The 248197-nt window shown below is 41.3% G+C and overlaps 2 protein-coding genes across 10 annotated transcripts; one reads left to right on the top strand and one right to left on the bottom strand.

Moving 5' to 3' along the window:
- Positions 1-259: 259 nt before the first annotated feature.
- FAM13C (family with sequence similarity 13 member C) lies at positions 260-115560 on the top strand. Of its 7 annotated transcripts, none has more exons than XM_071438662.1 (22): positions 260-542; positions 2081-2255; positions 2460-2669; positions 4382-4565; positions 9521-9656; positions 31858-31904; positions 68101-68139; positions 73000-73056; positions 74688-74886; positions 79454-79575; positions 87102-87165; positions 92738-92888; positions 93267-93332; positions 98539-98749; positions 99717-99855; positions 101200-101281; positions 103119-103330; positions 107903-107986; positions 110263-110358; positions 111586-111782; positions 112750-112851; positions 113617-115560. In XM_071438662.1, the coding sequence occupies exons 1-22, from the start codon at positions 513-515 to the stop codon at positions 113738-113740; spliced, it is 2727 nt and encodes a 908-aa protein (XP_071294763.1). In that variant the 5' UTR covers positions 260-512; the 3' UTR covers positions 113741-115560. The 7 variants fall into 7 exon arrangements, with proteins under 7 accessions (XP_071294763.1, XP_071294762.1, XP_071294767.1 ...); XM_071438661.1 differs by having other exon boundaries at positions 261-542; positions 111583-111782; XM_071438666.1 differs by lacking the exon at positions 107903-107986 and having other exon boundaries at positions 261-542.
- PHYHIPL (phytanoyl-CoA 2-hydroxylase interacting protein like) lies at positions 115261-169819 on the bottom strand. 3 transcript variants are annotated; one of them, XM_071438670.1, is made up of 5 exons: positions 169662-169819; positions 126069-126265; positions 121036-121210; positions 120014-120131; positions 115261-116607 (listed from the first exon to the last, which is right to left on the bottom strand). In XM_071438670.1, the coding sequence occupies exons 2-5, from the start codon at positions 126231-126233 to the stop codon at positions 116073-116075; spliced, it is 993 nt and encodes a 330-aa protein (XP_071294771.1). In that variant the 5' UTR covers positions 126234-126265; positions 169662-169819; the 3' UTR covers positions 115261-116072. The 3 variants fall into 3 exon arrangements, with proteins under 3 accessions (XP_071294771.1, XP_071294770.1, XP_071294769.1); XM_071438669.1 differs by having other exon boundaries at positions 169617-169815; XM_071438668.1 differs by lacking the exon at positions 169662-169819 and adding an exon at positions 146266-146556.
- Positions 169820-248197: the final 78378 nt, after the last annotated feature.

Genomic DNA, 248197 nt, shown 5'->3' on the forward strand with positions numbered 1-248197 from the left:
GTGTATGTGTTATATAAAAAAAAGTGACTATAGTGTGTATACAGAGGGCCACCTCGTAGTATTTTCCTTGCTGTTGTAGCAGGCAGGAGGGACAGCAGGGCAGTAGGAATATCTGCAAACCTGCACTGCAGAAACCCACTCAAGAGCAAATATCAGGCCCAGGATCAGTGGTGTGGCTTGGGAAGCTGTGGCATTGTGTGTGGTAGGTGCCATGGAAACATCTCCTGGTGGTAACTCAGCCCTCAGCTTGTGAAAGGTGCCTCCACGGGGAAGTGCTGGCTGCAAGGAGTCCTCTTTTACTATGAGTTAATTTCCACCTTCTGCCGACTCTGGAGGGAAACCACTGATTAAGGTGATGCCTAGCAATTATACTATGATAAGTTAATTGCAGAGGAACAGCCCCATGGCTGCAGTGAGCTCTGGCCAGGCTGCACGGCTCTGTGGAGGGGAAGAAAGGTGATGGTGTCTTGGAGCAGCACAGCTGAAACACTGGCACTCTGCTGCAGCCTAACATGGGAGCGGGTGCCTCCCTTTCCATCTGTGTAAGTGAACTTAAATCTGGCTGCTTCACTCCTTCCTCATACCCTTCCTCCTTTCTGAGAAGGCTCTGCTGCATCTGAGAGGGGAAAGGGAGGGATTTACAGTCATGGTGCACAGATATTTTAGAAGCTTTTTGTAACATCTTGTAGCTTATGTACAAAAATGCTGTAAAATATGTTTGGCACATGCTGATATTTGTTCTTTTTCAATAACTATTTATGCTGTAACACTAACATCACAGCCTAAGCTTTCCTATGTACTAAAAGAGTAAAATGGCCTGGGGTGTTTTGAGTGCTGTGTGTGCTTTTGCCATGGCAGCAGGGCTGGCCTGGAGCTCCAGCTCATGGCTTTGCTGCAGGCAAAGTGTGTGGAAAACAGCTTCACTAAGGCAGTTCGGCTTCAAACCCATAAGAAAACCTTTCCCTTTTCCTTCTGAAAACATAGTAATAAAAACATTGAAAAAGAGGCTGGTTTGAGATAATGCTACCAAAAAAAAAAAAAAAAATCCCCTACAGGTACTGTTTAAATAGTCCTAGTGCAGAAATGGTAAATCCGGGTGTTCCTGCTTTGGACTTGTTTTCTCCTTGCCTGGTAGGAATGAGGATGGAATGCAGCAATCACTGGGGGCCATGGCACCTGCCTGTCAGGCAAGCAAGGGGCTTCAGGGAGCTGGGAGAGAGGGCAGGGCAGCCAGGACTCCTTCCAGAGTGCCAGGCGGAATTTCCCCTTTTTTAAAATATTCCTGAGGGATATTATTATTAAATATAGAGTTACTATATTTATTTTTAAATGTGCCTGAGCATCTATTTGGAAGTATGTTTTTAAACAGCCCCAGGTGGCCCTGAGGGCCTGCAGAGCCGCTGTGCCCGCCCAGGGTGGCCCTGCCCTCACAGAGCCCCTCAGCCGCCCTCAGGGACAGGGCCCCCACCAGAGCCCACAGACTCCCCAGCCCACGCCCCGCAGGATGGAAAAGCAGCTTCCTCCATCAGACAGCATGAAAAGTGCAAGTTTTTTGTGATTATTATTTATTTTTTATGCTTTTGCATCAGTTGTTGGGGTAAGAAATTTGGAATAACTGGGTGAGCAGAAAGGAACATCTTCCGCGGCTCACGCCATGGCTACTGCTTAAATTCCATTTCAGGTTCCTTCATGATCTTGCATTTTTTTATCCTCAGGAATTAGGTAGAAATTCACAAATTTCAGAGTTGGAAGGCTGTGCACCAGCAGGGGGTCAGCTTTTTCCTGACTTTTGGGGCTGTTTTGAGGGGTAGTGACCCCTCTCTGTCCCAAACAGCCTATTTGCCTCAACACAAGGCCCCTTTTCCCTGACTGTAGGGTGAGGGGGCTTTACTGGAGTTCACCCCATCACAGGTCTCACCTCAGCTCTAAAAAAGAATATTAGTAAGAATATACAGTAGAAATAAAATCTGTACTAAGATGCTACAAAAAAGACAATAATTTTGCCAAAGCTGTAGATCCTTGGAGGTTAAAATAATAAAAACCAGTTGATATTTACCACTTGATTGTTTTTATTCCCCAGCAATCATTCTCTTCTATACAAGTTAGGCACACAACAAATAAAGTTTCACCAGAGCTACAGTTCAGCAGAGAAGGAAGCACATTTGGTGTTCCTCTGGAAACCCTTGTAGAGGATGCAAAGCAATGTGGGGTTCCTTCTCTTGTGACACAGATGGTGGAGTACCTGGAGATATTTGGTAAGTTCATATTTTTCCTGCTTGGCTTCTGGAAACTGATATTCTTTGTTTAAGCTTTACTTTCTAGCTGTAAATGCTGGAAAATCCTTACTTACAGTTATTGTGCTTTCTTAAAGGAGCTCTTGCTTTTTGAACTCCAGTTCTCAGCACAAAGATGTGATTAAGTAAACAAGCACTGCTCACTGTTCTGCATTTCTTACACAGGTCTGGAGCGTGTCGGTATATTTCGGGTTGGTGGCTCAGCAAATAAAATCAAGGAATTGAGGCAGAAGTACAATCAAGGGGAAAAAGTAGACCTTATTAATGATGGAGATGTTGATTCTGTGGCCAGTCTCCTGAAGCTCTTTCTGAAAGAACTACCAGTGGCTGTTTTTCCAGACAATATTTGTTCTGGCTTACTGAAAACTTTCCAAGGTACAGAACGAGCACCTTCCAAGCTTCTGTCCATTCTCTGACAGTGACAGATAATGTGTTCATTACACTTTCTGTAAACAAGGTTTTGTGTTTCCTTAACCTGAAGCTGATATTTAATTGCTTTGGAGGGACCAAGCATCTACGAACTTTTTTACAGTCTTTTTAAAATTCATTAAGTCTTTTGGGTTCCCTTCCTTCCTGTGGCAATGAATCCTGCAATCCAATCCTGTTTTCTTTGAGAAAGCTCTTCCTCTGCAAGCTTTCTTTTTTAAATTGTATACCATACTAGTTACTGAGATAATATTTTTAGTTTTAATGCAATCTCCACCATAATGCTGCTTGTGTCTTTATATAGCCACTGCCTCACTTCTCTCTTTTCCAAGCTGAAGCCTCTTTTTTTATTTAACCTTCCCTGCTAAAGGAGGCTTTTCTGCACATCACTGTTCTTATTGAGAACTGTGTTTTTAGTTAGCATTTATTTTTCCAGTCCTCTTATAATCTTGGACAGCAGTGTGTGGAGCAGGATGCAAAGCCCACCCAGAGCACCCCAGCAGCCCTCTGCCTGTTCCCTGTTCATGCCTGCAGTGGCTGAGCTCTGTTCTCAGTCTGCCCGGTGATTCTGACTGCTAGCTAATTCAGGTGTTTGCATACAAATAAACGGCTTTTGTGGGTTACTTTGCAGGCTGCTTTTATTCGAGGTGCCCTAGGAAAGTTTACAAAGAAAGAGAAAGGAAGCAGTTTCATGAGCTGTGAAAGTCTGTGCAGAACAACCTATGGGGCTTTTGCGAGCACCTGGCTTTTTCTACCCTGGACAGTCTTGCTGTTATTTTTTCCTCTTTGTCCCCTTTTCCGTTTCACTCATTAATCAGTTGAGCACCATGGGCCTTGGCCTGTGCAGAATGTGTTTTTTAGGGCTAAAATTACCCTCAAGGGCACGATTTGCTCATAAGCAATGTCAAAGCTACACAGATGTGTCCTGGTGATCTATGGCAAATTTGAGCATCAGCTGCCAATTATTGAGCAGTACTGTCATCTCAATTCTAGTAACCAGGAGACTTTATCTTACTGATAGGGAACTGCTGATCAAATGGAGTTGTTTGTGAACCCATTTTCTGCCTTGTTACCCTTCTTTGAAGAATAAGAACCAAGAAAATGTTAAGTATCCCCAAATTAGAATTTTAAGCATCTCTTGTGTAACTGCAGTTGCATATTTATAGAGCAAAGATGTTTTGAGTCTGAGAGCTACCAATTAGTCAGGAAATGAAGATGATGTGGGGCTGAAAGGCTACAATTTCTCATTCCTCCTAATGAGAATCATACAGCATGTGTAAAATCTCTTGGGAGAGTCAAGGCTGTCAACCTTGCACTGTCTTTCAAGGCAGCTTTGAGGATTCAGGTACATGACTCCTGCTTGCAATTTGATCAGGAAAGCAGCAAGTGCTGGATGATTCTGCCTTAAGAGGAAAAATATCAGAAACAGTGAGTGCAAAACTCAATATCTGGAAAACCCATGGTTATTAAATATTTGTAAGTGAAAAACATGTCAAAATTTAGTGTACAAAATCCTTGTTTGGGACCTATTTATTCTTCACATTGGTCTAATATATTTTAAAACTTTCTTTCTTACTTATATCTAATGTCTATGATGAAATTGTGTTGGTATGAGGAATGTCTATGTTATAAGTTTGGGTTTGGTTTTTTTCCCCCCCCAGAGCACAAAATCAACACAACAGAATGCATAGAGAACCTGAGACAGTTGCTCAGCTGCCTGCCCAAAGCCCACCAAAACCTTCTTCAGTTCCTGTCTGCTTTCCTGTTAAAGGTGGCAACCTACAGTGCAGTGAATTTCATGACTCTGGAAAACCTGGCCATCGTGTTTGGACCTGCTCTGTTCAAGTGAGTCCTCTCTGCTCAGCTGCCTCAAACAGCACAACAAGGTCACACCTCCCAGGGAGGCTTTCTGTTGTAACTCTGGGTCCAATAGGCAGTGGAGCATTTTGTAAGTTCAGTGTTTATATGATGTATTGTGGGCAGATGTGGCAGGTTCTGAGCTGGCTGATCCCTTTCATTCTGTTGGGCACTGACTAGACAGGGCAAGCCTCAAGTGAGAAACTATATGAAGAGACATGAGGGATAGAGAGCTGTTTAATGTCAGCTGCTTCTCTTTTCTGAGCCAAGATAAGTGCTGGCTGTGGGGGCTACTTAGTTGGATTTAATTCTGAAAAGCTCACCCCCACTTTGGCCTTGTAACAGCATTTGATATCAGAGAAATGAATCCCTGTTATCAAGAAAGAGAAGCAACTCATTCTGCCCTTGCCACTAAAATTCAAGTTGACGTGCAAGCTGAGCGGCGAGTGCTTGGCTGGAGCTAGAGAAGTCATGTGTGGGGTGGTGGCGAGCGGGCACAAAACTGGAAGCTAAAAATGAGAGGTGGGACAACATGTCATACAAGTCAAGGTGATAAGAAGGAACAGCCTAGTGTGATCAGATAATGGAGGATTTTCCCTTTCACTGTTAACACTACAGGATGTTAAAATACCTGCTACAACTTGTAAATCTTTGTTCTAGTGGATCACAGCCATGCCAGTTTAATATGAACTATAAGCCAATGACATTTACAAAATATATCTATTAGCAGGTAATATATTCTATGCAGTAAAAAAGCCTTGTTATTCAGTTGGGTGTTTTATGGCAAGCCAAGTTAATTTTAAAAGTATATATTCAGCAAAATTGGTGCCCAGCATCAATGACAGGCTTTGTTTTGTGGAAATGGACTTTTAAGCCTTGCTGCTGTTTCATAGGTCTATATATGTGGTCTCTGTTTTCCTGCTCTGTGGGTTTATTGCCAGGTCTACCAGAATTTGACCTTTGGACTTGATACAAGTTCATGTATTTAACAAAAGCACAGCAAGGGAAGTGAATCTAACAAGATGTGGTGTGGTTGGAACTATGCCCTCTGTGAAAAAACCTCACCATGGAGGATACTCAGCAGTGCAACAAAGCAGTTTTGCAACCAGACCCCAAATTCCTTAGTATCTGAATACTAAAGTTAGTAAATGAGTGGAGACAGATGAGGTTTATTTATCAGTGTTTGGATTAGTAGTGTGGTGATACTTATGAGCATTGGCTGATACTAAAAGGCCTTCACTAAGAATCTGTCCCTTGGCCCCCACATTAACTCAAAAAGCACTTCACTGACTGTCACTTTTCTGCCATCAGGTGGCACTTGCTCTCACCTGGGGCTTCTGTGCATGCACGTGTGTGCAAGAAGACTTTGTTCCTTTGTCTCCATTCCCAAATTATCCCAATGTGTGCCCACTGATTCCTGTATCTGCACATCAGGATCCAGTGTGCTCCCTTATTGATTGATGAGCTGCTTCAGTTTCTAAATATCCCACTCTTCTGGGACATGGCCCAGCTACTTCTGAACATGTGCCTTTGCCTGGTTTTAAGGTACATTCAGTGCTAAATTGAGCACTTGTGGCAATGACCTGTCTGAGAAGCCTTCAAAACAATCAGCACAGGGTTTCCCTGCCAGTGACCTGTCAAGACAACAACTACCATAAATAGAAGTATGTCTGCCATATAAATGTTATCTTCAACTCTTTGCAGTCATTCTGATCTCACCAGCTCTGGGAGACAACCCAGTAAATATGAAGCTCAGTTTTTTTTTTTTGTAAAACATTTAACACCATGGTGCTGTGCTTGTTGAGTTACCTCCTAGGGTTATGAAAAATCACCTTTTTGGAGGTTGGGCGGAGAGGAGAGCCTTGAAACTGGCACTGTCAGTGAGATTGCTCTATACCACTTCCTGCTGAGTGACCTGAGGCCTTCAATGATTCAGAATAAATCACTGGTATTGTCCTGTATAGCAGCAAAATTCAAGGTAGTCAGCTGTGGCAAATCATATTGCTGACACAGGGGAAAAAGTCATAAATATCCTTTATGTCTTTCAGAGCAAGAATTAGTGCAATTATCTGGCACATTATGAAACATTTGGCAGCCAGAGTGTAGGAAATTGGGACATGTTGGGTAGTACTTGCTATAGTTGTTCAGTGTAAATGTGAAGGTTATGGAAAAAACTGCTTTTAGATCTAATCTGCAGAAATGTGTGCTCCATGCAATTGCTGCAATTAACCTTCTGGAGGTAATGGCAGCTCCTCATACAGCATGAATTCATTGCAGGTGTTAAAACTGTTCTTCGTGTATTCTGGCAATCTGCATTTTTGTGAAATTACTTCTTCCTTCTTTGACATTGAACAACTAAATAAAGTTGTTTATGAGCCTTTTAACTTTAAATTTCTTACCTATTTAGATTCAAGTGTAAATTTTGTCTATGATTATCACCTATCTCAATATTTTGGCACTTTTATTTGTGAGTAGGAATATTCTGTAGTTAGAACATGGAAACTTCTTGGGCCTTGGGACCACAAAAGTAAAATATTTAACTTTGTACATTATAAGCCTAAAGTGCACATACTTTGTGATTTGTAGCTATTGTTATTGTAACACAAAAATTACAAGGCTTAGCACAGGTATTATACTGCAAGTCTAGTTAGAGGATCAAGGAAAACTGGTTTTGCTCTCCCAGTATCTGTAAATGCTTAGGAGAATGCTTTTATCAGAGATCTGACTGATGTTACTTAAATTTCCATGGATACTTTGTTATGCTTCATCTTGGTAAAGAGATTTTTAGTTCTGGTCTCAGTGAGCAATTCTTGCATGAGTGCACAAGGACTCCAGCCAGCCAGCTGTTTGCTTCCACTCACTTTGACTCATTGTTTCTGTAAATTTGCAGCAAGCCTGTGGCGGCAGGGAACCTTGGCAGATCTCCTGGACAAAGCCAAGGCAGGGCACTTGTGTGGACTTTTTAGCCTGCACTTTGTGGCAAAGCAGCTTTGGAAGTTTTAGACTCACTCAAGAAAACCAGTAGCTAATTCCTGATGGTCAAGTTTTACTTGTTTCTTATTCACAGTGAGTGTTCTTCTGGGATTTGTGCTACAACTGATTTATGGGGCTTTTGTGGGGAAGTGCAGAATACACCTCAGCAGCTCTGCTCTTCCTAGGATGACGTGCCTGGATTTAGCAGTGGGGGAACCTGGCTCCCCCTTACTGTCACCCCAATAATGGGGTTTCTGGTAGCAGCAGAAGTATCTGAACAGGCAAGAAGTGGTTATTTCACGAAATTAATTGAAAGTCATTGTGGAAGGTGGCTGAAGAGAAAACTAAAAGTGTACTCTCTATATTTGGAATGCACACCTGTTGCCACCCATGAATATCTGCTGATGAGACATTGATATTTGGAGTCAGCTGTCTCCTCCCAGTCTATAGTTTAGATCTGTTTTAGGATGCAATGAGAACTGGGCACTCAAACCCAGGCTGCTAATAAGGGAAGGGAGGACTCAATGAGTGGTCTGGGAGCCATTTATCTTTCTGAATAGCTTGTGCAGTGCTCCTTCTGGTGAGGAGTTAACAGCTGGTAGAGGTGGATTCAGGAACACGTGTCTAAGCTAATAAAAGAAGCTGAAAAAGAAGACAAAGGACTAAAAATACTGCTTGTCTGGCCTGTGAGCTGAGGGTGTTGATGTTTGGTAAGTGATGAGTAATCTCTTAGGATTGTTGTATGCAGCAAAGGCTATTGCTCAGTCAACCACGTTTTACAAGCAGCCTTGTTTATTGTGGAGAAACTGAGTCCATCCCAAGAAAAATGGGAATGCAAGAAAGAGAAATGTTTATTAATCCTAAAGAAGGAACTGATGACACAGTGGTTCATCCTGTAAATCTCTCTGTTACACCTGGCTAAAACCCTGCTTAAACCTTCTGCTTCCAAAAGGAGCCCAAACTTAAGTCCTTACAGAAACAACAGTAAGTTTACAAAAGAGGAACACGAATGAGAGCAATTGGACCGGGCCCAATGTGTATATTTGTACTTTAAAATTGCAAATGAATAATGAATGTACTCATTTGGCAAAGAGAAGACTGGTGTATTCATGCTCCATATTAGTCTCCTGAGTTTATGAATTTCTTGTTTAAATATTAATATTGTGCTGGGTGTAACAAAGTTGGTGCAGCATGGCTGGAGAAGCTCCATTAAGGGCACAGCATTTATGTAAATGTCATCCAAGCTTCCAAATAGTTGGTGAGGGGAATACACAAGTCCTTCAGGGGTTGAGATTAAAATCCTATATAAAGAATCCTTTTAATTAAATTATTCTGACTTGATGGGGACAGTAAAAATTTAACTACTATTCATAAAGACCCCAAAAATAGGGGGAGATCAAGCAAGAAAGGCAAAAACCCAACCCAAACTCAACATGGTTAATGGGAACATCTGGAATTTCCACTTCCTGATACAACTGATGTCTGTGGATTTATAAATTAATACACTGAAGCAGTTTATTACCTGTGGGTTTGGTTTTTTTTTCCAGACAGTTCTGGTAATAAGACATTGCAGTGATCAAAGCTCACCTTCATAAATGAAGGTAGAACAAAACTAAACTACTCTTTCCACCCCAATGCCAGTGAGCAATGGCAGATTGCTAGGGTGCTTTTTGTTTGCCTGTCCTTTTCACCCTTGATTTTTCAAAGCTCGTGTCTGAGCTCCTGTCAGGTTCTTACTCCTTTGCTGTGCTGTCACAAGGATTCACTGTGTTGTGAACCAGTGCAGCAAAGCTGGGGCTCTGTGCCTGTACAGGTCCTGATGTTTTGAACCCCCCAAGCTCCAGTGGTCACTGTCCCAGCAATTGCTGCTTTGCTGAATTACCTTGGCCACTGGGAGGGCTCCCTGTGTCACCCATGACCAGCCCCTGATCTGAGAGCTCCTAAGGTTAATCCAGCTCCTCTTCCTTTAGGATTCCTGTCAGTCCCTTGGCTTGTGAAGAACAAAGGCTTTACAATGGCCTCCTGCTGTATTTGCTCCAACACCAGGAGATGCTTTTTGTTGACCTGGACCCTTGCTTCTCACAGAGGCAAGAAGATGGCCTTCAGGTAAGAAAGTTGCAGCAAGAAATAAAAAGTGCTTCATTAGTTAAAACCCAGAACTGGAAATACATTTGCTTATACATAGTGTAATTAATGCCTGTACCTTGGAGCCAGCAATGTAAATATTCATGATATACCTAAGCTGGAGAGGAAACGTGAGTTAAAATTCTAATTTGGAAAAAAAGCAAGTGCAAAAGCAAAAGGTCCAGAAGAAAATCCCAAGCTATTCTACTTTAAATATATTAATGCCAAGCTTTGTTAGATCAAAGCCACTGGATTTTTCCTTGAGTGAAACACATTTTATTTTGTGTGTTTTGTCTATACATTGATGATGCAGGAAAGCCAAATCAGAAGGTTTGAAACCCCTCTCTTATTTTTTAGAACTCACTGTGTATGTTCCAGCCTCTCCTTGGGTGTTTTCTAAAACACTGCTAGCTCTTTGATTCCTTTTTTTGCCTCTTTGTTGAAAACCTCGTGGTGCAAGAAACATGATAGACAAATCCTGGTTTAGAGAGAGGGTCAATATAAATCTTGTTTTCACTTTGTGATGTGGTGTATCATTGCTGCTGAACTTGAAACTGATTTTTGGAAAAAGCCATGAAGGAAATGTAGCAAACCCTGCAGTTTAATACTTCACAGTGCAGTTTTGTGATCCTTGAGGTTCATGGTAAAGCTGGCAGCAGTGTGCCAGGTCAAGTGATGGACTGTGGAAGAGATTAGTGCTGCATGTAAATGTGGGTGATGATATTTGTGTTTATGACTCCTAAATTTTCTGGCTTCTTTCTCCAAATATCCCTGTTAAGGAAAGCTACCAGACTTTTCAAACAAAGTTAAAGTCAGTATTTAGAACATATTATGTATCCCAAAGAGAATATTGGGACTGTAATGTTCCTTGGAAGCTTTCTTTGAAAACAAAACCTGTACAGACACAGGTATAAAGAACACGCTATACTGATATAAGGATGTTTCTAAAATATTTCTTGAATGCCCCAAGACATGGCCCCAAATGTAACACTAGGATTGTTTCACACTAAAACAGTGTTGAGCTCATGCTCCCAGCTCCCCTTTCTCTCTGAAGAAGTCCCATGTCACTGCCACCTCTGGGAGTTTCTGAAACCAGTACTCAAATGAGCACACAAAATAAAAATATTGGCTGTCCCAAGACATCTGTTTGCAAAGCTAGAGGAAGCATCAGCAGCTAAAAGAAATTGGAGAGGTATTAGAGAAGCCAGGAAACCAGGCTTTCACTTGCAGTGCTTTTGTTTTAGAACCAGCTTCACTCCCTGTAATTCTGCAAAATGTCACAGTCTGTCTGGAATTGTGGTGATGTGGGAAAGAATTCTGCTGAAAAGCTGCTTTCAAGTTCTTTAATAAAGCCTCAGACAAGGCATAGCCATGGGGCACTCTCCTACTCTGAGGTAAACTTATGAAAGAAATCCCATCTGTGGGTGAGAAGGGAATTCAGTATTCTGTGGCTGATCTTGTTTTTGTAATTTTTGGCAGGAAACTCAGCACATTGGATAGGTACCCTTCATCTTTCATAATATAACAATTGCTCAAGGTCCACTAAACTAGAAACATCAAAGTTAGGTTTACAAACTAAACATATTAGAAGTCCATGTTTTTCTTCCAGTAAAACAAGCAAAAAGTGAAATGGCAAACCTGGCTCAGATTCCTTGTTGCGTCCTGGAAATGAAACTTGTTTTTACTGGCTTTTATACAGATACTTGCATTTGGACTACTTAATTCCTCTGATTTTGTTGTTGGGTTGTCTTTTTTTTCCCATTTCAATGTTTTAAAAGTTAACCTGAGCTCTGTCAAACTAAAGCCATGCCAATCTGGCAGGCCTGCCACACAGCTGACAAGACTTAACCCTCAGTTGTGCTGTTTGTGGGCTGAAATGGCAGATGGATTGTTCTGAGCACAGTTCTTAGTGTCTCAAAGTTCCAAGAGCCATGCCACTGACACTGTGTGTGCTGGCTGATTCAGGCTGACAGACTGGGAGAAGAAGTTTTGGGTTTAAGTTTTTTTGTAGCTCAGAACTATTACCCTAGGCTGGACAGTGGGCTATTTACAGCCACCAATTATATATAAAGATAGTGGTTTATAGTTATATCCCAGCCACGATGTATTTTAATTTGTCCTTTTTTCCTGTGTGTTGTACATATATTTTTCACCCTTAAAATAGAGTAAGAATGGCCCAGAATCCTACTAGGCTGGGGTTTTGTGTCTGTGTATGGGTTTTCTTAAATGCATTTTATTTGAATTTTGATTTTTTTTCCCCCCCTCCACTCCCCTGCTCCTTAGAATTCACTTGCATTTAAAGCTGTCCTATAAATTTGTGTCCAAGCTGCACTGGTACTCAACTGATTTTCATGTTTGGATTAAATAATTCTTTAAAAGGAGGTTAGGCACCATGGTGTCTGTTTTCACCTGAGGCCTTTCTAATAACTGTTTTTGTTTTGCTTTTTAATTCCTTGTTTAACCCAAGGAATGTCAATAGCTGTGTTGGAGGTGTGCAAGATTATCTTAACTTCTATAGTGTAATTATGAACCAAACCTTGCTATTAGCAATTTATCTGGAATGTAAGATGCAGAAATGACAAAAGTTGAATATGCAATTTGTTGTTTTTTTTTTTTTTTTGCATCTAGTCCAAGAATTTGTTTCTGTATCTCTTGTTTGCACAGAAGTCATAGATGAATCCTTCCTGATTTAGGCACAAAACCTTTGTCTTGCAAACAAACAGGAGCATGACCTGTTTGTTTGCAAGACAAAGTAGGCAGTGCCATAAAAACCCAGTTTTTATGGGTCCTACAAGCCACTGCTTGTATCCCCATTAAAGCATGGGTTTGGTTAGGAGAAATGCCTACACCCTGAGGAGAGGAGTCTCATTTCTTGTTCTCTTCTCTTGCTTTGTCCTTTCATGCACACTTCACTATATATCAGCAAGGCTGCTCTCTACAATCTTAGAACCCTATTTTGAAGGGATTGCAGGAATCCAGGGGGTTGGGGAAATGGAGCTGGACAGTATCCTGGACCTGCAGGTTGACCACAGACAGCTCTGAATGAAATTCTGAAACTGTAGTGTGGTTTGGAGCTGCTCAGAAGAGTGCAACTAAATATTTCATGGATACTTTATCTGCTCAAATTATGGCTTTATTGGGAAGGCTTTTGTGGTCTGGAGAGCTTTGTTAATCTTGTGGGTTTTTAGCTTTTTCCACAGAGGATATGGATGTTTCAGCATTAACTCTTCTGTGAAAAAAAAAATTTGGTGCCTCACTTGCATGGGAAGTTGTCATAAAATAGAATTGTGGTCACCCAAATGGAATATCCTCAATGTGGAGGACAGCAATAATTTAACTGGTCTTTTACTTTGTTAATCCCATGACAATTCTTGCTGAATTTCAGCTGAAACTTTCAGAACAAATGAACAACCAACAAACCAGACATTATCTCATTATCTGAAGTTTCCAGGTTAGTCTAATTGTCTTGTCAAAATAGTTTTTCCTGGATAGGAGAACATAATTCCATTTCCTATTTGTAGAAGTATTAATTACTTTCTTTCGTTTGAGTTTTTTCCTTAACAGTGGTATGTTTTAGTTGGTTTTAGATGTGAACATAGCAAACCCTGTGTGTGCCATGTGAAGTGCTGGGAGATTTGGCAGTGTATCTGTGGGGATTGCTGTTACATTATAGAAGTAATGACTGTTACATTATCGAAGTATAGACTGCTTAATATTATTTCCCATTCCACAGGAAAACTCTTTTCCCTAATCTTTGTAAACTTGCTAAAATATGGACTCATTAAACACTGCATTTTTATTTTCTATTTAAGTACTGATCAAACCAGAAGACTGGACGAAAAATGCCATTAGTAGAGATCAAAGTAGGCAGGCCCTATACCCCCACGAACATTGTGGCAAATTGTAAAGATGTGTCTCTTCTCTTCTGGAAAAGCACAGCAGAATATGTTACTGACTGTGGGCATAAAGATTTGATGAAAACTGCTGTAGGCTGGGGAAGTTTGACTTGAAACAGCTCAAGTGGATGTGGCTGGAGTACTCATTGCTCCTTCTAGGGGCTCAGTGCCAGAGCCTTGCTGCCTGTGGCTGCAAGGAACAGAGCTTTTCTGTGCTGTGCCTGTGGTCTGCAGCAGCCTGGCCTTTGTACTGGAGATCTGAAACTTGGAAAGGACGAGTGTGCCTGCTCTCCCCTTGTGGGGACCTGCAGGGTCTGGAGGAAATGTCACTGGTTTAATGTTTGCTCCAGCAGCGCTGGGGGTTTCTCTTGGCTTGCTGGACAACTCCCCTGGGACACTGCTGCCACACTTCAGCCCCCAGGTGGGTTGTGCTGCTGTTTACTTTTTTCTCTTTTTCCCTTCCTAGTACTCAGAAGCATGGGGATTTTTATTTGGTTGTGGTGGTTTTGGTTTTTTGGTGTTTTTTTTTTTTTTTTTTTTGGTGGTTTGGTTGGTTTTTGGGGTTTTTTTGTTTGTTTTTTTTTTTTTTTGGCCTGGGCAAAGCTGCGCTGGGAGAGAAGCTTGGCAAGAGAGGGTGTGCCCTGTGTGGCAAATGAGGACACTGCTGGCTGTGCTTTACTGTAACAAGCAGCTCTGGCACAGAGGAGGGGAGCTGCTCAGGCTGAAATGCTGAGGCTTTACTGCAGTCAGCGGTACAAGAGCAGAGCTCAGGCAGTGCCATGAGCTGCTCACACTGATCCCGGGCTGCTGTTCCCTAAGGATACAATGTGTGTGAGAAGGGGAGGTCTTTCTAAAACTGGTAACTGATACAGGCCTTTTGTGGCTTGGGAAATGGTTTTGAAGGCAGTACGGGCACAGAAACCAACACACTGGAGTCTCACCTTTGTTACTTATTCTGTGGATGCCCATCCTCAGTCTGGCTGAGAATGGAGCACATGGAAAGCTCCCACATAGTCAGACTTACAGAACCTGTATAGATTACAGGTGAAGGGTGCTCATCTGCAGTTTGTCAAGGGGAGCAATACCTGATGTGCTCACGGCAGCAGCAGCCGTTGCTTTGCTCAAAAACATCATCTACACTGCAAGGAAGAGGATTATAATTAATTAATCTGTTGGTGTACCCACTAGAATAACACAAATCTCTGGTTTCAGAGGATGTGTGCGGTCTTCCTCTGATGCTTAAAACATTTACCACAACACCTGACCCAAGTGTAAGATTTTCAGGCATCTCAAGCCAGCAGTAGAGGAAGGAGCCAGCAGCGTTTTCTTCCACGTGGTGTCAGCATTGTTCTCTCTCACTCCAGAGCTTTGGACGTAACCCTTTAATGTGTTTTGAGAGCCTGTCATAAAATTAGGTATTACCTTTCTATTTTTGTAGTGTATCAGAGCATCAGCCTGTTCCTTCCTCAGATAATTAATTGATACCAGAGATGCATGAAGGAAGGGTATAGATTCCCCTCTAAACCATTATGAAATGCAAGCCTTTTTTATTTTATGCTTGTGTCACCTTCCTTACCTGAGCAGGACTGCCAATAAAATCTCTTAGTACTTTTGTTTTCCTTCTCTTTGGTGAACAGGGGCAATTTGATTTGTTTGCTGATGTTAAAGACTTCTCAAAAAAAACCAAACCAAACATCAGAAATGAAATCCTTGATAGGAAAACAAACCCTTGGGAAATAAAATGAATTTGTACTGAAAGGCTTATGATATATCAGGCTTATGATATATAAGCGTTAAATATTTCTGCGTTTTGACTTATGTTTGGCTGTAACAGTCGGGGAGATGAAAGCTTATTTTAAACCCTTAGTGGCTTTTCATTTCATGCAAGGTTAGGGTCGGAAATGAGCAATGTGTTCAGAAAAACAGGCAAGAAATGTAGAGTAAAATAAAAACCTGAAAAAACCTTCACTGTCAAAAAATAGGGAAAATTAGAAAGTCCAACTCTTTTTAAACAGTAGTTAATTGTAGATCATTTAACTGCAGTTAGTTACAGAGCTGTGCAACAGTGAATTTAATAGGCATATTCTGAATGCGCTGTTCCCTCTCACGCTGCCTCTCCCACACCCGACAGTTCCTAGACTGCTTTGTTCCTCTTTAATTAGTTTATTTCGCCTACTCTGGCAAGTACGCAAACATCCTTAAGCACTTAAACAACAGCAATCGAGAGAAGAATAGGGCTAGCACTTATCGCCTCGCATGCAGAAAGGCTCGGCTGAGCCTTGAAGGGCCATTAGCATCTCAGAATCTAATGCAGTTTCCCTCTCGCCCAGTTTGAGTGGAGTCTGCAGTGTTTAATTTATTTGCTTCAAGTAAAAATGGAAATGCACGTTCATGAGTCAGCATTTTTGCGAGATTCCAGAACTACCAAATGCTGGTTACCTTTATTTTTTCTACTTTGTTTTTTTATGAGAAGGAAAGGAATGAAATATGACTGTAGTAAAAATACAAGTGCAATTGAGCCAAAAATTATGAGAAATGAAAGGAAATGGATGGTGAAGTTGCGTGCTGCACCTGTTCCCTGGGGTCTGTGGCTAGAAAAGTTATGTCCAAGTTGCTTTGATTTACTGATACATCTTTTTAAAATAAAATTGTGGACAGAAACTGGGGAGGAATAAGTGAAAAAAGCACTCCAAGGCCAGTTTTGATTTAAGGAAATATTACTGCAGTTGGCTTTGCATGCACGGATTGGCTTCTATGGCTGATAATTGAGATGGATGCTTGAAGCCGAGGTTCTGCCAGCAACTTTAATCCTGACCTTTGAATTTTCTCTGACCATCTGCTTTAATTAGATGTTGCCCTATTCCCAGGGGACTGCAGATGTGCTCACAAGGATGGTGAGGAACCACAGTATGGGCCTTAGGCTGCCCTGCCAAGTGCTGGGGTAGTCAGCTGTGCCTGGAGAGGGTTTTGCAGAGAATGCTGCTCAGGACTGATTTTTTTCTGGAAGCTGCTAGGACAAGGAAATACTTGAGGGGTTGCTGGTTTGATCCACTGCTGTTTCCAGTATGCAGCTGGAGCAGTGCCTGGGAGCTGCTGGTGTCAGATGTGAGAGCAGGCACAGGAGCTCAGCTTTTGGGCAGCTCTCACACGTGGGAAGCTGGGCAGAGCTGGAGCCAGATCTTGTGCAGCTTAGAACTGACCTCTGCTCTTCCTTGCCCACGGGGGGAGCCAAGAGAGGCCGGGGTGAGCCAAGGTGGGCAGTGCTGGACCTGGCATGGGAGGGGAGGGCTGGCTGCTGGGGCAGGGAAAGGCTGATCCCTGTGCAAGCCCTGCAGGCAGGGCAGGGGGAAAGCTGTGCAAGTAGAGGAGGACAGAAGATGTCACAGTGTGTCCTTTACATGCCCTAAGATCTGCAACTTTGGGATTTTTGTGTGTTCTTTTACCCCTCACCAAAGACATTAAGATGAATGGGACTACATTGAAGGGGAAAAATTATTTCAAAGAAAAGAAACAAAAAGGAAACATTTTGGTCTATTAGTAGTTTATACAAGATCTTTAATATTTTCATAGATTTGTAGTGGAGACCAAGTGAAGAAATTGTGATTTAGAACTCTTTACTCTTTTGGTATCTTTTAGTTCCCTGATTTCTAGTTTTATTTCTAGACTCTCTGGGAATTCCATTGATAGCTTTGACCTTCATAACCTTTTTCTTGGTTAATAGAAGAGGATTAAGCAGCAATAATAGAGAGTGAGTTGGATTTGGATACAGGGAGCACACTGTAAATCAAAACCATACAGTAGCCATAAAAATATGTTTGTGTTTTGCATATTTTCTCTAGGAAAGTATAGGAAGCAATCTACTATTTAAAATTGCAAGAAATGATGGATGAATGAAATATTTCCTTGGTTAAATATCTGATCTGCTGCTTTTCTTTCTTCCAACTCTTGCTTTGATGTTGTTAATGTTTAGTCTAATTCCTGGCTACTTTGCTGAATATTTATATTCCATGATGCCTTCCAAGATTAACCAAAATGCTGGTTGGGGTGGAGGGAGGGAGAAGACCAAGATAAACTGTGTTTAAAATCAGTATTAAATGGGCTGCAGAATGGTAAAGAGCTGTACCTGTTTAATCAACCTTTGCAACTACCAAGCATGGCTTATGTTAGAAGGCTAAAGAACTTGTGAAAACTGCCGATTACAGACCTGAAAATTGCTGAATTCTGGATAACCAGTGAGCTGAGCCTTTGTCTCCTCAGTAAGTTGTGTATTTTACCAAAATCTCCTTCTGGATCTGTCCGGAGCATGAGTTAAAGTTTAGCAGCAGCAAACACTGTTGACTTCTTTCCCAGTGTTTCTTATTCCCCGTCTTCACATGGTAAAAGTCATTGCACTTTCTGACCAGAGAGAGCATAAGCAGATGAAATCCAAAGTCACATCCATGAGAATGTCATTCCTTATAAAGTCTCTTTGTTTCCCAAGTCTACAGCAGATCCAGATCTGAGTCATTATTTATGAAGTCAGTTTGCTTCGTTATAGCAAAACCAGGAGCAGATTAATTCATTTGTATGCTTAAAATTCACAAATATGCTGTTTCTGAGAACTGTGCTTAGGGATCTGCTAAAACATGGTTTAGAGAAAAACACAAACTAATCAACAAGCCAAAGCCCCAACAAAACAAACCAAATCCCACACACAAATAACTTTGCAAAGCTTTGCTCTGATTTCTGTTTTTAAACTGTTTGCTGAGGACTTTTACCTGAGACACACATTTCAAAGTTATCCTTATGTTTTCCTCCAGTGAAACCTACTCCTTTAAAATAGAGAAGTTCATTTTGAATGAAAATCAAAGAAAAAAAATAAAAAGACCTTCATGTGCAGCAAAGGAGGGCAGAATTTTTTGTACTCTTACTAAGCTGTCCCTCCTGAGGAACTTGGCACTGACACAGCCACTCCAGAAAGAGAAAAGAAACTCTTCAAAGTGAGATATGGTAACTTCAATTACAGGACAGGTCAGCTCCTAAGAATATTGAGGGGAATGATGGATCTCTTCAACTACCTCCCACTTAATGGATTCTACAGTATGTAATCTTTCCTTCTTTGAAATTTTTGTATAGCTTTGTGGTTCTTTTTTTTAGTCAAAATGAACTTCAGAGTTGAAAGGTTGCTGCTGTCCCTGCATATTCTTCAACTGTGGCTTTTCAATTACTTGAAAGGGAGAAAAAAAAGGAAAGCAATGGGAAACAGAAGGAAAAATTAATTATTTCACAACAACCTGCACTTCAATAAAGAAGCAGAGAGTTCTGTCCTCATCTCACCCTGTTGTAGCTTTTCTACTGTGAACAAAATATTAATTCTGGAAACAAGGTCTTTAGGTAATTTCTTTTTCCTTGTTCCCTTTTGCCTCCTCCACAAATCCTTTTTCCTGAAAGTCAGGGTATTATATACCTCTTTTAAAACATGGATGTGACAAAGTAGAACAAATGCTTGGCATTTGGGGGGACATACCTTATTTTTATTTAGAGAGATTTTTATTTCTGGTTCCCTGTTAAATTAAAACAAATAGGAGGAAGTTTTCACTACTCAAACTCACTTCACATTTTATAAACTATTTCTTCTTGGTGTAAAATGACACTGAAGCAAGGAGAAGTCACCTATCTCTTAAATTAGGTTTTATACTGATGGAGGTGATGTATATTGCCCCTCGTAGAGAGGGATGGCAAAATTTCTTTCCTATTTCAACACATCTCAGACTGGCTCTACAGGTCTTGCTCCAAAATGTGGTTTTGGCTTTGGCTTTTCTTCCCCTAAGAATGGAAACCTGTTCTCTTCCAGCTTGAAGCTGTTCCCCCTTCTGCCCTATCACTACAAGCTCTTGTAACAAGTTTCATGTCTTTTGTGGGCTCCCTTCAGGTACTGTATGGCCATAATTAGGTCACCCCAAAGCCTTCTCTTAATAAAAAATAACAGATCAGTGTTTCCTTCTGCTCTGCACATCCAACAGGCAAATTCCCACTATAGCAGAAGCGGAGCACAGGTTCCATTGTGGATAGAATCACAGAATCATTAAGTTTGGAAAAGACCTCTGAGATCATAGAGCCCAGTCTTTAATATTGCTATGCCAACCTGCCCACTCTAGGTGGTGCTTAGATATTATCATGGGCAAGTTGGAATGCCTTCAGTGAAGTGAAAAGCACATTTGAATTATGTAACAGTGACTTTTTGACATTTTCACAGGGTGTCTCCATTCTTTCCTCAAGTAGAAAACAAGTCAACAAATTCCTACTAAAAATGCTCACCATGCAAGTAGAACTGCATGAGGGTTTGAGGGCATGGTTGAGTCAGCCCAAGGGACTTGTGTTACTCCACAGTAATCCTTGGAGCACCTTGTGAATTAACCCTGCATTGGGTTAAGTCACCAAATAATAGTACAGTAGGGGTGATGCCATTTTTCTTTCAGGAATCTGATGCTCAAGAAAAGCTGTGCAGAGGTGCCAGTGTGAGATCCGTGTTACTCAGGAGAGGGTTAAATCACATTGGACTGGCAATTTTCCTAATGTGGCTGCTAATTAAATTGCTAATTTAGCTAATGTAACTGCTTTCAGTTCTGCTGGCAGTGTTGTCCCCACACTGGATACATACATGTTCCTCAATGTGTTATGCATGTACCAGCTGTTTTTAAATTATGTAGTAAACAAGTTCAGAGCAAATGACTGCACTAGGGATGTGGCCTCTCTTTAATGAACTTTTTTTGGATTATTTGTAAGTAAGGTGGGCAGGAGTTCAAAAGGTGACTGCAGTCTCAGCTGATCTTTTGAATAGAAGCTCCAAAGTGTTGGGAAAAAAAATGGGACGAGGTTTTTTTGACATATTCTTTCTTACTGAAGAGAATATTTTAAAAGAAAGAAGGAAAGAAAAAAGGCCTGTAGTGCTTAAAAATTTCTTCTTAATCTTGCCCTCACTCTTTTGGAGACTTAAAACCTGATCTGAGGCATAATCCAGAAAAACACGTCAAGAGGATTTGTTCAAAAGCATACAGTGTGTTGACATCAGCAAACTCTTATTATGGCTGTCATGTTCTCTATCCTGAAGCCTCGTTCTAATCTCCTGGCAGCACTCAAGCCTGGTGTTTCCATTTTGATTGAATTCATTAGTGGAGTTTAGATGACTCCCCGAATCTGAAATTGTCAGAATTTTTTAGCAGGGTGTTCTTAAAGGCTATTTTTGCCCCAGTTAATAGCAAGTAGGACATCTGACTGCATTTCTGTATTGTTTAAATTGAAAATACATGGCCCATTTGGAAGCGGAGAAAATGGTAAATGAGAGCTATATTTATGTACTTATCTTGCCTTTAAAGTTAATCTCCTGTTACTAGTCTTGAGCCCTTCAGGTTGCCATAGAAACTGCCACAGCCTCCAACTGTGCTTCTCCCAAGACTTAATTGCATTCTGAGTTTCATGTGCTCTCTATTAACTGCGGCACTGGCAGACACAGGCACGTTGCAGAATGAGTAGAATTAATGGTTCAATATGATGTATGCATTTTTTAATACTATGTTTCCATATCCCTTTTCAAGTTTTTCTTCACCAGCTGGTTAAATTCTTCCGTAACACACAGTGATACCACAGGGATGGATTCTCTCTGCTGCCACTATATTTGATGTTTTCAAGTCTTTGATGCCTTCAAAGTAGCTGCAAGAGTCATTAGTTTTAAAGACTTGGGTTTTTTCCCCTTGGAGAAGTCAGATTACTCCTGAACTACCTTATCTCTGCTGAGGTTTTTCTGAATCTTTTTTTCACCTCTGAAGGCAGCATTGAAGTTCATACCTGCTGTCTCAGTAGCTCTGGTAAGCTTTTGCTGACTCAGTGCTCTTTTACCACATGATTTTTGCTAGATCAGTGTGGGTCAAAGGCAGTTGTTCAGCCAGGCCTGTTTTTAGGTGGGGAATATAAATTCATTAAAGTAGGAAAGGAGTATGTCTGTATGCAAGGTTTGATAAGGGTTTTCTGGGAATTATTTGTTGTGTCCTTGATGAAATTTCTTATCAGAACTGAACTGATAATGTGTCTTATTCAACCAGCAGAACAAAATCTCAGAGATCTGGTTTCCCACTTGGCTCTCAGCACAATGATGCTGTCAGTGCAAATACAGGGCTCTTACAGATGCCATTCTGCTTCCAGTGAGGCTGAACTCATGGAACCAGTGGTTAATACCACTTTGTGCTCATTTAAGTCCAGAACTTCATAACTAAAATGTAATTATCACTGTTCTTTGTCTTGTGCAAAAAGAGGAGAGAAAATGTATCCCTCTGTTAAGCCCTCTGCCTCAGCTCTGCTTTGCTTGTGTCTTGTGGATAAGAGATGGGGAAGAAGAGAGACACCCCTTGTGCACTGTTGCTCTTGGACCCTGGATATTTCTGTACTTGTATTAATTCAGGCTCAGAGATGTGCTTTTATCACCAGTAGAAAACACCCCACAACTGGTGAAAGAACAAAGCAGTGATGCTGAGGAACAGGGCAAGGTGAGGATCTCACCAACATGTCACCTCAAGGATGTCAATCATGCTTTTAGACACTGGCCTTCTGAAGGCAGCTTAAATATATCCATTGTAACTTTTAAATGTTTCAAATGTCCTTTAAAAGCTGACCCCTTTGCCTATGTTTTTGATGTGATTCATGTTGTTTATTCTTTCTGTAATTCTCCATATGCGCTACTTTTCTGTAATTCTCCATATGTGCTACTTGAATTATGTATTGTGGTACCCTATAAAAATCTTTGTAATTAGGTCAAATAAGCAAGGTAGCTTGTCTGGCCTCAGCCTTACTACCAATATTTCTCTGTGAATTTGTCTGCTAGTTTTAGCTTTTTCAGCCAGAAACAAGAATTGGGAAATGATGAAATTATGACAATATTGTCAGGATAAATCTGAAAGAGTGAAGACATTTTTCCAGCACTTCCCCCTCACCCTGCATTCTCTTTGTTTTTTCCCTAGATTCCTTTTTCATTAGCTACCTATATTACACTTTTTGCCACAACACAGTGCCACACTTTCTGCACATTCTGTCTCAGAACTTAAATCTCTTCCAACCCATCTCAGCTTTCCTTTTTGTCTGCTCTGTGAGCTTGCATGTTGAAGAGTGCTGGGTTTCCCTGCCAGCTCTGCTCAAGTTACATTTCCTTGATTGCCCTGCAGAATGCCAACCTATATTCTCAAAATCTGTGTGTGCTGGAGATCTTCCTGAAACACTCCAGAAACACTTGCTTTGGGATGGGATTCATTTGGACTTGAATATAAAATAAGTATTGTTTGTTGGCTTCTTGTCATTCTTGAGAAGCCAAAGAGCTGCCATGTTTCAAGTTGTCTGTCTCCACAAGCTCTTTCCAGGCAGTGACAGCACTTTCTTTGGAGAAAGCTCTGCTTGCCCTGTCTCTGCAGGCACTCAGAACAAAGACCTGGCCCATCAGCTGGACAGCCCAATGTGTCAGCATGTGGAAGTCTTGGCACCAATTACATGCAGCTCCCAGCAATCCCAAACGAGAGAAAAGACTCATTAGAAGTCTGAGATGTGCCAATAGCAGCTTATTTTACCCCACTGTGGAGTGTATTGTGAAAGCTTTTTCACACAAGCCACAATTTCTTCTGATTTCTGTAGTTGCTATTAATTTTAGGATGCTCCCACAGTGGATTCCTAGTTTCTAGGCTGTTCTATAGGCACATGGCCTCTTTGGAGTACAGATGGATGTTTAGGGTATCTCTGGGGCCACATCAGCTTGTGCAGTTCTGGTTGGGGATTGCAGTGCTTTGCTGCAGAGAGTCACTTGCTGTGCTTTGCTTCTCCTGCCCTGCCAAACACTTGTCTTCAGGTACCTGTTGCTCATCCTTCCTTCCCTTCCCCATCCTGTGGGAGAAAACTGACTCACAGCTGGCTGTGTGCATCACGGGTGGCAAAGAGCAGGGATGCTGCTTCCTCTCAGCCTGTGTGCCCCTCTTGGACACTCGAGGCGCGATGCTGCTCCGGGATGTTTGGGTTGGAAGCCTGGCTGCTCCTGGGAGCAGGGGAGAGGAGCAGTGCAAGCTGCTGGCAGAGCTCAGGGAGGCAGATTTCAGCCAGGCTGCTGGGTGGGAAGGATTAAACCTGCTAACTGGCTTGTTACTTTGGGTTCAGCTCCTAACCTTGCTCCTCAGTACAAGAAAGGGTGGAATGAAATTTGGGTTTTGACTAAGCAGGGGCACTGCTGAAGAGGTTCATACATGTCTCAGGCAAATATTCCCACTGGAACAAGGAGAAGCACTGGGAAGGGGATGAACAGGTCTGTTCAGTAGCTCTCTTGAGTTCATACCACTTTATTTTATTTTTTTTTTATTTACTGACTAAATACAGATTTCCTCTAGCACATACTGAGCAAGATGGGAGGTGACACTGGGGAGAATTTAGGCTATGTAGGGCTAAACATTTAAAATTCCTGAAATCTAGGCCTACTACTTACTTTCCATGTGATTTATGTCTCTCTACTTCTCATTTGTGCCTCCAGAATCAATCCCCAGTGAAAATTCTGTTTTCTGTTTTAACCCTGCTCACCTCAGTGGCCACTTAACAGAAGGTTCCACCTATGAGTCAACTAAATGGGTCATTTTGTGTGTCCTTGCATGGCAGGCAGTGGAAATGTGCATGGGCTCTATTAATATCTGTTCTTACATAAACAGAAACAATTTTATTCAGTTCTGCAGCTAATGAAGCACTGTGGGAACGAGACAGCCAAAAGCTTGGGAATTACTTTACAAGGAAGAATTTCAGTGTTTCTTGGCAAAAGCTGCCTATGCTCAAGGCTTTCTTGGTAAGAGCCAACAGTAACAAGGTCTTATTCTGAACAGGAGTCTAAATAAACAGAATTTTTCTGCCTTTTTTGAAAGCTCATGCACAGAAACCCCAAAGTTTATTTCAAAGAAGGCCAAATTTTTATCTAGTTACAGCCACATACTCAATTTTGGGGAGGGGTTCTAATGAAAGGAAAGAGGAATTGGAGTCCTAAATGGAAGATTTATGGAAAATTCCCATTTCTTTATTTACTTCAAAATACTTACAGGATGGAAATAGGGTTTTTTTCTCAGTTTTCTGTCTGTTGATTTTTTAACATAGAAAGATAAATCTGGAAAGCGTACAATGATGACTTAGAACTAATTGGTTTACTAGCATCAGTTACTATCAAAGTTTTACTAAAATAGCTACAGAGGTGGCTGAATTGTTGTGGATAATCATATATAAAAATGCCTTTTTGGAGGTTATAATAGAAGCATTAGCTGGCATTAGATTTGCAAAGTCATAACTTCTAAATGCCCTTAATTTTTATTTTTATTTTTTAGCATGTATATTGAATTTAAATATTCAATTCAAACTTGTGCCTGAAGAGTCAGTATCTGCAATGCTGTGTCATGTGCAGGTGAGCCCACAGCCTCAGCTGTCTGTCTGGTACTTCCCTGGTGCACTCAGGTGCAGCAATGTGGGGAACTCTCTTTGCCAGAGGTTTCCTAGCTGGGCTGAGCCCTGGGAGCTCTGTGAATGTGCTATCAGCACCAGAGACTCTGCCTGCTAAGCTGGAACCAGCACCAATTCCATTGGATGCCGGTGCTTTGTCTCAAGGGGTGCTACTTCAAAGGTGTCTTTGGTTTCCAGAGACTGCCTCTGACTGGAAAATATTTCAGTATAAAGATAACATCATCAGAGATAAGAATAAGGAAATGATGAATGATCCTGTTTATTCTTGGGTTATTGCTGTTTGTTTTCCCTGGGCTGGAAGATACAGTTAAGAGGAATTTCAGAAGGAAATCTTGCATACTAAATCTGCTGCAGAGCTGGCAGGAACTGATAGAAGAGAGGGCAGGGCTCTGCCTTAAATCCTTCTCCTTTGTGCATTTTCCTCCCCCTTCCTTGGTGAAATCCTGTCTTCAGCCACCTCTATCTTTCTGTTTTAATAACATGCTGCAGTAGGAATCTCAGGCTGATGGGGAAAATGTGAGCCAGTGTATCTGCAGTGCAGAGAAAGCAGAGCCTGTTTCCCTTGGCCTGTTTTCCATTTGCCAGCTCCCAGTATGTCTTTATAGCATCAGTGGAAATATTAGTAGGAAACCAAGCAATCACTACTGAATGCACTGATCTGCACAATTAGTCTTCAAATAAATCAGGATGGCTGCTCAATCTTTTACATTCAGTGCACATGGCAAAAGCTGAGGTGTAACAAGGCCATTTGATGAGACCTCCATACAAAAGCAACAGTAAAGGAGACACCAATCTGCAGAACAAAACTGAAAAAAATTCCAACCATATGTTCAGCACCAGTGAGAAAAATGAGCCATTTATTCCCCAGTCCAAAAGTAAGTTTATAACTCTCTTTATGAACTTGTTTTTCTGGATCCAAACGTAATAAAATGCAACCCATAATTTGTTAACTGCTCACAATTGCACCTGACTGCCTGAAAAATATTTCTGAGGTCTTGCAAGAGCCTGTAAGAATCAGAGAAGAATGAAAAAGCACAAAGAAAATCACAATAGTAAAACAATTAAAAGGCAATAACTTTTAAAATAATTGAGGAAGTATTTAAATTAAGAAATAATCTCAATTCCCATTTCCTGAGAATGTGCACTGTGCAAGGAAATAGAAGGTAATTATGCTAAGAAGACCTGTGGTAAAGTCTTTAATTATAATCATTCAGAGAGAAGTTAATTAAAAGTACATCTTTAATGTAGCAGAATGGTTTTCCCCACGTGCCACCATTTGGGACCGACTCTCTTCTGACCTCTTTGCTATTTAACTCAAATAGTTACAAATAGCTCTGAATGCAGTTCTAATTTTCTCTTATCTGCTGAACAATGGCTTGTGTTCCAGGAGGGGTTGTGCAGAAGGCTGTAGCCTTTCCTTTTTGCAGGAAAAGAAATAGCCCCTCTCCATCCTTATTGCTGTGTAAAGAAGTTACAGGAGTAACTGCAAAATTTGAATTTACAAGTTTCCTGGAGCTGGCCTTAGCCTTTTTGCTCCTGTTTTCTACCCCCATGTGGATCCCAGGTGTGCTGGGCAGGACTGATGTGCCTGTTGGTGGTCAGTGTGCTGACACACCTGGCTCCACAAGCTGCTGCTCTGGCACTGCACTCACAGCACCTGCCACCCTGCCTGAGCTCCGTGGGGTTTGGAAATAATGTGAGAAAATAGCAGGTGGACATGAAGGTGTAAACACAGCAGTGCAGATGAAGTCTGGTGATGAAGGTGGTTTTCAAATGCCCAGCAGGTCAACACTGCTTTTCCTTAACGGGGGAACTTTGGGAGCAGTGCCTACCTGCATGCAGAACAATGGCAGACTCCCACAGCCTTTTGGTAATTAACCACAGATTATCAAGGACAGCAGAGAGGATTTTCTCCAGATTTTTCTCCCCAGAAGTGGATTAAGAGTTTCTCAAAAGGTGGAGAAGCTGACAGACACTGCAATAACTTGAAAAATCTATGTGATAGGAATGTACTCCCTGTCCAGACTCTCTTCTGTATAATGCGTCCATGCCCAAATATTTGGCATGTATGGTTTGGAGGTTTTTGGTTTTTAAGCAAAGAAATTTGATTCCAAAGCATTTCTATATCTCTTTCCCAAACTAGGCTGCACTAAATTATTGCTAATAGGGGTAATGTCTCATTTAGTTACAGGCTTCCCAAATTAGGCTTTAGCTTATGGTGGTCAAAACCAAATCAGCCCTTCCACTGCTGCAGTTGTCCATGTTTCTGGCTCACAAACCCAAACCAGCAGTGAAATGCATCCTCTTTCTGCTCCTTGCCCCCAAAAAGTCAGTGCTAATGAGCAGAATAAGACAAATCAATTCTGAAGCTTCTAGGTGATACATTAGGAAGAACTTTTCAAAAGAGACTGACTGAAAGAGAAGGGTTAGAGCTTCTGAGTCTTCAAAATGTTTGCCTGTGCAGCAGGCAGCATGCCAAAGCTATTGTGTGCTCTGAGGCCACGTGTCAGCTGAAATTTGAGGGAGGTGGAGAGCTGACTTTGAGGCTGGCTCGAACAGTAATTGAACAGGACAAACACTTCCACCCTGCACAGGCTTTATTTTCAAGCTGTAGTGCAGTAGACACTTGAAAGCTGCTCATTAGAAGTCTATGAAGAGCTGGAGGTGTTGGGATGATACAACCAATTGATTTTATTGGGCAAAGCAACCCTTCAGGAGGTGCTTTCTGAGCACCAGAGGAAAGTGGCATTGCAGGGCTCCCTGTGGCAGGTCTGGGTTGGGGCAAGGAGGGAGGAGCCAGGCCAGAGCAGTAAGGTAATATATCCAAATGGAGGTTTTAATATGCAGCAAACAACAGAACAAGTAACAAATAGAAAAATTACTGTAGACACATTTAATCAGGGTAATTGGAAAGCCTTTTTTAGGAGTTCAGTTTGTATTACCCAGCTCAGTGTAGAGAAATGTTCACAGTCGTATATCAGTTTCAAGAGTTGATAACACGGTGAATGATTGCCTGCTTTTTATCAGCTCTCTCAATGAAATTTTTCAAGTTAAAAGTAGCTGTTTCTGTTAAAAGAATAAACATTTAAACATTTAGGCATATGGGAGTTTGTAAAAACTGTCCAAAAAAATTAAAAATAACAATATGTCATTAAATTTTTGTCAACTAAGGTAACCTCAGGCTGCTGGTAATTTCTGTTCTAGAGAAGCTGAACTAATATGTTCTGGCCGTAAAATGAGGGAGAAGGCCCAGTCAAAACCTAACGTTTCTGCCTCTACTGATTTTTAATATTCTGTACAAAACATCCATTAATACATATTGACATTAAAGGCTTAAGGAATTGTCAGAGTGAATACGTAAATATCTTTCATTTCAAGGTATGATTGTACTAATCTGTTTCTATCATAGGGTTTTTCTTCGGTAAAATTACATTTTTCAACATTACATATATTTCTTAAGGATAAAATGAATATCTCTGCTCCAAATCTCCTAGGTTCTGTTTAAGAGGTGAGCTCTCAACAGCAAATAGAACCTAATTTTTCATCCTGCTTAAAACAGAGATAAAATGTTTCAGTTGAGTAGTAGAGGTATAAGTTATGTTTGTAAGGTACACCTCACTTTTTTCATGATAAAACAATTCAGCTCAAAACTTTTTTCTGGTTCACTAGCAAGATATTTATTACCATTGTAAATTTATTTAATACCTTCTTAATGTTACATGACCTCAGATTATTAAATGTCTATCAGACATAATAATAGCCTTCAAAGAGCATAATAAAACTCAACATCTGTAACAGTGCTACTGGGTACTGCAACATAATCTCAATTTAAAAAAGTGAAATTGAAGTTTTTAGGAATTCTTGTGTGTTACATACTCAGAGAAGATGCATTAATAAAATTAATGCATATATTGTTGAGCTCTGTTCCACTTTGGAAGGAAAAGTCCAGCTCCTGGTTCTAGGAAGTGCCAAGATAGCTGCAGAGCAGCTGAAAAAGAAATAGATATTGAAAAGAAATATCAGATTTGCTATACCTGTAAGAAGCCCATTGTTTTCTGTCTGCAGTATGTGAACTCTCAAAAGTTGTTTAAATAATTTACCACATAGGTGTGCTCACAGTGGTTCATATTGCTATGAATTTTGAGATACTATATTCAGAAATGTGTGCAGCCTTTCTTTGAGACCTGGTGTTATATCTTCTCTCTCAACAGTGCTTTTATAATTATTTTCTTTTAATAGGAACCCAGAAAAAGATTTGCCGTAGCACAGTTTAGCAGAATGAACTTAAGGTGTTATGTCCAAAACACCATGGGGAAAATTTCAGGTTATAAGGGTGTGCATTTTTAAAAAGTACTAGTTCATCTTTAAATACTCTTGCCACTGAAGAGGATGGTTTTGGGGCTCCAGGCTGGTGTATTTGTATAAGTAGATGCTTTTAAAAAAGGTGCCCTCATTGCACTGTGCTGATTGAAATTATCTTTTTGCATTGCAGTTTTTCACTTAGAACAGTACTATTAAACAAATGGCTTTTTTTCAGTGGGTTTTACCCTCCATTCAAAGAGAAGTTTGGTTAAATGCAATATGCAAGCAGCTTTGTGAACCATCCTGCAGTGGATTAGCCATTAGTGAAAGAAGTAAAAATTTAGACTCAAAGCCTAACTTTAAAATGGAAAGAAAAAATAATCATTGTGTTTTTGTGTCCTTATCAGACACAAAATGTTTATTTTGCAGATGTGTTCTTTTCTGTGACTCCATATTCCTCGGCTGTAAGGGATGTAATTTTAAATTTAGAGTGAATTGTTAATTACAGCATTTTTTACACTAACTAACTGCAAAGATCCCTGGAGAAATCTCAGTTCTTCTGCAGAAATCCATGTGAGATTAAAAAGCAGTGATGTGTGTTTAGGGTGCAGTGATGCTGTGAGTGCTGTGTGCTCATAGTGGTGCCACTTCCACAGAGAGTTTATTTTCTTTGTTAGTGTTGTAAAGTTCAGGAGGAAAACAGTGCCTCTTGTCAAAAAGGTTCCAGTGAAGACCATGCACTAATTAAAAGCTGATCTTTCTAGAGGGAATTTGAACAAAAATAATGCTGACTCTCTAACCTAGGGGAACTGCAGCCACTGCAGAGGAAAGGGGATCATAAATCCTTAGCATAAATCCCCAGATGTTTAACAAAATGTTGGAGCAAGTCCAGAATAAAAGAAGGCAGCTGGGTGGGGTGGGATGAAATGCACTCACTTATGGGAGTTTGCAGGGGCCATTCCTGCGTTTAGGATTTTAGAACAGCCCAAGACAGAAGAGCCCTTGGGAATTCCTGAGGAGGAGTTTTCCTTGCCCCAGAGTGTCTGCAGTGCTCAGACAGTTGTATTGGCTGGTAAATCCAGCACACTGTGATGCTGGAAAGGGAGAAGTTGTATTTTTAGGTGACAGGATAAAAAAATGGCAATCTCTTATTTACAGTCAGGAAACATATAGTGAAACTGGGATTTATGTGCATGTATTAGGGTAGGAAAGCAAAGAAAAAAGATGAAGAGACTTGGTGTTCTAGGTGGGCATTCTCATGTGCCAGCCATTGATCTGAGAGCTCTTGAGCTCATTATCTTCCTTTTCAGCTGAGCATAATCAGCATTAGGATTCTAAGTGAAGGGAAATTCTGTAGTTCAGCACTATGCATGAAATTTCTCTTGGCAGGCACTAAGTGCTTTGTGTGTGTGTAAGATTTGGGTCTTGCTTTATTTGACAAGGCAGTTCAGGGCTTGCCAGCCTGCTTAGTATACTGAAGCTCTTGGAATTAGGCACTTGTCTAATTCTTAGGCACTGTTTCCCTGACTTGGGACTAAACCAGAAGTTTACATTTCCATGATAATTATTCTAAGGTTACTTGAGGCTTGATCAAGGTTACTTGATCACTTTTTGTGCATGACAAGTTCCTCCTGAGCAGCTCTGACTGGGTAAGGCTTTTTCCCTGCTATGTAATAACCACATGGCAGATATAATTGCAATAACACTTTTGTATCTATACTGCAAGCTGGTGAATATTTGGAATTTTCTACTTTTCTAGCAGAGTCAGGAAAAATCACAAAGAACAAAGGGATAAAAAGTGAAAAGGGTATCGAAACTAGAACAGATTTTCCAATTTCCATTTTACATGGTTTACTGTCTGGGGTACAGATAACACAGGATCTGATTCAAAACTCTGTTATCTCTAAAATTAAAAATAGCACCAGCGAGGTCCTTCAAATGGAAAATGTAGCTTAACCTTAAATGACAAAATCTCCAGTTGGTTTGGGGAGAGACTTTTAAAACCATTCCTATTTGGTTACTTTGGTGTTTCTTATAGATGTCTCCTGTATTCACCTATGAGCTCTTGCTGTTTTATATTTGTATCTTCCATTTGCCATAATATTTACTATCATAGCTCTTATATTGTGTAAAATTGTGTGTACCCTGAGCAGAAGGGAATTTAATACATGAAATGCACAAAAGTTTTGATGCTCTCTGACCCTTTGGATGCCTGTAAGTGACCCCTTGACCTTTTCTGTTACCTCTGACCACATGGATGACCTTTGACTCCTGAATGACCTCTAGTACGTTTTCTATTAGGTTTCTGTCAGCATGTCCAGCTCCTTCACCAGGGCTGAGGTCTTGACTATAAGAACATTGCAAATGCTTAGAAGAGCCAGAAGTGCTGTTTATCCTCCCAAAAATAGCTAAGAAAGAACAAGTGAGCAGTGACCAAACTGGTCTGGAATTGAAATCCAGCTTTGTACATTCTGTTTCTCCTCTCTACACAGGCAAGCAACATAGAAGATGCAGGAGGGGATGAACTCACATTGCTAAGGTAGGATGAAAAAATCTTTTGTTTTAACTGCTTCAAGGAAACTTTTGATATCTCACAAGAAATTTTTATACTGTACTACTCTAATGTAATTACAGTTGGTTTGTTGGAGATTTGCTGGAGGAACAACCTAAAGAGTGAAACTTCTCAAAGTCTTAATGCTGATATGTATTATCTGTAGACAGATAAATGCAGGCCACTGTCACCAGCTGACTCCCAAAAAAATGTATTGTTGATTCCTGGGTGGGTTGTTTGTGTGGAGGTTTTTTCTCAGTATTCCTCTAATGTTTTATTTTGTTTATAAACCTCCATAATCATGGGTCATGTATTGGTGTGGAATGGGCAGGAGGAGCTGCCTGGTGTCAGGAAGCATTTAATGAATTTGCACTTGTGTGGAGTTGCACCAGTTGGCAGAGATACAATCAGTAAATTTATCAATAACTGAAGCCCTTTGCTGTGTTTCTGTTAGAAAGACTTGGCTTTTATGAGACTGGCATTTCTCTAAGCAAACAGCATTGTTATGCCCCAAGACTAGATTTCCTTGCATCATTTCTCCAGCAGACTTGTCTGACCACAGGGACATAACTTAGCAAAAATATTCTTGAAGAAATATTTTACCCATAAAACTTAGAACCACAGTAATGTCTTCCACCCCATTTGCATTTTGGAGTAAAATACATGGACTAAGCGAATGGCCAAGCTACTGGAAAATGACAGTACACATTCCAGTCTTTAAGATACAGTGAGGTTTTTTTCAGGACCAAGTTTTTTGAATTCTCCAGTAAAACAGCTGAGGAAAAGATGTTATGGTTCAGAACAATTTCAAGTATTTCCCAGATATTTTGTACTGCCAGATGCTGCTGAAGTATCCCACTTAATATTCTGTTTGCTTTGCCAGTAATGCAGCAGATTAATAAACCACATTAGGTAGGAAATAGCTTTTTGAGAGAACTCGGAAAGATAATTCAAGGTTTTAAACAAAGCCATTGAAGCAGAAACAGGCTGGCATTTCCCAAAAGCTAATCAAATACTAGCAGAGCAATGATGGAGTGTAACACATCATTTGGAAGTCAAAAGTCAAGGGAGAAGATTTTAAAAGATACTTTAAAAAACTCTGCTTCCATTTGCCAGCAGACAGTACATCCCAATGTCAAGGCTCTATCACTATAGAAATTACCAAGTCCTGTTGAAATAATAATCTATTTTGTGAGGGGGCAGCTTCTAAATCACAGTGTTTGCTTAGGTCTGGTGGGGGACCTGCACCTGCTCCTCACTCAGTTCTGGATCTCAGGCAGAAATTCTGGGGATTTAATTTCTACATTTTTGATCATAGTCAAACAACTGGCAATTGTTTTATTCTGGTTGTGCTGAATTTAAGTTCTTCCTATTGACAAGTAATGGTTTGGATGTCCATCTGGGTTATAAAACAATAGAATTTCAGTAGCTGCAATGAGAGGAGAAATAAAAATGGGAAAAAAAAGTGTGTGTAAATGCATTTTATAAATGCTGGAGTGTATCATCAGGCTGTGACTGCTCAGCTTGAATTCTGCTGGAGCTAGGACACTCTTCTCAGGGTTTTAAGGTCAAATCTCTTCATATAAAGAGTGGAATTAAAGCCAATTTTTCTGTCTTGTGTTTGTGCCATACGTTTTGAATTTAAAAGTTGTTTAATTCTCAAATATTTTTGGAAAATTCTTGTGCTATGATTTTGTCTCCCTAACTGAAATTTCTGCAGAACCCTAAGTTCTGTATCCTTGAGACATCTAGATTCACATTTCTCAGACAACTTAAGTTCATGGGTGTGCATTCTTCTACAACCAAGGTCTGATGAAGGTCAGCAAAAGAAAAAAGCTTTTTTCCCCCAGGAACTGCTTTTGAATATGCCATTCTTGAAAGCGATTCTTTATTATTTGTTCCAGATGTGTTGTCAAGTGGTCTAGTTGATGATGTGAATTTCCTCACTTGTTTGTATTCATTTCAACAAAACTAAGTAAATGCTGTTGGTAAATATTCACTCTGCAAGCCCTTAGGCCAGTCAATAAAGCTGTAACCCCACCTGTCTGTTACTGCCACTTTGCTGAAGTGAAAATGCACAGTAATTTGTTTCTAGCAAAAGAGGATGAACAAATCACTTGGCCATTTATTTTCAGGTAGCGTCTTGTCTGAGCACAGACTGGAGCAGTTGAGTGAAGTGAGCTGCCCTCTAGCAAGCAGGGGCATTATTTACATGGAGCTCTACTGTTGGTCTAAAACAAGTATCCAATGCCAAGGTCACTTCTGAAAACAGCTTTTAGATGTGACAGTCTGCTCCCCAAAATATGCACAAAGACCAAAACCCATGAAATCAGTATGTAGTACAGAGAGCTGTAGCCTTAGTCTGCTGTGATGATTAATATATTGCAATCAAGAAGCCTGCTGGGAGTATTGTGAAGCCTCCTGATTCTGAACCAAAATGTTAGTATTTGGTTGCCATAAAATCACCTTTTCTTTAAATCTAAGCACAAGGAATTGCTGCCCAGTTTCTCAGTAAATATTTCAGTAAAGAATGATGCTCTCAGTAGTTCTTGATTGGGAAAGGACAGAAAGCCTACTTTAGCTTTCCCAAATTGATGGCCAATTCTGAACTGAGAGCAAGGCTAGTTACCACACACCTTCTTTCACATCCCTGACATGGAATATGTGCTTTGTTGTCTGGAATGCCTTTGTCCTGCTGCTTTTATAACAAAAGAGTTTCAGGAAAAACAGGATGGTACTTCCCTTTTTCAGTTACTTCAATTATGTGCTCTTATATTCTACAACTGAAACTTGTCCCAGTAATTTAACATTCATCAAATTCCTTTTATTGTGGAAAAGTGAGGACAACTCACTGTAGGTGAGCAAGTTACAGACTTCTGTGACTTTGTGTACCAAGTGCTGTCTTTCGTTTACTGTTACAACCTGTTAAAGTAAACCCCTGCGATGCCGCAAGATCCCTGCCAACAGATTTTCTGTTATGTTTCGTAAAGGGTTAAGTTCAGGGCATATACCTATCTCTCAGCTTAGGAATCAGATATACACAAATGTGTTTGATAGATGTCTACAGAATGCTTAGCAGGCAGTTTTAAGCCCTGTATTAAGTTATTTATTAAGGGCAAATAGAAGTGTGTGTCTTGGAGGAGAGATTATTAGCATATCCAGGAATCTTGAAATGCTGCAGCATGTTTTTCTTTTGGAAAAAAAAATCAAGGCAGATCCATCCTGTTGGGCTTTGGTTTTTGTTACTGTTTAAATGTAAAAGCTAATTATTAAATTGAATTAGATTTACCTGCTCTGCTGGCTAAATGTGAGGGTATATGGAGATGTCACTGTCACCAGGGCAGCGTCACCAGGCTGGCTGTGCACACTGCTAGACACTGCTGAATCAAGCAGGCTCAAATAGCAATGCTGTTGTTATGGGAAACTGGTCTTTTGTCCTGCCTATTCCAATGCCAGAATGAACATGTTGCCTTTTTGAAAGAGATGTGCAGAGTAACTGGAGCCCTTGGAGTACAAGATATTAGTGAAGCAAAGCTGACATACCTTGTCACAGCTATCAAGGATGCTTTGTCAGAAACTCCTTAGGGATTAACAAACTAGCAGGTCCACCTAGACAAGTCTGAAATGGATGAAATGTATTTTGAAGGAAGGGATCACAAGGTTGATGTTTCTCTTCCCTCCTCTGCTCACCAGACACTCTTTTCATAAAATATGCAAAGGTGATGGCAATTTGTAGTGAAGACCAAAGATGCAAAAAATAACAAGCAATGGCAGGTGTGTGATAAAGCTTTTCGTGCTATTTTTTTCTTCTGATCTGATTGTCTGTACACACTTTAAACTGCTGTTTGTTTTTTGGGGGATTTGCTGTCTTTGAATTAGTAAGATTCACCAAGGTTTGGAAATTTGTGGTTACACAATAAACTTGAGATACTCGTGCCTCTTGCAGAAAAATGGGGCTACTTTTAGAGTTTTGTTTTTTTGTTTTATTTTGGTTTTTCTGTTTTTTTGTCATCTCACATACTAAATATAGAAAATTAACAATCTGCTTTTTAGATTTCCTTGGTAATGAGGTCAATGATGAAGACTAATTAATCAGTAAAAGCTCTTGGCTTTGCATTAGTCTCCCAAAAGTACTTTTTACATTTTCTAGATGAGAATGTTAAAGAAATTCACTGTTTTGTATGTTTGTCCACATGCATACTTATGTACATGGGATTGCCTTGGTGTTAGCTGAAGCAATGTAAAATTCTACATGAAGCTTCCTTTCCTTTGGTTTTAAGAGGCTTTTTTTTTGCTGCTTGATATGAATTTAACCCACTAAACCTGGTTAAAGGGCAATACATCCATATTATTTTGCTCTAGATTGAGTATATCAGGTTAATATTAGCTCCCCACGGTGTGCCTGCACAGCCTTACTGCAGGGTGCTGTGTGATGTGGTGTGACAGCACCGTGTGGCTCCCTCACATCCCTCTAGAATGACCTGTTTTCATCACTCTTACTGCTACCCCACTGCTTGCACTGACCTTTTGAAGTTTTGGGGCTTGGTTTGTTTGTTTTTGTAGTGTGGTGGTTTTGTTTTTCCCACAGTAATGTCTGTAACAGGATTTCTTTCTGTTTATGCAATCAGGCTGGTCAAGAGAAAGCAAGCACAGTCATTTTGGGCAGTGCCTGTGGGCATGGAGGGATGGATAGATCCAGGCTAAGCAGACACAGCCACATCTTCTCTGATAGATGAATGATTATGGGGAATGCAATCCACTGTCCAGAGCCAACTCAGCTCTGCTGGATACTGACACAGGGGATGCCACAGGAAATTTTTCAAGTTGTTTCAATGGGGATGCAGACAGAAATTATGGAACTACACTTTCTAAGCAGGCATTGTGCCAAAGGTCAAACTTTCATTTCTAACTTTAACTGTTAGAAAGAATAGAAAAAAATGAATTACAAAGGAAAGAACTTTTGAGTATTTTCCGGGCAAAAGAGAATAGTTTTCTTCCAGTCTAGTAAAATGAATTCCAGTAACAAGTGACATGTGCAAAATCCTTGGAAAGTGTTGCTGGCAATCATCATAAACTGTAGCTCAGTGGATTTTTTTCCAGCTTTGAGACTTTGAGGGTAAAACTCCACTGAAGTTTTAGGTTACAAGATTTTAATTTGCAAGTATAATTCTCTGAATATCCCTCATTTTCCCTTAACAGCAGTCATTAAAACTTGCTAACATCTCACCCTTTCTTCAGAGAGCATGACAGACTGAGGAAATAGCAGTTTTCTAGACTTTGTGCCAAAGCAAAGTTCTACCTTAATTGCTGTCAAGCAGTTTGTTTGTCTCACAGCTGTAAAGCAGGTGTCTGTATCTCAGCAGAGCAGTGCCATGGTAAATTGAATGAGGCAGGCACTAATATATATCCCTGAGAGCTGAAGCTGCTTTGAGGATCATGAGTCAGTCATATCAGGCCGGAGCTGAAGAAGCATGCTTACAGAAACTGCTGTCCTGTTGATTTCTTCTGAAAATAGAATTTTTGTAACTTAAGAGCTTTAGGTAATGTATGTAAAAAGTGAAGTCAGTCCTGTTTACACTATTTTGAGCTAGAGAATGTATAATTCCTCTGAAAGTTGAGGTTGTGCTTGCTTTGCTTCACACTTGGAGTCTCAAAGAGCAAGGTTTCATCACTGGCATAGCTGTGCATCTGCCTAAACCCCTCTGTAATGACACGGCTGCATCTCTGATCCAGCTGGTGACATATCTTGATTGGGAGCTGAGTAGAATCACCTTGGGCAGTAGATACTTTAGGAGTGGAAAGTGTATAAAGCACCACAGGGAAGCATTGTGTGGTGTGGCTGTCCCTCAAGCAGGGTTCTTTCACCCAGTGCAAGAACCAATCAACACAGTGAGCTGAGATATTTGGTGTTGCTGTCATTCTGCAGAATGGGGTGCCAGCCATCACTCATTTCAGGGTGCAAGTTACAGCCTTTTATACAAAAAGGTAACAAAGAATGATACAGAAACAGGTGATTTGGTTGCTCACACTTATATAACAAAATTCACAATGCATATGTGCTGGTCTGAGTCCTGTTCATTGTGCTATCATTTCCATACACAAAATTCCCTAGGAGTGTAATTTTTAGCTTTATAATTGTCTAAGCTAACTTGAGATCCTATTTTCAGCCTATCTGCTGCTGTGAAGTTTAAGTAATAACTTATACTCTATTATAGTTTTGGCTTGAATCTATTTGAACAAATAATTGTCAATGAAATAAGGATTTCCAGTTCTCTGTTCCTGGGGGCTCATCTTTGCTCTGTTGCTCTGGCACCTTGTTCTCATGGTTTCAAGACTAGCTCACAGTCCCTGTGAACTTTTTGTGGAATTTTTAAGTACCATATGTGACATCAATGTAAACCCAGGGGTTTTCTTAACTGGAGTTAACTGGTAACTCTCATTTGAGTGTTACATTTGCCAAGTGTAGCCTCTGATTCTATTTCTATTCAGAAATATTTTATAATGGCATGCAACTTGCTATGATAAAGTTGCATATTGTCTTAGCTCTTGATGGTTCCTATGGGATAAAATTCTCTTCCAGAGAAACCAGTTATGTTAATGAGGGAAAAAATTCCAGAGAATGAGTTCAAGAGGCACATTCCCAAGTCAGAGCCCTTGTTGAGGAGAATAGATTTCAAACATGTGTTAAATATACTTTACATTAGAGACTTGGATTCCTCTGGAACTTCACATACCTTTGAGACTTTTTTCCTTCTAAATTTTTCTTTCTTTTACTGTTGCTGAATCAAACAAAATCTGCCCATGGTGTGAGAATTGCTAATTGGGCTTTTCAATTACCATAAAATTTGTCATTGCTTTATAAATTGTGTTGCTGTTGTGTGCTGTAGTGATAGGGTAATTAAAGCAGATGCAAAATATATAAATAGCCAGCTCTTTCTGCATGTGCCATTGCTCCAGGCAGTGTGTGGAGCAGCCCTGGGCTCCAGGGAACGGGGTCGTTCTGATGTTAATGGCAGCACATTCTGCCAGCCCAGGCAGCTGCGGGAGCTGGGCTCTGCTCTTGGAGCTGCTCCTCAGCTTCAGAGGGAGTTAATGAGCAAATCGTTCTTCACATGGGGAGGAGATGAAAGAAAGAGTCTCGAAGCTGATTTTGTTTGCTGCTAAAACAAAGTTAGAGGGCAGAACTCTTCAACTACTTGAATTCATTTTAGCTTTCTACCGTAACTTTAGCATTTTGCATTTTTCGTGACTCAAACTGCATGGGAAAGATGGTAGGCAAAGATTTTTTCCTAAAATGAGAGCTGTCAACATGGAATATTTTAGGTTTTTTTCTTATGGTCCAATATGTTTTTATTTTGCTCTTTGTGTGATTTGTTATTCTGAGCAATATTGAAGAGCTGTGTTGTCCATTGACTTTGTTGCTCTCCTGCAGATACATCTTTTAAAATGGCCTAGCCTGGGATATAACAGATAATGAATTTTACAAACTCCTTTCTCAGAAATGGCACTTAAGATCTGTGGTTTTCTTCTAGTGTGGCATTAATGCTGTTTGTGGCACAGGAGGACTGTCAAGAGAATTGAAAATTAGAGATATGAATCATCATGAAAACAGTGGTAATGTTATTTTCCATGACTGCTGGTCTGTGATGTAACTCTGGATTAGATCTTGCTTTATTACTGAGAATAGAAATTCAGTGGGATGGGAAAGAAGTTCCCTGATCCTTCCTGATGATTTCTTTGATACCACAAGCCATCTATCTGTTTAATGCCATTTAATTCTTTTGGAGTAATTTAGTAATTGAGAGTAATGGCACAAAAACCTCTCTGCACAGGAGGATAAGAATACCGGTTATTTACTGCAACAAATTTCAAACATTTCCAGAGAGGATGAACATGGCCAGAAAGGTGTTTCTGTTATTTCTATCAGGTTGGTGAAGAGGGGATTATTAGGCCAATAAATTAATTACCAAGTTCCCTGAAATTCTCTCAACCCAGAATTGAAGGCAATTTTACAGCATTAGCAATATAGTGCTGTACAAATATACAAAGCCTCTGATTTTGCCTTATATTTTCTGAAATAATTAATCATTTACTCTAATATTTCAGCTTCCTTGAATCCCCAAGGATTGTATTGGGTTGAAATGCTGTCTGTTTTGCTTTGGCTTTCTTGTGATCTGAAGATTCAATTATGGTTAACTTCAATGAAGTAATTCAATTAAGTTTTTGGCTCTTTATGAAGTAATGAAATAATTTTGGTGGCTAACAAACATAATATTTGGCATGGATTTTCACTGTGTGTTACAGTACTGAACATTTGTGATAAAATGTTTTGAGGGTAATTAAAAGGATGGAGTCTAAAAGCTTCTGTTATGACCAGTGGGGATTGCTGTGGAGGCCCTTTCTAATTAACAGAGCAACATTTTGCTTTTACTACTCCAGTGTTTGAAGGCAAAGTTTTTATTCTGCAGAGAAGGCTCAGAAAATTTTTGTGGCCAGGGCATGAGGGGCACCAAGGCACTCACCTGCCTCAGGCTGCTGGGTGTGTGCAGGGTGGGTCATGGATCTGGCTCCATCTGCAATTTTGTACTCAAGGCTATTGCTTTTCTCCATTAATGCTTGTTATTTTCCCTGATATTCTGATGATTGCTGTGTGAAGCACTGACACTCATTTACCACATTTCCCAAGGAATGTTCCATTTTCATTCAGGGCTTCCAAAAGATGTGGCATTTTTGCATCACATATGTTGCATATATTTTTCTTCCAAGTAACACACCAATATAAAAAAAATAAGAGTATCTCTCAAAACTAATGATTATTTACTTTCCATTTCCTATAAAAGGGGTTCATCAGGAAAAACTTTTTAAAAAAACCCAAAACTTCATGCTGCTACTACTACAGCAGTAACTGCTGTAAAAAACTTTCTGAATTGATGTTTTGATTTTATTGTAATATGTTGAAATGGATATGCCAGCAGGAACATTTTTCTTCCTGGATTTGAAGTCCAGTAGTTTTTCAGGCAAATAGCCTGGGTTATTGGAAAATTCATGCTGGGCTACTTCACATTGGCTAAGTTTGCATGTCACCTCTGATGTTTGTGTTGGCTGGCAAAAAATGGCTCTTAGTTGTGATTTCCATTTTCTATTCTATTATTTCTACTGCTTTTGACTCTTTCTCTGCAAAGCACTTAATCTAGTAGGTTGAAAGTGGGAGACTTTAAATATTAAAAGGAAAAGACAATGGTTACATTGAATGCAGGCAAACTTCCAATCATGCTGGTAAGATGTTTAAAACCAATGGTGAATTATAACTTGTTTGATGATTTTGAGAAATATTTCATCTCTGAGAAGACTGATAAGTGGATAATTTATTCTTTTGTGAGCACAAATGAACAAACACATTTTGTATTTTTTATCTTGGCAGTTCTATGAAGCAGAAAATACACTATTGCAATCTTGTTGGGGTTCAGATTCAGTGTGGAAAATCCTAAGGTGTCTTCAGAGAAAGTTCTGAAAAGTTTGCTATTTATGCTTCTCACTTGGTTGTTCTGGAGACAATACTGAGGTTGTCACAGGAAAGACAATATCCTCACTGAAATTCAGACCATAGGTTTATTTGTGCTGGGTTATGACTATATATTCCTTCTTTACAAAATAAAATCTGAGAAAAAGTTTTTGCTAAGCCCTTACAATTGTCAGCTTACAACCTTTCCCATTTGTAGGTTAAAAATGTAATTTAGTGACACAGAACCTTATTAGAAGTGTGTGCTGCAGATGTTTTCTCATGGATAAGTCTTTCCAGTAAAATTCTCAATGTTCCAAAATACTGGTTTTTTTAATGTTCTTCCCTTAAAAAATCAAATTGATGACTCTTTCACCACCTGTTCTGAAGATAATTAAATTGATAGAGGCTTTCAGAAGAGGAGCCAGAATGTCTTTCTCTCTCCCAGTCATGTTTTGAATTCTGTATATTGCATTTCCTCTTAATTTTTTGATGCAGAAAGTTTACTACTTTTTTTTTTAAATTACAATTTTGTATAAAAAGTGCTTCAATTTTTCTCAGCTGCTCAAAAAACTGCATCCCTTCAAAGTCCATAGCCCCTGTGGGAATCGTCTGTGTCATGGTTTCTAGTTTTTCTTGTGGGTTTCATTTTAAAGGATTTGTTCATATGAGAAAAAACTGCCCTGGAAGGTGGTAACAGATTTTTAAAGAAGCTGTATATAATTAAAATGGTAAATAAGAAAATTTGCTGCAATGTCATTTGAGAATATTTTAAGCCCTCAGTCTGGTCACATCTGAGCACCTGGGAAGACCACAGAAGATTTTATCAGCTTGTAAAAGTGTAAAGTGGCTGTGCTGGGAAAGCAGATGGTGCAGGAACACAGTGGGTGGGCTCCTGGATAACATCCACCCAAAGCACACAGCCCCAGGTGTACAGAGCTCTGGGTAACACTCAGGCTGGCATTGCAGGGCTGCTGGAGATAATTTTGGGCTGACAGGTGAGGGCTAAGGTTGCACCTTGCTCCTGCCAGGGCTGAGATGAGGTCAAGGAAGGGTTGCAGGAGCCAGAGGTGCATCAAACTGATGGGTTCTCTAAACACACAGGCTCCAGGAAGGGAGGAGGTACCTGGTCCTGCAATTCAGCATGTGATGGACAACTTGTTCAGTCTCCCTTCAGTGAAGCTGAAAGGTGTGAGCAGGCTAATGAAAATATTAAGTGATCACCAAGGAAATATGATCTTCTTAGTACTTCATTCTCCCTCTTTGAATTAGATTCATCTGTCCATTTCAGTCTTTTTCCATTGATGACAAAACAAGCTTCATTTTAAAATATACCTTAAAGCAGCAAGGCATTTTTCTTATTATATATTTATAGAGTGTGTTCATGACCTGATTTAAATTTGAGGAAATTTTTGTTGTAAATGTTTCTGTTCTATGTGTCTATTTGTCTACTGCAGTCTGGTAACTGGAACTGCTGTGAAATGTAAGGAAAAGGGCAGTTTAGGATTAGTGCAGATGTAGAGACCCACATAAGTTATAAAAATCAAGTTAGGAGCTGATTAAACACTGAAAAAAGGAGCCCATGCTGAGGTCTGGCCTCACTACAGCAAAGTAAGAAGTGCCTGTGGTTGTGTTAACCAGTTTAAAATTAACTTTACCTACCCACTGTATTGGAGTTGCAGCAGTGACCACAGCAGATGTGGTTGCAAGTTTCCAGGAGAGGTCTGCTAAAAATCCTTGGAAATAGCCACATTATAAACCCTTATGTTTATTTTTTGTGTTTTTCTGTAAAAATTGGCTTCTTGTGTCAGACTTCAAATATTTTCATATTAATTGGGTGAAAAGTCAAACATGCAGCAGTAACATAATTTTCTCTGCTTCACAATGCTCAAGTGAAAGCAGCACTCTGAGAACACTTCAGAGGGTGGTAAGCTTTTTCTGAGAAAGCTAATTACCTATATGTTGTTTATTTTATTAGCAGCAGTCTCTCCCAGTTCAATTTTAAGTTGGCCAAAATATATCAGCTTGTTATAGCCTGGACATCAGACTGAGATATTCATGTTTATCTGAAAGTGAGTACTCATATTATCAACATCTTTTTATGAGAAGGTTGCCATTTTTTGCTTTATTTTAGGGTGGGCATTTGAGACATTTGATGCTTAGGCTGTTCTTTGTCATCTGAGATGCTACTGGAATACCCCAAGTGTCCGTCTGACCTGCCTGGTCAGCACAGGCACCTGAGCTGGTCACTGACTGTTGCTTTTCTCCCTCTGTCCATCAAATAAGAATGTTCAGGAGAATTTAAACTTTTTGTGAGGAGATGGCATTTTTGTTGCTTAATAGCCAGATATTTCAAAATTATATTTAATCTTTCTTTTCAACTGCATGGGAGCTCTGGAATCTTCCTGAAGTTTCCCTTTCACATCCTGACATAGATCACAAGGATAGATTTATCCATCTATGTCTGTCTTGGACTTCTTGTTTTGGGTGTTCTTAATGTTGTTATATCTTGCTGGTCAGGACAAAAATAGGTTTTCTGTCAGAGATTCTTTCTCATGTTCCTACTGACTAGGAAGGAACAGCTGTATTAGGGAGGGGAGAGGGTTTCGTTGTCTTTTTTTGCCTAATTTGAGAGATGACATTGACATTTCTGAGCGCTGATCAGTTCTGGTATTTGTTATACTATTGTTTCTGATTTTAAACACTGGCATTTAAACATATGTCAATACCTTCAGTTTATTTACAGCTTTGTGTATATTAAGATGGATATAATATGTCAGCTTTTAGTGAAGCCTTAAAAAAATTGTTTAAATGTTGAAGCCATGTTTTACTGTAGCATCTTTTCTAATGCTGTTAACATTGCTGTGGTTGACTGATGTACAAATTCCATTAATAACAACAGCAAATTCACCCCTCAGGCATTGCTTCAACCTTTCACAGGATCAATGCATCAATTCACACTGCAAGTGTGATCCAGGTGGCCAAAGCTGGGCAATCTCCTCTTTCCTCTGCATTACCTTCAGGGAGTTCAGAAACCAGTGCACCAGGGGACCCTTGGGTGGACAATTGTCCTATGCAAACAGAGAAATAGGTGCTATTATTTATTATTTCTCATGGCCCACCTAAGCAGTGCCGAGGGGCAAACTGTGCATGTTTTACTGCTGGGCTCAGTGTCTGACTCTGCTTGGCCACTGCCTTTCAGAGAGGGCAAAGGCAGTGGTGGGGGAGGAAGGCTGGGTTACTTCTGCTGCTGGCTGGCTTTTGAACCAGTTGGAAAATGCAGGAAATGAAATTTTTAGAGACAAGGTTTGAGGGGTTATATTTTCTGCTTCTCAGAGTCTGAGCTCTGGTTGGTGAGTGCTTCTGCTGGAAGACATGAGAGATATGATATGTTTCTCACTCATTTGAGTAACAGACTGGACAAAAGGAAAGATTTCTGATATGCCTATTTTTAGGCAGTTTCCTATCCTGATTGAGGCAATATTTTGTCTGGTTTTCTTAAGAGCTAAAAATAATCTCTCCAAGGCATGGTTGCCCCCAGCAAGGACTTTTACTGTACTGTTCCAAGCTCAAGGAGTTCAACCTTCTGAAAGTTTCTAGAATGGCATCTAAAACTAAGGCAATAAAGCAGATTCTCATTAAAAACCTAGACATTTAATAACACAGTGGGGCAGGAATGTCTGATGTAGGTGTCTGTCAGTTGGAGGCTGTTAAATCACACTTGATGCCAAAAGGGGCCCAAAGTCACTGAATTAATGAGAATCATTTCAGTATCCTCAGGCCACACACTCAGGAAAGAAATGCCCCTGCCTGGGCCAGGCTGCTGAGTGGCAGTGATTTACCCATGCACATCATTCTCTGACTTCCTGCCAATGCAATTTCAAGGAATATTTACTACGTGCTATCAATTATTGTATTTCTGTCTCGCTTAAAAAAGAAATACAGAGGCAAACTTAATTTAGCCTATGAATTGCCCAAGACAAGAAATGAAAATGATATTCCAGCCTATCAATAAATAAGTAGGAAACAGGAGGCTGAAGACACAGAGGGTGTCAGCACCTTCAGGTGAGCAAAGAGGGATCCCTAAACTCATGGTTAGTTCTGGGCTGCTTTGCTGGAAGACTGAGGTGCCTCAGATACATTTTTTGGGGTACTTATCATGAGATATTCCACAGGAAAAAAAAAAAAAAAGAAACATTTGTGAGGTGATTTTCTTTAAAGATCACTGGGTTCAACATTGCCATATAACTTTTTTTTTCTATGATATTGAATATGGCAACAACTACAAAGATTTTCGAAAGAAACAAGACTGAAAAGGCAACTATGTGTACTCTGCAAAAAGCAAAAATCAAAAAGCATTGAAATATTGTAGTGTATTTCTGTATGGTGTGTGGGATTTAATAAGATTAATACCTAAGAATAAATTAAATAATTAAATTAATACATAAAATAAATTAAAAATTGTAGGCAAAATAAATAAATAAAGCCACCCAAACTTACAGACTTGAATTCTGTCAAAGCTAGAATTGCCAAAAATCTGTTACACATACCTGTATTTTAGCTGTATGTTACTTTTTCTGAGTGGCTGCTAATCTTTGATTCTTTTCTTGATTTGAACATAAGGCAAATTGAATTAGGAGTTCTTGACATAAGAACTCTTCTCATTTCCTTGACCCATTTTTCAGTACTGCCTTGGGTTAGTGGCAGGTTTTTTTATCTGCTAACTTCACTGTAAATCTCATTTTTTCATGAGATTAGGTGGATGTAAGTTGGCTGAATCATAATTCATGAGCTGAAAAATTAACAGTCTATAAAATGTTTCTTTAATATTTGGGATGCAATGAAGCCCCAAATTGATCTATAATAAACATAAGGAAAAATGTATACCTGCACACATGTTGTCTTGACTTGTCCTCAAACAATGCATTATTTCTGGTTTTGGTAAAACTAAAATGCCATCAAGGCCTGTGCTTTTTACTGAGAAATACAAGGCTGGAACTGAACAACAAATAATTCACATTGGGGTAGTTTCTTTTGTCATTTTATGCTCCTTTCCTATTGATTCCTGAACACTCCAGTGTCTTGCCAGGTGCATTTCTCACATAGAGGAGCAGCCTGTGCAGAGGACTAATGGAAAAATCAAGAGTGGTAGTGATGGCATGGGAGAGTCTTTTCCCTGGAAACAGAAAGGCACAACTTCTGGGAGGAAGTAGGAATCTGTAGGAATTGTATTTGTAGTGGTACTTTTGCACAACAAATACATAAAAACCAACCTGGTAGCAACAAATGCTTCTCTAGTTATTGTAAACATTTTGTGCATACAATTGCACTCCTGTATTTACACAGAAATGAAATTGATTAAGGGCCAGAATGTGAATATGTAAAGGTCAAATTCAGAAAATGTCAGTTTTTAGAAACTGCAAAGAAGAAGAAATTTCTCAAATAGTTTAGGAAGGTTCATTTTGCTTGGCAGAGGGAGTTGTTTTAAAGAGATTTTATTGTTTTGTCTCATGGTAGAATTGGTGAGGCTGTAATTGTATGACAGTCAACATTCTGGCTTCCACTTGATGGGTAAAACATTTACTTTCTTCATGGTACTGCTAATAGAGAATGAGGCACTTTTTGAAGGGTTTCACGTTTTAAATGCAGCAGTGGTTTTTCTTCTCCACAAAAGAAAGTGATTTATTTATAGTGTCATATTTCATGTTCTCTGGTACAAATATAATAACTAATAAGCTGAGGGGTGCATGCAAGACTATCACAAGGTATCAGTGAAATATAAGTAAAGTCTGATTCTATTAGGTCAGCCAGAGATTAATGACTCCAGGACAACTGCAAAGGTCTCAAGATGTCAATACTTATTCTTTTTTTAAACAATGAGAAGAGGAAAAAGCCCAACACTAAACCATTAAAGAGAGCACTGCTGCAGTTCAAATGCATTTCTTTGTCTATTTTTAAGGAGAGGCATTGTGGTAATACTTGAAAATGTGCAAAATAAATATCTGCATAATTCTCATGTAGGTTTAGACAACTGAAATACCTTAGAAGTTCCATTATTTTGCTTTGTTTTTAAGTTTGGAATAAACCCTAACATCTGAGTGAGGTGACAACAGGATGTGTCACCTTGGTATGTGTCCCTACTGTTTAGAAAATCTCAGATTATTTTGCCACTCCTCACGAATATTGGTGTGGCAGAGAGATGACCCTACCATTGATGACCCCCACTTCCCTGTGGATGTTTGCTCCCAGGATGAGTTAGGACTCTGGTGAGCACAGTGACACACAATGCAAGGTGTGTGTCTTTCAACATTTTCCAAAGTACTACTGGAACATGTTACATACACAGGTATTTAGAATCCAAAGTCTTAGAGACAGATCAACAGATCTGAAAATTTAGCTCACTTATGAGCTACTGAATTTTATATGATGTGCTGTGAAGCTCTTTGGTCCGAAAGGTACTCATCACCTGAATAATTTTATAGCCTGAATTCATTTATATGCTTCAGTGGTGCAAAAATCAATGAGAAATACATTTTATTCCACTTCAGTGATGTAGAACAGATTCTTTACTGGTGATCATGGTAGCTTTTAATGAAAAATTAGGTAATAAGTAAGTGGAATAGAACTCTGACATTATCAGTGGGGTTAAAAATAAGACCATCAGAAGGCAAGGAGAATACCTGTAAGAAACATAACTGTATCTATATGTATGTCTGTATATATAAATAAAAGAAGCTTAGAGGGATGTTATGGAGGTTTTCTTGGTTTTTTTTTTTGGTTTGGAGTTTTTGTGGTTTTTTTTCTTTTTTTAATCTGGTACCAAAGATACTGTGATGAATTTCCAGAATAGTGAAATAATTTTGGTCATTTTATTGCAGTCTTAGGAATTTGCATTCTGTTTTCATTTGGCATAATGCTTTTAGGTATTTTATTTCATGATATTGAAAGAATTGCTTTATATTACTTTCTGTTAGAATACCATCTATGTTCTTTTTCAAAAGTAATTTTCTACTTTTTGTATATTTCCTCAGATGAGTGGCATCTTAAGTAATGCTGAAAAAAATTGCTCCAAGCCGATTTTTTGCCTTTTATTGCATTTATAGTAATAGTGATTGTCCTGATGTTATACTGGTCATAGATTTTTGGAAACAAATCTATGCCAAAAAACCCTAATTTTTTTCAAAGAGCTTTTATGAAGCTTTGAAATTCTTGGGAATGAATTGACCTAAGTCTTGAAGGGTGGCAGCACGTCCCTTAGTGGAGGATGTGCTGTTGTCTTCTTCCCCCAACATTTGGGGCTAATCAGCTCTTACAAACAGGAATGAGACTCTCCTAACAAAAAGGAAATGTACACTGTAACTCTGTTTTGACTGTTCATAATGTTCCAGGCAAGGCTCACTTGAAAGCCAAAAGAATAAAATGCAAGTGCAGTCTTGTTCTCTCTGAATTGTTCCCTGTTTACTTCTCCAGATATGTTAGGGTATTTTTCTGTTTTATCAACTGTCATTTATTTGAGGTGTATGGTAAAAAAGGAAAAAAATAACTCTGGAAATGCTTTCTCCTGTGGTTTTCCCATTACGTTTCAAGCCATATTTTAGGTATAATTGAATGAATAGTTTCAGGATAAGAAATTCCTTTAAAACTTTCCCATTTTCCCCCAAAGTGCACTAGAGTTTTGCTATCAGTTTCTGTCTGCTTGCTCCACAAAGACACTGCCTGTGTCTCAGGATTTTTTACTTGCACAGAACTATGTGCTCCTGTCACAGGCCTGCTGTGGGTGCCAAAAGGGAAATTGAAAACCTGTTTCTGACCTGGAGATACTGGGCAGTGAGGAGGTGATGAAAGTGAATGCCTGGCTTTCATGGAGCTGTTACCATCCTTTAGCTTTTACTAAGGGAACTTCAAAATAGAAAACATTATTTTAGTTTGTGTGGTGGCAGGATTTTGAGAAGAAGTGTAAGTGTCCCGAAGCCGAAAAAAAAAGATTTAATACACTGAATATATAAATGTCTCCTTCTCACAGGTTTTTGCACAGATGGTCTTGGGGCAGTGCCAGGAACCTGCAGGTGCAGGAGGCCTTCCCTTAGTCCTCATTCCCTTCAAGCAGCTCTCAAACTCACAACTTTTTGAACCCTGAAAGTACATTGCTTTTTCATTCTCACCAGATGAGGTAAAAAGGTTTTGCCAGCCAGCTAGAGAGCCTGTAGCTTGAAATGCTTTAGAACACTTTGTCTTACTGGGTAAGACACAGGCAGCTGAAGGAGGAGATGCACAAGTTATAGCAAGTGTCAGAAGTGTTCTGGTTGCCAGTGCTTTGCCCTGCAGGAGGAGGTGAAGCAGCTCTGCGGTGCTGCTGCAGGAGCTGCAGCTCCTGAGCATCATCCTGAGAGATTCAAGGGCCAGGAAGGCACTGCAAAGACAGTGATTAATGCTGCTGTGCTTGTAAACATTTTATCCCACTGATCTGAAGGAAGCCTCAGGAGGTGATCTAATCCATAATTCTGCCTGGAGGAAAGGTGAACTCCACTTAAACCATTCCTTACAGACATTTTTCCAACCTGATCTCCTCACCAGGGATGCAGAGTGAGTAACATCCCTGAAGGATTTACTCCAGCACTCAGCTAATTTGTCTCTCTTTGATCTTCAGCTTCACATTACTTTTTTTCATGTCACAGCTCCTCAGATTTTATGATGTCCATATTTGTAAGGCTTGAACTGAAAGTAAAATAGGGTGGTTTGGACCTCTTAGATTAATTTAAGATGTGAATGTGAGCACCAAAAGAAAAGACTTACTTGTTTTGTTTAAAATTAACCAAATGAGCTCTGCTAGTGTGTGGAATGGGTTAAATAGGGTTACAGTGCTTCCAACTACCTAAAGAGGTAGTTGAACAAATTCTACTTCTGAAGCACAACATGATGAATAATTTAGGGACTCTGGGACTGCATACTATACATAAAGGTATTACAGGGCATAATATATCATTAGAATGTATAGAGGCTCTCTGTAATTTGAAATAGAGAATATATACAGTATCCTAGCAGGAAATAATGTGGGCTTCATGAAAATTTTCTGCCTGAGAATTAATGTCTTTGTCAAAATGAGAGATCAAAACTCTAATGTGAAATTTATGTTTCAATAAAATTAATGGAGCCCATCACTAGGACTTGAGAAAGCAGCTCCTGATGCTCTGATGGTGTAGTGGTCATAAATAAGCAGGATCAGTTTCCCACAGATCATCTAGACAGGCAGAACAAGTCTGCATTGCAGCACCTGGCAGCCTGGAGGGTGCTGGGGCTGAGGGGCCTGGCAGCACCCTGCTCTGCTTCTGTGAGATGTGATGCACACATTGCATGTGGGATGCAGCTCCTAAAGCACAGAGCTGTATCAGCTGCCCTGCCACAGCCCTCTGCAGGTGTGCTGGGCACAACCTGCTGTAACTTGGAGTGTTTTCAGGCCATGCTGCTTGTGGCTTCATTATTTTAAACAAATATTGCCTTGAAAATATTTGTATCTCTTAATAAGCCAATCAGTTTTGTGTTCCTTGGTGCTTGTTGCTTACAGGAGTGTTGTGCTAAGGTTTTTAGTAGGAGCTGGGAAGATGAGTCAAGGTTTTCCATGAGGGAAGATCAAGACACATGTGATTCATCTGTCCCATGTGAAATATTGAGTGAAAATGCATATGGTACACCAGGTAGGAAGAACATCTCATTTGCTTGACTCCCTGGGAATAAACCATTCACCAAAACTTCAGACTTATGTCAGTCAAAACTAAGCTTCCATCCAAGCTGGTCCTCACTTTATGACCTTTCTATTAATTGATGTATGCTGGATTTGACCTTAAAGCATCTTTATGCACACTTATTATTCAGTGCTACTGAGTTCCATTACCATTCTAATGAATACTGTAAAATTACCTGTAAAATGATGTTGCTCCTGAAAGTTATTGCAAGCAATCACAATATTAAACTTAGTGCCACTGAGTTCTGGTGCCAGTTTTAAATCTTTGGTGCTTTTAATGGTGAATATTAGAAAAACTGGATGCATCTATATTCATAGCTATTTTTGTGGCATCTTCTTGTCAGCCTATGCAATGAACAGACTAGAAGAAATACAATTCCACTGGTAACCTGGACTTATTACTACTTTCTATGTCACTGCCCTAAATAAAGAACTTCTCTCAAATGAAAATCATAGTCTATGATTTCTGTGGAAAAGACTTTATAAACAAAGGGAGGGCACTGGCTGCTTTGTGTTACCTCTGTTGAATGGTACTGGGATTTCATTTTGTTTTACGAAGTTCTGTGGAAAAAGGTTGGCACACCTTTCCCTCATCCTCCAGAGGAGTATTTACTTTATTCAGTGGTGTGGTAAGACTAGGACAGGAGCTCAGGGCATGACTCTCCCCACCATGAGTGATGAACACATTTATTGAACACACTTGTGTGTCAGGATGCCTTCAGGAAGCAGAACAGCACCAGAGCTCCTGAACAACTCTCTCAGTTCTGGGGCATCTCCAGCCAGAGGATGACTTGGCTGTGTTTCTGTTCAGCAATGTGTGTCTTTGAGCTTGACAGTGCCTGGTAAAAAGAATGAGAGACTGACTGAAAAGTGCAGCTTTATGCAGGTTGCATTTGGTGAAAAGATCAGTCCCTAACTCCCCAGGTAATTTTATTTTCTAAGATATGGAAGCATTCCTGTAGTGTTTAGGTTTGGGGAATGGGGATTCATGAGGACAATTGGGTGTCAGTAAACCAAGAGATGCATGCAGAGGCCTAATCCTCTCTTGTGTTGAATTATGGTACAAACTGGAGCAGTTTAACAGGAGAGTGGTTAGATGTCTGTAGCCCAGAGTTTGGGGCAGACTCTTTGGATTGAACAGCTGAAGTTCGTATTCACACTCCAGGACAGACACTTTGAGCTGTGGCTCCTGGTATGATTTGTGCATGAATTATGGGAATGGTAGGATGTTGAGGGGCTGAAAATAGAGGGAAATGGTAAGTACCTCTTTTCTTACTTTTTCCTTGTAAATCCCTGCATGGACTATTTAGAATTTTTTCTCTTAAAAAAAAATCTGTAAATGGAAATGTTTTATTTTGGATAAAAATAGGCACTGTGTTGGTACTTTTCACTTCTTTTTTCATCAGTTTGTCACTGATGACTAAGTGATGGAGTTCTGAAAAGTGTGGTTTTGGTTTAGCTCTAGAAACCCATGCAAGGTTTTCTCTTCAGCAGGTAACATTAAAACATAATTTATTTCTGTCCCTTGGTTTCATCTGCCCATCTGTCCTATCTGTTTAGCCTCTATCATTGCAGATATGAATTTTTTCCAAACATTGAACATGCCAGAATTTCTGCTTCTGTTTTAGGCTGAAAGCCTACAACATCTGCAAATTAGAGCTGGCAATAGGAGAGAATGAATTGGAATGAAAATCTCTCTGTGGCTGATGTAAATCACAGTATGCATCTTATACCCATCTGAGGTAGTTGCACATGAAAAAGTCTTCATACAGTTCTGCTAATAAATGACTTCTTTTTTGAAGTCAAACTGGCTTTGATCACATCCAGAAAGGAAAATGGGTACAAAAAAAAGTTTTTAATTTTATGATAATTCTAATTTGAATTTGAATTCTTAGCAATAAGTGTTGTGACTATTTCTAATTGTTTCAGACTCACAGAGGTTGTTCTAAGCTGTACTCCATAGAATATTCTCAACCCTAGAGTACCAGCAAACTACCAGAAGATCAAAACTGGTACACACAAAAAAAAGTCAGTTTTCCCTATGATTGGCATTAGTTTTATCATGATTTGATGCATATAAGAAGGGAATTAATAATTACACAATCAACTGATCATTTGCAGATACAGAAATGCAGTTTGATGAATATGCAAACAAAGGAGAAATGCAGATTGTGTTTTCCTGTTTGCATATGTTGCTGTCTGTGTATCTATTTCCTGGGCTTTGAGTCCTCACTCTCTGGGGTGCTGAGGTTAAAGAGCAGTCCCTGGGCTTGGCTCCATAGCTGGAATTTCCAGATGGCTTTTTTGTGTTTGAGCATCAATTCAATGAAAAAGATGGTGTAACATCCCTGATTTTTTTGAATGGAATGCAAAACAAATCAGGCATATTTACCAGTCCAAACTTGGAATAATTAGGTTTGCAAATTTTCAGAGCTCTGACAGACTATTTTTAGCTATAGCTGGAAAAGATGTCAAGCATGGCAATGTCTTTACACTGCACAGTATGAATGGGTCACTCACAAGAAGTTTCATCTAAACAGTTTGGTTTGCAGGACTTTATTACAGGTTTTGGAGGGAAAAAATGGATTTCTGTTTCTCTATAAATACTGGAAAGATAAATTACTTTGGCTCTTATCAGTACTTTTTATTCTTGTCTAATATTTCTGTTATCATAATTAATTCATTCTGTGCTTTCGGGAAACTTATCAAGATTCAATCTTTTCACTTCTCTGTCTTTTCTTTTTCAAGTTCAACACCAGACTGATTCCCCTCTCCTCTGTTTTCTTTCAGTGCCTCTTCCCAGCTCACTTGACCAATTCAGTTTCTGTCAGCCTTCTTGCCAAGCATGACCTGAGGTACTTGTGCTCTTTGGGATATTTTAATGGGTTTAATTTCTGCTCATGCTCAAAAATTCATTAACTTCTATTTTTTTTTGTCAGATGCAAGAGCAGGGGTGCTTCTCCTTTTTTTATCTTGTGCTTAGCCTAGCTCTGATTCCACAAGTCAAAAGGCTTGTTAACATGCATGGTGTGTGGAACAAGGAAGGTTTTAGCAGGTTACTGACCTGGTGTCAGCAAACCAGAGAGCATCAGCAGGTCCCTGCCAGGAAATCCTTTCTTCTGTCCCCTTCAGTTTTCTTAGACTGATTTTTATAAAAGCAACACCAGTTTTTCATCCCTTCATTTATGACTCCACTCATTTCCAGTTTTGATCTTACTTTGAATAGCAATAGTAAAAGAATATTCAAGCTCATATTCAATGTCTAGGGATTTAGCAAAGTCATGCTAGAAACAGCTCAAAATGGCTGTGTATGAAGTTGGATTCAAATTGTGCTGATATGTTTTTAATTTATCTTTGTGTGAGTAATAGAAGGAAGGCACTTTATTATGCAGGTGCTGGTATCTGAAATGGATTTACATGGATGGTTTAGTAGATTAATGACAGGTTTTCAGATACTCATAGTTGTGTGGTTGTTTCTAATCTTTCAACTGGGTAAATTCTGAGGTCTTGTTGACCTAAGCAGCAGCAAAAATTATATTCTGAAAACTGCACACTGTGGAACCTTATACAGAAACATAGATGTCTGGATGGTGGCTTGACTTATGGGAATTATGTGATTTTTCAGATTCCTAGGGTGTTTCATGGCATAGATGGCTGTTCTGTACCAAGAAATGGGTTGTGCTGTCTACATCAATGTTACAGAGACAATTTAAAATGATGGCAATGAGCCTGGGTTGGAAGCAGACATGCTGCTCATCTCCTTTTGACTGGTGGAAGAATGAGGCAGTCTGCTTAAAGATGAGAAGTTTTGAGGCTATTTCCTTAAAACCTTTAATTGCAGTGGGGACACCTTAAGTAACAACTTCTAAGATTTGTGCTCTTGAGAGCCTGAGGAGACCAGCAGCTTTGCAGGTGGCAGATGAGGCAGGTGAAGAAAACATGACAGTGTAGGAGACAGCAAGGCAGATGTGGGGTGTCTGTGCAGCCCAGCAGAACTTTCTGCTGCAGAAGGTTAATCCAGCTCTGCCTCTCCTGGGGGCTCCATGGGGAGGAGTCCCCCATGTAAAACAAATGGCTTTCCAGGGAAATGCCTGGGTGAGGGCTGGGGCTGAGTGCTGCTGGATATTCTCATGCCTGAGCTTTGGGAGCAGGGGAGCTGCACTGCTGGTGGTGAATTCCTCTGTGACTCTCTGTATGACAGATCAAGAGTTAACTGCAAGGGTAGCTGCTGGGACCTTTCCTTTGCAGCTTTTGCAGACTGTTGCAATGTAGCCAGGTAATAAAAGCCTGTCTGGCTAGCTGGCTGAGGTCTTCAGGAATTCCTCGTTATCTCTCTGAAATTTGTAGTAATTCTTTTGTATGTGGGTGCATTATGTTCTGTGTGTAATTTCACTGCCATGGGAGTGAGCTTGTCCTGGTGTTATTTTGGTAGTGCACTTTGTGAAAGCAGATTGCTGCTGATAATAAATATTTCATTTTGTTAAGACTACTTTTAAAAATATCAGAAAAGGTCACTATTTTTGAGATTATATCTGAAACATATGCTTCCAGTTTTGTCAAACTTTTCCTATTTAAGTGGAAAGTTATTTTTTGCACAGATCAGAGGACATTATGAAAAATGTTGATGATGATGACTTATTTCAAGTGGCAGCAGTGTTGTGACTCACTCTTTCATGGGCATCATTCCCTACATTCATAATGGATTTTGAAAATTGGAGCTGGCTTCTGCCAACAAATGGAATATTAATGAATGCAGGGTTGCATCATACAGTTTTTGCATAGTGCAATTTTTCCAAGGAAATGAAATGGCCACCTCTTAAAAATAAACTGGGGGAAATGCTTTATAGTCTTATATTGCCGTGAATCAAAAGGTATTTGAATATTTGTGCATTGGCATGTTTGTTATATACAGGGGCTCTGCAGCTTTGATGCATCAGATGAAACTCCTAAAGGTGGATTAAATGGTTTATTACAATGACTGCTGCATTACTTGTAATCACTTAATCTTACTTTTGAGTGTGGAGCAGTTCCAGATCTGTTTAAAAGTATACACTGCACAAGCAAGGGAGTGAGGATGCTGAGGACAGTGGAAAACCAGGAGTTCATCAGCACACATAAGTAAATATTTTCTGAAAAAAATGACACGGAGACTTTCTTCCTCAGCACTTGTCAATCAATCTATGCATCAATCAAATTGTATTTTCAGTATGGATTAAATTTAATCTCTCCTTGGTTACTGCCTAACCCTTGAAATGACAACATTTCTGTTTGTTGTTACCTAAGGCTGTAAGTAGGGATTTGGGTCAAGGCATTCAGCAGCAACTTGGGGAAAACAACTGGATTTTCTACAGCCAAGGGGAGGGTAATAAATAATAGCAAAGCCCATTAATCCTCTTTTCCATTAGTGGCAATGTCAGATAAAGCTGCTTAGTGACTCTTGAGGATTGTTACATGGATGTTTTATTGCATGTGTAGTTTTAGATCTTAAGTGTAATTTTGAAATGTGGGACCTCTGCAGACTCTCCAAGAGATAGAGTAGAATACCAGCTGAATTACAGCACCATATATGGGGCAATTTCTGCATGTCTCTTCAGCTGATTTCCCAGACTTTTCGGTTAGTTCTGGCTCCTTTGAGTGGATATGAGCCTCATTTGCTGCAGAGGCTGACAGGACAACAGGACACTTTGTGGTAACTGGAGAATTTAGAAAGCCTCTGTCTTTGATGATGCCCTTGGAGAATGGGTTTCATTTGGTTATTTTTCTCCTGCCTGTTTGCTGTTTGACATATGACTATTTATAAGAATGTGCTATTAATAAATTAATTTGCCTACTCTGCATTACAGTTGCAAAGAGTAGTTATGGTTTTATAAACATTTTTGATAGTGAGGATTCATTTTAATGGTGCATAAGGAGGAATATTTACCCTCTATTGAGGAGTGGGCTAAAAATGAATGAACTCTTAAACTTCCATCTCTATTACAATATCCCTATTGATTTAAAAATGCAAACTGCTTTATGCTGGGAGGTGACTGTTCCTCAAATTCTCTCCATTGCTGTTCCTGACTCCAGCTGCATTTTCTTCTGGGAGAAGACTCAGCCACTTTTTTATTCTGCTGGAAATTCACTGCACAGAGCTGGAATGTGAGGAGTGCAGTGCACCTGCAGGCTGGATACAGCCACTTGGCAGAGCATGACTCAACCCTCCATCCTCCCAGCCTGGCATTCAGCTGGATTTGCCTTGTGTTTGACTAAGAAATAATCTGCTAGGTTCTAGACAAATACATCTGCCTAACACTTATTAACTTGATGTTTTATTTAAGGCTTTAAGATGCATTTATGCCTCGTTGTGGTTTGCTTAGATCTGCACTGTGATTGTGCTTTGGCAATCACTTTAAAACTGTGCAGTGGAAGGCAATTGAAGATGAACACATAGGAATTATTTCAAAAGTGGTTCTTTTTAAAAAGAGCTGTTAAACAGGTTAGTCAGAACTGTGAGTCACCCCAATTGAGTCATGCTCACTTTTTGGTGGCTATAGATGATCAGGTTTTCCTGTTTCTCCACGCAGCTATGAGTAATGCTGTGGTAAGAACTGTACTGCTTTGGAGAATGGCTTTTCCCTGCTCTGCCTGAACACATTTACCCATTGGGCAGCTTATAAAGTCATTTTCAGCCCATTCTCTCAAAACACTCCAGTGGCTGGTTGCATGATACAAGTGATGTGAAATCCGCCAAGTGTTGTGTTGGGGGGACAGAAAAGAGAGCAAGGGCCCTCACTACCAACCCATGACTGGCAGCACCTCTGTGGGGCTGGCAGGAAATAGCCAGAGTTATCCTGGCTGGCATTATCCCCTGTGCACCCCCAGGGGCTGAGGCAGGAACTTGGGTAGTTAATCAGAGCTGACAAGATCTGTGAGGAGCAGGAAAAATGAGGGGGTGGGAGAGGAGAACAAATGTGCCCTGAGATGGTAACTGGGTTGGTGCCTTAATAACTGTTGGAGTTGAGTTTGGGTGTGTTGGTGGATTTTTTTTCTATATTTGTAGAGAGCATGCATCAACACAGCTGTAGTGTTAGGCATAATCCCAGAGCCTTTACAACCATCATCCCAGACATGAATTAACAGCGTGTGTACTGGCCAAGGGCTTTCAGCTTGGTGGCTACCTAAAATTAGTCTGAAACTGTGTAGGTGCTTAAATGTGGGTTTGAGAGCCTGGATTTGGGTTAGAAAGTGTAGGCTGCAGTTCTTCAAGCTTCAGCAAAGAGAGGGAAGATGCTGTAGCTCTGAATATTCCTGAATATGCCTACATTTAGACTACAGTATTCATTGCTCTTTTTTAATAATTACTGTCAGCACTTTTGTTAATATAAAGGCAGGATGTCCTTTCCCCGTAATCTTAAAAAAAAAGAGAAAATATTACAGTCAGGTTTTAAAGGATTAGTTATTGTTTTTCACTGGCTCTGCTTCTGAAAAATTTTATGAAGACTCTAATTCTCTCTAAAAATGGATAGCTCACCTAGAAATAGAACATTTTTCTGTGATTGGTATCTTTCTGATTGATGCTGCAGAACTGCTAGACGGAAAATATCATTAAAATTAGAATGAAAATGTCTTTCCCATATTTACAACTCTCTGAGTAGTGTAAAACCAAAACCAGTTTTGTCTAGTTTATCAATGGGTCAGGGGACTTCCAATTTGAGATAGAAAATGTGATCATGTCATTAAGAACACTTGATGTGCTTTGCAACAAAAGGATTTAAATGCTTCAAAAGGGAGAAGTTATGTACACTGCCCTTCTGCAATAGATAGCAAGGTGGGAAAGCTTCTTTCTGCATCAATTTCTTTTCCACAGGGTCCTGCTCCCTTTCAGCAGATCCATATAGGAAATATCCAAGCCACAAATAGTTTGCATTGGGACCAAATTTATGTGAAGGAGGTCAGTGTCAGCAGCTGTTGTAAAGTGACACAAGGTCTTCCCAGAGAAAATTTCTGCTCTCAGATTCTTTTTGAACCTTAAAATCTGTCGTAAACATGGCATGAGAACACATTCAAACAAATAATGTACTGAAAAGGAGAAAACTGAAGGGCTGAGTGCTGCCCTCTATGTGCTGCAGCATTTCAGAGCTGATTGTGGAGACCCCTGTGAGATGCTCTGAACCAGGAGAAGAAAGCTCTTCTGCAAAGTCTTGTGCAGTGAGGTTTGTCCTGGTCCCTGGAAGAGCATCTCCTCATAGGAGTTGCAAACAAGTACTTCACTTATTCCCATGAAGATAATTGGCTGCTGTTAGAACCTCTCTGTGGTGCCATGGATGGTAAATCCCCTGTGGCCTGGCTGTGCAAGGGCTCAGATCCTGGTGTCTGGGGCAGGAGACTCCATTCCCTTCCCTAAGGAGAGGAGATGTCCTGGTGGCCCTGGCATGGGACACATCTGCAGCCAGGCTTGGGCTTGGTGCTACCTCAGGACACCCCTGAGCCAGGCAGCCAAGCCAGCCCACAAGATAAACACACACATTAAGCAGGAGGAGTGCAGCAGGAGAATAAAAAGGCAAGAGCACAGATGGTGTGTGGTTATGTGGATATTTCCTCAGCTTTGTAAAGAAATTTGGTCCTTGTTCCAGTGACTGCCACAGGTTGTTCTCCTCCCCAAAGTACCACTCTGCAAAATAAAATCCTTCTAAGTCTTCCCTTCTAATGAGAAAATAAATTTGAATATGTGTATCAGACATTTGTGCTTTATGACGTGCCATTCTCTTATATTTTCTATAGGATTCTGACTCGATGCCACAAAGTTGAATATTATGTAACAGAATTGTATTATTTAGTTTCTCTAGAGTGTTGTGACCAGTCCTGGCTGTTTTACAGTGTTGCAAGACACTGTGCTGAGAATGGACATTTGGGTGAAATACAGTTTCCTCTGTCTTCCCCTCAATACAAAAGAAAAAAATACTGGGGAAAAAAACCCAAAACCAAATCCAACAAAACCAAAGCAACCCAATATGTATTGAAAGTTAAAAATATTCTCAGAGTTTGGGAAAACAAACTTATGTCTGTGCTGAGGATTGTGCTGGTAAATTAAAATAGTGCATGGTGGGACACAAGCACAGATCATGATCCTGCACAGAAATAGAAGCCAAACAGAGGAGGACTTTTCTAGCAGAAGAAATTAAAACAGCAAGGGGGAAGCTGAGCAGGAATTGACCACTGACTGTGGCTGCTAATATTTGATGGCTTATTCACAGCATTTTGGTGAAATACAAGTGCAGGGCAATATGGTATAACTGATGAGATGTTTCTGATGTCAATTGATCATGATATTAGAAAAGCTGATGGCCTGAATCAGTGGGTTTCAAATGTCATTGACTACATATTTAGTGAAAAGTAATTCAGAAAACATCTTGAAAAAAAAAGTAGGATTTGTTACCATGGACTTTTCATGGCAGAAATGAGAATGAGCAACTGGAGCTTTATAAACCCCCACAAAAATGGATGAGTTAATGCCCAGAAGGCCTCCCTCAGCTGCCCATCATAACTGTGTTTTACATTGGGACTGTTTGATTCTGGATTTTGCTTGTGCCTTCCTATTATATTCCCCAATGTAAACTTTCTTTCTTTTGTCCACCACATTCTTTTATTTTCTGACACGTGGATAGCTTTTCCTTTCCATGAGATTAAGATGGCTGGGAAGAAATATTATGTCTGAATTGACAGCCAGGAATAAGTTGACTACATGGAGTTCTTTGTAGGATTTTTTTCCATGGCTCAGAATGGGCTCAAGAGGGGCCTGTGAGAAGCTGGATCTGTCTTGGTTTTATATTTATTGATGTAAGTTCAGAAAAGAGCATAAACACATTACATCAATTTTGACTAAATGACATCAGCTTCTTCTCTGACCATACTAGCCCCTGAAATTAATAAGCCTTTGGCAGAAGAGTAACAAGATTTATATGTATAGAAACTGACTGCAGTGAATGGGGTTAAAAAGCTCTCTGTGGGATCCTGTGTCTTGCACACTTGTGTCTGATGTGTGCAAATGGAGACTCTTTGCTTTTCCCTGTTTTTAAGGTAGAAAGGAATATTATCTTCAGGTTTTCACACATTTCAAGTGTTCAGAGTAATGCAGAGTAAATCTAAATCCACTGCTAAGCATAATGTGTTACTGTCTGTATTTCCTTCTGTTTCCAAAAGAAAAGCAGTTCTGGTTATTTATTATGACACAGGAGACTTAAGTTACAGGTTATACTTTTGTAACTGCATTTATTGCTATTCTCTTTCTCAACTTCAGTCACACAAACAGTAGTGATTATTCAGAGTTCTCTGAATGTCATCTAAATGCATAAAGTTGTTGTTAAGTGGCATAAGCTTCACATAATGGTGTAATTTTAAATTTCATGTCCCGGGTTAGTTTATACATTAATAGTTGATAATCTGTATCAGATTTTCCTGCAGTGCAACAAAAAATAAAAAATAGGAAGTAAGCTGTTGAGAAAGAAAATATTCAGGGGCTTGGAGAGTCTGTGTTCATACCCAAAATTCGGGCACATGTGGTCATAGGGATCAGTCCTACTGGGCTATAAATACTGTGGGCAGCATGCTTGGGCGGTGTAATTAGCAAAGCTTTGCAGGGCCCCCTGGTACAGCTGCTCACCCCTCTGAGAGCAGCCTGTGGGTGTTTTCTGCTGGTGGTCAGAGGGTAGAAATACCCAACCACAGAAAAAGGCATGAGAGGATTCATGGCAAGTCTGTTTTTGATGTTACCTGGCCTGTCCTCAGATATCAGTAGGACTAATCAGTGAGTGTCATGTGGTGCACAGTGATGCTTGGGGGGAAGGCAAGGTGTCCTCTGAAAACACATAATTGCTGGTAATAGAACTCTTGGACAATGCTAATTAAAGAGGTGCTTCTGTATGTCACTGAGAATGAGCTCTGAAATTAGACAGCAATTGCTTTAGGTAGGTTTTGATACATGTCCTCTAGATTGGTATTGATTTTGTTTTATATCATTCTGGCTTCTCTGCTGCTGGGAAGATAAAGCTACAGGTGATGAAAGGTAGTATGAACTGGTCTGCTAGTTACCTGGAGGGGAGGGAGCAAGATCTGCAAAGTACCTCATAGGTAAGTGCACTTCTGCAGGCAGAGGTGAAAAAAGCCAAGTACTGAAGCCTTTCAGGTATATGATTCTGTGAATAGATGTTTGGAAATTAAAGATATGTGTGTAGTTTTCCTCTTCTTGGACTATTGAGAGAAAAAACTGGTTATGAATTAGTGCTGTGTTGAGCCTAGCCTGACTATGGTGTAAACCTGCTGGAAACAGGTTTGTCATCTGTGATGGTATTAAATTATCTGCAGGGGATCACTGCAGCTGAGTAGGAGCTCAGTCAGTAGCACCACTTGGGCTGGTACAGCTGGGCTCATCATGCAGCCCTGTGAGTGCTGGATGATGACTCTAGGGCATCTCTACAGAGATTTTCAGCAGAGCTGATGGGACTCCATGAAACAACTTGTTCTTTAATAACAAAATTAGAGACATGGTTCTGTATTTCCAGCTCAGCACTCTTCCTCAGACCAGAGACCTGTATGAAATCATCTATTGATGTTTGAGCAGGACACCAAGAGTGCTGTAGCCTTCCAGCAGAGCTTGGTGTGTGCTCTCTGCTCCAGCAATTCCCTGTGCTGGTGGCAGCTCAGGTATGTGTACCTGGGCTGCAGAAATGTGATCAAGCTATGGGACTGTAGTGGTCCACAATCTGCACAGAATTGTGTAGCTCCATGATATTTTTCCCTTTAAAAGAGCAAGGATCTGTGCCTTTTGAGTTACAGGGTAGATGTGCCCCCCTCAGTGCAAACTTGAGTCTACTATGGGAGTGTGAATGGGGTTCATGGGCCTCCTGCTTATAAGGCTTGAGCCAGGAATTATGTGCAGTTTGATTGCACACTGAAATCTCTTCAGAAAGTATATATATTCATGCCCTGAAGGTCTGTGCAGGTGCACCAAGTTTTACCCAACCCAACAGAAAGGCACCTTATGGAATTTCCCTGGACTGGATTATGATAACTGTGTCTGCACCTATGCTCAGCTGGAATCTCTTCCTGCATGAGTCTGTCAGTTCATTTTGAGACACACAGCAAGATCAGCTGAGTGCTGTTTCCCCCAGGTTCCCTTCTCAGATGATGTCCTAATTAGGTCACAGAGAAAGACAAAGATGTAGAAGCTGGACTGAGTGCTCACCAGTCAGTTCCTACATGCAACTGCTGTATTTTAGTTTAATTTCTCCTGAGATGTTTGCTGATGTCTTGGAGAATCTTGCCCATAAAAAGGCAGGCTGCTCATCAAGAAAGCAAGTCGGTGAACACATGAATATTTTGAGCTGCAGCATGTAGCACTCAGTATTTATCACTACAAGAGAGAGCATGTGACTCCTCTCTCACATGGCAGCTCCTTGGTTTATGCCTTACAGATTGGAAAACAGCAGAAGTATCCTGTAGGATCACTTTTGGAGAAAGGGCAAAGCGCTGGAGCCATCCCCAATGTTAACATTTTGCTGCAGAATGATTCCTGCCTTTACCCCTCAAGAAAATCCTGTGTGTGGGAAGACAACAGACTTGCTAAAGTCAGAAATGAATTACTTCTTCACTGCCTAAAGAAAAGTCACAAGTGTGGCCTCAGAAGTAGCAGTGTGACCTGCCAAGGAAGCATATTTAGCTGTTCCTCAGAGCAGGGGAGCTGAAGGTGCTCTGTTCATGGCAGCAAACTCTGTGCATGCAAACAGGTGGGACTCAGTGCACCTCCTTGTGGGTACAGCTCCTGAGGGAGGTGAAGGATGGCTGGAGCCCTTCAGGGTATTGTTTCTTGGCAGGAACACACATGCTCCAAGAAAAACAAATTTGCTCAGTATTTTTATGAGTCTCTGAGCTCAGCCAGGTCTGGCAGGGATGATTTGACTTCATCCAGAGAGACAGTAGTGGGGAGATCATTCCAAGTTTCCCTTTATTTGGGTAGTGGAACATGAGTAATTCCTTCCCCGAGCTGGAGGGTGCTGCCCTGGGCTCCTCATCCTGCAGTGTGAGTGTCACACTGTGCCTCTCACGTCCTTCCATGGGGCCCAGGGCAGCTCCCTTGTATGGCCTGGCTGCACTGCAAAATATAATTGCCTTTGATGCAGCAATCCCAGCACAGGCACTTTGGACTCTGTGGAATAACAAATAATAATGAAGAAAATAGTCTGGCAATAAATGCTGATCACACCCTATAGGCTTGCACTGAGTTTTTCATTAGGTAGTAGATATTACATGCAAAATAGTAACTTTCCCAGAACTTAGAGAGCTGAGAGTTCTTTGTAAATGTGTAATTTTCCCTTTAAAATACAGTTTATTTCCCAGTGCAAATTCTTCATTATTCTGTAGTTAGGGTTGAAAGGCCTCATCATTTGTCTGAGTCAGAAACGCCCCGAAAAGAAAACAGTCATTTAGTGAGATGAGCAAATTCAGGAAATTGAGGCAAAGGTTCTGCTCTGCAGGTGAACCCAAAGATCCACAAAGCCTGCAGGGGTGTGGGTGTGGGGGGTGTGTGACTTTTTAGACAGCTGCAGCTTGGAGACCTTCACTACTCCTCCTTCTTTTTTATGGCATTTTGATTGTTGTTCTCTCCTGTTCTGCTGAAGCCAGAACTATTTCTGCCCACTTTTGCCTCTCTCCTTTTGCAGACTTACATTGCCTTTGTAAGGCACTCACTGCCAGCTAATGCTGAGCTTATGAACATATGATTTATTTTGAATATGTGTCTCTTTTATGTGCAAAACCAAGCTGGATGCTGTGATTCCTGCTTCATTCTCCTTCCTGACACAGCAGTAATTCTCCTGATGGAACAAACCAAATAAAGAATGGAATTTCTATGCCAATCTATTTGTCAGCCATAAATAGGCAATATATTAGTCAAACTTCCAGAAGTGAATAGCAACATATTTCTGAGTCTTGGTATCTCCAAAATGTATGTAGATGTTTGCTTTGGGGATCTCTGGCATTTTTGTCATCAGCTAAGGGCTGTCATGTGATGTTTATGTTGGTTAGAGCAGCACTTGGCAAAAGAGGGTAAGAACAAAACTGAGTATAAAATGGGCAGATTTTCTGCAGAGAAAGTGTCTTTTCCTAGACATAGGATTTGCAAAAATATGAATCACTGAAGCTGTTCAGAAGAAAAAAGGAAAAACTGATTTAAAAGCCTTTCTTTTCAGAATTTCAGAAATACATGTTCTGATGAATTCAAGACAAAAAGTCCTTAGAAGTTTACCTGTTATTCAGTGGGGAAATTCAAAGCTTACTTCACACATAGGTGTAGCTTTATTTTCATTGGGACTTCAGGACATGAGAAGCCTGGCATGTCATCCGAATGTGGTGATCCAATACATCTGGCACTGAGAATTTCAGTGTGATGTTTATAGCATTATGGACCTAACTGGCTTGCATGTCACTATTGAAAATAAGGAGGTAATAGCAGTTTTAGGTTTTCTCTGTGCCTGGAACTTAGAAGGAAGCAGAGATGCAGGTTCAAGCATCTTTGGCTCTCCCTTGTGAGAGGGACCAGAGACTCTTTGCCTGCTCTGGTCTCACCCCTCACTTCCCATCCATTCACATGGATGGGAAGCAGGTGGAAGGAGCTGGGGTCAGCCAAGGGGGCCCAAGCCAACATTGTTGTTGAAATGAGTGTTTGCCCCTAGAGACAAACTACTTGCATCTGGTAAAAGAAGAAAAGTTACTGTGAGTCTACTGTAGTTCCTCTCTTGTGTTCCCCAGGAAAAGAGTGGCTCCATTTATCTGACGGGGGCATTGCTCTGAAATGGGCTCCTGAGTTTGCCTGGCCTTTACTTATGTACATTTGTTATTGCTATGCCTGTTTTACATGAAATTTCATTTTGTTGAATGGTTTCACCACCTTACAGGAAGAGACTCTGCACTTAGACTGATCAGTACTATCTTTAAAACTAGTGCAAGTTTAGGAGTGAGCTGCAATGTAAATGCTTCCCTAAAGGAGATGTAGCAATTGCTGTTCAGCACCAAAGTCCAGACAAGCGACAGGAAAGTGATGATGCTTTAAACTTGGCCTCAGTCCAAAGCATCCCTGCCTTATAAACTGATCTTCAGTCCTGTTATCTTCCCAGGAACAACATCAAAGCGCCGCAGGGCGTTTGCACAGGGAATGAATTCACAGAGAATTAGACCTTGGCTTGGGCACCCACAGATGGAGAAGTCATGTTTGTAAGAGCTCCCTTTCTTGTGGGGTGTGTGTAGGGACCCAGTCCTTTAAACTCTACTCTAGCCAAGCTGTGATGCTTATCAGTGGGATTTTGTGATAAAATGTAGTGATTCCTCCATGACACACTTGAAGTGCTGGTTGTGAACCCAGCTTAACCATTCCAAATAAGACTCAAGTGTTCACTTGGGCATTCTGGAATATATTCCTCTAAAAAAAAATCACTTATTTTTAATGGCACTCTACTTATTGAGCATGTAAATTAAGCTTTTGCTTCCCACATCATCTAGAAGAATACCTTTGTTCAGTTGCTGTCCTGCAAATAGAACAGCAATAAAGAACTTTGTATTTGTATGGTCAGAGCAATAGAACTGGAAACAGGAGGAGAAAGAACATTTCCGTTTTAAGGCAGGATTAATTACTAACCATTAATTTTAGGTTTTCTGCTCATCCTCCTCTCACAAAATGTCCTCTCTGAAGGGCAGAGGTCCCTGCAGGCTGGCTGTGATGTTCTGATCCCCAGGTAACATGCCATTATCCACACTGGCATATATGTACAAATATAAGAAGGAGCAGAGGCAGGCAGTGTGTGTGAGAGGCAGGGAGGCTGGGAAGGGGGAAGATGTGATGCATTGTCAGCGCTGCTGGTAAAGGAAAGCCATTGTCAGGCTGTGATTCCTGGCTGCCACGGCTGCCTGGGAAATGTGTGTCAACACCACGCAGAGGCACAAGCTGCTGCTGGGGGAGGAGGAGGAGGAGGAGGTGCCTCTCTTTATCCCTGCTCGGCTTGGTGCTGGCGTCTCAGAGATGCCTTTGTCACAAACAGGAGTGCTCACAAGGCGTTGTCTGCTTTGCTTTCTCTCTCCAGCCCAAACAACAACAACAACAAAATCTCATCTCTGCTGTGTAGCAGTGAGATTTGAGATTGTTTGCTGGTTGAATTTTTTTCCCTTTTTTGCTGCTGTAAGATTTCAGGATGATCCAAGAATGTTGTTCACTGGATTTGAGGGGTGTTGTTGGAGGGGGAATTCCACTGCTGCCTCAAACCCAGCAGTTTGGAATATCCTGAGCTGACCCTGCTGAATGTATTACATCAGGTCAGAAACATTTTGTTGCAGGAGCACAGCAGCCTATTCCTTTCACAGGGATGGTTTCATCTACTTCTTGCTGTTAGCTTAATAACCTCTTCCTACTTGAACTGTCCATTCTGCCAGATTTTTTTTTTCATAGAATCCCTTGTGTTTTGGCCATGAACTGAGCATGTAAGAGACCACTAAACAAGAAAACATCCAGACAGCTAGCTGGGCAACCCTATTTAAGTAAAAAACCCTGCATTTGATGAGCCAATTACACAGCAAATATTAAAAGGACAGAATGCCAAATACTTGTTTGCAAATCTAAGCCTTTATTAACAGCACAGCTACAGCTATAAAAGATAATGATCTGAGCCTCACAGTCTACCTGTACCCCTGCCTGAATCCTGGGTGCTGCTGGCTGGGCTTTGTGAGTGTTGTAGGACTAATCCCTGTGGTTTCTTGATTATGAGCATGTGCAGAGCAGCCCAAGGTAGAGCCGTGCATGCAGAGCGAGCACACAGACGTGCCTTGCAATGCCATGTTTGTGCATGTGTTCCTACAACTGAGGAGGATACAGGGAGCCTGCCTGCCTTGCTGATTTATCTGATGTTTTCTTGTTTCTGTTTCAGCATTCAGGATAAGTCCTTCAACACGACAGCTTTAGCAGAGTAAGTGAACACTTTAAAGATGTCCTTATTTTTAAACAGGAATGATGAGTTTAGTTACCGTACAGAATAATTGTAAGTGGTATGCCAGAAGTCCCAAGCTATCTGTCATATATTTAGATTGGGTTTTCTGTAATCTAAACATATTATTGCCTGTATGGGAAGGATTGCATAAAGCAGCTGCCTTTAAATGCTCTGTGACTATTTAGCAGTGAAATCCCTTTTTTGGGAGAATATATGCTGGGTGCACATCACACACGTTTAGTGCATGATTTGCAGTGTCGGATGAACCTCCTTTCAAAATATTACTCATTTCTGATACTGATGATCCTGTCAAACACAAGCATGTCTTTTTTCTAAGGACACATGGTCTGTATTTACCACAAGCATTGTTAGGAAAAAAAATAATTAGGAAATATTTTGAAAAATCCCTATACATTATTTAGACAGGCCAAGTACCAAAAACGTCATTTCTTTGTTATCAATTCCATAAACTCCTTAGATGGCCTTTTGTATATATCATACTCATAAGGATGTATATGTTGATTTTTCTTGTTGTTATACAGAGACAGCAGAACAAGGGAGGACATTAGAAAGTTAGGAAGGCAAACCCTCTAGGAGCTATTGCAAATGAAATAGTCTTTGTCTTATTTTAGTCTAAACCACTTCAATATTGGAGCTCTGTGCATTTTTACTTTGCATGCTTTTGATTGTTTCAAAAGCTTTTGGGGAAGATTCTGCAGCAGTAAGGAGCCAAGCTGTTTTTCAGGAGGAAAATGATGTATGGATTTGTTTGTATATTAGGTGAGCTTTACACTGTTAAAATGCTCATAATCTAAAACACCTCAGCTGGACAGTGAGCTGTTTGCTGAGTGCTGTGGGGACAGGGGACACTCTGAAAGCAGGCCAAGTTATAATCATCTGAGCCATCTCTAAGTGCTATCATAACCTCTACAGGAGAAGTAATATTTCAAAGGGATCTAAAGAATTTCCCTCTCTTATATTGCTTTGCTTTATTTGCTTATATTTCCTTGCTTTACTTAATATTTAAATTTAGTCAGACTTTTTGTGTGACTGGGGCAGATATGGAAAGATTAAACTGAAGTTAATAAATCATGGAGGGATTTTTGTTTGCTTGCATGCTTGTTTGTTTTCATTTCCTGTGTTCCTGTTAATTATGTGACGAATTTTGGTCTGTAAAATTATGGGTTGCTCCCCCTTCACAGAAAGATAGCCAGATTACAGATAATATATTTTTCATCTTTTTTCCCTTTCCTCTGTCCCTAAGTACATCCATTGTTTCCTGTAGAGATTCCCCTGGAGCAGTCCCTAAGCCTGCCTCCCCCCTGAGGTTTCTGGGACTCAGAGGTGATGGCTTTTCTCTGTGGGGCTTCATGTTAAACCAGGAGGGTTTAAAAATCTGGGAGTGTGGTGCCAGCCCTGCCCTTGGGGAGATGGAGAGGGGTTGGATCTCCCTCATTTCAGCTGCTGTTGGTTCTGGTTTGTGGGATTTCATGTTTCATCTTATATTTCCAAACAAAGGGGTAGAAACGTGCTTTTAGAAAGCAAAGGGAGTGAACAATGATATCTGAAAAGCATTGTCCCATTGAACAAACTTGGTTCCCTAAGTCTCATTCTTTCCTAAATCTCATTTGGAGATGTCCCCCAACACCTGCTTTTGAGAGCTGCTGAGGATACACAATTCTTATTGATTTCAGCACTTATTGCTTGTGTTGACCATCTCTGAAAGCAGATGAAAATAGATTGACTTTTATTTAGCAGATGAAAGAGAGAGTTTGCCATGCACATCTAGACATCCTCATTTAACAATTTCTGTCTTTATTTGTGCCAAAGGCAAAGCCAGGGCTTCCTGAATAAAATCAAGGCAGTGGTAAAACACCTTCAGGAACATTTCTCCAGACAAGGAGAGTGCCTGGGGGTACCAAGCTCACAGCAAGCCATGCATGCAGCCTGGTCTGGGAGCTGGTCACGTGAGCTCCTGAAAGGTCAAGTCAGCAGAAGGCAGCAGTGCTCACTCTGGTCTGAAATGGCTCCTGTGGGAAGGTGAAAATGGCAGAAAGTTAAAGAAGCTGGTCCCATTAACCCAGAGACCCTGGAAGGAACGCAGAGACAGACTAGCCAGAGTCAGAGCAGCACTCCCGCCAGGCTGGGATCCCATCTCTGACCTGACTCTGGCCTGTGCCATAACATCAATAATGGATGTACTTACTTATAAGTGATATCCATCAGTCAGTAGCTGGATTGGGCACTGAAGGGAGAGGATTCACATCACTGTTTTTGTTAAAAGACAGCTCCTACCCAATGTAAGCCTCAACCCATTTGGATTTCTGACCTGAAGCTGCTGTAGAACATTCTCTGTTGGTTTAGGAGTGAGGAAGATGCTGCTGCAGTTTTTTGTTGGTGAAAAGTCTCTCTGTCTCTCTGCTGCACAGCCACAAACTATCAAAAAATGTACCAAACTCCTGAATATTACCCTACCTATTAAATACAGGGAAAGATAAGCAACAAGATTTACAAGCTACTGATAAGAGGAAAGGAAGGCGTGCGTGTTTGTTTTGGTATGTGCAGGCAGGTGGGATTAACACAGAAGACATATTTCTTTAAGAAATCATGGTAAAAACACTCCATGCTTCAATGCTGGGTATTTGCATTATATGACAAATTCATCTTTTTAAATGTCCTGCAATGGTCCTAGCCTTAAACACTGTCCTGTGTGAGTGAGCTCTCAGCCTCCTGGTTATTATTTATTCTTGCACAGACAAAAATTTCTGTTGGAAATTTTAGAGTGTGTTGTTTCTGAACCTCCTCAGGATCTTTTAAATTTCATGAAGGTCATTGTATTCTCTGACTCATTATTGCTTCTCTTTCCTATCTGCTGCCATCCAATTACTCAAATACATTTTGCCACACTCACTTATGTTTATAATTTGTGTCTTATCTTATGACTTCTGTCAGCTGCTGGGTGCTGAGTTAGGAGCTCTTCCTCTCGAGATCACCTTCTTAGGGCCAGCCCAGCTCCCCCAGTTCAGGAAAGTGCTCCTTAACTGGACTTGGCTTGGCCACTGGACTTGCTCTCAGCCATCCATTGTCCCTCCAGAGAGTGTTCCCCATTGCCAAGGTGGTCTTTCAGGAGGCTGCCAAGTGAGGTTTCTGGTGAGAGAAGAGGGAGCAAAACTGGTGGCAGAGCTTCTTCCTCCCACCTCTTCTCTCTGAGGCGCACCCAGGAGGGAGAATGTGTTCCTTTAGGGGATTCCTGGACTTTGCTGGCCATGGCTTGGCCTGTGGCGCACTCCCCACCTGGTGGCATCTTCTCTTTCTCCTGTGTCTGTGCTGGGAGCTCTGTCCATCCAGCTCTGACCTTGGCACTCTCTCCTCATAATGTATTTTCTTTCTGTTGTTTCATCCCTCTGAAATATTCCTTCTAGTTCTACAGCCAGGTTCCTGGTACCTTTCACATTGGGCTTCCTTATTCAAACCCCCAGTGTGTCCTGTGCCACCCCTTGTTGCTTCCTGTGAAGCAGTCAGGTATTGACCAGAGGGGAAGGTGTCACTGGCACCCAGAGGCAACCAGATTTCTACAGTGAATTTTCCATTTTGCACATCAAGCCTGGTCTTCCATCCATCATCCCACTTTGCCATGTGGGGAAAGCTGCACTCATTGCAGGAATATTGTGTGACTAGGGTGATCTGCCACTGTAGTTCTCTGCTCCAGTTGTGAGCAGCAAATGTTTTCATGCATATGCTGATGTATTCAGGAAGTGTAAACACTTGAGTGGCCCTTTAAATATTTTCTGCTGCAGTCTGACTTTTGATATAGACACCAGCAGAAGACTGGTGGGGAAGAGGAATATATTAAACCCTTGCCATCAAATTGCAATGCAGAGCTATGAATGTGTCACTTAATGTACTCTCTTCTAAGTGGGGCAGTTCTTCTCAAAATTTAACAAGTCAGCAGAAGTACAGGCTGCTTCCCCCATAATGAAGAGATTCCTCTGCCAGAAAACTTCAAGGGATCCAGGCCTCCTTAGTGTCTGTGCCCTGTGAGTATGAACTGAGGGTGAGGAGAGGGGCCTGACTTTACCCCAGCACTACCAGGCTCTGTGTTTGTATATTTTGGGAGTGCATGCTTATGGATGCATGTTTATCTGAAGAAAGGCTGCTCATGGGCTTTGCAGGTTAAATCATCCTGCAAAGTTCAGCCATGCAGCCACAGTGAGTGTCATGTTCAGCTCTCAGTGGTTGTGGTTTAGCATATTTATTCTGGCTTCTCTTCTGATTAGGCAGCCTTGGGACAATTCTTTTGTTTGTAACTTAAAGGAAGCAATTGATTATGATTGTTCAGGCATCTTAAAAAATACTGCTAGTTCACTTTTTAAGACTAACTCTCGCTTCATAATAATCAAAGAATCAGGGGATTCTTTTTCCTGCTGCATAAAGGGTGACTGGTCTATCACAGTTAATATTTTTGTGAGTTTGTGAGAAAAAAACCTCCTTAATTGTGTCTAATTATTTCTGAGGTTAGTGTGAAGTATACTATAAGCAATTAGAATACAGAATTTCTTGTAATTTTCCTGTGATTTTTATGGTAACATCTGAATTCCTTGTAATTATTTCCATTTGTCTGAAAATGAGATACCAAATTGTGCACACTTAACATCTCAAATCCTCTTCTTCCTCTGAGATTTGGACTATCATGGAGCAGTTATGGCATTAAATGACCCTGTCTAAAGCATGAGGAGAGGAAGAAATGTGTTTATAGTTTGAGCTGCACTGTAATGTTATTAAAAGCTAAGTTTCTGCAGCTGGCAGAAAACCAATAATTATCTTGTGTTCATTTTCAAGGTGTGACGGGTATTCAGACTCTGTGCATGAAGATCAAGCAGGCAGCTCCAGTCCCAGGTACTCTCCTGTAAACTTTGTTTGAAATCCATTGGGAGCAAGTGAAACTGTGACTGCTTCTGTTACACCATTAGAAAAAAGCCTTTATTCTCAAGGGAATGCAGAATTTCTGGGGTATTACCTGCAAAAGCTGTTAGTATTTCTGGGAAATATGTATTTATCTCATGCACTTTTGGGTGATCAATATGAAGATTATTTACTGTTGCTATTATATATGTAAATATGTTATGGTCTGTATTCTTAACTTCACATCATACTCCTGTCATTCAGAGGCAGCTGTGGTGCTTATACACCGAATTTTACTGTACAGCAGCTGGTGCAAAGCAGTAGTAAGCAGAGTTTTACAACTGTGCAAGGATATGCTCATTGCTGAGTGTGTCTGGGTAAAGAAATCCTTTAAATTGTAATTTAACTGAAGTATTCTTGAGGCATGCCTCTCTCATGGCTGCTAGTACATATTGATTGCTAGGGTATGCAACTTAACCTTTCAGGAAGATCTTAAAATCAGAGGATACCTTAAAATTAGCAGCACTGGTGCACACTGTTGGGGTACCTGTGGACTATAAAGCTGTAGCTATAACAACTGCCTTGGAGCACACTTGCAGAAGGCATGGGCAGCAATGGTGTTCAACTCCACAGGCACCCTGCAAGCATCCATCTGGATGCTGATGGGCCACAGATGGAAAGTGAGTTTGGCAGCTCAAAATCCTTAGGAGAAAACATTGAACTAACAAGTTATGCTTTCTGGAAAAAAATAAATGAATCTCATGGGGATTTAATTCAAATAGCCCTTGACTCCCTCTGCCATGGAAGTTTCACACCAGGAGAGAGGTCATCTCCCAGCTGACCATTAGGATGCTGCCAGCTGGAGCTAACATCTGAAATCCCACCTGAACACCAACTCCAGCCAGGGGTTTTGGAGCTGCAATGCTGCTGCCACAGGCAGCCCTGCCTCCTGCACTGTGGTAACCTCGTGGTGCCACCGAGGTGCTCCCCGTGGAAGGCATGAGAGCAGGCTGAGGCTGGAGGGACCGGGTGTAGGTGACACTAGCATGGTCTCCTTGGACAGAACTTGCACATTGTAGTCTGGGTGGGGATTGAAAATGTCTGTCCCAGGTCCCAGATTAAGCATCCACGAGTAACAGTGTATGATAAGCCACCAGGTGTTTTACACAGGAGGATGTTTTCTCCAAACACATCCCTGCTGTTCAGACCTTGCTTTGAGTGGCTTCCTCCTTCCCTCTGTGCAATGGCCCTCAAAGCTAGAGACCAACAGAAGGGAAGTGTGCTGTTGAGAGGAATTATTGTCTGTGATTATATTTTTGTGAGGTTACTGTGAATCATTGGGTGGGGGAAGTCTTCTGCATGAAAAAGAGAATTTCAGATTTTATCTGGGGAATGGGAACTGTAGGTCTGAAGCCCAAGAGTGCCTCTAAAGCTATCGTTTAAGTAGCTTCCCAGTTGAGTGTGTAATAATGCTAACTTAGATCCATAACTGATGTGTAGACCACTAAATTTAGTAAAAGCTATATGCTATAAATAGCTAAGAACTTGTTGCTCTTCTTCCCTCATAATGTTTTGACAGATGTCTGAAATCCTGCCTGATGCATTTCAATTTTATTTTCTTACAGAGATGATGATAACAAAGAAAATTACCCGGACAACTCTGCTGTCTTAGAGGAAAGGCAGCTGCCTTTGCAAGACACCCAGCAGCACAAGCAGCAGGTTTTAACTGACTGTGCTCTAAGGCCTGAAATGGGCAACTTAAAGCTGAGGAAACCTAAGCCCATTGCAAAGCTAGAAAATGGAAAAAGCCATGAGGAAAGTCAGGTAAAAAATTAAACTTAGCAGGGGGAGGCTTGCGGCACAATGTCTAAGCAAGTTTTGAAATGCAAAGAGGGACTCCCTGGTAATTCATGGTGTGATTTGAGACCCCACTAATCCACCTTGATTTCCAAGGACCTGCAGTCTGCAACCCTCCTGTAATAACAGTTTCTTTCTGCTCGGGAATTGCAGAGAGGGTTGTGCTACAACTGCTTTCAGAAGCGAGTGGAGAGTACAGCTGAAGGTGTGCAAATATTTATTTAGACAGTTTCTGTTTTGTTTATTTGATCAATGATCTCCTTTACTGTATTTTGGCTGCAAATAGAGGGATTTCACTGTTTTCCTTCATCTTAATTTCTGTTTTTCTCATATTTAAACAGTAAGACCATAGCAGTGGAGTAGCACACTGGCAGCAGTGCTATCCCCCACCATCTTCCTAGGTGGAGCTGGGGGGAGCAGAATGGTAAATTTTGTAAAAGGTGCTAAGGAAGACTAGACATGAGGAAACTTCTGCTGCTGTCTATGGTGGTACATTTGCTCTGTTGACTCTAGAATTCCACCTCTCAGCAGCTGCTGAAAATGCCTCTGGTGCTTCCCAAGTTGTGTTGGATAGTTGTGCAGTGTATAGGGGTTGAGCTCTGGTGCAGATTTAACCCCTCAGCTGGATATATTCTCATATCCAAGATAGTAAATATTAATGTTGGTAGATTTGTTGGTCTGCAGTAGGCACAAGGCCTGACATCTGCAGATACAGATGTCTGTATTTACATAAAATTGTGCATACACAAATACAGATGTCTGTATTTCCATATCTTGGCTGTATAGCGTATTTGGCTACTTTTTGTGTCTCCTCTCTTCTTGCTTGTGGATAGAAATTTGCAGAGCTCTTTCTGAAGTACTTCAAGCCTGTCACAGACTAGGAATTATTTTGGACCAAGTTAGAATGGGATTTCATCATTTTATACAGAATGCCTTACCTTATAAGTGAGAACTTTTTGAAGTTCCTTTTTGAAGGTCCTTTTTGAATCCCTGAAGGAAAATGAAAACCAAATGGCAAATGGTATTATTACAGTCTCTTTTGGAATATCAATGTCAAAAAATTGCCCTAAAATTCCTGTCTGTTCTTCTGGAGCAGATCCAGAAATAAAGCAATAACTGGGAGTTTTTTTGCCACTGCACTGCATTCCTAGGAAATATTATTTAACCTGCAGGGAGATGAGGTGTGCATGTTTATCAGCTGAACAGAAAAAATGATGGGAATTTTGCCCTGTGAAGTGCAAGTGGAAACAGATCAGGAAGAAGAGTCATGAAGAAGCCATAAATGGGGCAAGGTCTGTCTCAGGGGTCATCTGTTGCTTTTTCAGCCCCCTGTGTGTGTCCTGCCTGTACCTCTCACCCAGTGAAAGCCAGCACAGCACAGATTTGCTGCTCTGTGGCATTTTACATGGCTCAGAGAGGTTAACTGGAAATGGTGAAATTCTTTCATGGGAAAGTTTTTGAGTATATAATTAGGCTGCCATAAAACACCAGCATGACTTAAGTATGCAGCCTCTGGAAGGAAAAACGGCGCCAGGCAGATAATTTTCACATGGCTCAAGGGTTGGAATTAGGAGAGACAGAAGTGGTGAAACACTGTAACTGCATCAACCTTCCTTGGTGAAACCTCTTGCCACCAAGCTTCTGGATGGGGTAAATGATGTACTCCCAAGCAGCTGATAAACAGCACTTGCTGAGCACATGCATTTATGAAAGAAAAGCAGGCTGCACTGCACATCATGATTGAACTGTTCATCCTTGCTTTCCTGGGATTATTGGCAGAGTGCTTTTTCAGCAGTCTCCTCACTTCCCCAGCTGACTTCTCTGCAGCATCAGAAAGAGTGACACCAGAGCAGTGACAGAATCTCTGTTAAAGGTGTTGCTCTGATAAGCCAAGGAACTCTTTGCTATTCCCTCTTATGTGTTATAAGCCCATAAGTTTCTTTTAAAGAGAATTGCCTCCTTAAAATTAGAAGAGGCTGTTGGGAGATAAGTTTGCTGCATGTATTGGAAGGATTAAAGTCTGTTTGGATGGGAACCATTTTTGTGTGCCTTTCTAGTTGTGAGAATCCTAGGGGTTTCCACTGTAGAAAGGTCACTGAGAGGGAACAGACAGCTGTGATCAAGCAGAGGGAAGATGGGATTTTGAGCTTCACAAGACTTTCAGCTGAAGTGTGATTCCTGTGCCTCTGATATTTTTGGCACAATTGTAGCCCTGTGGTCTCGTGCCTTTGGTCTTCATGAAGAAAAGGTTATTAGATTTACACTGATGATTAAAAAGCCCAAGTGTAATAAAAGAACAGCACCAGGTGACTTCACTTGATCACTTATCAGATAGCAAAATGTCACCAGGGTAAAGCTGCACTTTGCATGTTGCCTGCAGTTATTTCCCTGGGGGCAGGAGCTGGCTCTGGAGGCTGCTGTAACTTTTCCAAACAGAACATGGGAGGAGAGGAGGCTGCTGGAATGTGACTCCACCACTGTACTCCAGCTATTTGGTTTCATCTTTTCCATGGTTCCATCAGCTTCCTTAGCAATGCTGCAGCACTCACCTATAGGAAATCAAATTAATTAGGATTTATTTGACTTCAAGAGGTGAGGAAGCATATGCCCAGAACATATTCCAGGGAGTCAGTGTTGGGAACAGATGGTGAGGAATAGAAAGTCTGCTTTCCTTGCCCAATCCTTTCTCCTGTGACTCACCTTTGGTGCACAGTCACGAGTATGGATTCTTGAATGAGTCATCCTCAAACTCCCTATTGATACTGGGACATATTTACAAAAGAACACCAAACTTCCTAGCTAATAGGCAGAAACAATAAAAGTTCAGTTTTAAACTCTTATTATCAAGGTAAATGGCTATAAAAATTGTGGCCTGACAATCAGTGCCTAAAGATGACAATGCTGAAAACTGCTGAGTAAAGTTTTGTATTTTGAGTATAAATGAAGTGATCAAATTGTCAAAGAACTTCCAATAATTTGACATTAAAATTATGATTCTAAGTGCACAGTAATCAAAAAGCCAGAGCTGATATTGGCACATCAGCTGCAAAAACACATGAACACATCAGGCAGTCTGGAAGTTTTGCTTTGGTTTCTGGGTATACTCTGTTTATGTTTATGATGTTATGTTTATGATGCAATTTCACTGTAGAAGTCACCCTCTTTAGTGAAAAGAAACAAAAATGCAGTAGAAGATGGGGCTCTGCTGTAGGTGCCTGTGATACATCAGTATTTCACTGCTCTTTAAAAACAGAGATTCCATCAAGGGTATTCCCCTACTGTAACTTGTTAACACCCTAATGACATGATTTTTGAGCAGCAACAAAGACATAAAAGAGAGAAAAAAAATACAGAAACAACCCAAAGTCACCCAAGTCCTCTAACATAAAGCCTGCAAGCAAGGGCTTATTGCCAGTGCTCTTGTCCTCAGCTTTCCCCTTCATCCAGCAGAAAGCACCTGGAATTGCTGTGTTATCTCTGCCCTGCAAGCTCCCATCTGAAGAGTCCTATCCAAACTTTTGACTTCCATGCATCCAGCCAAGCTTTGACACTGGAGCAAAGTCAGGTACATTGCTTTAGCAGGGAAGGGAGCTCTGTTGTTTTGCAGAGCAAATTGCATTTTAATTTTTTACACTATTAGACTAAAATATTTGATTGCAAAAGCTAATAAAGAGGTAGAAAAAAGTCCCACTTTGTTTATCACATTTTCAAAGATCTTAATTAACTTGTTTCATTGCAGTGAAAGGAAATACTGCAACTCATTTCATAGGTAAGGAAATGAAGAAGTACTGAACACATCTTTTCACAGCCCTACAACTGGTTTTCAAAAGCTTGGAGTTGAATGGATACTTTTCTCATTCCTGTTCTATGACTCAGTTTTTTGGACTAAATTGGCTTTTTTATTTTCTGTGCCTCAGATTGGGTGATGTGGCTTTTTTTCCCCTCACTGCCTTTCCCTCCTCACAGAGTAATACTCTATTCGTAAGCTACCCATATGTTAGGGAAGGGAAAGAGACAAATGGTTAAATTTTACATATTTTATTTAAGTGATATTTAACTGCACTCACCTTTGTCAGCCAGATTTTTTAATCATTCCCAAGTAATAAAGTCTTACTGATATGTGAGTAAATAATTTCAAATTAATTCTTTTTATAGAACCTCAGCTCTGAAGCTGAAATCTGTGATACCCAAGTAATAAAATCTTACTGACATGTGAGTAAATAATTTCAAATTAATTCTTTGTCTAGAACCTCAGCTCTGAGGCTGCAATCTGTTATTTAAGTAATAAAGAGAAAAGTTACAGTCTGCTTTGGTTTCAGAAACTGTTTTCCAGTGAAATAACATACTACTTTCTTTAGACTCTTTTATCTTCTCTGTTCTCCAGTTGTTTCAAGATTATTACCAAAAAATAACTAAGATCCTCAACCAGCACCTGGTCTCATGGAGCATTTTTTCCTGAAGCAAAATATTTAGCCGAGCTTGGATTGGTACTGACAGGATACATTCAGCTTTTCTTTTTGTTTCTCTTGTGCAGGAGCTGGAGTGTGCATTGCCAGGCCTCTCAGAGTGGCAGGGGAAGGCTGGATGCTCAGCTAATAACTATGCACAGAACGTGGCTTTGAAATGCCAGGAAGCAGTGGTGAGATTCCAGCCAAGGTAAGACTTGGGATAACACAGCACGTTTCACTTCTGATGAACTGTAGGAAAGGCTAATTCATCTGCTGCCTACTGCATAAAATATTCAGACTCCTGGCTCTTGTTGGCAGTGTATTCTATATTTATACATCTAGGAATGTTTGGAGAAAGTGAAAGGGATAAAGATAAGAATGCAAATTTCATCATTCTTTAAACCCCTTACAGCCGAAGCAGAAAGAACATCCTTAGTTTAGAAACTTCAGTTCCTCTGTGCCAAGTTTCAAAAATACTTCTCCACTTCTTTCCTTTTCCCCCAGTGCTGAATTGCCTCTCTTTCTCAGAGCTGCATTCTCTGAGCAATGGGAATGGGAACCTCCACACCTGATTATAGCAAGGATATCCATTTATGTACAGTTTAGGCTCTGGGTGTTGTGGCAACTGTGTTTTTTCTGGTGCTGGAAGGGCACTGTGTGCTCAGGTCTGGCATTAACCACGACCTGATGGCAGGTAACTCAGCTGGTGATGAAGTAACTCAGCTCTGGTAAGTATTGGAAGTCACAGCTTCTACTTTCATCCATCATGGCCTTACAAATGGCTACAAATGGGGTTTCAACTCACCCAACTCACCAGTGAGGGTGTGTCCTAAGGATAAGATTTAGTCCTTACTAAATCTGGGGGCACAAATTTCCCACGTTCAAGTGCTGGTTTTGCTGTGCTTTTCTGTGCACAGAGTGTTTGTCAGGTGACCCAGGTCTCTGCTCTTTGCCTTGATGTGCATGACAGCCTTGGTGCCTTGTGGCAGAGTTTCTGGCTCCCTTTGGAGGGTCTGAAGCAGCAGCAGCAGCCCATCCCAGGGATGCTCAGTGGCTCAGGGCACAGCTGGCTGACAGCTAGAGCTCAGTGGATCAAGGTTTGTTTGCAGTCAGGAGTGGGACAGCAGTGACAGCTGCCATCCAATGGCACTTTGGTGCTTTATGTGACATCAACTGGTTGCTTTCTCCAAAGCTTTTAGGAGGCAACGTTGTAAATGATCTTAATTTGTGCACTCAAAGGAAGGTTTAGCAGAATGAAAAAGCATTTCATTAGCTTGGACAACAAAGTGCTTTTGCCCTCCAATGCCTGTATGTGCAATTGAAACACTGCATCTCAGGAAGAATTTTTAATTAGGAAGCCTGCCTTCTCTTCTTCTGACATTCCTTATGAGAGGAAACAATCCCATGGACTAGTAAAGAGGAGCTTCCTGAGTGTGGTATCAGACCTACCCAGTGGCTCTGCTGGTGGGATGTTTGTGTATGGGTAGGTTATAAATAACTGGTTACTTTCGAAAGGAACATGATGAAAGACACACGGACTTTAAAGACAGGAACCAGAGTGGAGTGTGCATGAATAAAACAGCAACCACAGCAAAGTTCCCCTGCCTACTTCAACTGTTTGGCCTTTTTAGTCTGCCTGGCATTAAACCATTTTTCACTATGCTATTTATTCTTGTTTAACACCATGCTAGCTTCTTAGAAAGCCTGCTATCCAAAAGGGCTAAATCTGTAAAAGAAAGATGCCTGGATTTACCATTCTAAGTGCTGTGCAAGCACAGTGATCAAATCTCAATTCTGGCCATGTTTCAATTTGATTACATTATGAAAAAGAAAAAAGAAAGTAGGTGACTTTACTCTCAAATAAGGAACTTCAGACATAAACAAGTGTTGACATGTGGTCTCTGGCCTCACACACACAATGCACTGTTTGTTTTAACTGCCCTTGACCCAACACTCCCACCACCCAGGGCACTTCCACTCACCTATGCTGGAGTTGCCAGCTCCAGTTTGAGGATTGCTGTGTCTGGTGAACCCTCCCGAGGGTCACCAGCAGCTGCCCCCTCCCTGTGCTGCCTTGGCAGGGCCACAGCAGCTGACAGTCCATGTGTCAGCTCACAGGGCTCCCTGGTGGCTGCACCAGGCTCACAGCACTGATTCCAGCACAGGCTGGGACACTGCTGCCAGGGCATGATGTCCTTGTTTTCTGCTCTCTGCTGTGGGACATGCAAAGGTTAGGCATTCAGTGTTGGCAGCAGGCAGCAATCATAGCTAGATTTGGGCAGAACACATCTGCCAGCACCACACACCCCAAGTTTCACTGTGTTGTTCCACTGGTTTTGCTGGGCTGCTGGTAAAATTAGCAGTGCTTTGGGACAGGACACCTGCCTAGTGTCCCTAAGTCAGACTAAGAGCTCTCTGGTGTTTGAGGGGAGAGGAGAGGGAGACACTGCTGCAGGAGTGTCCCTGTACACCTCTCTTCATATATCAGATGTGTAGGGGGAGGACAGGAGAAGAAGGATTTATTTCTGCCTCAAATAAAGGGTCAAGGTTGATTGTTTCTAGTGCATCCTGCTGTTACTTCTGCTTTAACTGAATTGCTGCAGGGGGCTACAGCTCTGCCTTTAGTCTCATTGGGGATTAAAGGTCTAAATACCTCTGAATTCTACAGAGGTTTTTAAGAAATCTGTGAGGCAGCTAAAAACCAGATCATTTTAACTTGTCTAAATATGGATTAAAGACTCCTGAAATATGAACAACTTTTCAGTACAGTTCCTGTTAAGCAGAATAATCTAAGTTTAGGATATTCTAACAAGGGATTCTCATAAACAGATGTGTGACAGAGAAGAACAAACCAGGCCATGTAAGAGCAACAATCCACAGAATTATGACTTAGAAGTGTGTATTGTTTCTTTGAGGGGGTAATTTCTTTTATGGTAATCACTGAAACAATAAAGGAAAGTTTTGTGGGATTTAAGAGAAATGGAAGAGTAGACTTGAAGAGATTTGCAGCCAGAAGAATAAGGGAATAGTGTCTTGTTTTTGGCTAAGCTGTACCTGACCTGTGAAGCAAGGGTTTCAACCTCAAAACGTATTTATCATGTATGATTTATGAAAGTCAGCATCAATTTAGTAGATGAAATGCCATCAGCATGGAAGGGAACCTTTACACCCTTTTTCCAGAATATGAATTTCTAATGCTATTGCCAGTGATTACACTGAATACTGCTCTGGTCATTGTGTGTAGCTGGGATTGGATATGAGTGCAATATAATTTGCACCTTGATAGAAGGCAGATAAAAGTTATAAACAGGTCCTGGGAACAAATAAAGGAGTTGCTTTTTTTTTAACAGAGACTAGAAAAGCCAGTGTGGAACAATACACATGATTACAACAGCTGCTCTGCCAGCTGCCTTCTCAAAGGCAATCAGCAAAACTGGAGTGGGCTGCAGGCTGTGTGCAGGTACCTGAGCAGAGCCTGGTGCTTTCCTCAGATGCCTGCTACAGAGAGAGGAGGCTGAAACCAAGCACCCCTGGGCAGTGGGAAGGTCAATGCTTCAGCAAAGGCTGCATGTCAAGTCGGTGTGGAATTCAGAACTACAGTTTGGGGTGAAGTTTTCTGCCAAAGAAAAATTCCTGAAAGTTCCCCCTCTTCACCATTCCCCAGATAAACTGGGAATGAAGTGGTTTCATTTATCAGGACTTATCTGGTCCCAGGGCTGGTCCCTACTCCATGATTCTGTAACTCTATTTTGGACAGAGGCTGTAGGGTGGCTGTGGCTGTCAGACCTGTGATTGTTCTGCAGTAGAAGTGGAAATGCTGTTAGCCCAGGGCTGCCCTGGATCTTGGGCTCAGCCAGAGCCTCTTGAGGTTTCTGTGCTTCCCTGAGGGGAGGCCAAGCTCTAGCAAGGCTTTCAGTATTTCAGTTTGCAAGGTGAGTATATTTTGAGGGTGTAGCTCAGGTGGGAACTCTTGAGGTTTCCAGGCTTTCTGCTGGACAGCTACGACTCAGAGATGAGTGGGAGGTAGCAGGGAAGCTGCAGAAGTCCTGATGTCCCCATGCAGACCTGCATGGCTGAGGGAGAGCCTGAGAGGCTGCATTTCCTCACCAGCACAGGCAGCCAGGTGAGCAGGGAGAAAGCTGGGAAATGATTGATCGGTTCCTAAGAACAGTTTCATCAGAGATGGTGGTATTGATATACTGGTGTTTATGGTTCCAGTGATACTTCTTGTACTAAGGCAGGAAAAGTCTCTGAGCAAGATTTTGGGTTGCAGTGCAATTAAGGAAAAAAAAAGCAAAAGGGGGGTGATGAGAGGATAGAGGAGGAAGAAGATAAGAGCAGCTCTTGCTGCAGCCCCAGTAAGGACCACACCTGCTGAGTATGAGAGCTGCTTGTGGTAAGAATAACAAGGGCTGGCTGGGTTACACAAGGGCAGGGACTCATGAGACAGGCACTGCTACCCTGGCTGTCTGACCTCCCATTCCAGCACTCAGGGACTGCCCTTGGGCCCTTCCAGGTGGATTTTTCTTTCGTTGCAGGTGTGCACTTTATGTTCATCCCAAAGCTTGTTGCAGTTCTGCGTTGCTTTTTAAGGAGTCATAGGTGTGCTTTTGAAGCATCCACCTGCAGCAGTTTGGATTTCATAATGCTTTTTGCCACTTGGGAAGTCTCAGAAAGGAGCCTCCTGTTTTCTGGGTGCTGAGATGTGCTGGTGGTGTGCTCTGCTGTGACTCTGGACAGGCTGAATCAGTGCCCTGCCAGGGAGCTGAGGCTGACACTGGTGAGCTGTCAGCCACCCAGGTCACCCTCACTGGCTCCTGGACTGGACACCGGGGAGGAGAGTTGGGCCAGGATAGGCTGCAGGTGACTGAAAAAGGAGTTTCATCCCACACAATGCTGTGAGGCTGAGGGGCAGGACTCACTCTGGCATTACCAATGCCAAGGCACCACACATGTGTGGAGTTGTGGTGCATAAACAAATAAACAGCCTGGGGATGGGGTTTGTGTGACCAGAGCTGGGCTGGAGTGACATTTGCAAGTTACAAAATGTAATGCTGCTTTCTGGGTTTTACAGAGGAAATGTGGTGGGGATTTCCTTAGGTACATCTTCCCCAGCTTTTAAAATTATGTGGTTTTATTTGAATTTTATGCAAGTTTAAAAGTGATGTTGTGCATAATTCAAAAATTCACATGTCCTTGTCTGTATTTTAAACAGCACAGTGCTCATGCAAATTTATTTCCCCCTTGAAGTCTAGTAGGAGCTCTGTTATGATAATTAGAATTTAGGTGGGTTTTTTCTTTCTTTTTTTTTTCTTATATCCACAAGCCTCAAATGTACGTGTCACTTATTGCATCTCTGCCATCTCTTTCATGGAGAAAAGGATAATTCTGCCAAAACCAGTCTATAAAGCAGGGTGAGAGACATATATTTGAGTAGTAGCCACAGAGAGAATTTAATTTTCATTATTTTACAGGATGTAAATTATACAAAATAAGGGTGCCTGCAATTATTCAAAATTTCAGCTAAGGCCTGAAATAATTTTAATGTACTCAGCACAGATGGAAAATGAGGGCTTGTTCCTGCTGCTTTTGAAGTTAATGGATGTTTTGTGATTGACTTTTAATGAGAGTAGAATCCAAACCATAGTTATTAAATTGTAAGCCCTGTGTTGCCTGGTGACAATCAGAAAACCTGCATTTGCCTAGCAGAGCAATTAATCTTGGAGAAAATTAAAAAGCACACCCCAAAACTTTCTGTGTTGAGTAAGATGAGCTCAGCACACAGGAGACTGAAAATGTAAATGCTCATCACCCAGAAATGGTTACTCATTTTAATGATTTCAGTATCTCCAGAATCCAAATAATGCATAAATAAGAGCATCTAACTTCAGTATTTCTAGTGTAAAAGGGAAAAGTAAAATGAAAGATTGAAGGCATCCTAAAACAGCTGGCAAGAACATCAGCCTGAATGAGATGTGGTACCTCATGGCTGCTGTAAACCTTTTACTCTCCAGAGTGCAAGACTCGGGAGTGATACAGCTGTGAATGATGTAGAACTTTGCACAGTTCCTGTACAGAATTTCCTGCTAGCATTTACTGTTTGTTTTTGTCTTTAAAAAAAAATTGGTTTGTTTTTATATTATTAAGGGGAGTTCCCACTGGCTCTGTTATCCACCCTGAAAGGAATTATCCAAATGAATACCAGAAGTGTGCAGGTCTGATACATGTTGTTTTCATCCTTTCCCTCATGTCTAGCTCTAGTTCAATGCAATAAATCACCTTAAATATTTTTTCTTCATTAGTGAATTAGTTCTTCAGCTGTTTGTAGCCTTGCAGCTGCCTCCTTACGTGTTATTAAACCAAACTATAAATATTTCACTCTTTCCTATTAAATTAGTCCTTTTGCTGTTCTCATGACTCATTTCTGTTCCTATGGGAATTGCACATCTTGGATCCTGTTTGGAGCCAAGTGGTTTTTCACCCTGGTGTAGCTATCTAATGTGGTCTGCTTTGGTAAGAGAAATGGCATAGCCATCATTTCAGTCATTAAATGCCTCACAAATCCAGGAAGAACTACAACAAACACTTCTGTATTTCTCTGTTCTGATTTTGAGGTCTCTAGAGGATTTTACAGCTATTTCTTTTTGCTGGGATGACTCTATGCCCAGAAAAATATGAATTATTTTATGCAAAGAGATTTGGGTTTTGTGTTGGGTTTGGTCACATCTCTGAGTGAGTCTCCAGGGTCCAGCAGACATCAGCACCTTTTCAGCCCTGACAAATCTCATTCTCTGAGACAGCTGCAGCTTTCTTGCTTCCCCTGAGTCAAGTCAGCTTGTGGTACACCCCTGTCAGGCTCTGAGATCAGGTGTGGGAAGCCTCAGCTTGTTCTGGGGATGGACAGAGGGGTGGTGGGAGGCTACTGGGGCTGCTCAATCTGTGGGAAGCTGTTTCCAGGCTTGAGTTTCATTCCTTGGTGTAATGAATTAGTAGCTAACCCTGAGGCTGGGAACTGGGTGGGCCATGTCTGGCTGGTTGGGGCACAGCTCCTCAGTGGCCACAGCCAGGGGGAAGAGATTTGCCCCTCACTAGTCCAGGGCCTGCCTTTCCTCTTCCCATGTGGAGAAGCAGCAACAGTGAGAAAACCAAAGGTGTGGACATCTCTGATGGCAGCCAAGGGACACTCACTAGAAAATGAGGACATCTCTCTTACAGGATTTCCAGGCACCTGGGGCCTTTCTGAAATTAGCAAAAGCAGAAAGCTGAAGATTGGGAGCCTGAAATGCCATCAAATTTAAATATGGAAAGATTTATTCTTTATGGCTGTGATATGGGAAAACTCTTGTTCCTGATTTAAAGCATGTGGGACAAATTGTGCTTAGATTTAAGCATGTGTTTGAGCTTTTTCTTGGCGTTAACCCTGTTAGCTCACCAAGTCACAGATCATACATCTGTAGAACTTTTTGACATGACAGAGTGAGCCCAGATATTAATGTCATAGTTTCCAGGGCTTCATTAACAGTTTAAATGTATTATTTAGGATTCCAATAAAACCACTGTTGTTTTGAATGGGTTAAAAAATAGAGATGTCACTTTCATAGAAATGCTGTTTCTTAAATAAAACAGATTAATCCTGTAATTTATAAATTACATACACACATGATGAAAAGCTTGAGATATTTGCAGCACAGATAGGCAACCTATTGAATGATTTTTTAAAATTTTGTTTTGTAGAATAGATCAGAGCACAAGCATTTCACCTAAAGAAGCAACTGATCAATTTAACAGCTTAAATGAGGTAAGTGTAACCAAAAGTTGAAATATGATGTTATAAATTTTGAATAGATGTTTTGGTTTTTTGTTAATTTCAAGGTCTTGGAATAATGTAATTGCTTAATAATCTTAGATTAGCTTTTTAATGAAAGATTAAAAATGTTTTTGAAGAAAAGCTTAAAAATGTGATATGAGACTGCTAAAATAGTTTGAAAGCTAGAAGCAAGAGATTTTAAATTTTTTTTAAGCCAACTTGAGATTGCTTTTTGTTTATGCTCAGAAAAGAATCACTCAATACTGACTGAGTGAAGGGACAGCTTTCAAGAACGTTTGATTTTTTTTCTCCTATTACAGCTCAAAATAGTTCATCTGTTAAATGTGAACTGTTTTTATGTTATATATCATATGTTTATATATATTTATATGTTATATGTCATATAAATATGTTTTTTTTAAAAATAAGGAGTTCTCAAGGTTGCTGCATCCTGCATAATTAAGCTAGGAGCAGTACAATGGAGTCTAAAAGGTGCTCTGGTTGTAAGATGGAAGGAGGGGAGAGCTGAAGAGGGGAAGCAAGGAAAGCCAAATAACACCAGTGACACTTGGAACAAGCTGCTTTCACAGGGATTGTGCCAGGAGCACAGTGTGGGTGAAGCACAAAAAGCTGTTGGTGTGATCCATTGAAACATGGATGAGCCTGGGCAAGGTCCTCACAGTCAGCAATGCCCTGGGAGGGGCAGGGGGTAAAGCCAAGCTTTGTGGTTATGCAAAGTGGGACTCCCCACACATGGGGACCCTGCACCCAGCACAGAGTCCACTCCCACTGCAAGGACGGGGGGACATGGGACTTACACAGGGAGCAGTTGGGTTTTTTAGTGTAGGCCAAGGCAACACAACAAAGAAAAGAGCTGGGTGAAGAGAAGCCCATTCCTGAAAAATTCTGGGAAAGAAGGCTTTGTTTCCATAATGAGCCAGAGAGCATCTATGTCTATTAATAGATGCCTGACTTTCATTTGGGGGAGACTACAATGTGTCCTTTTTAAGGAATTCAGACCTAATCTTCTCCTTGCAGTGAATTGTTTCCTCTGCATTTTGTGTCATTGTTGTGCAGCTCACTGTAGAAAATCTCAATGCTGACAAGCAGGGCACATTCAGTGACAATACAAGAGAGTACACTCAGCCTCTCTAGAGCCACCTCAGGCCCTGGGAGAAATCATTAAGATATTGTTTCTTTTGAGAAGCCCAAATGCAAATATTCACTGAAGCTTCCGCTTGAAAGCTTCATTTAAAATCCTTGCAAAGGATTCCTTAAAGGCTAAAAAAATTATTGTAATAAATCAGGGTAAAATAACAAAACCAATGATTAACTTAGAAATTAAAATAAATTGTTAATAACCAATGAGGAATGAGCAAGGGTTATAACCTGATGCTTTCTTTTGCAAAATCTTAGAATTTTTTGTGTCTCAGGTCTATTGCAAACCTGTGCCATAAGAAAAATTCTCCTTTTGGAGTAGAGAAAATGGTGTCTCTCTTCACTGCTCACCCGTGGCATTATGCAGACCCAGGGCATATCTTGTTCTATCTTATTGTTGCTTGTTTGTTCCCCATAAAGGAAGTTCTGAATTGAAAATGTCATATGCCTCAAGGCACAAATATTGCCTTAACGGATACTGCAGAGATTTATTTATGTTCACATAAAATGTGCCTATCTTATTTTAACCTGAACTCTCAGATTAAAAAGCTGTTCCAGTGTGACATATAAAAGCATTAATTTCCTTAGAGTGAAAAAATGGAACAGGTTGAATTTTGCTCAGTTTCTTTCCAATATGAATCACTTCAAAGGTTATTAAATGCTGAAAGCTTGGATTACTCTCCTTCTCTGCCCCAGCCGATTTCATAAATCCAGTAAATCCATCAATAAACTGGATATAATAGAATAGCTGCCTTCCTGTCTGGGAGGAGCAGGAGCAGGCCCAGGGGCAGGCTGCAGGCATCCTTTCATTCAGGAACACCGTGTGGAGGTCAGGGTAATATCAGTTTATGCAGGAAGCACCAAGCCTGGGCTTTGCTCCTCACCCTCCTGGCTGAGTCTGAGCAGAGCTCATGGCTGGGGCACACCTGGGTCCTTTCCTTTTCCCTCAGTTCTTAAATTTATCAAACCTTTGGATGTCCACAGGAATGAGACAAAGGATGCTGATAATTTCCCTTCATCTGGGAAATAAATTCTTTCTAAGGGCAATTTTTTTCTCATTTGTCACATTGTCTCCTGTCAGGCTATGGCATCCTGGACATGCTGACCAGCACATCCCACAGTGCTGATCCTGCTGGGCATGGTCCTGTGCCATGCCAGGGTACTGCCTCTCAGTGCCACAGCATTTTGGTGAGGAACTGGGAGAATTTGTTCTTTCAGTGTCCCACTCTCCTGAGGGATATAACAGTGTGTGCCATTCATCTAGGTGTGAGAGATTATCTGTTATCTCAGTGATTCCTTGCCTTAAGGCCTCCCCTCTTCATTTTCAACAACTACTGGTTGGAAGGAGTGATGATCAGTGGGTCCAGGCTCAGTTGTTTGTAGAGAAGGTGTCTCTACTACATGCTGAGCTTCCTCTGGCAGTGGCAGTCCTTTTGTACTGTGCTTTCTCCAGCAGACAAGGCTATGGCACTTCAGTGACTGTGTTTTCTTAAAGTATTATCAAAAATAACAAAGGCTGAGAAGGACTACACTGTTTCTCTTCCTGTCGTTCTCTGACTTCCTAAAAATTTCTTCATTTTACCATTATTTGTAATAATATATTCTTTAGGAGAATTGGCTTAGTTTAAGATCTTTGAATTGTCAGTTGCTTTAAGAGGACATAAGAAGAGATAAGAAACCTTTGTCCAAGACAATTATAATTGCTTCTTTTTCAAACTTTTAGGATACTCTTCTTAAGAGAAAACAATACGGTTATTTTTCCAAGGCAATTTATGGATCCATTTGAGATAGTAATATGTCCTTTCATTTGCATTAGCATGGATCAGGAATTACTGCATCAGAAATCCTCATGTTAGGCACCATAATGAACCTGGAATTAACACCATATCTGAAGTATGTGAATTGAGATCTTAGCTGATATAGGACACCATAGCTTAAATGATTTCAGTTATACTGGATTTCCATGTGGGGGCATTCTCAAATTGATGATGATGCCCACCATGGCCTGACTTTTCCCTCTGTGGGTTTCAGCTGTTTACACTGGCTTCTAACATGTTTAGCAACTTCCTTTGACCAGCCCTGAGCAGAGTGGCCCAGGCAGGCCCTGGGGACAGGTCTGGCCATGGCAGAGCTGCTCACAGCATGAGCACAGGCTGCTTCTCCCCCAGAGCAGATGTGCTGCCCTTTGCTCTCAGCTGTGTCCCCTGCTACGTTTCCTGGTAATTTGTGGTGACTTTCCTGGACAGTGCAGTGTGGCAGGGCTGTAACACTCTGCTGTGGTTGAGGATAAGATGGGATTGGTGGTACATTCCAGATTCATTATCTCCCTGGTAACATCAAGACAATCAAAGCTATTTAGTGTTTTTCTCAAATCCCTGTCAAGGGCACACTCATGAAAATAGATAAGGTATTTCTATTATCATTATTATATGATTTTCTTTTCGTGTTTTGGCAGTGGCTGGAAATTTGCCATCCACCCACCTTCCCCAGATGGGTGAAAAATATAATTCAGAGCAACCAAATATAAACCAGCTGGTGAATAACAGCATAAGCATTGCTGAAATACAGTGCTTAACAATGTAGTCTGTGAGAATGCTTTTACACTGAATTTCCCATAAATATCAATGTGTCATAAGGAATAGTGATGCAAAGTGAATGTATCTTCTTGAAATGGGATTTTACTTGTCAAATGCTTGAAGAAACAGTCAATGAAGGTTAAGTCCTTTTATTCACTTACATTTTCCTTACTGACACATTCCTTTGGGTTGTCATCTGTGTTCTCCCTAATTTTCATCAGCTGTTCTCCTGGTAAGGACCATGCTGACATCAGAGTCCTCACTGGTTTGTAACTGGTACAAAGTGTCATCTTTTGCTAGATGACATTAATGACTGTAAAATTCTGCCTGTCTGTGATAATTCCACAGCCACTTTGTTTGGGTTTAGTTGGGATGACAGACAATAGGAAATGAGGACTTCCCAAAACAGTGCCATATGTATGATGCAAGTTGGCACCCTTCCCTTGACAAGGAAATGCACTGCCCCCTGAAACCTTTTAGGGGCAAGAGGGTTTCCATAATTTTCCTGAATTTTATAAAAGGAATGAAAGGATAAAGTCAGAAAGTCATCCCTGATCTTCTCAGACAACCAAGCTGATTTTTTTTTTAACCAAAAGATCAATCAAAACCTCTTTAGTTTTACAAAATTTTTACAAAAAATTTTTGTTTTACAACAAAAATTAAGCAAAGATGTATAAAACTACTTGTCATGTAGGTGATGTATTCTCACACAAAGGAAATCAGGCCAATAAATTAATTCATTTTTCATTAAATGAATCAATAAATTGGTTTCAGGTGTTTGACAGAGTGAGGAAAAGACTTTTCAGGGTATGAATTTGAGGAATTTTTTTTTTTTTTTTTGCATCTCAGATTATTTTCTTCAGAAAATGTCCTTCATAAATATGTATCACTTGAGTGACTTAATGTTATACGTACATTCTGTGTGTGCCAGCTGTGTGCTTATTAGGACAGCCTTGTGTGGTTTTGTTTTATGTTTTGAGCTGTATTTCCCTTGAGATGGGGGAGCTGGATGCGTGGGGTGTGGGGAGTGACTCATTTTGCCCAGTCAGATGGTGATTAGGGCTTTCACAGCATTTCCATCACAGCGAGATGCTTGTGTCAGATCGTGCAGCTCAGTGCTGCATGCAGCATTAGAAATTCAGATCAGAGCTGGACCACGCATGGCACAGAGGCTGGAAGTGAGGTGGCAGATAACTGTCCCTGTCATTGACTTGCCTGCAGCCAGTGACAATGATGTGTTGATTTTACCTTTGCAGCGGATCACAAATGATCTGCTGCCATGTAGAACTGGCAGCAGCCCTCATAAAAGCCCTGTCTACATAATGAAGTACCTCTAAAACAGCCAATTAAAAAAAATCTCTCTCCCAAGAATCCCTTGAGTGATCGTGTTGTCAGTAACTCTTTGTTCACTGCTGTGCACTGCACTCACAGGCTGGAGAGGGAGATTTGATTTTTTATGAATGGTAGATGGGGAGGGACATAATGTCATCAGATCGTGATGTCAGCCCAATGAATGAAATACTTCCTTAATGTATTGCTTCAAGCCCAAGAGGAGGGACACCATCTCAGCTTGGCTGCCTGGAATAAATCGCCTCTTGCTGACAAAGTCATCTTTCCCACGTGCCATGAATAATCCATGTAAATTGGGACTTAAATAACCAGGAGTCAAGAAACTCATGGAATAGTGCACGTTTGCTCTCCCCACGTCCTCCCGGAGCTGGCAGTGGAACACCCCTTTGCAGGCGCTGCCGATGGGCTCCGGGAGTTGAAGAGCAATTGCTGATCCCCGTTGTTCTCTACCCAGCCCAATGTTCTGCTTTTGTCTGCAGAATTCTTTGTTGAAGCTGCAAGCCCTGGAAACTGATCTGTGCTCTGCGTTTCTGCCAGCCCAGGAGGAAACTCCCCAGCTGCCGGCACCCAAGGACACAGCCCCTTCTCCAGCCCACAGCAGTGTGCAAGCTGATGGGGCCAGTTGTGGAGGTAAGCCAGCGTGCCATGATGTGCTCTCATTTGCAATTATAAGAAAGCCTTGTGACTTGCACTTTAAAATCAGGCTTGCAGCCCTCTGGGAAACAGTGCAGAGCTAATGCAAAGCACCATTTCCTCCTGCAAAGGCTGTGTAACGTAAAAAGGGGTGATACCTGGTAAAAGAATGGAAATTAACAGCTGTAACTCTCCAGTTTTCTGAGAGGGAATTTTCCTTTTCAGAGATGTTTTAAGAATCCCAATTATTTTATTTTTTAGTTTTAATCTGTTGTTTTTCCCCAAGTAAATTTACTCTCTTTACTTCCTATGTCTGTATTGTGTGAGATCACCTGCCATATCATGTAATTCTATTTTTGTCATTCTTTTTGTCAGAGCAATATCACTTCATTTCTCCTATTATTGATTTTAATTTAATGCATCAGCAGAGAGATAGCGAAGGTGAGTTTTACAGCATGTGGATTTTAATCATTCATGATCCTGTATTATTACCCAGCTGGGCAAACTGTGGTGTGTTATCTCTCCCTCTTCCCTCAATAGAGAAATAAATAGCCCTAAGGCTCAGCACTGTTTTTGTCAATTCATGGCTTGTAGTCACAGGGCTGGCAGAGTCGTGATGCTCAATAGAAGAGGAGTCACTGCTCGTGAAAAATAGGTCAAAGGCAGTATGACTAATACATCTCACAGACAAGTGACATGAATACACAAATACCTAAGTCGTGCACCATGTATGGTTCAAATTAAGGCAGGTAGGTCAGTAATCCCTTTGCAATTGTTGTTTCATATCAGAAAAAAAATCTGGGTTAAGAAGAAATTATTTAGGAGCTGCTTGCTCAGCATTTTCAGCAAGAAATAACATTGAGTTATTTACAAAAAAATATTATAGTGTTACACAAATGATAGTATTCCACTTAAAAATTTCAAAGTTTGAGGTTGGCACTGGAAAAATCAAGGAACGATGCATGTAAAAATCAAATTATTATGAAGATGAAGGAATCTAAAAATGCTAAATGTCCTGTTTTTGTTTTCTTTTTAAAAAGAGGATGTGTTAGTCCAGCCAGGCAAATACTTTAATAGCTCTTGAACACGGCTATGGAGCCTGGACTGGGCTGACCTTGATGGGGATCTGAAGCAGAAACAGGTCTGTAGGTCAGCATTTGTGTGCTGCACAGGAAAAGACCTTCTGCAGCTCACCCAAAATCTGCACTGACTCCTTTCCTTTGTGTCAGGGTGGACAGGACCTTGTAGTTTGCTGCATTATTTTGCTCTGGTGGTTTCATAGTTCATTGCTAGGATGGTTCTTAATTGTTTCCCCACAATAATTTTTTGCTGTTTTGATTGGATTTTCTTTTTATTTATGCTGGTGGTGACTGCTGCTTCCAATCCCCTCTCTACTCCTATTTCCCCTCTGCAGCCACATGGGGAAATGTTGCATGATGTAGCATTTCTCTTGCTCAGTTTCAGAGCATGCTCTGCCACTCCAGCAGTTCAAACTCATGCTTTAGTTAAAGCTTATCTATTTAATGGGTTTTAATGTGCCCTCATTCCTGTTAACATCTGCTTTGTGGTTTGTGGCATTTTTAGTAACTTGCCATTTTGCACAGACAGAGCTGGTCCTAATTCTGTCTCTTAAATTACTGCTGAAATCTTCTGATGCATTGAGCTGTCACACTATTGGCCTTTTGAGCTCCACCTTGCCTGGAAGTCCAGGGATTTGTACCAGGCTGAGAAGGGAGTTTCTAGAGGATGTGCCATATGTGTTCCATCTTTAGTTATCAGCCTTTCCTCAGTGGATATGGGAAAATTAACACAATCCTTCCATTTGCATCCCAGTCAACAAATTTTAGAAAAGTATACATCACATGTATGGAGAATGAAGGTACAACAGTCTAGTAAGATGACAGGGTGCTTCAGGATGTCAGTTTTAAGGGGATGAACAGTAACTTATCTCTGAGCAAAGTCAGCAATTTCCAGTTTACTCTTGAATATGTGAATGCTGAATTCGAGTTGCCAAAGTGAGACTGTAAAGAGTTGAGATGGGTACCTAAATTAGTTTTTAAAGGGGTAATTATAGAAAAGTGGGGTGCAATTTCTGTAACTTTTGGATATGAGATTGCATCACATAAGTGCCTGCAGCAATGAGCAGCTGAACCTAACTACAGGAAATGACTTCTAAATGACTTTTAAATTAAAAATTCTGATAGAGGCATTCACAGTGTAATGTGTTTAGGACTGAACACATTACATCTGAGTATAATTTTTTCTATACAAGAGATTTCTGTGTATTATTGTTTCACTTGAAGAATATCACAGGCATAAGTACAGGCTTGTACCATAGCACTTGTCATATGAAGTCCACCTGCTGAACCATGCTGCAGATTATCAGACACTAGAATTTGGCTTTAATTCCTGTGGTGTTCTCCTGTCAGTGCTAAGCTGCATGGAGTAGATGGGATGGAAGAGATGCTAAGGGGCAAGTCACTTGCCTGGGTAGAGGTGGCTTTAATTCCCACTTTTGGCAAAAGTAGAGGCTAAAATTAGACAAGATACATGAAGACAGGTAGAAGTTTGGTCAGTTAATGGGCTACTCTTAGGATAATATTTAGTGTCTTGTTTAGGTTCCACACAGAACTGGAATCAGGATGATGGCCTTAAGTGTTAATTTAAAATGGAGTTGGTTAGAACTTGTTATCACTCTGAGATGTCCTAATGTTTTAGTACTTGTGCCACTGAAATTAATCAGTCTGAATTATTTGCTGACCACTTCTGACTATTTGATAGTAATTTAATGCTAATTAATACTTCTAATACTACTAATACATCTAGTAGAGTTGGAACTAAACCCTTTCTTGGGCCATAGTAAAGTTGCATGGGTATTCAAGCCTTGTGGACTCTGCTGTCAGAAGGCCAAGGAAATGAAAGTGCCTTGGCTTTTGGGAAATATTCCCAAATTATAAACAGGCAGGTTGTCTCCCTTTTGTTTGCTAGCAGAATAAAAGAACCTCCTTGACCTTTGTGTGCTTGGTTTTACACTGGAGCTGCACCAGCCCCTCCTTTTCCTGTGTATTTATCTTCCAGGAGTGCTAGGTCCTGAACGTGTGCATTTCTTCCATTTCTGATCCTGGGCTGGGCCTATGAAATGGTCTGGCTGTAGATGTGAGGAGCAGCAATGTCTGTCACCATATGGCTTAGTAGTGGTACAGGCTGTCTCCTGTATGAAGGACATTTTTAGGTCCACAGGAAGTCAGAGTTCAAATAGAAAGTTATAGAAAGTTATACCCTTCTCTTATCAAACACAGACTAGCTGATCTTTTTATCCCATCATTTTCCTTTCATAATGAGGGCACTGCTACTTAATACTTATTCCTTGTAATAACAGAACATGAAAAACTGTGCAATTGTTCTTAGTCAACCAATTTCCCAGTGATTATGTGTTTCTTGGAGTTCAAAGATGGTGAAGTTTAAGCAAGGGAAGTCAGGTTCTTCTCACTGACAATACTGTTCTTCAGAAAAAAACAACCCAGCAGCAACAACAGATCAAAACCCAAAGGTATTAATTTTTAAAAATTTTACAGGATGAGGAAAGAGGGAACACTTTTGTTGCAGGACACCAATTATTCCAGCCATTGTCACTGCCTGTTGTCAGTGTCCATGATTGCCCAGGACACCTCAGTGCTCCAGCCCTGCCTCTCCCAGGTGCCTTCCTGGGGTCTCTCTGTGGGAGGATTTGAATCTCTTACAAGGTTTGGGAGATCTGGGTGTTGTTCTGGTATCTTGGAGAGCTGAATTTGACCTACAGAGAGTGAAGTACTTAGAGGAAGGATGCAAGGTTAGAATTAACAATCAACTACATTGTCTCATTCTGAAAATGCTTAACATAATTATAATTGATGATGCTGGTAAGAATAGATGAGCTTGTAAATACAAGAGTCGTGTAACTTTTGCTTGACAGACTAAACTGTGATTATACAATATACAATAGGAAGTTTTTTGTTGTTTGTAAAGCAAGAGCAGTTGGATAGTGTCCAATAAAATTATATTTAAGCCATTGTATTTTCTATTTTTCAGAGAAATATAGGTTTGTTTTTTTTGGTTTTTTTTTTTTTTTTTTTGAAGGGTGCCATTCAGACCTGATTTTTCACCACTGTCACAGTGTAGCAATAGGGATTTGCAGTTTTGGTATTTGTTGGAAAGAGGGCAAATAAAATGTACTACAGAGGTTCCATTCAAATCCTGGAAAAAATACTCACTCAGCATGGAAATGTGATGTCCCATGTGCAAAGCAGAAAATCAAAAGTGAAGGAAGGTAAAAGAATTTACCTACACCTGCCAGTTCTTCTGTGAGTAAACTCATGTACAGTTGTTTCTCAGGGCAGTTTTAGACTTCCATTGAATAAAAAGATTCTGTGAAATGTATTAGAATGCATGATATATGGCAAATATATTACTGATTAGAATTGACACATGCTGCCTGGAAATGCAAAATAATAGATATTAATTAAAAAGCTGTATATATGAATGTGCTTAGAAAAAAAAGAAAATAATGTAGCTGGTGCAAAATATAATGTACTGTGGAAATTGCTGTAGGAGAACCTGAGTCAGGGCACAAACTTTGCTTTAGCAAAGCAAGAGAGAAAAAAATTTGAGCAAGAACTTTTATGAGATTGTGGAGTTTTTCCCTAGAAAGCATAATCTGCATTAAATCCCAATAATCTGATAGCAAAAATATTGATTAAGTTTGATCATCATCATGCATTTCACCTACTGAGGGTGAGGAAGAAGATTCAATATTGAATATTGAATATTCCCTTCAATGGACTCAGGTAGAGGACAGGAAGGTGAACCCCTGATGTTCCCTAGGTAGGCCCTGTAATGTGCTATTATTTCTCATACTACCCATAAGCAGAACCTGTGTGATGAGGTTCATCAATTCCTACTTTTTTTCGCTTGACCATCACTAGAAAACAAATTTTACCTTTTAAGGCATCTGTGTTGAGGTTTGCATTTAAACTCCAAGACATTGTTAACACAGTACCATAAGCATAACTCCTCCAAGAAGCAGCCACTGCCCATGACCTTGAGTAAATAAATTGAATGTTCTTGGTTGTGGTTGTTATTTTCATATCTTGTGTTCTTTGAGCCAAGGATATGTTATTGTTATCCAACAAAACCCTGCAGGATGCTGCAAGCAGCCCTGGAGGTTCTTACCACCAGGACATATTATATTTTTGACCTTCCTTTCTCTTCACCAAGGGACTAAATGAAAAATCACAAAATAAAACTTATTGTGGGCAGTCATCGTCTTCTTCAGGAAAGTGGCTTCCAAAAGCAAACAGATCTATGAAAATACAAGTAGTGCTTCTATTCTGGGAAACTCTCCATCTTTACTTCATAGTTTATAAATACACCCATCCACCTCCTCCTGTGGAACTCAGAAGGGATTTATGTGAAGCCAGTGGCAGTACTTCTATTTTCTCATCCTCAGTGCTGTGTCCACCCTGCATGCAACACTTTGCTGATCTGTTTGCTGCTCCCTTTGAATACTTATGCTTGAAATACTTCTGTAAAGACAAATTTTTATTGACCTAGGTAGCTGTACCCCATGTGAGTGCCCCTCAGTCCACAGTGATTTCTACTCTCTTTCTAGAGCCTGTGCCAGCCCACAGGGACTGGCAGAATGACATGGAGAGCAGCCCACAGGAGCATCACTCCCTAGGGACCAGCCGGCTGCTGTATCACATCACAGATGGAGACAATCCTCTCTTGTCACCACGCTGCTCTATCTTTAGCCAAAGCCAGAGATTTAATCTAGACACAGAGTCTGCCCCTTCTCCACCAAGTGCTCAACCTTTCATGATGTAAGAAAATCTATTTTAATCCTTATGCATTTTTAAGACTTTTTCTGCAATTCACAACCTTTGACTCTTCGTGGGTTTTTTTCCGTTGTTGCTATGTAATAAAAAGGAAATGTTTTTATTGTGGTGTATTTTGAAGTGGATGATTTGCAACACCAGAAATAGGAACTAGTGTTTCCTCAGTCATAACAGTGTACAATATTTTTTTTGAAGTCTTTGTTAATTACAGTTAGCAAGGACAGTTTTAAATGTTAGTAATTAGAATGACGAGTGAGCACAAGATAGAGAGGGCTCTCTAGGTATAATACTAAAAAATTCAGCTGTAATTGAGCTGTAGCTTGAGTCACTGATGAGAGGTGACAGTGGCATAAAGCATATGAACAGTCCTTCTATGGGATTTCCTGAAACCAAGCTGTGAGCTTCAGAGATAAATTAACTTTCTTAAAAGCTGATATGCAGAGCTTTAGCTTCAGCTGCATATGGATAAGAATCATCTCTATTGACTTGTAACTGTAAATAATCAGAAACTAAACTGTCTTCCAAATGATAATGTTCATTTCCAGTAATGAAAAACTCCCTGAGCTTACTTTTACAAATCATGTCACCATAATCTCATGTTATACTTGAAAGATTTGTGAATAAAGGTGTGGGTGTTAAATGTAAATACTGGATCAAGCTTTTGCCTACTAGATTAATTTTTTGAAATATATTCAGAAATCCCACGATTAATTAAAAAAAAAAAAGAGAGAATGAAAGACAGATGGTGAACCCATTAGAATACTCTAGGGGTACCTTCAAGCAAAAGCAATTATTTTATGCTTACTTTATAAAACTAAGTAGTCTCTATCCAGTGAAAGAGTAGAATAGCCATGAATTCTGGAATGCTAAGTGTGAAGTGGACCCTGAAAACAAGGCAGGGTCCATTATAACCAGCTCTTGGATCCCACAACTCTGCTTTTGGCTTTTGCAGGCCAAGAAGTTCTTCCAGGTGTAGCTGTGAAGACTGCAAAGAACCACAGACAGTAACACAACTTACCAAGCATCTTCAGAGCCTCAAGAGAAAAATTAGGAAGTATGAAGAAAAGTTTGAGCAAGAAAAAAAATACCTGGTAAGACAATATTGAAAAGGTAAGTACTCCAAGATGGAGGCAAGAATCCCAGTGTATTTAAACAATTATTTATTCAAAGCAATGTGAGATAGGGTATTTCTGGTAAAATGAAATAGGAAAAACTTCAATGAATAGCTTTTCAGCATCTTTCAGTGTATGCAGTAGTTCTGAGACTTTTAATTTTCTTTGGATTACCTTTGTTGCAAAATATCCATCTTTGAGAAGTGGGAATCAGTGAAACACTGCTGACAGGCTTGTGAAACAAAATGGTGCAAAAGGTGGAAAGCTACTTATTTGCTTTGTAGGAGTCATTTGCCTGGAAACTTGTTCTGCTGTGCAGATCCCTTCATTCAGGCAGGCTCCTATGAACCTCCAAAGCCTGGGGCTCTGTACAAGCTGATGGTAAAAATCAGAGAAATAAAACTTGTGGGGGTGTTTGAGGTCAGTGGTGAGTGCTGTGCTGGGAATTGTGCAGTATAAGAATATTAAAACATACCTGATGCTAAGGAGGTGTACAACACAAATCAGGGAAGTTTGTGACATTTTCTGACTGTATTAAAATTAAGCAAATGATATATTACCTTTTAATCCTGTTAATGGCCAAAACCCTAAACTTGTGCACTGTTTGGCTCTGTGGGCATCATAAGCTCCTAGGAGGACAATTTCATACCTAAACAACTCTCACAATATGGTCAGAAAAGAAATTATTTCAGAAGGTGGATTTTGTGAAACTGTTTTGCAATTTTATATACCTGAGTTTTGAAGATTCAGTGTAAATTCTCTTTAATTTGCAGGCAATTTCTAAATGCAAAATAACCCCTGATCTACAAAGCCTTTGTTGTTTGTTTCTTTTGAAATCACTCTTGCACAGGATTTTTCATTTGATTAATTAAGCAGGTCAGTTGAAATTCTGAAAATGCTGCTTCCCAAGAGCATCCTAGTCTTATAGTAAGAGTTTATTCCTGCAAAGGACAGAGAGCTTCAGTTACCATCCTGGAAATCGCTTAGGAACTTGACTAAAATTAGGTATTTGATCAATCCTTTTGAAGTCACCGAGGTTATTTATCCAATTAGTCAGAGACTGAAACATTCAGTGCTGTCCTTTTTGGGATCAGAGACATAACACTCAGATCCTTGTGGCACTGTGTCACAATGGGGAGAGATAAGCCATGACAAATTAATGCCATGATCAAGCCAGATGCCCTGCATGGCTCTGATAGAGTGCAGTCAGAAGTACGGACATTTTGTAGCACACTGGGGGTGGGGAGGGTTTTATCTGTTTGATCCTTTAACTGTCAGTTCCTTCTCTTTCTTTACATTCTTTACATTTTCCTTTGCATTCAGCCTTCTCATGGTGACAAAACTTCCAATCCTGAGGTTCTGAAGTGGATGAATGCTCTGGCCAAAGGTCGGAAGCAGCTCAAAGGTACGTAATAGAGTGTTCTGTCCCTTTGCTGCTGAGCCTTTTGGAAGGGGGAGTGTACCTGGAACCTTTTCAAGTCAGTTTTCTAACCTCACTGCTCTGCTTATTTTTCACAATGTGTGGCAGTAAGTCCCCCAATGGCAAGAAAGATATTATGTGATATGCCTTGTCTTGATTCCTGAAAGCAGGGATTAAAGTGAGCCAGTTCAGCCTCTATACCAAGGCTGGAAAGGGGAAGGGGGAAAAGCCATCATCTCTCCCTCATCACTATAAACATTCATGCAGAAGGCAGTGCTGTTCTGAGCACTTTCATGAGGGTCTAAAACACAGAAGTTAAAAGTTTCCTTGTAATAGCACAAATGTAGGTGCAACTGTTTCTTTATGACAGAGGACACACACATCACTAAGGATTTAATTTATTTTGATCATAAAAACAGATCTTTCCTTGATAATAAATTTGGCCTTGAGGGTCAGGTTTTGTCCTTGACTGTCTGCATACCACTCCATTAATGTCTGTGTCTGTGGGTGTATCAGATGCTTTCCCTTGGGGAGTCTGTAGCCAAGACTGATTGATTTTTTTTTTTTTTTTGAAGGCTATTTATAATTCACTAAACCCTTTTTTTTTTTTTTTTGCCCTGTTATAAATGGATTCTCACTACTAAATAAATTGTAGTATTATCTTTCATCTCTGTTCTGGATGTAGTTAATAATGTAGATATAGAGGATGTGATTGTGGTAAATGAAGAAGTAGAAACTCGTCTTTCAGTAAATTTCTTCTGGAAATTCCCTCTTGAGTACTATCCTGTATGACTACTAGATGATGATGACGATGATTACTATTATTATTTCCCCTTGAACTCTGTGTTGCAAATACAGGAAGGGCAAAGTCAAAGAAATGGCCAATCTGCATGGTTACTTTTCTGAAGATTGTATCTCTGATTCAACCATTCAATCTCCTGTCCAGTGGGTCTAGGTTTCATAGATCAGCCTCACCTTCACACCCCAAATGCCTCAATCCTGTGACAACCCTTGATTGTTATTATCCTGGATAATGGCACTGCTTTTAAATGAAGCCAGATTCATGAGGTTCACATGCCAAGTACAACTGAAATGGAAAACACTCAAATGTTTGTAGATCCTTCTTTAAATTTGCAAGGCTTGTCTATCCTTTCTAACTCTATGGGTTTACTAAAAATTACTGGTTTTCCCCACAAATCTGACCTATATCCTCAGACTGTCACAAATAAAAAATTATGTTACTGTTTCTGCATGGATTTCAACAAATTTAACACAGTTGGAGACATCAATCTCCTGCCTTGCCCAAGGTCCTTCACCAGACAGGCATTTGCTTGGAACAAAATCTGGTTTTATGGGAGCTAATTCAGATTTTAATTCAATTTCCTTGTTGCTCTGTGCAGATCCCTGGAGCTCCAGGGGCTTTGGCTTGGTGTCAAGTTAATAGAGTCACACATGCTTTATCACATCCAGGCAGGCTGCTGACTGGGAAGCTTCTGTCTTCAGCTGGGGTGCTCAGGTGCTCTTCTGCCAAGGGAAGTCATTTAAGAAAGGGGTGGCTTCTCCTTGTGAGAACCACTTGAACACCTGGGTTGGCATGGCAGGGTGACCTCTGGAAGGGAGAGGGACAGTTTAAATTGCTCTAGGAAGCAAAAGATGTTACATATTAAAGTGAAGTATAACTACTTTCCTACATGCCTGTGGTATGATAATAATTGTTAGCAAGGAGTAGGAAAGTTTCAGGTTTTTTTCCCTAGTAGTGTCACAGAAAACTCCTTTGCAAATACTTCTCATCTATTTACTTGCCATGCAATTTGCCTTTCAGAGCTGAAACTCAGACTGTCAGAAGAGCAAAACTGTACATCCACAGTGTCCCAAAGAAATGAGCAGTGTGAAGGCAGTGGCACCTCTAAAGAGGCTGGCACACAGGAGGCCACCAGCATGGAACCAGCTCCCTCTGTGGAAGAAACCATGGACAGTGTGTTGAGACGACTAAAGGAGAAAAGACAACACTTCAACCTTCCTGAGACTATTAAGGTATTTAAAAGCATGGCTGTTCCCTCAGAATTCTCCCCTGAGGCAGATGTTAGTGTGGCTGGCTCAGGGTGTGCCAGGGAGTGCTCATCCTCTGTCTGCTGGCACTGCAGTGCATTTTCTCTCTAGTGAGGTGGGAACTCTAGTGCAGTTTCCAGAAGTGATTCTTCTGAGAAGAATTGCTGAGGTGCAGAAGGCTTTTCCAAGCAGTGCTAAGCATTTTCTGCTCAAAAAACTGAGCATGTTTCTGCTCATGTGAAACTGTTTGCCAGGCACTGCAGGAACCTGCTGACTTGAGGCTGTGTGCCCAGAACTGCATATCAGGTGTTCTGAAAGTGGTGGCAGCACAAGCACCTTGAGTTCACAGAAACTGTGGCTAAAAACATTCCTGAAGGTATTTGATGATAAAGATCCCCTCTCAGCTGAGAAATGCTGAAAGCCTCTGCAGAGTCAGTAGCGTGCACTGAGGTGACAGGGACAGCACAACTGTCCAGACTGCTTTGCTCTCCTGACCTTGTACATTTGTGCTGATCCTGCCTCTTCTTTCCCATGTTCTCAATTACTCTTCTGAATGAAGGAGCAATATTCCATGGAACATGATTGCTTGGCTGGGAAATCAGTTTTTTTGTTTTAAAACTAGTACATACATTAAATTTTTGCTGTGCCTTCACATTCCTGGCACAATATGGGGTTTTCTAAAACAGTAGGTACCACCCAAACCCCCACTCTTCTGGGGGCTGTTTTTGCTGTCAGAGGATGTTGCTGTTCTGATGCTATTACCACCAAGCAGGACAATAAATTCTGCCCTCAAAGGTACCTAAAGTCTAAGTGTTGACAGTAACATTTAGACTTTGGCTGGTGAATTAGAAAGGTGAAGGGATGAGAGGGTGAAGAACTAAATGCTAAACTATGTGAGAACTAAAATTATTCTGGGTGGATTTCAGTAGCAGAGAGTACCCAGCAGAGACAATTTTTAATTTTTGTTTTGTTTCTATTCTTGGTTCTCAAAAAAGTAATTACTATATAAAAACCAGGACTATGCATAACAATGCCATGCTTCTCAGATCTTGGGCGCTGCATACATGACTGATTTTTTAATTGTTTCTTTTTCTGTGCTAATTTTTTAGAAAGAGAAATGAAATGGAAAATGTGTTTCATAACCAGAAAACAAACAAAAAAGCAACAAAACCATGCTATTCTGTATAAAGCTCTAACATCCTAACAGCACAGACTGTAGGATAATATTTTCAGTCATTAATTTTTTTTATTAATGGGGTGAGATCAGATGACACCAAAACAAATGTCTCTGACAAAATCCAGTTCAAAAAACTTTCTTATAAAAATAAGTGGGTATCTGTCCCACTCATTTTTCAATTTTTTTGAACTTCCCCTAGTTTTCCAAGAGAACCTTCTAAATTTAAGAAATGGCAATGCAGGCTTGGAATATTCTCACAAACAAGGAAGCAATATAAATTAGATGTTTGCACATTACAATATTTTCAATTTTTTTAGAACAAATCTCATTTTCTTTTTGTTTTCTTATGGAGAGAACTTGTGTTTTAAAAACTATCTGTTAGCAAAGGTGCTTGGTAATAGTTATCAAAACTGCTGGGGAACAGAGGCTTGAGCAGGAATAACATGAAATCAAATTGATCTATTCCAAAATGATATATTTTAGTAGCTCCCTAAGCATAACATCAAAAAAGATTGGATTTTGATTATGAGTCATCCTGGACTTTTGGGGGAGAATGAGGTTTGTGGCACCAATGATGTGAAATGAATCAAGGATGTCTGTGGTAACAGCAAAGATCAAAGGCTTCATTTCAGCTACAAACAACTTTGGTGTTACTCTAGATGTATTTTATGTGCAACATTTTGTTTTCTATATAACATTTAGATCCTGCACTAGAATCTGAGCTAGATTAATAGTAAACTAAGCAGCAGCTAAACTTTTTTTTTTTTTTTTGATATTTAGTTATTTTGGCCAAAGATAGCATTTCCATGAAAGCCTGCCAAGTTCTCCCCTGAAGTTCCCTGTGGAAAACCTCTAAAACCCAGCTGAAATACAAGTGGGAGCATGTGTGTCCTTAGAAAAGTGCAGAGTAAGATCCCAGTATATCTAAAGAGTACAGAGCACACGACCTGAATAGGAAACAGCAGAATATGCTTTCCAGAACCAAACACCCCTCCTGCAAAAAGCCTGTGAGTAAAGTCATTGAATGAGAAGGCAAAGAGAAAATTTGGGTTGGCCTGTGCATGGCTCAGTACCCCACAAAGGGGTGGCCACCTGTTCTTGTTTGTATTACATAAATTACCACCTCCCGGTATATTATTGGGAGATGGTAATTTGTGTAATAGCTCATCTTGGGTTTAGCTACAAGGCTTTAGGAAAAAAAATTAGGTTAAGAGTACAAATGTAAGAGTTCAAGAGATAAAAGGCAAATAAACACAAGTTTAGTAATACTGCTGAAAAAGCTGCACCAAATCCCCCAAAAAACAAATCCAAGACGCAGCTCCCAGCTTGGAATCGAGTGTGAGCGTTGGGTGGCTGTGACTGTGCCGCAGTGCCCCGGGGCAGCAGCAGCTCTGTGCTGCTCAGCTCTGGCTCACAGCCTTTCCCAGGGGAGCAGGGCTGGAGCTGGCCTGATGGGAGCTGGCACTGCTCTATGGAGGTGTCATGTCACTCGTTGCCTTTCTTTATACTTTTTGTTTCTAAGTTTGTGTTAAATGCTGCTTTGTAATGAGCACCACACATCCCTAAGTGGCAGACCAAGGCCCTGGGAACCTGACTGTGCTTGCATGGAAACAAAGCACTGCCTTTGACAGGCTCTGGGAAGGCCCAGCTCTCACTGGACTGTCTGTCCTTCTGTCCCCAGTTTGTATTTTCTGTCTGGAAAAACAATAGTGAGCTTCAAGGCATAAGCATGCAGGGAACAGAACAGACTAGTAAGGAAGATAACTGTACACAGCATTTTGTGTGCCTCTGTTCCAAGTTATGAAAACCAAACTACTACCTTATCTTTAGGAGAAGTCCTCCTTTTCTTTCTTTATATATCACAAATAACTTTTGCCTGCTGTATGAATGTTTGCAGCCTGTCCCCCAAGGCTTTTCTCAGACTGGCTCCCTCTATGTATCTGTCTTCTCATCATTGACCCACTTCAGTTCATATTCTCCTTGGCTATGAAGCAGTGTTTCTATTTAATTAGCATTGAATCTCCTGCTGCTGTATGTAGCCTACAGTCCTAAGATGTCTCAGACAATTCTGTAGTTTGTGACTCCAGCTGCCTTCTCTCATTTTGAAATTATCAGCTATTTCCAACTTAGCTGAATACCAACCTGTCTTGAGATTGCTAATAAAATGAGCTTTTGAAATAGGCTCAAATGCTAAGCCCTCTTGAGATCGTTTCTCTTGTGTAAAATCAATATTAATGATCACCCCATTTCTTCCCAACCACTCAGCTGCTCCAGGCTTAATAGTTTTTGAAAGAATTAACCTCGTATTAATTGCAGAACTAGCTATAAATAAACAAATTGGCTGATTTATAATATTCCTGCATTCTAGTTAGCAGCTCATCTCTTAACATGAATGACAGACGATTTTAGAGTGATTAACTCATGCAGACCTTTTAGGAAAATGTGATTAGTAGTTCTGATTAATGGCTCTGTGCTGTTTTTGCATTTGAGCATCAAAGAAAAAAGGTTTTGCTGCTGTTGAAGTTAATAGCAAGGTGCTCTGATATTAGAAGAGTGTCACTTCAAGGCTGATTTACTTTTAAAGGTAGGGTCTAATTGGTAGTCACTTTTTAGTTGTCACTACAAGCCCCCTTGTCATCAGCTCTCTGCAGAAAGGCCCCCTGTGTGTGTGCCCCAAGTCCATGGTTCTTCACATGACTTCATCTCCCCCAAACCTGGGAACACCTGGCCCTAGCTCACGTGGCTCTGTTGTGACCTGGCAGAGACTCTGGGAAGTGACATTCTCTTCCTGTGTGCCTTGGTGTTCTGGCCCAGGTGAAAATAAGCAACTGTCAGGAGCAGGTCTAGCTGGGGAAAGGAGGAGACAAATACCTGTTACAGTGTGTGCTCCCCACAGCACACACCTGGACAGATACTGATATTCACCAGCACTGAGAAATCAGTGTTCTTTTGGTACCAGTGATTCACACTGCAATCTTTGAAGAGAAATAAGCTGTTTGCCATTACAGGTTGGGTTTGCATTATTAGATCTTTATGTTCTACATCTCCTACCAGCCAAGGCAAATCTATTTCTCTTTCTTGATGAATAATTAAAAAGTTGAGGAATGCTCTCTATGAATTTTTTCAGCTTTCTGAGTATTTTGTCTAGAATGGTGGTTGTTCTCATTTTTTACAACAAAACATACTTAATATATATGTCATGTAATTTTGGACTCTGTTCTTGCTAAGTTAATGCCAAGTCCCCATTGACCTCAGTGCAGGCAGAAATAGAATTCATTATTAATGTTTATCTGGGAAGAAGAGATTATTAAACAGATATGTACCTGTACCCTTGTCATGAAATCCTGACTCATAATCTTATAAATAACTTTTTTAAATAGGATATGACAAAAAAGCAAATGGCTTTGGAAAAAATCAATCTTCAGAAATGTCTACTATATTTTGAGAGTATTCATGGACAACCTGTAAGTATGCCATGGAAAGATAGATAAATTAAAAATTATCTAACTTCTCTCACCAATATTTTTGGTATATTAAATATATTTAGATGAATTTTACACAATTAACATAATTTTAGTTATTTGAAACTAATTTTCTGGTAGAAGTGTTGTTTCCTGATACTGATGAATTTGGTTTATATGTTAGAAATTAAAATAAAATAAAAAGTGGCTCTGTATCTCTCCATGATTGGAAAATGCAAGGTTTGAGGATTTAATTGGAAGATTATATATTCACAGGAGATTTGGCTCTGTTATCATGTATGATTAAAATGCTTATCAGCTGAGGAAGGTTTTATATAGGGCACCATCTGAGATATGAACTACAAAATTACATGACCTGTTGTATATGTTTGCCTTTACTACACAGCAGGACTTAAACTATTTCTTAAAATCTCTTCAAGGGACTTCATTGCTGAATGTAGGTGCAAAGAAAAAAATGCCAAAATTGGTGAGATGATGATTTGAAAATTCCACAGCTGAGGAATTTCTTTTTGATATCAATGTCTGTATTCTTGTGAATGTCTGTTTCTGGCTAGTAGTTGTTGTGGTAGAGGAAAATGGAACTTGCACCACTGTTTGTTGAAAATTATGCCAGCTGTTAAAATTATGATCTGTTTCTGACCTCCTTTTTGCTTATCTTCTTTGGGCTTGGAATGAGAGCTGAGAGATGGAGTGAGTATGCAAGAAGGGTGTGAAGAAATTATATTTCCTAAGAAGGAAAAGAGAAAAAATAAATTATTAGTGACATGTAGAGATAAAAGAGACTTGATCCAGAAATAGGAAAGAGAATAACAGGGTGCCTTTGCAGCAGAGGGTTCAGAGAGTGTGTTCTGAGGGCTGAAGCAGCTCTGTTACAGCAGCCTTGAAACACAGTGCAGTGTGCTGGGGCTGATGTTTGCCCTGTGACACCTGGTATGCCTCAGCAGCATCTTTATCCAGAATTACCTGACAAGGTCAGACACAGAGACCACTGAGCAGGTTTAAAGCAAAACAAATTACCTCTTCTGGCTTGTTTGGCATTCCCTGGAGCTCTTAGGCGTTGTAGTTGAATGGAACATGATGCCTGGGGAAGAGAAGTGGGATAAACAAGCCCTGACCTTGCACAGTGAAGGGTGGCTCTAGAAGCAGCCCCCAAGCACTCCATCAGCCAGATGTGTGCAGAGTCACCAGCCTGTGATTGTCTACTGTCCCCCTTGCTCCTGCTGACCAGGCATTTGTCTATCTGAGCAGCTCTGGACTATTGTCTGTGCCATCAGCCACTCTGTGTCTCTTCAGACCTGCCATGTGGTCACTCATCAGAGCTGGGTGCACCTGGGCCTCTCTGCAGTGCCAAAAATCAGTGAAATTGCACCCAGGGGGTGCTCATAGGTGTGGGAGCTGATAGGCAGAGGGTGATGGTGGACTAGGGAGCAAATGACCCTGTTTGGACACTTTACCACTGAGAAAATGGTTATTTTGGGGGTGTAGGGGTGTGGTGGCATGGTGTGGCTAGTTGGCTGGCGGGGAGGGGAGGTGATTTGTCTTGTTTTTGGGTTTTCTTCCCCCTTGTGGAATTTGCTTGCTGCTTTTTCTTTTTTTTTTCTTCTTAGTGCAGTAAGTCAATCAAGTGCACAGCTAGCTTCCTTAAGGCATAGTTTTGTATTTGTGAACATTTGTGGCTGGATCAGGCACTTAGCACCTGATTTAAAATCATATTCCCTTCCAAATCAATGCTCCAAGTGCTCATGAAAGGCCAAGAACAAAGTAAATGAACAGATGGTAAATGCCCATTGTGGAAGGCAGCTCAGGTGAGGAATGCAGACAGCAATCCTGCATAGAGGCAGCTCCATGTGCAGCCTGCAGAGCCCTGTCCCAGGCAGGCTGTGCCATTCCTGCTGCTGTCATCACAGCTCAGGAGGTGAGCTGGCAATGCAAGGCACAGCAGCAGCACACCTGAACTCCTCCTGCTCTAGCAGCAGCCTCAGAGAGAGAATAATTTACCCTCTGCCTGGGCAGTGTGGCTCAAGAAAGTGAGAAAATATACTGGGTATTCTCCATTAGAGAATAGATTGTCATTTTCCTTTTCAGAAATTGCATTGATTAAATTACACTTCCCATGGAATATCTATTGAAGCAAAATACATATCTGCTCATACTCTTCTAATACCTTTCTCAGCTTTACAGGAGAAAATGAGAATCTTTTAAATGTACTTTTTTATTTTAATTTTTGAGGGCTATGTTTTGTTATGATTTCTCCTTAGGTAACTAAGCAAGAAAAGAGTCTCATGAAACCTCTTTACGACAGATACAGAATTATCAAGAAACTTCTGGCTGCTCCATCTTTGATCACAACAATTGTAAGTTGGAAAGAATTCATCCAATGTCAAGGAAGCATACTAAATGCTGGGTTTGATTCCTACCTGTATGTCCATTTAGCAACAATAGAACTACTGATACCAAAAATCCTGCTCATTGGTTAATACAGGGTGTTGATACTTCAAAATGCTCTGTAAAATTCTACTTCTATGCATGCTAGAGATTCCAATGTACAGCAGCAGTTTCTGAGGCAAGAACTTCAGTGGGCTGGGTAAGACATTGAAGGCTGGCATTAGTTTTCCATTGTGGAAAACATCTGCAACACAGAAGGAAACCTCTCTCTTTCCATGAATGACCCTGCTGTCACTATATCTTACTTTTATATCTTATCAACAATGCTTTTATCAATCATGTAGCACATATATGAAATTTGTAGTACTTTAATATTATATTGGAGCAATGGAACAGTACTGGTTTCATAGTGAGTGAAGACAGTGGAAGTTAATAAGCATCTCTACCAAAAATACTAGTCTAATACTAATTGGGGCTAGGTCAATTAAAAAAAATATTATTGTCTTGTTAGATGACAGTGTAACTTTACATTTCTTTGAAAAACCACAGTGCAAAGCTTGGCATGCTTGCACACAGGTATTTCATTGAAAAATTTCACTGAAATTCCCCCTAAGTGGTACTTGTTAGGACCTTTGCCCTATGGAGTTTTTATGTTTAAGCCTTAGTTTCAATAGCTCAGCTTTTTTTTCTGAGGATGGAGGAATGTGAGCAAGACACTAATATCAGTCTACTCCAGTAGTTAACACTAGTGGCTACAAAACTGTGGAATCTCTTCCTCCAACTCTTTCTACAGGCAAAACATCTGGATATAATATACACACAGGAGATGTGAATATAAGAGGAGTAGAAGTTCCAGCCAGACTGCATTGTTTACATAAATACAGAATGTTAGTTAAATCTTTGCTACATGTAAAGGCTTTTGGGCAGACAGAAATAAATTGCTAGCTAGAGATACTGGGAGCAGGGCCAGCTTCTGTCCTTTGCACTGCTGGTAGGCAATGCCACCCAGTGACCCCATGAGTGCTTTCATGAACAACCTCAGGCAGACCTGGTAAACCTTTCAATATGTGTGTTCTGTTTTGAATACATCCAGGAAGTCAGATCCTAATTCTTTACGCTGTCAGACTATTACTGGAAGTATTGTAATATTGTATTGTAAACAATTAATTGGATAATGTTTTGCATTTCCCAAGCAGGAGGAAGAAGACTCAGATGAAGACCATTCTCAAAGCAGCCATGAGTTATCATCTGGCCCAATGTCTTGCTTCCCTGTTGAAGAGCACCTGTGTTACTCACAGGAGGAGAGTGAGCCTGCACATATTTCACCTCTGGATGAAAAGAAAGTTTACAGGCAAACAGCCTTGTCAATGTCCAATTTACATGAGGCAACAATGTAAGTTCTCTCTTCCCACCCTGACATGTTTTAAAACATTTCTTGTAGACTTTGTAAGTGAAATATGAGCCTTTAAGAGAAATATGAGCCATACTTGTTGCAAAGGTACATTCTATACAAAGGAGTGATTTAGTGCTTTGTCATGGGAGAGAGGAGGCAGAGGAGATTCATTGTTTGGGCAGTACACTGGTGGTTTGAGTTGTTTATTCAAACAACTTTTTGAAGAGAAAGGTAACTTGTGTCTTCCAGGAACAGATATGTTCTCATACCTTAGGGGATGGTATCTTTCCTTTGATTGAAAGGTCTTAGATGCATAAGATGCATAAATGAAGCTAACTAGACTCTAACACTACAGAAATCAAATAAAAATTACTTAGATTTCTATGTAACTCAACTATGTCCTCAATAGTTTGCTCATAAATTCTGGGAAGATATTTCTGTGTATTTTGTCACTATGCAAAAAAAAAAAAAATAAAAAGAAAATTACCAGGAGCAAATGTCATAACAGAATTCTCTCTCTGATTAAACCCTTATTCTCTGAACACTAGCTAAAACATGGCCTCCAAAAATTATGCTTCTGGGTACCACTAGCATTTCAAGCGCATCACAGTAATGATTGGGAACAGCTGCAAATAGGAGCAGGGCTTGCATGTTGACTGTAATTCAGTTGCAGCATTTCCTCCTGTGAGATACTGAGCCCTGTCAACTCCATGAATTCCACAGGGAATTTAGGCCAGTGGCAAGGCTCAGTCCTGAATGCTTCCCCTCTTCCATTGACCAGAGTCTCTGCCTTCCTTTATTAGCTGGAACACCAGTAAAGGGGAAGGAGAACTGAGTATGGAGTGTGAGGGAATGTCTTGGGGCTCTGGTCAGTGCCTGCCAAGGGCCCAGAGCAGAAGGTCAAATCCAGGGCTTTACAACCCTCCCAGGCACAAGGGGGGTTCATGTTCCTGTCTCTGTTCCACAGGCCAGTTCTGCTTGAACATCTCAGAGAAACAAGAGCTGATAAGAAGAGACTTCGCAAGGCTCTCCGAGAGTTTGAGGAGCAGTTCTACAAACAGACAGGAAGGTAACTCAGCAGAGCCCTCTCCTTGTCCCCTTTGGCTCCTGTTTGTCTCTGTGAGGGTGGACACTCTGGGGTGAGCAGGCAAAGGGGCTGCACCTAAGGGCAGCAAAATACCCTGGAGATGTCTGGTCTCTGGAGATGTCCATCTGTCTCTCTGCTTAGCTCCTTCAAAATGTGGTCATCCATGGGAAAAGCCAGGATTTGGGGATCTTCCAGGACATGCCTGCAATGGGTTTATACCTCAGCAGGATGTTCCCTGAGCTGAAGGGAGGCTGCTAAAAGACTCTTTCTGAGGATGTCAGTCTGCAGGGAATAGACTTGGCAGTTGGGCCATTTTTAAACATCCAGATTTTAAAGCCAGAAGCCACTGGTTTTTTACCCAGAATTAAATACTGGATATTTTTCACTCTGTTTTTCCTCCTCTTCATTTAGCAAACATTTTTGTTGAAAACTGTGGTGTATATGGGCACTGTTAACAGTGGTAACTGGTAACCATTTTCAAAGCATTATTATGACTTCTCCACGTATTTAAGAATCAAGTAATTATGCTTCCACAGCTGTCAAGAAAGTTGCCTATTATATGAAAATTCAGTGTTTTAAAGATGACTTTATTTCTGTATATTAGAGCTTTTTGGTCCTGTCAAATTATCTCAGTCATTTACAGTCAGTAAAAAAACCCAATCCTCATTAGTTGTTGCAGAATTAATTTTTAAGATTGTTCTCTTCTTACTCATAAAAAGTGATGGTGCTTTTATTTGTTTTTCATAGGAGTCCTCAGAAAGAAGATCGGGTACCAATGGCTGAGGAATACTCTGAATACAAGCACACAAAAGCCAAAATCAGGCTCCTGGAGGTTCTCATCAGTAAGCATGATATTTCCAAAACAATTTGAAGTGAATGCAATGCTGTGATACTGTTCTCTAGGGAAAAAAATATCCAAGCAAACAAACAAGTAATGAAAAAGAGAAAGTAATTTTACAGGTCTTGGTCTGCTGCACGATTATTTGACACACTGAGATTTTTGATGCACTTTACCAATTATAATAGCTGTGATGAGAGAGGACAGCAATATGCAAGAATATTAAGCACGGGTGAGTGGAATATAGTATATATTTTTCCTTTTGAAAAAGCCTTGAAGTGCACTGTGAGAATGTTAAGAAATTAAAAGGATGCTGAAGTAATGTAGATTCTCAGTTTGACCTGCTCTAAAAGTGTGAGGAAATGTTCTGGAGGTTTTTAGTACATCTTAGTACATGCTAAAGTGCCACACGTTTGTTTCCAGAATTAACATGTGTTATAATTAATTAGTAACGTTGGCTATTAGGGTGCTGATTCACTACATTGAAAGAAATGAATTTGAGTGAGTGAAGGAAACACTTAGAACATACTCTAGCTGTCAAGAAAGAGCTGCCATTCAATTCCAGGGGCTTCAAAGAAAGGTGCATAGGAAGAACAGTGCCAGGGCTGGGAGCAGAGCAGTGATGCTGCTTATGCAGGAAAAGGCCAGAAAGAGACTGCCAGACAGAACTAGTGGTGTTACAGGAATAAGAGAAAGTGCTTGGCAAAATGGAACAGCTGCAGGTTGCTGAGAGAAGATGGAGCAAATGTACTGGCTGCTGTCCTTTTCACTAGTTCACAGGACATGGCTCACAGAATTTAGAAGTCAGTAAATAGATCAGCTACATGCTAATTTTGATTTCTCTATTAACCTTTGCACTTTGGTTTGCCTGACACTATAACATTTGCTTCTCTAACTACCAAAGCTCGTTTAAACGCATGCACTTTGTAAAATGTTGAAGTACTTCTTGTGTTATAAATTGCCACATATATATATATATAAAACAGGACTAGATTACTGCATTATGCTAAGATATTTTGGATAGATAAAGTACATGGTATATAAGTGAGTGTCACAGTTATCTGATGAGGACTGCTAGACTTCTTGTTTACTGAAAATAAGGTTAGAAAATGTTATTTTTCCATTGGAGTTATGCATCTTTCTTAACTTTCAGAGCACCACACTTTGTAATACTAAGGAGAATTGTCACCGTTTATGGTAGGCCATCGGTGTGAAAAGTGGGACTAGTAATAGAAAGATTATCAGCAGGTTCTGTACTAGCAATGAAAAGCAGGGAGTCTGGGAAATTCCTACCCCAGACAGAAAGGAGGGAAGAATTACTTAAAGAAAAAATAAGGGACTGGAACCAGTTGAATCATGTTTAGTGTTTTGCTTTACCTGTCATTTTGTATTGACCACATAGTATAAGCAACCTGTTTTTTTATCTTGGTAAGAAGAAGAAGATTTTGATTTTATAAAGCCTATTATGTACCAACCATGTTTGTATTTATCTAGTATGTAATGGCATGATTTGGAAGATGTACACATCTTCAAGTACTAGGGAGGAAAAAATATGAACACTAAAAAAAGGAATTTTTTATTTTTCAGCCGTTTGTTGTTTCAGTGTACTGATTTAATAATTTATAACTTAACTTTTATGAATCAGAAATGGTCTTCATAAATCTGTTTTAATTAAAGTCATCTAGAGCAACAGGAACAGATACAGAGCTATTTGAAGTTTACAAACTACATCTTTGATAAGGGAAAATGATTTAATGACATGTATACAATTGATATTAAAATGTAATCTATATATTCTATATGATTGTATAATATTTTATACAACAGTACAAATAAAATATTTTTCTATTATATTTATTATGTCGAGACACAGTTTCTGTTTTCAGTTAGCTAATATAAATAACATAAATAACACTGTCAAACAACACGTTGGAAGTGCTGACATTTCTAGGCTCTGAAATTCAAATCATGCTGCAATTACAACCTTTCATGCTGTTCAGTTATCCCAGTACTTGTTCAGTAGTTAAAATGAATGCATATTTAAACACCATTTATAAGCCGTTATTTTTATTTTGCTAAAGCAGTTTATATAGGATTTTGTTATGTTTGGCAAGAAACAGAAACAATTTTTGCAGCATCTAGGTATAAATGGTTGCCAGAAAGAAATCCAGGACTTCTAATCATTTAAAGCATCAGGGGAACAGAAGGGAAAGAGGGAGAGAAGAGATCCTAAGAAGGCTATTGGAGGTTTTGAAGACCGGTAGTTGCTTTTGGTGACAGCGGCATGTGCATGCTTCCGACAGAACTGTCTGACTATGGAAATGGGCAACAGAGGTTTGAAGGCTCCTAAGGAACGAGGGCAGTTTTAACGTCCAACACTGATATTGCAGGTCTTGCAGCTGGGATCTTTCTTTGCATTTGCAGTAGACAAGCTCATTAGTTGGTGACCAGTAATTTCAGCAACTGTGCCAAGGGAGAGATCCACAGGATCAGTGTAAATTACTTCCAAAATAACATCCTGGGCATGATGGTAAACCATGACCCCGTCTTCTTCGTCACAGGTCAGAAATTTGTTATCTTTGATGTTCAGCTGGGGAAGGCGCTGCTTACAGAACTCATCTCCTGGCGACCCCACCGGGGCGATCACGAGGATGACGTAGTGGTAGGCTGTGTACATGCAGTAGAAGTCTCCAAAGTACAAGTTAGTATTTGGGTTGAAGAGTTTTTCAGCTGCAATCTCATACCTGTATCTTCCATAGGGTGAATCTTGGGGTGGCTTGCCAGTGTTAAACTCAGTGTTGCAGCTAAAGAAGATGCCTTCCAGCTTCCCACTGATCGGAGAGCCATGGCTGCCACTGTTATCCTTAACAGAGGGCTGCATAGCATTCCCATGATGCTCTCTACAAATGAAGCACTGGTATTGTTTATTTTGTAACACATAGTAAAGAAAAAGTGGAAAGTTAGGACATCATGCTGTTTAGAAACAGGACTGAAGGGACACAAAGGAAAACCATTAAACTGGAAACAGGGTCTTTTTTGTATTGACCACATAGTATAAACTGGTTTTTATCTTGGTAAGAAGATTTTGATTTTATAAAGCCTATTATGTACCAACCATGTTCGCATTTATCTAATATGTAATGGCATGATTTGGAAGATTTAGTGTCAGGGTCTTAGGACCAAGAAAATCAAATGCCATCAGACTTGGGAAGAGCTAGAATAATTCCTGTTCAAGGGGAAAATCTGCTTTTCCAGCCTGCTTTCTCTGTCAGCGGTCTGTGTATCATAAGCAGGCAAAAAAAAAGCACAAACAAAAAAGCCCCCAGTCACAAGTATCTTTAATTAGGTGATTTGTTCAGACTTAAACTACATTTCTAACAATAAACACATGTTGACTATTGCAAGTCAGTCTCCATATGCTGAATATACTGTTTGTTAATATGTATTTTTAGCATAGGCAGTATATAGTTCATGTAGAACACTGCCAGTGAAAGTTATTTCTGAAGGATGCTTTTTAGAGAGGTTATAGGAAAGAATGTACTGTCTGCCAGTATTTTTTGTCCCCAGATGATCATTTCAAGTCTAATTGGTCTACTGCTGACTTCAATCAGTGCAGAGCTGGGCACACAGAATTAGGCAATTTGGTTAGTTTCCATTTTGGTTGGTATCCAGCTTCTGCAGTCACTAGTCCTAAGGGGAAAAAAAAGACTAACTTTGTTTTTTTTTTAACTTAGCTCAATTTCATCCAGTGAAAAGAAATATACAATGCACAAGTGAATTTTTAAAATCCCAAATCCCAAATTGCATTCAGCAGCATTAGGCTGCGAAATTTAGGAGAATACTCCAAAGCACCCCCTCTAACCCTCCTTAGCACCTGAGATTTTATGTATAGCACGGCATTCCCCAATCTTTGTGTCCCACACAACTCTGAACATGCTCCAGTGGCAGCTTTGGCTCCCTCTGCACCTGCAACCACATAATACCTGAAAGGGAACCATCCCCTTTTGTAAGGAAGTCCTGCAAAACACCAGATCTGCTAGGCACCCTTAGAACAATGTCTTTATACTCACTGACATGACAGACTAAAAATGCATGAGGGGCTGGAGATTCTTATGATTTTTATATTCCCCTCTTGCTTTACTTTTACTTTTTTTTGTTTTCTTCTTCCCTTCTTTCAGGAAAGGGAAAAATAGCCAAGAAAGACTGTTCTCTCTCTGCTTCTAACTTGCAAGAGGTCTGTGTAAAATGGTGCTGTGTGGGAGAAGGTTTTGCTTGGTTAAAGTGGGAGGTAGCAGTCAAAGCAAACAAACTCAGTGTATACATTACAAATCAGCTCTGAATCAACTCAGTAATATCTCCAGATGTGATTAGGTTTTCATTATTTGTAATCTCCTCAGCAGCACATCTTTATTTTACTCTAAGATACATTTCAGAAGTTTTCTGAGCCATTCAAATACTACCTACTTATTGTCTCAAGCCCAATTTCATAAGACATTGATTGGAGTGGGGAAGTATAATTAGTATTTTATTACTGAAGAGGTTACTAGGGAGGGAAAAAAGAGAAAAAAAAAAGGCTGAATAAGCTTAAATAACCACCTGAAACCTCTGCAACCTGAAAAGTCAGGCTTCATTCTGAGAAAGCAGGTTCCATTTCTGTGGCAAGATACTGACATCCAGTGGCCAATTAGGCTAATTATAGGTTGCCTTTTTGGGGGATCTGAGCTGCTTTTGGTGCTCCCAACCCAGGCAAGCTGCAGTGACACAAACACCCCTTCTGAGCTCACCTCAACCCCTCCATTAGGGACTGCTGCTTTAGCACTAGGAGCAGCTGCCTGTATGCCAATGCTACCAGAGCTTTTCCAGGCTGTGTGATGACACCAGAGACCATGCAGGCATGGGATGACAAGGAATTTTCCCTAATAGGAAGCATGTGGGTAGGGCTTTTAACATAACATACAGACAGGTGTACTGGGGAAGGATTAGCCCTTGTGACTGTGTTAGTCTGTTTCTGATCACAAGATGTGACCATCAGCCAGTTCTGGTAGTTTGGCTTCCCACTGGCCTGGTAAAACAGCTTTTTGTCTCCAGCTCACTAACAGAGGGAAAACAAACCCATCTCTATTGGTGTCAAACCAAGAAAGAACTTAGCAGGAAGAAGAGGAACAGATAGAGTGCAATCAATTGGAGTCACATTTGGCAGAACAAGTCCAAACCCACAGCTATAAATGCACCTCAGTGGCAATTTTCAGCACTAATGGACACAAAGGCAGATGCACTATGATTACATAGCTGAAAACAAAGCAATGTGAGGATCAGAACAGCACAGGCATTTCCCTTCTGTGGTATCCAGCCCAGGATGGCAGCAGTGGTTATGGTTATCGAAGAATCTCAATTTATTCTCTACCTCTACTGAGTTTTGCAGCTGTGTCCCTATGTGCAATGAAATAATCCTTCCAAAGCACAGAAAGGGAAGAGCAAGCCCATGCTCTGCAATATCCAACACACTCTAGGAATAAATTAGATACCCAAGACTACAAAGTGGGAATGTTTCCAAATATAGTGGAGTCTGTTCTTTGAAGCTGAATTGCCTTGAGTTGTTTTAAAAACTTTCCATTCTAGGCAGGTACTAGTGGGACACTCACATAGAACTGAAATTATGAGGCCCAGCAGGAGCCCTATCTCCTGATGAATATTAAAGAAGTGCAGTCAGTGGTGCAGCCTTCCAACACACTGCTTACCTCTCATCCATGTTCTTCTAACAGGAGAAGGTTACTCTGTGTGGCTGTTCCTGCTCATGCAGCATGAGCTTTGACTCCTTCTATCAAAAAGTCTGCTTTTCTCTTATCCTGATGTTTCCCACCTTGCATTGTATAACTGCATTTGGGCATGGAAATAGGATGGTTGTACATGGGAGAGCAAATATTTGAGATGGAACTCTTACATGCAGGCAAACGCCTGTGCATATGGTTGTACACTCCTACTGTCAGTCACCTCACTCTTAATTTCTCAGTACAATGGAAATATTTGGCTACTGAACTCTCCATTATGGTTACAGATGCTTTTATGAGGTTGGAGCCCCCTGTGAGTACCTCAGTTTCTGCTTCAAAACAGACTTTTATTGCCTAATGGAGGTGCTGAGTTAAGCAAGGAGAAAGAAACAAGTTGTGTTTTATTCTTTGCCTTCCTCTGAATGGGCTATAAAGCATACAGGCATTCTGCTCCAGCTTCAGCACAGCTGTCTCTATTTACTTATTTTCATTACTCCTTTAATTTGCCAAAGGACTTAGAATATGTTTAGTTTCTTACCTGATATAATCAAAGTATTCTTTGTGCTGATTCCGATAAAAAACAGACAGTTTAAGCATACGGCCTGCAATCACTTCAGCTTTTTCCAATAGCTGTGTTAGGTGAACTTTTGAATAATCTGGAAAGGAAAGACAACCTGCTAGTACAGGGGGCAGGAAAATCCACAACACTCTCCAAAAGCCACAGACACATGAAGACTGAAAACTTGGTAATATACATCACATCATGCCCCAGTTTTCAACAGTGGCAACAAGCAAATCAGATGGCAGGAGCAGGTGTTTGTGATTCTCCCCACTCCTTCCTCATGAAGACTCTGCAAGCTGGCAGCAACTTTCAGCTCAGGATTTCCTATGTTAGAGCTGGTTTCCCTGTATTTGGGACTGCAGTGCAGCTCAGGACTGCAGAGGAGCTCAGGACTGCCCTCTCTGGCTCATATCAGTTGATAAACTATTTGCTACAGCATACCTGGTTGTGAGCCAGTAACCAGGGACAGTACTAACAAAGCTTGCTTAGGACCCAGCTTAAATCCTCAGCTTTCACACAGGCATGCACAGTGACAGCAGGTCATGAACATTCAAAGGAAACCTTATAAATCAAAGATAGGGCAAAGTGACCCTCGAGATGGGGTGTTGATGGTGCTGAGGCTTTGCAACATTCAGAGAAGGCAGAGCAGCAGAATGTCTTAAGCTGTCAGGCAGCTGCCCTTCTACCTTTACCCCACAGGTGCTGGTAGCCAGTGACAGGCACACAGGTGGCCCTTTCCTAGCCTGGGACAAGCAGTGGTGCCAGGCACAGCACTTTGGGAGAGCTAAGCTATGGCACAAGCAAAGGGTAGTCCAGCTGCCTCTGCTTAACAGGCCAAACCTTGGCACATACAAAGCCTAAAGTGTGAATTCCAGTTTCCAGGGGTGACTATTGAAGGGCACCAGCACAGCTGGCACTGGCAGGTGCCCAGCCCAGTGTGGCAGCAGAGGCAGCACTCACTGACTGCAGCCTGTGGAACAGGATCCCTCAGCTGTTACCTGCGGTGCAGAACTCGATGATTTCGCTCCACTCGGACACGACGTAGTCGCCATCGACCTGCTTGGAGGCCGTCTGCACCGCCACCGTGTACTCTGTCCTGGGGCTCAGGAACCAGTGCCCGCGCACCGTCATGGGCAGGGGAACGGCCTTGGCCACCAGCTTGGTGGGCACATCCTGCACAAACAAAACACCAAAGGACACACAGTCAGCAGTGAAACCAAACCAATCTGCCACCCTTTCCTTCACGGCTTTTGCAGTAGTCCCCAACCCTGAGATGGCTCTCATCTGCAAAATCGTGTTATTTCCCACAGTTTGTCGGTGCAGCAAGGTGAGCAGTGACAGAGGATTGTGGTGTAAAGCCTGTTCTAAGAGACATGGGGATAACTTGCATGTATGAATTAATTATTTGTTCCAAGTGACTGTAGAGTAATACTATTATATATAGCCCAAATATGTAATTCTCTCTAGGGTCATTTATGCTTATATATGTAAACAAAGAAAGACATGCTACTGAGAACAAAGGTATCCTAATTTAAGAGATTCTTGTGCTCTCACTGTTTTCCTTTGGCCAATGTTATCAAACAAAATTCCTCCTGCTGTCAATCAGTCCAGCTACACTGCTGCTACAACCTTCCAAACTAAATTTCAACAGAGAAAATGAAACACATTGCAGAGTAACTATGGCTGCTTCGCATCTTTCAAAATACCCCTCTGTACAGCAATGCCCAGAAGAAGCAAACAGCTTGAGCCTACCACTGAATCTCCTGCTTTCCCCTCCACTGCCCCTTCAGATCCTCTGTTTTGCTCTTCCAGTATATCACAGCCCCAGGGTACAACCAAGAAAATAGCTGCTTGCTGTAGTTGAAATACTTGATTTCTACAGTACCACAGACTTTGGTACAGACCACCAAAGGACAGAAAAAATGGAAGAACAGGACATATTATGCAAGAACTGTGGAGGAAAGGACTCACAATGGAGTGCAATGATTCTCTGTAGTATACCTGAGGAGCTGCAATAGAATGAGAGATATTTATGACTGAATATTCACCAGTAATAACAGAATAGTAAGACAGCTGCCATGTGAAAAGTGGGCACTGTAAATGGCATCTTTAACTGTCCACCTATAAATCCTAGTCCACAATCATCTACCTATATATAGCAGTACTATACAAGGGCTATAGGTAGATGGACTACTGTAGTAGTTCTATAGCATAGTAGTCTTTAAAGGAAAAAAGGAATAGAAGGGGGATATTTCCTGGTCATAATCACTAAGCAAGATCTGAAGGATTTTTTTCCCCCTTGTCTTCTATTATGAAAAAAGATCTTTCTCCTTTTGTTTTCCTATCAACAAAAAATTATCTTCAGTTTCTGTATTACAAAACTAAAATTAGCAGCTTGGGATATTACAAGAACTGATGTAATTGAGTGATAATCCAGGGTAAAATTTTGTTGTTATGATTTCTCTTTTGTTAATTATCATTTAAATCAAATAATAGTTGGATGAAAACTTTATCTGAAAAGGAGAGAGCTGTGCATGCTACAATTCATAATATGTAGAAAAAAATTACAAAGAAAAAAAACCAAACAAACACCAAATGACATTTAAAGCTACCACCCCAAAAGGCATCCCACTGGACTGAGTCTGCTACTGCTAATGCAGTCAGCAGGTGCCACAGTTAACATCATTGGTCTTCCTGTCACTTCTTCTTGGGTTATTGTGAAAGAGCTCCCACCTGGGTCAGATCTCCGTGCTCACACCCCAGTGATGGCTTTTTCCCCATCAATTTTGTCAGTTTTCATGTAACATTAAAAGCCTTGTTACCCCTGGTGTCAAAGCCTTACCCTCCAGCTGTGCATCAGCTACCTCTTTTTACCATACCAAAAAAGGGAGAGACTGACAAAACAAAAAGGGTAAAAAGGGGCAGTCCACCACAGACCTTGCACAGCTGGAGAGGAGGGGCAGATGTGATGCTTCTCACAACTCTAATCTGCTGGTTTTTTCCTAAGCAAACACCACGTTTTTTTAAAGGCCACAATAGAGAAGAAATATTCAAATGTTCACATTGAGGATCCTCTGGGGATTCTCCACTTCTCCCTTTCATCTTCTGCTCAGTTCTCATTCCTGGCTGAGCCACCAAAGAAGGGCACAGCAGGTACTGTGCCAGCTCAAGGAGAGCCAGGATTCTAGAGTGGCAGATGGCTGCTCCACTACCAGCACCCACCAGACAGCTCCAAAGGTACCTAGATGGCAATAATTTCTAAGAACAGCCTGTGAGCTTTGAATAACTAAGCAGCAAGGTGTATGAGTCTCTCTACTCTCCTTTTTAGGAAAAGAGGCAGCTTTCAGTCTTCAACTTTCTCCCATTTCATGTTACCCTTCCCTTTGCCAGGTCATCTCGTAGAACACATTGTGGGAACTCAGCACACCCAGATTCTGGTCCCAGGTTGGTTAAATATTTGAGTATTTTTCTTATTACATGGGAGTAATCATATTTTCATATTTTAAAAGAGAGGAGGTATGCAAAATTAATTGAAAAGAAGACAAAATCTCATTGCAATTCTAGTTTTTGCACACCACTACCAATACAAACCTTCTCCTTCACAGAGATGATGATGATAGTCAAAAATAATAAAAATATATGAACCCTAAGTATGCTGAATATACTTTATATATTTGCCAACAGAAACAGTATTGAAAGGTTGAATCATTCCCAGGTACACAAGAAAACAAAGAGCTCCCTTTCCTGAGGTACAGCATGGATCTATCAGGTGAAGTCAATATCCCAAGTAACTTACAGCCACCTGAGCACACTGATACTTAATGTTAATTCTGTATAAAAGTTAGAAAATGAGCTGGTCCCTTGCATTAAGACCTATGAGAGAGAGGGGCACTTGCAGTGCTTTACCCTACCTATAAGCTAGGTAAGGATGGATTCTTCTTGCACAGGCCAGGCTGCTGGATGGCTCCTAGGAGGAAATCCCAATGCTCTGTTTTATATCGAGGCAGTAGGGCTCACTGTTTTCTCTCTAAAAAAGCTCTGCTAGGAGAAAGGACAGTGCTATCCCCCTCCTTTATGCAAAAGCCTTGTTAGGAAATCAGGGGATGGGTGGGGACAGAAAACAGTTCCCTGCTGTGAGGATTCAGGGCTGGGCTATCAGCTCCTGTGGCTGAGCTTCAGCTGGGAAACTCCTGTGGCTGACTTTAGAGGGAGGAAGGATGCTTGTCTTGAACCACACCTGGCTCACACATTTGGAATCTGAACACTTCAATTATCAACCAAAGTTCATTCTAGAAGCTGTGCTAAATATTGCTTAGTACTAAAGATGCATGAAAGAGAACACCCAAGTGCTCTGGCACAGAGCTGGACTATTCAAGCAGTGCTCTACTATTGTCCACCCTCTCTCTACTCTCTGGATCTCTGTCATTCAAGCTTGGGAACAAAACCATCAAAAAATCACAGCAAAAAATCTTAACAAGTCACTAACAAAATTAATAGCAATCAATTTTTAGTTAATTCTGAAAAGACATCCAAAATATTCATCATTTTAATGGATAGATTTTAGTCTCCTGTTCTTAAACCAATTGCCTTTGTCCTTTGACTAAATACTACTGCACAATAAAAAACTAGGGAATTGGTGAGAAATTAATAAAAATAAATCTAGTAGCTTTTCTTTATTTTACTACCAATATCCTTTCCCCCCTTCCATTGTAAGTCTAGTCTCATTGCTATGATAAAGATTCTGAAGTGTATGTGGTGTTTGCTCTACTACGATGGCTCTACTTTTCACAACAATAAATGTTCCAAGTATACACCAGTTAGCACATGAGTGAAAAAACATATAGAATAATAAAATACATGAAATTAGAAAGAATCCATCGCACTTTAGGGAGTATATTAATTCCTGCAGTATAAAAAGAGAATTTCAATTCAAAGGCAGTCAGTCCAAAATTAGTACGAAAAAAGCAAAAGTACCCTACTTTATTTGCTATTACAATTAAAAATGGGGAATAATATGTGCCTATTATAACATTAGGTTCAGTAGTGTTTCACACACTACAACAACCTGGCCAAACATGTAAAATTCTCAATTTCAAGAAACAGTAAGTGATTTTTCGTTACTCTTACTGCATATGTTACTTCCAGCCAAAAACAACAACATCATCAGAGGTCAAATAAGAAAATTATACACCTGCCAGTAACAGAAATCTCATGAAAAATACTCTCACAATAAAAAGCCTCAGAGAAATTGGTGGGAATATCTTCTGTTTATCTCACTGGCTTAGAAACCAACAGTTATTTAGGTGCTGAGAAAATTACAGCCTTTACATTTGTTTGGACAGTTATTTGTGCCTTGGCAAACCTTATCTTTTAGACAATGCCAACATTATTTTTAAATTTGAAGAATGTTCTATCTCAATGTTTCTCTAGGCATCTCAGTATTTCAACTGTTCTGAGGTCAAAGCAAATTTTGCTGGATTTGGTAAGTAAGGCATTTGCAGATCCTGCAATGCCTTCAATATGTTCCTGCACCAGAGGCTTGAGGAAAGAGGCCAGATGAATATTCAGGTCACAGTGCTGAATGCTGCAAACTAAAATTGCTGGAAGCCTTCCTGAAGTGCATTAGAATTCGTGGCTCTTCTGTTGAAATGATATGTGTTGCTCTCAGGAGTCTGTCACTGAACAGGCAGAGAATACACACACATTTTGTAAATAATGATAAAGAACCAGTCAGGAATAAAAATGGCAGTCTTGCATTACATTGTAGAGGTACCAAAATGCTTTCAAATGAAACAGAAAAGGTAATGTGCAGTTCTCTGTGAAACAAATGTATTTGTGTGTACATGCACACAGGCTGGAGGCAGAGGAGGTACTCTGAGTAAACAAAAATTCCATCAGATTAATCAAAACCCACCTTTGCTGGATATCCAATTCCTGTTTCCCATGGCCTGGCTTTGAAAGGTTAATAAAACACAGAGATTCATCTGTTTAAAATCAAGCATTTGTGCCTTGATTTTTAAATGAAAATTACCTTGTGTTTGAATTTGTTGGAATTCTTGTTTTCTTTCTTGTTGAGATCGATGAAGTAATGAGTAATGCGATCCTTGGATTTAGAATCCATGTCCCAAGAAATCTTGAAGGAGTCACACGTGATGTTACTTATTTTGATGTTGTGTGGGACTGGAAGCTCCTCCATCTCTGCAATCCCACTATCTTGTGATTTATTCCCTGCATGGAAAATAAGCATGATTTGTTCAGTGAAGGACCCATTTGATCAGTGTTTTGTGTGCATTCAGTACCAGCACATCCCTGAACAGCCTTTCACAAAGGCTCACAGGGGGTCCCCAGCAGCCACTGGGGTACAGTTACACAAATCTGGGTGTCAGTGATGGAAAGCACTGGAAAGGGATGAAATTCCTCAGGTGAATAAGCACTAATAACACGGTGCACAGAGTGGCTGGCATCACCACTGTGTGTGCTTGCAGGCTGACAGGACAAAGCACCTGAAGCTATCAAGTGCTCCAAGGTTCAGTTAAGAAGCCAGCAATGCCCACAGTTAACATAATGGTCCCATTCATATCTGTCAGCCACTTAAACACAAGCAGAAATCATCCATCCTTAAACCACCTTCCAATCTCTGCAAGGTTTATAGATGGTGGATTCATATACACATATGAGTACACATATTTAAAACAGCAACTCCTTTGAAATGAGTACACATATTTAAAACAGCAACTCCTTTGAAATGAAACAATTAACACTTTGATGAGCCACAGCAAAAGGAACACACAAGCAAACTTCATTTTCTGTTCTTAATTCTTCCCGTTCTCCCAGCTGAGACCCTGCAGTTTTCTTGGGAAGTTCTTTTCTAAGTACATATGGGAGATGAACAAATGACCATTGACCCCAAAAAGAATCACTGATTCTAAATTTAGGTCTCCCCTTAGTTCCCAAGGCAATTTTATAGTTCAACATTCTGTGAACATTAGAATTCAGAAATGTTAGGTGTTCTTGCCCTTACATAACACTCAAGTCAAAAGTGAACAAATGAAAAAAAAACCAACCCAGTAAGATGAGAAAAAATACTGGGTAAAAAATGAAAAAATCTATATGATGTAAGAGAAGAAGTAAAGAAACAGAACCGAAAAAAATGAAAATTGAATATAGATAAGGACAGATAGAACCAAAGCTAGTGTCTCTATGAGAAACTCAGGAGAGCTCCCAAATGATGAAGATGGGAAACTCATGCAGGGATGTGAGGCAATGCCTTACCAGAATTATTCATAGTCACACCTAAGTAATATCTGAAAAAGATAGTATTTATACTTTCATCATAACTGATAAAAACTGATAAAAAACTGAACTCAGAGGTGTTTGGGCAGTAATAAAAGTAACAACTTTACTTGGAAAACATTAGGAACATTTCAGTCTCTCATCATACTCTGCCAAAGAATTATTTCAGCACTTCAATGCAGGAATATTACTGTTGGCCTGGTTGTTCAAAATTCTGCTCATAGATATGTGAAATTCAATCACAGACTCTGCAAAGTTCATAGATCTCCAGCTAGTACTGTGAATAATGTGTTTTTACTGATGACTTCAAGAACTATTAAAACTATTTTTCAATTTTTGTCTTATTTGATGCATTTACATTCAAAAGGTTGTCTATTCAAACATTCTATTGCTTTTTTTTTCTTTTTCAACTAATACCAAAATCAGTTAGTGCATGGTTTTGCACAAAATGCCCCTGATTTGTGCCATACACAGTGACATTTTCAACAGCTGCACTGGCTGCAACACACTCAGAAATACCAGTCATTACTGAAAGCTTTCTCTTCATATGAAAGACGTGGTAAGTGCTTTTCCCAACATGACATTTCAGAAAGCCAGCAGGGAGAAAAGTGCACTGCTTTCTTTTGCAAGCAATTTGTATTTGAAAGATGACTGAAAGCTCTGCCAGGTACACTGAAAAGGCTTCATATGATTGGCTCTTCCAAGAGCAGGGCTCTGTGTTTAAGTAGAAGATGGAGTGTGGATGCTGAGGTTCTCAGAGCTGGAGAGCTGGACAGACTGAGACACTGAACACTGTGTAGCACCCTGAACAGACATGCAGCCAGGAAATCCAAGCCAGAAATCCACGATAGCTCAATGTGCAAATTATTAGCCTAAAAATGAGTTTCTGTATTCCATATCCAGGGCCTGAGCTGTGTTACAAACAGCCAAGGTGGTTTCAGCCTCAGGACACATGCAAAGCAGTAATGACCATTGACAAAAAGTAACAGAGAGAAAGAAACATTTTGGAGAACACCAGTGGCAAACAGCAAAAGTGCTCCTGGGAAATAGATATCATTTTCTGTGCGTTTCTTGGTATTAATATCTGGCATACATCTTCAGATATCTGCACTCCCATTCCTTTTAATTTCTTTGCTTTTGAAGTGAATAAATAGCTGTAAGTAAATGTCAAGCAGAAAATCTCCAGGTAGTTTTTAGGGTCAGGGTAGGGGTTAGGGTTGAAAGAGTCAAAGAGCCTACAGTTTCAGGAAGACTGGGGTTAAAGGCACACCAAGGCTATTCCAGCAGGGCCCCAACATTGCTGCTCCTACATCTTTGTGATCTGGAATCCCATGGTGCTGGGTTAAGGGTAGAGTGGTCCTTAGACAGAAAACCTAGGTGATACAACACACATATTTTAGGGAAGTATAAAGACAAAAAAGAAATCTAAGCACACCTAACATGCCAAGCTCCTGAAGAACCTCCACCTCTAACACTGGCCTTTTCCCCAGGACTGAAAATTTGCTACAAAAAAGAAAGCCCATATTCAGTGGTGATTGCTCTGTTCACCCAAACCATGTCTGTCTGCACTCAAGCACCTCAAAGCAACTTCTAGGTTGCCACAATTTTTTATGGTGTGCAAGACACCCAGAAGCCACTGAATGAATTGGGAAAGACAAAAGCACAGGAAAGCCCTGGTGATAGCCCACAAGCAGTGACTGGGAGGGAAGTCAGTGGAACCGTGGTGACCACAATATCCTGTGTGCCACCACAATATTCCCCTACACTGATGTAATTTCACTCACTGGGGCTGCTGTCATGCAGGAGAGGGTGCACCAAGTGCTGGGTGTAGTGTCTGGGAATACACACAAGACATTAACTCCTGCAGCTACTTCTGTGAGCTCTCAGCTCCATGAAAACCCAGCAATGTGATGAGGGAAATGTGACTCAGGGTCATGAGCCAGGAATAAGCGAGACTGTACTCACAAAATACAAAATTAAAAGCTAATGCTAGATTCTTAATGCATTCTGGGAAGATATCTGAAAATCAAAATATGTGTAGATGAGGATGAGAAGCAATTTTGAGATCCTGAAAGACTAGGTTTTTATGTATATATCTATAGATAGAGAGATAGATAGATACCAACAGCACATGTAATAAACACATTAAAGGCGAAATAGAATTTTATATTATGAATCACATTTTTTTTAAAAAATCTCACCTTATTTTAAATGCATGCACTGGGGAAATCAGAATGTGGCTTTCTCAAGGTAACATTTTCAATACAATGAGAGATATTAGCTATAGTATTTTGAAGAAGAAATGTTTGATGAGAGGGAATCAATGTCTAAGAGCACACATGTCTTAGGTACCATGACATAAGAAATCCTCTTATAGACGTGGATGCTAACAACTGAGAACAACTCATTTACAAACAGGAACTCCCATAACATGAGCAGAGAAACCCTTATACCTCCTGAAATACAAAAGTTTCTACATTTTCTTGTCTTGATAATTCAATGGGTAGGTTATATATCAGATCTATAGAGATAAAATATTGTAATTACAGAAATCTGAGATAGACTGACAACATTTAAGTGCTGTAATTGAGAGTGAATTCTCCAATTTACTGAGAAGGTATTTAATTTCCTCAAAAATTCAACAGAAGGGAGAAAACTTCATTCTGTATAACCATCAAAATGACAGGGATGTGCCAGGAAATTACATATTAGCTGCTACTTTAAATTTAACTAAGCAAAATACAGTCTCATATTTTCCTCCTGTGCTGAGGAATGAATGGTTCCCAGTCCAACTGCTGGCTGTACAGAATTATTTTACAGAGCCAGGACAATATGTCCCCACCAAGCAAATAATTAACCTGAATACCAACATTTCAATGTTCACAGCAACACCTTGTTCAAGAGAGACAGTGAAATCACACAGAGGAAATACAAATGCAACAACATTCAAAAAATATTAAATCAAGGCTGTTATTTGTTAGGCTATGTAAGTGCACTTCTCTAGGGTAGTTACTCTATTTCAAAGCTCAATTTTTTATCCATAACCACAGAAGTAATGTTGATGTTTTGGTTGTGCCTCTTTTCATGTACAAAAAAAAATGAGTGAAGAGTCTCAGACTCTTAAGTATCTCTCTCTTCTCTCCCTCAGAATCCTGGTAAATGACCTCCCAATAGAGATTTTTATAGTTATATAAGCATATTTAGGAATATTTTCTAAATAAGTATCCTTGTAAAACTAATTCCTAAATTAGATAAAGAGGGAATGCCTGACCCTAGAAATCCTGTTAGAGGGATAAACCCCTCTAAACCTTCTCCTCATTTCCTCCCCGTTGTCTGATACTACTGCTGTGCATTTTCTAGTATGAAATGTGCACTGTGTCCAAAATATTTTAAAAATAGTTTCAAGAATAAAGCATTACTTAATTAATATGTGTATCTATACTGAGTGGTTTTGAAACATGCATATACATTGAGATTCTTATTACATGATTTTAACAGCTTAATTTATCTGTTTCCTGCTAATCTAGGACATTGACTTCAGCAGGAATATTCCACACACAAACCAAAGAGAACACAACTGGACTCTGCGAGTACAAATGTGCCTTCAGTACAGGCATCTTCTTCAGCTGAGAATGCCCCCCAAACAGTGCCCACATAAACAAAGCACTGAGCAATCTCTGGTTTCTGTGCTGAAAATTTTGTCTCAGCCCCTTACAAAGGACTCGATTCTTCCTCCTTCTCACAGGGAGGATGAATGCACTCTACAAGTGGCGTCGTGGTTCACAGCAGCAGCAGCCCCAGCCCTCACTCCTGCCACTGCCAGCCAGGGATGTGCAGGCTCCCAGCTCCTGCTCTCTCCAAGCCTGGGTTCCCAGTGCCTGCAGGCTGGAGGTGCAGCACAGCAGCGAGGGGACCACGTGTGTCCATGGGAAACCATGGGCTGTGAGCCCCGTGCTCCAACACCCACCCAGCCCAGGTGCTCATTTGAACAAAATGCCCCTGCACAAAGGCAGATGGGACTTCAGGGGCTTCATTTCCTCAAACCTGTGTGTTCCACCAGCACCACTGGGAATACAAAAGCACGAGTGGCAAACCTGACAGCTAGCAGCAGCCAGCAGAGGTACCCTGGCAGATCTGGGATGTGGTTATGCTATCAGAACTGAAGGGCTTTGGTTTACAGCTCATTCTCTCAGCAGGCACTGAATACAACATTATGTTCAATAGGAAATTAAGAGTATCTGTACTGAGAAGGTTACTATAATTAGTAAGCAGAAATTAAATAGTCACATTATAAGATTTCTGTGGAATACAAATTTTGGCATAGATACTAGATTCTCAATAGTGGATTTGTTGGGCCATATGTATTCCTTCTAAGCCCATAATAAAACCTAAATATTTCTTAAATATGACAGCAGAAACAGTAACAAGAAAAGAGCCAACAATATTCACTCCTGTGACAAGACCATAGATATCTCGAATTACACCTGGAATAATTTTGATACAAAATATGCATCTGTTAATCCAAAAGCAAAGGCAAATCTCCAAAAGATTTTATGCCTATGACTTGCAATGATGTTTAGGTACAATTTTCATATGATGTACATAAAATATATGCATGAATTTTTACATGAGGCTCCTCAGGCTCACTTTGCATGCAGTGAAGAGAGACAGTTTCCTAGATGGGCTAATCTGGGTACCTACAGGTAGCTCTCATTTAACTTGGCCCTGGAGGAATCCAGTTCTTTTCAGAGAGTAGAGAGGGAGGTCACAGAAGCTAAGAGCTAGCTGAAGTTACCCTTTATAATAATTTCCTCAATTACACTTGTGAATTTGACTGATTCTCATGATGCAACAGCAATTTGCAAGATTTCTGCCAGAAAAAAAAGAAAAATAATGGGGATAAATAGTACGTTTTACATTGTAGCCAATTTCTGAACTCCTTAGCAAAGAAATCTATGTGTCACTGACTCAGAAATATCCTTTGACTAATACTTTAAAAGGGATAAACTTTTCAAGAATAATTTTTCTGAATTTCTGTGTCAAATACATCATTTATTCCCACAATATTTTTTTCTGAAAGCACTGATAGGATCAAATATCTCAGGACCATTTAAGCTTGAATGTGGATGAATTTATAACTTGCTAACTTCAATTATAGACAAATTATTTAATAACTGTAATTTATTTTAAATAAATAGTGCATTTAATTGCATCATTAAACTAATTCCTCAAAATAATTGTTTCCTCTCTTGCTATTACCATAGAGAAAATTCAGATATATCACCATACATTGTTCTCTGATGGTATCAGCCAAATGGTCTAAATCAGCAACAATTCTTCCTTTGATTTTTGACCTATCCTTACTTAGACCAAAAATTTAAGTAACGATTAGTAACATCTTCAGAAATAGCTAAATTATTTGCAAAAGTGTTATTGAAATCAATGGAATCTAAGCTGAGTTACTCAAGAACTTCTGAAAACATGATTGCAACGATGCACACAAACTCCACAAACCCAAAGCATAACTGCAAATCAGATCAGTGGCTGAATTGGCACGGCTGACCTTATTCTTTCCCTAAAATTTAATTGTTATTTGATATCCTGAAGTTATTTGACAACTTGGAAGTATTTAATATTTATACTTGACTCATTCAAAACTAAACCACATTTTCAGAATGTCGACAGCAGCCAAACCCCTAGACTGAGTACTGAAATGGAAATAGATGAAGTTTCTGTTGATATAATTACCTTTTTTAGAGTTCCCCTTACTCCTATTAGATATTTTTTGAAGAATATTTGTAAAAAAACTGGAGGTCTCTATGCCTTTATAAAGTATTTATGTCCCACAAGGTTGGGCCTTTCTTATTGAATTTTTCCTCTTTTTGCAATTTTATTACAAATAAGTTGAGGAGTAATATGCTAAGCTAAATACACACAACTTCATACAAAATTTAGTTTTCACTATGTCAAAAATAAATGGAGAAAATATAAAAAAGGAGGACTTTAATTTTCAGATGGAAATATGCAACTGAAAGGTTGTAAATAATCATGCAGGTACATTTTTCTTCACTAAGCACTAGGGAATCTGTAAGACTGAAAAACCACTTGGGCTAGAAGATTAAACTGCCATCCATGCTATCATGAGTACTCTCCCCTGTATCCAAGATATGGAGATCTATTGAGATCCTTTGCCCCTACCATGCTCTAAGGACTGACCAAATCCCTGGGTGGAGAGCTGAGAAGTGCTGGGATCTCCATTTATAACCCATGAATTCCAAAACCAAACAAACTGAATTGGCCAGACAAGCTGAGACTGAGTGCAAATGTCACCACCATCCATCAGCATCTTGCTCCTCATCCTGGCTGCCGAGTGACTCTTGTATGCAAAACAATTTATACCCAGTTCCCTCCAACTTTCTCAGCCTTTTTTTACTAAACATGGCTTCATTCTTTACTGTACCTTGTCATGTAAAGCTAAACAAACTTCTCTATGGCCTTCTGTGAAAGGAGAGTTGCAATATGCAAAAAAAAAAAAAAAAAAAAAAAAAAAAAAAATCTCCTACTGGCAAACCATTGGTTTTCATGGCTCTGCCACCAGAGCTGGGCAAGGGCAATTCTGTCTTCTTGAAACCAAAAAGGACATCATTATTGCAGGCCACAAACACTCAGCCACCACAGTGTTTCCTCCTAATTAAATAGTCCCATTTTGTTCAGCACAGCAAGCCTGCAGTACATGGGTGGTAAGTGGCTCTTCTCAGCATGTGTTGGCTACAAGATACATTTGAAAAACAAATTTTAATTAAAATGTGCATTTCTCAGTTGCTGAAAGGGAAAGAAGGTAACAAGGGATGTAAAAGGCTCTAAACCACAATCTTACTTAATTTAAATGCCATTTAAAAATTAAAATTAACTTTACAGTCCTTACATACACAACTAGTATTTGAGTTTAATGCATACTGTCAGTCATACAGAATTCCAGACTTGGAAAGTAAGTATGTTGGAAACTACTACAAAATCTCTCCCAGATCATCCTATCATATGCACTTCATTCAGATCTCTATTATTATCTAGCCAGTGTGAAATTCTGACCACACTTCAGACTGCAGGCCCATTTTGTGGTGCATTTTTGTAAGGATGCTATCTCAGTGCTGTTCTGGTGAAAATGGGAATAAAAATTTTTCAGCATACTCCCACCCTGTTGATTCCTAAAGGGGCAGATTTTGGAGCAGGAAGGGATACAAAGCTTTTAATGGTATGAGGTTTGTCTCTTCTGGTGAATAAAATGTACAGCTGTGTCTGAGACTGTGGGACTGCCTATGTCTCCAGGACTAACAACAAAGGAAAACAGATCTCAGATGAAGGCTCTGACTGTGTGACCCCAGACAAGTTGCTTGGGGCCAGATTCCGATCCAAGTGACACTGCTCTGGGTCACTGGCCTAATTGCTCCAGTGCTCTTCAGCTAGCAGTGAAATTGAGGCAAAGCACTGCCCTCAGTTTTCCGTTGCTTTTAATATTAACTGTGTATTAGAGAAGTGACTGGCCTTTCATGATTTGTGCTTCCACATGTCACTAAACAAAGGAGAGAGACAAACAGTTCCATTTTAGCTTATTACTGTGAACCTCATTCACATTGGTTTACCTCATTCTTTGGCTGGCAACAACTTGTGCCATTTATTGCAGCTGTGTCTTCATCTAAACCAAAAAAGTGTTCTCTACTTCAAGTTGAGTCATGTGAGTTCAAATCTAGCAAGATGAGGCAGCCTTGTATTCACATGAGCTTAAATGTGACCTGCCAGCTTCCCTGAAACTGCAAGTGCCTTGATCACAAAAGGATTTTTTCATTTAAAGTCCACTTCCTTTCAGCAAAGGGAAGCCCAGACAGAAAGGCAGAACTTGCCACTTGAAGGGCAGCAGAGAGAACTCAAGGCTGGGGAACATAGTTTTACTAAGCATTTTCCTTGGGAAAGTAGGGTGCTCAGCATGAGTGGGCTTTTGTAACTCTCTGGGTACCCTGGCAGGCTGCAGCATGAATGAGCATTTCTTTACTTCAGTGCACTGGCAATTGCTGGGTGCTTTTCACACACATCTCTTGTAAGGAATGGGATTTGGCTCTGGTTTCCACTAGTTTGTGCTTTTTAGCTGTGATTTGAAATGTGTTACATATTCACAATAGTTCAGGAAATTCTACTCTGTAACTTGTACTGTTCTATTTTACATTTAAATTGTATGCACGTTTCAGAATTGTATGCCTGTTTCAGACTTTCTCTCAGGCCCTAACAAATAAAGGATATAGGGGGTTTGAGTCCTTTTTTTTGGCAGGAGTTGTTCTGTTTCATTTTTAGCTGGTTTCCTAGGGAAACTAAACATTGCCAAGGCATTTAGATGTAGGTCTGCCACTGGTTGACTGTTTCTAACTTTTGAACCTCTGTCAAGAGCAGAGAACTCAGAGATAACTTAGGTTGCTGCCAGTTTCTTTAAGGCAGGCAAGCATGCAGAAATGGGAGGATCCTGCTAAACACTCCTTATCAAGAAGAAGGCTACAATGAGGTCAAGCTTTTCACTATTACTAGAATATGAAGATGACACAGTTATGAATATTGTAGCCAAAAGAAATCTTTCAGCAGAGTCTTCACCACACTGGAATTCACCCCTCACTCAGACACAGTATAGCATACTGACCGTGCATATTTATTAAAAGTCCCAGCTGTAGCTCATCAGCTTCCTGTCCTGATGGCATTTGTGACAGAAGTCTCCTGTAGGTTATCTAATGAAAATTGTCTAATGGAGAGGAGAAAACTCAAAGCGAAGTTTTGATGTAATTAAGTTAAAAGAAACCTACAACAATTCTAAAAACATCAGATTCCAATCCATGGTCCTCAATAACTCTGAAATTGCTCTTTAAAAAAAGCACAGCTCAGTTGGATACCTACAATAGCTCCCATTATAAATTTTTCTGTAGTCTTATTATGCAGGCTATCAACAGCCATTGGACTGCAACAATGGCACCAATCATGATCAAGACAAGAGAAAAATTGATTAGCTATAGAGGCATAGCTGCACAACCTTCTACAAATTCACGATGCCAAACGAGTTCCCTTGGGTACAGTACTTAAAAAGAATTCATATTTAGATCAGTTTTTCATCTTTTGGATTTAGAGCATTTAAAAGCATCTCAAGGAATGCTTTCCAGTTCCCACTCCCTACTATATGAGCTAATCTAATAAGCATACTGAGATACACTGAAGGATTTAGTTTCCATCTCCAGCACTGCAAGCTTGCACCAGGGCTGACAGCCCCACCAGGCAGCCTGGGGGGCTCCCTGATGGTCTGCTTGAGGAAGCAACACAGAAACCAGCTGAGCATTACAGAATAAACCAAAATAGAAAAAGGAGAATCACTATACATGGAGATCATGGTTCTGTCTTCCCTGCACTTGTCCAGTTATGAGAAAGCAGAGTACTAGATATGTTCCTACCACACAAGCCATGCTGGGCCACCTGGCTACCTGATATGCCACAAAACCTGAAATTAAACTCTCATGCTCTAGAAAGGTTGCTCTACTCAGATTCCTGGATATCAAATATGATTTAAGAACTCCATGGTGCCTAAACAGTGACAAAGAGAAGTACAGAAGTGACATATTCTTTGTGTCAGGGTCCCAAAGCATGGCACAGAGCTGTTCACAGACAGAGCAAACAAAGAATTGTACTCAGAGATTCAGGTACCTCCATCTATGGGGGAAAGAAAGCAACCTCTACACATGGGCAGAGATGAGACAATCACAATAAATGCCATGAGAAATCTTAGTGCTCAAACCTGTCCTTTTAAGAGGAGTAAGGTGGTAGCTGTGTCATCACAGCACAGGTAACACTGCCTAAAATTCCAGTATGTTCCACACAAGAGGGACATAAATTCCCTGTGATCTACTGGAATCAGTCAGCAGCCTGAGAGGATTTTCAGTTACTGTGAAATATGGAACATATTCCATATTTAGAGATATGTCTTGGAATTACACTGGAAGTGTAAAGGCTAGAAGTTCATCAGAAACAGCACTCTGAAAATCACATGCTTTCTACTCAACATCTATATTAAGCTACCAGCATAAAGTTCATCACAAAAGTGTAAGTACATAGTATTTACCTTATGTTGTCACATGGAAGATGTTCCTTAGTAGCATTAGAAAATACAATCTGCTGCACGTCCTGGTTTTAATTTTATCCCTTCCTTTATATAAACCCACATATAATTTCCCTTTACATAAGTTGCATTAAAAAGAACAACACAGCATGAGTCACTCCACAGATACTTGTACACTAGAACTTCCAGCTGGCCAAGACTGAAAGAGCCTTTTAACATCTTTTTATCCTGCTTATTTTGAAGTCCAAATGTTTTTGACTATGAGTACACATAGAAGTGAACTGTAAAAAAATGCTCAAAATAATCTTTAAAAAATGTTATTTCTAGCCAGAAGTTAAATGCAGATTATAAATACAGGTTAAATATATAAACAAGTATATAAATCTATCTTATTAAAAAAGACAGAGTAAATTCAGACAAACTGTAACCTATAGAGACAAACTCCAAATGAGATGTCTATCTGTATGAAATAAGCTAGAGCACACACACCAAAGACTTGGAAAATACAGCACTTGTAAGATCTTAATCATGCCACATTATGAATGCAAATTGGTTTTTACACGAAGTCTTACTGAAGCCAACGGAATAGCTCAGGAAATAAATTTATGGGATGTTTCAGATCATTGCAAACCAAAGAATTCTCCTAAGAAGAGTACTTGGATATACAAAGGTTAATACTGCAATTCCTTCAACTGTGCTTCTTCTAGAGCTGCCAGCTGGGAATGACTTTGTCCAATATCGAAGAAATAAACTCCAGACTCCACTCCACGTGAAACTAAGAGTGCAACCCTGATAATACTTTCTGTCACTCTGCAGGAATGAAAGAGCAACACCAAACTAATTTTAAGGCCTGCCATTCTTGGCAGCAGCTACACCTGTCAAGACTCAGAGGAACACTTGTTAGGTTATGAAAACAGTACAGCTAATCATTGCTTTTGGAAACATCCATGCAAAACACCTTGTTCATTCAAGCAGAAATCAAACAAGAACACTCTGAGAACAATAAAACAAAACTGACTAATGATTCAGCTACAAACACCACTGTGAAAACTGATTCGGTTACAAACGCTACAATGAATTCTAAGCAAATCTTCTGTGCAGAAGGAAAACATTTCAAGGTCAAATAAAGAATGCTCTGCTGTGGAACAAACCTTAGTGAAGAAATCACAAAAAGTGATCCTGGAGCAGAGTTTTCTTTAGTTCCAACTGCCTAAACACTGTCTTTGTACTTTTCTATAGCACTGACATATTTTATACACATATCCTGTACTGGAAGCGTTAGTATTGTTTCTCCAGATATGTTTACAAATTTTTGAAGAAAGTGGTCTGCAAGAAAAATGCTGAAAAATTCTGTCAAAAGAGAACAGAAGACATAGCCTGTGTTCAGCCAGAATTAAATATAGCCTTCAGGTCACAAAAAGCACGAAAGGCCGTGCATGCTGACAGAACAGAAGATGTACCTACTGTCCTGAGTGGTCTAAGAAAAACTCAGACTGGGAGGATTTTTAAAGATTACCCCCTCAGTCAGGGTGAAAGATAACACAACTACTTCAGCAGCACAAGGGGACTGAAAACTACCTTATTCAGAAAAAGCAGAGCCTTCAAACCTGCTGTTTAGAAGCCATGAATAATGAAAGATGCAGGAAATTACAAGGAATGGGTAAACAAGGAGATCTTTCTAGATTCTAGGGGAAAAAATGGAAAAATAATCAGGCAGAGAAGTCCCAGAATGAAAAACCAAGGTCAGGAAGACAGGCTTCAGCAAGGCTTTGGAGACAACAGAACACAACAATGCCTGACCAGAACTCATTCAAAAATCAATGATGAAATACTAGAGAAATCTAAATAAGAATATGATAGAGTCTTTCTTCAACACACCTCACATGACAGAAGGGATTCTCTGCCTGTTCTAGAAACGATGGCTCTGAGACCAGGAACCTCACTGGGAAGCTGTTGGAAAGACTGAATTGGAGTTCTGGGTGTACTCTGACCCAGATCATACAGGCAGAATGGCAGGAATTTGGAAACATGAGCTCAGAACATTTCTCACAAGAGGTGGTAGAGCCACCAGATTAGTAGGCTGAGAAGAAAATTGCTAGTAGAATAGAAAAATCTGGTTTAAGATGAAAGATGAAAGAGATGAATTAGATAGTAATGGCTTAACTCTTCCTCAATAAAAACAGCTCAGTCTTTGAGATTTGCAGAAGATATATGAAATTTTAAGTGAGGGGTGGGGTCAGCTTCTTCTTCTAGGGGACTGCTTCTCAGATGCTGGAGGGGTTAGAATTTCTCTCCCCTAAATGATTCCTCCTGCCATTGTACTCACTGAGAGCTGCTGATCTGCAGGGCTGAAGCAGGGCTGGCAGAGGTGAGACTGACATATGGAAAAACAGGTAAGGAGCTCATGTGCCCACTGGGCTACCATAGAGCCTGTGGCTGGTTCCAGGCTTTGTGTTTTTGTGAGTGATCTAAAGAGAGATCACATTTTTGTACTGAGGACAACATTAAACAGAAGGAGCTGCAAGCACAAGATGGCTCACAAGCATAGGCAGGAAGTGCTACAGTGGATTCTGTTACAGAGTAAATAAAAGAATGCATCTGGGATCTCTAATCTGAAACAAACACAAAGAAGGAGGAACATACACAGGAGACAGTGATGATTAAAATGCTTTAAGTATAAAATTGACTAGAAATTAACTACAAAAGCTATATTATATGTTTGAATTTCAACCAAGCAATATCAGCAGTGGGCAAGAACAGTGATTTTGTAGGTGAATCTAGCATAATTACACATCAAGCATTTCAGTAGCTTTATAAAGGATCTCGTAGAGTTGCAGTAAAGAATAATTGAATGAAAAGGAGATGAAATAGAATGGCAGGCAAAACATAAACAGCTTATATATATAATTTGGTCATTGCCAGACAAAATAACTCATAATTAATAATGTAGGTTTTGGTATCATAAAGCTCTAAAAGAAGATGAGAAGGAAGAAGGAAGGAAAATAACCCTCAAAATTCATGAATATAAAGGAAGAATTTGGATGACTACATTTCTTGACACCAGGATGTTGAATAGCCAGTTTCCAGCAAAGCCTTGCTACTTAGTGACATCATTACTTATGATATAAACCAAGACAGGGTGAAATACTTGAAGTGGAAAACATAGGTAAATCATTAGTCATCTTCTCTTCCACAACTCTAAAGATCATTCATGGAGACTTGTTGCTCAGCTCCATTTAGTATTTTTCTGTTATAACAATGAGGAATATATGAAATCTTAGTCTCTAGCAAGAATTTAAAGCTAAAACATTAATTAGAATTTTTCGTTGCAGCAAGAGAGCTTTTGAAGTGATACACTAGATTTTAACTCCTACCTGAAGCAGAATTATCATTTGTCACAAAAAAAACCAACCAAACAAACAAAAAAAAAACCACCAAAAAAACCCCAAAAAAACCCCACAATGTTCAAGCTCAGCCAGGTTAGACATTATTTTATGGAAGAAATATATCAGCGAATTTAAATCTCCAAATTTGCAGCCAAGGAGAGGAACAAAACAACAATAAGCATAACCATGAATTTTGTGTCCTATCAAAATATCACAAGTACAAGCACTTCTCTATTATTCTGGATATAGAAAATATGAACTGTGCTCAGAACTGTCATAGTAAAAAAAAAAAGCAACAAAACTATTCAACAACAAAGATTCAGGACACTAAGAATTACTGTGAAATTTGGATCTCTCAGTTGTCCCTCACGTGGGAGTCATACATGATGACATTTCAGAAATAGCAGTGACACTGCTCCATAATGCCAAAAAGGGGATTTGAAGATTTCATCCAGAGACTGGATGATGTCACTTTATCCCTTCTGTTTGAAAGGTGAATGTGTACACAATATGGCAATGTAAACCACAATTAATGAACTCCAGAAAAATATTTCTGAGTCCTCCAATAAATCCAGCATGGTAATAAACTCCTGAAATAAATTAGAAAACATGAGACATGCTCAAATAACATGAGGAGCCAAAGATGCAAGCTGTTTACATAAACCAGAAATGACATCTTAGTTTATATGATGTAATGTTTTTATCAAGCCTGGTAGACTAAACAGTTGTGATGGTGCCAAGTGTTTGGAAGGTGATGAAATTGATTGAAACTGGCCAAGACACCAGTCCCAGCTCTGATCCTGGTGCCTAAATACTATCTTCAAATATATGAAGGCAAAGTGAAAAGCACATTAGTGAGATTGTATAGCTCAAGCCATCAATGCTTAGAAATTACCAGAATGAAGCATACTTGAATAACCTGACGTTGGACACTTTGTTTAGATTATGATATAGCCTTTAACTGCATGATTATGTACTAATTTTTCCACATAAATTCTGATTCATTCAGCATACATAATGAATAGTGCATTCATAATGAACTATTTTTCTTGTAACAGCTAGTTGCTTTTGTTCAATATGTAGTCCCAGGACTTATTTGCTACACATTATTCATATTCTTCTCTGAAGACAAAATTATGAATTTCATCATGGGTTTTTCCATGCACCTCATGGGTTTTCCAGGCTACTACAGCGTCTGTCTGATTAACAAACATTCATCAGTTTATTTTGAAAACATTGCTGTGAGGGGAGGCAGCAGTATGCTTCCATTTTACACATGGAAAACTAAGGCACAGGAAAATTACTTAAGTGCTTGATGTTCTCTTCAAAGCCTTTTTTTTTTAAGTCCTACTCTCACAGAAGTGAGCAGCAGCCATTGACTCTGAGTACTCCATGGCACCCCTCTCTGCTGGCAAATGCACAAGGAGAATTTGTCATCTTGGGGTTGTGTGTGGCTTTGGAAGATGTCATGCCCTGATACACACTGACCTTTCTCTGGCAGTCACACCGAAGTATGGCCTCTTCTGCCCTGTCCCTTGAACTTCTTCCTGCCCCTCTTCCTTCTTCTTTCCCAGTCCCACTTCAAAAGTCTTATTCTTCATTCCTAAGGCTGTCCTTTCAGTCCCAGTCTCTCTGCTCAGCAAGTCCTAGTTCCATTCTTTTACTCCTGAGCTCTGTGGTTCAAACTGCCCAGTCACCCTGTCTTCTGCTTCCTCATTCTCCAAATTAATCTGAGTGAACATCCCTCACTTCCCACTCCCATTCTGGGTTATTTTGTCCAATTCCCATTTAACCTAATCTCCATCTTGCAAGTCTTTCCTGTTCTTCCACCCTTGACCAGCCACTGCTGTGTGTTAGCACCTCCGGGGCCAATTTTCTTGCCTCACTCCCTCGTCTGTGTGCCCCAAGTTCCAGCATCCTGTTTGAAGGTTTGTTTCTGTGCTCCTCTCCTTTCTGCATTCTGACAGGTGTCATTTGGGTCGGTGTCTCCTGCTTTCCCTCTGTCTGTGCCAAGGAAGGGCAGGGCAGTGGATGATGGTGTCGCTGCTGTCGGCCCGGTGGGACCCACAGGCACGGCGCATGGTCTGCAGGGGGAGCACGGCCACAGAGGAGCTTCGGGACATTCAGCTGCTGACATCCAAGCTTGCTTTTCCCCAAGACTTTCTGACATCAGCTATATTTCTATAGCATTGGCATGCTCATGACACAAAAGATATCCCTTCGTCTACTCAAGGTTTAATCTCCACATAAGGCTAATACAAATTTTATAAAAAGGTCACCAGAATGTTCAGCACTGATTAAACATTCATTCCTAGCCTAAGATTATAGAAGTATGGCTACAATGTTCAAATAATGTTCAAAGAAAAATAACAAATGCTACACTTTTTCCTATACACAGAATGAGTTCAAGAGTTCTGAGGAGCTACAGGTTAGACTGTGCATCAGACTGAGCTGTGCTATTGGACCCATGTAAAAGAACAAGAGCAAATAATGCAAGATGCCTTTGAAAATAAAAGCTCATAACTGGCTTTATAATGTTGCATTCACTTTGAACCAAATCTTATCAGGAGTTTTTACCTAAAAAAAAATCCTAAGTGCATATATTTCTTATCTCTTATTTAACATTTGCAAGTTTTTAAATTGCTTTGATTTGTTAAGAAAGATGACAATGCCTGAAAAAACAACACTGAAAGAAACCCAGAAAAAAATCCAAAAAAAGATGAACTGCCATGATATTATTAATTGCTTACTCCAATTTCTAGATTCATGGCTCCTGTATAAACCTTCACAGAAGGTATAACCCAGTTTGCTGAACATAAAACATCTCAATATTAATCCTTTTGTCTTAGAAAATAAGAAAAATATTTTGCTAGCTACATAAATTTTCCATTACTGCTTATGTTTCTACTGCAGCAGTGCTTGCAATTCCAACTAAGTGCATTGCAGAATTTGTCATAGTTGGATGTATAATGTTATGGTTTCACTGGCTGTGTTTCCAGTTAGTACAGCTTAAAGACCAAGGACATTTTCAGAATGTGAAAATCTAGCATAATTATAATTTACTATGTGTAATACATTGCTATTTATCACAAGACTTTGTTGGACCTCAATGAAGCCAATCACCTTAAGAACATCACCCTTTTCAACAAAGATATTCTAAAATAAAGTGAAAGTATTCACAATACAAATGTACCCATGTGCAGGGATCTAAATGTATGGTGTGTACATTTGTACACTAATCTCAAAGATGAAAGCTCTAACCTTTGCTTCCTTGTTTAGTGTTTCCATTAAAACAAGCTTTTTGATGCATAAGTGCCACCTGTAGGAAATATTGGAGTATGCTCAAGAGCAGCCTTGTGCCAACTGAGGCACTGAGTTGTCTCCCTGCCATCCCCAATACAGGCACCTCCTGTGGAAATTCAGACATGCACTGAGGAGCAGCCCTGCATGATGGCAGCTTGCTCGATGAAGGTTAGTTTGTAAAACCACATCTACAGCAAAGTTCTTGTTTTCCAGTGAAGTCTAACCAAAAAGGAACTGAAACAAAACTACTACATTTTTCCATTTGCTGGTCTGTATGACATTAATCCATAGGAATCAAACAGTCCTTTTCTATTGTGTGTTGATCCAAATAGAGTTTGTCATGATTAACAAGGACTACTTCACTACAATTACTTACGGTACACAGATATGAAAGATTGCATAATTTATCTATTTCTAATTATAGCTACTATTAATTAAAAGGAATATATGTGAGAAAGTGTTTTAACGAAAAACCCAGTGTAATCTCCACTACTATAAACATAGTTCAGTTTCCTGTGGCAGTGAGTAAGGCATGAATGGATGGAAGTGCACATATCTTAATTCCAACATTAAAAGAAAAAAATCAAAGAATTTCTAATGTAACTATAAAAATAATACTGATAAAAAACTGATACTGATAAAATAGCATCTGAGACTTTTCAATGCCTTATCTTTCCCCCCCCCGCCATATATTTTTTTTATAAGAAAAAATAAGAGCTTACAAAAATTCAGGTTCTTAAATGGTAGAGTCTACCTAGGTCAAAAAAGTGAAGTATTTAATCCCAATTTGTAAAAAATAACAGAGAAAACTGGCCTGACTCCCTCTATAGCCATCAGCTTTAACAGTTATCCTCCAAAAATACGCTCACCACAAGGAAATAATTTCATTAATTCAGCCGTACCAGTCACTGATACAGTATCCCCATTCCTTGGTACATTTACTAGGTAACAAATTCTACACCCAAAGCACATTTTGCGTCCAAGAATGAGAAGTTATTTTTAATAATTCGACGTGAAACGACAAGATAGAAATTATCTCATACACGAGAAAAAATGATATGCCACTCTACAAAAAAATATTAGTTCATTGTTTGACAGCCAGTGAGTGTGTTTAGTTTAGTCAGTCACAGTTGGGTACAAACGACATGTCTCTCTTCTCCCCTAGTCAGCCGTCAGCGTCGCTTCGAGCACGTACACTTGTTTTGGCTGTCCCCCGTCACCACCTGACATTTATCTGCTTGCTTCAACACAGACAACCTTTAACACCCGCCCCTGCTACTGTGGAACCAAACTTCGCCTGCCTGCCGGGGAGCAGACGGGCGGCCGGACTGACAGCCGCTGTCCCCAGGGCACTGCGGTCTCCCGCGGCGGTGCGGGCGGCAGGCGCGGCGCGGCGGGAGCGCGGCTCGGCTCGCGGCTCGGGGCTCGGGGCTCGGCTCAGGGCTCGGGGCTCGGGGCTCGGGCTCAGAGCTCGGGCCGGTCGGCGCGGTGCTGTCCGCGGTGCTGAACCGCCTCCCGCTCGGTCTCCCCCCGTGCCCCATCTTGCGAGCCCCAGGCTCGGTCCGCTCGCCGCCTCATGGCTCTCACGAGGGACCGGCAACAAGTCTGGCCGCTTGCCCACGGCAGCCGGCATATCCGCCCGTCCACCTGAAGCACGGGAATTGCCCTGGAATACAAAGGACTTTGGAAACCCCGGGCAATAAAACCCCACCAGGGCCGCCACCCCATCCTAGCTCCGGACTCTCCGCAGCTCGGGCTCTGGCTCCCGTTGCTGCCTCTCCCAGAACAAGCCCCAGCGTCCATTCCTGGCAGGGGCAGGGTTGTGCATCAGGCTTGCCCGGGGTAATCGCGCCGCAACGCCAGGCACGGCTTAGGGAGCGGTGGTTTTCCCTCCCTTCCCTCCAGCAAGGTGCAACCTTCTCCTCTTCTTTTGTTCTCAATGGCAGGAGGGTGGCGGCAGCGGCGGGAGGGGTGGGGAACACTTGCACCTACAAATTCATGGGGGATAACAAAGGACCATACGACGCGCGGATTAATTTGCATTAGCATCCATGAGGGCAGCAGCATCTTACGTCTGCAGGGATTAGCCGCGCCGAGCCCGGGCTTACCGTCCCTATCGCAGAGCTGAATCGCCTCCAGGCTGAGGTTCTTGATCACCTCCTCGCAGGGGCTCGTGGGGCTGCTCATGGTGTGCGCCAGGCGCGGAGCCTCCATCGCGCCCCTCGCCGCTGCCTGCTGTGGCTTGGCCGGGGGCTGGGGCTGGGGCTGGCCGGCTCCGGTGCAGAGCCGCGCGGCAGCGCTTCCCGGCGCCGCCCGGCTCGGCTGCGAGCGCTCGGCGGAGGAGGCGGGCGAGGAGCGGATTTGTCACCGCAGCGAGCCGGGGAGGGGGCAGCAGCGAGGCGGGCGGCCGGCGCGCCCCGGGATCCGCGTTTAAAGGGGCCGCGGCCGCCGCCTCGGAGCCGTCCCTTCCCCCTCCGCTCCTTATGTAACCGCAGCCGCGCTTCCACGGGAAGCTCCCGGCGAGTCCAACACCTCCGGGTCAGGCCCTGCGAACGGCCGGTCCGGCTTCCAGCAGGCCCACCTGCCCACCGCCGCCGCGTGGCTTGTCTCGAGGTTACTCCATAACCCGACAGAGTCCCCAAGGCAAAACCGTCCCCAAGCCACAGTTGGCGACTTCCCGTTCCCTAAGCGCACAGCTCACCATGACCGCGCTGTGCAATCACACCCAACTGCAAGGGTCTGCCGTCCACTCGGATCCTTCCTGATTATGTAAGAATTTGCAGAAATAAATATTAGCCTTTCTAAATATTAGAAAGCAATGTTGAGGTTTATCAATCTAAAACCTAGAAAAGCTGGCAGAAGGTTATTGATTGCAAGAGAGGGTATGGGAATGAGCCATTTCTTGCTATCTGCCCTGCACACTTCCTACCTGCCCTTTTTGTGGGAAGGAGAAATAGTCCACATGGTATTTGTGCCATTCCTATCAAGCCTTTTTGAAAAGTACTTATTTATCAGTTTCCACTTTCAAACAAGAATGGGGCCAGAAAAGGAGAAAATTTAAAAAGGAATAGGATAATAAATTAAACTTGTGTAGCACTGAGCCATCATCAGGTGTGACAGCTCAGCTCCCTCCCCACCACAGGCCTGCAGGCTGGGCAAAGGAGCAGCCTCTGGGCCCCGGGCTGCAGCAGTGCACGGATGCTTTCTCCAGGTTATGGACTGACTTTGGGATCAAGCTCAGCATGCTGGGGTGGGATCACCAGTTTCTAGACCAAGTGGTTTGAGCCCATTTCCTACCATGCACTACAACAAGCATTCCTGGCACTGGTTTGTTGTTTCACCAAAAGGAAATTGACACTGTTTAGCCATTGATCATGAGATATCAACACTGGTTGCTTTGAGAAACAGCAGTTCATTGCATGCATGCTCCCACCAAGACTGAGGCTGTGATGTTTCTTGGTCAGCATTGCATGACAGCAAGTCCAGAGAGTCCCTAAAGCTCCCATTTCCCTTTTTGCAGTTCCAAGACCACCCAGTGTCCTCCCTCACTGATCTGGCACAGTAGCAAGCCCCATGCACAGCTGGATGTCTGTCATCCCCCTAACACTGGACTTTGGGATCCTTCCAGTCTTTATGATGGTTTCCAGGGACACTAATCTCAGAAAATGAACTCTGCTGTTGCCTTTCACAAAACCATGACCAAGTGCTGCAGCCTAGAAGCAAGGAATAGTTTTTAAGAGCCTGGATTCCTCTAACACCTTCAAAAATCTGTAGTACATCCTGGGGAGAAAGTGCAATGCTGAGCACCCTTCTGGGACCATGTGCTCTTTACAGCCCCCCACCCTCCATTCTTTCTTGTTCATCTTTTTTTTTTTTTTTTCTCCCTGCTCTTTATTTCTCTGATGTTTTTCATCATGATGTAAAATGTGTGCAGAGGGGTCAGGCAGAGGAGAAATGGAATGAGTGGGAAGGGAACCTAAAGGAAGAGAAAATGAAAAGGAAGTAATAACAGGAAGGGAGAGTGTGAGTCAATGGGGAGGTGGGAAGGGAGAGGAATATATGAATGAATGCACAGACAGAATGAGGACAAATTTAGAATCAGAAAGAGAAAAAATTAAAGTGGGTGAGACTGCATTCATCAGGTTTTAATTTTGTCTCTGACAAGCATTAATTCCCTGTGCTGAATCAAAACCTTTCTCCTTGATGTTGCAACTGTTCTTAGCACACAGGCATCTCCTACGTAAGGCTGGAAGATTTCTTTCCCTGAAGATGGTGTATTTAGTCTCTCAGCCTTATGTTCCACATTCATTCCCTTCCACAATGTGGCAGACACTTCAGCAGCTCGCACAATCTTGTTACTTTGCTATAACATTATATAAAGTCCATTTGAAACAGACACTGCTCTTGAATACTGAGAGAATTCCCAATTTATTCTCTCTGCCTCTATTTTATACACCTTTCTCTCCTCTACTTCTTATTCTATGCAACTGAAATCAGGGTTTTAAGAATGGATGGATTTTGCATAGCTCTTTGAAAGCAGACAGCTTTGGGGGTGTTCCCATTCCCCAGAGGCCTCTCATTTCTCAGCTACCTTGTAGCAATAACCCCTGTCTAGGCTTTATCTATTTCTTTCTCCACACCATTACAATTTTTTTTAAGAAAAGACTGATTAACTCTCCAACTAGCAGCAGACCTCAGTGTAAGTGTAGAGCAGGGAAACCTTTCCCATAGCTCTGCTATTCTAAAGCTAGACCTGCCTGAGACAGTATTTTGCAGAGTCACACTTCAGGCTGCATGCTTCCTTCAGCCTATCACCACTCCCATCACCTGGGCAAGGGATCAACATTTTTTAAAGCTCAAATTCCTCCCAGATGTGATTCCATGCAATCACTTGGCAATGAATTGAGTCCCAGGTATTTCAGTCTCAGAGCACACAATGCTCTCATGGTGTTTTTTTCACCTGAGAGAACTATACTCTGCTTATCTTAACAAGAAATATCATTGTCTGAGGCACAAGTTATGTTTGTGCTAAAGGATGACAGTCTCAGCATATAATCAGAAAGCTTATTCTGTGACAGATTATCCCTGACAGTGTTTAGCAAAAAATGTCACATATCACAAATATGGGTCAACATTATGTAATGGAAAGTCTGCCAATGGCAGCACAACGTTAGAGACAGCAGAGGTTCATGTGCTTAGAACTGCAAAAGCTTGCAAAGAATTTACCACAACAGCAACCTCTCAGACTTCCAACCTTTAGATAAATAGAATCTTACCAACTTCTGTGGCTCAACAACAACTGTCTGTTATTACAGTAACCTCACACAAGGAGAGCAAAGCAGCATTTTCTAGCGTGATGCACACACCCAGAAACGTGAGCTGTGACACACAGCTCTTGTCTGGCAAGGTCCAACAATCTCAGCTCTCCTGCCTCAGCCTGGCATTCACAGTGCCCCAGGTAGGTCAGCAAGATCTTGCTGCAGGGCAGAGGCAGCAGAAAGGCAGAGGCTGCCAGCCAGCTGGAGAGGTGTGTGGCTTCTTTCCTAAAAGGCTCAACCTCATTCATGCCATAAAAACAAGGGGAAAAGGGATTCCTGTGTATTCCTTTCCTCCCCCCCTACACAATTACAGAGTTCAGCCCCACCTGTGTTGCACTCTGTTTTGGGAAAATTGCTGCGCATTAGCAGCAGAGCACAGCACAGAGCTGGGCAACCCCATTCTCACTATTTGAAAACTCTTTTGTATTTCATTGTAGCAGGTTTTTACCTGCAAGTTATAAAAGAAACCCCCTTTTTCAGACCTCAGCAAGACTCAGAGTTCCAGCTCTGCCTTCCCACTTGGGAATAAAAAACGACTTGTGTTATTGCTCAGTGGACTGTGCAAGCAGAAGGCAAAAAGGCTACAGACATGGTTTTCAGGAAAGAAGAAACAGGGAGGAATTAAAGACAGCATTTTGAGATTATTTTCCTCCTAATTTTATGTCACTTTTGATGAGAAAAGCAAAATAATAAAGGACAGATAGAAAGAAGGATGAAAATCAGTATTGAGGATCAGTCCTAAAAGATGCACTGGCTAAACTTAGGAACTAATCACTGAAGTTTCATGGAAATAAATTCTTTGCAATTTCACAGTCATTCTCTGTCTTTAATAGACATATCAACTGTTTCAAGTGTGCAAAGGCACACACTTGAAAAAGGATATTTTGTGTGCAAAATATTATTGAACCACCATAGAACTGAAGTAAAATCCACAGACTGGTGACAGAAAGACAAAACACCACCCCAAAACTGAAGACCCTAAGTGAAAGCCATGACTCCATAGAGTTAATGTGCAGTGTGACACCTCATCCTGCTCAGACAGACATTGGTGTATATGACAATTTAGAGCACTGGGTACAGTATCTAACCAGGAACCTCTTTGTTTTTTCTCAGATAACAAAGCAAGAACCTCCACAAGTGCTGAAACAAGGAGGATGATGGCAGAGGTCACTTTTATACTCTAGGAAAATCCAAGGCATAGGAGCAGCATTTGTTCTTAGCTCCAGAGTGAGTCTCTCTCCCTCTTTCTGCAAAGGTAGCAGCTCAGCCAGGCACCCTGACACCAAGTCCAGCAGTGAGGCTCCAGCTCTCCTGGAAATGTCTCTGCCTGCTGTTTTCTGCTTCAGCATTGTTTGAGATGCTGGGAAACCCCACAGCTTCTGGGAACTCTACAGTGAGGTGCATGCAGTGGCTCATACATCTCTCCTTCCCTGTTCAGAGGGCTTCATTGCAGCAACTGAATTCAGTTCATGCATTCAGGCTTCTCTTGCAAGGCCATAAAGCATACTTTGAAACATCAAAGATACAACTCTGAGGCAATCTTGTGACTTCTGGTTCCAGGGAACCTACTCATGACTCTGGAAAAATGGCTTCAGTGTAGGCAAAACCAGTCTACAATTTGCAGAAAAAGATAATCAGTCCATGAAAAAGACAACCAAGGGCATATAAGATAGAAATTCACCAAAGCACAAGTGGCACAAATGGGATGGCCAGAGTCTGACTCTGCCAGGTCTCCCAATACAGGAGACAGAGGGTGTCAATTGCAGTTAATAGCAGCAGCTTCAGAGCAAACAAAAGGATGTGGTACTTCCTGCAATGAATGTTATGGTTGTAAGACTAAAGGACACTGCCAGTGCTAGAAATTTTTGTTCATTCAAGGGAAGGCTGGAAAAGTTCATGCAAAAGGAATCATTTAGAGTTACTACAACCACAAGTGACTGAGCCCTAAGCTGAAAACCAATAGAGTCCAGGGAAGAGTTACTGAAGACTGTAATACGTGCTTGTCATGCCCTTCATCTCCTGTAAATACCCATTTTCAGCCACGGCTAAAGGGACTGCAGTATCCTGGCTAAGTCCTGGATATGCAACCCTTCATTCCTTACCACCTACTACTGCCACACCGTCCTCATTCATGAGGAAAACTTCAGAGTATGGAGCCCTCTGATGGTACCAGTTGGGTGTGCAAATCTCAACCTAATTAAGCAATACAAACAATCTAAAGGGAATGTTCCTCTCTGAACAAGGAAGATATCAAGCAAATTATCATTTTATTAATGCTGCTTTCTGAATTTGAGTTTTCTGATTATACAGTCTGAATAAGCATCTAAGAAAAACAAACTCTTTCATAAGCAAAAAAAAAGTATTTGTAGTTCATAAAATTTATTTGTCCCTTAATGGGCACAAAGTGCTGTTAATGCTTAGCATTATGACTTATTAATTTCATTTTAAGTTTAGCCTCCCTTTATGAGATCCAGAGTAACCTTAGAGAACAATCTGAACCTCTCTCCTCTGTGCTGTACATCAGTCTTCCAACTTTTGTAACCACTTTCACGTTTAATTAATGCCTTATCCTCCAGACATTGGACCATATCTTGACCTTTAAAGGATACTACTGTCTGCTTATCCTTGATCATGCTGACTGCTATTCAGATTTAGTTTCTGTCTGCAGTTCAGTGGCCAGCTTTGATACCTTTAAGTGAATGTTAGCCCCAGCTGACTTGTTTCAGTAATTTCCTTAAGACATTATGTGACACAGCATCAAATGTCTTTGTAAATTCTTGATGCTGTTCTGTCCTCTGCTTATCTTCTGGCTTCATTGTAAAAGATGTGGAGGATAAACATTCTAATTGGCCTGCCTTGGTTTGCTGCAGTACACCTGGGCCATAGCAGGGTCTCATTACACTATTCACCTCCATGTAAATACATTGCCCCCTTCAGCTTCACTATTTATAGTATTTGTTTCAATTTGGAGCCATGCCCATAGGACAATAGTTTCCATAGTTACTCTTAATTCAGTTTTTAAAGACTTCTGGCATGCTGACACTTTATTAGTCTCCTGATATTTCCTCAATTCTCTGTGGGGTTTTTTAGCAACTAGCTGTTCCATCAGTTCTTTAAGTATCTGAAGGGACACCTCAGATGCATTTGTTCAAGTGATGATATTTCATTATGTATTTCTTAGTTACTTTTTCCCAGCAGTTCATAATTACATCAATGATTTCTTAAGCAAGCCATTATTTAAAGTTTAATCTCCTTCCCAATAAACTTCATGGCAAAAGTCCAATTAGTCTTAGGGAGAATAAGAACTGGTCTCAAAATTTATCTTCTTATTGCAAATTAATTACAATTCATATTTTCTTAGTCAATTAATATTTTCTTAGTCCAGTAATTTTGTGTTATTGTGCCTTCAAGACTTATAACACAGTCTTTTCCTATTATTTTTAACCTCTTGGCAGCTGTTTCAGTGTATCCTCATGCTGTCCCTGTTTTTCTCCTGTGTACTAAACTTGGAATGTAAAAACCTGTTTTGGTGACCCTCCAGTTTTATGTTTCTAGCACAGTTCACATTTTAGTTTTACTTGTTTAAATAGCCCACAGTGACCCATTCCCTCTTCAGTGTTTCCCATTTTCATTGGAACAAGACACATTTCTGCTGGCTTTTCATTACACTATCCTCTCATGTTCCCCCTACCGCCCTTCCCCTTTCCACAAAGCCTTTTCTGGAACTCTCTCAACTGATCCTGTGAATGAGATTTTCCTCATAATACTACACCTTTTCACTGGATAACCAAAATTCTTCAGATGGCCAAGAAGAATGAACATTAATAAAGATAATGAAGAAAGTCCAAGTAATTAGTTCCTCAGTGTCACCTCATGATCTCATTTTCCTATAACTGTAGAGCTATAAGCATTTTGCATAAGCACAGAAGATGGGATCTAGGTTGATGTCACTGCTTTTGTACCACCACAATCTGCTGTGACTGAGGTGATGTGGCAACACAGGACTGACACCATTGCATCATCTCCCACTGCTACCATGAACACAGTCAGTTAACCACTAAGGAAACACCAGGAAGGTTGTGTTAAATCAGTGAGAGCAGGAACACCAAGGCATTCCCACTCCTTAGCTCAGAGACTGGATGAGTAGTGAGACTAATCTTAAATTTCTTTCATTTGATTCAGTCACTTACTAGAAGCTCTCCTACTGTTTTTCAGGTCCATGATTATTTATAGGCATGTTTTGCATTGACCCAGCCTGGATGCCATGTGCCCACCAAAGCTGCTCTGTCACTGCTCTCCTCAGCTGGACAGGGGAGAGAAAATGTACAGAAAAGCTTGTGGCTTGATATAAGGGCAGGGAGAGATCACTCAGCAGTGACTGCCATGGGCAAAATGGAACTGACTTATAGAAAGGAATTGAATTTACCACCAACCAAAATCAGAGTGAGATAATGAGAAGCAAAACAAATCTTAAAAACTCCTTCCCCCACCCCACCCTACCCTAATTTTGGGCTGCACTCCCTCCCCAACCAGTGGTGTAGGGAGATCAGGAATGGGGACATGGGCAGTTCATCACAGATTGCTTCTGCTGCTGCTCAGGGAGAAGAGTCCTTTCCCTGCTCCAGGAACGGGGTCCCTGTCACAGGAGACACAGACTTCTCCACAGACTTCCCCAGTGGGAGTCCTTCCCACAGGCTACAGATCTCCATGAACTGCTCCAGAGTGGGCACTGTCCCATGCAGTCCCTCAGGACCAGTCTGCTCCAGCCTGGGTCCCCATGGGGGTCACAATCCCTGCCAACAAACCTGCTCCAGCGTGGGCTCCTCTCTCCACAAGTCTGCAAGTCCCTCCCAGGAACCTGCTCCAGCATGGGCTTTCCACGGATTCACAGTGTTCTTTAGGGCATCCCTGTGCTCTGGCATGGCTCTCCATGAGCTGCAGGCTGGTCTCTTCTTCCATGAGGATTTTCTTGGGCTTCTGAGGGACAATCTGCCTTGCCATGGTCTGCACCACAAGCTGTAGGCGAATCTGCTCTGGCACTTGCAGCGCCTCCTGCCCCTCCTCCTGCACTGACCTTGGTGTCCGCAGAGTGTTTCTCTCACATATTCTCAGTCCTCCCTTCTCTGTCTGCAATTATTTCTGCACAGTAACTTTTTTTTTCCCTTAAATATGTTATCACAGATGCATTACTGCACTTTCTGGTTGGCCTGGCCTTGGCCAGCAGTGGGTCTGACTTGGAGTTGGCAGACTTTGGCTCTGTTGAACATGGGGGAGGCTTCCAGCAGCTGCTCTCTTAAGCCACTCCTGTCCCCTCCTGGCTACCAGAACCTTGCTACACAGACCCAATGCAATATCCACAATTAAATTGTAAATATCACTTTAAATTGCGATCCAAAATTAAAATGTCACAAAATTTCACAAGAAATAATTTCACATTAAAAACAGCAATGAAGAGCTGTATTTTCCATGGGTTTGCCCTGGTAGGAATGCATGTCCACTTTGCACCAATATACAGGCAGATTAGATAAAGAAAGTAGGGTAAGGAAATAAACAATAAAACGAGCATTTGTCTGTAGCACTGTTTCTTTAACAACATCCACAAGCATTTTAATTAAACCATGTTGTGCCCTGAATTATGTCCTACTGCTGTTACTTGTGTTCTGAATATATGTCAGCCCTGCAGTATGTTATTTATTGGTAGTGTAGCAATCCTTACAGATTTCCAGTTGCTGTACATACGTGGTGCCCTGGAGTGTTTAAAGTCAGTGGAGGAGTTGTGGCTTTCTGTGAGCCTTGAAAATCCTAGAACTGACTCAAAATCTGTTAGTGACTGATTCACTGCTCCTGCTTCTTAAACCAGGCTGCACAGGAGGATAACTGCAAAGGCCATCTTTAGCCTAAGGAGTTTATTTGCCTTAGGATCTTTCTGCAGTCAGTGGAGAGTAGAAAAATCCTCTTCTGTGTCTCAAAGGGAGTTCATTGTGGGTGCTCAGAGTTGCTCCAGAGGAAATGCTTCCTCTTGATTCTACAGGAAGCAGGGGGAGAAAAACCTTCTGAGGCTAAATTTAGCCTTTGTGAATGCCCTCTAAATTGTTCCTATGTGTGTTTGGAAGAGCCATCTTTGATAACCTGCACTGTATTCTGGAGTGAGAAATGAGAGCAGCAAACAAATTTGGCAAAACTCTCTCTCCAGGGCTAACACAAGCTCCTCAGCTCCTTCTCCAAAGTTCATGGGGCTTAATCTCCACAGGCTGATAGGGACAGGGCTGCCTGCAAAGCAGAACAAGTGTTCATTTATCCAGGCACAGCTGCTGCCTGATGACAGAGGTCCAACGGTGGCTCCTGTGTGATGGAATGTGGGTCTGTGTTCAGACTTGTCTGATCACTGCTTATCTGAGACCTGCTGAACTCACATCAAATGCTCATCATTTGGAAATTCTTTTCCTCTAATTTCCTCTATTTCTTCCATGTTAACTGCTAACCCAATATCTTGCATTAGTTTTTAAAATCACATTTACTAGGGTTATTTATCTAATTTTTCTTTTTAATGCCAGTATTTTTCTTCTTGATTCTCTCTGTTCTTATTTTATCCATTTTCAGTCTAACCTCCCCTACTCCCATCTGTCTGAGAGCCAGCTTCTGATTAATGTATCTCCACATAAATTCAATTTAGCCATCGACAGTACATTTTTGGGGTTGATCACATGACATCCACCTGGTTATTTTTGGGATGAGGAGGGAAAATGAGGTAAAAAGTAGCAAAATAAGTTGCTTTCTGCATTGAAGCATTTGATTTTAATTAATGAAATTAAATTTTACTTGGTTTGCATGGCAAAGTTTTGGTTGCTACAGGGAGAAGCTGCTGAAGTTTCCCCCAGGTCTGATGGAGCCCATTGCAGCCAGCTCCAAGGTGGACCCATCCACATTGGGGGCAGCACCTCTGGGATAACAGATGTAAGAAGAGGGAAAAGACTGTGCAAGAGCAATCAGAAGGGAGGAATATGTGAGAGAAACAATGCAGCAGACACCAAGGTCAGTGGAAAAGGAGGGGGAGGAGGTGCTCCAAGCTCTGGAGCTGAGATTCCCCTGCAGCCAGTGGGAAGGACTCATGTTGGAGAAGTTCTAGAGGAACTGCCTTCCATGGGACAGACCCCATGCTGGAGCAAGGGACGAGTGTGAGCAGTTCTCCCTTGAGAAGGAAGGGGCAGCAGAGAAAATGTGTGATAAACCAACCAAACCCCAAATTCCTCATCCCCCTGTGCCACTCACTGGGGAGGAGATAGAGAAAATCAGGAGTGAAGATGGGGAAGAAAGGAAACGAGGGGGGGAAGGTGTTTTAAGATTTAGTTTTTATTTCCTGTTATCCTACTCTGGTTTGATTGGTAATATATTAAGCTAATTTCCCCTAGCTGAGTGCATTTTGCCCATGACAGTAATTGCTGAGTGGTCTCTCCCTGCCCTGATTTTGACACACAAGCCTTTCATTATATTTTCTCTCCCTTACCCAGCTGAGAAGGGCAGTGACAGAGCAGCTTTGGTGGGCACCTGGTACCCAGCCTGGGTCAACCCACCACATAAATTTTCTGGTCTCTTGTCCTTAGCAAGCTACTTACAGTTGACAACAAGAAAGTGGTCTGTGTGGATTTTATCAATCTTATAACATATTGCCTGTCATGCTGTGGAAGTATTAATTTGTACACATAAGTGACAGTAAAGTTTTCCAATACCATATTGAGCACAGCAATAGAAGTAAGGGTATGAGGTGGAGCTATACAGTTTTGTACCTTAAATACCAATCTAGATTAGCCTTACTATTTTGTGTGGGCAATAGCTAGACTACTGCAATTTAATTTCTTACATTTTGAAAACAGTCATTATATTTTTAAACATATTTTAATGCCATGGCTCCATCAAATTAATTTAGAGGTTGCACCAGCTTAATTACACACACCCCTACAGTGATATAGCTACAGTTCACCAAATCTAAGGACAGCCTTCCCCCTTAATTTCTGTGTACCACCAAACTGCTCCTGCCAGGAATGAATTAGACCTGGTATTAAGGCAGTACTGAACTCTGTATGGGTTTTTGGAGGAGAGCCAAATTTTCACGTATATTAAAGTCTCTAGAAATGTATTACTATATATGTGTTTGCATTCATAAAATTTATGAAGCAAAGCTGTTCAGAAAAGAAAGATATGACACAGAGTTAGCCTAAGGAGAGATTGAAAATAGAAATATTTTATCACTAACCAATGACTATTTTCATTTGTCTAATAGTGCAATAGAAATGAGTGCCAAATCCTCCATTCTCTGCAGACAGTTTGAGGCCTGAGGAAAAAAAAAAATCTTCATTATCACTCTTTTATTGTTCTTTCTTGAAGTTGAGTAATATATCACTATAAACTAGGGGAGACAAATGAGGTAGAAATCAAGCTAAATTCAAGGATTAATGAGATTAGCAGTTATCAGATCCATAGGCTGTCTATAAACTGACCACTAAGTCTTATGCCCTGAGGAGTTAATTACAGAGATATCACAACACTGAAAATGCACATGACTGGCCTCTACCTGAACTGCAAACATACCTTTGCAGTCCCAGCACAGGAGCAGTGATGTCTGACAAAAATGTGGCAGCAAATAATTCAGAGACAAAAGACAGAAAAGTACTCCATAATGTCTTCAGGGCCTCCTCCCATGCTTAGGAGGCATGAGGGATGCTCAGTGATAAATAAGACAAAAATTGGGAAGCCCAGATGTCAAAGCAGAGGTTGGTCCCCCCCACTCCTCTCCCCAGAGAGTTCAAAATTGCCTTTATAATTAACACTTGTAGGAAATGATTTAAAAGTGTGCAGTGATCATGATGGCTAAGGTGGGGAGACCCAAGCTCTCTGGGTCTTGGCTCTGTTTTGGTGCAGAGTTTCTGCAGTTGAAATGGTGCCATGCAGCCCTTTTGGGAACAGTTGCTGTCAGGAAGCATTATGAACTCACAGTCAGTCTGGACAAAGATGCTCATTCCAAATGTGGCTGTTTGGCTGCAGGAGGCAAATACTGGGAGTTGAGAAGAGTGTCAATAAAGAAACAGGAATAAGCAGTGGGGTCAGACTACAGTCACTTTGGGGGTTTGAGCACTCATTAAAATGACTGCCTGACAGCACTGTCTAAATGGAAATATTATGCAAATGGTGAATTCATCCTGGAGTAAAATCTCCTTCCTGTATCTTGCTGACCCAAAGCACTTTTCAGGCTGAAGTAGATCGTGCAACCAGCTTTAGAGAGAACGTGTAAGTCTTATCCCTATTTTCTCATTTTGGATTTCTCCACCCTCTCAAGGGAGGGTGGTCTGAGCTCCTTATACTGTCAAACTCCCACTGACCTCAACAGAAAACAGCTCATCTCAAAACCCAGCTGAGCAGAGCAGCTAGCTGCCTTTGCCTGAGCCAGCTATTCCCAAACCAAGGCTGCAATACCACATGCAGCTGCAAGGCAGGCAGTGAGAGCAGGGTCAGCTCTCCAGCCTATTATGTGGTGCTTCCACAGACTGTGGGAGCAAAAGCTTTGCTACAACAATGATCATGGGTATCTTCTTTCACTGCTTTAAAGTTGTTTTCCCCTCTTCCTCCCCCTCAACTACTGGTGGAGTCTTATTACTGCTTGATCCAGCTGAACCCTAAGGCAAAGTTTTCAGCACTGGGCACACTCCTGCAGAGAGAGTTTTGTATGAATTATAAAGTCAGGGCATTCAAATACTACATCAATTCACTTCCCACAGGCTGTCTTCATGAATGCTTATTCATCTTGAAATGATGGTACTCTAAGAAGTCACTTGAGCTCTTAAGCTTTCCTGATCTCATATCACAACTTCAAGAACAATCAAAAGGAAAAACGCTTGGAAAAGCATAAAAACAAAACCCATAGTCAGAAAAAATTGTTGCTGCAACTTCTGCTAAATAAAGAGATCACTCCCTGCACAGATAGAGCATAACATGTTCTGCTGTATAGCTCATAAAAAAGTTTGATTTAGTCATTTCTGTCACCAAAAGATTATTGCTGTGGTGTCCTCTTTGTTTTGGGACATAGACAAACATAAAAGCCCCTCTGCACACACCCTTCTAGAGACTAAAGGAGGAGCAAAGAGATGCTCCTCCTGCTTTATTGGGGGAGGGCTGGTGGCTATTTCTGACAATCAGATTTTCATTCTGCCAGAGACACCTTAAAAATTATTTTTTGCTGTCATTACACGTAGCAGTATTGGTAGCCTTTACAAAGCACTCTTGTGTTTTAAAGATAACATTATCACACAAACACTGGCTGTGCACTTCCACAAAGGCTAAGCAACACATTTCTTAGTGCCTTCAATCATGTCTTCCAGTCCTGCTGGAGATCAGAGGGGCTGGCACAGAGGAGCAGCTAAGTGCAAGTCACTTGTAATGTTCTACCTGCTAACTAACAAGCAGACAAGCCCTGGCAGGCTGGCTGGAGCTGCAGGCACACAGCACTTGCTAGAGCTCATTTCAGAAGTGTAGCACTGCTTTCCTCTCTCTCGTGCCCTCTGCCACATGCCAGCAAGCAAAAGGAGCACGGGAGCAGCTGACCACTTGTGCTGCCAAGGACTGAGTGTGTGCTCTGTAACAGCCTGTGCTCACCAGCCCTGCTCCAAGGAAACCAGAAGCCAGTGTTCCTCTCAAGCCTTGGCTGAGGGCAGGGAAGGGAGGGGAAGGAACTCCCCCCATGCTCTTTATCCTGTCGTGGGAGCTAAGCAGAGGAAGCCAGGTTTAGGAAAGTGTGTGAATGTGAGACCATGGCAGGTTGTCCCTTTCCACACAACACAGCAATTGAGGGAGTGCTGTCAGGGCCATGGCATCGGCTCTCCATGCAGAGTTCACACAGTCTGGGAAAGTGGGCAAGGTGCAGGCACAGGAACCCCTCTGCATCCTGATGCTGTTCCTTCCCTTCCTAGGGCACAGCACAAGATGTAAATACAGGGCAGAGGTGCTCTCACAGAGTCACAGAAAATGCTGAGCTGGCAGGGGTTCACAAGGATCATCAAGTCCAGCTCCTGGCTCTGCACAGGAGCTATCCCCACTCTTAAAATCACTTTGCCCTTTTTTTCCCCAAAGTGCTTTCTCCTACTTACTAGGCTTACCAGTGGTTCTCAGGGAAAAGAAAGAAAAAGGAAAAACCCCAATGGGCAAATAAAACTTGCCATTTCCAGACACCAGCCAGGACATGGTAGTGATGCTGCTCTCCTCTCCCTGACCAGGGACATACAGAGAAACTCTAACTCTGAGGAGTCAGGAGACATCTTCTCACCATGTACATCCTGACTGAGTGTCCCCTCCCCATGCTGCCACAGCACTGGGTCTGCAGGATCACTGAACAGCAAGAGGCTGGTGGGGAGACTGGACTCTACATATTTCCATTGTTCAGAGGCAGTTTATCAATTGTTTGAGGACCTGTCCAGGTCAAGTTTGGTTCTATTTTCAGAGCTGTGTAATGACTGTTGATGACATCTGCCCAGGACTGGCAGCACACATTGATGAGTGCTGTAAATGACCAGTTTCCATATGTACAGCCACGTGTCTCCTTTCTGCTCCAGGCTGCTGATAAAGATCCACTGGTGGTAGCTGCTGTTTAATATGGTAAATGATTTTGGAGATTACAGTCTTCTCTTGTGTAATCTTCTTATGTAAGGACTGAGAAAGAAAACATGTGAAGTGCAGAATTTGAACACCAAAACAGCAGTGGATCTGGAGCTTAACATCTTGAAAATATTTTCTGACTATTCCAAGCTAATAAAAAGCCAGCAGAAATAAAGTTCACCCTCTTATATATACAAGAAACTTAAATAAGAGCTGCACCTCACCATAGAATCTTGTGTGCTACTCCACTATGTGGTACTTACTAATCAGATGTTCAGTGAATAATATGGGAGGTAATTAAGCAAGTCAATTCTAATCTAAGTAAAAATTAACAAAACTGAACAAAAAGTTTCAAAAACTGGAGCTTAGAGATTGTGAATGAGTTGTTCTTAGGTTTAGGTTGGAGAAAAACATGTTGCTCTTCCTAACCAGCTACCTCATGGTGAAACACACATTTTGAGACTTTTTGCATGCTGATCTATGGTTTCAAGCCATGGTATTCCATTTGGTCTCCTCATGTGCAGCATCAGCAGCTCCTGCTGTGTGTTGCTTGTAGCTCCTTTTGCTCATTCCTCATAACTTATGCTTGTAGTAAAGACAGTGGGACTGGCTTAAAATGTTTAAAATTTTGGTGGCAGAGAGTGAGGAATGTAAAAAACCAAAACAAGATAAAGAGAATGAAAAAAAGTGAAAGTAGCAGAATGGGTGGAAAATGCTGAGAGGCTCTTTTGTCCTTTTCATTCCTATCGATTACTGTCTGCTCTGTTCCTTTCTTTATCTTCCTTTGCTGTATCGTGTGTCATACTGCAAGCTTTAGAACACTGTGCTCAGATACAATGGCAAAGAGCCAACACACACAAGACCTGAAAATACCAAAGAGATGAACAATGGGCACGGGTGGGGGCTGTTTGCATAATGTGAGAAATGTCATGTCTACAGAAAAAAGGTCATGATCAGGAGAGGGTCTGTCCTGTCTTCTGAGCATGAGGGATAGAGGGCTCACAGATTTACAGAACTCAGGGGGAGATGGAAGTTTTTCATTGCTTTTAGATGAGAGTTGTATGAGTTCTTGAGAGAGCTGAGGAAATACTGGAAAAACCCTCCACCAGCATTTGCTCAAACTTTTTAATGAATTCAGTTTAGCTCTGTTTGTCCTTCATATACATTCTAATGAACAAATATGCTGGTGATGAGACTCATATCCAGTGCAATCATTATGCAGATTATTCAGTGAAGGATTTGGAATAATGCATTGGTTAAGAGTGGATTTCTAAAAGACAGAGGCAACTAATGAAATTTCACCTCTTCCCTGTTGATGCACTTGATATAAACAAAAGGCCTTATCCAGAGAGGTTTTTGTCCTATTCTAAAAGCTGTAATTCTGAAATTGTTTAATATTAAAATGTTTTTCCTGCTGGACCTGATCAGTCTCTCAAATGGAAAACACAGCCTAAGCATGCATATTTTATCAAAAACTTTTCATTTTTCTTTCCTATTTGTGTTTTTTTTTTCCTTAAAATGCAAAATCTTGGTTGGGTTACATTTTCTTGGCAGTAAGATGAAGACTGAACTCTAGGAAAAAATTGTTAAAGCTCCTAACATTGACTTCACAATAAAAAAACACAGACATAAAAAATCCAAACACCATAGATGCAGACATCTTCTCTTATACTCTGCAGAATAGCTCTTGTAGAGAGAAAGCCCAAAAAGAGAGAGAATAAGGAAGAAAAAAACTCCAGATTAGGGGAAAATCTATTCCATGTTCTTGTTTCATGATGGAAACAAAGTAATGACCCATTGATAATCTCTAGATCCACTCAGTTTAAAAAATGAGAGTTTCCTGTGCTTGTTACTGAATGAGAGCAGTAAATGAGAGCAGCCCTGTGAGCACTGTGGCTGATGGACGAGCCCCACTGGGCTCTGTCCCTGCTGCTCTGCGCTGTCACTGCACACATCAGTGCTGCAAGTCTGCTCTGCTGGCCTGTGCCCACCAAGTGAAACTGCTCATGTACTCTCACAGGTGCTACACTGGCATCCAAGTTCATCATTCTTTACACAGACTCCTCAAGATAGTTTTGGAGAGCTGGTAACTAAATCATAGTGTAACATGCTTATCTGGAATTTCTAAAAGAAGTGTTCTTTGTGAGGCAGACAATGATAGCAAAAACAAAGCCAAAGCCAAAACCCCCAATGTTTTAAAACTATTTTGCTCTCATCACACAAAAACACAGAGCCAGGGGAATTTCAAGAAGCTAACTTTTTTCTCATATCTATCTTTCTTATTAACAATTTTCTATAAACTATCCCTGTAATTTTCATAACGTTCTTCTGGTGCTCCTCTTCCTTCCAGTTGCTGTGTTGTTTTCCATCCTAAGCAGTAAGGTGGCTGTCTGGCTCTCTTCATTCATTGTGACATTAGGTACTTAAGCCTAAGGCACCAACAGCTCTCAAAAGGTTGTGCAGGGTGGCAATGCTTTGATTCAGAGGACAGAATGCATCCAGACACACAACTCTGAGTTTCACTTATTTCTTGACCTGTGCTGACAATGTGCACTCTTTTCTCCTCCACTCCTGGGAAGGAGACATTCAGTCATCCAAATATTTGTTTTGGACACAAATACAGCTTAGTTGCAAAAACCACTGAATGTATATCAACTGCAGACCTTATTTATAACTGCTGTGTTCTGGATGTGATTGATTGCTCCAGGAGGGCTCCTCAGATGGAGCTGAGCTGTTTGTGTTGGAGGCAGTGGCTGCAGAGCAGTGTCATTTGGTGGTCACCAGATAGCTGAGCTTTCTTAGTGCTCCTATGTACATACCCCAGCATACACTATTATTTTAAAAGTTGCTAATAGTGCTTGCTAAAATTCTGAAGGAAGATTTTTTTTCTCTGGTTTTGCAAAATTTTTGCTTTTCCTTTTTCACTGAGGTCATAGTTCTACTTCTCCTCTCAACCTTCTTTTGCCAAGTTGCCTTTTGAATTAATTCATCTAATAACATAGCATACACAATATAATTATTCTTTATTTATATATAACACCTAAATATTTTCCAAGTAACAGAGGGTAAGGAAAACCATAAAGATGATTCTCCTATGAAGTCACCTAAAACAGATATTATGTTCTTTCTTCCCAGAGTGACAGCACAAAGGAAGTTCACTGAGTCCAACACAAGAGATGAAACAGAGAGATTCAGCTCAAATACACTCAGTGGATCAGCAAAAAAAGGATTTTCACAGGAAAACATTCTACAAATAGATCTGGAATTAGATGGCACTGTATTTCAACAATAATGATGATACTAATAATAATAACAACAAATACTACTTTATACCTGTTATGACACCACCTCAAGTAATTAAAAAATAATATACCCTGAAGCTATAAACAAATAATTTGGTGATTATCTGGATGAATGCTTTTAGTGCAGCAAACCCAGAATAAACTCAAGGAATGAAGTTATGAGAGAGTCTGAGCAGCAGAAGCCCTTCTGCTTTAAGAGATGTACATGTTGATGTCTGTTTCTATACATTTCTTCTAAGCTAACAAATATGTCCCTAAAATAACAGGACACCAAAACACAGATTAGGACAGAAGGAAATGTTGGCAAACACCATCACAACACAGAGATCCTCCAGGCCTCCACTTAAGAGTAAATAGTTCCACGCAGCCATGAGTACCCAATGGGAGCTGCTGAAAGGATTAATTGTGCCCTACTCAGGTTTCATCTCTCCAGTAAATGTCCTACTGAGAGTAATAAAATACTGGATAACAGTAGATTACAACATCAGGAGTTCTGAAAGCATTCAAAGAGTGACACTCCTGAAGAACCCCTCTTGACACTGTACATAAACTCCACATAAGAATGGTACTGGTGGCATTTTGGAAAGATGCTGATACATGATTTAGATGTATTTTTGTATTCTGTGTTTCTATTTCTAAGTATTTGAAATGACCATTAAGTTCTGAAAGTATGCACATAAAAAGCTGGAGCTTTTTTCCTCACATTTTGATGATTAGTAAACCACAGTATGATCCTTACATGCTTCCTATTCATCCCAAGTCTGAGGAACATAAAATCCCTTAGGAACAGGAAAAAATTACTATGCAATCACAGAAATGGTATACTCCAAATTAGGTTGATTTATTTGGTTTTTAAATGTGAGAAATATAACTCCATTAGAAAATTGTGTCAACATCCTTAGGAGTAAAAAGGAACACAAATTTAAGTTTTGAATATACCCTTGCAGCATATTTTGGAGGCAAGCAGGCAGAGACTATCTTAGATCTGAAATAAATACTTCTAGAGATGAAAACGTATTAGAAATGATCATCACCTCCAGTTCTGTGCACTCAGGAGGGAAATGCAGTTCCCATGCAGTCTTGTTAGGGAACAGACCATCCTGGGCTGGAGCAGCACAGTCCATGAACAGAAGGGCAAAAACCTTGTGTGCAGTTTAGGTACAAATGGTGGTTATGGAAGTCACCTTATCTTGTTGCAAAGCAGCCCCATGGCTGGAGGAGCCTTCTGTAGCTGCATGTCTCTGTAGTGCCCTAAACACTAAACAATGTGTCCTCCAGCAGCCCCTGCAGGAACCCATCCCCTTGGGCAGGATGGGAGGGATGAGCTGGGCAGCTGCAGGGAGACCGGCTCCACTACAACTAAAACAATAGCTGTCTGCTATATGTTCTGTGTAAAAGTGCTCATTTTAATTAAGCTTTAATCTCCTCAATCTCTACACTAATCCTTGGTTCTCTATAATAATATTCCCACAGAGGACTCCAGGGTATTTTCTGGCAACAAACAAGTCCTAGCTGCTGGGTTTGTTCTGGTGTACAGACTCCTGCGTATCCATCTTTATATTCTAAGAAATATGTGAGGCAGCAAAAATATCACTGTTTGAGCATTAATTGGATGATAATGGCAATTTATGGATTCGAGGAGGAGAAAAGGTGCCACTAGAGTGTGTAAAGTGGGCAGCTGGCACAGTAGCTTTTGCCAACATTTGTGTCAACGTGGGAGTACAGCAATATGGTAGCTGTTAACGTTGCACTCAATAAATATCTCCCCATATGTGAAGATGTGACTAGCCTTTTGGAGGAAGAAGCTGAGTATTCTCTGTATCTGTGGCAGGATTTTAAGTGTAATCCTAACAAATCTTAGCAGGCCTTCATGTGTGCTTAAATACTGTACACATAGAATTGCTTTCTTGAAATGTAGCGTGTAGGGAAGCAGTGAAATAATAATGTAATAATTCATACATTGAATTATCTGGAGAAAAACAGTGTAATGCTCAACATGGCACTTTTTCTCAACTGGTTCAGGCCTTAAGGAAAAATACACAGGCCTGTTGTCCAGTGCATGTGACTATTTTTGTTACTAAGTGACTTGGATTCTGTATTATGTATTTGTGCATCCACAAAGGCACTTAAGTTATTTCTAGCTTTTTTCTTTTTTTTTTCCTGTTAGAAATAAGAAGGACATTAAAATTATTATTTTAGGACCAAGGAAATTGTTTCTGTTACACATGAACTTGTAACTATTGGAGCTAAACAGCAAAAATGATACCGTAGATAAAAACGGCACTAGACCTTTTTGGGGTATTTTTCTACAGATATTTCTTGCCATGAGGTTTTCTCCTGTGGATTTTCTACAACACTTACACAATGATTCACTAAATTCTTTTAATAAGGGAAAAAAAATCTGGTTTTAGGGTTCTGTCCTCTAATCATGTTTTGTTTTCATTTTGCCATGACATTTCTCTCTGTGAGGAGTGTGTCCTTTCTCCACCTCTTCAAAAGCCTTCTTTCCCTGCCTCTGTCCACCACTGCTACTCTTCTGTCATCCCTACACAACTATTAATTCTGAATAAATCCCACAGCCCCATTCCCTCACAAGAAAGTTCTCTATAATAAAAATTTATCTTGACATCAACAACTGAGACATCATCATTCTGAAGAGTCAAACCCACTGAGACTTTAAAGGATTTTTGTCTGTGAAGCCTCAAAAATCTTGATTTATAGATGCAAGTAAAACAAACAGACCTGTAGAAAATTCAAAATATATACTATGTAACAAACTGCCCAACCAAACCACTTGTAAAATCAACTGGCTATGCAGGTAGAGAAAATTTTCCATTCAGTTTTAATGATGCTTATTCCCTTTTCAACCAGCCAACAAAATGAGGATTCTACCCACAGAACATCACCCATGTATTTATTTTTACACTGGCATAAGCATAGACTGTCTTTTATGAAAGGGTTTGGGAATGTAAGGTGGTGTAGGAAAAAAGACAGTATTAAATGACAGTGCTACTTCAAACTAAAATGACAAAATGCCTTACTAAAGTGCTTTGGGTACTCTGATAGACAAAAATGCTCTTTTATGCATAGGAAATTAAGTTTTATAGTTTCACATGCAAATATAAGAAGGGTCATTTACACTTTCTTACTAAAAAGCTAATGACTTTCACATTTCCTAATAAAACACTTTCAGCAAGCCTCATTAATGCAGCTATTTACATCCACAGTTATTGGCATAAACACAAAAAAAGGGAAGATACTTTCTCCACCCTAAAAACTTGAAATTTATAGCTGTAGAGAGATATCAAACAGCAGCACTGTCTCACAGCAAAACCCAAGCATAAAATAGCACCTTCTGAATGAAAATGAAGATCCTGGAATGTTGCTCTGGAAAGTGAGACATCAGCAGGCTGATTTTAGCAGCAGGTGGCCAAGAAAGGCTAAGGCAGAGGTGGGTATCATTTTTTCCTGCCAGCATGGGGTCAGCCCATCACACAGGAGTGAAGAGCTCAGGGGAATGGGTGTGGATCTTCCCCAGGGGGGACAGAGGAGTGGGGAACCTGAGCACTCTGCAAAGTCACCACTTCTCTTACAGTGGAAGAGCAAGGCTGTATTGTGTTGCTGCCTCATTTGTATTTACCAAAGAGGTGGAAGAGCAGCCTCATGCTGCCATCACTAGACTGGTGGGACAGCACTGAAACTGAGGGGTGAATCTCATACTTGCTGTGTCCTGTGGTGTTCCAGTGCCCCAAGGAGAGCAGGAATTTGTGCACTCACACTTTGTTCAGAGGGGGCTGAGATCCATCCCTGTGGCTGCTGCTTCCAGCTCAGAAAGCTCTTTTTGAGCAGATCCTACCTGCTGAGTTAGCCTGGCTTGCAGCCAGTCCCTGGGTGGAGATCTGTCCTGTGGATGCTGCTGCATGGTTTGTGTGTTTGATAATGACAAGATAAGGCTGCAGCCATGGCTGTGCTGGCCAGCTGTCCTCAGCCTGCCTTCCAAACACCAAACAAGACTTGGGACAAATAGCACTGGGGAAATACTGTATAACTGCATTTTGCATGGAGAGTACTGTGCCATGACACAGACAGTGCTACTTTGGAAAAGTTTCTTAATCAACAGTAAATAATCTTGTATCAAAATAAAGACAGCTGAGACTTAATACTCTACATAACTAATTTTCCAATAAGAATTAAAATGAAGGAAAAAAACCCCAGTAAATCCAAGCATGCTGACCCATGTGAGATACATGAAAATGGAAGGTTATATTTATGAAATTTATAAAGCCAAGTACTATTTGTTTTCAAGTCAATCCCTGCTCTGGTGGGGTTTAGAATGTTAAGGGAACTTGAAGCAAAACCACTTCAGCTGCAGAGTAAAAGCACCTATTTCTTAAAACAGGTTTCAAAATAAACAGTCTGGCATCCCATCCTGTAGAGTAGAGCATTTTGCACATATATAAATGAATATATAAAATTCCACTCAGAAAACAAGGAACAAACAAACAAACAAGCAAATCTTTATCCTAGAGCATCTGTGAACCAAAGACATTCAAGTCCAAGAAAACAAACCATATTTGAGCTTTGTACAAATACCAAAGAGCAGGTCTAATCATCCCTTCAGAAAAGGGCACCATCTCTTACATCTTATTTCCAAATCACATACATGTTCTCCCCTCTTCCAAAAATAAATTTTGAAAAGTATTCATTTCATGGAAACAGCCATATTCTTTTAAACAAATGGGAAACCTGATGGACTGGGATGCAGTGAATCCCTTATTTGCTGATTTCAGGAAGATATTTCTGATTTTGAAAATTGGTTTTAGAGAGCTTTCTGACTTCATGGCTTGGGAGAAGATCAATAATGTAGAAAATGCAATTGTATGTTGATAAATTCTGGAGATTAGTGGGAATCAGACAAAATAAATGTAAGTCACGTATCTGAAGAAAAATACATACTGTAGTTGTCTTCATAACATGGGTATTCCCACTCAACTCCCTCAGTCACTGCATACTCAGGATTGCATCAAGCCCTTAATTGTACAGTAAATTCTCTTTCTCCTCCCCATAGCATCACCACTCCCTAGTTTCCTCATATCTGAGCATCCCATTGAATCTTATTTTCCCTTCAGGCAGTGGATCCAAGCCCCTCCATCCCAGTTTCCCTGCTCTCTTTAGCCCCTTCCTTTCTCAGCTGCTCACCTGTCTCCCAGTTCCTCTCCTCCCTGTGCCCCAGCAGAGCTGTACCTCGTGCCCAGGGTGCCCGTGGGATGCTGGCTGGGAGAGCTGCTGTCCCCTCCTGCAGGAGATGGAAACTTCTCCTGGGCCCTTCCCGTCACCGAGGGCTCCGCACTGCCCTGCTGCTGCTCCTCCCCCAGCTCCTGCCAGTCCCCTCGTTCGGACTCAGAGAAGAGAGGTTTTGTTCAAACTTGTGTTGGGGCCTCATGAGGGAATGGTCCTGCCCACTCTGGCCACCTGCCAGACTCCACAGACACCTGAAGGGAAGGGTCAGTAAGGATCTGGGATATTACTGTTCCTGTCCCAAAGTCAGATGGGCATGAGCTGTGAGCTCTGAAAGCACAGTTCCTACCAAAATCCTTGTGCAGCCAGTGCTCCTGGTAACCTCCCGGTACCAGAGCTGGGGAGGCTGAGCAGGGGACAGGAGGAGGTGGCTGCACAGCCAGGCTTCCCCTGCTGCCACTGTCATCCCATTTGCATTGCAGGGAGATGATCTGGCTGCCTTTGTGTGGCCCTTTGGCTGGAGCCCAGCAGCATTTCTGTGCCACTGCTCACATTGTACTGCAGGAGTATAAACACAGGCTTGTCCACAGTGCTCTCAACAGCTCTGGAGGAAATCCATGATTGCCCAGTGTCAAATAGGCCAGAAAAGCTGGGCTTTCTTACAGCAGCTACTGTCCTTATCCTAATACCCTGTCTCTTGTAGGAATGTGGAAATTTGCTGGTATGAGAGAAATAGGACAGCATGATGTTACTGTGATAAATATTCAGGGCTTGATGCTACAAAATTTTCATTAATGCTCCACTATTTCTAAAGACTCAGACTGGCCAGTGTTTAACATTTCTCAAGACCATGCCAAGGTGCCACAGAGATAAATAACTGAGGCAGAAAATATATAATGTTTGAGAAGAAAAAAAAGAGAGTTGCTTTTGTGAGAAGAAAAATTATTTTGATACCAGAAAATAACATCTCAACCAATCCTTTCCCTACACTATAAATATTTAAAAGCGTAAACTATGTTATCAATACTGTACTCCTTCCTGTCCAATTTCTCGTTGACAGAGAGAATAATCCTGGAAAACATAAAGACAAGATCTTTCATCTACCTAGAAATCTTAGTACCCTACTGGCTAGGCACTCTATATGGGCTATTTATATGAGATACTGGACCATTATGCTGATTTTGCATGGATTTGTGTGAGCACACAAATTTCCAGGCATAAGAACACAAGAAATAGATCAGAAAAAATCATCAAAGTTGGTCCTCTCCAAGCTTTGAGATCTTTAGGCTGGAAATAAATTCCACTGCACTTCCTGAATTTAATGCACTAACTTGAAACCCTCTGGCCTTCCTGGCTGATCTTGCTGCCTCCTGCAGCCCCAACTGGACAGGCACTGGTCCAGTCTGCCACAAACATGGGGTGTGCACCTCCCCCTGGGCAGAGCTGGAGCTCATGTTGCTCCCACAGAGAACTCTGGGGAAATTCCAGCAGCTTTAACAGAAGCTGGTGTACATGTTACAGCCCCAGATGATGTGGGCTTTTTTCATTTCTGTGTTATCACTCAGGCAGAGCTGCTTTGCCCAAGGGAAGCCCTTTCCTGTCTGTAGTGAGTGGTATCTAGGAAAGCATGGGTGTGCAGGCAGGACCTCCATCTGCTCCCCTTTGCCTGTCCCACAGTGCAGCAGGCAGAGGGGTGAGGCACACACAGGAACACTCTCAGCTGCTGCTTCACTTGTCTGAATCTCAACATGGCATTTCATGAATAACCCCTTTTCCACAAAGACAAAAGCAGGATTTTGCTGCTGACTTTCCTAATGCTTCAGAGACCAGCTGATTAAACTCTTTGGAAATGCATGTAAATTATCTTTATTGCACTGACTTCAATGAAGCTAGACAAACTTACACCCACTAGGAAACTTATCCTTATGTATTAGTTTCCTGCAATGTACAACTGGACAAAGAAATAGAGCTACAAATGTAAATAAGAATATGAAAGAAAAATAATCTTTCTTTTTCCTAAAGCTGTTACCCCATCAGATTTCCACAGGACTGTAAAAGTCTTCAGGCTACAGACTTCATTCTCTCTACCTTTCACCTGAAATTCATGTTGTTTTAAACAAATGCAATCTTTATAATTTTTTCCTATCCCAATTCAGTTACTATTTCCTGCTCTGCATTTAATTCCTAATAAGAAATTAAATATGTACCTTGATTTTCCTTTTGAATTACCCAAATGTTAAAACTCTGCTTCTGTGGCAAAGAGATGGCACTCTGATGAACAGAGCCATCTACAGAAATCTTTTTGATAATGGTGTCCTTCTTTCAAATCCAAACATTTCCTTGATGTAGAATACAAATTGAGCTCTAGTGTATAAGTCAGCTAGGATTTCAAAGTTGGCCTTTATACTTTGCCATTAATTAATTCCGTCCAAGAAATTCAAACAAAGATACAAACAAAAAAGTTCCCTAAATACATTACATAAGGCATTCAGAATATTCTAATTCATTCCCCTCCAGGAACACAGCAGAGTCAAAGAATAGTGTACACAGCATGTTTGGACTGTATAAAGAGCACTAGAAACTGTAAGAAGAGTTTAAAACCCATTTATTTAAAGCTCTCCATTATAAGAGCTATTGTAGAGTGTTTGCTAATCAATCTACACTTCTGAGTTCTAAACAATTGCAGGCTAAAGGAAGTGTGCTTTTCTTCACTTTCAGATTCAGGAACAAAGTTTCCTATTAAAAGGGAGGAAATGCAAGCAGAAGGCAGAAGACCTCTTCCAAAACTTACTGGAACTTCTGAGTAGTTTAAATATTGGCTAGAAAGTCAGAAACTCTTGTTTGTGATCTGAGAAAGAGACATTCTTTCCCAGTACACCCCATGAACAGCTTTAAGTCAGGTAGAACAAGTGTTTTCTCTGATACAGTGAGGAAAGCCTCCAAAATCAGGGGAAACTCATACAATTTACTTTGAAATTTTTAAAAATCTCATTTTCTTGGAATTATCACAACATGACTAAATCAGAAGCTGAGAATATGGGTCAGTGGTCAGTCAGCATAGTGAGATCTTCCAAGCTGAGTAATCAAAAATGGTTTGTGCTTAGGAGTAAGTACAACAGCATAAAGTGAGAACAGAGCAGCTATGTCTGCTCAGCCTGAAAGTACATTAAGAGTTTTCTTCTTCTCAAGATTCACTTAGTTCAGCTTGTATAGAAACACAAGGGAGACTTATCCCCTCACACCTTTGGTACAAAACTTCGTAGTATTCGTTCACCCGAAAACCAGATCTGTTAGATGGGGGAAGAGGCAGAGTCACAAATGCAATGTCAAAAAGTAAAAGAAAAAAGAAAGTGAAAAGCAAGCTTTGCTGTGCTCCCCACTAGCCCACAGATGACACTTCCTTCCTTGTCACTCCTGTGTGACAATTTCTACAAAAGGCCACAGAGCTTAGTTGATACCACAGTGCTATAAGTACCATTAATTTCTAAGAGATTTCCCTGGGCCATTATCTCCTACTCTTAGCTGATTATTCCCTGGAGCCCAGCTCACAGAACACTAATTTGTGCTAGGATCTTGTGTGGTCATTGTTTTTGTGCAGCCCATTTCATTATTTTCCTGTAATCTTATTTACTGTCCACTGAGACCTAGGAAAGTCCCACACCAAACTGGATACTTTACAGGACTAAATTCCTAACACTTGATTGTGAACATGCTGCATGACAAAGCCAATATTTGACATCTTCTTCACCTTTTATTTTGTCACAGACCTACAATAATGCACAATCTCAAAAGAATTTTAAGTTACAATAATTTGCACCATTGCCTGAGACTGAGAAGATGCAGCTCCTGTAAAGGACAGAGAACAATTCCAGTGCCTATGTGGGCATAGAGAAGCATATATATTTCTATTTTTCTTTGGTCATGTTTGATAACAAAGACTATATTTTCATCATGTAAATTTTGAGGGATTTGAGGGTTGTGTTTAACATGCACTATAATTAGTGCAAGCTGTTTAAATACTCACCAATGCTCTTTAGGCACTGAACCACAGGCTCTGAAAGGCAAAAAAAGAAATAATTTCACTTACATACTGTAGGAATCAGCTACTGGGAAGAATTTAAATTGAACTGGGAGCAATCTAAATCAAAACCAAGAAAAGATCAATGATTTCCCTCTTTCCTCCCTATAATAAATGCCAAATGTCTGGATTCAGTCTTTTTAGTCCACCTGGAAACTGAAGACACAACTAAAACCATACTGAATGCATTTTCTCCCTCACCTAAATATCCCAAACCCAGAGGAAGCTGATGCCTGCATTCTCAGAGCTTATCTATCTGCAGGGCTTTGTAGTCTCTCATTCAAGAATTTGGATTTTCTCTGAGATATGTGGCTTGGAAATGAGTCTGGCACAATATAATCTCTTTTGTTATGTAATTGGAAAACTTCATATCTTCTTTTAATATTAACATGGGTTTCAGAGGAAAGAGTAAATTCCACTTTGCTTAAGGAAACAAAGCCCATCTGATCCCACATCTTTGCAATGTACAGACAGATATCCAGGCATGAGGAGCAGGCTCTGCTGATTGTCCATGAAAAGCAGCATCATGGGATGCTATCTGTATTTTTATTGTGACTACAGTTTACAGACACATATTCTGGTGTGGTGACAGATGAATAGTTCCCCAGCACAGCGTGGGATGATGGCCCATTATACAGCTAAGGGTCTGTAAGGAAGGTTTCCATGACAGCATTCTGTGTATCACTGGTATTTTGGAAATAACATTCAGCTTTGATCTCTGACTTCTACAGGTTTTACTGTTCCCATGAAACATTATATTCAAGCAAAAAAAACCAACAAAACAAGCCAGGGCTAGCATGAATATTTTACATAGAGCCAGGGATGCCTGGAAGTGATATTCCTGTGATAAACTGTAGAGCTAAGTTATAAACCACAGAGCTATTTGTTAAATGCACCTATTAAATATCTTTAATTACCTGTTCTACTCTCTGGCCAGTAACCATTCTGTCTTGGGACTTATTCTAAAGTTTTATAGTCCTTAATAGGTTCAGACAGCTGGCATTTCCAGCCTTCTGTCTACATTAAAATATAGGATTTTTTTAAAATAAAAACTGATTCAAAGCCCCAGAGAAGTTAGCTTCAATCCTGGGCCAAAAAAGGGCTTTTCTATACATTAAAACGTGATGGTTTTTATGCTCCACAGAGCTGAGGATGAGTTTAGCACTGAATGACAGGGGAGAGTTGGGACAGGAAAGGCCTTAGGAATACTTCACATTCAGATGTTCATAAAAGTTGTTCCAAGTAAAGTTATAATCTGTTTTGCAGCTGTTTATTCCTCTACATTTGGACAGGAATTTCCAAGGGGTCTGAAGGATCTAGATGCCCAGTTCCTATTGAATTTCAGCAGCATTCCACCCCTTAACTCCAGTGGGCTGCTCTGAAGGCTGTGAGACATGAAACACAGCCTCTGTAATGAGTTTAAACAAACAGTGGGGATCTGTGGTTTTTCAAGAACAAGGCCACAATCCAGGTCTTATATGTAGCACAGGGAGAGGTCCTGTGCAACTTTCTGCTGGTTTGGAAATGAAGACTTTTCTCAATCCACACATGACTCCGCTAAAGCAAAATACACTATCACATTATGCATATCTGTCTGTAAGCATTTACTTACAATTTATATACAATAAAGTATCTAACTGGCTGAAATCTGCTTAAGGAGCTTTTCTCTTAACCATGTAAATTTCAAAGCACAGAGAAAATTGCAAAAGGATTTTAATTGTATACAAGATCTGAGCTTAGATAAACCACCTACATGGCTTTTTAATCTTTTGTGGGCAGCCAGTTCTTCTTAATCAGTGTAAAAAAGAATTCAATAATAAACACAAACACTGAGTGACAATACAAAAGCATGGATTTTCTAGCACATTTGAACACATGGCAAGAAAAAAATATCTCTGATAAGGAAGAGAAGATGTAGTGTTTCCAAAATGCAGCTTTTATTAATCAATTTCCCCACATTTTTAGAGGATTATGAGTAAAATCTGAAGATGGAGAGAATGAGGTGGTCAGAATTCCTCAGCTATGCTCTCATGGACAGAGAGGAGACCTATTCACATTGTCCATTCCTAAAGTAAATCCCAAAGTGTTTTTCTGTATCAATGTCAGGCAGGAGCACGAGCCTCTGGTGTCCTACTTTTCTGCATGCTCCTCCATTTCAAGCTCCAAATAAGCCAATAAAATATACCAGTGAATGTTTCCATCCTTACAAATATTTTCAATTGTCCTGCATCCTGTCAGGAAAGCAGTTTTGCTGGGGCAGGGCAAGGAAATGGGCCTTTTTCTTCTGTTTTAAAAAATGCACTGATCTAACTTGTGAAAAAGTTGGGTGTAAAGGATTACCTGATGTCCTTTGATAACAGGCAATGAGAAATCAGAGCTTCCACAGGAATCAACAAGAGCAAGATGCACTGGTAGCACCACAGTTAACCCAGCACAGAACTTGGCACTGAGCCACGGCACTGCCTTATGATTAACACAGGATTTTACACATTAATTTGTGTGAGACACCAGGGCTGGGAGAAAGTCTAAGGCCCTTAGCACAACCCTAGCAGTGAGGGTACTACATGTGATAGAAATTTGTTGCTTCTCTAAATTTACAGCAAAGGAAGGGGTGAGATGGAGGAAAGCAATGTTTAATCTTCCTAAGGGTTGGGTAGCGGGCTCAAGAGACACACTTGGCTCTGGTAGCTTTCTTCAAAAGGAAATGTTGTTGTTCTGAACTTGTAGCCAGCTCTGCTCAGCTACTTACCTGCTTTCTATCCACAAGCCTTATCTTAGACTTGTTTCATATTCTTTGAAAAGGTCTTAGGTTAGACCATGGCACTAATAATGCCAGGGCTGTGGGTTCAATCCTTGTATAGGCCATTCACTTTAGAGTTGGACTTGATGACCCTTGTGGATCCCTTCCAACCCAGAATATTCTGTGTTTCTGTGATTTGGAGAAGTTTGGTCTGGGGAAGTGGCGGTCTTCAATTTCTGAGGAATGCTAGTAGTCACAAGAAGAATTGATGGTAAATTACTTGATGGGATGCACCAGGAATCTGTGTAACTGCATGTAGGGCTGTTCATTGCTACCTCAGCTCATTTATCAGGTCCAAGCAGCACTCACTTCCATAGGAAAGGGTTGTTACTTTACAAAAAAGAGCAAATGAAGAGAGGAAAAAGTGCTACTCGACCACTGTCTTCCCTATTTTTCTCACCAGGCTTTGTTTATTCTTTGACAGTGTTCCCTATCCTCATCTTAAGTACAAGATAGCCAGGTTGAGGACAACATGCATGTAGGCATTTGCAGATTGTTTGGGCTACAGAAGCTGGAGAATTTCCCAGGTAAGCAGGCACTCTGAGCCCACAGAGAGGGCTGGCACTTTGCCCTGCATCCCCAGCTCCAGAGACCCTCCTCACATAGAGGGGCGTGTGTTACGTGCCCTACAAGTCTGACAACCGGCTCCTCTCTGTTCCAGTCTTCTTGGCAGCATCACTTTGGAAAAAGCATGGTACAAAATGTGGGGTGACAATCAAACAAACCTACAGTCAAGGGCAAAACAATAGCGTGTCAATAGTGAGTTTTGATGATAAGGTATTCCCAACCCAGACAATCTGGATATGTAACTTGCTCAAGCCAAAGTCAGAAAATAAAAATGAAATATGAATTAACAAGCTGTGAAGGAAGCCAAAGAGGATTTTTGACTTTCTGCCTTTCTTGATCTCTTGGCAGCTGACAAGCTTTTGAGTTGGCAGAGGCTGCCTTACCTACCAGGTCTGTCCAGCACAGGGAGGGCTGAAGGAAAGCTGCAGAGGGTAGGTACAGGAAAAGGGGCAGAAAGAGCAGCACTTTTCAGCAAATTAGAGCATGGAAGTGTACAAAGCACTTAGATACCTAATTTTAAAAATTGTGTGTCATGGGGAAGTGAAGATAGATGCATCTTGGGAAGAGTTTTACTTCTGCTCTGAATATGCTGGCAGCATGATATTGTGCACTTGGCAAGTTTCCCTAAAATCAAAACCTTAAATCAATGGGCAATGTATGCCAGTATTTCTTCAGCTCAGAGATGGGCTTCTCTTCTAGGTTTCCTTTTTAAATCTTTTCCTTACTGATGAAAATTTCAAGGAACTTGGGCTGTAGAAAATACATTGCAGACCCCCACTTTTAAACAGATGCCATTTTATAGAAGCTGGTAAAGTCTGGGGCTCCCTGGTTGTTTTGCTTTCTCTCCCTGACTGCAGTGAAACCCAGCTATGTAACATCTGATGCCTACAATTCACTCATCAGCAGCTATTCTGCTTTTTTTTTTCTTCCCAAAGAGAATACCAGGCAGCTCTAATCAGAGTTGATGTAGATCAATGTGAGCTTTTACTTTCATTATATTTAAAGGGACATACGATTTATTGATTTGCGTATCAAATTTTAGCACACGTGTTTTCTCTTTTGTCTACAGTCAATGCAGCAGATCTGTAGAGCCAAATGTCATGCAGTACAAAACCAGAGTAGTATCATGAAGATGATTAGGCAAAGATATTGGCATAGGACACATTTATGTTATAATTTCAAGTTTTCAATATGCAAAGATGACTGCTTGAGTGCAAAGTTAGAGCCCTGAAAAAGCATTAAATCTGAATGTCCTTGCTCTGTGGGGGTTTATAAAATGGCTGTTTATTTGATTTAAACATTATGACCTATTTTTAGATATTTAAAAATGATTTAAAATTAAAAGCTAATTTATCTTGTGGTGTTGATAATTAGTTGAAAAAAACAAAGAGCTGTTTTTTTTTAAACAAAGAAAAAGCCCACATACTGTGCTGCCGTATATCCTTTCCTTAATATGCCTTTTTCTTCTTGTTTTTCCTGAACAATATGGTCCAATTATACATTTGACATAAGCTTATCACTAGACTCAGGAATTAGGTAGTATTCACCTCACTGGCCATGAACAGGCATGCACATGTTAGAGATTCAGTCTGACAACTGCCTAGGCTCCCTCTACAGTCCAAGAAGCAGGAAAGGCACCTCGTTCTACTCCATTCCCAGCTTGGGGTCCTCTCCAGGGACCAGATCCACCTACACAGCTGACCTTGGCTACTTAGCTGAAATTTGTAAAGCCAAATACAAAAGATTTGGGTCCCAGCTGCAGTGAAAGATGCTGCTTTTACTTAAGATCAACCCTGCTTAATTTCACAGGTCTGACCCAGCCCCAGTGCCTCCCTTCAGCAATGCATTACAGGTTACTTCCGTAAGATTAGAGCATTCTTACTGTCAGGCAAAAGCAAAAGGGACTTGCTGAATCATGTCCTCAATCTAAAAGAAATACTGATGTTCACTTGTTAAACCCTATAAATTATATAACATTCTTTATGGGGTTAACTAACACAGTATTAAGGACAGAGCAAACTGACAGCTGTAGTGCCTCTAAGAGAGGAGCTTTTAGCACCTTTGACCTGTCCTGCTCCTTTCCTTGAACTGCAGAAATATCATTCATATTTCATTCCCCTTGGAAGCAGGGAAAAAAAATACAGAATATAAGTTAATATTTATGAGTGACAGCATGATTGTCCACTAAGGAGGCATCATCAGGCACTAGTAATTAAATTTTTCAGGGCATAATGTACATCTATCATATGTCTCCTGCATATTAGCAGAGCTGAAGCTGGGGACAGAGAATACCCAGAGTTTTGCTTTTGCTGTGTGAATAAAGGCATGATCCAATGTGAATGACTCACTGCTGTTGTGTAAGCTTGTAAGCATCTTTGCGTGAAAGATGAAGGCATTTTAGATGAGCCTGCTCGAATCAGTGCCATCCTCCCAAGCTTGAGAACATCATTCTGAAGAACACAGACTTGAAATGCAACAAGATCTGAGCTACAGTATTACTGGAAAAGAAATCCACCAAAGATCAGCTAAGAAGTATTCGTTAATTCAATTTAAAATTCAGCTTGGCCATGGAAATGCCTCTGGTCAGGATCCTTTTGAACCACTACGCCAGTCATGCAGCATTTCTGAGGAAAGGTGTGGTCATTTTAAGTCCATTTTAGGGAAATGGTAGGTCTAAAACACACACTAAAGGGAAGTTAAGTTTCATGGTAATATTTTAAAGAATTTGTTTCAACAATAGCAGATTGATCAATTTCTTTAGTTCTTATTTGCAGTTTTAAAGGAAACTTTATTTCCCTGCCTCCAGTTTTCACTGAACTTGACCTGTCAGGATGAATGTGTGCTCATATGAAACCCCACAGCATGGCTGTCATAGGCTGGCTACCAGCCCCTGCTGCTGCCCTCCTCTGCTCAGCCATAGCAGCTGCTTGGACAGCCAGGAGAGGAGAGGAGCTAGCCCAGGAGCCCACAGATGCCCTGCCTACTCCAAGACCCCCTCCTCTGTCTGTGGCTGCTGGCTGTGCCCCCATGTGTTGCCTGATGCATCTAGAGGAGCTACTTGGCTCCCAGGGTGGCACACACCCTTTGCCTGGGACATGGTGGTGTGTACAGAGCCTGGGAAACAGGGAGGGGTAGAGGTGTCCCATTTACAAGAGCTGGTACATTCCTTTGTCACAAGACTGAAAGTACATATGGCCTTTATGCACTTAGAGCTGTTATTTCTGGCACTGGTTCCCACTATCTCACCAGTCCTGGAAACCATATTAGCAGGTACTGCACGGATTACATCAATCACAGCCAAACATGAAAAATCTTGCAAAAAATTTATCATCTTGCCTATGAAGTCTTGCCTAAGGGATGACACAAAGAAGATAATACAAACTTGAGAGGCAAAACTTGTTTAGCAGGCCCTTGTTCTTTCCTCATCCAGGACAATGTGGTGAGCTCTTTGCTTCCCTGGGCAACTGCACTGAAGCTGGAACACTTCCCTCACAAAGCCCAAATGCTGGTTTCCATTTTTTAGAGCTACATAATTCGATTTGCTCTGGTGGTTCAAAAGGTCAGTGGGGAAGGGCTCCCGTGGAGAGGAGAGCGAGCAGCTCTCACTAACAAATGGGTGCTTGCCTTGGAAAACAGCACATGTCTGTTCACATCATCCAAACTGCTAAAACATCCCACTGAGAGAGAGCCTGCCACAGGAGGAGACTTGACAGATCTTTCGGTCACCAGGAGTTACACAAACATGAGCCAGAAAAAACATTTTGCTCTTTAAAAGGGAATCATTATATATAGTGCTTGATAAAGTTCATTCTACTAATTTGTGGATTTGGGAAGGAAAACAGGACTCAGTTGTTTGAGGAAAGCATTCAGATGTAAAATGCGACTTCAGCTCGGTGGTGGTGTTGTGACAGGATAGAGACAAAAGGATATTCAAAACACACAGCTAGGAAAGGGGGAAGAAAAGCTGAATCCCAGCTGCCGTGTAAGGACAATCATGGTGTGTGAGTTGGAAGGGAACCACCCAGGTCCAAGTCCACGTCCAGGGCAACAATTAATACAAAGGCAGCAGTTCTTGTAAAATTTCAGATATGCATTGCTGAGGTAAAGCAAAAGCATTTTCAGAGCAAATGAATAAAGGTAAAAAATACATTCCTTTCCACAAACAGAGCAGGTCAAAGCAGTGTCATTCCACAAGCACAATGGATTGCAAGAAATGTTTCTCAGAAGTACTGTCCTGCCCTGCTCCCACTGGAGTGAGAGAACTCACTGAGGGAGAAGAATTAGATCTATACAGGAAGCATCAGTCTGCCACAATAATACAGCATCTCTTGTCACAAAGGATTTGAAAGATATTTAACATGCAGTGTTAACAGGACCATTCAGCTACCAATGAAAAGGAGCATCTTGATTATAGCACAAGAGTCTGGCCCTCGGCCTGAAGGCTCTGCAGGGGTGGGGCAGGAGAGCCCAGGCACATCCTCCTGGCACACACACTGTGCCCACTCTGCTGCCACTGGTCACCCTGGCTGCACTGGGGGCACCCCAGCAACATCAGCACCACCTGGAAACCTGCACAGAAACCCTCAGTGCTTTCACCTGCACACACCTCACTGCTGAGGGAGAATTGTGAGCATGGCAGATGTTGGCCCTGCTGATCTGTAGCTCCTGGAAGCACTCAGAAAGGAGGAAGGGAAGGGAAGTGCCAAATCCACATTGACTGGCAGACAGTGACATCCTTGGTGCTGTATAATCCTTCTGCTGACTCAAAGGTACACCAAAACCCAGCTGACCATAAGACTTTTGTGAATAACTGCCCTCTGGACATGGTTTATAGAAGAACTGTGTGGAATAGTACATCCCAGAGCACCATGCTGGGCATAACCTACCAAAGAAGCTGCACTACCTGCTGAGCTTGAGCAGACCCAAAGAAATTATACCTGAATTTACCTGTAGGGCACTCTCAGCCTTTTGAGCCCTGTGCTTAAAATGTCTGTTTATGTCCTGTTCCCCTCCCACCCAACATAAGAGGAGATAATTAGTATGAAAAAGACAGATGCTGGTAAGAGAATATTGTGAGGTCAAAAATGTTTTATACATGTGGCTGAAAAAATAAAAAGCAGTTACTAAACTGTGGTTTACATAAAGTGCTCTTGGCATTATTTTTTTTAAAGGCACAGCAGTCCTAGAAATACTCAAGTTGGGTGGTCAGTATTTTTGTTTCAGTTTCAAGCAACTGGTGGAAAATAGGAACAGACAAGCCATGAAAGAATTAAACCTAACTTTGGCTGCTTTTCTGGCAAGAAATCACTGTTCAGCCTGAAAATGTTGCCATAGTCTACAAGAATAAAACTGCAGATCAAATGGTATCTCAGAGTATGTGTCAGTTTTAATGTACAAGGTCTTTATCATGAAGCAGAACTAGGAAAAAAACCCCAAAACCACTGAGGGCATTGGGGCATTTTTTTCCCAGACAGTAACAAAACTCCTGAATGGTGCTATTTGTGGTTTGTGTCTCTGCATCAGGAACATGTGAATTTTGGCTTGTAATTATTCAGACACAGGACAGGGAGTCTGAGCCAAGGATAGGTTTTATTTCTGCTCTGAAACTGCCTTTCATACTTTCTTGAGATTGTTGAGGAATGGCCCTCAAATCCTGGAGTGATACTCTGTGTTCTTAGATCAATGTGCAAATACATTAGGAGGAAAATTTTGTCAGAAACCACCTTTAATCACTTCACTCACTTTCAATCTTGCACTTCACAACTTTACAAATAAAAAAAAAAGTGTTTCTAACAGCAGGGATAGCAAAGTCCTTGAGAAATGACCCAGGAAAGAAACACTGCAGTGTTTAAAGAGAAGCTTAAACAAACATATATCATAAATGTGTTTAAAGCTTCAGGAGCTCAGCTGGAGCTGCTGCTTTGCAGCTGGGGAGGCAGAGCAGAGGATGGCTGTAAGGCTGTCCAGGCAGCACTTGAAGGTGAGGGAGCCCAGTATCTCCTTTTTCACCCTCACCAAGGCAGGAACTTTGGCTCACATGCTGGGGGAAGTCCCAGAACTGACAGCCCCTAACCAGCCTAACCTGAAAATTTAGCCCAACCTAGAGGTGTTTTGCTCATTATAACAATAAAAATCAAAGGAAGATTAACAGGAGAGGAATCACCTATCACCACAGGTTATGGGATGTTCAAAAAGCTTTGTAGGTTCAATTGAGTTCAAAGCAATGTTTGCTACCCTGCTGACACAATTGGTTTTCCTGCTTTCTTGTTTTGGGTATTTGTGCTTCAGCTGCAGCTCTGTCCCTTTTCTGCACAGTGGGCCATCTCCCTCCATGGCTGTATTCCAACAAAAAGAAAGAATGTACATTGGAAAAATGACAAAATTCTACCTTGTCCCCACAACCTTTCATCTAAAGTCTCGATTGTGTGCAAGAGGTACCAAATGCATCCAGGCAGCCATTTTCTGCACTCACAGCACAGTCAGGGCTTCTGGGTTTCTAGAGTTCAGCTGTGGTTGATTCTTCATAAATACTGCTGAGTTCCCTCCTCTGCCTGCAAAGGGACAGCTCTGTGTCCTCATTTTCACTACTAGGATGTTTTTTGAAAAACTCACCATTATTTTGTACTTTGAAAACATGTTGTCTCTTCAAGCATAAAATTTTGGCACAGATAGACCGTGGGGCTTTTATACAGTAAATTGATCAGATTATTTTGTTTAAAACTATTGTTCTGAATACAATTAGAATTTCTGGCTCTTGGACTGTGTTCATTTTGGCCTCATCACAGCTAAAATTCTGACTTGAAGCCCATATAAATATTTGCCCTTTTAGCATTTATTTTGATTCTAATCATACTCTTAGTTTGGTTGCCTTTTTTAAAAGAAGAAAATACATATAGATCAGATTAAATAGATCACTTTGCTACAGTTTTGCCATGAATGTCTGTTCTGCAGAGCAAGATATCAATGCCAGATTTTTCCAGCAACCTCTGTAGACATTTACTCTACTGTCCTGTAATTGCTTTAACATGTATTTTCCTGCACAAGCTAACTATTCACCATTAATTTTATTAGCAGGAAGACTCTGCCTAATGTTCAAACTCCAGAAATTTCTACACTCATTCGTGTTTACTTAAATAGCCCAATCAGTCTCAGCAAATTTGGTACTGTGCTGTGCAAACAGGCTGACCTCCAGCACCAGAGCCTTGCAATGAAACCCCAGCTGGCTTGAGGCACGTACCCCAAGCCTATTCAGAAGAGATCCATTTCAGCCTTTAAGCACAGGAACCTCTGACACTGATTTATCCAAGAACAGTGTTTTCCTGTTCACTTCTGGAGGCAGATTTGGATAAGAGGAATGGCTGGTAAATTAATATATGTCTGGCTTATAAAAATGGAGTTCAGGTTTTTCTAACAAAAACAAAATCCATTTTTGGAAGGACTTCAGCCTGTGGACTGACTCTCCCTACATTCCCAGGTGTGCTTTGGCATTTTGTAGTGAACTAACCCAGGACAATAAGATGGAGCCTTTAAACTCAGCTTGCCTGGTTCAGCTGAATAATTTTTCAGCGTGTTCACAGTGGCAGGCACTCTCTTTTCCCAGAGTACACAACAAAAGTTAACATTTACTGCGATGCTCAGCTGCACGCTGCTGTGTGCGCTGTTCCTGAGGGCCCGGCAGGGGCACGGGAGGGGCAAGCCCAGCCAGCCCCGGGTGGAGCTGCAGCCCGCGGCAAGGAGCGACTCCCGTCTGCACACACCGCGTGTGCCTCGTGGAGCACAGCACGGTGCTTGAGACCACCTCATTTAAAACACTGACACGGAAATTTATCACGATTAACATGAATTATTGCCTGCCTCGCCAGTTTCTGCAGTGCAATGGAAGGTTTATTGTGGTCAGGACAGAAACACTGGAAAACCTACAGTGTTGCTTACTCAGAGCAGCTGCTCTGCAAACACGCACGACTCAGGTGATCTGGCTTTGGGGTTGGAAATGCAGGGCTTTGCAGAAGGCACAAATCCCAAAACTGAAATGTGAGAATCTATACACCACCAATTTCTTTTGCCATATGCCACAGGTGCATTGTGAGCTAGCTGAGATTCCCAATGCATCACTCAAGATACTATTTGGTGTCTTTGCTCTGAAAACATTTTAAAAAAAACAAAACAAAAAAACCCCTCAGTACACAAGGCACCCCATTTTTACCACAGCTTTTAGGAGAGGGTGAAGGAATTTATCAGAAGCATATTTAAAGGAAGGCACAGATTTTTCTAGCTTTACAAGATTTTGGGGGTTTTTTTAACAGAAAAATAAACCCATGTTTCAGTGAGTTCAACATATTGTACAATAATGAATGTGCTGGAGCTCATTATTATAGCCAGTGGTGTTTCTAGTGTTCTTTACTCAATGTGAGTGTATCTATACTAGAAGGATATAAACAAAGGGTCAGATGGGAAAAAAAAAAGCAGACATTATAGCCAGACCTGATTATGGAAAGCTCCAGAACTGAATCCAGTGACTTTTTGTCAGACTGATGAATGCTATGCTGAAAGGCAGCCAGTAAGGAACTGGATACTTCTGGATAGAAGAATATGACATTTTCTTGGATATCTTTTTCCAGTTGTGACTGTTACTGTTAAACAGTCCTGTCTTAGTATTTGCATTCATCTGGCTGCAGCTTCCAGCTGATGATCTTCCTCATGCCTGCCTCCACTAGATTCAAGAGCCCATTAGAACCCATTAAAGTATTTATATGCTGTAATCAAGCTGCCCCTCAAGCATCTTCCTGATGTACTGCATAGATTGAGCACCTTAAAAAAAGCTCTCCCTGGAAGGCATTATCTCTAGCCCTCAAGTGAGTCTGGGAGTACTTACATCACTCTGCTTGCCTCCTAACAGCTGGCTTTTTTATTTGTTTTCTTTTTTTTAAATTTGTCCCCTTTTTAAAGACCTGATCAGATCATCTTCCCCAATGCCAATTTACCAAGAATATACAAAACCATATCACACATTTTCTCCTAATTATTATGCCTCCTTCAGCCATCTGGGCATTTTTTTCCCCAGGGCTGAATACATATTAGCAGTTACATATGAAATATTGTTTCAGTTGCCTGTTACATCCAGCAATAGACACAGCACCCCTTTCCACAGCTGTAGCAGTCAATCCTTGTTCCTAAAGAGGAATTTTTCCATTGAATCACTCAAACAGTTTAGGAAGTGGCTCAGATATTTCTGACACTCTGCTCCTCCTGTTATTTAGTATTCTACCAGTCACTGTGTAATCCCATTTTTAATACTTACTCTCAGACTATGGAGAAACTGCACCTCCCATTGAACCTGTGCACTTTACAGACTTGATTTTGCTATGCTGATTAAAATATACACTGCAGTCAAAAAGTAAACTTAACCCAGAGGTTGAAATCAGCTTTGTCTGACCACAAGAATTACACTGTTAGACTTCAGTTCTCTCAGTGTCAGAAATCTTTTTCCTAAGATTTTTCATGCTTTTCTATACAAAATGAGAACTATACCATTTTTATGGAAATGTCATTAAGTAAATTCCCTGCTCTTACACAATGATAGTGATTTCTGCTGCTGCTCTTTTGCATTTCAAAACTTTTAATGTATGCTGTTTGGTTTTCCCCTACTTCTTATTTCTATGTTTCTAATTTCTTACTTTGTTTTCTCATAAAGTACAATATGCTTTTAGCTAGAACAACATTTTCATACAGTTAAGAGATACTGGCTTTTTGTCCATCTAGAAAACTCCTAGAGATCTTTGAGATTTCTTTGATGTTTTGTGTGCACACAAGTCATAGTTGTCATTATTTTTGTTCAGCCCTGATAAAGCAGACTTTGGGGGTCAGTCACCATAGACACCAGTGCTTGGGACTGGTTCTCTCTCCACTGGATCATATCCATTACTGATGTAATCAGGACATGATCATCAGCTTCTGTGTAAACACTGATTTCTGGCCCACCAAGCCACTCCTTTTGCTCCTTATAAATTACACTCCAATTGCAGCTACTGTGTTTAAAGATAAAGAAATTTTGAAATAGAAATGTGCCTTTAGAATAGGGAACTTTAATAATGATCCACTTTAGGTGCCTAAGAACTATGACATACAAACTTAAGGGTCAAACTGGCCTCCCCCTGTAAACCTTGATCTTTTCACCACATTTTTGAGAAGAACTTGGGAAATTATGTATCATATTCTCTCATTTCATTTATGATCCACAAAAGGTTCTCCACCAGTATCTTCTGATGGGTTTTGCAGCAGTAATGCATTTGAATCAGATCTAATCTGTTCTCATTCACCAATGTAATTAATACAAGCAAAGGTCTCTATAATACCCAATTAGCAGACGTGCATCATCAGAAAACTCATTCAGATTCATCTGCTTCCAGGCTCCTAATTTTCCCAAAATATAATCTGAACTCTGTGCAGACCAAAGGCTTTTGATAAACTTGGCAAATTAAATGGTTCCAGCTACCTCAGTGCAGATAGCTCTATTCTTCATGGCTTAAAATCCTATCTGCAAAATCCTATGAGTTAGAAACACTGTCACAGAAGAAAAAGATAAGCTGCTTATGGTAGTTGGAAAGTCATGTTAGATTACAGTGGAATTTGACTTTTTTCCTGGAGGAAATCCACATGTGTGTCAATTGTAGAAGCTAGAATTGGGTCTCCTGGTTATTTATGCAATTGGGCTAAAGAGAAAATTTTCTGCACAAGCTAAAGCTGGGAGGGCAGCTGCTGTTTCCCTCCCTGGCAGCACAGCACAGCAGCCTGCTGGGCTTCTGCAGCCATGCCCCAACCTGTGCTCAGGGCTTTTTGCACAAGTGAAGTGCAGCTGGAAAACTGCTAAGCCAGAACCCACCAGGGAGCTTCTCTTTACTATGCCTTGGTGCAAAGCTGTGCAGTTCATTTTATGAATGACTAGTACATTGTGTGACTATTTCTATTTTTATTCCCCGTTTCAGCTGACAGATTATATAAATGTGTTGGTACAGCTTCACGTACAACACAAGAGAACTGAGTTTTCAAGCAGGTTATTCTGGAAGCTCAACAAAGGAAACAATGATCCCAGGGAAGAGCTAACGTGAAGAGGAGAAAGAGGCTCAGATCAGTGTGTGAAGGTAAGATCAGGGAGACAACATGATCTATTAGGAATGTAATTTCTGCCTGCAATTGCCTTCTTTCATTCTCAGTGCCAAGTGACACTAAGTGTACAGAGACCTGGTAAACATGCACTGAAGAGAGCAGGGAATACAAGACACAGCAATGGGCACTCACAGCCCAGGGGGGCCAACTCTGTCCTGGGCAGCATCAGGAGAGGGGCCAGCAGGTTGAGAGAGGGGATTCTACCCCTCAACTCTGCCCTTGTGAGACCCCACCTGGAGCACTGCATCCAGCTCTGGGATCCTCAGAACAGCAAAGATGTAGACCTGTTAGAGTGGGCCCAGGGGAGGCCAGTAAGGTAATCAGGAGGCTGGAGCACCTCTTCCATGAAGGCAGACTGAGAGAGCTGGGGTTGTTCAGCTTTGACAGTGGAAATCATTGTGTGCTTTGAGACTGTGCTGCCTGACGAGCACTGAGGGTGATTTGTGTTTGAAAGCAGCTTAGTGTTTAACCACAAAAAAATGCACTGAGAATTACCTGCTTTTCAGATGAGACAGGTAAGTAGGGTGCACACAAGCCATGATGTGCAGTGCTTGTTTCTCTGGAGACTGCATCAACCAGGAAACCATTTCAGAACACCTGATGTAATGAAGTCTTCAGACAAGGACAGATGTCATCAAGCCATGTCATGGGATTAAAGTCAGAGGTTAAACTGACAGCATAAAATGCAGCAAATAGGCAAAGAAAGAGCTGAACAACCATAATAAAAACATTATAAGAGACAGATGATTTTATTGTAGCTAACAATGAACAGGAATCAGCATCTGCACTGAAGCAGAAAAAGCAGTGAGGGAACACCAGCCCAGTGACTGTGACTGCAGATTTGCTGAACTCATTGAGAGCCATGACAAGAAAGGTATAAGCACCCGATGCAAGATTAATGATGCTGCCTGCAGGAGAAGTTTGGAAGCAAAAATTGCCAAAGGAAGCAAGAACTAAAATGATATTACTTAAAATATGTGTAAGCAAAGTACATTGACAAATAAAGAGGCCCTGAGAATACCAGAGGAAGTACCCTAGACATTAGGGAAGTACCCAGACAGAAAACCCTGTATCACTGTATCAGCATTTTGCCTTGCACCAGGAATCTTGAGGGAAGGACATTGACAAATGACTGCATGCCTGGACAAGTAAATCAAGTTTTCTACTCATGTATGCCACAGAAAGCCACAGCAAAGAGGTTCTCGTGTATTTTTCACCCTGCTGTGCTGTCTGCATTTCAGCTGGGAAACCACAATTCAATTCAATAAAATGGTGAAACACTCATGCCAAAGTAACAAATTGGAAGTCCTAAGAAACAGGGTTCAGCAAAATATGTGCTGGAGCAGACAGATATCTGATCTAATTTTTAACCCTCCAGCTTTCCAAACCTTGTTTATGTATTAGCCAGAGAGGAGACATAAGGTGACATAAACATGGGGTTTGGTTTTTTCCTTTTAACATATCCTCTGATGAAAAAATTGTGATGAAATTTCTGTGCTGTAATTGGCAATACTCAAAGCCTATTTCCTTTTAGAAGTCAGTGATTAGTTGAGATATCACTCTTCTCTATGGCCCACAGTCAATCTCTAAAACAAGCTGCATGGGTGATTTTCAAGGCTGTTATTATTTTTGGCCGTTTGCAGAAATTTTTCAGCTATGACTTTTCAAATTGAACTGGACACTTTCAACTGACATGACAAACTTTAGGCAGGATGTCTTGAATCCCCACCTCCTCCAGCCCTCATGCTATCTGAAGAAAAAGCTGATTTCCTTTCACAAGCTGCAGGCATGACAAGTCAGCACTCATTGCCAAGGAATAGAAACAAACTCCTGCTCTCAGGCTAGTTCCTGATGGACAGCAGAAAAGGAATTTCTGAAAAAGCCTCCTATAAGACCAGAGGGGAAAAAAAAACAAAACCAAAAAACCTGTGTTAGTAACACAAATAAATTTGTTCTGCACCCACAAGGGAAAGAAAGCATTTTTTGCACATCTCTTGACAATTTTCTGGTAAATGCCTTGACCCCAAACATCACAGTTTTCTGTCCTCTTACGTTCCCTTTTGGCAGGTTGAGCAGTGTGTTGGTGGTACACCCTGCTCTGTTTTGTCAATTCTGCCTGTGAATGACAGCTTGTTTCACTGGGGTGTGAGCAGCCGGTCATCTGGCAAGGACTCACAAAGACTCCAACCCAAAAAGCCAATCTCTTCCTAGCTCCAAGCCTGCAAGGCTTTAATGAGGTCTTGTGGAGGAGCAGCAGCTATCAGAGATTCATTAAGGATGAGGACACCCTCACACAACTACTAATTGTTCCAACTCACTAGATTGTGTTGTTTGTGAAAACTGGAGCCTGCGAAGCGATTCTCTCAATTTAAATTTTTGCAATGCTTTGTGCTTGTTTTGAAACTTTCCCACTCTGCCCATGAATCAAAGCACACAACAGTTTTATTTTCTTTTTCATAATGACAGAAGAGAGTTATTCTGCTGGGATCTGTGCATAACCCTGTCTAGATAAATATTCAGCTGCTGAAAACTATGCTATTGTTACCTTTCTGAGAAATAATGATAAGGGTATCATCAATACTATGTCCTGTCTAGTGTATAACTATTGGAATACAACCTTTCTAAATATCCATGTGGAAAATATTTTGCTCCTACAGGCCTGATTAGATTAAAAGCCTAGCCTTTTAAGGGATGTGCAAGTCACTACTGGATAAAAATTTATTTCCTCAGTGAAATTAGAAAGCCTCTAGCATATATCAGTTTTGATCTCATGAAAAAAAAAAAATCTGTTCATCTGCTCATGCTTTTTATGAATGCAATAGCTTCCAGTTTACCCAAACAGTCTTTAGTTCTACTTTGTAAATTCATTAAAATATGGCACTTGTAATTTATAACCTACCTATCAAAGTTTATGTTTGAGGGTGTTTAAATTAAGGACTATATAGACCAGAGCTATTAGTACCACTCACTTTGCTTAGAAATACATGTTAGAATCAAGCCAGTAGGTTTTACCTCCAGTGTTGGAAAACTATCTCTCAAGCTGCATTCCTACAGACAGATAACAACCTGTGAAACTGAAGCTCAAGTAATTCCATTAGAAGCATTTGGGGATAATATCAGCAAAGAATTTTGTAAATTAAACACAGCAAGAGATTTTAGATCTCAGAGGGCCATGTTCAGAACAGGCACGTGGCAAGAGATGTGCACCTGCATCTGCCAGCTAAGCCCAGGTGACATGGTACCTGTGAAAATTTACCTCCAGCCCTGCCTTCCCCTCACCTGACCCACTCACTCAGGCAGCACTTGCACCTGACAGGCACAGAGCTGACTGGCTTTGCTTGTTTTCCTGGGTTGTTTTTCTTCTCATGGCAATATTTTGCAAATATGAATTGACACCCCAACTGGCTTTTTCTAGCTTATTGTAAGAACAGACTTGAAGGAGGGGCAGATTCCTGATCTGAAGGAGGAGGAGAGCTTTGCTCCACAGTGCGGATTTGCCTTGAAGTGTCTCACTGGGCCATCTGTGATCTCTGCTCTGAAGCTGAAGATGCTTTTGAAATAGCAGCTATGCAGATGCCCTATTCAGATGCTGAGAGTCTGCACTGGTTTAACTGTTTCTAGAGAAAGAGCTGAAAAGCTCTGCTGTGCTGAAAGGCTGTCTAATGTCCTTCATGGAATGATCATGGTTAACACCTTTGCACTGCAGGAGGCTCAAACTGACCAGAAGGATGTTTACCTGAATAGATAACTGTGTGTTGTGTGGGTCACAGCTATGAAATAATCCTCTTTTCCTCTTTGCCCTTCCCCAAAGGGCATCAGAAACCTTGTGCCCTCCTTGCAAAAATGTGAAATAAACACCTATGTGGCTAAAAAATAGCAGAACAAAGCCCCTGAAATACAGCTATAAAATCTTAAACTACAGCTCATAAAGGTCAGGCTGTCCAGGTATTCAGCAGAGAGACTTGCACTTGCTGCTGTGGAGGCACTGGCTGAGCATTTAGCCTCAGTCCCTCACCAAACTGCTGTGAGGTGCTGGGTTACTGCGTTCCCACAGAGCTGTGCCCCAGCTGAGACTTGGACCCCTGCTATGCTTTAATGCCCTCTTCCCACTGGAGGATGATTTTGGTTTCCAGCTAAATCTGTAGAAAATTTGTAACAGCTGAGAACTAAAATACTTATCATGGCATTTTGAATGTGTCACAGCTTTTACCAAAGGAAGTACAGGTCAGAAACAACACTCTTTGGAAAAGCAATGGTTATCACTAAGTCTCCTTTGCTTTCCTAGTCCCCGAGGGTCTGACAGTCTTAAGGAAAGCAGGATTTCCTTGCCTCTCTGGGTTTGTCACTGAGCTGCTGGATATAGCCTAAGAGAGCAAAATCCATTGCTGCTGTGCAGGAGCTCCCTGGCGAGGCCTCATCAGCCATCCCCAGCAGGTAGCCACAAGTGGCGTTGCCAGGGTGACCTCCCTGCCAGCAGCAGGGACAGCCACAGCTTAGCTCTGGCTGGTTACAGCAATTAGATTTTGACAGTGTAGCACTTAGCCAGCAACTCCATAATGCAAGGCTTTAGAGAGCTCCCAGGGACAGGTGAAGCAGCCTCATTTCCAAAATGGTTTGCAGTCCATGGGAAGGTAGCCAGAGCTCCCAGGTGCAGAGTCGTGCTGCAAACCACGCAGGGACACCCCACAGCAGACACACAGGAGCACCCAAGGGTGAGTAAGCAGCACATAGCTCCCCAGAAATCTCCTGGGGGAATCTGCTTGTACAAGGCATTCAGTGAAAACAGAACAACAAGCACACTTGCAAAATCCCCTTACAACTTCCAAAATGGGAGAAGAATGCTATCTCCCTACGTATATTGCATGGACTGCAGTGCTGTCTTAGCACTTACTAAATGACTCCAATGTTGTTTTACACACTCTTCTAATCTACTTGAAATGGCACCTTTTCTTACAAATATTCAGCAAGACACCTGTCCTCCAGCTGCATCCTAGAAATGCCTGCACAGTCCCTCGAGACTGGGCTCAGGGCCTCAGTGTAGGCTTTTATTGTATAAAAGTAGATGACAAGCATGCAAATACAGGTGCTTCCAGAATTAAATGGGAAAACCAAAACACACTATGTTTTCAAAAGGGTCCATACAGTGAAAAAAAAAGTAAAACCTCCATGCTGTAAGACAGCAAAGCTACACAGGTAAGAGTAAGCACAGGGCTGTTTCTAGAAAGTATTTTAACACAGCAGTCATGTTGTAAAACCTATTCTAACCAGTGCCGAGAAAATTGAAACAGAATTGATGCAAAGAGGAGAAGTGTGGCGGGATGAGTTAAGGGAATTAACATAGCTAATAAGAAGCATGCAGAATAAATTAACTATGATAGCTAATTTATCTTCAACAAACACATTTATATGTGTAGGATTGCATGAATGAAGGGGACAAGCAGATTTTAACTCTCTGCAGGTAAATGTTCTCTCATTTGCATTTACACTGACTCTCACGCTGCTTTATCTACAATAAATTATAAAGAGGATAACAAGTCCTTTTCCTCAGCAGTGCTACAGAGGGAAAGGTGCTTTGTCCAGTCACCAGAGATAATCACTAGCTGTGCTGCCCAGCTTCCTGTGCCACCTCTTGCATCTGTGCATGAGAGATGGGAGCCCTGAGCCTCCCAAGTAAATTAGTACCACCACAATACAAATTAGAGGCAGGAGATGAAGAAGTCCTTCAAACAGAGAAAGAAGACTACACTCCTGAAGAAATGTAAAGACAGGCATGACAAAGTGGAAAGTGAATTTCCTTTGTTTCATTCCTTAAAAATGTTGTGACCAGTGCTATTTCATATTCTTGCCATACTGAGGGTCAAAAGCACAGGCTTAGGGGGTGCAGCAAGGGGAGCTCCCTCCTTGAGCCAGGCTCCAGGTGCCCTAGAGAATCAAGAGCCACAATAACTCTCACCTCAAAGTGCTTCTATTTAAACAAAGGGAAAATGGTTTTGAAGACAGCAAGCCCTTGCAGCTTGAGAATCCGGTGTTCAAAATGAATATTCTGCCATTAGAGTGGATGAGCACTTGAGTCCACTCACTTCAGTATTCAAGATGCCATCTGCTGTCTTTGCTGGTATTTTTCTCTTCTCACTCCCCATTTAAACAGTAGTTCTGGTTAACAATATGTCACCTTCTATCAGTGTCTATGGCAGCCTATACCATGTACACACTGTGCTGGACATGAGCTGCAGGGTTCAATTCCACCTCAAAACAGCTCCTGAGAGCACCACGTCCTTCAGCCAGCACTCAGCAGCGCTCACATCACCTTGCAGTAAGGCCGTGAAGTCTCTGTCCACCAGGGGCAGGGTCTGGCCCCAGATGACAACAAATTAAAAAGCAGAACACTACTAAGAGACACCATAATGACTTAGATACCTCCTGAGGATTTACACAGGCAAGAGTAACTTGCTTTTTGCTCAGATGTGAAGGTGCTACAGGTTTAGAAGGGCTAACCTGTGCCTCCTCTCCAGAAGGCAGCTCTGTATCCATCCCAGCTGGAAAGCATTCATGGGCTGTCGGTGATCACCAGTTTGGCATGGAAGGCAGGCTAAAGGAATGGTTTGTGAGCAGCACATCATGCTCATGTGAATTCATTGCAGCTACATGGTTTCTCTGCTGTACCATTTAGGATCATCCTCCCTGCACAGTAAATAATTTACTGTCCCCTTTTCAAAGAGGACTTCCTATAGTACAGAACGCATGGAAAATCATCATGACTGACAAAAATCTAGCTTGTGAAAGAGTTCTTGCACTTTCTGACTATGAATAAGTTATGTCCTATTCACAAGAACTTAGTGTAACTACAATATTTAGCTGCCATGGTATTCAGTATCATCTTGCCTGCACAGTGAATAATTTATCTGTTTATTTCCACAGGAGATGTCCTATGAGTGAACTTGAGTGGCAGCTGATTGCATGCACAGCTTGTCTAGCCCCAGCTAGGGCTTGCAGCCCTGTGAGAGCAGCCCTGTGAGAGCAGCCCTGGTTCCTGCTGCCACTGGGGCAGCAGAGAAGGGAACACAGTGCCTGTTGATAGGCTTTTTTAGGGGAGCATGCACAGCTGCCTGTGTGCTGGGATATTCCCCAGGACACCTTCAGCATCCTGCCAGCTCTGCTCAGTGCCTCGGGTGAGCCTGCGAGGGAGCGAACAGTAACAAAAACAATAACACCCTTATCCACTAAGGGTAAGGTTTGCTTGTACCATATTCATCTTTCACATTCACTTTGATGCATCTCAATGAAATGTTAAAAAGTCATTCACATATCTCTATGATATTTGATTTTTTTTTAATCAGATCACTGCTGTTTTACCAGGAATATCCTCAAGCATTTTTTGTGCATGGGGTTTCCAAGTTCTAGTCCCCCCTTTGCCATTAAGTGTATGATCCTAAACAAGGAGCAACTGTCTCTGACATAATTGTATTTCTTCACTCCTCAAGGGAGGCTGTGAGTCTGAACTAATGTTTTTAAAGCCCTTTGCATGAAAGATTATAGCTGCAGCCTACCGATTTGCCTGCTAGTCCTTTTCCTTTTGACTGATGATGCATTTTTGTGTCTGTCACTATGCTGTGTTGGCCTTCACTGGGATGTGTTTTATTCCAAGAACTCTCTCTGAAAACAGGGGACAAGTCCATATCCAGAGCTGGCTACCCCAAAGGATCAGGCCCAGCTGCACACTTTATACCTCACATGCTCCTGAATCTCTTATAGCAGTGCATGTTCTAATGTGCTTCTCAGAAGAATTAAGGGGAATAGATTCTTTGGTACATGAGCAATTAATCTGATTTATAAACATATCCATACATCTCTATTGTTTATAGAATATCACATAAAAATGCACAGTTGACTTAGCAGGTTACTAATGTGCTCCAAATGAGGATTTGTCACCAATGTAATGCAAGTTTCTTGAACTTCTACAGGAACTCACAACATTCAGCACTTTTCATAACTTCTGAGTGTACTGGGTTGGGTTTTAAAACATTAATTTGGACTGTGACTTCAATGAGATCTACTTTCTTACAGCAATTATCCAATCCAACTTAATTCAATTAAGCTACAACTGTTTATGCCAGTGTAATTAGGGGGATAATCTAGCTTGATAAAATACAACATGACTGAGAAATTCAGTGCTTAGGCTGCACTTTAGAATGCAGTTACACGATGAGGTACAAGTAGCATTTCCTAGTCTGCCAATGTTACCAACTGAGACAAACAGCCAAGACAAAAAATACAATTGTTTGGAGACTTCAGAATTCCTCACTGACCTCCTTAATCAGCAAAACCAGGTTTTATATGGAATGGAAAGTAATGGTGCTGTCAAGTTTGTTTTATTGACATTCTACATTTTTACACAGTATGTGGGTCCCCACTGGCCTGGAAAATTCTGGTGGTTTTTTATTGAAAGTAATCTCAGTTTGTATTGAATCTGCAGAGACATTTGCCGTTTCGCGTACTTTGGAAGACATTTTGATGACTATATTATTAGTTTCAGAATCATGAAAGTTTTGCCTTGCAATGAGATGAACTACACCTAGGATAAGAACAGCTCTGCATTTTGCAGGTACCATGTGTTTCTCTTCTTGCTTGAGCAATAAATTACTCCTGGAACCTGGGCACAAGTCTGCCCAGAGGTGATAATCAAAATGGATTCTCTGCAAAAGTTATGCCAGAGTGCCACAGCATGAAAATTTTACTTCTAAGAAAAAGACAAAATAGAAAATAAGAATAGAGTGAAAATTTTTCTTTTGGTTTTGATGCCTGCCTGGCCTGAAGTGTTTTGCTTCACCTGAAATGGAACACTAAGCTTTCGTTCCTTATGAGATCTTTCCTCGTCTTTCATTTGAACACTTCCCTAAAGAAAGACAAAAGTTCATTTCATTTGTATCATTTTAGCCCCAAACCCTGCTTATACAAGGAATCAAATCCAAACTAAACATGGAGACAGCTTTGTTTTTGCACAACTGTTTGGTTTTTTCCCTGACCCCTGTTATCAAGGAAGTCTACTGTCCAGGGAAAAAGGGTTTCTTCTGCCAACAATGCCATCATATACTTGATCAGATTATGACAGGGACCCTGGCATTAATTGTGGCACCAATTTGCCAAATTGAAGGTGGGTGAGCAGAGAAAAGCACTGGTTACTGGGCAGTAGAATAATAGTCTTAAACCCCAAACAGGCAAAAAGGGAGTCTACATCAGAAAAATCCTACAGTCTGATAAACACAGTGGGCACAAGGAAAAATGATTATATTCTGTAGACAACTGGCACATATGGCACATTTCAGTGGACAAGATCCACTGTGCCCCCAAGATCAGTTTGGTACACCAGCCAAGCCTCTCTCTTTGGTATGGTCTATAGAGCAACATTGTATATGAGCTTAAGATGATGCAATTTATAGTTTTGAGGCAGTAAACAATTTTTTTATGGATACTCCCCTGAAAGAAAAATTAAATAATTTATCCTTGCAATTCCTTCTTTCCGAAACAATGTTAAAAAGAAATATTGACATTCATACCAAGGTTTACCCCAGTTTTCTTAAACGTTTTGGGCAAGCTTTTTCTGTGAGGCTCTCAAATCTCCTTTCTTTGTCATCCTCCTGGAGAACTTACTCAAATAGCTTGGGGCAGGAAAGGAAACAAAAATACCCAAATTGTAAATGCACACAATCTAGCTATTTGCTCTAACTGCATAGCTGTGAAAAAACACTCCCAATATCTACTTATAGTCACCTCAGAAAGCAGAGTTGAGAAAGAAACAGGCTCTTGTCCAACACATTTTGCATTCAAAGCATTTCACATGTATTAGCTAAACAACCATTGTAATGTGCCCACAAGACAAGTAATAAATGGTTTTTACAGACAGAGGTGTGGTACCTTGGCAGTGACACGGCACACAGCCACGGCAGAATCCATCCACTTCGGAATATTTCTGTGTGTTTGTTTCAGCCCTGAATTATGCAAAGCCTCATCCCAGCCCACATGCCTTTGGGAGTCAGTGGTGGGGCTGTGAAAGGCTGAACCTGCAGGTGAATTGTGATAGTCTTTGGAGAAGCAATTATTCTGCACTAATGGGTACGAATTTTAAATTGTGGGGGTTGAAATTATGGCACAATTCTGATCATGTTCCTGGAAGTTCCACACTGTCTCATTGAGAAATTTAAATTTATAGAGAAGACAAAAATGAAAGGTGACAAAGACCTCACCTCTTCCCTCAAATTATAAATTATTCAGTAATACTAAAAACACATGAGCAGCAGCCAGGATTCCCACAACATTCCCACAATTCTGTGACATTCTAGTATTTGGCAATTCAATTTTGAATTCAGCAAGAGAGACAAAAGACATCCTACCTGTCTGCCTTTTTTTTTCTTAATCTACTTTTTTTTTGGTAATAGGTGGTTATATCTGTAATAAAAATGTAACAAAATAGTCAAGCAAATGTGAAAAGCTAACTACAAAATAACGAGCATTGGCACAGAACGCATTAAGATTGAAAAAATCAAATTTTTTGTCTTACAACAGTGTGTCTTGGGAACACTAATAATAGGTGCCTCTTTTCTCTCTGAAATGACTTTTCCCTTCTTCGCACATGATCTGACGCAGGACTTTTGTCTAACTGCAATATCTAGATGCAAAGTAAGTGAGAAAAGGAGCCTTTGTCTGCTATTTTAAACACAGAAATTCTGTCTGCAGAAGGGATGATTAAAATACTCTGTGTGGCAACGATACATGAGCGACTGTCTCCCTGACAACAACGATAATGCTGATATGAATAAAAACCCAGGTTTACATAGAAGTTCAGAGTCTCAGGTCCTAGAAATGTCAGAAGCAGCTGAGCTTGGCATACCATTGAGTATTGTTATTGATTTCTTAATTATTTGGCATGCAACATTGATATTCTGTTCCTTCCATTTTTTGTTGAGTTCTCTCCTGTTGGTATCTCAGAAAAATGTAACAATTCTAGAACTGTGACTCTAACAGCCTCATTTTTCCCAGTACGTCCTGTTAGATCCAAAGCCTGATACATTTATTGCTTTACAATTTCTTAGCTGATGCATTACATCAAGGCAGGACATTATTTGTTTTTCTATATTGCCACAAGATGTATTTCTCTCAACTAATTCCCTTGGAGGTTCACATAATTACCCCTCCTTTCTGGGGGAAAAAAAAAAAAGTTAGTGTTGTGTAATTCTGGCGCAAATTATACAATTAGTACTTTTGAAGAACTCTGACAGGAAAGGTGCTTTATTTCTGCAAAATATAGGCTTAGGCTTCAGAGCCAATTGTTTTTTTCAAAGTTTAAATCAAGCAGCAAACATCCATAGCTTCATTAATGGCTGAGAAATTGCGTGTTTGTGAGCTGTAATCAATAGATAAGTACCAGTTCCCTGAACTAAAATATATCTATGCACATAAATTGCAATCCAGAGGCTTCCCAGGCTGCGCAGCCTCCGTATCCTGCACCTGCCAAGCACTGGCTGAGGAGGGTGGGGCTGTCTGGGATTGTCTGGAATGCTGGTGTGGGTACCGGCCGTGCCCCATCGCGCTGGGCAGTTATTCAGCAGAGAGCACGTGGGGCTGAGCAGCAGCAGCCAGGCTCCTGCCAAACCCCGCGTGTTAAGAGATTCTGCTAAGATAAGATGTCAAACAGCAACTGGAGCACGATCTCCCACATCTACCAGAGCTAACAACTGTGGAGAGTCAGGCTCTCCTTACAGCTTGTCTGATACCTCCGAGTTTTGTACAAATCAGGAACATAATGTACAAAACCTTTGGGGAGACTCCACAGGTCTCCCCAAATGCTGTACCGAGACTCCACCAGGATCACGCACAGACAGAGGGAGTCTCACCCACCGTGGTTCCTACCTGTGCCAGCCTAACTGGGTTGGTAAAAAGCACCCAAGTCGCAGAGGGAAATGAGCAGGCGCTCTTACTGTGCTGCAGAGTTAAAATCCCCCTTCCAGCAGCCTGGCTTTAGGAGCGTGCCCGGCAAGCCCAGGAGCCGCTGGGCTGGGGCAGCTTGCGCTCAGCCCGGGCCGCTCGCAGCGCTGCCCGGGGCCCGGCACAGCCGGAGGAGCCAGGACAGCCCCGGTGCTCTGTGCTCAGCCCGGGATGGCGGTGAGGTGCTCAGAGGTGCACAGAAACAGACCTTCAGCTCTGCCTGGGCGTGCTGGTTGTAAACCACACTAAGCTACCCCCATCTTCTTGCTTTTACACATGACACGTCAGCAGACTGTTCCCAGAGGCCAGCAGGAAATCGCACATCATTCTCTCGCACTCCCAGCAGTGTTTGTTAAATACACACAAACACACGAAGTGCAGCAGGAGCAGGCTGACCCAGGATCGCATTCAGAAGTGCCACCAAGACAACTGAGACAGAAAACGACTCAAGGGAGGCACGCTGGCCCTTGCCAGCTGCAAGGGCTGGCTGCACAGCAGCGCTGCTGCCAGATGCTCGCTGCAGCCCAAACCTGCTCTCTGGGCCCTGCATCCAGGCAAAATCTCTGGAGGAGCTGTCTTTACAAAGAAGTTCCTGCAGAGACTGGTGACAAATGAGAAGGAAATTATTCGCATGGTATCAACTGTCATTTTAATGGGCTACTTATCACACCATTGCTACTCGCTCCTGCTATAGTAGCGCTCAGGTGCCTAATTGTTCTGAGCACTGTGCTAACACAGGGGAGGGTGACTCCCTGCATGCTAATCATCTTCCACAAGTTATGTTGGATATTCCTTTAGTTATGAGGTGTGGGGAAAAACCTGTCTATAAATGTATTGCTCAACTTTCAGATATAGCTTTGATAACAAAATAAAAGTAATTAGTATTTTGGTCCCTGGAATGTGAAAAGAATCATTTGACAAATTTGCTTTGAATACTTACTCCCAAAGTGTCTATTCAGAACTAATTTAATTTCTAGGAGATGACTAGAAGATGGAAAGCTAAAGATATTTTTCTTTGTTGGAAAGGTACTTCAACCTAAAAAATCCTTGATATAAGAATAATAAAATCATACTAAAATTAAAGTAAATTAAGTACAATTTTGAAATATTTGCTAGAAGCAACATACTAATTTAACATATTAATTTAGTGAAATTAAATTTTTGTTAATTTAATGGAATTGAATGCAACCATAAATTTTTACAGTAGCATAAAAACTAGTAGTATCAAAAGATAACTACAGCACATGCTTGCTTGTGTAGCTGGTATTTTCAGTTGATTTTAGTATAACTACTACTGCTTTTCCAACTGTGCACAACTGGGCTTTACATGAAGGCTTTGGTAATGTGTAGTCCAATTTGGTATGGGAGTGTCTCTGCTTCCATGGGGGCCATGATGCTTGCAACATTTGTCTTTTCTGCCTTTAGGCTACAACTTGCAGCATCACTTCCAGTCCTTCGGTCTTCCTTACCAGAACACGCAGATGGGGCTCAAATCACTGGGATGAGTGTCAAGACAAAGTCAAAGCAAATGCTTCAGACTTGGAATTTTTCCCTATACAGCATTTATGAAGGAGTTCTGAAGGCTGAATTTATTCATTAGAACCATCTGATCACAGATAATTCACAATAAACAGGAGGAAAATCAGCTGAACAGATTGTTTCCTATGGATTTTTTTGCCAGGCTCTGCCACAGCAGCCGCATCCCTTCCATGTTTGCCTGCTCTGAGCACTTTGTCAAACGCAGCCGAGGCTGCAAAGCCGACAGGGATGGATGCTCTGTTCCCTAATTCCCAGCGGAGGGCTACTGCAAGTACAGCCAGTGGAAGTTTTCCCACGTATTTCAAAGAGTGGCAGGGCTGTTATTCAGCGTGAACCGTGACACAAGCAAAGGCTCTGCTATTGCAGACCTATTAACATTAAGTAGATTGGTCCCTTGAGCACAAAAGGTTCTTCAATAAGCAATGAATGTTACTCAAACGACTGTGAATGTTTTTCAAGAACTGCTGCACCTACTGTTTTTTTAAAGTACAAAAAGGCTTCAAGTTTTCCGTAACAAAGAATAGCTATTGAGGTTTTTTCCAACTATGCCTTTTTTTTCAGTTCATAAAAGCTTTACAATTTCTTCTTTGCCCATCCTTTTTTTTTTTTTTTTTTTAATATGAAGGCTAAAAATAATGATTTTATTTCCATTTTATATTTGGGGCTACTTTAGGCTGAGTTCTCATGAAGACTTTTTATTTGAACCAAATTTTTCCATGATTCTTTCTCTGATTCATCTAATTTAAGGTGATCACAGTTCCTCTTGCCCTTCCCATATTGCACAAATTAAGCCCTTTAGGTTTGCTCCCATATGATACTCCCCACACGTCCATCATTACCTCATACCTAATCCTGTTTCACATCCTCTTTCATGTCCCTTTCATGTACCTGGGTGATGAAGGCACCATATATTTTTCCAGGATAACTCTTGCATAAGCTGTCATCAACACTGCACATCTATCACAACTCTATTTTGTAAAACTGAACTATTTTTACACTTATATTTTGTAATTTATACTGCAAGTTTTGTGTCTGCTTGTGCTAGTGGCTGGTGAGACCTATCAGGCAAATATTCCATTGACTGTGATGCATTCAGCTGCAGTTTAGCTATGAGACTGAACATAGTATTTTAAAGGTATTTTATTTTGCTAAGGAGGGATTCCTTTAGTCTATTTGTCTTAATATTGGATGTAGGTTTTAACTATTATAGAAGACTATCTCTTTTTTGAGCAAAAAAGCAAATATTTCAGGGAATTAAACATTTCTATTAGAGGCTATAAAGACACCATCACCAAAAATTTTGACTGTATCTACTTCTGTCTACAGCCCTTTGCCTCACTCATGAGTGGCATATTTAGATACCCTCCATCTTTCCAGGAAATAAGGATGACAGCGAAATACAAAACTGTGGGAGATCCTCTCATCACCACTACTATTTAATTTTCAAATTAAAACTTGGTTAAAATTGCTTGGTTAAAACTGCTGTTTTTAAAACAGGCTGTTGCAAAGTGACAAAGAATTGCTTTATTTTCTCTGCTGCAGTGAAGAACAGACCTGTGTTAATTGATTGGGATAACCCTGCATACAGCCCACATTGTGCTCGGCACCGTTGTTTACAGTTGCTGGCTCTGTGCGCTGTGCTGCAGACGTGGCCTGTTACAGATGTGTGGGGTGTCAGAAAGGCCAGGCTTTGCTGGCAGCAGGAGGCAGCTCTCGCTCTTGTCTCCCAGCTATTTTCATTAGGTCTTATTCATGTGCCCCTGAGAGTGAGAGAGTCAAAGTCATCTGCCTGCTGGTTATTATGCTGCTGCACAAAGGGGTGCTTCAGCCTGCAGCACCACACTGAAAACAAGACTGTTGATAAATTATTGTGGCCCATCCTATTCCTATTTACTATCACTGCAGCTGTCTGAGGCTGAAGTTAACACCCACATCTGCACATTACCAGGGTGTTTTTACACCCAAAACCAGAACAAAAGCTCCATTGCATGGAGATCACATATCAAGAAATTCAAGCAAGTCTGAAGCTATTGCATGTAGTGTCTTCAAGTGTTGAAAATACCTTTCAACAACATTTAAAGTATTACTCCATTTTCACTGCAATTTCTCTCCCCTGGTTTGTGTCACAAATCTGAATATATCATTGGGCTCAAGTTTTAGTACTGATAGAAGCTTATGTCAGGAAAGCTAATGAAAACTACTTTAGCTAGTTGCAATCGATTAGAAGACACTGCTAATCAGAATATAACCTGTCTCATGAGCTTGTCCTGTATGCCACAAACCCCCAAATTACTGTACCAACAAATACACAAAATTTACTATGGTCTGGGATATGAATATAGAATATATCCACTTGCAGGTGTGTACGGGAATAACAGGTCACAGTTGCTTCCTGGCTCACTGAAAATGAATCTGCTGCAGTTCTTTGTTAAAAACACAACACAAATCACCTACTGAATGGAAATGAAATCCCTCTGCTGCCACTGGAGCAGCCATCACTGAGTAACTGACTGCATGTTAGAAACTACATTGACTTTCAAAGCCATATTTGCTTCTGATATATATCTTTTCTGTCTGACATGATTCAAAGTGTTTTATCACATGCAAATCCCTACACCAAGGAAGACAAAAATCAAATATGCTGTACAATGTCAGTGATGGCTAGTCAAGCAACAATACATAGAAAAGGATTAGGAGTCATCTCAAACTGAAGTTTGCAAGGCAATGCTGATGAGCAGGAGGCAGATTTCATGGCCTGCATTAATAAGACAGGTTGCTATTCCTTTTTCTTCAACATTGGTAAGGTCTCAGTTGGAATAAGTACAGTCCAGGACACACAATTTTCCCTGAAACACAATTTTCTTTTTTGCTGGTTGAGGGACTCTGTGTAAGGATTTAAGAAGAGGTTGCACAAATATTTCTCAAAGGTGAAGTAGATTGTCTCAAGGTTGTACTGAAGGCTCTCCAGACAGTCCCTCCAAGTCTTATACAATGTTATTTACATTTGTGAATATCAAGTTTAGTGTTCCAGGTTAGGAGTAAACCAAAAGTAATTGTAAGAAAGAATGCCAAAATAAAACCAGAAAGCTATTGCTACACGAATAGATTTTTCTGCATATAACCTAATATTGGTTTTAATGACTACTACATTAAGTCTTTTCACGAGGATTTGTATTTAACAACTCTTTACAGATTATCCACACGTGCTTAAATGTACTCAAATTTAAGATCAAAAAACCTGTGTCCTCACTACAAACTCCATCTAATGATGCAGATCTTTTTCCAGAAATTAATTATAAGATGACAGCCATATCCTTCCTGAAAACAAAGGACTTGATCATCCCACTGGTGCTGTGCACTAAGGGCCCTTCTCTTTGGGCTAATTTTGGCAGAGATGGATGCTCTCTCTGCCCTGGCAGGGAGGGATTTCCACAGGAGCTCATGCATTATCATGCACAGAGCCAGTCTGCCGGCACAACCCTAAATGGGGCTGACAGCTCTGTGTCCCAGGAGCGCCTGACCTTGCAGAAGCGGCTCTGCTGCGGCTTTCCAGGGTCTTGGGAGAGGCGTGACCGCCCCCAGCCCGTCCTGCCCCGATCCTCTGCAGCGCCGAGCGGAGCCCGGGCTGAGAGCCCTTCAGCGGAGCACACACCGACCGACACGGGAGCAGCACGGAGCTGATTCACCACTTGCCTTCGGGATTTCACAGGCACAGCTAAAGCTTTCAGCCAGGGCTGTACAGATGCAAATCAAGCCCTGATGCTGTCTAAAGGCACCCTCCCTGCAAGCACCTCAGCCTGATTCAATTAACAGGTATAGGAGACATTGAATCGAATTCCCTCCTGCAGCTCTATCATCCAGCTCCTCACAAACAAGCTCCCTGTCAAAGTGACATTGTCAGCCCACACACAGAGACCTGGAGTTACAGCCCATGAGCCCTGGTGAGTAATTTATTTGCCACATTTACCTACATGTGGATCCAGGCTATCAGGTAAAAAACCCAAAGCAGCATAAGGATGCATTTATTCAAACTTGTTAGTAGAAAATCATCTCAGTGAGCAGTTGATTCATTGCCTACAGAGGGAGGGAGTAACCTAAGCAATGTTACAGCACATTTGGATAGAGGCTGTGGTTTACTCCTAGAAAGCAAGAGTATTCCTGGGACACCTCTTCTGGAGTGGTCCTCCTGCTCAGGAAGGACCTGTAGCTGTCAAGGGGCAGGAGGATGACAGGTTTAGTCTTAGGAGCAGAGTGGTATCAGCCCCAGGGAAGAGGAATGAATCCTACAAGGCAATACAAGGCACCCAGCCTAAACAAAATATGCAATGTGCCCAGCAGCTGGGCAGCAGGGGACAGAGGCTGGGAGGTGGCTCATCCTTGCCCTCATGGCAGCCCCAACAGTGTTCCCATTTCACAGCACTGAGGCTGCAGAGAGATCAGCTGCCCTGTGACTGTGCAGTGTGTGTGTCCACAGAGATCCTCCTGGGAGGTGATAATGCACCCCCAAGGTCCCTTAGACCAAGGCCCAAGACAAGCTTTGTGGGTCTCTGAGATTTCTCCTGCCTCCAGAGTCCTCTAAACAAACCAGAGTGAGTCCCCTGCTAGTGTGGGCTGCCCTGCTTCCAAGGCTGGGGCAGAGTGCTCATTTCACAGGGGAGCTTGCACAGAGTCTAAAACCTCCAACTATAAAGTGATTCATGTTAAAATTCTACAGGAAGAAAAAAGCTGAGTGGGAGAGTTGCTATCAGACTTATCAGAGGAGAAGTTTGAATTAAAATAAAACTTTTGGATAAAGCAAAATATGTAATTGGCACTTTGGTAGGTCAGAGTATGCAGTACACAGTGACCAGGTGGAAAGGGCTCCACTGATTCTGCTGCATTACTGCTTAGATTCTGAAATCCTAAAGTGGCTTCAGGGGAGCTTCCCTTTACTGATTACCATCCTGCCAGCACCACAAAGTGAATTTCACCCTCTTTACCAGTACCCAATGCCCATCTTCCGGGTAAGAACCTCTGTTTTTGTCAAGGATGTTTCATGAACATGCTGAATTATCAACTACTGGTCTGAGTAACTCTCAACCTGAAAATAAAATCAAACTTTCATTATCCATCAGGAAGAAAAGAAAGCCAGCAAGGCTTTCCAGATGCTTTCTCAAAGTAGATAGGAAGTTTTTGTTAGAATACAGCACACATTACCACAGCCCTTCTAGTGCCCACTGAGCTGAAGTGGCCTGAGATATTCTGTGCTCAGCATGAGAGATTTTTGTTTACAAAGAACCCTACATCCAGCATTTTCTCTATAAAAGCAATGAAGAGTACAAATTCTGGTTCATCACTCCATTTTCTGGACCTGCAGCTGCTTTGACACTGTTGCCAGAAGGTGCAATTCACAGTCATCTCAGACCAAAAATGAGCCTGAGTCTCATAAATCAATACTGCTGCTTTGATGCTCTGCACCTTTCTAGGTGTTTCACAGAGGTGACTGGATGAAGCAGTGAAAAGGGGACCCCTACAGTTAATCCATCCCTCATGAGGTGTGACCCCAGCTGCAGCTTTGAGGAGCTGTTATGATGATTGTTTGCAGCAATCGAGCTCAATGGAGGCTTTCGTGTTCAGCACACTGCATCATCTCCAGGGAGTTTCCTTTACAACACTTATAAATGAGAAAACAAGATAACTTCAGACTGCACAGCTGCAGGCTGCAGGAGGGAAGCGATAAAATAACACAGAATTAATCCATTCATTCAAAGGCCACTGAGTTGCAGTGCGTGGATTTAATGAGGTTGGAACTCTAAATGGCTAACAAGTTTAAAAACAAAGTCATTATGCCTTCACAGCCCACATCCAGCCTCCTCTGCTCATCTCCCAGGAACTGTAGCAGGCAAACTTCCCACATTTTGTAGGTCATCACCTACTCTAAAATTCATCTGTTTTAGTGAAAATAGAGGGCAGGCATGGGGGATGTGCTCCCTGACCCCAGCTCTACAAAGACACATGGCTGGAAATTACTGGGTTTTTTTTCCAACGCTCTGTATCTTGCACATTGCAAGGCTGAAGTGCAGCCACAGCACACAGGGCAGGCTAATGCTCCCTTCAGAGCTGTGCCCAGGCTCTTACAGCCATGCTGGAATGCCTTATGGCAGCTGGGATGAGCTGGGAATTCACAGTTTGGATACATGCATTGCTTATATACACGTTGTAACTACGATCAGGTAAAAGAGCAACACACTTCTTTGTCTAAGACAATGATATACTGTAGGGTTTTCAGTTACTGGGAGAGCACTGAATAGAGTTGATTTTTACCTGCTAACATCCTATTACTGACACAAACTCCTGCATGCAGGCTGTGGTGAACTCTGCCCCTGGCCAAGCAGGCAGCAGCCACTGGGTACCCAAAGGGCCAGATCACCTCACATCCAGATGTTCCTCCCTACCCTTGTCTTCACCTTTCTGGGTACAAAACTTTTGCTTCCAAAAAAGAAAAAAAACCAAGACAAAACATCCCACAAATGTTTTCTTGCTCCTTGAGGGAGGGGAGGATCATCACAGGTGACAAATAAGTGATACAATATTTAGATCACAAGGCAGTTGCAATTTAGTCTGGTTGACCTGGGATAATCAGGATAATCAACCTAATCAGGATGGAAGTGGGGGAAGAAACTCAATTTTCTTTTCAGAAAACATTTGCTAATATGGCTCTTCAAATAACAGATGTGTATCACAGGAACACTCGGGCTATTGCAGCAGGGTGGAGATGGGGCTCTTCATCACATGACTGCAGTGCTGAGTCAGAGCCCACGAGTCACCACAATGCTGCGTGCAGGGCTGGCCTCCTGAGCAACAGAACTGCTGCAGCACTTTCTGCAGGGGCAGCTGGAGTAACAAAGTGTTCTGGACAAATTTCTGGGGAATTGAACTTCCCCAGGTTTTCAAATACATCATTCACTCTTCATTTCTGTCTTATACAGGCTTCTAAAGGTAGCTGATTTCAGGTTGTGATTTCAGTGATTTTCACATAAACTGAAGTACCTATATTCTGCTGATGTGAAAGCTGTTTATATAAAACAGATTATTTCATGCATACAATGTATTTATTTAGAAGTTGTATTCTTATATATAAAGATATGAAAATTTTCTCTACTGATTGATATGATTGTCTCCATGTGCATTAGTTATTTGTTTTAGTAGCAGGGAGAGCTACAAGGGTGGCTTCAGTGAGAAGTTTCTAGAAGCTTCCCAGTGTTCTGCTCAGCAGAACCCATCCTTCCAAGAGAGACCTGCCACAGGTCAAGGCTGAGCCCAGCTATGAAGGTGGCAGCACTGCTTTGGTAACAGATTTAAGAATGAGAAAAAATCCTGCACAACATCAATTTCGGTCAGAGAGGAGTGAGAACATGAGAGAAACAGCCCAGCAGACACCAAGGTGAGTGCAGGAGGAGGGGCTGGAGGTGCTCCAGGCACCAGAGCAGATTCCCCTGCAGCTCATGGTGCAGCTGTGGTGAGGCAGCTGTGCCCCTGCAGGCCATGAGGTCCATGGTGGAGCAGAGACCCATGTGCAGCCCATGGAGGAACCCCACATACTCAGTACAGCACCCTGTCCTTCTCCACCCCATGAAAGGGCTCTGGGGGAACAGAGACACCCCCTGCTCCCAGGGCAGCTCTCCAGCTGCCTCACACATCACCCTTGCCACTGGAGGCCCCTAGGCTCAGTGCTCATGTTTTGGGAGTTAGTAATGCCACCAAAGTCTCCCACTGCAGCCTCTGCCACACTCAGGTGCTCAGAGTTTTCCACAAAGCACTGAGTCCTTATGTTTGGCTGGATATCCAACACCAGGTAATATCCCATAACAGAAAGCATCTCACACACACACATAGAGCAGAACTTATTCCAAACTTTGTCACTGACTGGAACAAAACACTGCCTGGTCAGGAAGCACAGACCACCTGGGGAAAGCAAACCTCATGGTTTTTTTCCCAGATGTTTATTTTTCCAGTAATTTATCACCTCTGTAATCTACTGCCTTAAGAAGGATTATTTATAATCTTTGGGGATGTTTTGTGAACTCCCAAGAAGCAGGCCAAGGCACAGAGTATCCCAAGATTGTGGACAGGCTGTGAGTGACCCAAACTACCTGAAATATCAATAGCACAAAGTGACAACATAAGTACCTAAAAACCTGCTGGTGGGAAAGTGTAAAAATAACCAGGTCAATAAAAACTACATCAAGTGAATAAAGTTAAATAAGCTTGCAAAACCTAGAGCTGAAGGTAACTCAGATCTGCATTTTGAAAATTATAGATTTCTCATTTCCATTAATTTAATCCTAATTCAACTGGCTAGATAATTTCTGGCATAGTTTGAGTGTGCCAGACTTTCAGTCCATGCACCCAAGGCATCTTTACAATCTTAGCTGCACCTTAGCAGGTTGCCTGAGCTCTGTGCTGGCAGCAGAGACGACCCATAACATAATGGCAACCCCTGTCTGGTTTCTAAATATAGTTTAACTCTACTGAAGACTCAAGAACTTTCCTACAGAGGTTAACACAACTTCAGTGCAGACTGCTGTAATACATATATATATATATATATATATACACACACACAGAGGTAAAACACTCAGTGTAGGTGCATTTGACTCCATTAAAAAGATGTGCCCACTGGACTGTGAATAGTAAAATTAATTCTGCATGAAAAGGTTCTTATTTGTGCTTTTGATGACAAACACTCTCACGTAGATGGGAGAGGTAGTCAGCAGTCAGCTATTCTGAAATCCTAAAGTGGCTTCAGGGGAGCTTCCCTTTACTGATTACCATCCTGCCAGCACCACAAAATGAATTTCACCCTCTTTACCAGTACCCAATGCCCATCTTCCAGGGAAGAACCTCTGTTTCTGTCAAGGGTGTTTCATAGACATGCTGAATTATCAACTACTGGTCTGAATATAATCCCAACCTGAAAATAAACACTCTCACACTCATACCCCAAACAAGCTTTCTCTTTACTCTCCCTCTAGCTTTCTATTATTCCAGGAAGTGCAATTCCTGCCATCAACTCAGCTTTACAAATGCCAAAGCCAACCACATAAAATCGGGGTTTATCCAGATGAAGGCAAGCAAAAGGCTGCTTTCAAATCCATTGAACAGCCTGTGCATGGTATGGCCAGCACAGATCTGAGAGTGATGAAGGGACAGGGAATGGAGCATACTGAATGCAGCTACCCCCTGAGTGGGGCTGGTGGGCTGTGGAGATGCCCCAGGAGCTTCTCTCTTGCCTGCTGGGGACAGAGAGCACACAGACCATGGCCAGCCCAGTAAAGTCACTATTGCCCAGGGATTTTTGCATACCTCTGCCATCACACATCACGATTTTTAAGGGGTTCTTATTTTTTATTTTAAGAAAACCCTAACACCAACAGTTTAGTTTGTTCTCAGCTAGGATTTACTGTAATTTGTGTCCACATGCTACAGTGTACAGTTTGTCAAGATGGGTGTAACACAGAAGGGGATACAGTTTAATATAAGTAACATTCAAAGTGTGTGGTTACTAAAATGACAGGCAATATTGTTGCTGGTGGATGTTTGTTTTTAAATGGAGCATGGTTTACTCTTCCTAGCAGCAGGCATGATTTTTGTTAAGCAATATATTTGCTCCAAAATTAGAATAATTTACTCCAGAGCAGACACAGGTTTATCTCAAATCTACATCTCTTTGGGTTCTGTTCAGAGAGTGCCTATTTATCCCAGTACTTCTGCATAAGCCTCTTTAAATGAACTGATTCCAATAAAGGCTAAAGTTTCATTTTGTTATTGTCTGCAGGTTAATCCAAATAGGAGAAATACCAGTCTTACTATGGAAAGAGACAGGACAGAGGGAGAAGGTGAACACACTTCCCTTACAGAAAACAAAGATGGGCTTGTTCTGTTCAGTGCTTAGTGCTATCTTCATCTCAAACCATTCAATCTCTTCTTAGTGCTCTCTCCTCTTTAATACCTCCTCACAGCTATTGCTATCCACAGTTTGAGACATAAGCGACTTCCAGCCTCCAGGTAATGCAACCAGCCATTGTACACTGCTTCATGGGGTAGTGAAGGCTTTTTTGTCCTGAACAAAGGTTTTGTTTTTAAAATATTTTGTCATCATGCTAATGACAGAATAAAGGAATAACCATGGATTTGTCAGCACATGGTCATGTAACCCATTATTGAATGACTGCATCACTCTGGCAACATACTTTTTTTCCCCAGTGGGGAAATTTTTAGGAATTTGTTAATTTTTAGTCCATTTACTGAGACCCTTTGGGCTCATGGCTTTGCTCTGTAGAGGAAATGGGAGGTTTTCAGTCAGGATGACAGGAGGAAATTATCAAACTGCTCCTTGGCAGCAACAGAGTAGCACATCCAGCACCTTGTGGCTCTGTGAAGGGGAACTGGACCTGCTGTCCCTAATCAGCAAGAAAGAAAAGCTGCTTTTATAGCAAGACTCTTTCTTCTTTTGTACTTCTGCCCAAGCTGCTGCCAGCAGATACTGGCAGGGATTTCAATAGCTGTTTTGAATCAGTGCCTGGCAAAAGCACAGGCAGGTTGAACCTGAACATCCTCTATGGAGCTTCACTGAGGTTTCAGCATATTCTTGGTCTAGCTCAGCCCACAGACAGAGCTGCACTTTCCATGGTGAGATAAGGGAGCCTGATGAGTACAAAAGCAGTGTGTGTGTATTCCCTGCCCAGTGCTGTCCTCCTTGTGCCCCTTCTGCTGTTGCCACAGAGTTGTCCAAGTTTACTTCTGCTCTGTGTCTGTGCAGTTGTTCAGGTGTTCACTGGAAAGTGAGACAAACACAAGCCAACAGCTTGTATTTCCCTTTCAGACTGGGACTCCATTTTCTTCAGACCCTGAAGACAGGCACTGCTTGGGAGCAGATTCCTATACTTGGAGAAGCCAAGGCCAGGCTAATAACATAATTGCTGCTGTTGAACAGTGTCACTGACAGAAAAAGTACAAACCTTCACACTCTGAGCACAATTTTCTCCTGAGCAAGTCCCTGTGGTGTGCTGTCCTCCCACTAAAAGGAAATGGTACCTTGGCATTTTGCTGGCTGGGGGAAGAAGGGGATGGGAAGGTGGCAGTTTTTCAGTCCCAGCTCCTTCCTGCTCCATAAGAAAACAACTCAGTTTCTTCACCCTCCTGATACTTTCTAAGGAGAACAGGGTGCAAGTGGGAAGGTGAAAAATCCTTTTATGCTCTTTCATCAGCACTGGGATTTGTCATGTTTTGATCATGGAAGTGCCACATCCAGGATTGCAGGGCAGACTCATTCAGTACCCATTTCCAAAGATGGGGTGAAAGAATGCAGTGTAGCTTCCCTTTCCCATGCTGCCTGCATCCCCATCAGACACAGTTCCTTATGGCTCCAGGCAATGGTTTCAGTGATTGCAATGCATGCAGACTCACAGCAGGACTTGTGGCAGCAGCCAAAGCCTTAGACACTGACAAAGAGTGGTCACTCCTTCCTGGCAGCAACTATGGGGACTGCTGCACATGAGCTGGAAGGCGACTAGAGGCTCCCTGCCCAAGTGCAGGGAAAAAAACAAAGGCAGAAGGAAAGAAAACCAAGTGGAAGATCAGAAGAAAAGCAGCAGCAGACTACAAAACCAAATGGGTGACTGCTGCACCCGTGGGAATGTGCTATTCCCTAAAGCATTTCAGCAGCTCCTTCCCTAAAGGAGCTGGATGAGAGTGGCACGGAGCCAGAGCCCAGGTGAGCAGCAGCCCCTCAGCCCAGTGTGCAGCTCCCCGTGGGACAGGCCGGGCTGTGTCACTGCAGGGCCCGGGGCTCCCGGCAGGAAGGGGGCACAGCCAGGGCTGTGTGGTCACACGGGCTGAAATGTGACACTGCCTCTGGGAAGTGCTGCGTGGGAGCACAGGCATGACCAAAAATGTCATGGAACTCCCAACCCTCCAACACCCCACCTTCCTTCCATAGCTGTCTCATTGATTTTTTCACACCCAGTATAATCTCTTATGGTGGTTTAAAGCCTCAGTTCCTCAAACCATGGGCACACACATCTAAACCAGCAATCACTACTGTGCATCCCTCAGTACTTAATAAGCCAAAGAAACACAGAACAGGATGCTGAGTGTCACAGCTTCCTTAGTGAGTCAGCTAACAGTGATCTGCCTTTTTCTCCCCATAAATGAAGGCCAAGATTAATTCCTCACTTCCCTGCACCTCCCCCAGCTACTGCCTTCCTCCCTGTTTCTCTGAGTCAACCTGAGAGACCAGTGCCAGTGGTTCAGACCTCTGAAATTCTTGCAAACCAAAAAAACCCATTTTTCTTCATATTTTATTTTATATGTGGAGTAAATTGCTTTTGTGGTTATTAAATGCCCCCATGATGTGCTGACATTTAACCATCCCTTCAAGCTCTTTAGTTTACATTTTTAGTTTGACATTATCCCTCAATTCTTTTAATGAATTGTGCAGTTTTGTAGTAAACTGAGCAGTAAATCATACAACCTCTTTATAGCTGGTTTTACAAAATGGGCTTTAAGGACAGCACAGAAGTAGGACCACATTACTAAAAAAAAATAATAAATAGGGAGTTCTGTCCTGCCTGCAGCTTTGAGCTGAGCACTCACTGTATTTTCTCCTGTTTCTCTTAGACTTGCAGCTTTTGCCAGAGTCTCATGTGCTTGAGGGCTGCATATTGCACACATGGCAATATGCACACCCAGCCCTCCTTCCCTCCCTCCCTCCCACCACCCAGCCTTTGCTAGTATAGTTTCCCTGCCCTAATTTCCCAAAGTGTGCACAGCAGGTGTTTCCTCATGCAGTTGGGGGCTATGCAGTCATCTTCTCTGTAGGCTGAGTGAGAATGGACAAACATGGTTGCAGGAAGCAGAGACAGCAGTATTGTGAAACCTCTGCCCAGGAATTGCTGGGTCTGGCCCAGCACACCTGGAACAACTTCAGCTCTTTCCAAGCACAACTCAGTAGCCACCCAGATGATGCAAGACAAACTAATTGAGAAATGCAAGTACTTGGATGATGCCAAAACACTTGGTAGAGATTATTAATACATGCTTTTGTGCAAGGAAACCACTGAAGCTCTGTATTCCCACTGCAAGAATCAAGTGGAACAAGTTCTCAGTTTGCAAACCACTTTATGCTGATCCACCAAGAAAATGCCTGAGTTTAATAGCAGGGTTAGGATGCAGCACAGCGTGTTTAGCTGCCTCACTTGGACATCCTTCAACCTGGGGTGCACTGTGGGGGAACCAGGTACAAAAGGTGTAACTATTTTGATCCCAAAAGCAAAGAAATCACAGGATGCAGAAAAATCTGTCAGAAAATTCCATGAGTAGCTAATCTGCAAGAATTCAGGTTACCTGTCATGCCCAGCATATGAGCTGGGAAAGAAAGTATAAAGTCCCTTTGGAATGTTCAAAATGGGAATGTCACATTCCCTTCTAAGATCACCAAGCCATACCCTTTGTCCTTAGGCAGGTGAAAAGTCACGAGGAGGTAGCAGATTTTGGGAGACATGAAAATCTGACTGCCTCCGAGTTGTGCCATGCAATGTCATTGTCGTATTGCTCAGATTATAGAGCATCCCTGTTCAGCCTGCAGCTGTGTGTATTACTGATGTAATTGAAAGCCAAGCCAGAAAGAAGATGAAAAAAAGAAGAAAAAAGAGAGCAAGAGAGAGAAAACAACACATTTTAGTTTTGGCCTACGACACTTGGGACATTTTATATCAGAACAAGTGGACATTTGTCTGGGGTTAGTCGGCACGGACGCATCATCAGAGATGCATTTATTATTTATCCAAGCTCTGGGCCTAGAGAAAGAAAAAGGCTTATGTAAACCCCCAGTTGGGATTTCTAGATCTTCACTTAGACATTTTCTGTACCAGCTTCCCATGCAGACAGCCCACTCAATTAGAGAGAAAGAGGGCAGAAAGGATTCCTTCGTCAGAGAGTGGGTACCATTAAGTGCATGACTTTGAGCTGCTCTTGTGTAGCTGAACTGTAATTTTCCCCAGAGTGGGGAGGGGAACAGCTCTAACTGCTTACTGCTGGAAGGAAACTACAGGTGTTACCTCTGTCAATACAAAACTGTCCAAGACCAAGCAGCTCAGCTCTTAGTGGGAAAAGAGAAAAGAAGTGGTGCTTCTGTCCACCCAATGTAGCCAAGCCACCCTGGCAAGGAGGGAGCATGGAAGGGCTATCCCAAGTGGGGCATCCCTTTCCCTTCCTTTTCACTATGAAAGGACAGTCACAAGTCCTGCATCCAAAATTAATAGTGAATTACATACTCCACCCAACTGTTTACACTCGGGTACTCACTCTTGTTTCTGGACACAGTCACTCTGTAGAACTGCTTGGAATGGGATCAATAATTCCAGGTGGTGCCGCACCTCAGGCAATTCCCAGAGCCTAAACATTGGCCTTGCAATGGTGCTTACCCTGACAAGGCAGAGGCTGGGGAGATGAAGGTGCACATTGTGTATAGTAAGGGTTTGAGAGCAGAAGAGTCCCAGTTCTTAGGAACAGTCCTATCCAGCAACACAATATTTTGATGCTTAGCTTTGTAAACATTAGCTCACAGGAATTCAACCATATCTCAGTAATTAAAAGCCTTTTGGTAAGAATGTTGGCTATGAAAGAGTGGGTGGCCAAATGACGCTCACACCGTGTATCAAAGGTCAAAGAAGCAAATCATTTTTAATTGAATATGCAAATTGCACAAACTCTCTGGATGTAAAGGAATTTGAAAGCAAAGATTTGGTAAGTGATTCCAGAAATCAAATGAGATACATCTACCCTTTAATTAATTATTTGCAATTAGAGAGATCTCAAAAGCAATGGGGGACCATTCCCAACTGGCTTGGGAATTTTAGCCTAAACAACTGGAAGAAGACAGAAAATTTACACTTGTGGTCAGAATATAATTTGGGCTTTGAAGGAACATTTCTGTTTACTACAAATCTATCCATTTTCATTTTTCAGATAGCTACAGGCACCACACTACTGCATTCCAGCTATTTATTTTGTTATTTTACAATCCTGATGGTTCCCTCCATGAGGCATGCAAAAACCCCACAAAACCAAAATCTGTCAGACTAGGCAGGGGAAAAGTAAAACTGACTTTACACAAGGTGCTGTGGAATGCAGTGAACTAAACAAATAGAAAAGCAGGTGGTATATTTTCTTAATTTGTTTCATCTACCTTGGGTGTTGCTCAGAAAGCATTCGGTAGGCATTTGCTAATAACTGTGTGTGTTGCAGCAGATGGTCCTCCATTAAAAATCAGAGCTCAGAGAGAGAGCTCTGGGAAGGGCTGAAGAAACTGTCAGTCATGTACTCATGGCTCTCCAGCATTCAGGCTGTAAAGGCAGCCTGTGTGAGCTATGTTACCCAAAGGATGTGCAGTTCTCTCCCTTCTCTGTCCTGCTGAGGTATGGATCCTGTACAGGGAGCATGTGGTCTGCAGCTTTTTCCTTTAACCTCTGGTTGCAAAAGAATGGTGGGAAGCAGCAGCAAAGCTCAGTGCAAGCTCCTGCTCTGGCCAATGACTGGCCATAAAGAGATCAAGATAACAGACGCCTGATTGGTTCTTGAAAAGAGCATAAACCACAAGCTAAGGCTGTAACAAGAACATTTCTACTACATCTCAATCTCAGGGAATGCTGGACTGTGATTATGTCTCACCTCTTTGATTTTCCCATGCTGTCTCACAGATGAATTTTTAAAACCTGATTTTGATGCAGTATTTTTGGACCTCAGCTTCATCCAACATGGTGGGGAGCTGAGAGATGTCCTCTGCCTCTGTACAAAAGGGCTCTTTGTAGTTCAGGATACAGAGTAACCCCCACTTGACTGGAAAAAATTAAAGAGAAGAAAGCATCCTGTGCACATCACCAAGTGTGAAAGACAGTTCAAAGGTAATAAAATGCTTTCCAGCACCATCACTGTGATGTAACTGAAAGTAGTCTTGCTTCCTGTGATACCAGAGCAGTGCTCAGTGTTGCAGCCTGCTGCAAAAAGCCTTTGCACTGCCACCACCACCAACAGTACCTCCACTCACACCACGGTCACCCCTCCAGCACAACAGAAACAAATCAGAAATTACTCTAAGAGATCAAAGCAGGGCATACTGATGTTCATCTACCTTTCATCCAAACCAGCACCTGGTGTAAAGGACTTACAGTGAACCCTGCCATGCTGTACTATTGTATGTCAAGAGATGAAGACTCAATATACTCTGGAATATTTTCAATCATGACATCAGGGCAGATGCCCTGGAGAATGTTTGCCTCTTCCTGTCATTGAAATGTTCTGAGAAAAATGCATTTATCCCATTTGAAGCCAGCTCACAGATTGGGATGGGGAGCATGCATGCACAAGGGAACATTCCCTGTCTCACCATATTTATGATGCAAACAATCCTACTTGTATCCTGTATAAATGCAAAAGCAGATGAATTAACAATATAGAAAGATTACCTTTATTCCATGGCACAGAAAAGACTGGCTGCTACTCAAGCACCTTGGCTCCCCTGAGCACACACTGCCCTGCTGCTCTTGTACCAGGACCTGCTCAATTTGTGCAGAGTCTGGCCTAAGGTTTCCCTTGTGGAGGCATCCCTAAAGATCAAAATTGAAAAACTTCCACAAACCATCCTTCACCAAGCACATTGTTACGTATATCAGAGACAACTTCTTGCCAAAGCCACAGATGTAAAGGAGTCTGTAAAATTTCCTCAGTTAGTTAGTGTAGACTCCTAGTGCCAAGTCTGGTTAAACATAAGATGTCTTCCTTAACAGCAAACCCAAATCACCCACAGGATGATTGTACCTGCTGCTCACACGCATTTTCTTTCCTTAATATCTGACTTCCAGACTTCAATCCAAAGACATAATTTCTCTAACAAAGAACATACAGAATAAGCACACAAGTGCTGCTAAAATATTTGGTTCTCTAGTTACTTAGTGGTGATATTTGAAAGGATATAAACCCATCCATATTTTTGGCTAAGCTATTTACAGCAGCTCCAAGTGCCAAAAAGATGCAGGTGTGCTTGTTTAAACACATTCCTGTGGCTTCCTTCTGAGCTGATATTGTTTTTGGGTAACCAAGCTTTCACAAAAACATCCATCAGATGTGACAAGCCCCATCATGGTCAGTGCAGGCCCTGTGCCCCCCAGAGCCTGGCAGGGAGAGGTGAGGACAGACTGCATGGACTGGGCCATGGCAGCGTGAAGGTAACTCCTCCTGCTATGGCTCATTTCCCTGCCTGCACAGGTAGAGGTGCGTGTTTTTATAGCTGCACTGCTTTAAATATCTTCCCCAAAATAGTACAGCAATACCTTTAAAGAAATACAGCTGTTTTCCAAAGTTATATTGTCTGTAAAAAGTCTAAAAAACTTTACATACCTGAGCAGAAGGCACATCTGCTCTGTAAGTAGCACTACACAGAGAAGGTTGTTATTGAATTACTGTAGCTCTGAGTCAAATCAGCACTGCAATCCTGTCACACACCCTACAGCAAGGAAAGTCATCCCTGTGACCTGCACTGCATTTTTTTTTAATAACTGCATCTTTAGGTCATTAATCACCTTGTGGACTTACAGCTTTGAGTAATCCAAAATGGACTATAACCAGTCTTATTGCTCTCTTACAAGAAAAAGGGTTCATTATGTCCTAGAAGTTTTTTACTTAAATCAGGATGTTCTGATGGTTGACTATTGATACCTGTCACATTTGAGGCAAGATCCTTAATAACCAACTATGAAACATTACTGTGCTGACCAAATCTTCCCAAGCTTTTCCCGTTACTTACTCTGCCCCATAACCAGTGGTCTCCAACCTGCAGGATTGTCAGACCCAGTGTCACCATACAGGTGCCACTCTTGCCACTCTGTTCAGAAATGCTTTCATCATGAAAAAGTCAGTGGCCTAGCAGCTGCAAAGTACTGAAAGCAAGAGAAGACCCTGAGCACAAGTTCTTTTTCCTGCCTTGAACCTGATGCGAGCTCTTGGATGCCCCGATGGTTTCCTGGCCTCAGGAGCTCCCTGTTCCAAATTGTATTGAAATATTTATGCCCTCTCCCTGTTTTCCATGTGAAGCTGTGGGGTGCATGCAGGGCTTGGCAGTGGGGCAGGTACCTGCTGGCCCCACTCCACAGCAACCTTTCAAAGGAGGGGACATCTTTAAAGGTCAGCTTTGCAAATTACCTCCCCAAAGGCACCTGGGTCCCAGCACAGCTCAGCAGAGCCTGGCTCCCTGCAGAGATGGAGTGGTGGTGCTGAAGAGAGGGGCAAAGCCTTGAGTCATCACCATACACCTCTTGCAGATAACAGGCTTGATATGCTTCATTACATCAAAAGTTGCAGCCCAGCTGCCATGATCCATTTTGCAACCCAAAAATGCAAATGCAATTTCCCCATCTAGTGGTCCAGCAGAGTAAAAAAGCCACTTCTCTTGCAGCTGATGGAGGAGGAGCATCTGGCAGGGACATCACTCAGCTGAGTGCTCATTCATCCACAGCTCTGCCCACCCCAACAGCAAAAAAAAGTAGCAAAAAACCAAAGATAAACCATACAGTAGGTATGTAGACCTGCTTAAAAAAAAAACCCGAACAACAAAAATTTAAAGAACAGACAAAGTAAACAAGCAAAGTATGCTCTAAAGGATGTGTAAGGAAGTGTAAAGAACTGTATTCCTTAGGCAGATGCAGGACTTAGTCCAGTGCATTTTAAAATATTCAGGAAACTGGTCTGACAAAATATCAGAATTACCTTGGAAACTTTGACAAGCCATTAGCTGTGACAGCAAAAAACTGTTTCCTAGAGCTCAAATTCTCATTTACTGGGTATAGGGTCTGACAGCCAGTGTTACTGGAGCAACATGCAGAAATAATAAACGAAATCCCTTTGGCAAGGCACCTTTCAGCTGCTGTGAATTACAGGTTTACATGGGCCATTCATTGCCATGATTCTACTCACTGTGATGGGATTTTAAGCAATGCAGGGTGGTAGGCCAGGCACTGCTGCCCCTTCTCTTTCACTGCCAGCTGGAATCCTCAGAGGTTTTTCAGGAATGAAGGATGGGGCAAGAACAAAAGCAGCCCCCATCGAGGGTGCTGTGGGGGCCACAGTGCCCAGATACTTCTCTTACTTCTCCAGCCACCACAGAGACAGAGAATGGCAGAGGCCACTCTCATGTGCTTCCCAACACATTCCCTCAATGAAGGGCAGACTCTGACTTTTGGCACTACCGGGGAGGCAAAATATTTCCCTCATGGCACAGAGCCCCGCACAATAAGACCCCAGCTCTGGCCCCTGCTTGCCTCCTACCATTCACCTTTTCCCTGTGTCTGGTCCTCACAGCAGGAAACTAAACCCTGTGCTGGAGATGTGCCATCCCTTTCCAGTCTAACTCCAAGCCACACTCCATTCCCTTTGTTTTCCACTTTGGGTAATTACCCAAACACAATTGGAGATGACTACTCTGACATTAATGATTAAAGGTTCTTATGGCCAAGAGAATTTAGTATCACAAGCAATACAACCAAAATCCCTTGATGGCAAAACTGGTGTCCAAACCAATCCCAGTGCTATGCAGGACTGCTGACTTGTTCAGGTTTTTTTTTGGAAAGAGTAGTCAGGAAGGTATTTTTGCTTGACCCATTATAATTCATAAACTTCTTCCTCTCTGTCATTTTACATCAGCAGCAGAGAAATGGTTTCTTATTTCCCATTTTGTTTTATGGATTTTCCATAGAGAAGATCCAGTGCATGAAAGAATGAGATACACCCACTTCTGTTATATTAAAAAAATCCACTTTTAAACATATTTCTGCTTATCTGCTCCATGCAGTTTATATGTAGTGCTTGATCTGCTCATGAAAAAAAAAAATCATGACTTTATAGAGAATGAGATATTCTCATAAAGATCAGATTTCATTTTAAGAGAGAAAGCCTAGCTAAAAATCACAAGAGAAAAGGAAATAAATTGGCCAAATGGATCCTGCCTATTCAGAGCTTTTCTTGACCACTCACTTCAATGTAACAGACAGCATTTCTTCATAACAACCATCCGTTCAAACTGGCCATGGCTGGGAAATAGTTTGATCCTTCTGCAAGCCATGCAAAATATTGTGCTGGCAATATTAACAAAGGAAAATCCCCTAGGGGTGATCTGGTCTGCACAGCCTGGGAGAGAAGCTGCTTCTGGCTTGTGACTTCAGATGATTCTGGGCTTGGAGAATGTCAAATGCACATGAGACATCAGAGGTGGGGAGCAATGGGCATCAAAGGGAAAAAATTTCCCTGACTAGCACATGTTCCCCTGAGCTGATCCTTATCCCCATGATCAGCTGTGCTCATTCCTCACAGGGAGGACTTGGAGAGAAAGAAAGGGAGCACTGCCAGATAGCTGAAGGGAAAAGCACAGCTACATCTACATCCATTTTGTTGTAGCTCTAAAGAGAACAAGCCTTTTCAGGTTTTATTATTATTGGAAGCAGCAGAGGTTGGAAATTGGGGAGCACAAGGGTTTGGTGTGAGCTTCAAGTACAGGAAGGTAATTGTGGGAGTTGAGGTGGGACAAGGCTGTTTGTTTTGGGTTGTTTTTTTTTCTGGTTTGGCTTTATTTCAGAAAAATATAATTGTGTACACACCACAGAAGAGAAATTAGAAGTTCACTTATATCCAAGGGAGACAGCACAGCAGGCTCAGCTGTGAAAAATCCAAGAACAGTCAAAGCAGCACCTGGAAAAGCACAGGGTGCTGGGACTCCCATCATTTGCAAGGCTGGAAATTGTCTTGAGAAAAGGGAGTTTCCACTTGCTTTAGCTTTTAGAGACTTAAAGATTCTCTGCATAATTCCCAGCATTCTCAATCCTCACCATCTATCTCACAAGCAGGAGGTGAAACCTCTGGGAAGAGATGCCCCTTGTGACTGGTCTGACAACATGGACCACACCAGGTGGTTTGTACATTTCTGGTACAAGGCAGCTCCGAGTTCCTCCCAGTGTTTTCTTGTTTTAGTGCTAACTGGCAGATGAAGTTTAGTATGATGCTTGTCTGGAAAGCACTGTCAAAAGGCCATCACCTTACACCTCTGAAACCACTGAGATCTCCTTGCTTTCCCCTAAAGAAGGAGCCTCTTTCCTCCTTCCCCTACACCAATGAATATTTTTTCTCAAACATGCAGTTGGATTCAGAAGACCCAAACCACTCTCTCCGCAGAACATAAACAACTTAGAGAGCAGCCTGAACACTTTCCCACACTGAGGTTGTCACCTTCTCCTCTCCCTGTCAGAGGATTGCTCTGAAACCAGGACAGTAATTCAGTTTTCTGGCTCTTTCCCCTTTCTCTCCCTCATTTAGTGTTAACAAAACACAACTGTGTGCCAAACACAGCGCAATGTCTGTGGAGAGGAAATGCATCTGGGACAGACAGAATCAGGAGCTGCAGCTCATTTCCCACAGGCCACGTCAGAGGGTCCCTCCCCCTGGGCCACCGAGCCTGGCCAAACCACGGCTGCAGGCACAGGGCAGAGCATCCCAGTGGCTGGGTTGTGGAGGTCATGCCATGAAAACTTCATGTGACCTATAAACACTGACACCAGCTGCCAGCGAGCGGGCAGGGGAGAATAGACTGTACACAGTAAAGACCAACGTGCCAGATGAAGCCCTGCCCACAGCCCGGCGGGTTGGCCACTACAGACTGATGGTGCTCACGTCTGGCAGCATCATCCAGCCCCAGATCTGGCACTTGACCCTCCTGGCCTCCGTGTTTGCTTTTCAGCTTGTCCTCAAAGAAGCTTAGCAGTCACTCAGTGCTAAGGGGTGCAGAGACAACTTTCTCTCAAGAACTGAAATGTCAAGAAGACACAAGAAAGCCTGGTTGGAGCCTTTCGCAACAGGAAGGAGGTTGCTACAGCAGTAATTTACTGTGGTAGGTTTTGCAGCATGATTGCAACATATCATTACACCAGTTTTATCCTTTTCCATTTGGCAGAAGCCAATTCCTCCCCCTGTTCCTCATAGAGCATGAGCCAACATGGCTGCATTTCAATGGCTTCCAAACTCTGCCAATAAAAATATATTAAAAAAACCCCAACAACTGAAAATTCTCACAATTGCATTAGCTTACTCAAAACTAATACCTACTCATATACACACACATAAGTAAAAAATATACACAGGTCAGCCAACTTTAAAGGGTGGCGCCATGAAATGGTGGGGTTGGTCTCTGAGCAGATAAAACAAACAAAAGATAGGTTGAGCTAGAGCCTGAAATGAGATGGGCTGTGCAGGTCTCCAGGCAGATAAACTTGTGCTTAGTTGATAGTCTGCTGCCTCAAATGCTTTAGGTACTTCTAGGCACAAAGAGAAACCACACACCCTCTTTGAGAGACTTCTGTGCATTACAGACCCTGGAGTGGGAAGTCAGAGGCCACAGGAACAGCAGAGAACCAATGTTCTATTGGAACCAGGGGGAGGGAGCATTCGGGAATAAAATGTTTACTGTGATGTATTACTCCATCCTCCAGGATGTGCTCATCCTGCAGACCAACAGTTCAGTGACAGAAAGAGAGGAGTTCATTAGGAGCCTTTTTCAGAGAGCCTAAAATGAGTATTTCAATTGCTGAAGTGCATCTCTCTCCAGGCTTGGCACAACAGGGATCCTTCCAATAAGGTTACAGACGCATCACCTACAAGAGCCTCTGTTGTTTGTACAATCAAGGTATGGGGAAAGGCATTTTCTTCCCTTGCTATGTTTTTTGAAGATGGTAATGGGGCAATTTTTGGGCATATCCCAGCTGAAGGAAAGTCTAAATTCTCCTATTTGATCTCATTTCAGATCTTCAGACGTGATACCTATTTGAGAGCAGGGCATTACATTACATTAATCTTCCCATCTAAGTAATGGGGAAAGAGAGGGTTGATATCAGCTCAGATTAGCCCACTTAATGGAAGATACTCCTGAGATATTTCCAGAGGATGGATAAAATAGGACAATGTATTATTTTCTTAATTGAAAGAAAATAAATTGCTGCAAAGTACTGAGCTTATCCTTCTTGGGAACTGTCTGTAATTCAACTGAACCAGTGCAGTTCTCACTCAGGGAAGGAACTCCATTTTAAAAGATATTAAATAAAACATTTGTGACAGTTGCAACATTCCACAGCTTAAGTCTAAAGAATTACCAATTAATGTTCAATGATAAGGCTGTATTTGCATTCTAGATATCAAACTTGGCCTGAGCTCCATGCAATCAAGAAACACTCATTTTTCAAATGTATTATGTACAAGTGGATTCACAGTTGTACCAGACTTTGAGGGGAGGGCAGGGGGGGGGAAGGAAAGAGGAATAAAGAAGCAGCCACTAATCTTTCTTCCACTTAAATTCTTGTTTATGGTTTCAGCAGTGCAATGTAAGTCATGATGAGGAATGAAGGAATTTATATTTTCTTGTTTAACAATGTGAAGCTTCAAAAATTTTTTTTCATTAAAAATGGACTTCAATATCTTGTCAGAACAATAAGCCCATTCTCTTAAAGGTCAGCTATTACACTTTCAGAGGAAAAAGAAGAATAATCATCTTAATCCTAAGTGACTACTTCAAATGAAACAATAAATGGCTTATTTCTTTCCATCCTTCTACATATATTATCAGCAAAAAAATTAATGAAAAGCAACTCCAGTGAAAAACCCTCTGAGGGTTTTTTAAAATGTGGATCAGTTCAGCACAGAATAGCAAATCTGTATCTGTGTGGTCAACAGAGTGAACAAATTTGCAGGAAACAAATCTGCAGGAGTAACCGATCAGTAAGAAGGAAAACTTGCATGTTGTGTAATATTTCTACATGAAATACATTTGAACATGAGTCCTTTTATGAGCAGTAGACCCTTTGTTCAATCATGAAAAGCTGTTTTACAGTTCATTTTAATGATTAAATTTCATAAAGCAAACAATCTACTCCCTCATGCTTTCTGTACTGCAGTGGGCCCCACTTCTTGGGCACCTGGTCAGCTGCACTTGGGCACAAATCCCAAAAGCAGGTCCTTGGGAAGATAAATTTCACCCACCCTGCACTCAGGTAAGCAAAACTGAGCTGGTATGGGAAGGAAGGGAAGGTGTGTCTGTGCATGTAATGATCCACAAAAGGAAGATGGAGATTTACCACAGTTTGATTATTTTCCGATACAATTCTCAATTTGTTGAATGTTATTGCAGAAGAGTTTCTTGCTTCTGCTCTGTTCAGGAATCCAAATAATTTAAATATTTGTGTCCATATTACAACACTGCAAAAACTAATTTATTTTTTTAAATAAATCAATTGTTTAAGTCACAAGGGAGATGTCAAGAGGTTTTAATACCACAAGATCCTTTTCTGACTATCCAAGAAAACTTCCTATTAAGCACTGTGCAGTCAATCTCTGAATGAAAGTTCTTGAAGAACTAATCCTTCAGAAATTAAACTTTTACGAAATCCGTTTATTGCTCTTATTAAATAACTCTTTCAGGTGTAATTCTCAAACTGAGTGCAAGCCTACTAATGTCAAGAGAAAACTGAGCAAACAGCAGCAGCTGTGAATATCTACTGTAGATAATCAGTGTGTGTATAAAACAAAATGAAAAATTCTTTCAAGAAAATCTAGGAATTCCACCAAGTTTGCAAACTAGAGATCACCTCAACTGTAGAAAATCTTTACCAGTGCTAGATCTCCATTGAATTAAATTGTGTGAATCCTTGATGTAGAAGCGAAGGTTTCTAACACTAAGGAAATTATGTACAAGCAGATTAAAAGAAAATACCAACAGAAAGCCTTTGAGAAAATTCAGAGCAAAACCTTTACACTAGAAACTAGGCTGAAGCCAAACCAACGTAATTCCAATTTAAAAATAGGAATGCACACACTTCCAAATGCCAGAGGATTAAGGTGAGGGATGGAAGATGCACTTCATTTACTTCACACATAGCATTAATAAGATCATTTACTTGAAACAACAGACAGTTTATAAGGAAAACCCTATCTGGTGGTCATCAGGGATGAAAATGTCATTGGATATCTTCATTAGTGGCACTGAGCAGACATTTTCAAACAAGTTTCCATAATGACCAACTCCTCCCTGAAAAGGCAATAGCTCATTTGGAGCACATCCCTGGGTTACGTTGGCTGGAGCTGTTTCCTACTGCTGTTGAACTTAAAATTCAGTTTTTATCAATAAAACTCCTTGCTCTTTTCTTATACAGCTGCTCAGAATTGTCAGAATCATGTCCTAGCACTCTGAATAATCCTGAGTAACATCTGCTTGAGCTGTCCCAAATGACTTGACACCTTCAGCAGTGCTGTCCCTCACTGGTCACCTGTTTTCCCACATAGCTGTGAGTTCATTAAACTGTGGATTGCTCTGCATTCTCAGTGGAGATCATATTCCCATGTGAACACTGGCCATTTTTTCCTCCCTTATTCTGTTTGTGTTTATAAATCCATTAAAAAAACCCAGCCAAATGAAAATAAAATCAAACCAAAAATCTTATCCTACAAAAACTTGCTCTCTATACAAACATGCAGAAGCCCTTACAGTAATTTTACAGGTCCAAAGATACTATATGAAGCAGGTGGTTTTGTTCTTGACACCACCTTAAAAAAACTTAGGAAGTTTACACTCTCATGGTGTGAGCTGCCATGCCTGTATGACTTGTGTCTTTTTACTACAGCATTCCATTTCTACCAAACACTTTTGATGTAACTTTTATTTCTATATTCTGATTTTAACTGGGTATTTCTTTTCATGCCCTTTTTTTGTTTGTTTATACGTACAGTATTTGTTTCTTCTCTGGTTTTACATGCTGTGATTGACAGGGACTATTTACCTGTAATATAGTTTGCTATTCCCTCTCAAATTTATTATATTCTATTATTTTAAATCCTGGGTTCACAGGATTTTTGTTATTTCAACTGCTTGTGTGTGTCACTTCTGAAGTCATCCATGCACAATGGCTTATCCAGTTTGGAAAAGAAATGCATCTAAGCCTTGGAGAAGTGTAATGCCACCAGAATAAAAGCAGCCAACCAGGTTTGGCTGAGGCAAAGCCCCTCTTTCTTGCAAACAGCTTCTCCTAATGCTGTCCCACTTCCTAGGAGACCTAAGCTCTGCATCCTAATTCTACCTTTTCAACTGTGTCCCCCTGTACTGCCCAGCCTTGGCTCTGCAGATGGTCACACCCTGAGTCCCTCCATGAGAGCTCCCTCAGCATAAGGGTGCAGATCTCAACGTGATTCTCACCACAGCCTTTCTCTCCCCTCCATCTCAGCAGCACAGCTGTCACAGACAGAAATGGAAACACAATCAAATGCTTGGATGTCTTCATAGCAGAGTTAAAAAAAAAAAGAGAAGGTAAGGCCTCTCTGATCTAGGAAGCTGCTGGCATAGCAACAGCAGAGAGGGAAATTGGTGTGGAATGTTTTTCAGCAGCAAATCATTTTTTTTAAGGAGTCTAAGGGCGACCCTTCCCTGCTTAGTAGGCTCCTTGACAGAGGGCTGTCTGTAAGGGAGGAGAAAAAACAGTTCTTTGGCAATTTGGAATTAAAATTTCCAAAGTCTCCCACGAAAATTGGATTTTCAGCAGATGATGAGGCAACTTCAGATCTGAGCATGAAATGCTAATTTAAAACAAGGTTGAGGTGACTCACATCTTTACAATAAAACAACACATGTTCATTAAATATTAAATGAAAATATTGGCAAACAATCTTATTTTTAAGAAACTGGAAAAGTTACAGACTGAAGAAATGAACTGGAGATAATTTAATGTTTGTGGATTTCAGTAAGAAAGCTGATACACTGCTGTTTGAGATCCTGAGGGAAACCATTAATTAAGTTGGCTTGCTCTGAAATGTAGTTAAATTGATACAAAGCAGACTACAGAGCTTCAGAAGAAAAATAAAAACCTAGAGTCGTCCCAGCATCTACTAGAGCTTTGACAGAGCAAGTGTAGGTCCTTCAGAATCTGCACAAGGGAACTGAATAGCCAGGTTGGGAGAAGCTTTCCTTTTCAACTAGACTTGGTGCTAAATACCCGAGAAGCTGCTGAAAATGACAGAAAGACCTTGATGGCAGAGCTAATGAAGCAAGATTTGTGTGGGACCTTGCCTGCACTACGGTGTCTAGGAAACAGGGAATCTGACTGGAACTCTGGCAGTCTTCAAAAACAGCCCCAGCAAAAACGATCTGGCTGTGACACCAGAGAGCAAATTACACTGCAGTGCACAGGGGATGCTATAGCCAAGTAACTCAGAAAATGGGCAGGTACAGTTGCCTTATTTTAAGGATTGCTGTGTCCACGGTCACCAGCTAATGTTGTTGATATTTCCTGCTTCGTGTATGCAGGATCCAACACCTTCCCTAGCACACACGTCCATCTCTCTGACAAATGGATCTCTGAGTGCGAGCCCATGCAGCTGTCATTGACCTCTCAGTCAGCTCTCAGGCTGCCAACACTCTGTCTGTCACAAACCCTCAGCAGCCAAAAGGCAAATCACTGGAGAACAAATGGGTGAACTCGGCTATTAGTACAAGCCCCAAACATCTGGAGGCTGGTTTATTGCTGAACTACAGCTGAGTCTGTGCCTGAGCTGGGTACAAATTGGGAAGTCAAGGAAAATTGGTTTTCCTATCAAAGTTGCAGAACGTTTTGTTTTGCAGTCACAGCAGAAAGTGAAGATGGGAAAAATATTTGCATAATTTTGGGACTTTATTCTCTAGCTAGAAGAAAATGGGGAAATACAGAAACAGCTGAATGGGAAATGAAGACTATGTTTGCCCCTCCCAACTTTAAACTGCATTTTGTAGGGTTATGAGAAAGGCTGATGGTGGCCTAAACTCTATTTGAGCTTTAGGGCTCTACCATACATTGAACACAAAGATTTCTCCCGGGTGAAGAAGTTATACAATTCTGCCCTTGATGATGGATTTTGTGTTCCTAGCCTATGCTCCAAAGCCTCTGACACCAACTCACAGCACACTGGCAGCATGGTGGGAACTGCAGCCCCTATTGAGTTGCCCATTGCACTTTCCATCCTCATCTTTGCTGGAAAGCACGAGCTGGAGCACTGCAGCCCTTGCCTCCCAAACAGAGCAGTGCTGTGCCCTCCCCACAGAGTCCAAAGGCACTGAGGACTTGGGGCCAGTTTCTACACCTCAGTCAAAGAGCCTGTCTGTAAAGGGCAGCATGTCAGCTGACTGGGCTGCAAAACTTGCTCAATTCCCACAGCTGCCTGAGTAGACAATCACAAAAGCCAGGTTCACTCCTCTGGGAAGGTTTTCCCCTTGAGGAAAGAGGAAGGCAAAGCAACAGCCTCCCTGTCTCCCTCCACACGAGGGCCATGGCAGTCACCAATGCCGGGGCAATCAACTCCCTCCACTGAGAGAATTGTACCTTGGCAAGCTCGGCTTTGATGACCAGAGGGACTCACTTGTCCCTCTAAATGTTTAAATACTGTATGGAAACCTTTAGAGTGTTCCAAACTTTTATTAACTTCTAATGGGTTTTCATAAGAACTGAGAAACAATTGCTATTAAGACATCTGTAAATAGCTTATTCCTTATCCTTGGGATATAATTCATTCCTAGTGCATGCAGGAATGTGGTACCAGGTCCAACATATGGAAGAAATGGGATAAAAGCAAATAAATCAGAAAAATTGGTTTTGAGCATGAAAATGTTTGTACAATATTCACAGAGGTTTTTCGTGTAGTTATTTTTCTTTTTCATTTTTGCAAGGCTCATACAATTTCAATTATTCAGAGTATTTCAGGGGAAGCAAAATGCACTAAAGAGACTAATACCAAAGCCCTGATGAAACACAGTATTTTGCACTCTCAGCTCTATTATGAATGACAATAAAACTGTCCTGGCTGATAACATGGGAATTTGTTCCATCCTTGATATAGTTTCTGGAAGTGCAGCAAGTATCCCTCACAGACCAACATGTTTTCATTGTTAACAGTAAATGTTTTCAGAAGCTGTGAGATTAACACATTACTGCAGTGCACAATTCACAAAAATCTTAAGTTAAATAGATCTCAGGCTTCAGATTTGCTCTGAGACTTGACAAACAGCACCACTCTTGTTCTCTGCACTCAGTCCTGGACCACAGCTCATGTCCAGTGACACAGTTACAGTGCTGCCACATTGGATGCAGGGGCTCCAAAGCATATTTGCTTTGTAAGCAAGGACATTTAGTTGCTAGTAAATTCCTATCTGTTCAGGAGCTGCTGTTGCTGCTCAGGGCTAAGATGGAAAGCTTAGCAAATGCATCTGCAGCAAGTGCAGCTCCAAAAAAACACCACTGAGGTATGTGTAACTGGATTTAAGTTCCTCACATCCTTATCCTATGGGTGAGAAAAACCCATCAGAACTTTCTGTGCCTTTACAGGCCTTCAAATCTTTAAAGTGGCTGTGCAAGGAACAAGAAGTTCGCAATTAATCAAGCTGCTCTTTATCTAAGGGGCTCAGATTGAAAGGCAAACACAAATATCTTGATATTGCTCCTCAGGGAAAAATCTGCCCATTAAGAGTCCATGCCCAGCTCCTGAAGAGACACTTAATACAGATTTTGAGCAGAGAAAAGGTTCTTTGTGCCCAAATTCCCAAGTTTTTGTTTCACTTAAGTTTCAAAACAATATATGTTTTTATGCATGCCTGTTTGAAAAGTCTCCATTAAAAAAGAAAAAAAACCACAAACCACCACTCAGTTCTGCAATATCTGTTAGGTCAAAATTATTTTGTAAATTGCAATAACATACTCAATTGCTGAAATTTCATATCAATGGTTTAGTCAAGTTGTCATTCTCCAAACATGTACTGGCTGAACAGTTTTGGGAACGAATATCAGGAAGCTCAAACTGAGATGAAGGGAACTGAAAACTCAAGCCTAAATTCTTGGATTTACTGAGGGTGGTTTATTTTCATTTTTGGGACTAGTTTTTTAAATATAAAACTTTTGTTAGCTTACTAAATGCACTGATTTATTACATTAAATTTTATTCTGTTGCCTCTTTATGATAACGATAACAAAGCAATGGAAATCCAGGCTTGGATGAGAAAACCCTCTGATCTTTTATCACCAACACCTTCTAAAAAAAGTGAGTTCATTACTATGGAGACAAATCCCACTTCTTCCTGGGAATTAAGTGTCTACATGTCTTGAAAGCTGTCTGGCAAATTTCACACCTAAGCAGAAGAACTGAGAAGAGATTTTTTTTTTAATTTCCTGCTTTACGCAGGAAAAAAACCCCTCCAAACTGTCTTTACATCCATTAGTTGCACACTTGATGTCATCTATTTTCAGGTAATTTCACCTTGCCAGAGGGCCACCAGGAAGGTGGGGAAAAGAGTGGTACAAGTGGCATATGAGATGTATTAAAAATATATGAGATGGGGGTCTTTTCATACACATGGATGTTCTCTGGAACCTGATAATTTGCCTTTTATTATATGGGCACCCTGAATTGTTGCAATAGGGATTTAAGAGCATATTTAACTTTTGCTCAGAGGACTTGAATAAATGCTTGAATTGGTCCCACATTTTAATCTTTCTTCAACCTGTAAATGCTGGTAGGTTGCACCACAGGATTTAAAGAGCACTGGAGGATTTGCTCCTCTCCCAGGTGAACCCCAGCCGTGTGGTCCCTGGCAGCCTCTGTGCCTTAATGAAACACCCACATCCTGTGACCAAAGCTCTGCCCTCACTTCTGACACATATCAGCTTGGAGGACACATGGGGAGGGCAGGAGGAAAGGAGGAACAAAAAACAGCAGGGAAAGTATTTTCCTTTTGACATTGGCTGTCCACCACATCTCATGCTAAGACCAAAGCTTTGGATTTTCTGGGAACACAGAAGCCATGGCAAGCTCTTGCCTGCACCTCTGTCACTTGCTCTAAGCTAAATAGCCTGCAGGTTTTGGTCCTTGCTGCTGCACTGTCAGTGAACCATGACTTACATTTACAGCCCAAGGATGCAACTGGAGTTGAGAACATTTCAGAGAGCTCAGAGGACTGAGCTCTCAGATTTTCTCCACTCTGAGTCAGTTAAAATCCCTCATCAATGTCGTGCTCTATGAATGTCAATAGGCTGCAAAAACAACACTGAAACATTAAATGTCATGTCCAGATGTAGATCAAATGCTTTGCCAAGCTGTGGTAATCTCCAACACGAATGTGGACAGCAGAAGCACACAGCACTGTAGCCTGAGCACGAGTCCTAGCTGCAAGGGTCCTGGCCCCATCAGAAATTATTCAGGCAGACAAATATTGGAAGTGTGACTGCAGTTTTCACTAGATGGGATAAAATGATCAAAGGAGAACAGACCTTTGCAAACCCAAGATAGTGGGGTCAGGTTCTTGGAAAACAACCTGCTTTTTGATGTGCCACTAACTTCTGCTTTGTCTTTATTTAGGTGCCAAAAAAAAAGCAGCCACTATGGAGTACTGAGGCAGAAGCTTATTTTTTTGGAACAAACTGAGAAATGGAAAAGGTTTTCTCAGATTTTGGAAACTCCAGTTAGAGGTCCAGAGAGCCCAGCTGATAAATTCAAGAGCATGTTTTTATCAGCTCCTCAACGGGTGCTGCCTTTCCCCTCTGGCATGAGGGCAACACAGATGTGCAGCTCTGCAGGGCAGGGGCCCAGCTGTCCCCTGGGGCTGGGCTGGCCCTGCAAACACAGCACCTCCACACCCTTTGTTATGCTGTCAGAAATCAATACCAAGTAGTGCTGTGCCTGCAGCCTTGTGATGGAAAAATAATTTAAAAACAACAACAACAACAAAAAAAATCAATAGTCTAACAGATCCTGGCCAGTCCTGGTCTGCTGAAGAATGGGGGCAGAGAGAAGAGCTCAAGCACAAGGGAGCCACAGTGCAAAACTTACCTTTTTGTGCTAAGCAAAGCAGCAGGTGGACTCAGAAAGAAGCCCTGCTTTGAGAAAGGCCAAACATCAACAAATCTCAGCACCCAACACCAGGAAAGTTGTCCCAGACCAGCAGAGGTAAGGAATAGCATGACAAAGCATTTTACCAAGGCAGGAGCAGCCCTGCTGAACTTATAGGAACACTCTCTAGATCCTGTATCTCTCAGCTGGCTGCAAAATCATCTGCTTTACTGACAGCTCTTTAGAGAGGCACCTAAGACCAATATTAAGACAAAATAATCCCTAATTACACAAAGCATTAGAGTTTAAATGTAACTGGCTCCCCAACAAGAGCAGATGCATATTGGAACCAGTTTCATTGATGAGAAAAGGTTAAAATTTTCCCCACTCATTTTTCATTTGTTTCTTAGAGGTTGAAATATCCATACAGACTTAATAGTGGTTTTCCTTCTAGAGCATAAGAGCAAGAGGTTATGTGCTGTCCTTCCTCAAAAGCATCATGATGCTTTTGTCTGGAAAGGCAAGTGGCCCCCAGGGGCTGAAGAGACACAGATGGGCAGTAGCTCAACTCCAGAGGCTCCTCTCTTGCCTAGCCAGCAAACCAATGCCAGAAACCAGAGGTACTCTTCACAGCTCTCATTGAAAATGGGGTAAGGCTTTGCTCTAGCTGTGGTGAGAGAGTGCAGCTCTGCTGATGGCAGGGCTCAATGTGTTCTTGAGGAGCTACTGGTTTTTCTCCTGTGTCCAAAGTCCTCTGTTTATTTTGAAACAGCAACAAAGTCTCTGCTTCTCTCCAGACAATGCTGTTGCTGTGTCAGTACAAAACATCCCCCCCTCCTCTGTGTCTGTCTGGCCACCCTTCCCTGCCCCTGCCTGTCTGTGTGCGATGGGTGGGAGGAGAGCCATTTCCTTTTGCAAAATTACCCCTCTAAATCCTTACCTCAGTTGTTTCTGGACCAGCCTAGTGCTGCATTCCTCTTCCAGCCACATGTGTCTGCTGTTTCCCAAACTATGGCTTCCTTTTCTGGTCTGTGAGCATAACCCCAGAGCACAAGGCACTGCCCTCACTGTCCCAACTGCTCAACATCAAGCAGCTCTTTGGGCTGGCAGCAACTTCTTCAGTTGTTCCCCAGAGTGCACAGAAAGAACCCTTCTGAAGGTGAAGGTCAGTGATTTTATAGGCTATGTGAATGTTTTCTCCTTATGTTCCTAAAATCATTCCACATTAACAAAAAACAACCAAACCACAACAAAAACAAAACAAAACCCTTTCACAAGAGCAATTTCAACCCATTATATATTTCCATTGCCGAGTTTGTGGGTGTTTTAGACAGAGCCTAAGACAGAGATCAGAGCCTGATTTAAGGAAGGCAGGCAGAGCTGCCAAGCCCTGTAAGAAGCTGTAAATGAGCAAACAAGATTACTGGTACATTTTTCAAAATACTTGTGGCTGAAAGACAAGAGCATTTAAATTACTTGGAAAAAGGTAAATAATTGAGATTTCTATCTGAGCAAAGCCAACATGAAAAATCCTCCATAAGAATCAGGGTGTATCACTTGCAGTCTTTTGGATACTGTATCACATGACACATGATCTACTCCTTATCACTTTCCATACAGTTATTTAAATTATAAAAGTGAACCAAAGCTAAAGCTCAAGGGAAAAAACTACAAGAGCTGTACACATGTATTGGCCAGTGGGACAGAGAAAAAACTGAGCCTTTCCAGAGTAAAACATGTGAGATGGGCCAGAGCACGGGTCCCTGTATTGGGCCACGTTGGGCAACAACACATCCCAAAGGCCCATAACTGCTGATGTGGAATTTACATACAGCACTTACACACCACTCCCTGAATCACCCTTGCTGGATGGAGACACCACTACTGTTTCCCAAAGTCTAGGCAGCAAAGGGCAATACATTGCATGTGAATTTTTTTGGAGTTATTTTTCAGAGCAATTTATTAAAATGTATTTCATCATAGCAAAAGAATGGCTTCAAGGTGTTTTAGGGATGGGTTGGCTTTTTCCCAGGTTGCCAGGGTTCTGACTGCTGTCGGGTGCTAAATTGGCATGCAGAGCTCCTTTCCTCACTCCTCCACAGCTGGCCTGTGTTTGTCCACAGCTCTGCCCTCGTGACCCTGCCCTTTTTGGGAACCCTTCCCATGCAGTGATCCTTGTCCTCAAGGATGGAGTCTGCCACAGGAGGGCATGTTGCCTCCACACCTGCAAGCTTGTAGCCATTGTTAGGACCTTCCATTTGCACAGACAGCATAAGAAGAAACACCTGTGCACCCTTAACTGATGGGGTAACCTCTCCAGCATCCTCTGTTCCCAACAGCCTCACAAAGCCTCCACATGGCCAGCCTTTCTCCAAGTCACTCACAGGTACCAAGGGACAACGGGATGCTGCTCTGTTGAGGGTTTGCAGCCCTGGAGAAAACCCAGAGCAGGCAGGGCCAGACTTCAGCTGCCTTCACCGGCATGGCACAGCCCATCCTCCCCTCAGCAATGGCAACAGGAGAAATTCAGCACAGAGAAATGCTAAACCCCAGCCAAAACCAAAAGCCAACAGAGCAGGCAGCCAGCAGGGTCCTGCAAGTATGCAATACGTGGCAGCATGCTGTGTTTTATTAAACACCAAGCACCTCACAACAGAGGAACCATCTCCAAAACATTAATTTCCCTGCAGTTGATTAACTGCCCAGCATCCAGACTCGCATTACCTCCGAGACTGAGCACGCGTGGGAGGGAAACTGGCAGCGAGCACCGGGAGCGAACGCCAGTGTTCGATCCTGAAATGCTCTCACACCACAGTTGGGATTATTGCATTCCTTGGGGAGCTGCCAAGTACTCCCCTTGAGCCTAAGTTTTCCCTTGTTTTTTGGTGGGTGCGGATTAGGATGAGAGGAAGCGGGTGCCTGTTTGATTTTCAGTCGGATGCTGCTGCCCTGATTCTTTCAGGCAGGCTGATGGACACAGACGTGCTGCCCTCCCCCAAACACTTGCGTGCGAGGCTCTCAGGAGCCTCCCAGCTGCAAACACTTCTTTTCAATCGAAGAGCTGCCTCTTCAGAGCTGCCTTGCCATGCATTTGAACACAGAAAAACCCCTCTCAGACAACAGCATTGTTATTTTGTTGTTGTTGCTCGTTTCACTCTGCAAGCAGGAAAGGGAGCAAGCTGTCCCTGTCTCCCAGAGCATGTGGCTGCCACACACAAATGTCAGCCCCAGCAACAGGAACGATCTTTTTCCCATAAGTCAACAAACAATGTTTAGAAAGGTCTGTGCTGTGGGAGGATTTCCTAACGTAATACAAGTCATCAGACTTAAAACACATGTCTGCTCTGGTGAATTTAATAAAGCAACAAGGCTGTGTAGGAAAAAAGATACAAGAAAACAAGAACTTTCTCCTGATGACTTCATCCCACAGGGTCAACAGTAAATCAAGGGCAGCATTTGTTGGGAAGAGGAAGCTCTGGAGATTTCTTCCAGAACTTTAAAGGGAATTGCTAGTGTTCAATAACAAAACCAACACTTTTCTTATTAAAAAAAAAATTAGAAAACCCCATAATTTTCCCAGCATTGTACCATGAGAGCATCACTCATGAATAGAATGTTGTACCATCAAGGAAGAAGCTTGGTCTGAGCCACTGAAGCATTTGTTTCACCTCTTTTTTACAGTGTGGGCAACAGAATACATGTTGGTAAGACTGCTTCCCCACATACCATATTCACCCATGTGTTTTACTCAGGCAAGACTAGGGGAGAACAACCAATGGGGTTAACATTTTTAAACATAAAAAGAAAACAGCTCCCCCAAAAGCCCCCAGACCATAGACCCCAAGCCCCACTAAGCCAAGAGTTTGAAGAAGGTACATTATGGTTGCAGCAGCAATGGTAATTTGCCCCTGCCTATAAAACAGGTAGAGAGGGACAGACACCCAAAAAAGGGTCACTGGACTGCCCCAGGCAGGCACCCAGACTGTGCTCACCTCACATGCACTCAGAGTAAAAGACGACATTTAGAAAATCAAATGGTGGATCTTTTTTCCATGTTCTCAACATAACTATCAAAATGAAAGCTGATCCTGTTTTGTGGAAGCCTCTGAGTAATCTGCTGGAGCCAAGAGGAAATCCTAGGGGATATTTGTGGCTCTTGGCAGCACAGTCCTGGACCAGCTGGACCTTGACCTACCCCAGTGCAGCTGTCCCAGGTATGCCACTGCCTGCTTCCATCAAGCAGGAATTTACAAAGTTGATTTTTTTTTTTGTATATACAGTTGTATGTACTAAAAATAAAAGTAATTTAAATAAATTAGTGCACATTTGTGCAGTACACGGCATTTATAAAAGCTTTATCTCCCTCCTCTTTGTACTGCTTGGGAGCACAAATACATTTCTCAATTTCTCATGTATTGCCAGGAAGATCATCTTCTTTGCAAATTCAGGTCTTCTAAAGATGAACGGTCTGCTAATCTTTTATTTTAAAACAAGTCACAAAGTAGCACATTGTAGAAACCTGCCGTTAAAATCCCACATTCCCACATGCACGCAAACAATACCTTTCAGAGGTTTAAGACAACAAAAACAAAGCCCCCACACACTTTCATTAACTCTGGCAATCAGCTTTTATCACAACACTTAATCTACCTTAAGCTTTTGTACAAACAACAGGAGATGCACGAAAGCTCCCATCTCCAGTACAACATTCGATTCAATATTCACCACTAAGAGCAGGGATAAACATACCCAGAACACCACCAACTCCCGTTGATTTCTCCCTGTGACCAGAGCTAAAGTTATTTCGAACACAATACAACATTCACAGAAATAAAACATTACTCATTGACTCCCTAACCTCAAGCCTTTATCAGCCTTCTCAAAGTTCAGAAATCATGTGCTCAAACACAAAAAATGAAGCAGCTGTTACTGAAATTTCACAAGCCATATAAAATGCAGAGTTACTCAGTATGGAAATTTCTAAACTGTGAACATGTTTAACTTCTCTTCAGTTAAAAGGTAAGAGAGTAACACTCAACAACACTGACCTACTTCAGCTACCCAATTCAGAAGATGAAAGTTTAATAAGCTCTAGATGATTTTCCTCAGTCTTTAATAGTTGTGGAGCCTGTAGGCATGTGATGTTTTTATGTAGTCTTGTAAGAGTACATTTAAAATTCTTCAGTACGTGTAGTTATATTGACCTAATGAAGTTTATCATTTCGGCCAGAGGATGTTGTTTGTGAGGCTGTTACCGGCAGGTTTCCAGACTCCCATAAAGTACAGCTGCCTCATGACTCCTGACGAGTCCAGACAGTGCCCCTGGCTACCTGAAAGCTCAGTGACAGACTGAACAATACAATTCACAGGTCACTGTCCTCAGACAAAGCTTCAGCTAGATCTGTGTTGTACTAAACCAACAATTGCAATTTTAACATACTGTAGCTTTACATGCAAAGGAAGGAAAAAAAAAATCTTTCACTTTAATGATTAATCAGTAACACTCAGGGAGGTTTCTTTTATTGCTTCTGACCTAAATATGAGCTACAAGTCTCCTTGTACTCCTTTTTGACTCCAGGAGCTTTTTAGCCTCCCACAGAGCAGTCCCACAGCACAGTGGATGTGCACTTCTCATTGCACCTTACCAGAGCAAATGTGAAGTCCCTAAATTTTAAGGTTCCTAAAATAAAAAATCTCATCAACACAAACCTAAAGGGCAAGATTTGCACATGCTAATCTGACCATTGGAACGGTTATTTCAAGTATCAGTTCTACAGAGATCACTTAAAAAGAGCAGTAAAATCCTATCATTGTGGACAGGTTGAACTAAAATAGGTTGCAAGAAAACACAATGCATGGTGTAAAATTGCAACTAACCTATAAGCTTCCATACAATTTTCTACCAGCCCTGAAAAATCAAAGTTGTAACAGAAAAACGTGTGCTCCTTTGCTAGGATAATTAGGCAGTATTTTAAACACCTGATGGCAAGTGCAGGTGACAGCAGTTAACTGGATGATGAGCTCTCCTGTATTTAAGTTCGTTTTGTCTCAGAAAGCACAGGCTGTGAAGATTCTGAGTGTTTTGCAGAGGTTTACAAAACGCAGAAAATGCCACCTCTGTGTGTGTATGTTTGCACTCAGACACAGGCTGGGGGAAAGCCACAATTCTGATCTCTCGCCTTGGAAAAAGCCATAAAAGGTCTAGAGAGAGGAAAACCTCAAAGCATCGTTACGAGTTTGGCTAGGAAACTGCGGTGCTTCTGGCATGCCCTCCCCTGGCATTTGCCACCTTTCCCTCAGCCCTGGCGAGCCCGGGTCCCGGAGCAGCCGCGGCAGCAGCAGCGCCCTCCCGCCGTGCCCATCGCTCCGTGCTCGTCTCACCCCGCACGCTGCTGGAAATTTCTGCCATCTGCTCTTGCCTTTTCTCCCATGCCTCACAAAAACATCGCTGACTAAATAGAAAGTAATTCCTTTATCTGACGTTTTAAAGTGGCGTCGATTTAAATGATGAACTTTTAAATTACATTTTGTGTTCATGTGAACATAACAGACTAGCACAGATTAAAAGATAAAGACACAAGGTCAGATTTATACAGCTAGCAAATAACTAAATATATTCAACAGCTTATTTCTTAAAAAACATTTTTTTTACACTATGATTTGGATAACTTTTGACCTGTGTGAACAACACACGATTCTCTCCCAAAGCCAAGCCCTAAATTCATCACACAAGTTATTGCACTGGAATGTAGTTTCTAACCACAGAATATGCTACACAAACACACCCTGCCTCTGCCCAGGCAGCACCCAGAGCTGGAGACTGAGCTTGCAGCAGTGCAGGAACCCTCCTCAGGGTGCTCTTGGGTTTCATGAATTTGCACTCACACTGAGAAGCCAAGCCTTGGATGAGGCCAGATATGCAATTCAAAAGACACCTGGCTACAAAGAAACACTTAAAGCAAGGAAAATCAAGTATCTAGTGACTTAAATATCCTCTACAGTCCCTTTGTGGTCACACACTAAAGGTTTTCAGGATGACCCAGCACAGAGACAACATATTGCTGAGAAACAACAGACCCAAACCCTGATATGAAACACCTCATCATGGACACAACAGACAGCTCAGAGGGACCAGGCTGCCTGATGACACACAGGCTCATAATCAGCCTGTTTCTTCTACACAATTATAAGAGAGGACTCACCTTTGTGGGTGCTCTGCCCCTCCTGCTGTGCTCTGCTCACCAGGGCCAGCACTCTCCTTGTCTGGGTGACTCAGGCAGCAGCTCGTGGCAATGGAGGAGCTGCTTCCCACACTGCCCACAACCCCAAACCACCGTGCTGAGGAACCCCCTCCTGCCCAGGGAAGGAAAGGGGTGGGGCAACTCATCCCCTAAATGGCCTCCACCTGGGTAGCTCCTCTCCAGGTGCACCTGGGCTCCCAAATGGCAGCTAGGCCATGCTCACCTGTGTGCGCTCGGCTCCCGGGCCTGAGGCGTGAGGGCAGCGGCAGCCCTGGTGCTGTCCCTTGATGGCTGAAAGCGACCCTCTGGCCCCTGTGGTGTCCTCTGTGTCCGAGCTGTCCTCTGAACACACCTGGGCCAGGCCAGGGTGGGATGTGGGGCAGCAGTGGGGCCTAGGGGTGCTGTGAGGGCAGCGCGGGGCCGCCTCAGGCGGGTCACGGCCGGTTCCGGCCGGTTCTGGCCGCTGGGGCACCAGGGCTGGGGGGCAAAGGGAGCCTGCGGGGCAAGAAACAGGCGGCAACAGGGTTCATTTCCCTTTGTTCCTCACCACCCAAAGGCATTCTAATTGTCAAGAAATGGAGTCAATTTTCCCCAGGTGAAAGCCATTTCTCATGTGACGGTACAGAGTGAGGGATGTCCCCATTCTTATTGCCACCCACCAGCTGCCACCCAACATGGCACGGCCCTGCTGAGGTGGGCACCTGACTTTGGCCAGAGCTGGCCCGCCACAGCTTGGCCACATCGTACTGACCACAGCAAAAAACCCTCTGTGAGCTCTGTCCCCTGAGACACCCAAATCCCAGCAACAAACCCTGTGGCCAGCAGTGTCCTGTGGGACACCCAAATCCCAGCAACAAACCCTGTGGCCAGCAGTGTCCTATGAGACACCCAAGTCCCAGCAATAAACCCTGTCCTATGAGACACCCAAACCCCAGCAATAAACCCTGTCCTATGAGACACCCAAACCCCAGCAATAAACCCTCTGTGAGCAGTGTCCTGTGGGACACCCAAATCCCAGCAACAAACCCTGTCCTGTGAGACACCCAGCTTGGGGCTGGGACATGGATGGATTACCTGGAAGCCCTGCAAAGGGGGATAGTGAGAGGGAAGGTAAACCAGCCAAACAGACCATGGAAAAGGTGGAGAATAGGTTTACAGGGATCCAAAAACCTCCAGTAAGAGGAGTGAAACCCCATCTAGCCAACCCACAGGGACAGAAATCAAAGCATGACTTGATTGCAACCTAAGTATCTCCTTGGGGGAATCCAAGGTATGTCCTGTAATTTATATGACAAATATTCAGAAGTGGATTGAAACAGATCCTGACTTTATCTGCAGTTAAGGTAAGGTTAGACTTTTTGCCTAGAAGAGAAGCTCTCCATTCCAAACCCCACTGAAGAGTGGCCTATCACTGAAAATAAAAAATTGAGATTTTTGTTGTCATCACTAATTGAAAACTTTCAAACACTTTCTCACTAGGTGAATGAACCCACATTTATATAATATGGGCTTAATAGGTAATGAAGAGATATAAAGAACATTAATAAAACATTACCTCCCTCTTCAGAGCAGTGATTTGGTGATGTTTCTTAAAAGGTGTACCACACACCCAGTTTTCTCCACTAAACATTAAGCATTACCACTCCAACTAATAAGCAATGGCAAAGCAAAGGTTTGTAATATTTTCTCTTTCTTAAAGACCTGTTGCAGCAACTCTTCCCAAAGTCAAATATGGAGATTGTCATCCACAGTTTTTCTAATAGTTGTTCATGCTAACCTTTGACGATCCATCTCCTCACTTTGTCTACAACATAGCAATATTACACATCCAAATAGTAAAAAATCATGCTGGCTCAATTCTTCATTAGGATTATTACATAATGAGAGTTGTAAATGCTGCAAAAGGAAAATAAACCATTAAGAAAGTGTATGCCACTATTGGGTTCAGTTATGGGTCCCCATGGAATAAAACTCAGTTTTATGGAGACTTGGGTAGCTGCCAGGAGATAAACTATAACATTTGTTTTGACAAATTTAGAGCAGTCCTCTTTACTTACCAGGACCTGAAAGAACTCTGCTTGCACCAAAGTAGCATAGCAAGAGACAGCTTTTATGGGAAAAGGAAGATCTGAACATTTATACTGTTTTGGTGTGCTGCCCTTCCATGCTTGAGCATGAAACACATGAAATTATTGGTTCCCTTGGGTACACAAATGAAAAACCCATTCACCATGGAGTGCAAAGCCTCTCATTTCTGAGCAGGTGAACATGTAGCAACTAGACATTTCAAACAGGATTCTATCAGGTCTAGAAGCCTGGAGAACTTGTTTTCAAAAAAGGCAGGCAAGGTCACAGCATGCACTGAGGAAGGAGGTATTGCTCTACCATGGATTTCTTCTCTGTACTTAAACACAGAAGAACTTCACCAGACTCAAGCCAAAGGAAAATCTGACCTGGTGAAGAGTTAAGAGGTCAAGCAAGAAAGCTTTCAACATCTTTTTGATATTTCTGCACACCTCCCACGTTGAATAGCACATGAAGACACGCTGGAGTATTTATAAGAAAGTCATTTGCCTTCAGGAACCATAAAAAACTTGATTTGTTTTCTGTCAAATTTTGTGAGCTTGAAAAATCTCAATTAGATTTAAAAAAAAGCTTTAAAATGAAACACTGACTTATCTGCTTTCAGGAAGGGAGGTGGAAGGAACAGAGTCTGTGATTCTTTGTCATAACAATTTGGGGTTTTATGTATAAACACAAATTCTGAAATGTCTATAAAATTTCACTTAAACCCAAAATAGACCAAACATACAAAATACAAAATATTCCCTTTCTAGTATAGCTTTGAACAGACAATGCATCTTTATGTAGTATTTGATTTAATGCCCATTTTATCACAGATGGTATAATCACAAAAAACTGAACACTTGAAAGGAATTTGACAAACAGAACCAGATGTAAAACATCTTGAAGCTTACAAATTCATCACAAAGATTAAGGAGGACTTGAAAATACAGGGTTTCAAAGCTTCCAGCAGACCAACACATCTGCTCTCTCCAGAAATGCTTTCCTACTTCCTGATGTGTTTACACAGTGAGAAGATGCAGTAGGAACTAGATCAGATGCATTTCTGTTTGGGGGCTTCATTACCTTGTATCTGCAACTGAGCCAGGGACAGAATAACCACACAAAAAATGCAACTGAAGAACATGGATGCATGGGCCTCAGGAGAAATATTACAGGCAGGTGGGAAGCAAGGAAGAAATGTGCTGCTGTACTCCAATAATTAATGCTGAAGTGGATGGATCATTAAGAATCCTTCTATGAATAACTGTGCTTTTATCGGTGGTTGAGGCAAGGACCCTGTGGAGTCACTTTTGCAAAATAATTTTTAAACTGTGATAAGAACACCATGCAAAAGGATGCTCCTTTCTATGAATGCTTAAAAAAAAAAAGATTCAACCAAGGAAACTAACATTGCCTTTACTTAATCTTCACAAACAACTGCTCACAAGAAGAAATTATGCCCTCATCTACTCCAGCCTTGTAACCACAATGTACTGTTTATGCTGTGCTTACAAATTTATTACCTCACAGTGGCCAAAGATGACCATTAGCACATGTATCCTCACTGCCACAGTTTTAAAATCCAACTCAAAAAGCAAATACTAGTCTTCCTGAAAAGTTACAATGCCTTAAACTTCCCAGAAGTACTTGTTTGAAACTTGAGTGCTGATCAGAAGAGAGCAGAAACTTGAGCCAAGCACGGGAGAGCCAAGATCTAGGAGAGGTGAGCAGACACCACCAGCGGCCAGGAGAGGCAGCAGTGCCAGAAGTGTTATTTCCAGTCTCCCACTCATGGCTCTTAAATCCCTTTAAAAAAAAATCTTTCAAAGCTCTCATCCCCTCTAGTGGTTCTGGATACTGTCCACATTAATCACTCCTAGAAAAAGAAGAAAACATTATGCTTGTGCAAGCAAAAAGCTCATCAAGCTGCATGCAAAATTTAAAAGTTTGCCCTTTCTAGCATTTGGAGTCCAAAAGTACAATGGAAAGAAAGAAAGAGTCAACAGTGGAGCATCTGCAACCAATTTCAGTGAAGATGGAAGATAACCAGTGCTGGAGGCATGCTCAGGATGAGCCTTCCTACATGACAGATGCCTTCAGCATTCCAGTTTGCTGGCTATTGTCACCATTTGGTTCAAAGAGAAACACTGCTGGCACAAAGCTAGTTTTAATTTAGCCACACCTAAACATCTCTTGCCCCACAGGGATTAGTTACCTAGTTGTTTCCTATCCAGTTTCCAAGCAAGATTCAAATCTTTCGGCAATTTAACTTCACCATGTCAGCTTTGTTTGTAGTGATTTCTAGTGCTGGGCTACATAGAGAGATCCTGTAGTGTGGGAAGAATCAGCACTCAGTACTCAACTGTCAGTGCTAAGCACCCAGTGCTTATGCAAGCTACTTCAAAGAAAGGGTTTTTTTGGGGCCAGGCATTATCAATTTCTCTCTGAGGTGAGCTTCAGCGTGAAAACAGAAGCATACTTTTGAGGAACCAAAAGATTGTTCAGCTGCATGGTGGAAAAACTCCTGCCAAAGGAAAGGGTTGTGAATATTTTGTTTTATCTGAACTTTGGATCACCTGAAAGCAAAAGGAAATTATCCTTGAGGTCCATTTTGTTTTCCCTTAGTATATTCATATGTAACATACAGCAAGCTTTACTGTCTACTGAAAATTTCTTATGTTCTCAATCTCAAAAATACTCACATCCTCTTCACTTTGGTATTGTATATACACAGCATGAGATTGCAGTTCCCATGGACTGCTTTAGTTTTGGAACCATAAGTTATTGCCATGTCCATTTCAGGCCTCTTCAACTCTTCTGTCCTTCGTGGGTGACAGACCATGATTTTTATCCCAGCAAAGAAGTGTAGCAAAATCCATATCAGTTTATGGTCCTAGGGTTACTAAATTAGTAGCAACATTATTTCTTAAAACATTAATCACCCATTGTTAGAAGTGACAAATTTTTGCTTCATTAGGTAATTATTTTAGATTTTTTTTTTCTCATATTATGTTTTGCTTTTTCCATCTGTTAGTTTCCATGAAGTTGCAACACAGTTTTGGCACAAACTTGGGAATTTCCATCACAATGTATTCATCTTTCTTCATATTTTCATCAACATCTGGAATCATTCTGCATTTCTCAGAGAAAATATTCCCCAAATCTTACTCCTTAAGAGAGCAGGGAAATTTGACACTAGATGATGCTCTAATGCAAAAACTTTCTACATTGTTTGAGCCTGTTTCTTTAACAGTACCCTTTCTTCAAAGTGTGAGGAAAAAAAAACCTTTCTTAACATTTAACTGCTCCTAATAGCTGTGTCAATATTCAAAATTGGCAAGCATGACTGTTCTACTACTTTAATTTTTCAAGTCTGCTTTACTAACTCATGAAAGCATGTAAAATATTAAAATTATAAACACTATAAAAAAGTACATCTGCAGCACAGGAAACAAAGATAAAACTCAAATTTTCCTTAATACAAGATATATCATCTACAAAAAGCTTTCTATAATTTCTGGATGCTTGTTACTTCTGCTCCAGATGCTATCTTAACTCAAATAAAAAGAAAGGAATTTTTTACCAAAGCACAAGTTTATTGTGTGCTTTTCAGATTACAAGATAGTCCTCACTCACAACTACACTTAATTCAAAATAAGAGCTCTTTTATCTTTAACCATGCTAAAATACTCCCTTCACCAGCTTAATTGTCCTTAGAGCTCACCACTTTCAAAGCAGCCGTCAACAACATAACAGACACCAACCATTCATATCACAATTTTTTCTACAAATTCCCCAATTTATACATCTTCTGACACCCTCAAAAATTTTGCAGCAACTCCAGATAAAACCAAACCTTCCTTCTGCTCAAGGATCTGTGATGGAAAGGAAGCTGGTTCTTCAAGGACAAAATATAGCTCCAACTGTGTCCAGACTTGCCTGGAATCAAATACTCCTTGGCTTACTTTACAGTGTGAGCACAAACTTCTGAATACCCCTGCCCACCACACCTGTACTGACCAGCTTACAACAGTACTCATAAAACTGGTGTAACTGTATTTTCTGGGATTTGGAAAAATCTTGTTTTTCTGGAGTCTGGAGTCTTTCCAACACTCCAGCAACTGTTAGATTGGAGTGGGATTCAACAGCAAAGAAAGATGCCTCACTTTTAATTTTTACAGAGCTTGGAGACTCCATCTATTTTCTCTTGTGTATTGGCAACAATTCTTAGAATGCAACTTTTTGTTCAGACTGAAAATCACCAGTTTTGTTCCACTGGCTACAGCTTTAGCCCGTCACATCTGCAGTGCCATTTTAAAACCAAAGTAGTGGAGAGAGACAGTTTGTTCAGGGAGCAATCCTGTCCATGCTGTGCCATGCCAGCTGCTGGGAACACTGCTTGCTCCGTAAAGGAGCAGCCAACAAGCTCTAATGCTCCCTCACCTCCTTCTCTGTCCCACACCAGCTTTACACGCTACTGACTAAAGCTGTTGGAAGCAATATGCCCAAATAAATGGTCCACAAAGGAAACTACCTTGCTTCAGACCCTCGTAGCTCGCTATAGGTCAGACATCAGAAACACTGTGGAATCTGCAAGCCCACCTGCCTGTAAATTTCCACGTAATTTATGTCAATGCCTGGTAAATTGGTGCTCAGCACCACACCCTTCAGTTGCTCTCAGCAGAACAGTTTGTTGATCTCTTTCCTTCCCAAACTTGTTCCCACACCTGCACTTCTCAGGAGGTACTCAGAAAAACAACTGTGAGTTTTGCAAAGTCAGTGAGCCAGGAACAGCCATTGGAGAGCTGTGTCTGTAAAACAGAGAACACGTCAGGCGGGGATAATGAGATGCCTGAGAGCACGTGGAGAGGTAGAGCAATACTGAACCTGTACCAGAGCAATACTGAACCTGCAGCAGCAGCTGTGGAGCAAACAACAGGACTGACTGTCCCTGCCGTGTGCACGTCACCTCAGTGTGACAGCTGTGCCTCTGGCCAGGCTGACTGGTCATGTCCCAGCAGCCTGAAGAAGGAATTCCCTTCCCCCTCCCCACCACTTACTGGAGGTGACAGTACAATGACCATCGTGAAAACACACAACTCTCTGCTAACCTGACCAAAACAGTCAAAATGGGAGGACCAAAGGAAGAACA

Source organism: Agelaius tricolor, unplaced genomic scaffold (genome assembly GCF_023055355.1).
Source record: "Agelaius tricolor isolate 1412-34295 unplaced genomic scaffold, bAgeTri1.0.p SCAF_13, whole genome shotgun sequence".
Taxonomy (NCBI): Eukaryota; Metazoa; Chordata; class Aves; order Passeriformes; family Icteridae; genus Agelaius; species Agelaius tricolor.

Excerpts from the sequence above, each read along its gene's own strand:
- FAM13C (XM_071438661.1), top strand. The coding sequence starts at position 513 with ATGGGAGCGGGTGCCTCCCTTTCCATCTGT. Across the intron at positions 68,140-72,999 it reads AACACGACAGCTTTAGCAGA|GTGTGACGGGTATTCAGACT; the intron begins GTAAGTGAACAC and ends TTCATTTTCAAG. Across the intron at positions 74,887-79,453 it reads AAAGCCATGAGGAAAGTCAG|GAGCTGGAGTGTGCATTGCC; the intron begins GTAAAAAATTAA and ends TCTCTTGTGCAG.
- PHYHIPL (XM_071438668.1), bottom strand. The coding sequence starts at position 146,371 with ATGGAGGCTCCGCGCCTGGCGCACACCATGAGCAGCCCCACGAGCCCC. Across the intron at positions 121,211-126,068 it reads CCAACAAATTCAAACACAAG|GATGTGCCCACCAAGCTGGT; the intron begins GTAATTTTCATT and ends TTGTTTGTGCAG. Across the intron at positions 120,132-121,035 it reads CATCGAGTTCTGCACCGCAG|ATTATTCAAAAGTTCACCTA; the intron begins GTAACAGCTGAG and ends TTTCCTTTCCAG.